The sequence below is a fragment of the Eptesicus fuscus genome, chromosome 5 (assembly GCF_027574615.1).
Source record: "Eptesicus fuscus isolate TK198812 chromosome 5, DD_ASM_mEF_20220401, whole genome shotgun sequence".
Classification (NCBI taxonomy): Eukaryota; Metazoa; Chordata; class Mammalia; order Chiroptera; family Vespertilionidae; genus Eptesicus; species Eptesicus fuscus.
The window spans coordinates 1,269,411-1,529,406 of record NC_072477.1 but is presented as its reverse complement, the minus strand read 5'-3'; the positions used below and the strand labels follow the sequence as shown (position 1 = coordinate 1,529,406).

General features: G+C 54.3%; 8 protein-coding genes and 2 non-coding genes across 30 annotated transcripts; 6 read left to right on the top strand and 4 right to left on the bottom strand.

Moving 5' to 3' along the window:
- The first annotated feature begins 34,922 nt into the window (after window positions 1-34,922).
- Window positions 34,923-43,740, top strand: EIF5 (eukaryotic translation initiation factor 5). 2 transcript variants are annotated; one of them, XM_008158819.3, is made up of 12 exons: window positions 34,925-34,992; window positions 35,127-35,327; window positions 36,310-36,589; window positions 36,697-36,778; window positions 37,071-37,243; window positions 37,595-37,706; window positions 38,292-38,437; window positions 39,438-39,596; window positions 40,146-40,307; window positions 40,630-40,794; window positions 41,075-41,209; window positions 41,570-43,740. In XM_008158819.3, the coding sequence occupies exons 3-12, from the start codon at window positions 36,518-36,520 to the stop codon at window positions 41,657-41,659; spliced, it is 1,296 nt and encodes a 431-aa protein (XP_008157041.2). In that variant the 5' UTR covers window positions 34,925-34,992; window positions 35,127-35,327; window positions 36,310-36,517; the 3' UTR covers window positions 41,660-43,740. The 2 variants fall into 2 exon arrangements, with proteins under 2 accessions (XP_054571690.1, XP_008157041.2); XM_054715715.1 differs by lacking the exon at window positions 39,438-39,596 and having other exon boundaries at window positions 34,923-34,992.
- On the top strand, window positions 37,843-37,966 carry LOC114228808 (small nucleolar RNA SNORA28). Its single transcript, XR_003614929.2, has one exon. It is a non-coding gene; the product is annotated as a small nucleolar RNA SNORA28 (small nucleolar RNA).
- An 11,629-nt stretch (window positions 43,741-55,369) lies between the features above and the next one.
- MARK3 (microtubule affinity regulating kinase 3) lies at window positions 55,370-147,310 on the top strand. Of its 7 annotated transcripts, none has more exons than XM_028135614.2 (18): window positions 55,370-55,987; window positions 70,857-71,048; window positions 90,377-90,430; window positions 107,109-107,157; window positions 109,435-109,500; window positions 115,351-115,421; window positions 120,082-120,138; window positions 122,357-122,593; window positions 122,750-122,869; window positions 123,111-123,210; window positions 123,520-123,632; window positions 124,274-124,427; window positions 127,416-127,633; window positions 130,069-130,172; window positions 138,287-138,544; window positions 142,433-142,459; window positions 144,155-144,199; window positions 146,775-147,310. In XM_028135614.2, exons 1-18 carry the CDS (start codon window positions 55,937-55,939, stop codon window positions 147,118-147,120), a joined length of 2,262 nt encoding a protein of 753 aa, XP_027991415.1. In that variant the 5' UTR covers window positions 55,370-55,936; the 3' UTR covers window positions 147,121-147,310. The 7 variants fall into 7 exon arrangements, with proteins under 7 accessions (XP_027991415.1, XP_027991422.1, XP_008157040.1 ...); XM_054715713.1 differs by lacking the exon at window positions 55,370-55,987 and adding an exon at window positions 65,509-65,587; XM_028135621.2 differs by lacking the exon at window positions 70,857-71,048.
- Window positions 147,311-156,573: 9,263 nt separating this feature from the next.
- On the bottom strand, window positions 156,574-159,711 carry CKB (creatine kinase B). The gene is made up of 8 exons (XM_008158817.3): window positions 159,644-159,711; window positions 159,148-159,359; window positions 158,852-159,006; window positions 158,643-158,775; window positions 158,195-158,366; window positions 157,382-157,505; window positions 157,027-157,216; window positions 156,574-156,956 (listed from the first exon to the last, which is right to left on the bottom strand). The coding sequence occupies exons 2-8, from the start codon at window positions 159,338-159,340 to the stop codon at window positions 156,778-156,780; spliced, it is 1,146 nt and encodes a 381-aa protein (XP_008157039.1). The 5' UTR covers window positions 159,341-159,359; window positions 159,644-159,711; the 3' UTR covers window positions 156,574-156,777.
- Window positions 159,712-164,624: 4,913 nt separating this feature from the next.
- Window positions 164,625-171,623, top strand: TRMT61A (tRNA methyltransferase 61A). 2 transcript variants are annotated; one of them, XM_054715711.1, is made up of 4 exons: window positions 164,625-164,771; window positions 165,291-165,650; window positions 168,434-168,700; window positions 170,543-171,623. In XM_054715711.1, the coding sequence occupies exons 2-4, from the start codon at window positions 165,320-165,322 to the stop codon at window positions 170,800-170,802; spliced, it is 858 nt and encodes a 285-aa protein (XP_054571686.1). In that variant the 5' UTR covers window positions 164,625-164,771; window positions 165,291-165,319; the 3' UTR covers window positions 170,803-171,623. The 2 variants fall into 2 exon arrangements, with proteins under 2 accessions (XP_054571686.1, XP_054571687.1); XM_054715712.1 differs by lacking the exon at window positions 164,625-164,771 and adding an exon at window positions 164,951-165,012.
- Window positions 171,624-185,549: 13,926 nt separating this feature from the next.
- On the bottom strand, window positions 185,550-189,585 carry BAG5 (BAG cochaperone 5). Of its 2 annotated transcripts, none has more exons than XM_054715709.1 (2): window positions 189,408-189,585; window positions 185,550-187,702 (listed from the first exon to the last, which is right to left on the bottom strand). In XM_054715709.1, exon 2 carries the CDS (start codon window positions 187,672-187,674, stop codon window positions 186,331-186,333), a length of 1,344 nt encoding a protein of 447 aa, XP_054571684.1. In that variant the 5' UTR covers window positions 187,675-187,702; window positions 189,408-189,585; the 3' UTR covers window positions 185,550-186,330. The 2 variants fall into 2 exon arrangements, with proteins under 2 accessions (XP_054571684.1, XP_008157038.1); XM_008158816.3 differs by lacking the exon at window positions 189,408-189,585 and adding an exon at window positions 188,937-189,138.
- Window positions 189,586-189,656: 71 nt separating this feature from the next.
- LOC103301832 (cytochrome c oxidase assembly factor 8) lies at window positions 189,657-205,592 on the top strand. Its single transcript, XM_054715710.1, has 5 exons — window positions 189,657-189,920; window positions 197,060-197,257; window positions 199,266-199,329; window positions 200,895-200,985; window positions 204,227-205,592. The coding sequence occupies exons 1-5, from the start codon at window positions 189,672-189,674 to the stop codon at window positions 204,327-204,329; spliced, it is 705 nt and encodes a 234-aa protein (XP_054571685.1). The 5' UTR covers window positions 189,657-189,671; the 3' UTR covers window positions 204,330-205,592.
- A 9,164-nt stretch (window positions 205,593-214,756) lies between these two features.
- On the top strand, window positions 214,757-257,057 carry KLC1 (kinesin light chain 1). 12 transcript variants are annotated; one of them, XR_008556023.1, is made up of 17 exons: window positions 214,757-214,979; window positions 228,635-228,896; window positions 230,529-230,759; window positions 233,094-233,172; window positions 233,618-233,843; window positions 234,376-234,463; window positions 234,928-235,029; window positions 236,902-237,075; window positions 237,168-237,267; window positions 238,448-238,497; window positions 238,568-238,635; window positions 239,713-239,821; window positions 241,698-241,835; window positions 247,876-248,006; window positions 251,686-251,752; window positions 252,500-252,658; window positions 256,597-256,651. XR_008556023.1 is itself a non-coding variant. In XM_054715700.1 (17 exons), the coding sequence occupies exons 2-16, from the start codon at window positions 228,636-228,638 to the stop codon at window positions 256,612-256,614; spliced, it is 1,866 nt and encodes a 621-aa protein (XP_054571675.1). In that variant the 5' UTR covers window positions 214,757-214,979; window position 228,635; the 3' UTR covers window positions 256,615-256,651; window positions 256,792-256,857. The 12 variants fall into 12 exon arrangements, 9 of the variants coding, with proteins under 9 accessions (XP_054571675.1, XP_054571677.1, XP_054571676.1 ...); XR_008556024.1 differs by having other exon boundaries at window positions 241,674-241,808; XR_008556022.1 differs by having other exon boundaries at window positions 241,674-241,835.
- LOC114228803 (U4 spliceosomal RNA) lies at window positions 220,163-220,297 on the bottom strand. The gene has a single exon (XR_003614925.2). It is a non-coding gene; the product is annotated as a U4 spliceosomal RNA (small nuclear RNA).
- XRCC3 (X-ray repair cross complementing 3) lies at window positions 254,546-259,524 on the bottom strand. The gene is made up of 8 exons (XM_008158844.3): window positions 259,489-259,524; window positions 259,157-259,358; window positions 258,232-258,369; window positions 257,709-257,921; window positions 257,285-257,439; window positions 255,808-256,020; window positions 255,695-255,732; window positions 254,546-255,599 (listed from the first exon to the last, which is right to left on the bottom strand). Exons 2-8 carry the CDS (start codon window positions 259,209-259,211, stop codon window positions 255,380-255,382), a joined length of 1,032 nt encoding a protein of 343 aa, XP_008157066.2. The 5' UTR covers window positions 259,212-259,358; window positions 259,489-259,524; the 3' UTR covers window positions 254,546-255,379.
- Between the last annotated feature and the right edge of the window lie 472 nt (window positions 259,525-259,996).

Here is a 259,996-nt window from a genome sequence, read left to right as displayed (position 1 = left end):
TCGCCGGGAGCGCGTTAGCTGCGCACAGCAAAGCCCAGCAGGACACACCCAGGGCTTTGCAGCCAGGAAGTGAGGGCTTACTAGGGAGATGGGGGTGCCACGCCCAGGGTCCCGGTGCTCATGCTCGGGCCGGGGGTGGCCTGCGAGGGCTAGAGGGGCGTCTAGGGTGTCCTGGTTTACCGGGAGGAGTACGTGGGGCCTTCTGGAGCTGAAGCACAACGGAGGCTGGATGTCGTAAACAGTAAAGGCTGCCTCTGTCAACGGCCCGAGGCTTGGCTACGAAGAGCCTCATGGCCCTGGGGCGTAACGGTTAAGCAAGAGAGAGGGCGGTGGGTGAGTCAGGGAGGCCTGTGTAAGTCAAAGGAAAAACATTAAAAATAGTGGGCAGGTCAAAAGAAGAGCTCTCGCACCCGGGCCAGGATCTGGGCAGGGAAGAGGGTGCCTGGGCCACCCGTTCCACAGAGAGGCGGGCGAGGGCACCCCTTTGGGGTCAGCAGCCTGGCTCAGGGTCAGAGGGAGCTGGAGGGGGAGGGGGGCCTTTCTGGGGAGTTCCACCTGTGGGGCCAACAGGATGGGACAGAGCAGCGGGGGGGAGGGGGGAAGGGTGGCAGCCCCAGAGGACCCTATGGGGCGCCCCGTGGTGCGGGCCCCGGTCCACGTGGCACCTGTGCCTGGTCCTGGGCTGTTGGAGCCCCCTGGGGGCTGCAGTCCCTGCCCTTGGTCTCCCCACCGCGCCTCCCAGTGGAGCACCGAGTGGGGGCCGGGAGGGGGGGGGGCGCAATGACCCTAACGGCACCTCTGGGCACAGGGTGGGGAGAGCCAGGACCAGGGGGACTTTTTGTGGTGAGAAACGGAGCCACATTTTTTTAAAAATGTATTTTCATTGATGTCAGAGAGGAGGGAGGGGGAGGGGGGGAAGAAACATCAATGATGAGAGAGAATCATTGACCGGCTGCTTCCTGCACGCCCCCCACTGGGAATCAAGCCTGCAACCCAGGCATGTGCCCTGACCAGGAATCGAACTGTTGACCTCCTGGCTCCCAGGGCAACGTTCTTCCACGGAGCCACGCCGGTCAGGCCGGAGCCACATATTAAACCCGGCAAGCTCAGCGGCAGCCTTACAAACGCAGAGACCCACAGCGGCCACACAGGATGGCCTGGAACTAAACTTTCTGACTACAAGCGGGTTGCGGCGGGTGGTCATGTCCTCGGCCGGCATCTCCGGACAAAGGTCAGTGTGTCCCTCCCCTGGACTGTGGCCTCTAAGATGACATGCCTTAGGAATGTCCCAGCATCTCTTCCTCCACACACCCTCCCCCAGAGCAGGGACCACATTCGCCTTGGGCCATCTCCTTCCCTGGATTCCACCTCCATGCGTGGGACGTTCACCGTCCTGTCCCTGCCGACGGAAAACATGTGTCCACCCTGTTTTACTTTTATCCCATCCCAGAGTCCCCTGTCTTTCTCCCACCTCCCCAATCGCCACCAGGTTCCCCCTCAGTAACTCCCTGCAGCTGTGGCCCAGGAACATCTGCCTCAGAGGAGGCGGGAGTCATGGGCCCAGGGAGGGGAGAGCCTGGCGGGGCTCCGGGCCCCTGCTCTCCAGCACAAAGCCCTGGCCCCGTCCCTCCTGTGAAGGCGGGGCGGGGGGGGGGAGCCCACACAGTGCATGTGGGACAAGGAGGGGCAGTGGGGAAGGCGGCCCAGCCCTCCCACAGGGCTGACATTCCTGGAGCTCCCGCCCCAAACAGGGAGTGAGTAGATGAACAGTTGGGGTCCAAGTGCAGGGGTGGTGGGTGGGGGAAGCAGTGGAGTTAAGGGGGCACCGTGGCTTGGAAGTGCTCACTGGGGAGGGGACCCCCCACTGGAAGGAACAGTGCAGGGGAGGAAACCACCTGGGCGAAGGCCAGGAGGACTGGGAAGGGCTCCTGTTTTAGGGAGGGCAGGAGAGAGAGAGAGAGGGAGGGAGGGAGTGCTCAGGCAGGGGTGGGTGAAGGCAGGGAGCGAGCAGAGCCCACAGAAGGGGGCAGGGCTCCCGGGGCCTTAATTGGGGTGGGGGTTGGGGTTCATTTCAGCTGTAAAGGAAGAAAGCATGGGAGGGTTTCGAAGAACCAATCGGGGGCTGATGAGACATGTGATCCTTGGAAAGACCCTCCTGGCCTGGCCAGCGAGGCTCAGTGGTTGAGCGTTGACCTATGAACCAGGAGATCAGGGTTCGATCCCGCTCAGGGCACATGCCCGGGTTGCAGGCTCGATCCCCAGTAGGGGGTGTGTAGGAGGCAGCTGATCAGTGATTCTCTCTCATCATTGATGTTTCTCTCTCCCTCTCCCTCTCCCTTCCTCTCGGAAATCAATAGAAATAGCTATACTAATAAAAGGGTAATATGCTAATGAGACTGGGAGACCATCCAGATGTCCTTCCGACAAAGCCATGGTGGTGGGGCCGAGGCAGAGGTGGTTAGGGGTGATCAGGCTGGCGGAGGGGGGGCATTTAGGGGTGATCAGGCCAGCAGGCAGAGTGGTTAGGGGCCATCAGGCAGGCAGGCAGGCAGGTGAGTGGTTAGGAGCCAGTGGTCTCAGATTGTGAGAGGGATCGGACCTAAACCAGCAGTCGGACATCCCCCGAGGGGTCCCAGATTGGAGAGGGTGCAGGCAGGCTAAGGGACACACACCCCCCTACACGAATTTTGTGCACCGGGCCACTAGTATATTTTAAAAAGATCCTCCTGGCTGCTGCATGGAGAAAGGGGCAGGGGCAGGCCAGGCGACCACGTGGGGGGAGGGGGGGAGGAGCTAGCTTCCAGGCAGGGGGAGGGAGGACGATTCCCTGAGCCACGGACAAGACCCCAACCAGCCCGGGGTCCGAGCGCGCACCTCCGAAGCTGAGCACCTTTCTCCGGCTTCGTCTCATTCAGGGTCCAGTCCAGAGCCCGAACCACACGGTCACTGGGTGGGGAACCTTCGAGAAGAAACATTTACAGCCGCAGTGGCCGCTGCAGGAGGGAGGGGACTCGAGCCCCAGGGCTGAGGCCGAGCTCCAGGAGGGAGCCAACTGCGAGCCCGGCAGCCCGAACCCGGCCTGGGGCTCAGGCCCTCGGTGCGCCTGCTCGGGTGCAGCAGCTCCAGGGCGAGGTCCCAGGTGCGGCCCCCAAACACCTGGGAGCCCTTCTTCCTGTCCCTCCAGCGCCCTCTACTGACCAGCGCTCTGCCTCGGCGAGGGAGAGCCGGCCCAGACCGCCCTTGACCCCTCTCCTCCCCCCGCCGCCCCCCTCGGCGGAGAGACCTTGGAGGAGAGGCCGGGGTCAGTGTCCTCAGCTTCCAGGGCCCCTGTGAACAGTTACCCTTTTCTAACGTTTCCACTGGACGCCGGTCTCTCCTTCCCGCCAGGAAAGCGCTCCCCCTCCCCTCTCCAAACACCAGGAGCCACTGCGCCCACCGCCCTGCGCCGTCACTCCGTCACTCCGCAGACCCGGTCCCGGTCCCCGTCCCCAAATACTGTCACCCAAGACGGGCTTGCAACGCAACCTCCAGCTGATTGGACTGATGAGAACGCCGAGGAGGAGAGAGGCCGGTGGTTAGCACAAGCAGAGGAGGTGCGACCACACCCCCTCCCCCCCTCACCACCCCCACCCCCCACCGTCCTGTGATGCCCGGAGCCGAGCCTGGCACCTGTGCTTCCTCCTCCCGTCACTCCGTCTGCCCCGCTCCCCCCCCCCCAGCCAGAGCCGCTGCTTTGGGGTCTTTTTTTTTTTAAATATATTTTATTGATTTTTTACAGAGAGGAAGGGAGAGGGATAGAGAGTTAGAAACATCGATGAGAGAGAAACACCGATCAGCTGCCTCCTGCACACCCCCCACTGGGGATGTGCCCGAAACCAAGGTACATGCCCTTGACCGGAATCGAACCCGGGACCCTTCAGTCCGCAGGCCGAGGCTCTATCCACTGAGCCAAACCGGTTTCGGCTGCTTTGGGGTCTTTACTGGAGGAATGACCGGAGCCATTCCCGGGGCCTGTCCTGGTGATGCTGCCTCTGTGGTCTCCGCCGTGGGCCCTGCATGTCGCAGGCGGAGCTGCAGGGAACCCCCGGCCTCCCCTGGAGTGCCCACACTCCATCGCTCCCACGAGAGCATCCCTTCTGAGGCCTCTGGCGCGGTGGCATAGAGCCCAAAGCGGTCGGGGGCAGTGCCACCTTTCAATTCAATGAAACACTGCGTGTCCCGGTCCAGCCTCTGCCCTCGGGCACTGAGACCCTGACACTAGCAGAGGTCAAGGTGGTAGGTCAGAGGGGGAGGACCCACCCACAGCCCCTCCTTGCTTCCTGGGCAGGGGGCCATGTCCTGGGACGCAGGGCCCGCCCTTCCTGGCTGCTGTCTTCCAGCCCTCAGCCACCTGGACCCTCCCCGGGGACAGGGCCCGCGGCGAGAGCAGGGACTCCGGCCCTGGCCCTCTGTGGCATTGCCCAGGCGCCAAAACGAATCTCGGCCAGAAGCCACGCTGTGGGGAGTCCATGGTGGTGGATACGGGTTCTGGGGGCCGGGAGCCCTGGTCCCAGCAGGAGCACATGGATCAGGAGCCATATCCAGGTTCCAGGGAGGCTGCGGCCCTGCCCCTGCGAGACGGGAGAGGCCCAGGTCACCCACCTGCTCCCAGGAGTGTGCCAACCCCAGCTAAGCGCCCCCCCGGATCGGACACTTGGCGAGGCCAGAGCAGCTGGTAAGAGGAAGCGTGTGCTGTGCGCCCACAGATAGCCCACATCCCTGTCCCCATCACTGCTATGTCGTGGGTCCATTGTGGAAGCCCTGGGGGACTGGGGAAAGACTCTGTTATGGGTCCGATTGTGTCCCCAAAAGTTCACATTGAAGTCCTGCAGCCCAGCGCCCAGGATGTGACCTCCTGTGGAGCTGGGGTCGCTGTAGGGTGAGCGAGCTGCCACCAGGCCACTGGGCGGGGGGGGGGGGGGGGGGGGGACCAGATGAGCCAGGACTGCCGGCCTCGCAGAGGGGCATGGAGACACGCTCACCTGGGAAGATGCAGGTGAAGATGGAGCGGAGACTGGGGTACGCTCCCAGGAGCCCAGGCGCACCAAGGATCTCCAGAGAACCCCGGGGCGAGGTGAGAAGCCGGGCCCTCAGAAGGCGCCAGCCCTCAGCCATGCGAGCCTGGGCTCCGAGCCTCTGGCGCTGAGATGTTCGATCCCGGCCCGCGCGGCCCGCGGCTCCGTTACGGAAGCCCTGGCAGACCCGCAGGGGCTGCGTCTTCCCCTGGGTCTCCCCTCCGTCAGGGAGAGCTGCTTCCCACAGACGCCCCGGGGGGCACTCACGCGGCGCACACAGCGCTGTGCCCGCTCTGAGAGGCCGTCTGCACACTTCCTCCCCAGGTTTTCTCGTCACCAAACTCCCGATTCTGTTTTCCCAAGTCCCTGACCCCCCGGCCCAAAGCCAGCAGCTGCGAAATCAGCACAGATCGAGGGCTGTGGGGCTCCGTGGTTGAGTGTCGACCTATGAACCAGGAGCTCACGGTTCGATTCCCGGTCAGGGCGAGCCCCAGTGGGGAGCGTTCAGGAGGCAGCCGATCCATGATTCTCTGTCATCACTGACGTTTCTGTCTCTCCCTCCCTCTCCTTTCCCCTCTGAAATCAGTAAAAATATATTTAAAAATATCAACACAGACCTGACCTCGGGACACAGTGGAGAGCGGCACGCACTGCTCCGCTCGGCCCCAGGGACGTCTCCCCACCCCTGTCCCTCGGGGTCGCCTCTGAGTGGCGCTGCCAGGCTGTCCAGTCTCAGGGCAGCGAGCGTATCAGGGGCTCCGTCTGCCCATGGGGAGCTTCTCTTGCTGACACCCCCTGAGCCGGCGGCACGCCTGCGGGGAGGGAGGGAGCACCAGGAGCTGGTGCTGATGGGGCCCGAGCCTCCCTTCCCTGCAAATGGCTGGGCCCGGGGCCCGTGGGGCCCGGGAGCCCCCACGTTCCCCCGTGAGGACGGAGTGCCGCTGCCCACACCACCCCCGTCCAGGCGGTCTCACCACACCGGGCCCACGGTCACCGTGTCCCGTGGCCGGACTGTCCATCTCCAAGTCCCCGACGAAAGCCGGAAGCAGTGCCCCTGAAGGAGCGGTCCCGCGGCGGGGCGCCGAGGCCCGTGCCCAGTTCTGGGGCCGCGCTGTGACCCCCGTTGACGCCGGCCCTGGGTAACGTGAGCCCCTGGGTCTGCCGGGTCGGAGGCCCACGCCAAGGCTGCAGGCTTGATCCCTGGTCAGGGCACATGCAAGATCCACAAATGAATGCGTAAGTGGAACGACAAATCGATGTTTCTCTCTGTGTCTCTCTCAATCCGATCAATCAGTCAATCGATAAAAAAAGAAGGAAATCCTGACAGATGCCACAACATGGATGAGACGAGGCCTTTATGCTGAGTGAAGTAAGCCCGTCAGAGACAGACAGCGGTGACACCATCCTCCTTAGACGAAGCGCTTAGCGTCGTCAAAGCCATAGACAGACAGCGCATGCTTGGCCGGCGTGGCTCAGTGGGTGAGCGTCGTCGACCTATGAACCGGGAAGTCACGGATCCATTCCCGGTCGGGGCACGTGTCCGAGTCGCGGGCTCCATCCCCAGTGTGGGGCGTGCAGGAGGCAGCCGATCAATGATTCTCTCTCATCGGATGTTTCTCTCTCTCTCTCCCTCTCCCTTCCTCTCTGAAATCAATAAAAATAGATTTAAAAAAGGAAAGGAAGTGCAATGGTGGCGGCAGGGGGTGGGGAGGGGAGGGCGGGCAGTCATTGAATGGTTCCGTTTACCGGGGGAAAGGCACTGCTGGGGTGGCGTGCGGTGATGTTTGCACAGCATCGTGAACGCACGTAGCATCCTCTGTACTTCCTGTCCTGCAGGTACCGCTGAGCTGTCACTGAAAACATCGGCTACGAGGCACATTGTATGTGGTGTGTGCTCTACCGGGCACAAACACAGGTGCCTCCCGGTGTCCCGTGGGCACAGAGGTGTGTCAGCGGGTGGCACACAGCCACACGGCCGGGGTTAAAGCACCTGCCCAGGTGCAGCCCGAGGTCGCCAGGCGGGCGAGGGCGAAGCTCGCACAGCCACTCCCGACAAGCTGCGTGCAGAGTGCGGCTTCCGCCGGCGGCCTCGCCCGTCCAGTGCCGACCGCCGCCGGGCAGGCACGCCCCTGGGGCGGGCAGCGGTGCCCACCTGCGGGGATCCTCTCCTCGGAGACACAGGAGAAAAGCAGAACAGGCCCAACATAAAAGCAAAGGGAACGAGGCTTAATACCGCCACCAACTGCCCGGGAGCGAGCAGTGCCAGGCTCCTCTCCGGGCGAGGGTGGGGCGATCAGAGAGGCAGGGCCAGGTCATGGCCCTCATGAATGCCCCCCCCCCCCGGGAAGCGGCACGCACGCCCCCTCTGCGGTGTGCACATGCTCCCCCCGCGTCTCCTCTCAGAGAATTCCTGCTTCGGAACAGAGAGCACCTCCCCTCCCCGTTCACGGCTGCACGGCGCTCCATTGTTCAGCCGATGCGGGCTCTCAGGGACTTTCCAGTATTTCACTGCAGCCAAAGCGAGTAGCCAGCCCGGCCGGCGGGGCTCAGTGGTTGAGGGTCGACCTATGAACCAGGAGGTCAGGGTTCGATTTCCCACCAGGGCACAGGCCCGGGTTGCAGGCTCAATCCCAGTGGGGGGCGTGCAGGAGGCAGCCGATCAGTGATTCTCTCTCATCATTGATGTTTCTCTCTCTCGCCCCCTCTCCCTTCCCCTCTGAAATCAGTTTTAAAAAGTCAGCAGCCAGGCGCCTGCGTCATTGTGCGTGGATGTGGGGGCATCGCTGAGGCACCTCGTCGGGGGGGAGGGAGGCGCACAGGTCTGTGATGCTGGCGGAGGGCCTGCCCCTGGCTGTGGGTGAGCCCTGGTGGTCGCCAGCCTGGCCATTAGCCCTTGGGACCTGATGCCGCTAAGAGGCAGGTGAGAGGGGGGTGGGTGAGAGGGGGGTGGGTGAGAGGGGGGTGGGTGAGAGGGGGGTGGGTGAGAGGGTTCTGGGGGTGGGTGAGAGGGGGTGGGTGAGAGGGTTCTGGGGGTGGGTGAGAGGGGGTGGGTGAGAGGGGGGTGGGTGAGAGGGTTCTGTGGGTGGGTAAGAGGGGGTGGGTGAGAGGGTTCTGGGGGTGGGTGAGAGGGGGGTGGGTGAGAGGGTGCTGGGGGTGGGTGAGAGGGGGTGGGTGAGAGGGTTCTGGGGGTGGGTGAGAGGGGGGTGGGTGAGAGGGTGCTGGGGGTGGGTGAGAGGGGGTGGGTGAGAGGGTTCTGGGGGTGGGTGAGAGGGGGGGTGGGTGAGAGGGTGCTGGGGGTGGGTGAGAGGGGGTGGGTGAGAGGGTTCTGGGGGTGGGTGAGAGGGGGGTGGGTGAGAGGGTGCTGGGGGTGGGTGAGAGGGGGGTGGGTGAGAGGGGGGTGGGTGAGAGGGTGCTGGGGGTGGGTGAGTGGGGAGGGCCAGACGGAATGGTTACGAAGGGCCACGTGCACACTTGAGGTGGTGATGGATATGGTCACTGCCTTCATCATATTTTCATGAGCATGTGCACATGTGATCATTCACCAAACGGTACGTGTCAACTGCACGCACCTTCCTGCACGTGCTCCATCTCAAAGCGGCTCCTTTAAACGCACTGACACGGTTCCTAAGACTCCCATCTTTGCTGCCCTGGCTTTGCAGAACTTCAGACAGAAACCTGGACCTCTGCTTGCTGGTCCCACGGAGAGCTGTCGCCCTGGTAGCGAGGGTCCCGGAATGACATTTCCGGATTCCCACACGGTCACGCACCCGGAGAGTTCTCGAACCGGCAGGAGACGGGCTGCCTCCGCTAGACGTCTGATGGGAGGGAAGAGACTAAGAACCTTGACTCGCCTTAAACCAGATCTCCGAGGTAACAATTCTACTCTCAGGAAATGCACGTGCCAGGAACAAAAGGGCAGACACCTGTCTCCTCTCGACAAGGATTCCCATTGTCGGGAAAGCTGGAAAGTCCCAAAACAGCCAGCCACGGAGGAAGCAAACACTCTCACTGGCAGGGCAAGTGGCGGGTCCAGAGGGCGGGTCCTGGTCAGTGTGGGGACGTCCTGACAGGGCGGGAAGGGAGAAGTGTGGGTCTGCCGGACAGTTTAGAGCAGGTTGCTGCAGGAATAGGCATGTGTTTGCCCCAAACGCTAGCATGGCCTGCGCCCCGAGGGCCAAGAGAACTGGAGGGGCTGAGAGGACTGGAGGGGCCGAGAGGGAGGGGTGCTCCCGGAATACTGAGAATGGGGGGAGTGACTCTTCGTTCAGGTTTTCAAAAAGAAAACAGTATTTTGTACAAACAGGATGAGGAAAGGCATTGAAGACTCACCCATGTCCGTAGTAGTTGAGTGTTGGAATTGTAATTTTAAGTGTCTTGTTTTGATACTAGAGGCCTGGTGCACGAAATCTGTACACTCAAGGGATTCCCTCAGCCCAGTCTGCAACCTCTTGCAGTCCAGGAGCCCTCGGGGGATTTCTGACTGCTGGCTTAGGCCCACTTCCCATGGGGGGGCGGGCCTAAGCCAGCAGTCAGACATCCTTCGAGTTGCCGCAGAGGCGGGAGAGGCTCCCACCACCACCGCTGCACTCGCCAGCCGTGAGCCCGGCTCAGGACTTCTGGCTAAGTGGGCTCCCCCTGAGAGAACACACTGACCACCAGGGGACAGCTCCTGGATTGAGCGTCTGCCCCTGGTGGTCAGTGTGCATCATAGCAACCGGTCGTTCCACCATTCGGTCAATTTGCATATTAGCCTTTTATTATATAGGACCTTATTTCGTTTGGACATTTTCTCCAATGAAGTGCTTTGGAACTAGAAAACTTTTTTTTTAAGTCTATATAACAGAGGAAAGGATGTTAGGATTTTACTTAAAAATGGGACTCCTGACAAGGGCATATTGATTGTGTGATGAGGCAGGAGGAGGGACCAGCCCCCGAAGGCAGGGCTGGGCCTCCTCCCACCAGGATTGGCCAGTCCTTCCGGAAGGTATTCCACAAGGTATTTCGCAAGAGTTCAGTCAAGGTCCAGGAAGAGGGGCTGGGGAGGGGGAGAGGAAGGGGGAAGGGAAAGGAGAGGGAAGGGGAGTGGGAGAGGGAGGGGGAGGGGAGGGAGAGGGAGGGGAAGGGAGGGAGAGGGAGGGGGAGGCCAGGGCGCCTCTTCCCTCCCCCAAAAGCCAGAGCCTAGCCTGGAGCTTTGCAGGCAGAGCCAGGAGAGGAGGGGGCGCTGTGGACCCCAGGACAGGCAGGAAACCCATCGCCCTCACTGCCTGGTCTTGCCCGGCTATGAGCAGGTGGCCTCGGTTTGGGCAGAGCCTCCCAGAGGAGGAGACCGTGCTGCGGCAGCCACGTATCCAAGTGGGCGTCTGCCCAGGACGCAGTCACAGGGGTCACGGGGTTGGGCTTGGCCAGCAGAGGGGCTCCTGTTTCTCAGGGGTGGCAGAGCCAGAAGCCTCAAGGGTAGGAACTGTCCCCAGGCCCTCCTGTCGCCTTGACCTCCACCTTCTGGGTCCTTGGTCCTCCCAGCCCAGCGAGGGGCTCTGCCTCAGCTCCCCACAGCGTCTGCCCATCCCGCCCTGCGTTCCCCAGGCACCCAGGCCCCACCACTTGGAGGTGGGATTTGGAAGAACAGGAGAAAGGGGAACTCTTATTCTTCCAAAGCAACCCAAGGATTGTTCCAGATCCTTCCGCAGGGTGAGCTGCCCGTGGACTTGAGATTAGCTTTAACCAGAAGCTGTCCTGACCTGTCCAATTTGGCTCAGTGGATAGAGCACCAGCCTGCGGACCGAAGGGTCCCAGGTTTGATTCCAGTCAAGGGCACATGCCGGGTTTTGGGCTCAATCCCTGGTAAGGGGCATGCAGGAGGCAGCCGATCAATGATTCTCTCTCAGCATTGATGCTTCTCTCTCTATATCCCTCTCCCTTCCTCTCTAAAATCAATAAAAATATTTTTAAAAATATATATATTCTATAATCTATATATATATAAAAGTCTACCGGGTGAGGCCGCACACACCTGGGTCCGGGTGAGGCCATGCGCCCCGGGGCCTGGGTGATGCTGGGTCCCAGGTCCGGGTGAGGCCACGCGCCCCTGAGTCCGGGTGAAGCCGCGCCCCTGCGTCCGGGCGAGTCCAAACCAGAGGGAGTCGGACCTGCATTACCACCATTTGTCCACCATCCAGAGCTGAAAAGTCAGTGCTGACATGTACACATAAGGAACTGGTGGACATTGAAATTGGGTCTCAAAAGAACTGTTGGTCCAGAAAAAAACTCACTACAGACTGATTCATTTGCCTGTCAGCATAACCATTATTGCTCGTCTCACATTCGGTTCTTATAAGTATATTTCTAGTAGCACATGATCTCACTCATCTAGGGGAAATGATGAACAACATAGACTGATGAACAAGAACAGACTCAGAAACAAGGAGGCATCGATCGGACTGTCGGGCCTCAGAGGGAGGGTAGGAGAGGGTGGGGGTAGGGGGGAGAGATCAACCAAGGGACTTGTGTGCATGCATACAAGCCTAACCAATGGTTAAGGACAACAGGGGGGTGGGGGCATTCATGGGGAGGGGTGGGGGATGGGAATGGGGGGATGAGGACAAATATGTGACACCTTAATCAATAAAGAAATTAAAAAATAATTAAAAAAAAATAAAAGTCTAAGTGACCAGCCGACTCATAGCTATGACGCACACTGACGACCAGGGGGCAGACGGTCAATGCAGGAGCGGAAACCAGAGGCATGGAAACATGGAACAGACTGATGAATCTCACAGGGAAAGGGGGAGGGGGGAGGGGGGAAGGGAGAGGGCAGGAAGAGATTAGCCAAAGATCCTATATGCATACTAGAGGCCCGGTGCATGGCGTGACCTGTGCCTTCTCACAATCCAGGACCCCTCAGGAGATGTCGTAGAGCCGGTTTCGGCCCAATCTCTGCAGGCCAGGCCAAGGGACCCCTCTGGTGCACAGTATATAAAAGAAGCTATCCTGCTGACATACATCCTGTGCCCGCTGTCCACATCACTCACCCCTGACCCCTGATCACCTGATTGTGGGGATCAGGGTATGGGGTTCAGGCTGCCCAGCCCTCCCTGTGTGCTCCGGTGCAGATGCAGCCCAGGGTCCCCCAAAGGCCACAAGCTCCCCACATCCTGGGACAGGCGTGCCAGCCTCGGGGCTGGACCGCTAAGGATGATGGGTGTGGCCACCTCCAGGGGGGTCTCCCTGGCCCCGGAGACTGCGCAGGACGGTGGGGGGACACAGCCGCACAGTGAGTGTCCTGGACACTATGGGGCAACAGAAACCATGGCCACAGAGAAAGCTCTTGGGAGGGGGACCCCTCCCCAAGGGGAGCCTTGGAGAGCAGTCCCTGGGACCCCGCCACCTAGGCTTTGCTGCAGGCTCTGGGGGGTTGCAGGTCCTGTCTGCACACCTCGCCCTGGAAGGCTCCACAACCAGCAGCTCCTCCTCCCCTGAGCCGGCTCTGCCCCCTAGTGGGGGACGGGGATGTTCTGTCCTGGGCACGTCCCTTCCCCTCCCCTGCCTCCTGGAGCTGGTGATCTAGGAGCCGGGTCCCTGCAGAGCCTTCGGACCCACTCAGCACCGGGGACCTCCAGAAGCCGCCAGGGCAACGCGGGCAGGAGACGCGGACTTCCTGCTGAAGCCCTCGCTGAGCAACTTAAAATCTGTAACCGTCTCGCACTTTCTTATGTGCGCATACAACTTTAAAAATGTAAGTTTAAATTGTCGCTAAGGGCATACGTAATTTCTGGGATACTGCCAGAATTTTAACACTGACCTTTATTTATTAATTTTCTAAATATGTTTTTATTGATTTTTTTATTTTAATTATTTTTTTTTAGAGAGAGAAACATCAGTGTGAGAGAGAAACATCCATCTGTTGCACGCCTGGACTGGGGCTCGAACTCACAACTTGGGCACGTGCCATGACCAGGGCAGTTGGGAGCAAAGCGGCAACACTTTGGTGTATGGGATGATGCTCCAACCAGCTGAGCCACTCTGGCCAGGGCTCACATTGACATTTTTAAATGTATGTATTTTTTATTAATTTCAGAGAGGAAAGAAGAGGGAGTGAGAGATAGAAACATCAATGATGAGAGAGAATCATTAATCAGCTGCCTCCTGCACGCCCCCACTGGGGGTCGAGTCCTCAACCCGGGCATGTGCCCTTGGCTGGAATTGAACCTGGGACCCTTCAGTCTGCAGGTCAACACTCTATCCACTGAGCCAAACTGGGTAGGGCAACATTGACATCCTATATAATAAATAGGTAATATGCAAATTGACCATCACACACTCACACAAGATGGCCACCCTCATGTGGTCACAAGATGGCCACGACAAGATGGCCAGCAGGGGAGGGCAGTTGGGGGGCCAGGCCGGCAGGGGAGGGCAGTTGGGGGTGACCAGGCTGGCAGGGGAGGGCAGTTAGGGGCAACCAGGCTGGCAGGAGAGGGCAGTTGGGGGTGATCGGGCTTGCAGGGGAGGGAGGGCAGTTGGGGGGGACCAGGCCTGCAGCAGAGAGCAGTTAGGGGCGACCAGGCCAGCAGGGGAGGGCAGTTAGGGGTAACCAGGCCAGTAGGGGAGGGCAATTGGGAGCAATCGGGCCAGTAGGGGAGCAGTTAGGCATCGATCAGGCTGGCAGGAAGAAGTGGTTAGGGGCTGATCAGACTGGCAGGCAGAAGTGGTTAGGGGCAATCAGGCAGGCAGGCAGGCAAGCAGTTGGGAGCCAGCAGTCCCAGATTGTGAGAGGGATGTCCAACTTCCGGTTTAGGCCCAATCCCACAGGGGGTCCCAGATAGGAGAGGGTGCAGGCTGAGCTGAAGGACAACCCCCCCCCCAGTGCATGAATTTTGTGTACCAGGCCTCTAGTTTTAAAATAAAACGGCCACATCACTCTTGCAAATATATCTAATGGAATCTCAATACCAGAGCAATGTAAACAAATGCCTTGAGGTATAACTGATGTTTGGGGAGTGCACTAGTCTTGAGGGTAACCTACATCTGCAGAACTGATGGACCAGATCCAGACGGGACAGTTCCCCGGCCCCTCGCTCCTTCGTGTCCCACCCAGGCAGGCCTTCTTGTGGCCAGAGATTGACTTTGTTTTTGAACTTCATATAAACAGAATCCTATATGACGTTCTCCTTTGTGTCTGACGTCGTTACCTGACCCTGTGTCTGTATTTGAGGGGAGCCTTCAGAGAGGTGATCAAGTTCAACTACGGACATGGAGGTGGGCCCGAAGCCAGTATGACTGCTGTCTTTCTTTCTTCTTTAAACATATTCTTATTGATGTCAGAGAGGAAGGGAGAGGGGGAGAGCGATGGAAACATCAGTGCTGAGAAAGAATCATTGATCTGCTGCCTCCTGCACACCCGCTACTGGGGATCGAGCCCACAGCCCGGGCCTGTGCCCTGACGGCGAATCAAACCTTGATCTCATGGTTCATAGTTAGATGGTCAACCACTGAGCCCCGCCGGACAGGCTGATGCTTGCTCTCCTTCCTTCCTTCCTTCCTTCCTTCCTTCCTTCCTTCCTTTCCTTCCCTCTTCCCTCCCTCCCTCTTCCTTCCTTTCTTCCTTCCTTCCTTCCTTCCTTCCTTCCTTCCTTCCTTCCTTCCTTCCCTTCCTCCCTCCCTCCCTCTTCCTTCCTTCCTTCCTTCCTTCCTTCCTTCCTTCCTTCCATCACCCAAGGATATTTTTCCATTGAGTTTTACAGAGAGTGGAAGGGAGGGGGAGAGACACAGAGAGAGAATTGATGTGAGAGAGACTCAGCGATTAGTTGCCTCCCACACGCACCAACCAGGTCCAGGGATCGAACCTGCAACCCAGGTTCATGCCCTTGACTGGAATCGAACCCAGGACCCTTCAGTCTTCAGGCACTAAGGACTCTATCCACTGAGCAACACCGGCCAGGGTGATGGCTGTATTTCTAAGAAGAGTTTGGGACAAAGACATGCAGAGGGAGATGTGAAGACACGGGGAGGAGGGCAGAGCCAGCCCTGACCTCACAGCCTGGCGGCTTGCTTTTCCCAGAACCCGGGCCTGGACGGAGGCTGAGAGGGCAGGAACTCGGGGGGCAGTGCTTTGTGGTGTCACCTGGGGGTGCCATGCCCTCACCTTGGCGTGTTATGTTTCTTAGCAGAGTCGCCATACCCGAGGGGAGGGAACCACGCAGGAGGAGGCAGCCGGGGTCTCAGGCTGCCCGTCGCCGGGGCTGCGCGAGACCGCAGAGCACGAAGAACAGCTGGCCACGCGAGCAGCACGCCACAGGGGAGGGAGGGGGGCATTTACACCCCACCCCACAGCCCTGCGCCACGCCGACCGCACCATGGCGGGAAGACCCTGCCCGTGCCCGCCTGCGTGTGGCCAAGTGAACGGCATGCCGCTCGGGAACCCGGCGCCCGTTCCCTGGTTATGCTGAGCGGGCACGGAGCCCACCGCCAGTGTCCGCCGCGAAGGGTGACATCCCAACCACCTGCAGCTGATGAGTTAGCTGCCCCGGGGGCTCAGGGCCCTCCCCCGGGGGCTCAGGGCCCTCCCCTGTGGGGCTCAGGGCCCTCCCCTGGGGTCTCAGGGCCCTCCCCTGGGGGCTCAGGGCCCTCCCCTGGGGGTCTCAGGGCCCTCCCCTGGGGGCTCAGGGCCCTCCCCTGGGGCTCTCAGGGCCCTCCCCCGGGGGCTCAGGGCCCTCCCCTGTGGGGCTCAGGGCCCTCCCCTGGGGTCTCAGGGCCCTCCCCTGGGGGGTGGGCTCTCAGGGCCCTGCTGGGTGCCCCTGACAAGCGTTGCCTCTGCTGCTGCGAGTTCCCTTCGGGTTATGTGGGACTCCGGTGGCTCCAGAGGAACTGCGGCAACACGTGTGTGACATCCGGACGGCAGACGGTAGCAGGTGAGAAGAGAAGGAAATCGGTGTGTGGGCTTTTATTTTGTGTGTATGTAAGCGTGTGCATGTGCGTGTGTCACTCAGAAGGCTGCTTCATACATGCCCCTGAGGTCACAGCGGCGGAGCGTGTGGGCCCGGTCACACGTCATGCTGCCCGCCAGCCAGGAGCAGCACTGGGCTCCGAGCTGAAGTGCGGGCCTGAGTGGGAGGGACCGGGTGGTCCCCGGAACCGAACGGGAGAATCGCTCCTCGTACATAGTTCCCTGGCCTGGGCCTGTGTCCAGAGGGAGCAAGGCCGCCTGCAGGCCTCGGCAGGCGGGTGGGTGTCGGGGCCGGGGCCGGGGAGGGGTCACCCAGCTTCCAGTTCTTGGGGCCACGCTCTCTGCTGGGCGTGGCCGCTGGCCGCTCCCTGCTGCTTCCTCTGCAGCCCAGCCATCCGTCCTGCAAGAGGAAGGGGCAGCTTGAGACACAGAGCTCAGGCCGAGGGGGCTTCCTCTCCTCCCTCTGTGCGAACGTCCCCTAGAGAGCGGCGGCCCAGCCCTGGCCGGTGTGGCTCATGGACAGAGCGTCGGCCTGTGGACTGAGGGGTCCCGGGTTCGATTCTGGTCAAGGGCACATGCCCAGGTTGTGGGCTCGATCCCCAGTGGGGGGCCTGTAGGAGGCAGCCAATCAATGATTCTCTCTCATCAATGTTTCTCTCTTTCCCACTCCCTTCCTCCCTGAAATCAATTAAATATATGTACATAAGAAATGATGGCCTAGCCCTAACTGGTTTGGCCCAGTGGATAGAGTGTCAGCCTGCGGACTGAAAGGTCCTGGGTTCGATTCCGGTCAAGGGCATGTACCTTGGTTGCAGGCACATCCCCAGTAGGAGGTGTGCAGGAGGCAGCTGATCGATGTTTCTCTCATCAATGTTTCTAACTCTCTATCCCTCTCTCTTCCTCTCTATAAAAAATCAATAAAATATATTTAAAAAAAAGAAATGATGGCCTAGAGGGGTGTGAGGGGCCACGGCCAGGAGAGTGACCCAGGAGACAGAGGGCTAGAGAGGGGAGTGGGTTAGCTGGGTCCCAACTCCCCACCCCATGTCCCCATGTCCTGGGACAGAGAGAGAGAGAGAGAGAGAGAGGGAGACAGGGGATGTCCCAGCCCAGCCTCTCCTGGGGCGAACGGTCAGGCACTCCTAGCTTCTAAAATGGATATGAATTTAATGTTAAAATAAAACCCTTTCTCCAGCCAAACGTCACATGCAATAGACGAGCCAACAGAACGCCCAGAGCGCTGTGCAGCCTCGCTTTACCGTGCCCCCCCCCCCAACAAACACGGCTGCTGCGCATCACGGATCACGGGCACGTGGGGCTTTCCCGTTTATTTCTCTTAGGCCCGTGGTCGGCAAACTCGTCAGTCAGCAGAGCCAAACATCAACAGCACAACGATTGAAATTTCTTTGGAGAGCCACATTTTTTAAACTTAAACTTCTTCTAACGCCACTTCTTCAACATAGACTCGCCCAGGCCGTGGTGTTTTGTGGAAGAGCCACACTCAAGGGGCCCAAGAGCCGCAGGTGGCTCGCGAGCCGCAGCTTGCCGACCACGGTTTAGGAAGATGCTCCCACGGCCAGGCTAGGTCTTTCACTCTGAAAAACGTGTCGGGCGAGGTGAAATGGGGATCTTCGGAGTAAACACAAGCAGCGCGCACCCCGGACGCAGTTTAGACCCTAAAGCACATGGCGGGCGGGAGCCGGGGAGCCGCGGGCATCGCAGCGGAGGCTGGACAGAACCCGCGTGTTCCGCTTCTCTGTCCACGTCCGTGTCCCTGTTAGTCACACGCAGCATGTCCTGCTCGGCCCAACGAGGGAGTCACTTCCCTCCAGCGACCAGCCATTTCCTGGAAAATAACAGGAAAGCAGAGGCCGGGTATGGAAACTTCCCGCATCGCAGGTTTGCGTATTCGAAAGGCAAACAGTGAAACTACCAGCTCCCCAAGTCCTTTATCTTCCTCCCCCTGGAGAAGCTGGAGGAGGCAGCTTTGAGCCCCTTGTGAGGGCAGCTGGGCCCCCCCCCCCCCAGGGTCACACTATCCCTCTGAGGCCGCCCCGGCCCGTCAAACTGTATTTAGAGAGAAGAGGGGGTCTTAGTGCTGCGAGCACGAGGGGGACCCACGCAAACCTCACTGAATCGAAAGCTAAACTGTAGTTCACGTTCCTCGACCAACTGATTTCAAATGTCTGATGATGAGGATTAAAACACAGCAGCCCTCTGTCACAAACACGGGGAAATGGGAGACTTTGGTTCCTTAAAGCGCCATCGGGGACACAGCTGCCAAGTGCGCGCCAGAGATTGCGGAAGCGCTGCGGGGTGAGGCCCAGGCGGCTGCGGGGTGAGGCCCAGGCGGCTGGGGGTGAACGGGCCGGTGGGGAGTCCGGGCTCCCCGTCGCGAACCGGGGCGCGCCCTGGCGATGATGCGCCTCCGCCTCGGGCGGGGCCAGGGCCTCCGCCTCGCGCACCACCTGCGTGAGCACCTGGTCACCTCTACCGGGACTGTCCCCTAATAAGTCCCCTGGGAGACTCTGGGCTTGGGACTCCAACCTGTTCCTTGGGGGAGGGGTCCCAGTTCAGCCCCCGGCACGGGTGCTGGAGCTTAAAGCAGGCGAAGCAAACAGTCTGGGACCCTTGGGGTCTCAGGGCCCAGGGACCTGAGCACAGCCCGGCCCAGCAGGACCCTCACCCCAAACCGCTGCGGAGACACCCCGCCAGGCTCCCACAGACCCTCGGAGCGCCTTCCCCGGAGGCGCATGGAGGTTCCAGCGCTCAGGTCAACACCCAACAGCTCGGCCCAGAGCAGATGTCACACGGACGGGACGCGCTCATGGCCAAAGCCTTCCCCCTTCACCCCCTCCTCCCCCCAGAAGCCACCCGCCGTGGGGGCTGCCAGCTTCATTCAGCAAATGCGGTTCTTATAAACACTGCCCCAGATTCCCAGCCGGACCAGGACGTCCCCAGGCAGGCGAGGGTGTGCTGGGCTGAATGTAAATGTTGCTTTTTAAAAGCAGAAAGCTTGGAAGCGAACTTGGGCCACTGTCTCCCGCGCAGAGCGCAGAGGACGGTGCAGGCACCGGCCGGAGGCCTCGGCCCAGGCAGGACCCTGCCAGGACCCCGCCTACGTGCCTTGTCCTGTCCGCTCCCCCGGCTGGATGCCGACTCACGGGACCACTGCAGAAAGCTCTGGGCTTACACTTTAACAACCTGCCTTCTCTCCTCCATCTTGTGACCTGATCCTCCATCCCCTGTCCGCGGGAACCTACTAGTGCGTGCTAGCCATAGACTCACTTTCCCCTTTCCCCTCAACACCCCTCACGTAGGGCTTGACCCCAAAGCAAAGGATGTAGGGAGGAGGAGCCGGGAGAAACCGGGGACCCACACAGCACTTAGGGTCACTCTCCTTTTCTTCTTTATTGATTTCAGAGAGGAAGGGAGAGGGAGGGAGAAACATCAATGAGAGAATCATTGATCGGCTGCCTCCTACTGGGGATCAAGGACCCCACCGGGGCCTGTGCCCTGACCGGGAATTGAACCACGGCCTCCTGGTTCATAGGTCGGTGCTCAACCACTGAGCCACACCAGCCGGGCTGGGTCACTCTTCCCTTTGACCTTTGCCTCTGGAGTCATGGAGGTCGAGTGAGGGGACAGTCCAGGCTAGTCATGCCCAGGACAGTGTGGCCATGAGGACACTGGCCCCCAACTCCAGGGAGGGTCCCCGCTGCTTAGCTCTGGGGTTCTGTTGCCCCTGCTGCTCCCGCCAGGGACCTACCGCATGGGGTGCTCCCCGCCAGGGACCTACCGCATGGGGTGCTCCCCGCCAGGGACCTACCGCATGGGGTGCTCCCCGCCAGGGACCTACCGCATGGGGTGCTCCCCGCCAGGGACCTACCGCACAGGGGTGCTCCCCGCCAGGGACCTACCGCATAGGGTGCTCCCCGCCAGGGACCTAAGGCGCCAGGGTGTAAAGGCAGAGGGACGCGCTCCTCTCATGACGGGCTCTGGCTTGAGGATTCGCCGAGGGGATGGCCGTGCCACACCGTCCTCAGGCTGCCGGGCCCCCAGGACGCTCTGAGTCAGACCCTCGTGGCGACCAGCAGTTCCCGCCTCGCACCTCCCTCCTCATATGCCTCCCAGAGCATTTCCCACAATAAAGCATTTGTTCTCACTGCTTCTCCAAGAGACCTGCCGCCCGCCCCACCTCCGGCCAGCCTTCCTCACACCCGCACTCACCCACGAAGCCAGGCCGTCATCTCTGCTCCTGGCGAGATGGGCCTCACCTGCTCCCAACGCAGGCCCCTGCCCCCTCCCCTCTTCCATTTCCATCACCTGGAACAGAAGAAATAACTCGCTGATGTATTACTAGGCCACGTCATCCATCGCCAGCCCCCCCCCCCCCCCCCCGCCCCACCACCAGGTGAGAGCAGAGGTTCGCTGCTTCTGCTCACCAGCGAAGTCCCAGGCGCCGGGGAGCACCTGCCTTCAACAGGGGACGAGATGGGACGAACACCTGCCTTCAGCAGGGGACGAGATGGGACGGGTGGAGGAAAAGCTAAGAGAGGCCCATCTTCATCCACTAGCGATTTCCAGAAAAGACAGTGGAGGGGAGAGGAAGAAAGATGAAATAGAACTTTCCAGAATGGAAGTGTTCTCACTGTGCAGGACGACACCAAACCTCAGGAGGGACCAAAATCAAAATAAAATAAGTTTTATCCAGAATTTACAAAGGCCCAAGGGGGGAGCGAAGTGGGGGGGGGGCAATGTGGGGGCGGGAAAGGGGGCATCTGAAATACTTTATACAATAAAAATAATTTCTTCAAAAAGAACTTGTGGAAATGAATGAACAGAAACTCCACTTGGATTAGAGTTGAGAGCGTTTGCAGGGGGAGCTCTCACGCCCACCTGCTAATCACCCCAAACAGGAAGAGACTACTTCCCGTCTCCATCACAGCTACTCCAGCAAGAAGGAGGATCTTCTCTCCGCCTAGCAACCACTCAGCCAATGAGAGACAGTGACAGCTGCACCAATGAGGAGCCACAACACTTCAGCTCCCAGTTTCCACCAATGGACTGTGCGGAATTACAATTCTGTGTTGTTCCCCAATAAATCCTCTTTGCTGGACGACAGTTTCCCGTGATGCCAGCATTTGCAATGACTATTAAAAAAATAAAATAAAAATCCGCTTTGCTGGAGAAATATCGAGTTTTCTATTTCTTTGAAGTCAACAAACTCTTGAAACTCAAAAACAAACACAACAATTTTTTAAATGGCCAACAGATTTGAATAGACACATCACCAAAAGGAGGTAGACCAGTGGCATACAAGCAAGTGGAAAGATGCACAAAACCATCCGTCACTAAGGAAACGCACGATAAATAGCCACCAGACACTAGTCTACACTTATTAGAACGGCTGCGACTACAAAGACAGACTGGCCCTGGGCGGCGTGGCTCAGTGGATAGGGCGCTGGCCTGCAGACCGAAGGGTCCCAGATTCAGGTCAAGGGCATGTACCTCGGTTGCAGGTCCCTCCCCAGCCCTGGCCCGGCGCATGCAGGAGGCAACCAGTCGATGTGTTTCTCTCAGTCTTTCCCTCTCTCTTCCACTTCCTCTAAAAATCAATGGAAAAAGTGTCCCCGGGTGAGGATTAAAAAAAAAAAAAAAAAAAAAGACAGACTAACCAAGTGTTGACAAGCATGTGGAGGAACTGGGATTCTCAGACATTGCGCATGAGAATGTAAAATGATACAGCCACGCTGGGAAATAGTTTGGGAGTTCCCTTGAAAATCCAACATACACCTACCACACAGTCCAGCCATTCCACTCCCAGGACATTACCCCAAGGAAAGGAAATATATGTTCATACAAAGATGTGTATACAAATATCCAGAGCAGCTTCATTGTTAATTGCCCCAAACTGTAAAGACCTAGATTCACTATCAATCGGTGAATGAGTAAACAGTTGTGCTTCGCCCTGGCTGGTTTGGCTGAGTGGATAGAGCGTCACCCTGTGGACTGAAGGATGCCGGGTTCGATGGGCTCAATCCCCAGTAGGGGGCGTGCAGGAGGCAGCCAATCAGTGATTCTCTCTCATCATTGGTGTTTTTCTCTCTCTCTCTCCTCTCTCTCTCTCTCTCTCTCCCTTCCTCTCTGAAATCAGTAAAAATATATTTAAAAAACAAAACAAAAACAAAACAAAAACTAAGTGTGCTATATCCCTGCAATGGTATATGAGTCAGCAACCAAAGGAAGGAATTATGGGTACATGTGACAACATGAATGAATCTCACAATAATCCTCAGAAAAGAGGCCAGAAAAAACCTCTGGGCAATACGAACTAATCTTCTGTGACAGGAAGCGACCTGGAGAGCGGCGAGAAGAAGGGCAGGTGGGAGGAGGGAAAGGGCACGGACACACGCAGTGATGCGTCTTTCCCACCCTGCCCTGGCGGCGGGTCCAGGGGTGCATGCCTATGTCATAGCCCCGGAGGGCTGCAGATGCCAGTCCGGGTATCATCCCCCAGGAAAACACCACATGACTTAGCAATGTGTTCTTTTTCTTCGTGCCTCCCCCGTTGTTGCCTACTTTGTTTTGTTAGTCAGAGGTTGTGATGGTACTTTAGAAATAAGAAAGGCTGAGCTGCTAAAGGAAATAAATGATTATGTTATAGACTATAAAAAAAAACGTATCAAATTGCATCGTTTAAATATGTGCTGTTTGTCGTGTGTTCATAACACCTCAATAAGCTGCTTTAAAAAAATGCTCCCTGGCCGGTGTGCTCAGTGGTTAGAGTGTCAGCCCAGGCACGGAAGGGTCGCAGGTTCGATTCCCCGTCAAGGGCATATATCTGGGTTGCAGGTTCCATCTCAGCCTCTTGCAGAAGGCAACCAATTGATGTGTATCTCTTACATTGATGTTTCTCTCTCTCTCTCTCTCTGCCCCCCCTCCCCCCCTTCCTTCCACTCTCTCTAAAAAGCAATGGAAAAAATATTCTCGGGTGAGGATTAACAACAACAAACAAACAAAACAAAAAAACTTAAACCAACGGTCTTCTGGCCCCACTAAGTTGATTTTACTCCCAGCCACTCTTGCCAACTTGATCTTGAGCATATTTTTGGCTCACTTTATTCTTTTTTTAAATATATTTTAAAGTTTATTTCAGAGAGGAAGGGAGAGGGAGAGAGAGATAAAAAACATTAATGATAAGAGAGAATCATTGATCGGCTGCCTCCTACAAGTCCTACACTGGGGATCGAGCCTGCACCCTGGGCATGTGCCCTGACTGGAAATTGAATTGTGATCTTCTTGTTCACAGGTTGACACTCAACCACTGAGCCATGCCAGCTGGGTTAAAATTTTTTTTTAATTAAAAAAAAAAAGAGACAACCCCAACCCAACTCATAGCATAAGTGTTAAAATATTTCCTTTGCCTGCCCTTCTGCCCTACATGCACTCTGCCCCTCTCCTAGCCCCGCCCTCAGGACTGTGAGTTCTTACGTACCGACTATCATCTCTCTATATAAAAGCCTAATATGCAGAAAAGTCATGACACGCGGAGAAACCAAGATGGCGGCATAAGGTAAACACCTAACTGTTGCCTACCACTACAATTTTGAAACTACAACTGGAAAACAGAGCGCACACCGTCCAAAACCACCAGAAAGCTGGCAGAGTGGAAAACCTACAACTAGAGAAAAACAGAGAGGGGGACGCTGAGCCTCAGGAGCTGTGGAGGTGCAGAGATCCGTGAGCACGGAAAGGGCGGGCGGCTGAATACGCGGCAGGCTTGCTCACAGCGCGGAGAGGGAGGGCAGCAGACGCTGCGTGGCTAGCTTTCTCGTTTGGGAGAAAAGCAGGGCCGCCCGACTGCACTGAAATCCAGCTGCGGTCGGGGAGAAACTGGGCTGTTTGGCAGCGGACGAGGCTTGAGAGCGGCCTTATCTCAGAGGCGCGCAGCCATTAATTCGGGCACGGAGGAACCGGCCCTCTTAGGGTGGCGTGGACGGAAACCAAGTTTGTCTGCGCCACCCTGAGACTCCACCCCATCCAAGCTGAGCACAGCCCTCCCAGTGACTGGATTTCTCATTCGGGAGAAAAACAAAGCCCCAGCTGGGGAGAAACTGGTCTGTTAGGCAGCGGGAGAGGCTCAAAAGCTGCCTTCTCTCAGAGGCACGCAGCCATTAATTCGGGCACGGAGAAACCGCCCCTCTTAGGGCGGAGCAGACGGGAAAACAAAGCTTGTCTGCGCCACCCTGAGACTCCGCCCCATCCAAGCTGAGCACAGAAGCTCTCCCAGCGGAGACACTGCTGATCCTCACAGCCAACTGGCTTGGAGATCAATTCCCGCCAGTGATACCAACAATCCCAACCACTCTGAACTCCAGTTTCTGGGGACACGTGGGGGACCCAGACGCCTACAGGACTCTCAGCCATCGGTCGGAGAGTGAGAGTGACTTTTCTGTTGGTGTGGACGACACCAGATTTCAACCACTCTCATAAGGGACACATTCAAGAGGCAGACTCAGTGAGCACCAAAGCCCTACTGTGTCTCCAGCACAGCAATCCTTCCGTTATAGACACAGCAGGCCCTCACAGCCAATTGGACCAGAGGTCAATTCCTCCCAGTGTACCAACAGCAATCAGGGCTTTTAACTTCACCAAGACTTTCCACTCAGCCCACAAAGGGGAGTACCAACAGCGACCACCTAGGGTGATTGGGGAAGCTGAGCTACCGGCCCCTATAGGTCACCGACCACACAAAGCCACTCCATCAACACAGGGAGGCAGCCAAAATGTGGAGACATCGGAGTATGTCACAAGTAGGAGAGATAGATGAAAGCAAACTAATGGACGACACAGTGTTCAGAACCATAGTTATAAGGTTACTCAAGAATCTTCTAAAAACCGCTGAGGAACTTGAAGAGACCTTCAAGGACCTAAATGAGAATACTAAAAAAATGGAAAAGGACCAGTCAGAAATTATGCATACACTGTCTGAAATAAAGAATATACAGAGTAGACCACCACACCCGAAGAGTCAAACCAAAGATCTGGAATATGAGGAAGAAAAAAACACCCAACCAGAGAGGCGGAAAGAAAGAAGAATCCAAAAGTGTGAGGATAGCATAAGGAGCCTCCGGGATGGCTTTAAGCGTACCAACATCCGAATTTTTGGGGTGCCAGAAGAGAGAGAGCAAGATACTGAAAACCTATTTGAAGAAATAATGACAGAAAACTTCCCCCACTGGTGAAAGAAATAGACTTACAAGTTCAGGAAGCGCACAGAACTCCAAACAAGAGGAATCCAAAGAGGACCACACCAAGACACATCATAATTAAAATGCCAAGGGCAAAAGACAAGGAGAGAATCTTACAAGCAGCAAGAGAAAAACAGTCAATTACCTACAAGGGAGCACCCATACGACTGTCAGCTGATTTCTCAACAGAAACTATGCAGGCCAGACGGGAATGGCAAGAAATATTCAAAGTGATGAATAGCAAGAACCTACAACCAAGACTACTCTACCCAGCAAAGCTATCATTCAGAATTGAAGGGCAGATAAAGAGCTTCACAGATAAGAAAAAGCTAAAGGAGTTCATCACCACCAAACCAGTATTATATGAAATGCTGAAAGGTATTCTTTAAAAAGAGGAAAAAGAAGAAAAAAGTAAAGATAAAAATTATGAACAACAAACATCTATCAACAAGTGATTCTAAAAATCAAGTGAATTAAAAATCTGAGGAACAGAATAAACTGGTGAACATAATAGAGTCAGAGGCATAGAATGGGAGTGGATTGATAATTCTCAGGGGGAAAGTGGTGTCTGTGTGGGGGGTATGGGAAGAGACTGGACAAAAATCATACACCTATGGATAAGGACAGCGGGGGGGAGGAAACCGGGTGATGGGGAGATATGGGGGGGAAAAAGGAGAAACAATTGTAATAATCTGAACAATAAAGATTTATTAAAAAAAATAAAGTCATGACACGCTTTGAAATAAATAAATAAATAAATAAAAATAATAAAAGCCTAATATGCAAAGTGTCCCCTTGGGAGTTCAACTGACTGGGAGTTTGCTCGCTCGCTATGACATGTGCTGACCACCAGGGGGCGGCAGGAAACAAAGGAAGGCCCCAGGCGGCAGCCGGCAGCTGCTAGGGACCCTACCCGTGCATGAATTTTGTGCACTGGGCCTCTAGTTTGGATATATTTAGATGTAGTCTCTTGGGTTATTGCAGGGCTGTATTCTTATTGCGGTAAAGTAGACGTAACATAACATTTACCATTGTGGCCATTTCTAAGTGCCCAGTTCAGTGTCCGAGGTGATGTACATGCTGTGAAACCGGCACCACCATCCGTCTACAGAACTTTTCCATCTTCCCAAACCGAAACCCTGTCCCCATTGAACACTAACTGCCCGTCCCATCCAGTCCCCGCCGCTGAGCCTGCCTTGCCCGCCTCGCCTGCTCCGCCTCCGTGAGGACTCGCACAGCAGGTGTCCTTCTGTGAGTGGCTTCTCTCCAAGCGGAACGGATGCACCTTGGAGACATCACATCGTGCTGGGTGAGAGGAGCCAGTCAGCTTGGCATTCGGACTGTGGTCTTAAGGCAGCAAAAGTGAGTGTTAAAAACAGCCCAGGCTTGTAAATATCTAGCAAGAGATTGCGCACGTGCAAGGCCTCGGCCCAAAGACCTCCTTCTGCGTGAAAAACCCCAAACACACGGGCAGCCTGTGAGCTGGGCTACGAGAGGAGCTGGGAACAGCTGAGCTCTCTCACCAAGGCCAACAGCGCACGCCACGCCGGAATGTCAGACGTGGGCGCCGAAGGCCCAGGGAAAAAACCTCTCACCTAATTCAGGAAAACGCTTTCCCCAGAGTCCGCACTGCGGAGTCCCATCTGGTACTAACGGCATGGGCGTAGACGGCACCACAAAATGGAGGTGATGTAGAGCATGTCCTTATGGTTTCTGATGGCTCTTCCATCGACTAGAGAATATGACAGATACAGGAAACTGACCCTAAATATGGACTACACCTTTTTAAAATTTTATTTTATTTTTTAATATATATTTTTATTTATTTAAGAGAGGGAGGGGGAGACATAAACATCAATGATGAGAATCATCGATCAGCTGCCTCCTGCACGCCCCCTACTGGGGATCGAGCCCGCAATCTGGGCATGTGCCCTTGACCGGAATTAAACCTGGGGACCTTCAGGCCCCATTCCGACGCTCTAACCGCTGAGCAAAACTGGCTAGGGCTGGACTAAATCTTAAGTTTAAGGGGAAGTTTAGAAACATCGCCCTATGGAGCAAGAAAGCCATCATGCCCAGCTGGCGTGGCTCAGTGGTTGAGCACTGACCCATGAACCAGGAGGTAATGGTTTGATTCCTGGTCAGGGCACATGCCCGGGGTTGCGGGCTTGATCCCCAATTGGGGGGGGGGGGGCATGCAGGCAGCAGCTGATCGATGATTCTCTCTCATCATTGATGTTTCTGTCTCCCTCCCCCTTCCTCTCTGAAATCAATAAAATATACTTTTTAAAAGTCACCTGCAAAGTAGAATTAACAACAGAATCTACCTGGGAGGGCTGTGGGGGGACGGAATGGATTAAGGCCTGGGAAGCACGGAGGCCACAGAACCATCTCGCGTACACACTCTGCACACATGACTTGTCCCTGGGGCTCCTGCTGATGTTTTAGGAGTCTTGTGCCCCTAAATGGATGAGCAAGGTGGTATTTTAAATGTTGGGTCATTCCAAGCTGTTGTTTTTTTAAAATATATATTTTTATTGATTTCAAAGAGAGGAAGGGCAAGAGAGAGAGAGATAGAAACATCAGTGATGAGAGAGAATCATCAATCGGCCGCCTCTGGCATGTCCCCCACTGGGGATCGAGTCCTTCACCCAGGCATGTGCCCTGACCGGAAATCGAACTGTGACCTCCTGGTTCATGGGTCAATGCTCAACCACTGAGCCACCGGCACCGGCCAAATTTGTTTTTTTAATGTCTGTTGTGAGTTAAACTGGTTCTCCAGAAAGAGGGGAATGCCACCTTATTTGGAAACAGTGTCTTCGGGGGTCTACGTTAAGATGAGGTCATACTGGACTGGGGAGTAGGGCAGGCCCTAAATCCAGTGTGTCTGGTGTCCTTATAAGAAGGGAGACAGCCCGGCTGGCATGGCTCAGTGGTTGACCTGTGAATCAGGAGGTCATGGTTCACTTCCTGGTCAGGGCACATGTCTGGGTTGTGGGCTCGATCCCCAGTAGGGGGCATGCAGGAGGCAGCCAATCAATGATTCTCTCTCATCATTGATGTTTTTATCTCTCTCTCTCCCTCTCCCTTCCTCTCTGCAATAAAAATATCCTATATAATAAAAGGCTAATATGAAAATCGACCAAATGATGGAACAACCGGTTGCTACGATGCGCAGTGACCACCACGGGGCAGACGCTCAACGCAGGAGCTGCCCCTTGGTGGTCAGTGCGCTCCCACAGGGGGAGCACCGCTCAGCCAGAAGCCAGGCTCATGGCTGGCGAGCACAGCGGCAGTGCCAGGAGCCTCTCCCACCTCTGCAGCGCTAAGGATGTCCAACAACCGGCTTAGGCCTGCTCCCCTGAGGGCTCCTGGACTTCAAGAGAGCACAGGTCAGGCTGAGGGGACCCCCCCCCAGTGCATGATTTCTGTGCACCAGGCCTCTAGTTTTGAAAATAAAAAGAAGGGAAGACACAGAGCACACGGAGAACTCCACGTGAAGACCAGACCCAGGGGAGGGTCAGGTGACTGAGGCATTGCTCAGCGTGATGCAGCAGCTGTGAGCCCAGGAACCAGGGACCCGAAGCTAGGAGAGAGGGCACGGCCCTACCAACACCTTGATTTTGAACTTCTGGCCTCCAGAACGAAGAGAATAAATCACTGTTGCTTTAAGCCAGGCTGTTTGTGATACTTTGTTACAGAAGCCACAGGAAACTAACACAATGTCTTAAATGTTTAAACTTCCTAGAGCTGGCCCATATATATGGGTGGAATGAATGAACACGTGAATAGGTGAGTGAAGACCAGCACAGAGTGGAGGCAGGCAGTGGGGGCAGTGGCCAGGCAGGTGTGGGTGTGCATGCACACCTGGAGCCTGGCCGGGCGTGGGGTGGGATCCAATGGCTCATGTCTGTGACCACTGTGGCCTGAGGCTCTGAATGACAGACTTGCTCCCAGCAGAGCCACCACACACACTTGCCCCCTCGCTGAGGTCAGGGTGTGAATGAGAGAACAGGTGACAGGGCTTCACCAGGTGCAACGTCTCCGGGACCCACCTCGGCAACGCGGTGGCGGGACCATCCATTTGTTCCTCTTCGCTCATTTGCATTCACAGACAGACCCGTCTGCCTGAACCAGGGCCCTGGACCATCGCAGAAGAAAGCCACTGACACTGTGGGGAGAGCAAGAGGGGTCCCTGGGCGCCACGGCATTAGGGCAAAGTGGGGTCCTGCATCCCCCCACATCTCTTAGAGATCTCAATTCTGGGCCCTGCCCAGACCTAGATCACACTGTGGGAGCCCAGCCACCCGTGTCTGCCTGGCCCTCCGGTTCCGGTGTCTCGCTCAGAGGAGAAGTGCTGGCTCACGGAAACCAGGCCGTGCCCAGAGGCGCCCCGAGTGCGGCCACAGACATGTGTACTCAAAGCGCCACCTTGGTCCTGGCTGGTGTGGCTCAGTGGATAGAGCCAAAGGTCCATCCACTGAAAGGTCCCGGGTTCAATTCCAGTCAAGGGCACAGGCCTGGGTTGCAGGCTCCATCCCCGGTAGGGGGCGTGCAGGAGGCAGCCGATCAATGATTCTCTCTCATCACTGATGTTTTCTCTCTCTCCCTCTCCCTTCCTCTCTGAAATAAACAAACAAAAAACCAAAAAAACGCCACCTTGCTGGCAACTCTGCCCAAAGTGGCCGCTGACTCAGCGGGGAAGGTACCCGGCCGAGCTTCCCGCTGCTGCGCGTCAAGTGGTCAGCACAGGCCACAGGCCACAGGCCACAGGCCACAGCCACCAGCGACCCGTGAGCTCACGGCCTGGCACGTGGGCACGGTCTGGGTGGTGGATAAAGCCTGCCAGGCTCACACTGAGGAGGACGACGGGTGCAGGGTGGGGACCGCCCTAAGATGCTCTCCTGCAAAGGCTCGCAATGGCTGTCAGGAAGGAGAACGGGCGGGGTCCGGTCTCGCCACCCCTCAGCCTGTCCCAGGCCTCCGTGCACACGCGTGTACCAGGGCAGCGCGCTGTGCGAGACTAATGCCGCTCGGGTCGTGCAGGGGAGGGTCTGCGTCGGCAGCCACGCTCCTGCTTCCCGGCGCGAGGCCCTGAGGCGGCCAGGGGCAGGCAGCGTGGGGTGTAGTGTGTGGCTTCCATGTGACAGAGACACAACCCATTCGCCGGCAGGGCCTGCTCTCCCAGGCCTCCACATTTCTCCATGTGGCACTTTTTTTTTTAATCCTCACTTGATATTTTTCCATGATTTTAGAGAGAGAGGAAGAGAGAGAGAAAGACAGAAAGAAACATCGATGGGAGAGGAAGATATTGATTGGTTACCTCTTGCATGAGCCCTGACCAGGGCCAAGGGCCAGGGAGGAGCCTGCAACCGACGTATGTGCCCTTGACTCCTTGACCAGCATGGAGCCCGGGACCCTTACAGTCCGCAGGCTGACACTCTATCCACTGAGCCACACCGGCTAGGGCCACTTTGCACTTTTCTCTCTCTCCAGGAGTGCCACGAGGTGCAGTTCGGCTGGAGCTGTGTGCCCTGGAGGAGGCGGGCTCATGTCGGTCTCCAGCGACACCTGGCCTGGGCGCTGCCTCAGACACCTCTGCTGCCTGCCTCTGTCCCCTTCAAAACTGAAGGCTCCCGTCCTCCCCCAGTTCAGCTTCCTCGGCTCTCAAGGACAAGTCCCCCGGCCCCATGTTGAGCCTGAGGAGAAGTAAACAGGCAAGGGCAATCATGTTCCATGAATTCGGGGGGGCGGGGGCGGGTAGGGTCACAGAAGTGACCCAGAGATGCCACGGAGGGGCCCGCCTTCCCGGGGTGTCTACCAGGCATGTTTACGTGTGGCCCGGGGCAGGGCCTGTGTTGTAGGAGGGCCTGGATTCTCGCTGCCTGGCGAGTCAGAGTGTTGACTGGAATGGGTGCCTGAGATTACGGCGCTGCGGGACACGAGCCCACGCCCTCCCACCCTGCACACACCAGATAGCCTTCCGTTCCCGCCCAGCGCAGGCTAGGGCTAGGACAGCGGTCGCCAACCGGGGGTCCACGGGCCAGGGTGGTCCGCGAGGTCCGAAAGGGTGGTGACCGCTGGGCTAGAAGGAAAACAGCACCCCCGCCCCCCCCCCCCCCCCAGCTCGTCCTCAAGCCGGGGAGACAGGAACTTCGTGGCCAATAGTGGGCAGCTTTGAGACACCACGGAGCCCTGGCCGGTTTGGCTCAGTGGTTAGAGTGTCGGCCTGCGGGCTGAAGGGTCCTGGCTTTGATTCCAGTCAAGGGCACATACCTTGGTTGCAGGCTCCCGGCCCTGGTCAGGGGCATGTGGGAGGCAACCAATCGATGGGTCTCTCTCATGTCGGTGTTTGTCTCTCCTTCTCCCTTCCACTCTCTCTAAAAATCAATGGAAAAAATATCTTTGGGTGAGGATAAAAAAAAAAAACAACCTCCCTGGAGGTTAGAGAGAGCTGAGTCAGGAACATCATGGGGGAGGCCAGCTGGCCAAGGCCTTCGCCCCCAGGGCCCACAGCTCAGAAGCACAAGGTTCTCCGTCCCGCAGACTTGATGTGGCTCCAGGGGCTAATGCCTGCGCAACAGTCACAGACACCGATATCTACACAGCCGTGGAGCCAGCAGACTAATTCACCTTTCCGGCAGCTACTCATGTCTGCACTGAAACGCGTATTTCAGGAACTCATTTGCAAAAAATTTCGTAAGCGCCAGCGCCCATCATGTGGCCAACTGCGAGACCTGACCCGAGGAAACAGTGCAGCCGGAAGAGGCGGAGACCAGCAAAGGGAGGCCGAGTTGTGCAATGATCTTGGCGTCAAACAAGCTGGAGTTCCAACGCTGTCCACCATTTATTAGGCAGGTGACTCGGAACATTACCTCACCTTCCGAGTCTCATTCCTCACCTGTGAAATGGGTATGGCAACACCCCTCGCGATCGTTATTGAATGAGGTTGTTTACCTTCCCCTGGACAGGCTGTGGCCCACACGGCTGAGGGAACAGACGCTGGGGTCATACACACCTGGTCTAACTTCTAGCTCTGCCCCTGAATAGGTACACGATGATCTTGGGCAAGTTGCTTGTTCCACACACACCCCCCCCCCCCCGCAACCCCCACTAAGTCTCAGTTTGCTCATTTGTAAAATGGGAATAAAAAATTCCTCCTAGGAGCTAAGAAGTAAATAAGATAGTTATAAGCAAAGAACTTAGCAAATCCCCAGGTTATAGAAGCATTCAACAAAGAGCATGGCCTGTGATTGGATGCAAAGGAGTGGTGCTGTTGATATAAGAACATCCAAAGCTGTTGTGAATTTTTATGTGTCTATTAGAGGCCTGGTGCATAAATTCGTGCATGGGTGAAGTCCAGCTGGCAATCAAGCAGGCCAGCCAGGGGGAGTTTGACCAGGGGGCAGGGGCTGGCTGGCCCGGCCCCTGCCCCCTGGTTGAACTCCCAGTTGAGGGGACAATTTGCATATTAGCCTTTTATTATATAGGATTTGAGCCAAAACTGATGACAATTGCCCTGGCCTGTATGGATCAGTTGGTTGGGCGTTGTCCGGTGCACCAAGAGGTTGCTGATTCGATTCTCAGTCAGGGCACAGACCTGGGTTTTGGGGCTCCATCCTAGTAGGAGGTGTCAGAAGGCAGCCAATCAATCGATGTTCCGCTCTCACACTGATGTTTCTCTCTCTCTCCCCCTCTCCCTGCCTCTCTCTAAAAACCAATAAAAATATTAAATTAAAAATAAACTAATGACAACTGCCAGGAAGCAAGACCTCAAACGCTTAGGAAACTAACAGTTTTGCAGTTTTCTCTCATGCATGTGAAATTGAGGGCATGTAGGGAAGGTGACATGCACGTGGAAGAGAGCAAGGCGGTAATTGGATTACAGGGGAGTTAACAAGATTACTTGCTCTCCAGTTGTTATGCTCATTTCAAAGGTGTGTTAACCTAGATGACAAAAGCAATGGACAGGGCTTGCTTCAGGCAAAGACAAACATTTTCCTAAAGAGTCGCAAGCCTGGGGCATGGCTACCCACCATGACCGGGGGCTAGGGATTTATGACCCCATCAGCCTGTGAGGTTACTTTCCACAAAAGCCTTTTTTGTCCACAGTACACGTACTAAAAATTAAAGTTCACATTAGTACAAACTTTTAAAATAAGGTTAACGATGGGCCGTCACACGTACAAAAAAATTTTTTTTAATCACTTTGTGTTTAGTTATTTTAAAACTTTGCTGAGGCGGCAGGCTTCTTACCTCAGACTAGTTTCAGGCCCATAGTTTCCAAAAAGAGTTTCTAAAATAACATCATTTGCCTGCAGCCATGCAAAAACTCCCATGTTTCAGCACAGCGAAGTCATGCTCCAAGGTGAACCAGAGCGGCGTGTCCCCAGGGCACCCGGGCACCCACAAGCGCCCGCTCCGAGTTACCCGCCCAGGCGCACACACTGCCTGGGGGGAGGCCCTGCTCCCGGGGCGATTCTGCGTCTCCCCACGGACACTGTCAGTTTGAAAAGGGTTTGTAACGCTGCAAGTCATGGAAGAGTGCGCCTGAACTTACTAAAGAGATCACCCCATCTTCCAGCTCCAACCTTCGTGCCAACAAGACCTGCCCGAAACAGAGGGCGAGGGCGGCGGCCCGGGGCGCCCCATCCTGCTCCCTCCCAGCGCGCTGTCACCCACCCCCGGGGCGTGGACGCGCGGGCTCGGGGCTCCGGGCGGCAGGTGCCCACAGCCCAGCATGTCCCCCAATGTCTGTTGGGTTTTTACAGTCGCAACGAAACTTTCACACAAAACCCGTTTCTGAAAGAAGGGGGCGGGGGAGGGGGCGTCTGCCATCGCCGCGACGGAAACACCAGGCGCTCTCTCAGCCGCTCGCTTTCGGGTGACGGCGTGGGATCACGGGCTGTGGGTTACGCTCTGCCCCTAGGTCACAACTTACACGTCGGAGGGGGGCTGTTCGGTCACCCCACGCGGACGCCCTCCCGGGAGCGCTTCCAGGAAGGAGGTCCGGGCCCGCTAACCAGTGGTGTGGGCCGGGGGGCTGGGGTGCCCCGGGGAGCATGGCGGACCGCAGCAGGGGAGCGGGGAGTGGCCCGGCCTCACGCCCCCGTCACGGCGACTCGGTGGGTCACGTCGCCGCGGCCCACGCAGACCCGAGCCCGGGAGGGGAGAGGGCGGGCCTCGGATGGAAGCCCCAGGCGCTCCAATCTACCCCCCGCGCCCAGGCCTAGGAAGTAAGGAGACCAGACAACTTCTTCCCCTCGAGCCGACCCCGGGGGACGGGAAGACGAGGCTGCGCATTCACCGCGGGGAGAGCTCGGGCGGGAACGGGGCCAGGACCGGCCGGCGGGGGAGGGGGAGGGGGGGGGGGGGGAGCCAACCGCCATCTTCCCCCTGCCAAACCGACAGAGCGCGGCCCGCGGGCGAGCCCCTCTGCCCGCCGCGGCGCGCCCGCTCTCGCGAGACCGTGAAGGCCTCCGGGAAACGCAGGGGAGGGGAAGGCAGGTGGAGGAAGCCGGGACCCGGGCTGGGGGCCGGCTAAGGCGGCGAGTGGAGCCTCAGGAAGCAGAAGGGGCGGGGAAAGACGCGATGGACGCGGCGTGCAGGCCAATGACGAGCGAGGTCGGGCGGGCCTCCCGCCAATGGGATGTGCCGCCTGGCGCGGGGGGCGGGCACTGGGGCCAAGGGTAGCTTGAGCGCGGCGGCGGCGTTGTTCAGTCAGAGCGAGAACATTCCAGAGGTGAGTCCGGTGGCGAGGTGGCGGCCCCGCGCCCCCTCCCCAGTCCTCCCCGCCCCCTCGACCCCCGCGGGCCGCTGGCTGGCGGGGAAGGCGCCCCGTCGGCCGTGGCTCACGGCGACGTTTCTCCGCGCCAGGTCGCCAGGCCCCGGGCGCTGAAGGGTGTGGACCCCGGACGTCGCTGGGACAGCCCCTCCCCGCTGCTCGGCGGCGCCTGCCCGGCCGCTGCTCGCTGCGCTCCTCCGCCGCCCCTCCTCGGACTCGGGTTCACGCGCGTCTCACTTCATCCCAGTCCCGGGCGAGCAGCGTTGGGTTTATGTCTTTATTTGACGAAAACGGTGAGTCCGCGGGCGGCGGGCGGCGCGGGCCGGCGGGGAGATGGCGGCCGCACAAGATGGCGGCGCGCCGCGTGACCCGGCGCGTGTGGCGCAGTTCGGGCGGCGGGCGGGCGGCCCCCCCCACCCCCCGGCCCCGCTTCTCCCCGGGCCCCGCCCCGCCCCCGGGAGCGCGCCGCGCGCCTGAGTCAGGCCTCCGTGCTGCATTTGTGAGTCATCGTGCGGGGCGCGGCGGGGGCGAAGGGCCGGCGCCCCCTGTCGGGCTCCGTTCTCCCGCCCCGCGGCGCGGCGGTCGCGGCCCGGGCCACCTGCCGCCCTGGAGAAGCCTCGCCATGTCGCGGCTCCGCGACGTCCGCCTCGGCAGGGGCGGCCCTTCCCCGGCGGGACCGCGAGAGCTCGCGGCCGCGGGGACGGGAGCGAAGGTCAGGTCAGGCGCGTTTGCACGAGCGGGGCCGGGGCGCGTCCTCCCGTCGGCCGTTCTCGCGCTGGGAGCTCGTGTCCGGGCTGTTGTGGGAGTGTCTCCGCGAAGTGAGCATTGTTGTCGAAGGGACCGTGGAAAGAACAGTCCCGCCGTCCTCACACGGTAGCTCGTGGGGAGGACGGTGTAGACTCCGTGCGGATACAGGCCGCTTGGGGGGGGGGGGGGGCGCTGTGTTTTTCATTAGCTGTGGAAATGAGGCCACTCGCTGCATGGAAGCCGGCTGTTGAAATGCTGAATGTGGTCCGGCCCGTGATCCCACGGCAGCTGGAGGCAGTTCGTTTTAGTCTGCATTTCCCTACCCGTCACGTCTTAATCACACAGCGACCCTTTATGTTGCTACAGGTGTCCTGTGTCAGAACACTCGTTTTCACGTGAACTCGGGTGCTCTTTAACATGGGAAATTGGGGCGGAATTAACTGAGACCTCCTAGGGGGACGTGTTCCCTACAGGAAGGAGTCATGTTAAATGTGGGGGCTTGTGTGTTCTCTTTCCTTTCTCTTCCAGAGCTGTTGCGCAGCCATTGGTACCTGTATTGGGGGAATATAGCATACAAGCAAGGAGCTTACAGCCTCAGTGGCGAAAACTTTTTCATGTCAGAGACCGAGAACTCTTGCAGTCGTTTATGTCATCCCTTCTTCTCCAGACAGAAGATACCAAAAAGTTGCAATCAAAGATCTCTTCATCTTATTGATAAAGCCACTAATAAGCCAAAATGTCTGTCAACGTCAACCGCAGCGTGTCAGACCAGTTCTATCGCTACAAGATGCCCCGTCTGATTGCCAAGGTGGTAACTTCTTCATTTTAGTAACAAGTCGTAAGCTCTTTTCGTAGATTCTTTAAGAATGTATCTCTTGGCTAGACAGTGCAAAATTAAATTCTTATTTCCTCTAGGTTGAGGGCAAAGGAAATGGAATCAAGACAGTTATAGTCAACATGGTTGACGTTGCAAAGGCGCTTAATCGGCCTCCAACGTGTAAGTAATGCCTCTTGGAGAAGTCTGAAAGGCATAGTATTGACAGCAATGACCAACTTGGGTCTGCAGCTCTTGTCTGGATTGTATACTAATTAGTGTAAGGGTTAAGTAGAACCTTGGATTTAAAGCCAACTGATTTATTGTCGTTAGTATAAAAAACTATGTAAGCAACACATTTCTTAACCCAATACAAAGTAATTTAAAAACATAGGGAGTGATAATTGTATAAAGCTAGCTGAGTAGATTAATTTAGTTAATTGTAATCAAACTTTTTTTTTTCCCCCCCAAACAGATCCCACCAAATATTTTGGTTGTGAGCTGGGAGCACAGACCCAGTTTGATGTTAAGAATGACCGTTACATTGTCAATGGATCTCATGAGGCGAATAAGCTGCAAGACATGTTGGATGGATTCATTAAAAAATTTGTTCTTTGTCCTGAGTGTGAGAATCCTGAAACAGAGCTGGTGAGTGACTTTGAGATGTTTGTCAATAAAAGCAGAAACTATATACCTGCTTTTGTGACCAGTCCTGTGATAGCACCAAATAATGTTTTGAAAGGCAGAGCAGACATAATTGGAAGTATAACACAAAACCTGTAAATTTTGGAGAAGTTCACATAGTGACTTTTGTTTTTTTATTTATTGACAGTATTACTCATAGTAACTTTTTTGAAGTAGATCACTGTGGAAAATAATTCCTTTGAATGTTAAGCTGGTGTTTTAGATGTTTTCTGTTGGTTAGATCTTTTCACACTTTTTTCTTGGAATTTTCATCATGTATTATGGATGACGTACTTGTTTTTACTTTTTTGGCAGCATGTCAATCCAAAGAAGCAAACAATAGGTAATTCTTGTAAAGCCTGTGGTTATCGAGGCATGCTTGACACACATCATAAACTCTGCACATTCATTCTCAAAAACCCACCTGGTAAGTCTTCCTGATGAACTTCTAAGATCTTACTGTAAAGCTACTGATTCTTTGAAAGTTTCCTTGTTGCTGTAAAACACATACAAGGAGAATGGAGGGCTTAGCTCATTAAGCTTAAGTGGCTTTAGAGCATTGCAAGCAACACTCTGTGGCAGATGAGCGACACTGTCTGACACAATTTGAGCTTGCTATAGCAACAAAGTCTAACCTATTCCGGTGCTCTCCTCTATGAGACAAGCCGTTATATAGACTTAGACAGTGTTCTGGTGGTTAGCTCACGTGCAGTTCAGCTATGCTTGTGTTCAACTTCATGAATGACAGAAGAGGGTCCTGAATGCTGCGTCTTCTGAGTCATCATTTTAATCTTACCCAACAGTACATTAATATTTTGGAACATTCCATTTGTAACCTGAATACAGTGAATGCCTTTGGTCTGTGAATCCTCTGCGAATTTTAAGTAGCAGTGTGTTTGCTTTTCTCAGAGGAGGGTTCAGGAACAAAAGGCAGGGTTTTAAATGTTCATGATGAGCAATAAGGTATAGAATAAGTCGTGATACTGAACTTTACTTTTTTGTTTCCTGGTAGAGAATAGTGACAGTGGTACAGGAAAGAAAGAAAAAGAAAAGAAAAATAGGAAGGGCAAAGACAAGGAAAATGGCTCTGTGTCCAGCAGTGAGACACCACCACCACCACCACCACAAAATGAAATCAGTCTCCCTCCACATGCAGTGGTAAGTGCAGGGTTGAGGGTGTGTTAGGTACTTGGATTGTGTAAAATAAATTTGGTTATAGTGAGCAGAAATACTGTAAACCACAACAGTGTTTTGGGTGCTGGGTGGGGTTGATTGAATTAAGGTAAACCCAATCTAATGGAAAGTGAGCTTTTGATGTTAACTAAAAACCTGAAATTTTTTTTAAAGTATTTTTTATTGTTTTCAGAGAGGAAGGGAGAGAGAGAGAAACATCCTATATAACAAAAGCCTAATATGCTAAGAGCCCGGTTGTCTAGTTGGCCTTTCAACCAAAGCGTAATATGCTAATGATACGCTAAGGCCACTGATGTGCACTGACCACCAGGGGGCAGACACTCCGACCTGTAGGTTAGCTTGCTGCTGGGGTCTGACGGATTGGGACCGAACGGATTGGGACTGAGAAGGGCCAGACACTCCCTGGAGCCCGCCCACGAACCCTCCCCAGCCCAGAGGCCTGGGTCATGCACTGGTGGGGACCCTCTGCCTGGCCTGCACCCTCTTGCAATTTGGGACCCCTGGGGGATGTTGGAGAGCCGGTTTCGGTCAGTGCGCACCCCCTGTGGGAAGCTGGGCTGGTGAGTGCAGTGTAGGTGGCGGGAGCCTCTCCCGCCTCCGAGGCAGAGCTAAGGATATCCAACTGATGGCTTAGGCCCGCTCCCCACAGGACTCCTGGACTGCCAAGAGGGTGCAGGGTGACTGAGGGACACCACCACACACACACACCTTCCCCGCAAGTGCACAAATTTTGTGCACTGGGCCTCTAGTCAATTTAAGAGAGAATCATTGATTGGCTGCCTCCTGCACGCCCCACACTAGGGATTGAGCCTGCAACCCAGGCATGTGCACTGACCGGGAATTGAACTGTGACCTGGTTCATAGGTTGATGCTCAACCATGGAACCATGACGGCTGGGCTCTTTTTTTTTTTTTTTTACATTTTAAGGCCTTTGGTCACGCATCTTTTTTGCTCTTGTAAACAGGAAGAAGAAGAGGATGATGACTGGGGGGAGGATACGACTGAGGAAGCTCAGAGGCGTAGAATGGATGAAATCAGTGACCATGCAAAAGTTCTAACACTCAGTGATGATTTGGAAAGAACTGTTGAAGAACGGGTCAATATCCTGTTTGATTTTGTTAAGGTAAAAATACTTGCTTTGAGGGCGGTTGAACATGTTTTTAAAAATATTTTTGTATTGATTTCAGAGAGGAAGAGAGAGAGAGAAACATCAACAATGAAAAAGAATCATTGATTGGCTGCCCCCTGCATATCCCACAGTGAGGATCGGGTTCCCAACCCGGGCATGTGCCCTGACCAGGAATCAAACTGTGAATACCAGGTTCATAGGTCAAAGCTCAACCACTGAGCCATGCTGGCTTTTTTAAATTTTTTCCCTTTGATCAATAAAACCAGCTTAGGCTATTGATAAATAATATTTTAAGCTGATACTTGTTAAGTAACTTTTCATGCTATCTTTTGAATCTTCAAATGCAAGGCTTACTTTTACTTTTCCTATTTGTTCATTCACATATTTTTTGGGTGTGATCCCAGGCACTGTTTCTGGCTGCTATTGATCATAGAAGTCTTAGAACTGTCAAATTAGAGGAAATGTCTATGAGAGTAGGGATAACCTATATCTCTAGAGCAAAACGTGTCTCCGTTACACTGAATTGCTTCCTTTTATTTGCAGAAAAAGAAAGAAGAGGGTATTATCGACTCATCGGACAAAGAAATTGTTGCTGAAGCAGAAAGACTGGATGTAAAAGCTATGGGACCTCTTGTTTTGACTGAAGTTCTTTTTAATGAGAAGATTAGAGAACAGATTAAAAAATACAGGCGCCATTTCCTACGAGTAAGCAAATTTGAGATTCATAAATGAGATTAAAGCTGTGTGACCTTGGGAACATCACTTTAACTCTTGCTCATTTGTTCTCTGTCATCCTGAAAGTGGAGATAATTGACGTGCCTTAAAAGCATTGGACTATCTGAAAACTGCACATGGTCTCTTACAGATAAAGTAATGCAGAGTTCTTCGTGTGTTGACCATTTTGAACCACTGTTAGGGGCTATATCTTGAAGGAACAATCCTAAGGCAGTGAATGTACTTGGATGTTAAAATTATAAACTTAGAACATCTGTAACAGCTTGTTAACACAAAGATACTCTATTTGCAGTTTTGTCACAACAATAAAAAAGCTCAACGTTACCTTCTTCATGGTTTGGAGTGTGTGGTAGCAATGCATCAAGCTCAGCTGCTCTCCAAGATTCCACACATCCTGAAGGAAATGTATGATGCAGACCTTTTGGAAGAAGAAGTCATCATCAGCTGGTCAGAAAAGGTGGGGGATATATAAACAGGCTCTTCAAGTATCTTCTCACACTTAGTTGCTTTACACATGAAAATGCAGTTCCTCTGCTTGACTAATGTAATTTGGAGGGGATTCCCCGCCATGGCAGCTTGGAACAAGAAGCTATTCAGACTCTTAATACTTTTTTGTGGAATGCATGTATTTTGTTGATGATTCAAGATTACAGATATGACCCAGTCCCCTGAGAGCTATATAAATAACTCATATTTTAAATTCTTCAAACTAAGAAAATTATACTAATGTTCTTTAGGCCTCAAAGAAATACGTTTCAAAAGAACTTGCCAAAGAGATTCGTGTCAAAGCAGAACCATTTATAAAGTGGTTGAAGGAAGCAGAGGAGGAATCCTCTGGAGGTGAAGCAGAAGATGAGGATGAGAATATTGAGGTAAGCACGGGGAGAGTTAACTTTAGTGCTAGTGGTGGGTGCTTGAGAATCGTAAAAAGGCAAATTTGGGTGATTGAGGCAATAAGATGCAGTCTCAATAATTTGGAGAATAATCCTGAGTATAAAGGGTGATGGGAATCTCATATCCCCAGACATGATTTCAAATAAATGTCAGAATTTCCAATGTAAGATTTAAATAATGCAGGTTGCATATAGAGGTGCTAGTGGTCTGTAAAAAGGAACAAGATCCTGGTAGGCTGTGGAGCGAGCTCGTTGGGGGTGGAGGGTTTAAATGAAGGAGGATGGCTGCCCATAGGCCATTTTCTTGGTTTAGCATGGACTTAATATTTGTTTTATCAGGTGGTGTACTCGAAGACGGCCAGTGTGCCCAAAGTGGAAGCTGTGAAGTCTGACAGCAAGGACGATGACATTGACATTGATGCCATTTAAAGGGGCGGGTGCAGCCCAGCTTATCTGTAATGCTGAGAATCTTCCTGCATCATCAGCCAGAAGTGCAACATGTATGTGCAAAAGCTGACATGGCTTAACATCATGCTACACTTTCTGCTAAAAACGTATTGCTGTGAGTGGTCTGTAATTAAGCCCCAATGAGACACCTCGGGAGTCCATACACATATCAGTGAACAGATGTAGTTTGCTTATTTATAGCATGTTTCTTTTTGAAAAATTAGTGGTGGACACATTTGGATCACATTTATACAGTTATAAAAATAAAGATTTGATTTTGGTCATTCTTAAATTTTTTGGCTCTGAATGACTTAAGCTGCTGAAACAATTGGCTCCTTTTAAAAACACTGTACCATCATTTAACCTCATAGGGATTCGTGGAGCCTGTTAGAAACTGTTCGGTGCTGAGACTGTAAACAGGTCTTTAGCAGAATGTGAGCATAAACTTATTTTAATTACCTTATTTAGCCATTAAGAAATACAAGTACTTTTTAAAGTCTTATCTCTAGTCCCTCAAATTGGCATCTGGTACTGTACATTCTTACCATGCCAAGGTGGACAGTGCAACACCTTTATCTTACTAAGAGTAAAAATGACCTGAGTGTCCTATAATTAATTTTTAAGAGCAGGTTTTGAAACTTGAATTTTTTTTTTCCAGGTCACATACCCTTGCCCCAAACTGTAGTCTTTGAAGTCATATGCATTGCTAGTTGGATGAGCCAGGGGAATTATTAACAAATGAGCATTTTATGTCTATGTAGCTGTTGCTTTGTGCTGAGAGAAAGGTCAAGCTCTGGGGGTCTGATTAGATAGTAAGTTCCATGATTTTATTTGGGGGGAAAAGGAAAAAGGTGCACTTAATCTCTAGCAAAAAAAAAACAGCATAATTTTTCAGCTTTCACGGTTTAAATTACAATTTCAAAATGTTTAGACATATACTGTATATTTTGTTCAGTGTGGATTTTCCCTAATACTATGGCTTGTTCTAGAATGCCTTTTACATTTGAACATACAGGTTTTGGTTGTTATCTTGCCAAAATTAGTGTTGCTGTGTCTTGAGCTTGATTCCCCCCCCCCCCCCCCATAAAAATGTCTTATTTAAAAAGAAAACTAAAATTGTACTTCTAAGTCAGCCTATATTTTGGCAGGAGACTTGGGTGTCTTTTATTTCACATTGAATATAGTTAGACACTCATGAAGTCTGGTGATGGCCACTGAATACAGGTGATTAGGGCCTGGCCCAGCCCATCCTGGTCTTTAGATTTGGAAATAACTTCTTGTGAATTCTTTGCCCAAAAAGATGATCTAAAAGGGTTTTGAGAAATTGTTGCAGTTATTTCTTAGCATACAAAGGGTTCTGTGGGAATCAAGAATCACGGGATTCGTTTTTGGAGCATGGGCGTTCTTCATTCACCTCTGATTTTCTTTGATCCATCTCAGATTATAATGAGACCTTAACAAATGTATGTAGAAACTTTTTCACATTGAAATTATACAAACATTTGATGTAATAAAGTCTTGTTAGCTTGATATTTTAAGAAATTACAATCTAGTAATTTTACTGGAGAGAGAATGAATTAGTCTCCAGCTGCCTTTTGATAGATTTTGATGATAGTGAAGCAGACGCTATATCTGGAGGGAATGTGCTTTGTCACACCAAAGAAAAGGGTTTTGCAAATTCACATCTCACCTAGGTTTCAAATGCTTTGCCATTCGCTAATTTGCTTTCATTATCTGACATCCTATAGGAGATACTGGTGGTATAGGCCAGGTTGCACTCAACATACCCAGTGTCAAGCTAATGAGGTTCTGTTATAGAGGCTTTTGTTTTGTTTTCCTTTTAACCTGAAGGGAACTATATTTAGGGCTTCTAAACACTAAATAAAATTCTGGCATAGACTGGTGTTGAGTCTGGTGCCAAAATTCCAATATATTGAAATCCACATAATTTTATTCACAGAGGCTATCCTAATAGAGTGATCCTTCACTTTGCTCTACTCAACTGTCTTAAAATTCCCTGTTTTAAACCGCTACATTACTTGATTAAAACAATGTTACAATTATATGTTGTGTCTGCTTCAATGTTAAAATTAATGTAGATTTTCATAAGATGCTGGATTATTGAAATGTGCCCTGTTTTGTAGCTGCTGCTTTGAATTTGTGTTGGACTTTTCCTTCTGCAGTTGCCGGTCCTATTCAAAAACAGATGTTGCTTATTACCTTGAGTCAGTGGCTTTCCTTAGGTCTTTTGTTCCTGATCTGCAACTTGAATTGATTTTAAACTGAAAGGGTCTGCCTTAATGTGATTTCATGAATTCTTTATGGGCACTTAACAAGGGAATTCAGATGTCAAGTATATAGAGATATTGCAGGATTGGTTGCAGACCACCCCAATAAAAGTGAGTTGTAATCATTTTGCTGGTGAAGGGTCTTTACCTTCCTTCGATTTGTAAAAAATCTGTGAAGCGTAGTAAAAATAGGGTATGCTCGTAGTTATTTGCTTTCTAAGAAAGTCTTTTCTGAAGTAGATGAACTTACAAGGTACCAATTTGGGTCCTAAAGGTTTTTTGGGTGGGGAGGGGTGTTCTCTAAATTAGTGTTCAGGGCTTTCTTCCTTGGGGTATGTGAGACTCTGCCCTCTGGGTGGGGGTGGGGGCACATCTGGAAATTGGAAGCTACTCCCTGAAGTTGGGTGCAGTGGGTAGTGAGGAGGAGGAGGCTGCAGGGCCTCATCCTCAAGCCTAAGGCCTGTGGACGGCATGAACCTTACAAACTGCAGGAACAGAATCATATTTGCATCACCCAGCTGCATGAGAGGCAGAGGAGGAGGAGGGTAAGGGCCATCCTGTAGCTGACAGCAGTTGCCATGAGTGCTAGACTGGTCAGACAAGGATGCACTTTAGCCCGGAAAGATTAGGGTCCTCAAGCAGCCTTGGCTATCCCAACAGTGCAGAGTCCTAGATTGGAGGGATTAGCAGGCCCACCCCCAAAAAAGTGAGTTGTAATCATTTTGTTGGTGAAGGGTCCTGACGACAGGTGAGAGAGACTCAGAATTCGAGGCTAACCAAATCTTCCTCTCTTGTACCAGCATCCAGGAGGGTGTCTCTGGAGGCTCGACGCTCCAACTAGCTGAGCCACACCATCCAGGCCTAGTCAAGTACTTTTGATAAAAAGTAACCCTAAGTCAGTAATGGTGAACCGCTGACACGTGTAGCCATTTCTCATGACACGCGGTGCTGAGGCGGCCGCATGCCGAGGATGAAACATTTGCTGCTCTTGAGGATGAAACATTTGCGAAATAATGTTTTTTCCTCAAAGTGACACACTACCCGAGTTATGCTCAGTTTTTTGGCGAAGTTTGACACACCAAGCTCAAAAGGTTGCCCATCACTGCCTTAAGTTGTGGAGCCCATTGGAGGGGGAAAGCTGGAACCTCACTGCACAAGCCTGGCCTTGTTGAGGACCCAGCTTACACCGGCTTCAGCCTTGCATACACATACCAACAAGGGCTTTAGAGATCTGGGCAAGAAGGAACATCCCTTCAGGGCTGCCCACCCGTCTGCTTCTCTGGGTCTCTGTCCATGATCTTCCTGGCACTCTGGAACAAAATTCAACCTCTTCATGACTTCAAGTCTGTTTCTGGTTCCATATGGCCAGTTCTCCAGACTTCCCAATTTACCTTCCTGGGAAGGTGTCTGTAGGCTCCTCTGGTAAATCAACATTTCTGTCAGGTTGATCACTTCCAGCCACCAAGAGGGCTCCTTTGGCAGCTCCAGTCGGCTGTGGCTAAGGGGGCAGGGCGTCACCGGGGATTTGACATATGACTGCCACGGTCTGCCTCACAATAAGGGTTTGTGATCAGGTCAACAGAAACTCCTGGCACTTGGAGACAGAACAAGTTGCTTTCAGTGGAACCTATTTACCCTGATTAGCAGGCTCTGAGGACATCTCAGCACCTTTACAACCAACCAACCAACCAACCAAAGCAAGTGGGTACCTCCCTTCTGTGAGCATCCAGCACTGGGACCCAGATAGTGACATGGGGCCTGACACGGATCTTACAGCCTGGTAGGGAAGGCACAGTTTGCCATTTGGAAGCCACCAGAGGTCCTATGAGCGGTGGTCGTGAACAGTTGTGGTTCGAGTTGAGTGAAAGACTGTCAGGAAAGGTTTCCTGGGGGATGCCTTGTGGAGTCGCTGAGTTAGATACCCTCCGGGCCCCAAATGGGAGAGCCCAACAGACTCAAAAGGAGCATATTGTGTGAAAGGAAATCCCCAGGCTACACAACACACAGGACATCTGGAGAGGGACAAGTTGCACAAAGAGAAGAAGGTGGTTGAACTTTGAGACCTTTGACATACCTAAATGGAGAAGGCCCAGGAGGCAGCTGGATATGAGGATAGAGCTGAAAGTCCTGATTTGGAGGCCGTATCTGTCAAGGCAACAGTAGAGTCTGCTCATAGGAAAGTTTCCATTTCTCCACCAAATACTGCCATCTTTAAGGGCAGGGACAAATCTAATGTCTGCATCCCAAGTCCCTAGAATGGCTTGCACACAGGGGATACCCAGGGAATCACCAAGTGACTGGATAGGTTATGTGTGGATAGAGCCGTGGGTGGGTGAATGAGTAGGTACGTTGGTGGATGGATGGATGTTTGGGTGAATAAATGGATGGGGCATTGGGAGGTGACGGATTTAAAACATGCTTTCCCCTCCAAGCCAATTCATACATAGTTCTAGAAAGAATATATGAGAACCTGGGTCATTTTTCCGTTCCTTTAAATAACTTTTTAAGTATTTATGGAAATGATATATATATTAATTTAGAGCCCATTCTATGTGGCTCAATGGTTGAGCGTCAACCTATGAACCAGGAGGTCACGGTTGAATTCCCGGTCACATGCCTAGATTGTGGACTCGACCCCCAGTAGGGGGCATGCAGGAGGCAGCTGATCAATGATTCTCTTTTCTATTTCTCCCTCCCCCTCTCTGAAGTCAATAAATATATATGTTTTAAATTAGAGTAGGAAAGAAACATCAATAAGCTGCCTCCTGCACATGCTCCAACCACGGATCAAACCCACAACCTGGGCACTTGTCCTGACAGGGAATTGAACCCACTGCTTTCTGGTGGGCTTGGACATCAACCAACTGATCAACACTAGCCAGGGTAGGGCGATGGCGGTGTTTTGTTTTGTATTTTGTTTTTTGTTTTTTTGTATTTTAAGAGCAATGAATAAAACAACCAGGAATCTCCCATGTGTGCATTAAAAGAGCTACACAGAAATTTAGAAAACAATTGTGACTTCTAGCTAAGATTGTTGGTTGAACCCAGTTAGACACCAATCCTGAATCTACAGTAAAATATTAGTAAAAGAGGATTCTGGGAAGAGTCTGAAGCACCAGGAATCTCTCCCCACCTAACTAACAATCGCACTGGTAGAATCTGTCTCTCACGACTATTTTGGAACTTGGGAGTCTAGTGAAGGCTTTCAACTTCCCTGGACAATAGAGTTACAGTTCATTTGGTTAATTTCAGACTCTGGCACAGCAGTAGCTAACCTATTCTCCCCCAACATGCACACAGCTTTCAGGAACTCGTGTGGGCCCCAAAGACCCTTTTGCTGATAAAATGCAGCTTTGGGTAAGTACAAAGAGTAGGGAAGCCATTGTTGCACTTCTCCCCAGTGTTGTGAGCCTGTTCTCAGGCTGAAGTAACTTCTGGGCGATTTAAAGATTGGTGCCCTACTTCCTGCCTCTCTCTTATTTTCACCTTTTGGGAACCAGACATTAAAGACTAGGACATTGACAAGAGCTGCATATGTACGGAAAATTGGAAGCTGGCCACATGCCTGGTGAAAGGCAAAGGCCCAGAGACCTGGGAAGACCTTAAAGTGTATCCTCAGGCTGAGCCTTGGCCCAGACAGCCTATAAAAATAATAGTAATAAATGAAAAACAAATCAGCTGCCCTGGGGGGAAAAGGAGAATCTCCTTTCAAAGTTAACAGATTCAGATGTCCCATGTACAACAATATAACTATACTAGTAGCCCATTTGCAGGAAGAATCCTGCAAGCGGCCGCATGCGCTGCCGCTGCCACCACCGTGCCTGCACCCGTGGGCCACTGCCGCCCGCCCCGCCCGGGCTTTCCCTCTGGTAGCTACCTTGCTTTCCCCTTTTCCTCCCTCTTCTAAGTTGTCTTCAGTCTTCACTCCTCCCTCCCTCAGTGTATGCAAATTAACTGCCATCTTTGTTGGGTAATTTGCATACCCTGATCGGCTGGTGGGCGTGGCTTGGATGTAGCGAAGGTGCTGTCAATTTGCATATTACTATTTTATTAGGTAGGATGACAACAGGGAAAATGGCGCACCAAAGGAAAAAAATCACTGTCCCTGAAAAAGATCTGATAGCAGATCTCACAAAGATTTTAAAACGACCATCCTATTGATACTCAACAAAAGGAAGATGTGGAGAAAGTCAAGACAATATCTGAGCCAAATGGAAATAATTAATAAAGTTAAAAGAAAATTTAAAAATTCTGGAGCTAAAACATGCAATAACAAATGAAAATTTCACCAGAGGGAATCAAGGGCAGAAGGAAAATATCTGGACTTTTAGCTAGGGCAATGGAAATTATTCATTCTGAAGAACAGAAAACGGATGGAAGAAAGGTAAATAGAAAATAGATAGAGCAGAGCCTGAGTAACCTGTAGGACACCACTAAGAAGACCAATGTGTTGTGGGGATCTCAAGAAATAGTGGCAGAAGACTTCCCAAAGTAAACGAAAGATGGGCTCAACAAATTCCATGTCAGATCAACTCAGAGAGTCACACAGAGACACAAACAGATTTTTGAAAGACAATCTTGAAAAAACAATCTTGAAAGCAGCAAGAGGGAAACAACTCATCACATACAGGGATTCCCCTCCCGCCCCCCAACCCCTTAGTAAGATTATCCAATTTCTAGGAAGACAGAAGGTAGTGGTTTAATATACTCAAAATGCCTAAAGAAAAAAAAAAAAGTTACCTGGCCAGTGTATACCAATGGTTGAGCTTTGACCTATGAACCTGGAGGTCACGGTTCGATTCCAGGATTGCAGGCTCAACCCCCAGTAGGGGGCATGCAGGAGGCAGCTGGTCAAAGAATCTCATCATCGATGCTTCTATCGCTCCCTTCCTCTTTGAAATCAATAATAAAAGTAAAAGTGAGGGCCCTAGCTGGTTTGGCTCAGTGGATAGAGTTGGCCTGAGGACTGAAGGATTCTGGGTTTAATTCTAGTCAAGGGCACATGCCGGATTGCAGGCTCAGTCCCCAGTGGGAGGGCATGCAGGAGGGAGAAGATCGATGATTTTCATCATTGATGTTAACTCCCTCTCTCCCTCTCTGAAAGCAATAAAAATACTAATTAAGAAAGGGAAGAATTAAGACATTTTCAGATAAACAAATTGATGAGGTTTGTTGCCTCTAGACCTGCCCTGGAAGGAATGCCCTGCTGGGTGAAAGGACACTAGAGAGTAACTAACTCAAAGCCATGAGAAGAAATAAAGATCCCAATAAAGGTAAATGGGAAATTATAAAAGCTAGTATTATGTTAACAATTGCAACTTTTTGTTTTCTACATGCTTTAGTAAAATTAAGTTGGCATAAATTCAAATTAAAAGTTTTATAACTTTAGGAAGTTAAATGTAATCCCCATGGTAACCACAAAGATAATAGAATATATTAAAGGAAACTGAGAAGATAAGCATTTAATACAAAGTATCAAATAACACAGAAGACTACAGTAATGCAGGTAATGAGAGACAATAAAGCTAGATGGCATATAGCCAAGATTTGGAAGCAGCCCAAGTGTCCAGTAAATGAGTGGATAAAAAACCCACTGGGTGATACACAATGGAATACTACTGTGCCATAAAAAGGGAGAAAATTTTACCCTTTGCCATAGCACAGAGGGACCTGGAGAACATTGTGCTAAGTGAAGTAGACCAGTCATAGACAAATGCCATCTGATTTCACTCATGAGGGATGTAATGGACAATCAAAAGAGAGTTTCATAGATGAGAGTAGGCGGGCAGCTCTGGTGGGGGAATTGAGCAAAAAGAAACTCATGGACATGGACAATAGTGTGATGATGAGTTGCGGGGGGGAGAGGGTTAAAGTGGAGAAGGATATAGAGGGCATTAATGGTGATGGAAAAAAAGGTAAATGGCATATAGATACCAATATAGCGACATAATTAAGTTCCTACTCACCAAGGAATACAAAACCTGACCAGACCTATAACTACTAGGGAGATTAAATCAGAAAAAAATTTACTATATTGCATAAAAATAACGGAAAATTCTGGTAAATTTGATTACAGTAAAATTAAGTTCCAATCTGTTCCTAGTTTGCTGGAAAATTTTAATCGTTTTTCTGCATGTATAGTGTTCATATGATTTTTTTCTCCATCCTAATATTTTGGTGAATTATGTTGATTTTTAAATTGAGTTTCAAGTGTACAATTCTATATACATCATTTGTATATTGCATTGTGTGTCAAATCTCCTGTCGCCATGTATTTGACCCCCTTTACCCTTTGTTACCCCCACCTCTCTTCTCCCTCTGGCAGCCTCCATACTGTTGTCTGTGTCTGAGTTTTTGTTTGCTTGTCTTGTCTTGTGTGTTCATTTGTTGTTTTCAGTTTTACATCCCATATATGAGTAAAATCATACAGTTCTTGACTTTTTCCATCTGATTTATTTCACTTAGCATGATATTCTCAAGATCTATCTATGTTGTCACAAATAACTATTTCATATTTTCTTAGGACTGAGCAGTATTCCATTGTATATATCATGTACCACATCCTCTTTATCTGTCAGCTATCGAAGGACACTGGTTGTTGCCATGTTTTCATTCCCATGTATAAACGCTTCAGATATTTCAATGCTGGATCTTTCAAACAAGTATTGAGCAGGGAATACTTTTTTTTTTTTTTTTTTGTAGAAAAGCAAGTAAGAATTGATTTCAGAAAGGAAGAGAGAGGGAGAGAGAGAGAAACATCAATGATGAGAGAGAATCATTGATCGGCTGCCTCCTGCATGATCTGCCCCCTGCCAGGGGTCAAGCCTGCAACCTGGGCATGTGTCCTGACTGGGAATTGAACTCACAACCTTTCGATGCATGGGACAATACCCAACCCATTGAGCCACACCAGCCAGGGCTTACTGTTCCTTTTCAAGCTTCCTGAGGTGCTTGCTAAGGTCATGAATTCTGGACCATTCTTCTTGTCTGAAAGAATTTGCATAAAACTGAAATATTGTGTTCTTTGACAATTTAGTAAAACTGCTTATAAAACTATTTCAACTTTAATAGTTATAGAACTATTCATTTTCCACTTCTTGGGTAGTTATGTTGTTATAGTTTTCTAGAAATTAATTTTGTATATATTTTCAAAATATTGACACAAATTTGTTGATAATATTTGTGATCTTTTATGAATCTGCAACATCTGTAACCATGTCTTCCTTTATATTTTCTAATGCCTTCCTCATGCTTTCTCTCCTTTATTCTCAGCCAGGCTAGAGTTTTACCTTTTCAACTAGTTTTTTTCAAATAACTGTTTCTTGGTTTTGTTGATCTCATTTTATCTTTGTTCTCTATTTCATTAATTTCTGCCTTTATTTTGTCCTTTTTAAAATTTTAGAGAAGAATGGAGGGAAGAGAGAGAGAGAGAGAGAAGAGAAGCAGTGATGGGGGAGGGAAACATTGATTGGTTGCCTCCTGACGCACCCCGACTAGAGATCGAACCTGCCACCATTTTGGTGTAAGGGTTTACACTCCAACCAACTGAGGCACCAGGCAGGCCTTCGTTTTCCTTTGTGCTTTCTTTGGTATATTGGTGTGTTTTTTTCTAACTACATAATGTTAATACATAGCTTATACATTTTTAGCCCTTTTTTGTATTTAACATACAACAGTATAATTTCCTCTCTAAATACTGCTTTCATTGTATCCCACAACTTCTGATGTGAAGACAGAAATTTTCATTACTATTCAGTTCTACATTTTCTTCTTGATTTCTTTGACCTATAAATTATCCGGGTATATGTGTGTACAGGTTTCTGTTTTTAGGGAAGTTTTGGGGTTTTGTTGTTGTTCGTATGTTTATTTGCCTGCCTTGGGTCCACATTCAAGAGTTTGCTTTACCAGAATCTCTTTTGGGCTTCCCTGGCCACAGAAATCAATTCCTGCTTATTAAGATTCAAGCACATCAATTATTCATCCGAGCTCAGACACATTACACACTGCGAGTCATCCGTGCTCCTGCCCTCTTTGTGAAAGGAGGCTTTGAGTCCGGCAGCCCCACCGGGAGGGCGTGTAGGGGACTCAGGCCTGACTCAGAAGGCCAGCCCTGGACAGCTCATGGCTGAGGTTGCACTGCCGGTACAGAATCCTGTTCTAACGACTTGGTGGGCTCCATGCCGCTCCGCCATGCCCAGCCCTGAGCAGTCCTTGTGAGGTCAGGAGGAGGAGGTTTTGTTCTTCTTTTTCTTTTTAATATATTGATTTCAGAGAGGAAGGGAGAGGGAGAGAGAAACATCAATGATGAGAGAGAATCATTAATCAGCTGCCTCCTGCACGCCTCACATTGGGGATTGATCCTGCAGTCGGCATGTGCCCCAACAGGGAATTGAACCCTGACCTCCTGGTTCATAGGTCGAAGCTCAACCACTGAGCCATGGGGCTGTTGTTGGTTATTTTAAAGGAAAAATGCCCCAGGCTGCTTTGACCATGAATTGTTCTGTCTCTGGGCAGGGAAAGAAGTCAGTCAGAGGTCTCTACCCTGTCCTCTGGGTCACCTCCAGCCTCTAGTCTCCCCTCACGTCAGGGCCAGGGGTGCCTCTGGTTCTCAAGTGTGGGGGTGGGGGGAGGGGAACAGGTTCTGAGGGAGGCTGGGTGGCCTGCGGGTGCTGGGGGGGTAGAGGGACCCGTCCTGGGCATCTGTGGCTGGGGTTGAGGAGGGGCCTCCAGGGTGTCCCCAGATCACAGGGCTACAGGGCCCCTAACCCTCCTACACACCCCCTACTGGAGATTGAGCCCGCAACTCAGGCATGTGCCTCGATCCGGAATTGAACTGTGACTTCCTGGTTCCTGGGTTGACAATCACTGAGCCATGCCTGACTGGACACTTTTTTCTTTTTCTCCTTCAGCTTCTCTTCCGCCTCCTTTTTTTTTTTTTGGCATGTAACAGGCACACCTTGCCTTTCAACCCCAGCTCTTTATAGTACCACTAGAGGCCCAGTGCATGAAATGCGTGCACTGGTAGGGCTCCTAGTGGCTGCCAGCTGCTGGTGGGGGCCTCCCTCCCTCCCCTGGCATGCCCCGCCCCCTGGTTGAACTCCCAAGCGACTTCCCGGTTGAGGGGACAATTTGTATACTATGCTTTTATTATATAGGATGATGTCTTCACATAAGTGTAATGAAAAGCTCAAAGTGTTACTTTAATTCTCGACTTTATGAAAACCAGAAGCCTCGTGAATGAGGACGTGTCCGCTGAATCTCCTACCTGTTGGCATTCACTGACTAATTACTCGTATTGAGTGTGACTCCAATGAGAAACCATGTAGGTGGAGACCTCATTCCCTGCACCCTGCCAGAGGCCGAGGCCCTATGGGTCCTGCCGGTGTTTCCCGGCTGACCTCGTGGACATTGCTGTCATCCGCGCAGAACGGAGTGCCACGCTGTGACCAAACCTGGCCTGGCTCCTGCCTAACCCTCCAGGCTCACCTCTCATCCTGCTGACATGGATGCACACCGCCATGTTGTTCCTCATCTCTGTGCCCCTGGCCAGGCCATCCTGCTGCTCGGACTGCCCTCTCACTCCTCACCGGGCTGGCTGCTCGTGCTTTTATTTTTTAAAAATATATTTTATTGTTTTTTTACAGAGAGGAAGGGAGAGGGATAGAGAGAGAAACATCAATCAGCTGCCTCCTGCACACTCCCCACTGTGGGGATGTGCCCGCAACCAAGGTAAATGCCCTTGACCGGAATCGAACCTGGAGCTCTTGAGTCCGAAGGCTGGGGCTCTATCCACTGAGCCAAACCGGTTAGGGCTGGCTGCTCATGCTTTTTAGACTCGGCAGAAACACCTCTTTTCAGGGAGGGCCAAATACCCCTGTTGGGGCTCCCAAAATCTTGTGCTAAGCCACTTTTCAGTTGAATTGTATGACATACATTTAACGAGAATTCAAACATTTCTGCTTGGCAGAAGAGGGAGAAAGACAATAACATTTTATTTTTTATAGGAAAAGATGGAAATTTATTGAGAAACAAGCAGACTCGCACGTGGGGAGGGGGAGAGAGTCCCGACAATAACATTGTAAACTGGCTGCCCTGGGCCTGGTGAGCACTTGCCAGAGAGAGGGAGATGGACGCCTCTCTTGCATCTCAGTCCTCACGTTTTTACGTTGGGAACATGTCCTCCCGGGAGATGAGTCTGGTGTTGAAAGACGGGTGTTTCACAGCAGGAAACGTCCTAGACGGTTCACGTGCGGAGGACAAAAGAGAAAAAGTAAAACAGGATATACCCATCACAAGGGCTTATGCCTTAGGAAGTTTTAAGATACCGGTTCAAATCCCAGCTCTGCAGTGCAGCTTGGGTACGTTGGTCAAGTCACTGTTACCTGTTTAGACTTCACATCGCAAGGTGTGCCTGCCCATCTTACAGGGTTACCCCGAGGCCTAAATGAGGCAACAATGTAATGGACCCACAAGGCAGACTCTCGGGGACAGTTCATGTTGCTCCAACCCCTACGGATCCATCTCCTTCCTCAGAACCCTGCACCAATGGACTCCACCCCGCTGGCCAGCCTCTGGGCAGGGCCCCGGGCACGTGCGGCGGAGAGGGGACAAGGAAGGGTTCCAGGGGAGGGAGCGTTTCCAGCGTCCCAGGCTCAAGCGTCCACTGAGCTCAGTCCCAGCTGGGACCGGGGATGCCTCCAGCGCGCCAACAGCCACACCCTGGCGTGTTAGAACCCCCGGGGGCATTTAGGAACTGGTCCCCGCGTGTTTCTAGGGCTTTGCTCCCCCTGCCCCCTAACCTCCTTAAGGCACCGGTATCGCACCCTTCCTTCCCAATGGCATTCAGCTGGGTCTCGGTCCACCTTCCTCCAGACAGCGAGCTCCCGCAGAGCAGGACGCGCCCGCTGCCATCCGGATGCCGAGCCCAGCCCGGCTGCTCGGAGCCAGAGGCAGGAAGGGCGACTGAGTCCTCCACTCCCGGGTCAGCGTCGATGATGCAGGGGCCCGGCACCTCCCCGCCGCCCCGGCCTTATCATCGCTGCCGGGACTCGGTTCGGGGCCGCACGGTCCGGGGCAGCTTTCCCACAGAGCAGGCCCTCGGTCAACACTGTAAATGCCAACCCGGTGATGGCACTCAGGCCGCCGCCCAGGGCCTTAGCCGGCTCTTTCGGGGGTGCCCGCGTGCTCTGGACGCTGGGAACCTGCCGCCCGCCCGGACCTGTCGGACCCGCCAGCCCTTCCCGGCCTAGAGCCGCCCCCGGGGCCCGGGGCAGGACCAAGTCTCTCCTAGCAACAGTAGCCGGCCGGCTTCCTCGGCCGCGCTGATTGGCCGGACTCCGGGAGGCAGCGGTGTCGTCACTTCCGGCCCCCGGAGGCAGCAGAGGAAGCCGTCGGGCGGCCATCTTGAGTCTGTGAGGCTCGGAGGTGCGGGCAGCGGCGGCAGCGCCGGCGACCAGCAGGCGGAGGCTGAGGCGGAAAGCGAGCCGGAGCGAGACGAGCAGCTGGGCGCAGGCACCGCCTCCACAGTCCCGTCCATGGTCGGCGCCCGCAGGCCGCGGCGGCCTGTCTCGCGCTCCATCTCCTGCACATCCTCCTCCGCCTTCTCGGGGGCCGCCGGCGGCGCTGTCTGGAGGCCCGGGCACTGAAACCCGCGGAGCGACGGGCGGAGGAGGCGGCGAGGGGCTCCGGACCCACGGGGTGCCCTGAGGCGCGGGGACGCCAGCGCCCGCAGTCCGCTGCCGCCGGCCCGGCCCCGCCACCGCCGCCCGCGGGGCTCCTCGGCGCGGCCGCCGGGGCCGGGGGAGCATGACCGCCGGGACCCTCCGGGGGACGGCCAGGACCCGGCCCGGGATCTAGACGGCGTGGGGGAGGGGAGCCGCCCTCCCGCGGCGCCGCTCCAGGACGCCGTCGCCGGCCGGGGCCGTGCTGTGTTGTTTCCTCCTCGCGTTGTGCGGCCCTGAAGTGAAGGAAGATGTCCACGAGGACCCCGTTGCCTACGGTGAATGAACGGGACACTGAGAACGTGAGTAACTCGGACGCTCTCGCTGCTCCCCGGCCCGCAGCGCCCTGAGAGAGTGGGCAGGCCGGGCCGGCGGGCGGCCCGTTTCCTGGGGAGGACCCGGGGAGGGCCGCCGTGAGGCGCCTGTGGCCGCAGCCCGGCCCGCCCGCCCGCGGGGTCCGGAGGCCGCAGGTCGCGCCGCGGGGGACCCGAGTGTGCGCCCCGTCTCTGCCGGGTGTAGCGCCGATTTTAACCGAACTCCTTTCAAATTGGGCAGGCAGCTCTCGAGGGGCTGTCCGCCGGTGGTGCTGATGAAAAGGAACCGACCGGGTCAAGCGGACTGTCCTTTGTGCGTCGTTCTTTCAGATTGTCCGGGACTGAGGTTAGCGGGTCACTCACACCAAGTGGCCGCCGAGGGTCCGGAGCTGGGCCGAGAGAAGGTCCCCGAGAGGGCGGCGCGGGCGCGGTGGCGGGAGCGCCTCGGCAGGCAGGTGTGTGGCAAGGCTGCCCGCTCACTGCCCGAAAGAGGGGGGCTCGCATCCCTGCTGCTATCAGCGGAGCCTCGGGTTTTGTTCACGACCCCTTTTGAAAAGGCCGCGAGCAGCATTTTTAGGGAATGACAACTTGGGGCCGAGTTTCCGAACTCTTCTCTTCGGGCTCAGAGCTGTCCCAGCCCAGCTGTGTGGTTCTGTACAGCATCGCCGCCAAAGTCACCCGGAGAGAAACTTCACCGGGCTCTCACTGTCAGGTTATGAGGTCATTCCTGGCAGGAAAATGCTGTCACGTAGGAAAAAGCTTTGGCTGTGCCCGTGTCCCTGATTTCAGTAACGTCCCCGGGACCCGGGGCCGGTGGGATCAGATGCCTTCACTGTCAGTGCCGCTGCTTTGCTGGGTAGCTGGCAGGTGACCCGCTCTGGGCACCAGAGCTTGGTGGGAAGCGTCCCGCAGCAGGACGGTCATGTGTGGTGGTCCAGGCCCTCTCACCAGGTCCGTCAGTGGTACAGCGGTACCTTCTTTACCCGGGACGGGTTAGGAGATTCCACAAAGAGCAACAGAAAGTGGTGAGACTGGGGGAGTCAGTGAGTTCGTTTTCTTGTAGACCTTTTGAACCAATTTCTGACTTGCTCAGCCTGTTCTTTGACTACTCTTTGTGGAACAAGCAAAAAAGTGAGTTAACTTTAATTATTGACTTTCATTCAGAGAAGCAAAATATGACATTGGGCCAGAGCAAGTGCCCCGTACTTTCTAAATAAACTGAAGCCAAATAGGTATCATCATCACAGACTTGTGATAATGAAGGATTTACACCCAGTGAGTCTTTTCCTCCTTCTCTGGTGAATTTGTTGAATTATGCTGTAATTTTTTGTGTGTCATTACAAATTGCTAACTTTATTCTTTTTTTTTTAATTATTTTTTAAAATATATTTTTATTGATTTCAGAGAGGAAGGGAGAGGGAGAGAGAAATAGAAACATCAGTGATGAGAGAGATTCTTTGATTGGCTGCCTCCTGCACACCCCTTACTGGGGATTGAGCTGGCAACTTGGGCATGTGCCCTTGACAGGAATTGAACCTGGGACCCTTCAGTCCGCAGGCCCATGCTCTATCCACAAACCAGCTAGGGCGCTAACTTTATTCTTTAAAAACAATGTAGAGTATGAAGAGTGCCTTTATTCTCATGGAATGTATTTAAAATTGAATTTCTGACAGTGTTACAATCAGAGGATTGTAGCACGTCATGTGTTAATTTATCATGCCCTGTTCCATTTTTAACTCGGGTATTGGCATGTTCTGGAAGTACTTGGGTATCTTTTACAGTGCGGTGCCCTTGTTGTCAGTGTTACACATCTGGCATATACCATATTATTTACCTACCATCACTGAACTGCTGCTAAATATTAGACTTCTTGCCAGTTGAGTAATGAGGGTACAGAATGAATGGGAGCCCTCAGTCTGTTGAGCAGCTCATTTGCTAAAGTCAGGTTTATTGAGATAGATCATACACTCTTATGTATAGTTCGATGAATTTTTTAGCAATAATTGCGCCTCGGATAAACCTCATTGGCTATGATACTGCCACTCTGCAAAGCTAGTTTAATGAATTTTGACGAATGTATAGCCATGTAACCACTATCACAGACAAGATATAGCTTTTCCATTGCCCCAAAATGTTCCTTATGGCCCTTTACAGTCAATCCCCTCTGCCTTTCCCTAGCCCCTGGCAACCATGGATCTGTTATTTGTCCTTAACAGTTTTACTTTTTCTAGAATCATATATAATAAAAGGCTAATATGCAAATCGACCAAACGGCAGAACAACCAGTCCTTATGATGTGCACTGACCACCAGGGGGCAGACGCTCAACGCAGGAGCTGCCCTCTGGTGGTCAGTATGCTCCCACAGGGGGAGTGCTGCTCAGCCAGAAGCCCGGCTCATGGCTGGCCAGGGCAACAGTGGTGGCAGGAGGTAAGGAACGAGGGGTCCCAGACTGTGAGAGCCCGGGACTGCAAGAGAGATGTCTGACTGCTGGACCTCCAGGAGGTCCCAGACTGTGAGAGGGCGCAGGCCGGGCTGAGGCGTCCCCCCTCCCTCCAGTGCACGATTTTCGTGTACCGGGCCTCTAGTGTTACATCAATGGAATCCAAGCCTATACAGTCTGTGTCTGGCATCTTTCACTTAGCATAACACTTTTGAGGTTGATTCATGTTTACTAGTATGTGTGTGCCAGTGGTTCATTATTTGGATATACCAGATTTTTAAAATCCTTTCACCAATTGATGGGCATTTTGATTATTATGTATAGAACAGCATTGTCTTTCTATTTTGTAAAAAGACTTCCCATTTTGTTTACCCTCCAAATTTTATTTAAATGTTTAAATTAAATGTATTGGGGTAACACTGGGTAATAACATTTATAAATTCCAGTAATACAACTTTGTAACATGACATCTGTATACTTCACTATGTGCTCACCTCCAGAAGTCTGCTTCTTCCATTACCATATAATATAGTTGACCTCCTTTACCCTCATTGTCTACCTACCCACCTTCCCCTCTGGTAACCACCATTCTGTTGTCTGTGTCTGTGAGTTTGTTTGTTTTGTTTGTTCATTTGTTGCTTTTTGTTTATTATCCCACATGAGTGAAATCATAAGATTCTTGTCCTTTTCCTTCTGACTTAGTTCACTTAGCATAATCCTTTTAAGATACATCCATGTTGTTGCAAATTTATTTAAATTTTAAATAATTACATAAATTGAGATAAGAATGTTGCCTATTGGTTAAGAATAATAAAAGGCAGATAATTTGTTATGAAAATATTATCTTCATTCTTGTCTACTATATTTTCTTTTTCTTTCTTTAGCTTTTGTTTTTTGTTAAACCTCACCTGAGGATATTTTTCCATTGATTTTTTATTTTTTTATTTTTTTTTAGGGAGAGTGGAAGAGAGGGAAAGACAGAGAGAAACATCGATGTGAGAGAAACACATCGATTGGTTGCCCCCTGTACAAGCCCTGACCAGGGCCCAGGCTAGGGAGGAGCCTGCAACCAAGGTATGTCCCCTTGACCGGAATCGAACCTGGGACCCTTTGATCTGCAGGCTGACGCTCTATCCACTGAGCCAAACAGGCTAGGGCTTCATTTTTTTTTCAAATGTGAATATCCACTTCATAGCTCAAAGGACTAGTCAGACAACCTGATACAATGAGGATGCTGAGGCTCAGATAGGTCACGGCTGCTTGTGACCTCTGACTATTTTAGTAGCAGAACCTCTACTAAGTCCTAGTTTTCCAGCTCAGTCCCCTCTGCTTTGTTGTGTATCAGGCTATTTCCCAAAAGCTTATGTACTGACTAGAGGCCCGGTGCACGAAATTCATGCACAGGTAGGGTTCCTAGGCCTGGCCGGCTATCAGGGCCAATCGGGGCCTTCCTTTGCCAGCTGCCTGCTGGGGCCTTCCTTCGTTTTGGCCGCCCCCTGGTAGTCAGCACACGTCATAGCAACTGATCAAATTCCAGTCTCCCAGTCAAACTCCTGAGGGGACACTTTGCATATTAGCCTTTTATATAGAGATAGATAGATAGATAGATAGATAGATAGATAGATTACTCAACTAGGAAGATATAGTTGTACCAATACAGAGTATAATTAAGACTTAAAAGTGTTTTGTTGCCCTGGCTGGTGTTGCTCAGTTGGTTGGGGCATTGTCGCATACACTGAAATTGTATTCTAGGTTTGATTCTAGGTCAGGTTGGGGGTTCGATTCCTCATCTGAGTTTGGGAGGCAACTCATTAATGTTTTTCTCTCCCTCTCCCTTTCTCTCTCTAAAATTAATAAAAACATATCCTCCAGTGAGAATGGGGAAAAAAGTTTTGTTATGAAAAATTTCAAACAAGTAAGTAGAGAAAGTTTAATAAGTATTTGTCAGTGATTGTCTTCTGGGGACAGTTTGGCCCTCCAGTGGACGTTTGGCAGTGTCTGGAGGCACTCGTAGTTGTCACCCTGCAGAGGGTGCTAGTAACCAGGAATGCTGCTAAACATTTTACAATACACAAGATGGTACCCCTTCTCTCTAAGAACTCCCTGGCCCAAAATGTCAGTAGTGCCAGGATTGAGAAACGCTGGTATGTAGTTAGCCCCCCATGTACTCAACAGCTCAATGGCCAGTCTTTAAAAAAAAAAAAAAATATGTATATATATATATATATATATATATATATATATTTATTGATTTCAGAGAGGGAGAGGGATAGAGAGATAAAAACATCAATGATGAGAGAGAATCATTGGTTGGCTGCCTCCTGCCAACTGGGGATTGAGCCTGCAACGGGGCAGGTTCCCTTGACCTAAATTGAACCTGGGACCCTTCAGTCTGCAGGCCGATGCTCTATCCACTGAGCCAAACCAGCCAGGGCATCAATGCAAGCCTTAATTTCATTTGTTCTCTCCCCAAGAAGCAAATTCAATACATTTTATAATTTCATCTCTAAAGCTTTTAGAAGAAATAAAGCTTATTTTTAAAAAGTAATCATAATCCAGTTATCATAATTTCTTAATATTGAATATCTAGTCAGTGTTCGAATTTCCTCAATTGTCTACTTTGTAAACACTGTTCAAATTAGAATCCATATTTGGTCCATCAATTACAGTTGGCTAAGATGTGAAATAAGATGTTCTTTAAAAATTTTTGTTGATTTTTTTTTTTTTTAAGAGAAGAAGGGAAAGGTATAGAGAGAAATTAGGCTGCCTCCTTTAGGCCCCTCCTGGGGATAGAACCCACAACCTGGGCATGTGCCCTGACTGGGAATCAAAGCGTCATATGACCTCTTGGTTCCTGGGTTGACATTCAACCATTGAGCCACACTGGCCAGGCTGAAATAAGATGCTTTTTAACGTCAGTAAAAAGTTTGCATTTTAATTTATGTTCTACAGTTGGTTTGTATAGGCCCATGGACAAATCCTGTTTGTATACTGGTAAAACTAGAAATGTATTTTTCACTTAAGTTTCAAAGTGTGTGACACTTAGTAAGCATGGGTTATTTGCCAAAGTACCCAAGGGCTTTGCCAATTATTTAACAGCTCCCAGTGTGTGCACCATGTACTTATTATTAATTAATACAAACAATCATCATAATTTCTTATCTCTGTGAAATAGGTAAACTGATGGTGTTATTGTCTAGCCAGCTATTGGTTATATGAGATTACTATTAACCTGTTCAAATTTGAGTACCTACTCTGTGTATTACACTGTGCCATAGAGGATATACCTAGGAATCATATTGCTCTTTCGGACTTCCAGTTCCTGTTGATCAAGGTACCCTCAGCTAAACTCTCAAACTGGAGCAAACACCAGAATCACCTGGAGGGCTTGTTAAGGTACTGATTGCTGGACCCCACCCCAGACCTTGATTCTACTTTTGGGCCCTTGAGTTTTCATTTCTTTTTTTTTTTTCTTTTGTTAATCCTCACCCAAGGATATTTTTTCTATTAATTTTTAGAGAGAATGGAAGGGAGGGGTAGAGATAGAGAGAGATAAACATTGATATGAAAGAGACATACCGATTAGGTACGTACCCTTGACAGGAATCAAACCTGAGACCCTTCAGTTTGCGGGCCAACACCCTAACCACTGATCAAAATCAGCTAGGGCTTGAATTTTCATTTCTAACAAGTTCTAGGTGAAGTAGATGCTACAGGTCCAGAAACTACACTTTAAGAATTGCTGCCTTAGTATTCAGTGAAGGCTTGCCAATTAAACATACTCTTTTAGATTAGTTTGTGACTATAGAAAGATTTCCAGTAGAGGCAATAAAATTTTCTGATTCCATGATTTTTTAAAATTGGTTCTTTGTAAGAAAGTGTGGTTGTGGAGAATAAAAATAGTTACTCTTTGTTGGTCACTTAGTTTACTTACATCAGGCAGTAGTACTAAATACTTCATATAGTATTTCATTTAAAATATCTATTATTTCATTTAATCTGCTTTTTAAAAACATATATATTTTTATTGATTTTAGGGAGGAAGGGAGAGTGAGATAGAAACATCAGTGATGAGAGAAAATCATTGATCGGCTGCCTCCTACATTGACCCTACACTGGGGATTGAGTCTGCAACCCAGCCATGTCCCTGACCAGGAATTAAATCGTGATCTCCTGGTTCATAGGTCTACACTCAGCTACTGAGCCACACTGGCTGGGCTCCATTGATTTTTAGACTGAGTGGAAGGGAGGGGAAGAGATAGAGAGAAACATCTATGTGAAAGAGACACATCAATTAATTGCCTCCCGAATGTACCCCGATCAGGGCCAGGGATTAAGCCTGCAACCAAGGTATGTGCCCTGGTCCGAAATCGAACCTGGGACCCTTCAGCCTGAGGGCCGATGCTCTATCCACTGAGCCAAACTGGCTAGGGCTGTTGATTGATTTTAGAGCGAGAGGAAGGCAGAGAAAAGGGGGAGGTGGGAAGGGAAATATTAATTGGTTGCCTCCGTACTCGTTCCCAACTGGGGATCGAATCTGCAGTCTAGGTATGTGCCCTGACCAGGAATCAGCCTGCAACCTTTTTAAAATATATATATATTTTATTGATTTTCTTACAGAGAGGAAGGGAGAGTGATAGAGAGTTAGAAACATTGATGAGAGAGAAACATCGATCAGCTGCCTCCTGCACACCTCCCACTGGGGATGTGCCCGCAACCAAGGTACATGCCCTTGACCGGAATCAAACCTGGGACCCTTCAGTCCACAGGCCGACGTTCTATCCACTGAGCCTAACGGGTTAGGCCAGCCTGCAACCTTTTTGGTGTATGGGACAATACTCCAGCCAACTGAGCCACCCAGCTGGGGCCAAGAATTAACATTTTTATTTGGTCAGTGTTTGGGAAAGATCTTACAGACTTCAAGTTGAGGGTCAGCTTCATTTCTTCTGTATGTAAATTTGGTGTAGGTGGAAATTTGTAGTGAGTAGAATATTAGCCATTTTGATTATTTGTGTAGCACATGATTATATTGTAATTACTTATGAGACTTATACACAGTTTAATATAAAATAGTATCTGTTATCTTTAATTTCAAAGAGAATTCTTGGTGTAGTCAAATTATCTGGAATTTGTTCCCAAGCTGGAGTAAGGGTCAGGGAATGCAGCCTCTTCTGATGACCACTGGGAGAATTAAAACAAATTCACTTGTCTCACATCCACTTTAAACTTTCAAGTTAAACCTGAAGGAGAAAACACATCTCTTCCCTGGGAATCTCCTAGTTTTAATGTTATCTTACACAAGAATTTAAAGTATGTGCTTGGAGTTGGTCTGCAAGGGGTTTGTGCATCTGCACCTGCCTGTATAGTAATTGCGAGGTCACTGGAAGAAGAGAGCTTTTTAGGGGGGAGTCCAACTTTTCCTTTAAGCTAGAGTTTTTTAGCCCTGCATTTTAGCCACCCGAGCTGCTCAGCCATGGTTAGTCTTATATAATCTTATGTAGACTAGATAAGGCATTATTTCTGTTGGTTAAGTGGAATCTTGAAGCATTCATAGTTGCAGCTTGAACAAAGAAGCTATTTTGTATTTCTTACTAGTAGTTAGGCATTTGCTTTGGAGTGGAAGCTAAGTGTTGTGGGGTTTGTATTACGGACATTTTTTTATTTTTATTTTTTATTTTATTGATTTTTATAGAGAGAAAGGGAGAGAGATAGACAGAAACATCCATCAGCTGCCTCCTGCACGCCCCCTACTGGGGATGTGCCCGCAACCAAGGTACGTGCCCTTGACCGGAATCGAACCTGGAACCTTTCAGTTCGCAGGCTGACGCTCTATCCACTGAGCCAAACTGGTTTTGGCTGTATTACAGACATTTTACATGAAAATCTGTATTGGTAGAATTTAATATGAAATTCGAATAAACTGAACCCAAAGGTTTTTATTTCAGAATTTTATGTAACCCTATTTTTTAATACATTATTTTTATTTATTAAAAGCATTTTTTTTTGTAATCCTCATCTGAGGATATTTTTCCACTGATTTTTTATTTTTATTTTTAGGGAGAGTAGAAGAGAGAGAGGCAAAGACAGAAACATCGATGTGAGAGAAACACATCAATTGGTTGCCTCCTGCACAAGCCCTGACCTGGGTCAGGGAGGAGCCTGCAACCGAGGTATGTGTCCTTGACTGGAATCGAACCCGGGACCCTTTGGTCTGCAGGCTGATGCGCTATCCACTTTGCCAAACCTGTTAGGGCCGTTTTTATTGACTTGAGAGAGAGAGAGGGAATACCCTTTGAGGGAGGGGGAAGGATAGAGAGATAGAAACATTGATGAGAGAAACATTGATTGGCTGCCTCCTGTATGCCCTACACTGGGAATTGACCCCACAACCTGGGCATGTGTCCCCACCAGGAATCAAACCAGTGACCTTTTGGTGCATGGGTCGACACTCAACCACTGAGCCACACCAGCTGGGCTATAACCCTATTCTTTATGCAGTCAGTACCTTTATTTTTTTATTTTTTTATTTTTTTTAAATACATTTTATTGATTTTTTATAGAGAGGAAGGGAGAGGGATAGAGTTAGAAACATCGATGAGAGAGAAACATCAATCAGCTGCCTCCTGCATACCCCCCACTGGGGATATGCCCGCAACCAAGGTACATGCCCTTGACTGGAATCGAACCTGGGACCCTTGAGTCCGCAGGCCGATGCTCTATCCCTGAGCCAAACCGGTCAGGGCCAGTCAGTACCTTTATGATTTCATTGACTACGATTGCAGATTCTAGAATGAGAATCCTGGAGAGGAGTAGACCTAGAGCCATTTCCTAACTCAGCCTTCTGTCTTTAGACTTCGTATTCTCCATCCAGAAGAATAATTTAAACTGGAGCAAGCAGCTTTTGTTATTGAACATTTGATGTGTTTTGATGACTTTCTGTTCACAAGCTAACTCCACCTCTTTTCCTTGTTCTCCTTTGCTTGCCTACTCCTTTGCCTAGCCGAGGCCTGCTTGGTATGCCTGCCCATGGTCACGTGTTAGCTGTATTAGTGCAGTGGACTAAAGTTGTTTATGTCTTCTCTTAAAAGAAGGTTGTGATCTAGATGTTAAAGATATTCGATGATAAAGAACCTTCCACATACTATGGTAATGTATTCTGGGTTTTTTTTCTTCTTCTCATTTCTATTAACATAGGTTCTTAGCATTTATTTCCTACTTACTGTATAGTGATTCTCCTTATTATTGCTGTGGAACAAACCACTCCAGAACTTGTAGTGTAAAACAACAACCATCTTATGCGCACAGATTCAGGGATGGATGGCTTATCTCTGTTCCACTGTGTTTGGGACTTCAGTTTGGGGAGATCTTGAAAGGTTAGGGGGGATGTGAACACCTGGGCTGTAAGAGCCACATCCTTGACTGCTTCTTCATTCCCATATCTGGCACCTTGGAAGGTATGGTTAGAAGCTCGGCTCAGCTGGAACTCTAAGCTAGAGTGCTGCATGGGCCTCTCCAGCATGGCGGTCTCAGTGTGCTTGGACTTCTTTTGAGGAGGCTCGGCATCTCAGCAACCAAGACAGAGCTGCCTGCCTTTTCAGAAATCACATAAAATCGGGGGGGGGGGGGGGTGGTAATGGTAAGATATGTACACATATAATACCTCAATAAAAAAAATATATTAAAAAAAAGAAATCACATAAAATCACTTCTGCCGTTTTCTCTTGGTTAAAGCAGTCTCAAACACCCAGATTCAAGCAGAAGGGACATGGACCTTACCTCTTTTTTATTTTTATTGATTTTATTTTTTAAATGTATTTTTATTGATTTCAGAGAGAGTAAGTGAGAGGTAGAGGTAGAGGTAGAGAGAGAGAGAGAGAGAGAGAGAGAGAGAGAGAGGAGAGAGAGAGAGAAACATCAGTGATGAGAGAGAATCATGGATCGGCTGCCTCCTGCACACCCCCTATTAGGGATCGAGCCTGCAACCCAGGCATGTACCTGACGGGTAATCAAACCATGACCTCCTGGTTCATAGGTCACGGCTCAACCAGTGAGCCACACCAGCCGGGCACCTTAGGACTTTTTGAGTGGTAAGTGAGCATTGGCTTCAACTTAAAGTCACAAGTGCATGAGCCCCTAGCAAGAGTCATGTCCTTTGAAGCTTTGAAGCCAGGCATTGAATTCTCTCTGGCTATGAAAGTCCTAGCTGGCATCTTCTTCCAATAAAAGGCAGTTTTGTCTACATTGAAAATCTGTTGTTGAGAGTAGCCACCTTTATTGATTATTTTAACTAGCTGTTCTGGATAATTTGCTGCAGTCTCTATATCACCACTTGCTGCTTTACCTTGCACTTTTATGTTATGAAAGTGGCTTCTTAAACCTCACGAACCAACCTCTGCCAGCTTCACATTTTTCTTCTGCAGCCTCCTCACTTGTCTCAGCCTTCATAGAGTTGAAGAGAATTAGAGCCTTGCTCTGGATTGGGCTTTGGTTTAAAGGAATGTTGTGACTTGTTTGATCTTATATCCATGCCACTAAAACTTTCTCCATATCAGCAGAAAGGTTGTTTTGCTTATGATTCATATGTTCACTGGAGTAGTAGTAGGGCTACTTGAACACAAGTATTGTGATAATGCAATAGTTGATCTGATTATTGGGACAACTCTACTAACTAATGGGGCCAGGTGCATATACTAGTATGTATGTGGAGACACTGGGTAAAGGGATGATTCACATCCCAGGCACAGCAGAGCGGATGGTGTAAGGTTTCATCACTCCTCAGAATGCTGCACAATTTGAAACTATGGGTTGTTTATGTTTTGGAATTTTTAAATTTACTGTGGACCCTGGGTAACTGAAACTGTGGAAAGTGAAACTGGATAAGAGGGACTGCTGTTTTGAGTGGTTACTTTTAATTAAATTTCGTCAGTGGTGGTGTAGAGAATGTCACAGGTTGATCTTGTACCTTGCCAAACTCTCATGAGTTTCAAAGGTATTTTTAATTCTGTTGGTTTGTAGGTAGATATATCATGTACAAATACTGATATTTTTATCTCTCTTCTTTGATCTTACATCTTAAAACTTCCTTTCCTTAAAGTGGTGACCATGACCTCCAGTATTATGTTAAGCAGCTTTTTTTTTTTTTTTTTAAAGCAGCTTTGTCTTATTTCTGATCTTAAATGATTCTAAAGTTTCTCCATTTAGTGTAATATTTGCTGAAGGTTTTTGGTCTCTGATTTTTATCAAATTAAGGAAGTTCTGTTCTAAGATCCTATTTTGCTAAGAGTTTTTTTAAATCACACGTTATTGAATCTTACTGTATATTTTCTGCAGTGAATGAAATAATTGCTTAGCTGCTTTCAAAAGTGAAAACCAATTTGTGAATATCTCTGAGTTACCAAATACTTGGGGAACAGGCCTTTATTGTCACAATTTGGCTTTGTAGATTTTTTTAACACATTGAAAAACCTGCCCATATGTTAAGGAGGTGGCTTGTTATTTTAAGGATTAGAAAGGATGTATGCATGTCTTGTGTTTTATATTGTATAGAAGGGACCAAGCTCTGTTGAGGCATAATTGAAACATAGTGTAAAGTTGTAAACCCTATTTTATGTTCTAAAAATCTTTATTGTTGCCCTAGCCGGGTTTGGCTCAGTGGATAGAATGTCAGCCTGCGGACTGAAGGGTCTCCGGTTCGATTCCGGTCAAGGGCACATGCTGGGGTTGCGGGCTCAGTCCCCAGTGGGGGTGTGCAGGAGGCAGCCAATCAATGATTCTCACCATTGATGTTTCTATTTCTTTCTCCCTCTCCCTTCCTTTCTGAAATCAATTAAAAAATTTTTTTTGAATCTTTGTTGTTGAAAGTACTACATATGTCCCCATTTCCCCCCATTGACTCCTTCTATCCTCCTGCCCCCACAACTCCCCACTCCCCGCCCCCTCCCACGCCTTCACCACACTATTGTTTGTGTCCATAGGTTATGCATATATGCATACAAGTTCTTTGGTTAATTTTTCCCCACCCATTGTAAACTCGATTTCTTAAGTAATCTTACATTTTAACTTGGTACTTTACCAAGATATAAGGGCAAACTTGGAACCATATTTATTATGTTAATGTTGTGTGTATCTAAGGTATATATTCTCATTTGTGCCTTGTGGTTATGATGATTTATATTCTATGGCTGTATATATGGACAAATTTTATAAATATATATATTTATTGGTTTCAGAGAGGAAGGGAGAGGGAGAGAGGGATAGAAACATCAATGATGAGAGAGAATCATTGATCAGCTGCCTCCTGCACACCACCTACTGGGGATGGAACCCACAACCCCGACATGTGCCCTGAACCCTTTATTCCACAGGCCGATGCTCTTATCCACTGAGCCAAACCAGCTAGGGCAGGACAAAATTTTTAAATGAACTAATACATCCTATATAATAAAAGGCTAATATGCAAATTGACCAAATGGTGGAATGACTGGTTGCTATGACAGGCACTGACCACCAGGGGGCAGACGCTCAATGCCGGAGCTGCCCCCTGGTGGTCTGTGTGCTCCCACAGGGGGAGTGCAGCTCAGCCAGAAGACCTGAGCCAGGCTCATGGCTGGCAAGCGCAGTGGTGGTGGCGGGAGCCTCTCCCACTTCCACAGCAATGCTAAGGATGTCCGACTGCTGGCTTAGGCCTGCTCCCCCGCCATTAGTCGGACATCCCCTGAGGGCTCCCGGACTGCAAGAGGGCGCAGGCCAGGCTGAGGGGACCCCCCCACCCCGAGTGCATGAATTTTGTGCACCAGGCCTCTAGTATAACATAAAATGAGTGCATTTCCCATTCATTTTCTTTTTCTTTTTTAAATATATTTCATTGATATTTTTAAAGAGAGGAAGGGAGAGGGATAGAGAGTTAGAAACATTGATGGGAGAGAAACATCAATCAGCTGCCTCCTGCACACCTCCTACTGGGGATGTGCCCGCGACCAAGGTACATGCCCTTTACCGGAATCGAACCTGGGACCATTCAGTCCGCAGGCTGATGCTTTATCCACTGAGCCAAACCGGTTAGGGCCCATTCATTTTCTTATTGCTTCTTACATTTGTATTGATATGAACCTGGATCCTGTAAGTAGTGCTTTGGCTGAAAGTAACAAAACCTAACCTAATAGGGGTTTGTTTTTCTCACAAAAGAAATCTAGGCAGCTTCTAATCTTCGGTTCAGCAGTTCAGTAACATTGGATCTGGTGGTTTTAGAAAACATTTTTGTCTTTTCTTTCCCAGAACCTCTCACTATTGAGAACTGGCTAGAACTAAGCCATATGTTACCTCTAGCTGCAGGGAAGTTTGGGAAAACAAGTATTTAGCTGGTCATGTTGCCTCCCCAAATATACCCAGCTTCTCTTAGAAAGGAAGGAGGAAGGAATGGATATTGAGTAGGTAACTACAGTGTTTGATTTTTTTCCTAATAATGGCAATTTAAAAGTTTTGCATTAAAGAGAAGTTTTAGTTTGAAATGAATACTTTACAAATTTGTTAATCCCGTTTTTGGCTTGATTCTGCATTTTAGTAGCAGGGTACATATTCTAGTTTTCTTGGTAGATGAAATGGTTATCGGCTCCATTCCATGGGAGGGAGAAGGATCAGGACTCCTTTACCTTTAAGAATTAAATTCATCGGCTCAGTACCTGTTATGTGATTGGTGCTGCCACAAAATGTTATAAAATGACTACCGAAGAATTATGTAACATTTTTGTGTCCTTGCTTTGATTATTGGCTCCTTAGGGAGAAAAAAAATTCATGTATGAAATAATTGACTAATGGTACAAGAATTCAAAATTATTTGTTAAAATGTTTAGTGGCATATTTTAGTTGTTGCTTTAATCTTTTCTTTGATCAACAAGACCTCATTTATAAATAGGCTATTTTCCCTACATTCTTATTTGGAAATTAGAATCCTTTTTGTTACAGGAACATTGTTACAAATTGCTTAGATTTTTAACTAGTTTATAAACTTTTGTTTTACCTAAGACATATGTATAATACAAATATAGACATGTGGCCCTAGCTGGTTTGGCTCAGTGGATAGAGCGTTGGCCTGCAGAATGAAGGGTCCCAGGTTCGATTCCAGTCAAGGGCACATGCCTGGGTTGCAGGCTCGATCCCCAGTAGGGGGCGTGCAGGAGGCAGCCGATCAATGATTCTCTCTCATTGATGTTTCTATCTCTCTCTCTCCTCTCTGAAATCAATAAAAATGTAAAAACAACAACATAGACACGTGGGAAAATTTCTTCAAAGTGGTATATGCATTAGGATTAAAATTAAAGTAGTAATGTTTTGTTTCTTCAGCTAGAGGCATTTACAACTTGGTAGGTAACTGTGTGTTCCCCTATTCTTACCTTTGTTTGTGTATATTGTATTGTAGCACACGTCACATGGAGATGGTCGGCAAGAAGTGACCTCCCGCACCGGGCGCTCTGGAGCTCGGTGTAGAAACTCTATAGCTTCCTGTGCAGACGAACAGCCTCACATCGGAAACTACAGACTGTTGAAAACAATCGGCAAAGGGAATTTTGCAAAAGTGAAATTGGCAAGACACATCCTTACAGGCAGAGAGGTAAATGAGATTATGCTTAATTTCTGTTACACTTGCTCTGATTAGTTCCACATGAGAGAAAGAGGAAGAGAGCAGATAGATTTGGGCTCCTTTCTAAGCTAATTAAACAATTTTTTTAAAGAACAAGAAACATTATCTGGGAATTCTTTTGCTTTCCCATTTCTTTAGATGGTAGTATATAGTATATTGATTGTTTAATCTTTCGCCTTTAAAAATGGGTAGTGTTTTGTTCTTTTTTAGTAATATCTGCCACATAGTAAAAATAGTTTTAAATGTCATGTAAAGTAAACACATGATACTTGCAAATCAATAGTGCTGTTTTGTTATAAATTTATCCTCAAGAAGTTGCTTCATCTTCCCTAATACTTTCCTCATAGCTTATGTTTGATGGGCTGTGGTGGAGGAAGGCATGTGCTTTCCTGCCTGGTGTGATATCAGCTTTCTGCTCAACCACTTTGCATATTTATCAAAAATACTTCTATCAGAACTACTAAATTAACTCCCTCCTCACTTTCTATCCTGCCTTCCTGATCACCCCTAACCCCTCTGCCTGCCTGATCACCCCTAACTACTCACCTGCCTGATCACCCCTAACCAATCTGCCTGCCTGGCTGATCACCCCTAACCGCCTCTGCCTTTGCCCCCGCCGCGGTGGCGGCTTCGTCTGGAAGGACGCCCGGAATGACGTCCGGAAGGTCGTTCAGCTGTCTGGTCTAGTTAGCATATTATGCTTTTATTATTATAGATAACTCTCTGCACCCTTGTTAAGAGTGTTTTTGTAGGATAAATTCCTAGGAGTGGAAATCCTGGGTCAAAGGGGATTAATGTTTAGCATTGTAGTAGGTGTTTGGTTTTGAGAAAATGCCATATTATTTTATTAACCTACCAAAATGAATAAGGGTGTTTATTTTTCTACACTCTTGCTAACACTGGTTATTATTTTTGTCTATAGGAAGGTGGTGAGATCAATGTGTTATGGGGAGCTCTTCTTGTCCCCACCAGTTGCTGGTGGGAGTGGGTTCTTGCGTTATCATAAGAAAAGGAATTTTCTGAGATTCACACCAGAGAATGAGATAATGCGGAAAGCTTTGTTTCTGTGGAATTGCACCCCTACGTTTCCAAGGTCCCATTTCCCTCGGTCCCACCACGGAAGAAGTGTAGCTGTGACTTCAGCAGAGCTAGGGTTAAAGCCGTTGCCCAGAGTTTCCATCCCGTATTGGGACAGTCCAATCCAACTTCACGCTAGCTTGGTTTGTGTTCCGTACTGTAGCTCATCAGTTCAGTGCGTGTAGGATCCATCCTCAGGGCCACATGGCTATGGAGGGGACATGGGCGAATGCAAGGAAGCAGGAACAAAGCCAAATGAGCCAGACAGCCAAGAGATCGCCAAGAGCCAAGAAGAGCGAGAATTTCTTTTATTTTGGGATTATGTATCCCCAGATTTTCACAGACCTCCATTGGCCCTGCCCACTCTAGCCAGTGGTCTCTGTTCCCAGGCTTGACTGACAGACACCTTCCCTGCGTCACCCTGACTCTACTGCACATGCATCCATCTTCCTTTTGTCCAGTCCCTTCCCCCAGTGATCTAGGGAAAGTGACCCATGGTTCCCTGGGGAGTGTGAAATTGCAGCTTCCTCCAAAATGGCCATGCTTACAATGTCTGCTCCCGCTTCTGCTCCTTTCCTGTTATTATTATGACTAGCTAATTACAAAGGTATCAAATGGAGTATAGCTCCTGGTGATTTCAGCATCCTAGAGCAAGTAAGTGGGAAAGGGAGATGGTGATTAGAGCGTGAAAAACTAAAAATTAAGATCACAAAGGGTTTTCAGATATTGGTAGTTCCAAAGACTAGAGTATAGCAACGTAAGTGGCTAATTTATGTGACTTTTTGTTTGTTTCTAGAAACTTTTTAGACTCTTCTCATTTATCCTTGCTATTCAGGAATTTCACAGGGAGGTGCCAAGGAGTTGGTCTTCATTCATTGTTCTTGGTGCTCGTAGGACCCTTCCAATGGAGAGATTCTTGTTTTCCACTTCTGGAGAGTTGTCTCATTTAAAAATCTTCATTTTGGAATTGTAATTAACAAGAGACTGGAACTCTTGATTTTTGTTGTTATTTGATCTGTTTTCCATTCTGTGTTTTTATTTTACTTTCTAGGAGATGTCTTTAATTTTATCATCCAGTCTTACATGATCATATCCATGCCTCCCTCTTATCCCAGCTTTCTTGTTCTCTGATTATTTGTCTTCATAGCATCCGGTTCTAACTCCCTGAGTGTTGTGACAGATTTATTCTCTCTCTCTCTCTCTCTCTCTCTCTCTCTCTCTCAGAGATAGATTTTGCTCCCTGCATTGTTGCTCTTTTTTCTGGGCTTATTTCTTGGTGTCTCTCTTACATACAGACACTTTCTTTGTAATCTGTGACTCTCTGGTTGTCTGTCTGTATTGGCATGTGTAGGTTTATGTTTGCCCACAAAGCTTTCCTGTCGGGAGTTGTTTAATGCTGTTATTGGAGGACCCCAGGTTCATTAACGAGCCTTTGGCTCTCTCCTCTGGGAACATTCAGTTTCTCTAGATAAGACTCTTCATGTACTTCAGCTGCATCTGTCACGTGCGTGTGGGTTCTGGGTCATTGAAAGCAAAAATGCTTTCCTGGATGAGCTTATCAATTATAAACTTCAAGGATAATACTGATTATAATAAAGCCCCTGTATTTCTTGGGAGGGAGGGAGGGAGGGAGGGAGGGAGGGATCCTATATTCTGCTTGGAAGGAGCTGGTGGTCCCACCCGTAAGTGGCAGTGTGACACTTCATTCCGCCTTTTTCATCTCCTCGCTCCTGTTCTCTGCTGGGACCTTGAGTCCAGAGCCTTGTTATCTTTTCCACAGAGTGCAATTCTAGCCTCTTAAGAACCGGTAGTTATTGATTGGTTTGGGGAGCAGCAGCCATTCTGGATATAGACTTTTGACCTTGGAATTAGCTCATCAGCTCCCACATCTCCTTTGGTTCCCCAGGACCTCCAAGTCTGTAACCCTTTCCGAGTTGTGCTGGCAGATCACATTGTTTCTGGCTATTCGTTTCTTCTGCGGTCTCTTTCAGAAAATTATTGAAGTATCTTTCCTACTGTTGCCTTCTCAACTTATTACTGTGCTTTTTTATGCTATCTGCCTTTACTGTCTGTCCTCCACATTTAACTGCAAGTGTCCTGTTTTCTACCCTAGAGGAGGCACCAGAGTGGGTGAGAGGAAGGATTAGAACTTGAACCTCACTTACCTTTGGCCTCTTAGTGCTCAATAAGTATTTGTTGTTGATTCTAAGAATGATAAAATTATAATTCTTCATCCTGGGATGTCTGAACTTCTTGAGATTTTACATAAATGGCTATACATTTTATTTTATATTTTTGTTAATCCTCACCCAAGGATATTTTTCCATTGACTTTTAGAGAGAGTGGAAGGGAGAGGGAGAGACAGAGAGAGAAACATTGATGTGAGAGAGACACATTGGTTGCCTCCTGCACATACCCTGACCAGGGTGCACCCTGACCAGGGTCGGGGATCGAGCCTGCAACCGAAGTATGTGCTCTTGATCGGAATCGAACCCGGGACCTTTCATTCTGCATGCTGACGCTCTATCCGGTGAGCCAAACCATTTAGGGCAGTGGTCGGCAAATCGTGGCTCTTTGGCCCCTTGAGTGTTCTAATGCCACTTCTTCAAAATAGACTCGCCCAGGCAGAAAACCGACTTCTGCGCGTGGGCCATGAAGTTTTAATCGCATTGAACGTGCGCGCCCACACGTGGTATTTTGTGGAAGAGCCACACTCAAGGGGCCAAAGAGCCGCATGTGGCTCGCGAGCCGCGGTTTGCCAACCACTGATCTAGGGTAATAGTTATACATTTTAGTCACAACAATTTTTTTAGTGTGTGAAGAATACATTAGCTTTAGAGAAAGTTTGGAGATTTGAGAGGGAAAAAATCCCAGTCATAATACCCTGAATATCATTGTTACCTTTGTGTATTCTCCATATTTATATGTATGTTTTCTCAACATACCTACTTTGGGTCACAATTTTGTATCCTGGCTTTCCCCCTCACAATTTTATTGCTGCATAACCACTAAAACTAAATGTCAGTGGTCTTGTGCAGCTCCATTGATTAACAACAGTTCTCAAACTTTTTCTGTTGTTGTTAATCCTCACCTGAGAATAATTTTTCCATTAATTTTTAGAGAGAGTGGAAGGGAGAGGGAGAGACAGAGAGAGAGAAACATTGATGTGAGAGAGACACATTGATTGGTTGCCTCCCACACCGCTCTGACTGAGGTACATGCCCTTGACTGGAATTGAACCCAAGACCTTTCAGTCCGTGGGCCAACACTCTTAACCATTGAGCCAAACTGGCTAGGGCTGCTCAGAATTCCTTTAAATTTTTTAAATTGAGGGCTCTCACCCTGGCCAGGTGGCTCAGTTGATTGCGGGTTCGATCCATGGTTGAGGCGTGTACAGGAGGCAACCAGTCAATGTTTCTCTCTCTCTGTCTCTTTTTCCCTCCCCCTCCCCCACTTCTCTCTCTAAAAATCAATAAAAATATATCTGCAGGTGAAGAATTAAAAAAATGGAGAACTTGTTTATATGGGTTATATTTATTGATACTGCAGTAGAAGTTAACACTAAGGAACTTAAAATATATATTAATTCATTTAAAATAACCTATTACATATTAATGTAAGTAATGTATTTTTGTGAAAAATGACTCTTTTTCAAAACAAATTATTGAGAAGAGTAACACTTTTAATTATTTGCAAGTCTCTTTAATGTCTGCTTAATAGAAGTTTGCTAGGTTTTCATATCTGCTTCTGCATTCAAACTACTTCAGTATGTTGTTTTGGTTAAAGTGTGTGAAGAAACCTGACCTCCCACAGACAGACACGTGGCTGGAAAAGAGAGGATTGTTCTAATACCCTTTCAAGTGCTCGCAGGTATTATTCTCTGTCTATTGAAACTCAACAAGTAGTAATTTCTTGGGGTGGGGAGGGCAGTGCTTAATCGAATGTTTATTCAAAACAACTATAGTGATTGACAAAAAAGAATTACTACCCAGAATAGTTTGCTTCATTTGGAAGTTAACAGTGGCAGAGTCAGAAGGGGGCAGAGGGTGGAAGAGCCTTAGTGTTCTGATGGCAGATGTGACTGAAAAGCATAAGGACAGTTGGTGGTAGTGCATTTAGTACAACCCGGAGGTCAGGACTTTACAGTTCACATGCAGAAAAAGAAAAACTCACATAAACACAATTCCTACAAATTGACAATCTCTCAATTACACAATTGTGACACTTTTAAAAATTGTGGTAAAAATATATAAAATTTACCATTTTAACAATTTTTATGAGTACAGGTCAGTGGCATTAAGTACATTCGCATTGTCATGCAACTACCATCATTATCTGTCTCCAGAACAGATAAAGTTGATCTCTTTATTCACAAATTCCATATTTGCAAACTCACCCACTACCTGACATGTCTTTGTAGTCCCCAGATCAGTACTGAGTGCTTTTGCAGCCATTTACAGATGTACACAGAGCAGTGAAATGTTTCAACTGCTGGGTGTGCATTCCCCAGTCGAGGTCAACTAGGTGACACTCTGCTTTGTTTCAGCTTCATACTCTACACAAATGCCCTTTCTGTGGTCTGTTTAGTCCATTTTTTTTCACATTTTTGTTCTTTTTGTTGATGATTTTGCCATTTAAAAAAAATAATACATATATATATATATTTTCAATAATAATATATATATTGATTTCAGAGAGGAAGGGAGAGGGAAAAAGAGATAGAAACATCAGTGATGAGAGAGAATCATTGGTGGGCTGTCTCCTGTACACCCCCTACTGGAGATCCAGCCTGCAAACCAGGCATGTACTCTTGACTGGAATCCAACCCAGGACCCATCAGTCCGCAGGCCAACACGCTATCCACTGAGGCAAACCAGCTAGGGCTGATTTTGCTGTTTAAAATGCCCCCCAAGTGTAGGGCTGAAGTACCAGCTAGAGTGCAAGTCTATTAAGGGGTCCTAAATAGAAAACACACGTAAAACAAAGTTATGTGTTGATCAGTTGATGAAAATATGCTAAGGGCTCACAGGAACCTAGTCCTCCCTGTATGTCCCCAAGGAACAATGGTTCAATATTTGCTAATTCAGTGTCCACAGTGATTTCATAGACTAGAGGCCCAGTGCATGAAATTCATGCACGGGTAGGGTCCCTAGGCCTGGGCTGTGATGAGGGCCGATCGGGGCCTGCCTTTGTTCCGAGCCAACCCTTGGTGGTCAGCACATGTCATAGCGATCGATCAGACTCCCGGTTGAGATTCTGAGAGGACACTTTGCATATTAGCCTTTTATATAAATAGAAGATTATATCCATGAATAGCGAGAATCAGCTGCGCCTCTCCCTCCTTCCCTCCCTCCCCCTCTCCTTCCCTCCCTCCCTCTCTCTCTCTCTCTCTCTCTCTCTCTCTCTTCTCTCTCTCTCTCTCTCTCAAAGAAGAGGCTTAATTATTGCTGGTGTTTTCCTCTAACAACGGATACATATAGAAAGGATAGCCCTAGCCTTTTTTGGCTCAGTGGATAGAGCATCAGTCTACGGACTGAAGGGTCCCTGGTTCAAGTACGGTCAAGGGCACATGCCTGGGTTGCGGGCTTAATCCCCAGTAGGGGGCATGCAGGAGGCAGCCAATCACAGATTCTCTCTCATTATTGATGTTTCTCTCTCCCTTCCTCTCTGACATCAATAAAAAAAATATATATTTTTAAAAAGGGTAGAAAAATTACAGGTGTTCCTCAAATGTTTGATGGTTTTTTGTTCTCGGTTAATGTTTTCAAGAGTGGAGCACTGCCCTGGCTGGTATGCTCAGTGGTTAAAGATTGGCTTGTGCACCACAGGGTCTCAGGTTCAGTTACCGGTCCAGGGCACAGTCAAGGGCGTGCACCTGGGTTGCAGGTTTGATCCCTATCGGTACGTGCGGAAGGCAACCAATCAATGTGTTTCTCTCACATTGATGTCTCTCCCTCCCTCTCCCTCCCTCTCTCTCTCTCTCTCTCTCTCAGTCTCTCTCTCTCTCATTCTCCCCTCCCCCTTCCACTCCCTCATTAACCCCCCTTCCTCCCCCGCCCTTCCACTCTTTCTAAAAATCAATGGAAAAAATATCCTCAGATGAGGATTAACAAAACAACAACTACAACAACAAAAAGAGTGGAGCTCTAAGAAGCACAATTGAGAGCTCTCTGCATTGGTTGAGCTGTGTGGAGGGTGCCCAGCTTAACTTTGTGGTAGCTAGGAAGAAAGTTGGCCTGTACACCGGTACCTTCCACCACACAGCACAGCGTTACTTTCTCGGTCAGTTACGCTTTTCCTGTATTGTACCCTCTGTGAGCACTCTAGGTTTGTGTGCGCTCTGCTACATGTGCCTCTGATTTTTAGCTCCCAGAAATGGCTTAAAGTTGCTAGTCTGCTAATGGCTCCTCTCCCATTCTCTTTGTCATTCTTTGTTGTTCTGTCTTTATTCTTTAATTGGGCTGTCAGGTAGAACAGAGAAATGTATGTGATCAGTATGTCATCTTTAACCAAATGTCCTCATTATGGTTATAAAAGAACTTTTCATTTAGTTATTTTTATTTGTTATAAATTATGTACTTTAGAGTCACAGCTTGTTGAAAAAAATAATGTCCCCTGTACCCTCCCCCATTTCCTAATTTTCCAAGGCAGCCACTTTTAGTCTTTCTTTTTAAACTGATTCTTTCATTTTAATTTTATATCTTTAATAGTATGCTTTTACTAATTATTTTTCAGTTTTAAAATTAAAAATCTATTATCGATTTTTTTGTTAAGGTTTTAAAAGTCATCATTGACTTTTTTGTTGTTGTTAATCCTCACCAAAGGATTTAAAAAAAATAGATTTTTATTGATTTCAGAGAGGAAAAAAGAGAGAGAAACATCAATGATGAGAATCATTGATCGGCTGCCTCCTGCACACCCCCCACTGGGGATCAATCCCGCAACCCGGGCATGTGCTCCTGACTGGAATCGAACCAGGGACCCTTCAGTCCGAAGGCCAATGCTCTATCCACTGAGCCAAACCAGCTAGGGCGGATTTTTGTTTTTTTAATATATATTTTTGTTGATTTCAGAGAGGAAGGAGAGGAAGAGAGAGATAAAACGATCATTGATGAGAGAGAATCATGGATTAGCTGCCTCCTGCACGCCCCACACTGGGGATCGAGCCCCCAACCTGGGCATATGCCCTGACTGGGAATCGAACTGTGACCTCCAGGTTCATAGTTTGACGCTCAACCACTGATCCAAGCCAGCCTGGCCACCCAAGGATATTTTTGTTCCATTGCTTTTCAGAGAGGGAAGGGAGGGAGGAGGAAAGGAGAGGGAAAGGAAGACGGGGAGGGAAAGGGAAGCATCGAAGTGAGAGAGAGACACAGATTGGTTGCCTCATGCACATGCCCCGACTGGGGGCGGGGAGTGAACCTGCAACCCAGGTACTTGCCCTTGACCAGGAATCAAACCTGTGACTGTTTGATGCACAGGCTGATGCTCTAATCACTGGGCAACACAGGGAGGGCAGTTATTACTGACTTTTTAAAAAATAAAGTCTCTATTGAAATATAAAACATCTTAGAAAGGTGCTTAAATCGTAAGCGCACAGCTTGATGAAATAGCACAAAGTAATCTTGTTTGTGTCATCCTGATCCAAAATATACTAAGGGCAAAAATATGCTATGACTTGAACCCCAGCAGCCTTCCTTCTACCTCCTCCTCATCTTTTCACTATTCTTCCTCCCCAAGGTAATAGCTGTCCTGACTTCTACCACCAGAGAGGATGATTTGCTTTTTTAACATTATACTAATGGGTCCTAACCGGTTTGGCTCAGTGGATAGAGTGTCGGCCTACGGACTGAAGGGTCCCAGGTTCGATTCCCATCAAGGGCATGTACCTTGGTTGAGGGCACATCCCCAGTAGTAGCTGTGCAGGAGGCAGCTGATCAATGTTTCTCTCTCATCGATGTTTCTAACTCTCTATCCCTCTCACTTCCTCTCTGTAAAAAAATCAATAAAAACAAACAAAAAAACATTATACTAATGGAATCATACAGTATATCATTTTGTGTCTGTCACTTTTACTCCACTTTATGCTTGTGACATGCTTCCATGTTGTGTATTGATAGGCTTTACATTGGATTTTATTTGGTAGTCGCCTGTTCTAGTTGTTTGGCTTGGTCTTTATGCTGTGGACTGAATTGTTCCCCAAAACTCCTATGTTAAAGCCTTAACCCCAGTGTGGCAGTTTTGGAGAATGGGCCTTTGTAGAAGTGATTAGGTTAACCTGATTACAGGTTGTTATGGTAGAGCCCTGATCCAATCGGGTTTGTGTCCTTATAAGAGGACCCACTGGAGAGCTTGCTCTCTCTCTCCGCCACGTGAGGACACATGGAGAAAGCGGCCATGTGCAAGCCAAGAGGAGCATCCCCAGCAGGAACTGGTCATGCTGGCACCCTGAGCTCAGCGTCCCCGCCTCCCAGACTGGGAAGTACATTTCCACGGGGAAGCTACCTGCTCCGTAGTGTTTTTATGGCCGCCCAGGCTGAGGTGTGTGTAGTCCTTCCAGGCTACTGTGTCTTGAAGGACTTGGGTTTTTTGTCGTGCTCTTTAGTGGTGGTGGCTGCTTTAACGCCTGTTTGGAGCTGTCTGGGAGGATCTTTGACCAGTAGTGAATTGACAGGGTTTTTCTCCAGGGGTGTGTGCTATGGGTTTGTTGGGCTCTTTTGGTTTAGGAATGTTGGGGGTAAGTCCTTGTTGTGCATGAGCTTATTTCTGTTGTGTAATTTTCCACTGTGTGTCTGGCATCAGGGTGAATCAGTGGAATTTCCAGAACTTCACACACGTGGCAGGGAGTCTCCTCTTCCTCATGTAGTGAGCTCCTTTTTGCTGTGCGCCACTCCCCACCCCACCCCCACCCCCCGAAAAACCATCTCCACAACCTTGGGAATGAGTGGATGCTCTTTTCTCCAGTCTCCATCTTTCTGAGCAGCGATGCACCACAGTTGCCTCCTGTTTTGGTGACCTCAAGGGCTGAGCTGTTCTATGGGCCCCAGCTCTGGGCCAAGGTTATTTTGGTAGTTGAGCCATCCCAACAGGGAGCTGAAAGGAAGAGGGGATTAGGAGCTTCCTCCTGAGGCTTCAGTCTCTCTCTCTCTCTCTCTCTCTCTCTCTCTCTCTCTCTCTCTCTCTCTCTCTCTCTCTCACACACACACACACACACACACACACACACACACACACACACACACACACACAGTGTTTCACATTGAGGACACTTGCTTTTGATAAAATGACCAGTTTGATTTAATCAAATGCAAAATATTTGAGCTCCTGTTTAGGTATTATTTGAATAGCACTACTTGAAAATGAAACTGTGTAAGAACAGAATCAGAGTAGAATCTTTGGTGGATATTGAACAGAACCAGAAGAAACCAGTGATCAAAAGTCCAGTCATGGGAAGAAGCCAGATCTCAGAAGATCTCTCCCTCCTTTACTCCCTCCTTTTCTCTGTCTCTGAAATCAATAAACATATCCTCGGGTGAGGATTAAAAAAAATACACATAGCAAAATTTACAATCTTAACCCTTTTTAAGTGGTATATTTCAGTGGAATTAAATAGGTTCATAATGTTGCATAATCATCACTGTCACCACCATCTAATCTCCAGAACTTGTAAACCTGAAACTCTGTCTTCATTCCCCCTCCCCCTGCTCCTGGTACCCGCCACCTACTTTCTGTCTCTACGATTTTCAATACTCTGGGTATCTCATATGAGTGGAGTCATACTGTATTTGTCCTTTTGTGACTTGACTACTTCACTTAGCATAATGTCCTCAAAGTTCCATTGATGTTCTAGCATCTGCCAGGATTTTCTTCCTCTTTAAGGCTGAGTAATATTCCATTGTGTGGATAAGTCCACTTTAGGCTTAGCCATTTGCTCCTCCAGGGAAACGTGGGCGACTTCCACATCTCAGCTGTTGGGAATAATGCTGCTGTAATCATGGGTGTGCATATGGATGTAACTCCCTGCTTTCCCGTCTTGGGGCTTTATAGCCGGGAGTGGAATTGCTGGATCATATGGTAATGGTTTTTAGTGTTTTGAGGAGCTCCATATAGTTTTCTACAATGGCTGTACTATTTTGCATTCTTACCAAAAGTATACAAGTGTTCCATTTGCTGCACATCCTTGCCAAGGCTTACTTTATTGATGGGTTTTTGATAGTTGCCAACCTGATGTGTGTGCAGTATTATCTGGTAGTTTTTTGTTTGTTTGTACAGCAAAGGTGGAAATTATTGAAGAACAAGTACAGACTCCACGTGGGGAGGGGGAAAGATTCCCCCAGCACAGACTCCACGTGGAGCGGGGGAAAGAGTTCCCTACCTGGCAGTTGTGATTTGCATTTCCCTAAGACAAGTGATGTTGAGCATCTTTTCCATGTGCCTATTGACCTCTGCATATCTTCACCCGTTTTTAATTGGGTCCTTTTTGGTTGTTGTTGAGTTTTAGAAGTTCTCTATATATTCTGGTTATTAATCCCTTACCAGATGTATGATTTGCAAATATTTTCTCCCATTCTGTGGGTTGCCTTTTTACTCTGCTGATACTGTCTTTTTTTGTGTCTGACCTTATTTATTTGTTGCTCTTAGAAAAATCTTGTTTTTGATTGGACTCAGACTTGGAGGTAAAATCTCTCAGAAGCCAGCCCATGTCTCTTGGCAGTCTGTTCCAGGTGTCTTTCACTGTCCTCCATTGTCTCAACTACGCGACTGGCATATTCTGTGGCCTCTTTCCTGTTTCTCTTCCTGTTCTGTTTCTTCAGAGCAGTATGCCAGTGTTTTGTGTTGCAGGACACATGAAGTGACAAAATGCTGAATCTTGGATGCTTTGGTCCAGGTTTTTTACCTTCTTAGTTTAGGGGCTTTCTCGCAGCATATTGGTGAGCATTATCTTCTGTAGAGAGGTTGAAAAGTTTGAGGCTTCTGCAGCTCTTTTGGGCTTCAGACGATGAGACAAAGTGACATCAGTGAGACCAGGAACATCTTTCTTCCCTCTTTTTACAGTGACCAGGTTGAGAGCACTGAGATTGCATCTGCAGTGCAACCCCAAACAGATTTGCGCCTCCTTTACCCAGTTCTCCATGGTCTGTGACAGAAATGCCCTTTCCGTAGCAGGTGGGCATGGGTCAAGACACCCTTCTTCATGGGCTAACCTTGTTGGTAGTTCTCACCACTGTTAAACCACATAAGCCTTCCATTCTTCACCCAGAATGTCAGCACCAACTTCTGTGCCACACGCTTTTCATAAAAGGTACGAAGTTTGTGTTTATCTTCTGCTTCAGTGACTTTCTGGTAGTCAGTGGCTAGGAAAGAGATACTCAGCTTCATCCAGAAGTAGTCGACTGCTTCCAAGCGCTGTGATAAAGAACTGGATATTGTCTTTTATTATTATTTTTTTTTAAAAATGTATTTTATTGATTTTTTACAGAGAGGAAGGGAGAGGGATAGAGAGCTAGAAACATCGATGAGAGAGAAACATCGATCAGCTGCCTCTTGCACACTCCCACTGGGGATGTGCCCACAACCAAGGTACATGCCCTTGACCGGAATCGAACCTGGGACCTTTCAGTCCGCAGGCTGACGCTCTATCCACTGAGCCAAACCGGTTTCAGCCGGATATTGTCTTTTGATGAACAAAATTTAAAATTTTTCATCAAGTTCAATTTGTCTTTGTTTCCTTTTGTTACTTGTACCTTTGGTGTCATATCCAAGTAATCATTGCCAAATCTAATGTGAAGCTTTTGCCCTGTTTTCTTCTAAGAGTTTGATAGGTTTAGGTCTCACATTTATAATTATTGATCCTCTTTGAGCTAATTTTTGTATATGATGTTAGCTAAGAATCCAATTTCACTCTTTTGCATATAGATGTCCGTTTTTCTCAGCACCATTTCTTGAATGTTATTTTGAAATGAATTGTTCAGTTATTTCTGCACTTATCAGTTTATTTGTAATATGGTAAATATCTAGATATAACCCACATTTGGGGTCACCAATAATCTTAAGAGTGGAAAGGGGACTAAATTTTTTATCACTGTTGGCAGACTTTGGCTGAAGCCCTCTTCTTCACTGGTGCTTCTTGCTAGTTCTCTTTTCTAAGGGTGCACAGTAGGAAGCACAGCCTCACCGAGAGGGGGCAAGAGCATTGTTGTCACGGACCTTAGGTGCAAAGCAGAGCTAACTATGTTCCCCAGTTCATGGCAAAGTTTCCCTCTTATGTTTCCTTCTATCATCATCTTCTGTTGTAACCCCCCTCCCCTCATCCTGGGTGTCCATAGTTTCTAGAAAGCCTATATAATAAAAGCCTAATATGCTAAGTGTCTGGTCGTCTGTTAAACCAATCAAAGCATAATATGCTAATGATATGCAAAGGCTGCTTAACTGCTCACTATGACACTCTGACTGGTAGGTTAGCTTGCTTCTGGGGTCCGGCCAATTGGGACTGAGCGAGACAGGTTGGACACGCCCTGGAGCCCTCCCGCGGTCCCTCCCCTGGTGGCCAACCTCTTTCATGCCTCCCCGACCCCGATCGTGTACCGGTGGGGTCCTTCAGCCTGGCCTGCACCCTCTCGAAATCCGAGACCCCTCGGGGGATGTTGGAGAGCCGGTTTTGGCCTGATCCCGCAGGCCAGGCCGAGGGACCCCTCTGGTGCACGAATTCGTGCACTGGGCCTCTAGTCACTTTATAAGAGAAATGACAAACCGACCAGGTGAGGATGCTGGTGTAGGTGTACTTAGTTATCTATATACTAGAGGCCTGGTGCACGAACTCGTGCACGGCTGGGGCCCCTTGCCCTGGCCTACGATCAGGGCCATCAGGACCGTCTCGCTCAGTCCCGATTGGGGCTGATCAGGACCAGCTGACCCGGGGGAGGGACTGCAGGAGGTTGTTCGGCTGCGGGAGGTTGGCTGTGGGAGCGCACTGACCACTAGGGGGCAGCTCCTGCATTGAGTGTCTACCCCCTGGGGGTCAGTGCGCATCATAGTGACCAGTTGACTAGTTGTAACGGTCACTTAGGCTTTTATATATCCTATATAATAAAAGGCTAATATGCAAATTGTCCCCCCGGGAGTTCAACTGACCGGGAGTTCGACTGCTCACTATGACATGCGCTGACCACCAGGGAGCGGCACAGAACAAAGGAAGGCCCTGGCTGGCAGCCAGCAGCCAGGTGAAGGAATGCCCCGGTTGGCAGCTGAAAGGCCCCGATTGGCCCTGATCACCAGCCAGGCCTAGGGACCCTACCCATGCATGAATTTCGTGCATTGGGCCTCTAGTATAGATATAAAAGCTTAAGTAACTGTTCAACCATTCACCGGTAGCTATGACACGCAGTGACCATCAGGGGGCACACGCTCTGACCAATAGAGGAGGGAGCCTGATTCCTCGTGGAATCGGCCGTGGGTTAGTTTGCTGCTGGGGCACTGTTGGCCCCAAATCTGCTTCACCCACACCCTGGACCCAGAGATAGGTTTTGGCCCAGTCCCCGCAGGCCAGGCCGAGGGACCCCACCAGTGCATGAATCTGTGCACTGGGCCTCTAGTTTAAGATAGGTGCATATTAACTAGAAGGTATAGTTGGTGTGTGTGTGTCTTGGTGGCTTGTTTTTAGACTGCCTGGGGTATACTCATCCTTTTTGACCCATTTGTTGCCTCTTTTTGTGTTTCATTTGGTTAGTCTACAGGTTGGTCTGGAACTAGTCCCTTTTCCTTCTTTAACTGCCTGAAGGGCTTTTTTATTAAAAACACACACACAGCCCTAACCGGTTTGGCTCAGTGGATAGAGCATCGGCCTGAGGACTGAAAGGTCCCAGGTTCTATTCCGTTCAAGGGCATGTACCTTGGTTGTGGGCACATCCCTAGTAGGAGGTGTGTAGGAGGCAGCTGATAGATGTTTCTCTCCCATCGATGTTTCTAGCTCTCTATCTCTCTCCCTTCCTCTCTGTAAAAAATCAATAAAATATATTTAAAAAACACACACACACACACACACACACACACACAAACTATAGTTGGCATCAGTATTAGCTTCAGGTGTACAACATAGTGGTTCCATTTTACCTTCCCATGTGATTAGCACACTAAGTCTAGTAACCATCTTCCACTGTGCAGTGATCGCCCTATTACTGACTGTATTCCCCATCCCTTCACTTCCTACCCACCTACCCCAGCAACCATCAGTTGTTCTTTGTTTCTATGAGTCGGGTTTTATTTGTTCACTTGTTTTGATTTTTTTTTTTTAGTTTCACATATGAGTGAAATCATGCAGTATTTGTCTTTCTCTGTTTGACTCATTTCCACTTAGCATAATACCCTCCAGATCCATCCATGCTGTTGCAAATTTCATTCTTTTTTAATGCTGAGTAATATTCCAGTGCCTGTGTGTGCACGTGTGTGCATGCGTGTAATCACATCTTTATCCATTCTTCTATTGATGGACATCTAAGTTACTTCCATATTCTGGCTATTGTAAATAGTGCTTCAGTGAATATAGGGGTGTATATATTTTCTATCTTTAAAAATATATATATATTTTTTTATTGATTTCAGAGAGAAAGGAAGAGAGAGAGAGAGAGAGAGAGAGAGAGAAACATCAGTGATGAGAGAGAATCATTGATCAGTTCCTTCCTGCAAGCCCCCCATTGGGGATCGAGCCCGCAACCCGGGCATGTGCCCTTGACCTGAATCGAACCTGGGACCTTTCAGTTCGTAGGCCGATGCTCTATCCACTGAGCAAACCAGCTAGTGCTGTTTTCTATCTTTTTAATAAAATATTTTGCCCTGGCAAGGTAGCTCAGTTGGTTAAAGTGTCCTCCTTAGTACACCAAGATTTCAGGTTCACTCTCCAGTCAGGGCATATAACAGGAATCAGCTGAAGAATGCATAAATAAATGGAACAACAAATTGATGTCTTTCTCACTGTCAAATCAATTAATAAAATAATAATTTAAATTTTTTTGTTAAGTTTTCATATTCAACAACAACTTGTTTGTTCATATATTTACTCAGTTCCTACTGTGTGTAAGGCATTCTGGGCTGTATAAACCTATAAAAGCTGTGGTTCCTGCCGTTGCATCGCAGAGTTCGATATAATTAAAATATTAGTAAATAGTGAATAGATGTGCTGCATTGCCAAACATTTTGAGAAGTGTTTTTATTGTATAATCTCTCTTTTTTAAAAAATAAATCTTTATTGTTCAGATTATTACAGTTGTTTCTCCTTTTTCCCCCCCATATCTCCCCATCACCCGGTTCCCTCCCTCCGCCCCCCCCCCCCCCCCCGTTGTCCTTATCCATAGGTGTATGATTTTTGTCCAGTCTCTTCCCATACCCCCACACAGACACCCCTTTCCCCCTGAGAATTATCAATCCACTCCCATTCTATGCCTCTGACTCTATTATGTTCACCAGTTTATTCTGTTCCTCAGATTTTTAATTCACTTGATTTTTAGAATCACTTGTTGATAGATATGTATTTGTTGTTCATAATTTTTATCTTTACTTTTTTCTTCTTTTTCCTCTTTTAAAGAATACCTTTCAGCATTTCATATAATACTGGTTTGGTGGTGATGAACTCCTTTAGCTTTTTCTTAAATGTGAAGCTCTTTATCTGCCCTTCAATTCTGAATGATAACTTGGCTGGGTAGAGTAGTCTTGGTTGTAGGTTCTTGCTATTCATCACTTTGAATATTTCTTGCCATTCCCGTCTGGCCTGCATAGTTTCTGTTGAGAAATCAACTGACAGTCGTATGGGTGCTCCCTTGTAGGTAACTAACTGTTTTTCTCTTGCTGCTTGTAAGATTCTCTCTTTGTCTTTTGCCCTTGGCATTTTAATTATGATGTGTCTTGGTGTGGTCCTCTTTGGATTCCTCTTTTTTGGGGTTCTGTGTGCTTCCTGAACTTGTAAGTCTATTTCTTTTACCAGGTGGGGGAAGTTTTCTGTCATTATTTCTTCAAATAGGTTTTCAGTATCTTGCTCTCTCTCTTCTGGCACCCCAAAAATTCGGATGTTGGTACGCTTAAAGCCATCCCGGAGGCTCCTTATGCTATCCTCACACTTTTGGATTCTTCTTTCTTTCCGCCTCTCTGGTTGGGTGTTTTTTTCTTCCTCATATTCCAGATCTTTGGTTTGACTCTTCGGGTGTGGTGGTCTACTCTGTATATTCTTTATTTCAGACAGTGTATGCATAATTTCTGACTGGTCCTTTTCTATTTTTTGGTATTCTCATTTAGGTCCTTGAAGGTCTCTTCAAGTTTCTCAGCGGTTTTTAGAAGATTCTTGAGTAACCTTATAAATATGGTTCTGAACACTGTGTCATCTATTAGTTTGCTTTCATCTATCTCTCCTACTTGTGACATACTTTGATGTCTCCACATTTTGGCTGCCTCCCTGTGTTGATGGAGTGGCTTTGTGTGGTCGGTGACCTATAGGGGCCGGTAGCTCAGCTTCCCCAATCACCCTAGGTGGTCGCTCTTGGTACTCCCCTTTGTGGGCTGAGTGGAAAGTCTTGGTGTAGTTAAAAGCCTTGATTGCTGTTGGTACACTGGGAGGAATTGACCTCCAGGCCAATTGGTTGTGAGGGCCTGCTGTGTCTATAACGGAAGAATTGCTGTGCTGGAGACACAGTAGGGCTTTGGTGCTCACTGAGTCTGCCTCTTGAATGTGTCCCTTATGAGAGTGGTTGAAATCTGGTGTCGTCCACACTGACAGAAAAGTCACTCTCACTCTCCGAACGATGGCCGAGAGTCCCGTAGGCGTCTGGGTCTCCCGTGTGTCCCCAGAAACTGGAGTTCAGAGTGGTTGGGATTGTTGGTATCACTGGCGGGAATTGATCTCCAAGCCAGTTGGCTGTGAGGATCAGCAGTGTCTCTGCTGGGAGAGCTTCTGTGCTCAGCTTGAATGGGGTGGAGTTTCAGGGTGGCGCAGACAAGCTTTGGTTTCCCGTCTGCTCCGCCCTAAGAGGGGCGGTTTCTCCGTGCCCGAATTAACGGCTGCGCGCCTCTGAGAGAAGGCAGCTTTCGAGCCTCTCCCGCTGCATAACAGACCAGTTTCTCCCCAGCTGGGGCTGGACCTCAGTGCAGTCGGGCGGCCCTGCTTTTCTCCCAAACGAGAAAGCTAGCCACGCAGCGTCTGCTGCCCTCCCTCTCCGCGCTGCAAGCAAGCCTGCCGCGTATTCAGCTGCCCGCCCTTTCCGCGCTCACGGATCTCCGCACCTCCACAGCTCCTGAGGCTCAGCGTCCCCCTCTCTGTTTTTCTCTAGTTGTAGGTTTTCCACTCTGCCAGCTTTCCGGTGGTTCTGGATGGTGTGTGCTCTGTTTTCCAGTTGTAGTTTCAAAATTGTAGTGGTAGGCAACAGTTAGGTGTTTACCTTATGCCGCCATCTTGGTTTCTCCCAGAATCTTGGATAAGTGGATTTGAAAGTCAGTGCTTCTTGCCCAAGGATACGGGTCACTTGCTATATTCTCTTCGTCTGTCTTTTCTTTAATCCTTCACCTCCCTCCCTCAGGCTCGCCAAACCCTTGGCTGTGCTGGCCCGGCACAATCATCTTCTTCACTAGGATCTCCTCTCTCCAGGTGACTCTTCCAAAATAGCAAGCCTTTGAGGGGCCGTATAATCTCTCTTGTTAATTTTTGTTTGTGAGATCTTTTTTCCTTGTCTATAGGTGTCTTCATTTAAACTGTTATAATAGTACCCTTATTTGCACAAAGTCCCTGTTTTCCATTTTAAAATATTTATAAAATACAAAATCTTATTGTAATGCTAAACGAGGTTTTGAGGTTTATTTGCTTTTTTAAAAAAAAAATTTTAAAAAAAAAAAAAAAATAATAATATATATATAAATATATATATATATATATTGATTTCAGAGAGGAAGGGAGAGGGAAAGAGAGATAGAAACATCAATGATGAGAGAGAATCATTGATCGGCTGCCTCCTGCATGCCCCCTGCTGGGGATCAAGCCTGCAACCCAGGCATATGCCCTTGACCGGAATCGAACCTGGGACCCTTCAGTCTGCAGGCCAACGCTCTATCCACTGATCCAAACCAGCTAGGGCTGTTTACTTGCTTTTTAACAATACCACCTGTCTGGGCATTTATAAAACTATTACCAGTTTGTAAGTACCAAATTCTTAAAACCCATAAATTTTATTAATTTACTTTTTTTCTAGGTTGCAATAAAAATAATTGACAAAACTCAGTTGAATCCAACAAGTCTACAAAAGGTAAGTTTGGTCCAGTATCCAGTACTTTTTAAATGATTTTCTGTGCTAATTGCCATCTAATTTGCCTCTTAAATACCTCTACTGATATTTTACTTATTGTGGTTAGTACAGTAAAGCTTTATATTCCTCAAAAGAATGCAACTTAAATTTAGCATTGTATAAATGTAGTAGTATTGGATTTTTTTCCTTAAGTTGAAGATAATGCTTTTTAATGTTCTTAGTAGCAAACTGAAGGCTGTAATTTTAAATTGAATGTTCTAAATAATGATTAGAATAGAGTTTTAAAAAATAAGACAGAACCACATATTTTCATATAATTCATTTTTAGTCAGCATTATACACTGTGTAACTAATACTAAGATCTTTAAAGTCAGCATTTTGGCTTTATTAAACTCACACTAGGTCAAATTAAGGAGTGTTGATTAATTCATATAAAAGGAATACTGAATGGTAGTTAAAAAAAGCATGTCTGTAATGCACTGTTGCCATTTGTGTCACCTAGTAACCCAGGAGTTCTCAACCTGCATGTTAGACTCTCATGTGGGCCTCTTCAAAGCCCTGATGACTGGCCCATAGGAAAAGTGTCATTGCTTAGGTAGGGCCTGGGCATAGGCATTTCACTGGTGCATTCTGCAAATGATTGATGATCTTTATAATAAGATCTAGTATTTTTAGTGTTTTTTGTTTTAATTGATTTCAGAGAGGAAGGAAGAGTTAGAAAGAGAGAGAAACATCCATGATGAGAGAGAATCATGGATTGGCCGCCTCCTGCAAACCTCCCACTAGGGATCAAACCCACAACCCAGGCATGTGCCCTTGACCGGAATTGAACCCAGGACCCTTCAGTTCACATGCCAACGCTCTGTCCACTGAGCCAAACCAGCCAGGGCTATTTTTAGTTTTGAAAAGGCTTTTTATATATTTTGTTTGATTTCTAGATTTGGCCTAGGAGGTGGGGGATACAGAGACATTGCACTAGACAGGAATTCCTGAATTTTAATCTTGGCTGTGACAGCCAAATATGTAACTTAACCATGAGCAGGTCACTTAATTTTCTGGACCTCAGCCTTCTCATCTTTAAAATGGAGATAATTTCATCTCTCAGGATGGATTATTAATGAAATAATGGGTATTATAAAAGCTTTGTAAACGGCAAAGCGTTGCACATGTAAGATACTGTGTACATTCCTAATGTATTCCTGATGATTATTTTCCATTTATGTCATAAGAATTTTTAAGCCTTGTTCATGTGTATGAGGTGGGGAGAGAGGTAGACTTTACCTTGCACTAAATATGGCATTTAAACACGTGGTTCTGAAAGGCTTGGTGGGCCTTAAGTGTTCTCGAGGTGGCTCTGGAACAGATTCAAAAATTCCAGTCCTTTGTTCTGAAGATGAAATTGTATTTATTTCCTTAAACTTTTATTTCTTTATATAGCTAAGGACCTTTGGTACTAACTAAAACTAGCATATAAATAAGTTTACTGAGTATTTGTGTTCAGTATTCAAATGATTTTGCAAATCTTCCACTGTCCTTGTAGGTAACTGGAATTCTAGCAGTTTTCTGTTGAGAATTTTTAAAACACATTTTTATTGGTTTTTAGAGAGAGAGAGAGAAAGAAACATCAACTGGTTGCCTTTGGCTTAGCCCCCGACTGGGGATCAAGCCCCCAACCTGGGCATGTGCCATGGGAATTGAACCAGTGACCTCTTGGTGTACCAGATGACACTAAACCCCCTGAGCCACACTGTTCAGAGCTTTTCTTGAGCTGGTTATAATTTTTCCTTCTTTCTTGCTTGCTTTTTTCATTATTTTTGGCTATAGTTTTTAATTGCTATTCTTTTTTTTATTAAGACAACTTTTTAACCCAGGAAAATCTTCTATACGCCCAGTCGTCTTATACGCAGGAAAATACGGTATTTTTATTAAAAATTACTTATCAGTTTAGTACATGATAAGTTGACTGGTTAGCCCGATAGTATGATTATGCAGATTTGCATCACCATTAATTTTGGCACATAATCTAATAGGTGAAACTTTGAGATTGTCTGTCATGTAGTTCAAGTATGAGTCATCCACAAAAGACTTATCTGTCCCAGTTAGATAAATTGGTAAGTGTAATGTTTTCTGTTTATAGGGCAGTGTTTTATTTATTTATAAACATTTTTAATTTATTTCAGAGAGGGAGAGAGAGATAGAAACATCAATGATGAGAGAGACTCATTGATCAGCTGCCTCCTGCACACCCCACACTGGGAACTGATCCCGCAGCCCAAGCATGTGCCCTGACCAGGAATGAAACCATGACCTCCACCATGACCTCCTGGTTCATAGGTCGACGTTCAACCACTAAGCCACGCTGGCTGGGTGGGCATTGTTTTAAATTGTGTGTATAAGTTTGTATTCTTATAAATTAGAAGCATTCTATATTTCTTTCAAATTCTTCACTGAGTTCATTTTCCATGGGAAAATAGGGTGGAGTGGACCTGGCATCTTTGATCCCCCCCCCCTTTTTTTTAAAAATTCTCACCCTAGGGTGTTTTTATTGATTTGAGAGAGACAACACATCGAATAGTTACCTCTCGTATATGCCCCAACTGGGGACCGAACCTGCAACCTAGGGATGTGCCCTGACGGAACCAAATCCAAGACTATTCTGTTCACGGGACAATGCTCCAACCAACAGAACCACATTGGCCAGGACACATCTTTGGCTTTTCTTAAAAATATATATATTGATTTCAGAGAGGAAGGGGGAGAGAAAGAGGGGGGGGGAGGGAGAGAGAGAGAGAGAGAGAGAGAGAGAGGAGAGAGAGAGAGAGAAATAGAAACATCAATGATGAGAGAGAATCATTGATCGGCTGCCTCCTGCACACCCCACACTGGGGATCGAGCCCACAAACCAGGCATGTACCCTGATCAGAAATCGAACTGTGACCTCCTGGTTTATAGCTCAATGCTCAACCACTGAGCCATCCTGGCCGGGCTCTTTGGCCTTTTAATAGTAGTTCTTTCAGCCTTTTTTCTTCCTTGGTACCAATCACAGATCAAGAACAGTTCTCTTTATATTGTGCTATTAAGCCCTGGTGCATGGAGCATAGCCTTAGAAGCTAACAGTCACTTTAAGGAACACTCTGCCATCAACAATATGTAATTTTTTTTATCCTGCCACTACCCAAAAATGTGGACTGGCTTATTAAGGCAGCTTTTGAATACAGGTGTTAAAATTGTGTCAGTTGCAAAGTATTCACAATATTCGGGCTGACACATTGATTTAATAAGTGTGAGATTCTGGTAAGAGATATATTTTTTTCCATTGGAAAATTTCTCTTCATCAGTGTCTTTTAGATCAGCCTTTAAAGATCTCTATAATTTTGTATACATATGATGGTTTTGAAAACAGCATGAATAATAAAAAGTTTCCTTCCTGGTTTTGCAAAGTCATTTTTAGCTTTGATTTGGTTATGTGCAGGTAATCTTGCTGGGTCTTGTCCTTATTAAATCTGAATCTTATCATTAAGAAGTAAGTAATAGCTCTTTTTTTTAAATGTAGTTTACCTTTTTAAAAATACTAGACTTTATTAAGACATGCCAGTACCCTAAGTGTAATCCATCTAAAGTTATGAACATTCCTTTCCGTCTTGGAGTAGACCGTTGTTAACATGAAGAGAGGGGCGCATAAGTATGGTTGGGAACACAGTGAAGCCATGTCAAATGGGTTCACAGCCAGGCTTCACCCTGGCCTTGCTGTGACAGGTCACTTAACCTCCCTGGGTCTTAGTTTTTTCATTTGTAAGATGGGAATAATAAAGTACCTCATTAGGGCTGTAGTGAGAATTAAATAAATTAACATTCAAAACCTCTTGGAAGAGCAGAGGATAGTACATGGCACAGGATAAGGACTGTTTGCATTATTATGTGTCCTGCTGAAAATTAAGTTTTTGTTTTCTTGGTTTTGGGGAGTTGGGAGATGTTTTTGTTTGTTTACAGTTTTCCCTTCTTGAGAAATAAGTAAAGCTTAAAAATTGAATGGTAGATTCTAGCTAGGTCTCTTTTGTGGGACTTGATTGCTGTAGACTACTTCTGATATCCTATATAATAATCCTATATAATAAAGAGGTAATATGCAAATTGACCCTCATGCCCTCACACAGAGACAGTGAGGGGGTGATCAGGCCGGCAGGGGGGAGCAGTTAGGGGTGACCAGGCAGGCAGGCAGGTGAGCGGTTAGGAGCCAGTGGTCCAGGATTGTGAGAAGCAGTTAGACATCCCCCAAGGGGTTCCAGATTGGAGAGGGTGCAGGCTGGGCTGAGAGGAACCCACACACACATTTTGTGCACTGGGCCTCTAGTCCACTAATATTTGAGCATTTATTATATACTGAGCACTGTATTACCCATATTAACTTATTGTATTAGTTCGCTCAAGCCGCTATAACAAAATACCATAGACTGGCTGGCTTAAACAATGGACATTTCTTTTGCACAGTTGTAGAGGCTGAGAAGTCCCAGATCAGGGTGCCAGCATGATTGGGTTCTAGTGAGAGTTCTCTTTCTGTGGCTGCCTTCCCACCATGTCTGGGGCTGGAGGTGCACAGCGCCAGGGCACGCGAGCATACTCTGGTATCTCTACTATAAGGGCACCGAGCCCATCATGAGGGCCTACCCTCATGTTCTCATCTAAACCTACTCAGTTCCCACATGGCCCATCTCCAAATACCATCACCTTGTGAATTTGTGGGGAACAAAATTCATTCTTTGTATTCATTTGATCTTTCCAATTTCATGAGGTTGTAAAGTTCTATTATTCGGGAGATAGATGCCAGGGAGATAAACTAACCTGCCCGAAGTCCCCTAACTGGTAGGGGATGGGTCCCCAGGCAGTCGTTCTTTGATAGGTATAGTTGACATTGAATCAAGCATGGATGGTTCTAAATGTAACATGTTTGCCACAGTTCAGACCATAGAGCACTGTGCTAAGCAGTGCCCTGGCATCACTACTGTATATTAATGCATAGGAATTCATGGTCATTAATACTAGAGCCTGTGCTTCTCATGCTCTTACACATAGAGGCCTTGAACTCTTTCACAGTAGCTGGTCTGATAGGTATCTTTTCTTCTTCATACTCTGTTACTTCAGTATTATTACCGTGCTGATTTCCTGTGAGGAGACAGCCTGAGAAGTGGGTGCAGTCCAGCTCTCCGGTCAGTAAGTGATGGAACAAAGATGCAAATATTGGTCTGACTGAAATATGGGCTCTTTCATCCCATTGTGCCACCTTACTGTAATTAAATTGCCCTCATTCAGGGTTTATAAAAACTTGGATGGGAACTAACCTGAGGTTTTCCTTTGTAGTAGCTATAAAGAAGGTAGTTAAGCCCGTCTGGTGTCACTCAGTGGTTGAGTGTTGACCTATGAACCAGGAGGTCACAGTTCGATTCCCGGTCAGGGCACATGCCCAGGTTGCGTGCTTGAGTCCCAGTAGGAGGCAGCCGATCAATGATTCTCTCTCATCATTGATGTTTCTATCTCTCCCTCTCCCTTCCTCTCTGAAATCAGTTTTAGAAATATACATATATGTATTTTTAAATAAAGTGGTTACTAGTTTCAAGTTTGGAGGAATATTTCAGGTACTTAAGAGAAGCAGGCCTGGGGGAGGAGGAGGGGAAAAGGGGGGTGAGAGGGAGGAAGATATAGGAGTGATAAATGGTTAGCCAGCTTTAAGCACATCTAGGAAAGCAGGCTGCTCCTTACTATGCTATCTTTTCCAGTGTCAGATGCTCTTTTTTTCTTTTCATTTGCTCTAACATCGATCTTTCTTTTAGAAACTTAATAGTGTTCTCTATTCTGCCGTATGGAGTTATAGAGGTTAAATCTACTACTGCAAACATAGCAATCTTATTTTGGGTCTTGGTTCAGTCTCCTGAGTAAATACTTCTCTTCTTGGGCCAGCCACAGGAATAATTGCCTTCCACATAGGCCTAGTTTAGTTCATGAGTATTGTTGATTTTTTTTCTTACCTGAATTTATTTGATTTGTGCTAATACTGGTTTCCTGCCATAATTCCAGTCTATTGGGGTATTTTTAAAATAATGAGTCTTTGTATTAGCTATCACTTCTAGTTCGATGCTGTATAAATTGGATAAGGATAATTCATCCAGTTAAACTAGCTGACAAGGCCCTTCAGTGGAGAATACACCCTTTAGTTAAAGATCCTGCTGGCCCAGTAGTAAAGCATTTTTTGAGTAAAGTTCAAACACCATTCTGCAATGCAGGTTTCAGTAAGAGAGAAAGGGAAATCCCCATGTTTTAAAAAATGTAATAAAAAATATTAAGGACAACAAAAGAATGAATATTAAATTCAAGTCTATGCTAAATATACAATAGGTTGCTAAATGATTGAAGCATTATTGACTCTGTATGAGCCCCAACCAGAGCCAGGGATTGAACCTTCGACTCTTTAGTCCTTGGGTCAACACTCTAACCATTGAGCAAACCATCAAGGACTAGATTCCTTTTATAAGGGTTTTGTTTTGTTTTTTCGAAGAAGTCCTGCTTACACCCACTCAGGTTTTTTTCTTTCTAAAGCCGGTGTTTGTTTTGGAGCCACTGTTAATGCTTAGAGCTCTGTAACACTGGTGGCCTTTTTTGGCATCTCAGGCGTCTTAGTCATGGGTCAGGTCAGGGAAGGAGCCGTATAATTGGGGGGCAGAGAACCAGCCCATGCTTTTCATGTGATCCACGATGGAACTACTTTTGCTGCTACCACCGCTGGCTTATTTGGGGCACTTTGCTTCAGCCTCCTTAAACCAGTCGTTTTCAGCCCTAGCTGTGCATTAGAATCATCTGTGGAATTTAAAGAACCAAAAACAATGGGGTGGTGAACACATAATACAATAGACAGATGATGTATTATACATTGAGTGGCCAGATTATTATGACCTCTAGAAGCATAATAATCTGGCCACTCTGTGTGTGTGTGTGTGTGTGTGTGTGTGTGTGTGTGTGTGTGTGTGTGTGTATCCTATATAATAAAAGGCTAATATGCAAATCGACCAAGCAGCGGAACTACTGGTCACTATGGCACGCACTGACCACCAGGGGGCAGACGCTCAATGCAGGAACTGCCCCTGGTGGTCAGTACGCTCCCACAGGGGGAACGCCACTCAGCCAGAAGCCCTGAGCCAGGCTCACTGCTGGCAAGTGCAGCAGTGGTGGCAGGAGCCTCTACCGTGGGAAGCGGGCCTAAGCCATCAGTTGGACATCCACCGAGGGCTCCTGGACTGCAAGAGGAGGGCACAGGCCGGGCTGAGGAGACACACACACACACACACACACACACACACACACACACGTGCACAAATATATAGGCCCGGTGCATGAATTCGTGCATGGGTGGGGTCCGGCCAGCCTGGCCACGGGGAGGGGACTTGGGCGGTTGGTTAGCCTGCCTGCTGGTCGAACTCCTGGTCGAGGGCACAATTTGCATATTAGGCTTTTATTATATAGGATTATATAGGATATACACTGAGTGGCCAGATTATTTTGTGTTCAGAGATCATAATCTGGCCACTCAATGTAGAATTGTATACTTGAAATTTATATAATTTTATTAACATCACCCCAGTAAATTCCATTAAAAATAAATAAATTTACCATATAATATTTTAAAAAATGTTTCCTTCAAAATCCACCCCCTTCCCACCCCAAATCCCCAGAGGTCCTGGCTTGATGGCTCCAGGATGAGTCTGAGGGATCCCCAATGCACAGCCCAGGTGAGAATGGCTCCTAGACTTTCTTTGGTTCCCCTCAAAGTTAGTCATTTCCCTTCCCTTCCTAAAGCTAACCTCCCCCAGTGCCCTACGTCTTAGACTGCTGCCTGCCGCTGACTGTTTCCTCCTCTCTCTGACTCTCCTGGGAGCGACTCTTACCCAGTATCTTCACTTCTTTCCTTCCCCTTCCCCTTCTCCTTCCCTTTCCTCTTCCCCTTCAGGTGAAACACAAGTCATTTTCATTGAACAAGTCTATTCAACTTTCCTGTCTCAATACTTTCCTCTTTTCATGTTGACTTGTAGCAGGCCAACAATTCGGGCCATTAAGAAAAGTGGCTGTTAGTCCTGAATATTATTGACAGTCTGGCATCTGTATTGGGATCAGTGTGATGGATCTGGTACACTGATAGAAACAGAGTGTGGTAAGTGAAATTGAAGACAAGTTCCTCTTGATTATACATATTTGACGTATTGAGACTAAAAATGGATGTATATTTCTTTATTGTCCGATTTCAAAAGCAGTGATAGAAATGGAAGAAAAGCCAGCTTTGGTGCAGCTTCTGCCTTCTGGGGAACTCTTTAATTTACTGCCAGACTTATTTTCTCTTTGGCAGGAAATAATGAGAAGCTTGATATTAAGAGTAGATTGAGAATTGAGAATATTAGAATTTATTTTTAATTGTACCAGTGATTCATTGGGCTATTTTTTTCTCAAATTATAAGAGAAAGTTTATTTAAAAAGTTACAAAGGTAGTAGAAATGAGCCAGTTGGGCTGCATAGGCGCAGGAAACAAGTTACAAAACAAAAGAAAGGCCTTTGGAGCTCAGGAAAGGGAACGGCAAAGGGGAAAGGAGAGGGAGACCGCAAAGGGAGCGCATTGTGCTAGTTTAGAAAAGTCACTGAAGAGCCAATATTGTAAATAGATTAAACTTAGAACGTAGCATGGAACCATTCGCAGAAATCAAAAAGCGCGCGCGCGCACACACACACACACACACACACACACACACACACACGGGGATATTATTCAACAACAAAAAAAAAGGGCGGAAATCCCTCCCTTCCACTTTCTCTAAAAAATAAATGGAAAAAAATATCCTCAGGTGAGGATTTAAAAAAAGAAAGGTTAGAAAACAGTATTTATTTAGCCAAAATGTGATAGACCTCACACAGAGGACGGGAAGGGGAAGCATGAACTCAGTAGCAGATAAAATCATGGAAGAGGATGAAAGGATTGCTCCTGCCAAGTCAGCAAGGAAAAGGGGGTCCCGGTGACTTTGGCTAAGTACTCAACATTGTCTGCCATGGCAGGCAGGTCTTCCTTTCTCATGCACTTGACCCCTGAACAACACAGGTTTAGACTGTGCTGGTCCACCTATACGCGATTCCCGCCCCCCGCCCCCCCAACACTTGTTGTTTTCCATCCACGTTTGGAAGTCCACTGATGCCAAGGGCCGACTATATGCGCTGATCTGTGCTATTTTATATATGTACATGAACATCTGTGGATATGGGTATCTGCCAGGGGTCTTGGAATCAATTTCCCACAGCTAAATTTTTGGGGAGTCAAAAGTTACATGTGCATTTCCGAGGCCCTGGCCAGGTAGCTCATTTGGTTAGAGCATTGTGCCAATACACCAAGGTTGCAGGTTCCATCCCCAATCAGGGCACGTACAAGAATCAATCAGTGGCCCTGGCTGGTGTAGCTAAGTGGTCAGCCCATGCACAGAAGAGTTTCAGGTTCGATTTCCAGTCAAGGGCATGTACCTGATTGCATATTTGAAACCCTGGTTGGGGCACATGCGAGAGTCAACCAATCGATGTGCCTCTTTCACATCAATGGTTCCCTCCCTCCCTCCCTCCCTCTCTTCCTCCCTTCCACACTCTCTTAAAAATCAATGGAAAAAATATCCTCAAATGATGATTAACAAAAGAAAAAAAAAAAAAAGAATCACCAATGAATGCATAAATAAGTGTAAAAAAAATCGATCTCTTTTCCTCTCCCCCTCCCTCCCTCCCTCCTCTTCCTCCCTCCTCTCCCTCTCTCCCGTCACACCCTCCCTTTTTCCCTCCCTCCTTCTCTCTTGTTCTTCTTCTCTCTCCCTTCCTCTCTCTCTAAAAGCAATAAATAAAAATAAACGTTCCATGTTGATTTCTAACGGTGGGGGTCAGTGCCCCTACCCCCCCCCCCGGATTTAACAATCAACTGTTTATATAAAAGTCTTGTAAATCGATAAGAAGCAGTAGACCCTGGCCAACTTTGCTTAGTTTTTAGAGCATCAGCCCAAGGACCCAAGGGTCCCAGGTTTGATTCTGGGTCAAGGGCACATATCTGGATTGCAGGTTCACTTTCTCCCCCCTCCCCCATGGGGCTCATGTGGGAGGCAACCAGTCGATGTCTCTCACATTGGTATTTCTCTCTCTCTCTCTCTCTCTCTCTCTCTGCCCTCCCCCTCTCTCCCTTTCACTCTCTAAAAATCGTTAAAACAAAACAACAACAACAAAAAAGAAACAGAACCATATAACCTAGTAGAAGTAATCAGAAGATCCACTTAGGTAGTTAATAGGACAGATTGTCGGTATTCAAGTAAAAATGTTCACCATCCTAAATGATACTATCCTAAAGATCAGCACAAGTTGATGGTACATAGTGCTGACAAGAGTGTAGAGAAACAGGAAATCTCATACTTTGACAATACTGTAAATTACGTTTTTGGATAATAATATAGCACTAGCAACGTTTTACAAGCGTGTGTGCCCTTTGGCCCCCCATTGGATTTCTAGGCACCTCCCCTGCCAATCCATGTGCAGGGATGTGTATACACGGGGTGACCACTGTAATGTTATAATAGCAAAACTTGAGCAGTGACCTCCACGGCATCAGTGGAATTGTGGTTCAGTACACGGCAGCACATCTACACCGGGTGGGGAACATCTGACCCCTGGGCCGTCCCATTTGGTCGGGCCCTGCCTGCCAAGGCAGCCAGAGGCGGGACTTGAAATTCAATAAATCTAGGAGCTTTTTTTCACAGCAACATGATTTTTAGGTTGATAATCTTGTATGGCCCGAGAATGATGTTATAAATGTCGAATGGCCCTTGGCAGAAAAAGGTTCCCCACCCCTGATCACACGTATCTCCACGTGTCTGTAGACTGCGCTCCCTGGGTCAGAGAGGCCGCTGCTTTGGGCTAGTGTTCAACAAATGGCCTTTAATGATGCTGCTAATTATTGTATTTCCCTATCATTTGTTAACTCTTGTATTTTGTTCTTCATTTTAAAGTTAAGGTGGTTCTAAAAGTGATTAAATTTTTTTAATCCGCCTTAAATTTTGCCTACTGAGTCAGCTCTCGTTTTTGCTCGACTTTAAGCCGATTCCCTGGAGATGGGCTTGCCTTTCACCCACTAGCAGCCTTGGTTCACATGATGCAAAGCAATAGTCAACCTTTCTTGCTAAGTGATCAAAACACAGTGATTTTTGTCTACTTTTTGTTTTTCAGGAATTTCTCTTTTAGCTAAATCAACAAAACCCCACTTTTTTGTTTCTCAATCCATTTCTGTAAAATCCAGATTTGGGGGAGATAGGTAACGTAGTTATGTAGTTCAAAGGGCACAAAAAGTATAGAAAGAAGTCTTCATCTGCCCCTTGACTTCCAGCACCCAGGGCACTGCCCTTGGGACAACCAGTGGCATCAGTCTCTCTTGGTCCTTCCAGAGATGTTTCTCTGTGTAGAGAAGTAAAGACACATTTTTCTCCATGAACCCTGGGCTTTGCCAGCCCCTCTCCCTTGGTTTTGCCTGCGAGGGTCTTGGATTTGTTCTTGCATTCAGCAGAGGTGCTGTGCTCAGCGTGGTGAGAGGGACAGTGTCCGCACAGGGCTGCGGGAAGGCAGGCGTGTCCTCCTTCGCCGTTCCTTCAGGAAGCACCCCGAGGTGCTCTAGGATCTAGGACCTAGGAGCAGATCAACCATTTCTGACCCCACAGGTCGGTCTGCGCTCCAGCGTCTGGCCTTCATTCTCTCCCTGCCTGTTCTGAGCTCGCAGTGTGGACTGTTCTCTCTGAAATGTTTGTCCCCAGGCCAGCCTGTCTTTTCCTCCTGCACAGTGAGGAGGTTCCTTTCCTTCCGAGGTGCTCTCTTTACACTGGGAGTCTTAGCCCGGAATTTAGAAATCTGTACCCAGATTTCTGTCCTGAGCTTCAGACCTAAACACCAAGGTCAAACTGTGCTCTCACTATCGTCACTTAACTGCCCCTCACGGGGTGTCTGGAACCAGCCCCAGCCTGCCTTGCCTTTCCCGCCATTGTGTCTTCCCTGTCTCAGTGGCATCCATGTCCACAAACATGGGTGTCAGCTACAATAGCCTCCCTCCTCTTACCCTCTGAATATTTCCTGACCGTGTCTCCTTCTCCACCCAAGGCTGCTAAATATGTACTCATTCATCTTGGATTTACAGTGCAGCTCTGTCCTGTTAATGAAGAGGGTGATCATTTACTCCTTCCATTATTTCTCACACACACCTTATAACTCCGCCTCTTGGCCCGTTCCTTTTGTCTCAGACCTCCTCACGGAGTTTAGATCACACTTTTATGTCGAGAACTCCCCCGTCCCCCGTGCTCTCGGTTATGTGCTCATGTCATTTTTATATTGCTTGGTGAAATTGTTTTTTTCCAAAGAGAATTCCTGTACATCCCAAGTTCTGGCTATTGGGACACTTGTTTATTATGTGATGCGGTAGGTTTGGTGTCCTTGGTATTCTGATCACCAGAGTCCCGAGTTTTTCCCTTCAGAGATGTTTGTTCGGCTCCTGTGTACCAGTTCCTAGAGGACAAGAGGATGTGATGATGTGTGGAGGGTGCCAATTGCTCAGTGAAGAGAGAATTCTTTCGCTTTATACGTTTCTGGGTTTTTGTTTTTAATACTCACCCAAGTCCATGTTCATTGATTTTTAGAGAGAGGGGAAAGTCAGGAGGGGGACAGAAAACATCGATGCGAGAGCAAAATATTGACTGGTTGCCTCTCAACATGACCAAGTGGGGCTGGGGATCGAACCTGACACCTAGTACGTGTTGGAATCAAACCCGAGACCTACTAGTGTATGGGCGATACTCCAACCAAGTGAACCAAGGCGTATCCATTTTATTTTTTACGACTAGCATCTGCATAAGATTGAAAGGAAATGTATAAAAATAAGTTGAATTAAGACAGTAGAAATAGATAAATTTCTCTTAAATGTTCTTTTATAACAAAGCTTTAAAAACTTATTTTTACAGCTCTGATGGGGACTTCTGACGTTCCCGTTTTCTCTAATAAATTCTTTCTGTGCACAGTTAACTACTTTCAGCCATGAGGCTCACAGTGATCTGAATGTGTGATATCTCCGGCATTACCACATATGCAAATTGTTGGCTTTGTAAGAAGTTCTCTGCCAGCCCCTATTGCTCTGGGGTTTCCTGTAGCAGCAGCTTGTACTCTGTCAGTCATGTTACTTGAAAATTTTGAAGGGGTTTGCGTGGAATCCTGGAGTGCGTGTGGACTTTGGAGTCAGACAGCTCCGAGTCCCGGTCTGGCCCCTCCTGGCTGGGGGAGGCCTTGGACAAGTTTCTTCCCTTTCTCGGTCACCTGACAGGTGGGGAGGTTCCGTTAGATGTGCTCATGGGTGTGAAGCTGCTGGTTCAGGGCACTTGGTAACTGTTAGCCTCGTGCTTGATCCCTCTCGTAGTTGCCTTGGTGTAAGTTTAACTCATTCCTACCTGATAGAGGTAAGCGTGATTCTGATAGGCACTGCCCCGTGAGGGAACCCTGGGCGGCTCCTCCTGCCTGCAGTTAGCTTGTCCTCCTCACCTCAACATCTCCCTGTTTTCACAGCTCGTCCCTCTGTGTGACGCCTGCTGTAACCCAGGGACCCTCATGTGTGTCGGTACTGTAGCAGTCGTCTACTGCTCTCTGATTACTCCAAAGCTCAGCAACTTCAGCACAGCGTTGTCATCTCGCAGTTTCTGAGGCCTGTGTGAGGGAGTGACAGCTGCACGTTCCAGCTCAGGTGCTCTTCGGTTAGAGCCCCAGCTGCAGGCCTCCGCTGTGGGCGTGACGTCTCCCTGCCACCTGGCCTGTCCACCTGGAAACTCAGTGTCCACCGAGCCACAGTGCCTTTTATTGGCCTGGCCAGTCTCTTAAGCCCCCACCATAGCTTCTGCCTTCCTCTGTTCCTTAGAAGCAAATCACTAAGTGCCCCTATACTCAAAGTTCTTCCTTCGGAGGGGAAGATTGTCAAGGAATTTGTGGACACACTTAAAAACTACCACACCTGCCGAAACCGGTGTGGCTCAGTGGTTGAGCATTGACCTAACCAGGAGGTCGAGGTTTGATTTCTGGTCAGGGCACATGCCCAGGTTGTGGGCTCAATCTCCACTGGGGGGGTGTGCAGTAGGCAGGCGATAAATGATTCTCTCTCATTATTGATGTTTCTGTCTCCCTCCCCCTCCTCCTCCCCCCTCCCTCTCCCCCTCCCTTTCCTTCCTCCTCCCCTCTGCCCCTCTCCCCCTCTGCCCCTCTCCCTCTCTCCCTCCTCTGTCCCTCTCCCTCTCTCCCTCTCCCTCTCCCTCTCTAAAATTAATAAATATATATATATATTTTAAAAAGAACAAGAAAACTACCAGACCTGGGTGCTTGCTGAAAAGTAAGATTCTCAAGGCCCAGTTCCGATCTGGTGACTGGTGGGGCCCAGAAAACTGCAGTTGGTACCAGCACCCCCATGACTGATCAGGGGCCTGGTGCCAGACGGGTCACTTGGTTCTCATTGGTCACACCTCCGATCTCCACTCAGATACACGGAGCACACAGCCCGCTTTCTGCTGGGGGCGCCCTTTGTCAGGCCTGTCGAGTCCACTTTCCTCCATGGTGCCATCCAACACACGAGCTTTCTCCCCCTGAACTCCTAGAATAGTCCATCTTTTTCTGCTCTTTGGTTCTGGTGACTTTGTTTCAATGCTGCACTACTAGGAGCAATTTTAAAAACAGTTGCCTTCTTCCAGCCTGCTGTCTGGCCAGCGGTGTGGTACTTGCCGGGAGTTAGTGCTTTCCTGCAGACATTTCTAAACAGATGAGTCCCTGTGTGCGCCAGGCTTGGTTTCAGCTGTGTGGCGGGGGGGCTAAGAGGAGACAGCTGTGCTCCCTGTGGATGGTGAGGTGGCAATAAGTAGGTACATCAAAATGTACCATCCGTCCCAACTTGAAAAACATTCTAGGGAAGAATGCTGTAAAGCAAGGGAGACGGACTCGGAAGAGGTTTTCAGAGGATCTCCCTGAGACCGGAAGGATGGAAAGGAGAAAGACTCCGAGGAAAGAAAGAGCTGGGTGGGTGCCGGAGCAGTGACTGAGCTGAGGTCGGAGGGGTGACGGAGGCCGCCGTGGCCATGGCTTCCCTCCAGATGCGGTGTCCTGAGCTGCGGGGTACGGCAGCCGACCCGGAGCTCTGCTGACTTGGCTGTTGTGGAAATGACTGGAGGTTCAGCTCTCCCAGATGGGAACGCGGGGTTTCTGTGTCAGTTTGCAGAGGGAAGCCAAGAACTCCGGCCTGGATGGGTGGTTGTCAGGTGGCTGTCTCCTCATCTGGCACATACGCTCTGAGAATGGCCGCAGCAGCCGCCAGCGGTGTTTGTGTTGGTGGTAAAAACGGCCCTGCCTTCGGAGATGAGTCAGTGTTCCAGACAGGAAGTCTGTCCATCTGGTTCCATGTTTTTAAGCTCTGGGCTCAGTTTGTAGGTCAGATACGTCCGTGTCTCTCGGTGCTCGCAGTGAGCGGCTAGGCCACTTGTAGGTTAGATATGGTGGGCGAGGACCGGCACAGCCAGAGCCTTGTGGCTTCTCACAGTTCCTGCAGCCCGGAGCCAGCCACGCCTCAGCTTCCAGAGCCCGCCCGCCCTGGCGCCTGCAGGTGGCAGGAGACTGTGTTCGGAGACCTGGTCTGGCCACACTCCCCACGGACTCTGGAAGGTCTTTTCCTCCTTTTCTGGTTTCCACGAGTCTGCAAGAGGGCTGGATAAGATGGCCTCAGTTTCTGTTGTTTTCTGAGATCGTGTTGGATTAGCCCGGCCATGAGCTGTGACCCTCCTCTGAAGTCCCAGCACCTGTTCACCCAGCAGCAGCTTCACGTTCCTCCCCCCTGTGTGCTGGCTGGGCCTGACCGGCAGTCTGTCTGCTGGGCCCCCCTGGCTTTTCCTTGTGGCAGCATTCGGGGGCGAGTTGGTGGGCTACCTCAGGTGGGACAGAGGTCTCTCTGCGTGCAGTGTTTCATCCTCAGAGAGGCTCAACTGTCTTCATGCTAGGGCGACATCATTCCAGGAAAGCAAGCCCCGCTGCGCAAACTTTCTGTCCTGCCCTTGCTTGCCTAAAGCCAGTCACACAGTACAGAAGGGAGCGCGTGGGGCAGTGCTGATCGGGGCAGTTATTAAGTCCCTCAGCTTCCATGCTAAATGACCTACCTCCTGTGAGGCCTTCCTGCCATGTTTTGTTCCAAATCTCTCATAGATTCCTTGGCATTATAAACCTGATACACTCAGGAACTGCGACTATACGTTTTGGTTTGCATATACCTGAGTCAGACGAAGTTTAGTCACAAACTGTTCTTGCCTGGATCCCATCATATGTGTTCAAGACAGCAAAGGAGCATTCAGCTGGTGGTGGCATTCTCCTCTGGCACCTCTGCTTTTCACAAGAGAAAGTTGAGGCGCGTGGTATTGGGTTAAAGCGACTTCAAAGTTACCCTGTACTTGCATGTTGGTCTTAGATGTGAAGCACTGGGCGTTACCATTGAATGGGTTCTCTGGGTACAAGTTAAACTTACATTGCAACAGCGGAAGACAATGTGTAATAACCTGTTTCGGGGCATTGTGTGTTTGTTTTTTAGCTCTTCAGAGAAGTAAGAATAATGAAGATTTTAAATCATCCAAACATAGGTACTTTCTGCTTTCTTAAGTATTTTTGTGTCTAAATACATTCTTGAAACTATTTCATAAAGTTAAACATGTATTCCAGGAGAGAGATGTCTTCCCTCCTCCCAGCCCAGGCACACTTTTAATAAAATACATCTCCAAACTGTTTATCATTTGTATTAACTTTCTGAAATTTGCTAAAGACGAGTTAAAAGCTTAGATACTAAACATTTGAATTTAAAGCTTCAATGCAGTAGAAACATCTATAATTAGATTATAATATTTAATTTTTTAATTAGTGGAAAATATAGTTGTATTTAATTCATAGCTAGAGAGAAGGGAATTCTGTTAAGTCAGAGTTAAGATTTTCAAAGATAGACCCTTTCTAAGAAAATACTTGTACATTGAACCATTTAAAAAGACATAGGATAGTTACCTACTGGGATTTTGATATGAATTGCTTTATACGGCACAGATTTGTTTTAAGTGTCCTCTGCCCAGCTCTGCTGGGTGTGATGAGGTGGGTTCAAAGATGAGGAAGGGTCATGGTCCTGTCTTCATCATAATTGTAGGACCAAGATGAAAGTGTGAAATTCCCTAATCCTGACCTGTTGTATAGATATCTCAATGGAGATTTTTGATCCCATATATCATAATAGTTAAAAAGAATATAACTGCTCCTTTACACAGTAGTAGCTCCTGCAGTCTAAAAATATTACTTCAAGAGTAAAATAACGCTTTTATCATGTAGGTAGTGAACACTACTAAACATTGATTAGAAGAATAGTGAAATATACACACAACAAGTGAAATAACTCTTAAGACAGCCAGTTGTATCAGTTTACTATCAGAATCACTTCTAGGAGGTGGGAGAAGACAATGCTACCAAGCCATCATCCCATTATCAGTGATATTAGTTAAAAAGTGAAAAACTCTACATCTTAAAGTCAGTAAGATATGTTTGGAGAAAAGAAAAATAAGGAATGTGACAAAAAGAAAGCCTTTCTTCACTTTTTGTTTCAACCCTTTGGTTAGCAAGCCCACTCTGAATTTTAAATTCTAACTTCTCATCCAAAACACTTTTTATTACTGCTGCCTAGAAATAGCTAACTTAAGCATATTTATTTTATTTTTTAATTAAGTTGTACCCTGATTGGAGTTCTCTCTACTTATTACTAACTGACCTATCTTTGATCCATTATCTTTGATAATAGATTTAAATGTCAAAAAATTTATTGGATTAAAATCGTTTTCCCAGGAGAGCTAATATTTGCATTGGAATTTGAGAAAGGTTTTGTTTATATGTTGATGGTTTTCCAGCATATGTGTCTTAAATTTATCTCAATGATTTTTCTTGATAACCCAAATATATCATCTTAGAAATATGATAGTTTTATTCATTAGTTCAACAAACATAAATACTATGTTAGGTATTTTATTTGGCCTATTACTTTCTGTTAAAACATCAGAAAATAGCCCCAAATATAAAAGACTAGCATTCCCCCCACCCTTTGGTAAATTTAATTTTCAAGTATGTATTACCAAAATAAAGTAGATAATGCAAAACATTGATTTGATAGCTTTAGAAATTTAGTTTTATTTTAAAATATATGTATTTGATTTTTTTTTATGGCTTTATGAATTAGCAGTAATCGGAAGGTTATTTCTCTGTCACAGGATCTGGTATGATAAAGTTACTCTGACCCATTGAAAAGAATTCTTTTAAAAGTTCTTTTCAGTTAATCACAGTATAATCCCTTCTACTTCTTTCCATCGCTGGCTTCAGAATAGTAACAAAGGAACCTTGTTTTTTGGAGAATTTGTTTCCCAAGCAATATAAGTCTCAGGTGGAATTATATATATCCTTGAAGCCAGAACGAAAAGTAAATAGATTTGCACTTTCGGAAGTAGAGTAGATCTGAGCAGTCCCTGCAGTTTGAATGTGAAATAAGGCTTTTCCTGAGGTGCAGGGGAAGAGCTGCTGGGAAGGCAGCTACCGGGACAGCCGCACTGCCAGGCAGCGAGAGGATGGGGCAGGCACACCCCACCAGGCTGTGAGTGCACGCCGAGGAACGCCCTTCCGGCACCCAGAAAGAATCATGATTTTTATGGAATTCCAAGGCCTTACAAAATATTTTCTGTTGTTGTTGTAATATATAATAAATGTCGTAAAAGCAGTTTTTAGAGCACTCTCTATTAAAATCTTAAACCGAAAATAGTTACTTTTTGTAGTTACAGTTTATATGTACGTGGTGTATGCACACAAACATTTGTTTCTTCTGTATCCTCTCCCTCCCCCAGTGAAGTTATTTGAAGTCATCGAAACTGACAAAACACTCTACCTAATCATGGAGTATGCAAGCGGAGGTAAGAAGCCGATCCCTGTTTTTCTTTCTTTCCTTTGGGAAGCGCACACCACACGCCCACATTGATCGTTGCTGGGTTTCTTCACTGTGCACAGTCCTAATACACGAGGGTGAAAGTCAGAAGAGCCCGCTGTTAGCAGTTCTGTGGGTTGCCATTGTTTCACTATTGACATTTTAAATGGACAATATCCAGATACTTGGATTTTTTTTATTGTGGTAAAATTACACAACATAAAAGTTACAGATTTTACCACTTAAAGTGTACAGTTCAGTGGCATTAAGTAATACACATTGTTGTGTAACCATCACCACCATCTATCCACACAACTTTTCCATGTTGCAAAACTATAGCTCTGTCCCATTAAACACTGCCTCCCTGCTCCCTCCACCCCCAGTCCCTGGCAGCCACGTTCTGCTTTCTGTCTTTATGACTTTGACTGCTCTAGGGACCTTATATATGAGTGGAATCATGCAGTTTTTGTCCTTTTTTTTATGATTTAAAAAATTTTTTTAATTACTTTATTGATTAAGGTATCACATATTTGTCATCAACCCCCCCCCATTCCCTTCCCAAACCCCCCCCACACGCATGTCCCCCTCCCCCTGTTGTCCGTGATCACTGGTTAGGCTCATATGCAAGCACACAAGTCCTTTGGTTGATCTATCTCCCTTATCCCCACCCTCCCCTACCTTCCCTCTGAGTTCTGACAGTCTGATCGATGCTGTTCTTGTTCTTCAGTCTATGTTGTTCATCATTTCCCCTAGATGAGTGAGCTCATGTGATACTAGGAATACACTTATAGGAACCGAAAATGAGACAAGCAATAATAGTTATGCTGAGAGGCAAATGAATCAGTCTATAGTGAGTTTCTTTCTGGGCCAACAGTTCTTTTGAGTCCCGGTTTCTATGTCCAACAGTTGTTTATGTGTTCATAACAGCAATGATATTTCAGTTCTGGATGGTGGACAAATGGTGGTAATGCAGGTCCAACCCTCTCTGGTTTGGTCAGTTTTTGTCCTTTTGACTGCCTATGTCACTCAGCATAGTATCCGTAAGGCTCATGTATGTTGAAACATGTGACAGGATTTCCTTCCTTTTTAAGACTGAATAATATTCGTGTGTGTGTGTGTACGCGCATGTGCGCGTGTCTATACCACATTTTATTTATTTCAAGTACTTAGATTTTTAAATATAACCCTGGATATTAGCCTGTTTGAAATAAACTTGTTTTTCCTTATCAGATTTTAATGTCATTGGTGTCCATCTTTCCCAAGGCCAGAAGTGATGGTTATGATGCAATAATTAGATTTTCCTTAAATATTAAGGACTAGTAATTATTTGCCTGCAAGTTTATATAAATGTAGACATTTTTCAGAAATAAATATATAGAGAGCCATATTTATAGCTCTTGTCTTTCACAAAGATTCTCATTTTACGGTAGGCTTGTAGTTGTTGGACCCTGTGTGGCTTGTGGAGGTCAGAAGCTGTCCTGTTTATCTTTGGGTGTTTCCTACTCCTAGCACACAGTGTCTGACACATAGCATTTTCTCAACAAATAAGAATTTAGTTTACTTTATAAAATTATAAACTACTGGGGACATACTCTATTTGACTGTGATATAGGTTAAATTGTTTTGGTTAGAGTTTTATTTTTTCATTAGCACCTTTATCCAGATGATAAAATCTGAAAACAAAAGTTAAATTGTAGCCTCCTTGTAGTGAGTTAACCATTGAATAAAAGATTGGAAGGCTGTTGTGAGCAAGTACTAGGCACACCCCTGACATCCCTTTTTCGTACTCCTAATTCGTTATTAGTTGTGTGACTTCTGTTTTAAATGTGTGGTTGAAGAATGTAGTTGGTTTTCCACAATTGATTAGTCGTAGGAAGAGCTGAGGGATTATTAAAGAACTGAACATCTATATGGAGTTCTAATACTTTCTAGGCTCCTTACAGAGTAAATCTTAAGAACCTTTCCATTGGTGTACCTCATCAGCGCACAAGTCCTTCTCTTGCCTGATCTCTCCTTGAGCTTCACAGTGACTCCATGATGTGGCCAGGCAGTGAGTGATGGCCTTTATCCTTGAGGCAAGGAGGCTGGGAAGTCTCACTGTGGTCACTTTGCCAGGCCTGGAGCCCAGCCTTCCGACACTATAGTTGGCCATGGCTTTCTGTTCCCACCTGTTCTAGGCACAGTGTTGTACAGATTGTTCTTATATACGAACAAAACAAAACATCTGGCCCAGCCAGTGTGCCTCAGTGGTTGGGTATCAGCCCATGAACCAACAGGTCACTGGTTTGATTCCTGGTGAGAGTATATGCCTGGGTGTGCGGAGGAAGTCGATCAATGTTTCTCTCTCATCAATATTTCTATCTCTCTATTCCTCTCCTTTCCTCTCTCTAAAATCAGTAACAGATATTAAAGAAAAAAACACAAAAACATCTAAGAAGCACCCAGTTTTCGTAGAAAGAGGATGTGCTTTGGGAAAGAGAGGTGGGGTCAGTCCATCCAGTTCCCCTCGTTGGCAGAGCGACCTGATAAGTGACCTGATAAGTCTCTGAGTGTCTCAGTGACCTGCGAACAGGGTCCTCCTCTGAGAAGCATTAAAGAGCGCTCATCAGAGGTGGCGCTGTATTGGCTTTGGCTGTTGGTTTTAATCATCTCAGTAAAGCACTGTCAGTTTTCAGGACGTCTGTTTGATTGTTTGTTTGCCGTTTTGAACAATAAAACATTTCACTAGATTTACTTCCGATTCCTCCCCAGTCTGGTGTTTTTCAGTTTAGCAGAATCAGTGAATTATAGAATTGGAAGGAATCTTAGAAATCATCCAGGACACCTACCTAATTTTTACAGATGAAACTAAAGCCTTGAAAGATGTTCTGTGCCAACAGTTCCATCACTAGTGGCAGGACCTGAACCTTCATCCAAGAGCTTTCTCAACTGTCCTGTCCAGTGTCCTTCCAGCAGCCACAGGGCCCCTGACCTGGGTGGAGAGAGCCACTGTTTGCTATTTTTTCTCTAAGAGATAGATAGCCTTTAGGGGTTTTCAGTTTAGTGGCTTAATCTGAGTGCTAATACATCTATAATAATAAAAATATAATATGCTAATTAGACTGGACAGCTGAATGACCTTCCAGACATCCTTCTGGACGAAGCCAAGGTGGTGGGGGCTGAGGCAGAGGCAGTTAGGGGTGATCCGGCAGGCAGGCGAGTGGTTAGGAGGCAGCGGTCCCAGATTGCGAGAGAGATGTCCAATTGCAAGAGGGTGCAGGCCAGGCTGAAGGACACCACACACACACACACACACACACACACACACACACACACACATGCACGCGCGTGCACGCGCATGTCCACCCGCATGATTTTCGTGCACTGGGCTTCTAGCTTTTAATAAGGAAAAAACAGATGTGGGATGAATTCCTGATTTATAACAGTAATTGTGAGTATGATTTTATGGTTCCTAAAACTCTTAAGAGGTTTATATTATAGTTGAATTTATAAAATTGTTTTAAAATTATTCTGACAGACTTGGATTTTATCTGTGAGAGCAGATGAGAATATGAAATGACTGACCCCTTGCAAGGATCACTCTGGCTCCTAGAGGGGGAAGCGGGTTGGTGTGAGGAAGGGACCGACCCACCACAATAACTAGTGTGTCTAATCTATTAATGTTTTTTAAGTCAAAACTGTTTTCCATATGATATGCATATATCTTTGGTTGTTTTCACATTTTAACTACTTGGTTTGTTTTTTTAATCCTCACCCGAGTATATTTTTCCATTGATTTTTAGAGAGTGGAAAAGAGAGGGAAAGAGAAATATCGGTGAGAGAGAGAGAGAGAGAGACGTCGATTGGTTGCCTCCAGCATATGCCCCAACTGAGGTCCCAGAATCAAATGGGGACCCTTCGGTCCACAGGCCAACACCCTATCCACTGATCCAAACCCGCTAGGGCTTAACTACTTGTTTTGACACTGTGTTCTATTTACAAATAGAAAGGTCATTTCCTTAGAAAATGCTGACATTTTTGGAGCTGACATTTAACTTCAGAAGTCATCGCAGTTAAATGAATAGTTTGGTGTTAATTGACATGTAATACCCTTTAAAAGATCATTATACAGTCAAGTGATAAATGGAAAATATTCTCCCTTGTTTAAAAATGTATCAGAGCCCTGACCAGTTTGACTCAGTGGATAGGGCATCGGCCTGTGGACTGAACGGTTCCAGGTTCGAGTCCGGTCAAGGGCATGTACCTTGGTTGCGGGCACATCCCCGGTGGGGAGTGTGCAGGAGGCAGCTGAATTGATGTTTCTCTCTCATCGATGTTTCTAATTCTCTATCCCTCTCCTTCTCCCTTCCTCTATGTAAAAAATCAATAAAATATATTTTTTAAAAACTGTATCAGAGTTAGGGCTAAAAGCTTAAAAAGGCAGAGATATTCATTACAATTCAGAATGACTTTTTCCTCAAAAATATTTATGTTCAGAACCAGCTGATTTTAAGTATCAAAATCTTTTTAAAAATATATTCTTATATTTTTATTGATTTCAGAGAGGGAGAGAGAGATAGAAACATCAGTGATGAGAGAGAGTCATGGATCGGCTACCTCCTGCACACTCCCCACTGGGGATCGAGCCCACAACCTGGGCATGTGCCCTGACCAGGAATAAAACCATGCCTCCTGGTATATATATCAGCAATCAACCACTGAGCCACGCCGGCTAGGCAAAATATTTTTGTCAAGTGTTGTCACTAAGCTGATGGTAGTATTCTTTGTATGAAGTAGACAGGATTCTTTCCTAAACACAGTTTATACCACATTTGTTAAATTAGTCCTCTTTCTGTGGATTTCAGAGGTGTTTCTTTATTCCAAATTGATAAGCAATTGGCAGTACTGATACATTTCGTTGAATGTCACCCCTCTTCCCCAAGAAATGTCCACCAGCGCATTCTCTTGGCTTGACCCCCACACTGTCCTGATTCCCTCCCTTCTCACATCGCTGCCGTGTCCCACTCTAGCCCAGCGCGCTCATCCTGTCTCTTCCCCACCCTAACCTGCTGCTCCCTCGAGCAGTCAGAGTGATCCTTGTAGGAGGTCAGCCATTTCATACTCTCCTCTGCTCTCACTTGGCGCTGTGCCCGAATCCTTACCAAAGCCCACCAGGCTCTTCAGGACCTCACCCTCCTACCCATTCCTGTGCCCACCCACTGCTGCCCTCACTCCGTGCTCACGGTGGTCAGCAAGACGTTTGCACACACGAGCGCACTTCCTGTCCCTTTGCCCATTTTCTCTCCCCAGCACTTCTTACCGCCTGACACACTGTCTAGTCACTTGTCTGTCTGCTGCCTGTCTCCGCTACTAGAATGGAAACGCCGCGCGGAAAGGGACCTGGCTTTGTTCACTGCTCTGTTTCGCCAGAGCCTGGAACAGTGCCTGGCAGTTAGTAGGCACTCAATAAATATTTGTTGAATGAATGAATATATTCAGGAAGTGCTAGTCTGTCATAGTCCTACAGTTGAAGAGTTCCTCTTTTAACAAAAATAGCATCCATTTTAACTTTTAATTTTCATTGCTAAGTTTTTATTAAACACATTAAAAATGATATTTAAAATGAAAGTTTATAATTTAATTTCAGGGCTTTTATCTAGCTTCAAGATTTTGTAGATGGATTTTACCTATAATTGAACTTAAGGCTAACTTAGTTTAAATTCCACATATTTCTGTTTATCTTCATACCTATATTTAAAAATAAAATTAAGGCATTGCTAAGAATGAAACATTATCGATTTATGGAAAATTAATGCTCAGAAGTAGGACTTCTTTTTACTTTTATTTCTCTCAATTATAGGTGAAGTGTTTGACTATTTGGTTGCACATGGAAGAATGAAGGAAAAAGAAGCAAGAGCTAAATTTAGACAGGTATGAATTAAGGTACCTTTAGTTTATTAATTGATAAAGTAATCTCAATTAAACCCTGAAACGAACAGGTGTCTGCACATATAAATGGTTGTAGGACCATTGGATGGAGCAGGGGTTGGCCATTCAGTTCAACAAAAATTTATTAAGTGCCTTTTGTGCCTAAGGCACTTTTTTAGAGATAGCCTTGGTTTCTGTTTCTGGCTTTGTAATTGGGATTTTAGCCTCAGGTTTTTTTGTTTGTTTTGTTTGTTTTTAAATATATTTTTATTGATTTCAGAGAGGAAGAGAGAGATAGAAACATCAATGATGAGAGAGAATCATCGATCAGCTGCCTCCTGCACGCCCCACACTGGGGATTGAGCCACCAACCAGGGCATGTGCCCTGACTGGGAATCGAACCATGATCTCCTCCTTGGTCGTAAGTCGATGCTTAACCACTGAGCCACGCCAGCGGGGTTAGCCTCACTCTTAACTTTAGTTTTTGACAGTTGAGCCTTAAAAACCAGAGTCTTTCATAATATCTATGATTATACTAATTAAAACTATTTCCAAGTTTTTAACAATAGTAATTACCATTTATTGATTGATCACTACCTGCCAGACATGGGGATAAGTGCTTTACCTACACTAATGTAAGCCCAGCAGCCTTGTGAGTTAAGGAGTATTATGCTCATTTCCTAGAAATAAGGAAACTGAAGCACAGGCAGATTAAATAATTCACCCAAAATTTGATGCCTGGTCCTGTGACGTCAAAACTCAGGAACTGTGTACTCATTATGTTGTGTTGTTATTAGACTAGGAATTAGCACGCTTGTTCTGTAGAGGGCTACATAGTAAGTATTTCAGGCTTTGTGGGCCGTACTGTCTCTGTGGTAGCAGTTTCACTCGGCAGTTGTAGCACAGACACAGCTTCAGACAATATGTAAATGATGGCTCACACGATTGTTTCCAGCAGAACTCTCTTCCAGAACAAGTGGCGGCGGCGCTGTCCACCCTGACGCAGGGCAGGGCAGGGAAGGGAAGGAGCGGGTACTTTATACTTTCACCTGGGCTGTGCTCCCATGGCTACAGGTTCTTATTGAAATGGCAGGGCAGCCTCATTTCTCTCAGAGCTTGGAAATTTTTATTTTATTCACATTTAAGATTGTCAAGGTAGAGTATAGATAGGAGCCTTTAAAGTTTTCACAGTATTTGGAAAGGCAGTTTTAGCTGATTTTTAAGATTTCTCATAACATTTGCCTCTCTTGATTTGTTTAGTGTTTATGGTTAAGGGCTTATTAATAAGTTTAATTTTAAAAGCTTAAAAATATTAATGGTACTTGGAATTGAAACCTATTAAATATCAAAGTTGGAACTAATTTTTGTCTATCATTTTACTTCTCTGAGCCTCAGTTTTTCTATTTATAAAAAGTAGAAATTGCCTGGCGAGTGCGGCTCAGTGGTTGAGCATCGACCCATGAACCAGGAGGTCACTGTTTGGTTTCCGGTTAGGGCACATGTCCGGGTTGCAGGCTCGATCCCCAGTGGAGGGGTGCAGGAGGCAGCCGATCAGTGATTCTCTCTCATCATTGATGCTTCTATCTCTCCCTCTCCCTTCCTCTCTCTGAAATCAATAAATACATATAAAAAAAATTTTTTTTTTTTTTGAAAAAAAGAAAGGAAGTTATACTTGTTGAATTCTGAAGTTCTTTTCAGTTCTGTTATTTTGTTCTGTTGTCTATGGAAGGAAACTCCAGTTTCTCTTTATTACAAAACAAGTCTGGCCCTTTTCATAGCTGTACTAATTTTTATAAATTGGCCACCTAAAAACCATTATTTTTTTTGTCTCATAAAATGTACATTCCTTCCCGTTCAGATGGATGTGTCTGAGGCAGCGTTAATGGGCTGTGGGTTACAGCTGAGGAGAAGGCCAGCGGCAGCAGCTTGGAGCCTGGGCCCCCCTCGGGGCCTTTTGGCACTTGACGCCCAACTCCTCTGCCCTCGCTGCCCTTCCCTGGGGGGCCTGGCTGTCAGAGGGACTGGGACATCCCCCCATGGTGATGGTTAGTTTTCTTCAGGAATTCTGAAGCCTTTATTTGAGGAACCTTAATTGATCTAGTGTCATGAGCAAGGGAGTGTCCCCAAAACGGACAGGTTGTGTCTTTCCACAGTGCCAGGTTTACAGGGGAGACTCCCCAGTAAGCCAGTGAATCACACGCAGGTTACGCAGAGGAGGGCCTCCGAGATGGGAGCGGAGCAGGCGTCTGCTCTGGCAGGCAGTCCGTCACGGGGCGCCTGCAGGTGCAGAGGCGGGTGTCCCCTCCGGGCCGGCGGCTGCGGGGGCAGCGTGTCTGGTGAAGCGGGCGTCCGGCAGGGCTCTGAGCTGGACTCGCACAGCCGAGCTCTGAGTTCTTACGGCCCCCGGGGCTAAGGATAAGATGGGTCCTTAGCCATGTGCCCAGGCTTGTGGTTGTGGGCGTTCCAGCCCCTCCCAGGGGTGTTCCCGTTGCATCCCACCTCCTCAGTGTTGACTTCGCACTTGATAAACTGTCACGGCTCCAGTGGCTCCGTGCTGGGTCACCAACAGCGTCCAGAAAGCCCGCGCTGCTCTGGCTCTGCGCACCCAGGAAAGGCAGCGTCTGCGCTCTGACGAGTGCTCCATTCCAGCACTTGGAGTGGGTGCAGTCCTGGCTCCTTGTGCCTTGAGGCCGCTCATTCCAGCCTGGAAGGGCCCGGCTCCCTGGCAGCGTTCCTCCTGCCTCTGTTTCTAATGGCCATGCTTTCCACCCACTGATAGTTGGCATCACTTTGACTAGAAAAGGTTTTCTGTTTATGACAAGTGAAGGGTATGCCACACACAAAGCAAAAAGCCAGCCCTTCTTTCCATGTTCACCAGCAAATGGCCTTTTCTTGTCCCACTCCCTTCCCCCTCTCACTCTAGCTCCTGCTTACGCTGCTTTCATTTTGGGCTGAGCTCTTGTTCTCTCCAAAGAAAGAGACTAGGTTCCTGGTTCCACCTTCTCCCCTCGCCCCTAAGGTGGTGGGTTAGTGCTGCTCTGTCATGTGTGATTGGAAATGAAGTAGGCTTGCACTCCCGTCCCAACCTGGAGAACATCCGGGTTCTCAGCCTTTGGAAGTAACTGCTTCTCGCTTAAAAGCAGAAGGCAAAAAAACAACAATTTATTTAGAGTTTTCAAGTTATTGTGGCATTATTTTAGCTTTGAGCTCTTTGGAGGTAAAAGAAGAAAATTCTTTAATCTCTTTGAGAAAGCGTAGGAAATTGTGAAATCTGATTCAAAAGCAGACCTAAGAGAGAAATGTCAGTATTGGGTGGCAATCAGGGAATTGGATCAGGCAGAAATCAGATAAAAGTTACTTGTGTCCTAGGAATGAGCCTGTTATGTTCTGGGAAAACAGAGCTCTTTCGCTTCCCCAGTTTTCCTGTTGCCACAGTAGAGACAGCGTTTCCCAAGTGGCAGCTGCTCCGAACCCCGCATGTCGGCGTGGGAGTCTCAGTGCCTGTGCTGATGAGGAGGAGGTCTGAGCTTCTGAATCTTCACTTCACTCTGCAGCCCCAGCCCAGCCCCAGCCCCGCTTCTCCCTCTGCTCATGCTGAGCCAAAATACCAATGGATAGAGCAGCCGTGTGTGCGTGTGGCTTACAGTTCACATTTGATAATGATTGAGAGAAACAAGTGGTATTTTCATTATAACCCCCGTTTTGTTTACATACAAAATACTTAACCAAAATAACAGGAGATGGTCTCTCTCTTTGGTGGTAGGAGAGGCATATACAGGACAGGGCAAAAGCAGCGTTATAGTTGTGAGTACGTGAAACAGTGTATTCTTGTATTTATTAATTATTGCATTATTTTACATATTTGTATAAACTCTTCTATACTTCATGAGATTTCTATAATGAGCATATAGACTTATAATTAGAAAAGGAGACTTGAAAGTAAGTGTGAAATTTTAGCAAAACGGTTGATTCACAGTTCAGTCCCAGGACTCATGAAAAGCTGACTGAAAGCACAGTCTCTGCTGAGAGTAGGCGGGTCCTACTGAGACAGCAGCCAAGGTGGTCATGGTACGTGGTGCACGTACGTCACTCTCTTCTACTTTAAGGCAGAGGAATCGGGTCCTTCGAGAAGGGAAGTAGCTTTTGCTGTCCTCGAACCCACATCAGACAAAAGGAGAGAGTGTGGCAGGGAGCAGACGGGCTGGGAAGGGAAGTAATTACCAGGAGAACCAACCTGGGCGGCACCTGGCTGTGGAGGGTCTGGGACTGCCAGTTTGGCTTGGAGCGGATTACAGGGTGAGCTAAGGTTGCACCTGAGCCATCTGGGCCTGGGGGCAGCCAGAGCCCCTCAGATCCTGGTGGTTTGTTGAGCCCAGGAACCACACAAAAGTACTGGCATGTCGAGGAGGAGGGCCCCCGAAGAGGCAGAATTTCCAGTTAATCGAGAGAGAGCAGGAAGGACATCCGCACCCATCTCTTCTTGCCTCACTCCTGAACTTCTTCAAATTAGAAAGTTCAAAGCGTGAGAAAATCATATTTAGAGATCCATGCAGACAGTCAAGGACTCACTGAGTATCCGGCATGTGAGCACCTGTGACGGACGTTCATCTGAATTACGAATCTGCACCCGTGAGGATATTAACGTGGCATCTCTCCTGTCCAGATCGTGTCTGCGGTCCAGTACTGCCACCAGAAGCGGATCGTTCACAGAGACCTCAAGGTGAGACCTCCGTTTGTGCGTGCGCTTCTCCGGGCAGCCGTGGCCACCGGGAGGCATGGATTAGGCTGCTGTTACGGATGACAAAATAAATCTTCTAGTAATTGAGCCCTCTGGTCCAGTTACAGTAAACAGCATTAAAAAGAAAGAAAAATGGGTTTGCTAGAAGTATTTTACATCGCAGTTAAAGGAGCTTGTAGTTGGTTTGTGGCGAAAAACCATCACACCAGCAAACAAACGGGGGCTCGGACGTGCACCCTCACTGGACAGACGGCGGCCTTGCGGCCTGGCCGTGCCTGCTGCTCCTTCCCGCCCTCCCTCTGCCCTCGCTCCTGCAGAGGGTCAGGTTTCCCGCTTCACAGGGAAGTAGAAACATTCAGCAGAAACTCCCTCCCTCCCAACAGGCCTCACTTAGCTGCACCCGCACCCCCCTTCCCCTCTCCACCGCCCTCTCGCTACAGGGCAGGGGGCGCCTCTGCTGGCCCCGCTCTGTGTCCGGGTCCTCTGTGTGCGGCTGCCTCCTGTCTCTTCCCTCTCGGCTGCCTTCTCTCCAGCAGCATTCACCAGAGCATGCTCAGGTCTGTGCCACCTTTCACCAAAACACTTCCACCCAACTCCCCTTCTAGATCTTCCTTTTTGTCTTCTCCCCGGCACAGCCATGTTTCTTGAAACACTATCTATATTCTGTCTTAACTTGTCCCCACTTCCTCTCACCTCACAGAATTGTCACCCACTCGCATGGTCCTCTCCGCACCCCTCACTGCATTCACACCCCTCTGGTAGCTGCAGTGGCTGCTTGTGTTGATGACCCCGTTCCATCCCTAGCCAGAGCCCCCTCCCACCCGCTCTCCAGCCACTAAAGGACACCGTCACCTACTGGTAAGCCCTCGGCACCGCGGGCTCAGCAAGCTCACGACCTACATGTCTTCCTTCCGAAACCGGAATGTTCGTTTCTCATCCAGGTGCCCTTGCCTTTGCTCTAGCCCAGTGGTCGGCAAACTGCGGCTCACGAGCCACGGTTTGCCACTCTGTTGACTAATGAGTTTGCTGACCACTGCTCTAGCCTCACTCGGTCCCAGGTCCTTTTGCGCCTGTTCCCTCCATGTCTCCTGACCTCAGTCCTTCCTGTGCCTCCCCCCGTCCTGGTTCACACTGCCAGTGTCTTGGACTTGATCACCACACCAGCTTCTTGCCTGGTCTTCCCTGCTTCCAGTGTCCTCCCTCCCTCCCTCCCTCCCTCCCTCCCTCCCTCCCTCCCTCCCTCCCTCCCCCGTGTTTCCCACACTCAGCCAGAATATTCTTCTGCAGACACAAGGAAGATGGTTGTTGCCCCGCTTGACCACTCTTCAGTCCTCCCATTGCCCTGAGGTTGAAAGCCCGAACTTCCTGACTCCTGGTCACTTCGCGGCCCTTTGTGACTCAGCCACCCGAGTCCCCCGCCACCCTCTCTGCCTCTCTCCACACTCCCTTTATTTCTTGGCCAAACATTCTCTCTCACCCTCTGGGTTTTCAGACTGCTCTGCCTGAAAATCACCTCATTCCTGGACACACCCACGAGTGGCAGCTAAGCCTTGGAGCTGCAGCTCTGACTGCTTCCTTTCGGGGAGCCCTTCCACCGCCAGGCCGCCCCGGTCCCACTCCGGTGTCCCAGCACTTCCTTTCTGCTTCTCCCCTTCTAAATTAGGGGCTTCCTGAGGGCAGAGACCCTTGTTTATTGTTAGGTACCCAGACACTGACAACGCCTGGTGTGTAATTGTAAATGGTAAATGCTTGTTGAAATAATAAAGTCACTGTGATCTGATTCTTGAGTGAGGTTTACAAATCCCCCTCACCCCCAATCATTGCCATTATATAAGCATTTAGTGGTTTTATGAAAGGTGGCTGTCCACGTAAAGCTAGTATTCCTTTTTTTATAAATTTCTCCTATCAGTTTTAATTAAAAAGGACTATTTATTAAAAGTTTGTGTGCTTTTATCATGGGGAATTTGTTTAAATTATTGCTAGAATTAATTTATACCTTGTTCTCTTATTGGTTCTTAATGTTAAATTAGAAATTCTGATTTACCTTCTTTTTTCGTGGAAAGAATGTTTTCTCATCTTATTCATTAAGATGTATTAACTTTATATCATTACAAAAGGCTTTTATGAAATGCCTAATTCTATCATAGTTCTAAATATCTGTTGGTTAAATTTCATTTTTGTCTTGATGTTTTCCCTCTAGGCTGAAAATCTATTGTTAGATGCTGATATGAACATTAAAATAGCTGACTTTGGTTTTAGCAATGAATTTACTGTTGGCAGTAAACTGGATACGTTTTGTGGGAGTCCTCCATATGCAGCCCCAGAGCTCTTCCAGGGCAAGAAATACGACGGGCCGGAAGTGGACGTGTGGAGCCTCGGCGTCATTCTGTACACTCTGGTCAGCGGGTCGCTCCCCTTCGACGGACAGAACCTGAAGGTAGAAGCAGCCGTTGCAGCCAGGTTTTGTGAAAGCGGGAAGGGTTGTGAAATGATGGCTGTTACTATTTCAATGTTTTGTTAGGATGGAGTCAGGGGGTCTTTTTTAACCTCAAACTTGACTCACTGGTTTTCTTTCCTCTCTTTCTTCCCCAAGGAACTGAGAGAGAGAGTGTTAAGAGGGAAGTACAGAATCCCTTTCTACATGTCTACAGACTGTGAAAACCTCCTCAAACGTTTCCTGGTGCTAAATCCCATAAAGCGAGGCACTCTGGAGGTAATCACATCCGGGGAAATAAGTAACTTTGGAGTCTCTTTAAAGTATTTTTAGAACTTGGCTTGGAAGCTGTGTTGAAAACTGTCCTAGAGCTTTTAAAGCAGGAATTGAGACATTGAAAACTTTTTTTAAAGTTACCCTTTGAGCTATAATCAATGAAATGTGGAAAGTAAATTTTTATACATATTGTGATTATCAGAATGTTTTCTTTTCTGCTACTAATAAGCAGTTCACCTTTCAGCAAATCATGAAGGACAGGTGGATCAACGCAGGGCACGAGGACGACGAACTGAAACCATTTGTTGAACCAGAACTAGACATCTCAGACCAGAAAAGAATCGGTAATTGCCCTGTGCTGCGTGCTTGTGTGTGCACAGTAACATTTCTGTTTTGACTCACATGCCTACAGTGAAAATAATGGGCAGTTAAGTACAGGTCAGTGAATCAGCTGATCTGCTTCTTCATGTTTAAGAAGTTTTCTGTTGTTTCCTATAATAGCGCTCAGTAACTCAGAAATAAGCCAACTGCCCTTTAAATGTGTGGTCTTTTGGATCAAATAAAGGAAATTATTTTACCTTAATAACACAATGATTTTTTTACCCAACAAGACATATAAATATATTATGCCCTTTTTTTTTTTTTTTTTTTAGATATTATGGTGGGAATGGGATATTCACAAGAAGAAATTCAAGAATCTCTTAGTAAAATGAAATATGATGAAATCACAGCTACATATTTGTTGTTGGGAAGAAAATCTTCAGAGGTAAGAGTAATCAGAGAAAAAACTAAAATATCCTTTAAATTATCAGTTTATGTAAAGTGTTTTCTTAGTTTTTATTTTTTTAATATCTATAACACTTGGTATAGCATTTTTAGTTTAATCTGCAAATAAATCTAACTCTTCTGACCTATATGAGCTACTGTTTTAACTTTAAGACATTAACCTTACTTTCAGAGGGCGGCCACAGAGTCTGTGAAGCCGCCCCAGGAGCCAGAGATGTCTTATTCCCTTTTTCCACTTCCCGTTGCAACCAATAAAGGCTGTTTGTAGTGTTAAAAATAATAATAATAATCACCTTAATGGTGATACTGTCACAAAGTTGGCTTTCATAAGCTAACCTATAGCTATTCGTAGTTTAGAAATGATGTAAAGTATCAGATGAAGTGAAGAGCATTTTAAGTTATTTCAAAAAGCCTAGGAAGCTGATAAATACCTCCTCTCCTTTTGTGAGTTTTTCCAGCAGCCAAAACCACACTGCTGCCTGAGATGAGGGCTCTCATCTTTGTACGTTGGATGCTTCTCTCAGTGAGCTGTTCATGAGAGGTTTGTGTGTTATGAGTTTACTTTCCTAATCAACCATCTGGGTTTGTGTGTGGTTTGCTGTTTTTCTCATTTTCTCTTAGCTCGACGCTAGTGACTCCAGTTCCAGCAGCAACCTCTCACTTGCCAAGGTCAGGCCGAGCAGTGACCTCAACAACAGCACCGGCCAGTCTCCTCACCACAAAGTGCAGCGGAGTGTTTCCTCAAGCCAGAAGCAGAGGCGGTACAGTGACCATGGTAAGCTGGGACCATTCCACTGTGTTCCCTGGGCGCCTGCCTTACACAGGGCCCCTCGCATTGTGCAGGACTCCTGGGGCTGCATTGGGCGTGATGTCTCCCCTCCGCCAGGTGCTGACATGGTATATTCTCCCTGGTACGTTCCATGGCTTTTTTTTTTTTTTTTTCCTCACCCAAGGGTATTTTTCCATAGATTTCTTTTAAATATATTTTTATTGACTTCAGAGAGGAAGGGAGAGGGAGAAAGCGATAGAAACGTGAATGATGAGAGAAAATCATTGATTGGCTGCCTCCTGCACGCCCCCTTACCAGAGATTGAGCTCGAAACCTGTCATGTGCCCTTGGCTGGAATCAAACCTGGGACCCTTCAGTCCTCAGGCTGGTGCTCTATCCACTGAGCTAAACCAGCTGGGGCTTCCCATTGATTTTTAGAGAGTGGAAGGGAGGGGGAGAGACAGAGAGAGAGAAAAACATCAATGTGAGAGAGAGACATCAATTGGTTGGCTCCCGCAAATGCCCTGGCGTGGGGCCGGGGATTGAGCCTGCAACGAAGGTATGTGCCCTTGATGGAATTGAACCCAGGCCCTTTCAGTCCGAGGGAGGATGCTCTATACACTGAGCCAAACCGGCCAGGGCCATTCCATGACTTTTGATGGATAAGGCCTAGCTGGGTGGAAACCTTACAACTTGCCCCTCTGGGAACCCTGCTGCAGTCTCTAGTTCTGTTCATTCTCTCCCCTCTCTGCTATCTAGCTAACTTTCCGCAGTGCTGAGCTGTTCTGTCTGTGCCATCCAGTAGAGTAGCTACTAGCCACATGTGGCTGTTTAGCACTTAAACTGGGGAAATTATTTTCAACTTTGTTAAATAATTAAATTTATACAGCCACATCTGGCCAGTGGCTCATATGGGACAGCGCAGCCCTGAAGAATATTTGATACCCCAGTTTTTTCTTAAGTGTTTTAAAGTTTGTTTGCTTTATGTGGTGTTTTTGTGTTTTTTTTTAATACATTTTTATTAATTTCAGAGAGGAAGGGAGAGGGAGAGATAGAAATATCAGCAATGAGAGAGAATCATTGATTGGCTGCCTCCTGCATGTCCTCCACTGGGGATTGAGCCCGCAACCCAGGCATGTGCCCTTGACCAGAATCGAACCCAGGACCCTTCAGTCCATAGGCTGACGCTCTACCCACTGAGCCAAACCAGCTAGGAATGTTTTAAATTTGTTGTTTTATATATATACACTGAGTGGCCAGATTATTAGGATCTCTGAATGCATAATAATCTGGCCACTCAGTGTGTGTGTGTGTGTGTGTGTGTGTATTAGAGGCCTGGGGCATGAATTCACGCATGAATTTGTGCATGGGTGGGGTCCAGCCAGCCTGGCCAGGGGGAGGGGACATGGGCGGTTGGCTGGTCTGCCTGCTGGTCGAACTCCTGGTCGAGGGGACAATTTGCATATTAGCCTTTTATTATATAGGATATACACTGTGTGGCCAGATTATTATGGGTTCAGAGATCATAATAATCTGGCCACTCAGTGTGTGTGTGTATATATTATATATAAAATTATTGATTTCAAAGAGGAAGGGAGATGGAAAGAGAGATAGAAACAACAACGATGAGAGAGAATCATGGATTGGCTGCCTCCTGCACATCCCCTACTAGGGATTGAGCCCACAACCCCAGGCATGTGCCCCTGACCGGAATGGAACCCGGGACCCTTCAGTCCACAGGCCAACGCTCCATCCACTCAGCCAAACCAGCTAAGGCTGTTTTAAAGTTTTGACCTGTGTCATTCTCAGCCACACTAGCTGTTATTGAGTCTAAACATGTTCACTCTTCTTTTAAAAAAATTTTTTTTTTATTTCAGAGAGGAATGGAGAGGGGGAGAGAGAGAGAAACATTCTACACTAATAAAAGAGAAACATGCAAATTAACCATCACTCCGCTACGCCCACCAGCCAATCAGAGCGAGTATGCAAATTAACCCAACAAAGATGGTAGTTAATTTGCATACGCAGGCACAGAGCTAAGACTGAAGACAGTGTACAAGGAAGAGGGATGGAAAGCAGAAAGCGGGGTGAGGGCGGCAGCGGTAGTGGGAGGGAAAGCGCGGGGTGGGGTGGCAGGAGGGAAGGCCGCCTCAGCGGGCTTCACTTCCTTCTCTACTTCGCTCAGGCCACAGGAAGCCCTATTCTTGCAAGAATAGGCCCAAGGAAGCTCTGTTCTTGCAGGAATATTCCTGCAACAGGCCTCTAGTCAATAATGAGAGAGAATTGTTGATTGGCTGCCTCCTGAACACTTCACACTGAGGATGGAGCCGGCAACCTGGGCATGTGCCCTCATCAGGAATCGAACCGTGACTTCCTGGTTCATAGGTTGAGACTCAACCACTGAGTCACAACGTCTAGGCTAAACGCCCTCACTCTTAAAACTTTTACCATAGAAGCGAATCCTTTATGAGACTTAGGATTCTCAAGGGTATGCTTACCATACTTGACAGTCTGCCTCATGGCAGTCCCAGGTGTTGGAATCCAGAGACTGCAGCGTGCATGCGTGTGTATGTTTATTTTCCTGCAACTAAATGTTTATGTTGCAGGTAATTCCTTTACATCCAGTATTCTAGGATTCAGGAACCAAATCTATGTTGGTCTGGTCCTAACTTTTAAAAATTCACCCTCATATGGAACATTCATTTATCTCTTGTCCAGTTCATTTCCCTTCTCTGGACATTGTCCACCTCCATGTTTCAGCTTGAGAGCTGGCACTTAGAACTGCACAGAGCGTTCGGGTGTGGACAGCTTTGGTTTTGTACCAAAAGTGATGATACCTTGCTCATCTTCCATTTCTTTTTGCTGGTGCCATGGTTTGGGCTGAAGCAGCACACTGTACTGATACTCAGTAAACTGCCTATGTGTCTGCTATTGGAGGGTTTTAGAGCGTGGAACCTGGTCTGACATTTAAGAGTGAACTCTTTTTTATTGCAGCTGGACCAGCCATCCCTTCCGTTGTGGCATATCCAAAAAGAAGTCAAACCAGCACTGCCGATGGTGACCTCAAAGCAGACGGCGCTCCCTCCAGGAGGGCAGGCGGCAGTGCAGGCGGAGGCAAGGGGATGGCTCCAGCCAGTCCCATGCTTGGGAATGCGAGCAATCCCAACAAGGCGGACATTCCTGAACGCAAGACCGGCTCCACTGTCCCCAGTGTAAGTGGTGTTGACCTCCAGAGCGCCCCGGGGATTGGCGGGTGAAATGCTCCCTCTAGGTGAGCCAGCAGACCCTTAATGTCACAGGCACTTTCTGGTTATCCCATAAACATTTGCTGAGCTTGAGGCTGTGTCAGAGGCTGAGAAGTGGAAAGATCTCATAGTCTCACAGGAGAGGAAACCAAATGATGGCCCAGCAGACAGGTGATCACACACAGTGCACTGGGGGCTCGGCCTGCCTGTGGGCCAGGGATGGGGGTGTGCACTGCATTTTCAGAGTTTATTCCAATAAAGAACTTTGACTGCATCCTTACCGTGTGCCAAGACCTGTACTAGGTGCTTTCTCACGTGTCAACTAAATTTTAAAGTGAAGAAAAGTCAGGTAATTGCCTAAAATTACACTGCTGATCTGAATCTACCTCTTAATCTCTGCCCTTAATAAAATCTCACCAGTGAGCAAGTAGTATTTATTAAGTGAAACGGAATCTACTCAGCTTCAGAAACTTTCCCATTAATTCTAATGTGTCTTGTCTGACCCAGTGTAGGAATTACTTTTAGCACTCGTGAAGTAATTTTAGGGAGAAGTCAGAGAGAATGAACAATCCTAAGGGTATTCTGTGACCATGCTCTTCTCTACAAATTGAACAGTGGCACAGCCCTCCTCCACCTGATGAACCTGCAGTGAGGGCCAGGTGGGCCTCTGCTGCTCCCTGGGGCGTCTGGGCTGTGCCTGCTGGGATAGGAGGGCTCATAAAGGGGCCCGGGGGTTCTGTCTGCTCGTCCTCTGATCTTGGGCTTATCCCAGCAAACCTAACTCCGTGACATCGGGCTGTCACTCTAGCCCTGCCGCTTAAATCCAGAGGAAGGTAGGAACCTTGTTCTTTGCCTTCATAACGCTCCATCCCTGTCACCCTACTCGTCTGCACACCGCCCATTTGAGAATAGGTACAAGCATTATCCGTCACCGGCATTTGATTATCCATTCGTCTTTGGAGTTTGCTATGCATGGTCTGCTCAGCTGTATTAAAGGTGCCTGTTTTTATCTTTTTTTTCTTTTAAGAGCTTCTTTTTTTTTTTTTTTTTTCCTTTTTAACCCTCACCTGAGGATGGGTTTTTAATTGACTTTTAGAGAGAGAGGAAGGAGGAGAGAGAGAAACACATTGATGTGAGAGAGAAACAAGGATCAGTTGATTCCCGTACGTGCTCCAACAGGGAATCAAACCCACAACCTGGGTATGTGCCCTGACGGGTAATTGAACTGCCAACCTCTTGGTGCACCAGACAACACTCCAGCCGACTGAGCCACCTGGCCAGTGTTTGTCTTGGTTCAAAATTGTTCTTATCTGATGAAATTTCTTAGTTATAACTTTCATTCTTTGCTTTTTTATTTTGAAAGTATTATCTTTAAAAAATGGATGTGAAATTACGGTGACATCATGAACCATTTTAAAATGTAGGGTTCAGTGTCATCTAGATATTCACAGTGTGGTGCAGCCACCACCTCTCTCCTTCCAAGACTTCCCAGCGCAGCAGGGCAGTGCTGCTTTGCAGTGCCCTTCCTCTCTCCTCTCGCCCCTGCCCCTGCCACTTGCTCTCCCTGTGGAGTGGCCTGTTGTGGACATTTCCTGTAATGGACACCGACTATATGCATCCTTTGGACCTGGCTTCTCTCACTCGGCATCACGTTTTCCAAGTTCAAGCTCACGGGCTAGCTGTTTCCACAGTGGCTGCACCATTTTGCATCCTGTCGTATATGAGCACTCCTGCTTCTCCACAGCCTTGCCAACACCTCTGCCATTTTTCATTCCGGCTGTCCTAATGGGTGTGAAGTCATTGTAGTTTCGATTTACATTTCCTTAGTGACCAGTGTTCGGCATCTTTTCATATCCTTGTTGGACATTATTTGTATGCCTTCTTTGGAGAAATACTATTCAAGTCCCTTGCCCATTTCTAAATTGGTTGAGTTTAAGAGTTCTGGAAATCGAACTCGCAACCTTTTGGTGTGCAGGACAACGCTCCAACCAACCGAGTACCCAGCCAATGCTAGTTTCATAGTTTTAACTCTTATATTTACATCTTCATTTTTATTTGTACACTTACCTTACATTTACAGTACTTGCTTTTTAAAACAGTGGATCTCTGTCTTGCTCTTTAAGTAATCCGTGAGTTATTACTAATGGGTTATGGCAGCCAGCTTTTCACAGTCACTCTACGTAGCCACTCTTCCTCCTTTCTGCCAGGAGAGAGGGGTTGCTGCCTTTCTCCCCTTTCCGATCTTTTTGCCAGTACTGTTGATATTTTAGTGTAGATTTAGTTAAAGACTGGATATTCATGTTTATTTAGGAGAGGTGTGGTTTTTTTCTCAGTATACTATGCTTAATTATTAAATAGTTTAAGACAAAAATGCCTCCCCCCCCCCCTTTTTTTTTTAATAGAGTAATACAGCATCTGGCGGAATGACACGGCGAAATACTTACGTTTGCAGTGAAAGAAGTACAGCTGACAGACATTCAGTAATTCAGAATGGCAAAGAAAACAGGTAGGAAATTGTACCTGTTTGCAAGAAGTTTGTTTTTCCCAAGAGAAATGGAAGCATATTGTTTACTTCAGAGTTTTTATAATCAGAATTCAAATAATAATGGTAAGTATTCTCTAACAGTAAGTTAATTTGAATGTGAATTTTTAGCAAGCTATTGGAATTCCAGATTCCTCTCACTGTCCGGAACTTACCCTCCTGGCCAGCTGTATGTGATAACTAAAAGGGTTGCATTAAACCAGGGGGCTTTTCCAGAGGAGGCAGACAATAACTGCGGGTTAATTGTAGAATAGTGAAGTCAAGATTATTTTGCGCACATGAATAACTTGATCACGGCTGAAAGGGGGGAAGATAAGGAGCCATGCTTTTGAAGGATGTGGATCACAAGGTCGGGACAGGGAGGGCGGTGGGCCTTCAGCTACAGGTCCAGTTTGCCACGGGGGCCAGGTGGACCAGTACTACCGGAGTCTCGCAGAGTGATGGAGTGGGCGGTCTTCTGAATGACTTTGATCTGGTGGAGAGGCGAGCATCCGTAGCATAGCATGATTTAAAATACTAACAGTAACATGTCAGTAAGGAGAGGAGTCATGCAGCTTTCTTGGGAAAGTGAGAGGAAGTGGGTCCAGAGACCTTGGGGTAGAGTGAGTTTGGGGGGGAGAGAAGAGAGAGGAGATGGGATGGTAGAACACAGTCCTCAGGCTGGGTGGATTTACTTTTTTCAGAAGAGTGGTGTATAAACTAAATTCAGTGTGGTGAGCAGGTAAGGTTTCGGAGTAGAGATCTAGAAAATAAGTCCACATCATCTGTCATTGACCCCTGAACACTGTTTGGTCATGTCACATGCCCATGCCCAGCATCAAAATTGGTTCGTTCTTTTTTTCTGCCGTCTACTTTCTGAAATTGTACTGTAAGCTTTCTGTTTCCTTTAGGGCTCAGTAGTCACATGAAATGTTTGATCGCTAACTTCTGTGACAGCCTAAGCAAAGATTCTTCTTTCTTCCTTCATCTTTAAGACCAGACTATAGTATTTATCATTCCTTCTTCCATAGACCACTTAAATTTAAATGATATGAAGGTAAAAGCTTATGTAAGGTTATGTGATTATTCATTGAATTTCTTTTTTTTTTTCTTCTTTTTTCTTTTTTTCATCCTCACCTGAGGATATTGTTTCTATAGCTTTTTTGAGAGAGTGAAAGGGAGGGAAGGCAGTGGCGGGGGTGGGGTGTTGGGAGGGAGGGAGAGGCAGAGAGAGAGAGAGAGAGAGAGAGAGGAGAAAGAGGAAGAAACATCGCTGTGAGAGAGAGACATTGATTGGTTGCCTCCCAACTGCGCCCTGACCGGGGCAGGGAATGGAACCTGCAACAACTGAGGTACATACCCCTGGCTGGGAATCGAACCTGCAACCCTTTGGTCTGAGGGCCAGTGCTTTAACCACCGAGGCAAACATTCCAGGGCAATTATTCATTGAATTTCTAGAAATATTTACTCTCCATTATTCTCTTTTCTGATTCCTAGGTGTGTGCTTGTTTTAACATTGCCTCTTATGATTAAAAACTATTAATAACTTGTATAGCAACTGGGTTAGATAGCTTGCAAATACTAATGATATATTTTTAATAGTAGTCTGTGCTGATAAGTTTTATTAGTTATATTCTCAAATCTATAAATTTCTCCTAGTTCAAAGTAATTTAATAGAGATATCAGTAGAAGACTTAATTAGACAGAAGTTTCTCATGTTACGGGTTTTAGTCTGTGGAGCTAGGAAAATGTGGTTTCGTGGCCCTTCTTCCTCTTTTCATGAGTTCTCAATTGTTGAGCTGTTTATCAGATTCGTTTTGAACTTTAGAATGTACAGTTCTCTGAGGTACAGTCAGACTTTTTTTTTTAATATATTTTTATTGACTTCAGAGAGGAAGAGAAAGAGAAACGTCAGTGGATGAGAGAGAATCATTGATCGGCTACCTCCTGCATGCCCCCTACTGGGGATTGAGCCTGCAACCTGGGCATGTGCCCTTCCCAGGAATCACCCTCTTCGTTCATAGGTTGATGCTCAACCACTGAGCTATACTGGCCCAGGCAGTCAGACTATTTAAGAGGCTGTTAAGGTCAAGATCTGTCTCTTCTTCCCCCTCCTGCCCCCCCCCCACCACACACACACACACACACACACTTTATGTTTGTGCACATGCTCTGCTATTTCCTCTTTTCTTCAGTGGTTCAGTTCACTTTGGAGCCACTGCCTGTCTGTCTTGCCTGCAGGTACCGTCCTCAATGGGGCTGACTCCATATCCTGACTGGGCCTCATTGCTCTGGTAGCATCCGTCATTGCAACACTTTGCTTCTAAAAGTGTTGTCTTTATCTTTCACCAAGCAGAGTTTCAGCATCAAACCACACGAGACAGGGCCCATAATTTTAGAATAATATCTGGATGTTCTTTTCCTTTTTATCTTACAAATGAATTGAAAGTGGATTTTCAATAATGTGGAAAATTGTTGGAGGTTTGTTTGCCAAACTGTAGTGGTCATACTTTTTACTGTTAAGGCAGTAAATGTGGCAGCTTTCTCATCCTTAAAACGGATGCATGAGTCAAAATGAGATGCGCGGAGCCTTCTCTGTGCACAGCTGACTTCTTAGGCAGATTGTTGCTTTTTCCTCTCCCAAATGCTTATCTTATTCCTTGACAAAAACCCACTGAGCTGCACAGCACCTGGCTATGCTAACTTCTGAAAGGACCCAAGTTCTGTTTTCAGCCTTGAATATGTTGGACTTTTTCTTACAGCTGTGAATATAGAGAATTCCAACATGAGAATGATCATGGCAGATGAAAACTGTGTGGGAGATTAAACCGAAGGCTGTCCACACGGCTTAGACAAGCTCTTCAGCTCGCTTCAGCGTTCCCCGTTGAGCAGGAGATGCTCCAGGGCTTAAAGCCTCACCAAGTGTCTCTCTCGCCAAGCAATACAGTTTATTTTAATAGAGTTTTTCATTTTAAAGTTAATTTTATTCATTGATTTTTAATAGTGCAGTCTTTCTGTTTTATCAGCTTTACTGTGTGAAAAGTAATGCCAGTCTTTGGTGTGTAGTGGAGAAAAGGTATATAGTACATCTTGGTTTTGGCACGAGCCACATAAGTTTTTCTAAGTAAGTAGGTGTGCTGAAGTCAGACTGCTTTCGCTATAACCCTGTTGTGGTTATTCCACCTTCAGATGTAGGTCTCTCAGAATGGCCAATTCCAGCACCGACTAGCCGTCAGTGTAAACCGGGCCCATTACAGCACCGACTAGCCGTCAGTGTAAACCGGGCCCATCCAGCACCGACTAGCAGTCAGTGTAAACCGGGCCCATTCCAGCACCGACTAGCAGTCAGTGTAACCCGGGCCCATTCCAGCACCGACTAGCCGTCAGTGTGAACCGGGCCCATCCAGCACCGACTAGCAGTCAGTGTAACCCGGGCCCATACCAGCACCGACTAGCCGTCAGTGTAACCCGGGCCCATCCAGCACCGACTAGCCATCAGTGTAAACCAGGCCCATCCAGCACCGACTAGCTGTCAGTGTGAACCGGGCCCATCCAGCACCGACTAGCAGTCAGTGTGAACCGGGCCCATCCAGCACCGACTAGCCGTCAGTGTGAACCGGGCCCATCCAGCACCGACTAGCAGTCAGTGTGAACCGGGCCCATACAGCACCGACTAGCCGTCAGTGTGAACCGGGCCCATCCAGCACCGACTAGCCGTCAGTGTAAACCGGGCCCATCCAGCACCGACTAGCCGTCAGTGTAAACCAGGCGTGAGGAGGTGATGTCACGTCTCCATTGTATTTCCATTCTGTGAGAGCCCTATAAATGGACTGTGGGCCTTTAGCCACTTAGCACAGACACTGACTCAGCAAACACTGGCTTTTATTACTGATCATAAGTGTTCATTGGTACGTGGAGGAATTTTCTTCTTTACACTGACTATAATCTCTCACTTAGTGATGTTGCTAACCACCCCACAGAGTGGGGACACCATCTTTTCATGGGCTTTTGGATAGCTTCAGGAGACTGTTGAAAATGTTTTCATTTGAGAACCCCCAAGAATTAGTGGGATGTCATTCGTTATAATATAACAGAATCTTTCCCGAGAAGTTGTAGGTATTTGATGTCACAGGTAAATTTTACAGTTGGGAAATTACTCTGGACTTGACCCGTTTATGCATTTGTCCTGCATCGGGCCCAGGGACTGAGCAGAGGGTGTTTGATCACAGTTACCATAGGTGTCTCTTGGATTATAGTTTTAATTCTGCTTTTGCCTAATCACTCATATGCTTTGAATCAGCAACCAAAACTATTCATATCATAATGTCTGGTCTGGAATATATGTCATATTAAAATAAATTAAAACCTCCTGTCCATCAGTAATCGTAAGTGGATGAGAGTTTAAAATAAAAATTACAAAAAGATAATCAGATATAAATACAAAGCAACTTTTATTAAGTTAAGGTTTATTTAAAAACTAGGGGTCCAGTGCACGAATTCATGCACCTGGAACTGTGGGCCGCGAGGCTGCTGCGGTCACAGGGGTGGATCTTGGCCCATCCTCTGCACCCCCGCCCGGCCCCTCCTACCGCGGCCCCCTGTACCGTCTCTGCCGGCAGCCCCGCTCCTGCCACTGATCCCACGTGTTGGCAGCGATGGCCCGCTCACACCCACTGACGGTGTGGAGCTATTGAGGCTGGTGCCAGCAGCAGATGCAAGCGGGGCCGGTGCCATCAGCAGGTGCAAGCAGCGGCTGGCGATGGGGCCAGCAGCCGCTGCTCGCACCCACTAACAGTACCAAGCTATCGGGCTGGCGCGGGTGGGACCGTGGCTTTTTGTTACCTGTTTTGTGGTACAACATATATGAAATTTCTAAAAACTAATTCACTAAGTGCCTCTAAGATTAATATGTCAAAAAATTTAATCTATCATGAAACAATGATTTACACTTCCTGTTTAGGAAGGTCTCTAACTTCAGCGTGTCTGTCCGGACTCCTGTCTCGCTTGCATGCCTTGTAGATCTTGCCTGCACTGGCCAACCAGTGACGGCGTGCCTTGTGGGGAGCGGATTGCGCAGCCCTACTCCGTACCTCACCAAAGCCCCTTCCGCCCCAGGGCCTGTGGGCCATTTCTGTTCCCCAGGGAAGGAGCCAGACAGCCCCTGCCTCCCCTTCTTGCCCTGCTTTCCTTAAGGCAGGGGTCGGCAAACTCATTAGTCAACAGAGCGGCAAACCGCGGCTCGCGAGCCGCAGTTTGCCGACCACTGCCTTAAGGCAAATGTTGATCCAGCTCCCAGTTTGGGCGAGACAGTGACAGCAGCTGGCAAGGGGATAGGAGTGCTGACCTTGCCCTGTCCTGGCAGATACAGAGCAGGAAGAGTTGTGTTTATCTGTAACTTGTTAAGGATAAAGTGATGTGTATACTATGTGTGTCTGTCCGAATTAGGGACAAGTACGCATTTCTTCACGTAGTTGAATCCGTCAGGACTCTGCGTGGCAGGTGACAGGGCCCAGTCCGTCAAGCTTTAATGCAACAGGTCGTCTCTGAGTGCCTATAGCTGGAAAGTTCAGGGACTGTCGGCCAGCTCCTCGTTCTGTGCTTCCTGTGCTGGGTCCCCAGTTGGGCCCGGTAGCATCAGAGTTACCGTCTTCCCACACCAGGAAGCCTGGGCGTATCCTCTGTCCCTGTTGGTCTGACTCTAAGCCTGTCGCTGGCCAGAGAGGCTGGGAAAGTCTGGGGCTCCGGAGCCTTCCCCCCCCAAAGCAGGATTCAGGTGTTTTTTTGCCATAGGAAAAGGTTGAGTGCTGAGTGGCAAAAACACAAAGCCGGATCTGTTTTATGTTTCTGTGGCATTTGTTTCCAGTATGTCTATGACTGGTAGAGCCAATCTCCCAAGTCAGAGGGCAGAATTCTCGAAAATTCAGGGACTAGCAGGTCTTATTGAGCTATTTATTATTGGGAGTCCTCATAGTGGGACTATTAGAATTCCATTTCATTGACCTTCCTTTCCTGTTAGGAGCACTTACCACCTACGCGAGCCACGGTTCTCTGCTGGCCCTGGGACACCTGGTGGGAATGCAGGCCTTGCTGTCCGGGTCTCACGCGGGGGAGGGCACTGCGACCCTGCGGAACAGCAGGTGTGCTCACCGCCTGCACAGAAGGGAATGGAAATAGACAGATGCCAGCTCTCCTGGCTCAAGGAGAACTCCTGCACACGTCCTCTGACCTGACAGTGCATGACCAAGGGGCTGCATCGTCCGAGGGCCAGAGAGTCGAGTTCTGGGAGGTGACGTAGAAGGTAAAGCCTGGAGAGAGGGCAGGGGCCAGGCTGTGGGCGCAGAGGATGCTGCCTGGGTGCCAGGTGAGGAGTTGGAACTTCATCCTGAACACCATGCTTTTGAAAGGTTATGAGTGACAAGGTCGGTTTGTATGTTAGGCAGCTCACTGGTGGGCACATGGGAGGGTGTGGGGTGAAGGCCAGGGGACCAGTGGAGACAGGGATGGGCCCTGCCTGTGAAGAGCTGGGAGAGGTGGTGGGCTGGCTGGAGCGCTGTTAGGAGTTGACACCCACGGGACAGCACAGCTGCTCTGGATGGTGGTGGGAGGGGTAGACGGGTGGCTCCTGGATTCCAGGCTCCGCAGGGATTCCTGCGGAAAGACACGGAAAGCGGACGGCCAGAGTCCTCCATCTGACTCTCCTCCAAGGAAAGCAGCTGCCCCTCGGGTGGGCCAAGGACACGCTGGCTGCTGGGACAAGCAGGGTCAGGTTCTGTCCCGCAGCTGCGTGCCAGGTGCGGCGCAGGCAGGAAGCCACTCTGCCTCGCTCTCTGTACACGGCTCATCTGCTCGTTAGTTCCACCTTGAAAAGGGGGCCCCGTGACCCCGTGGGGATTTTGACTTGTTTATGAAGAAGTGAATGCCCACCGAGGACGGAGGTTCTCACCTCCGGGAACAGGCGGGGAGCAGCGTGGCTGTGCTCTTCATTGGCGTGACCACTGCGGCCGCGTGGGCTCCGTAGAGGGGGCTGTGCCCCACAGCCCAGCGGACGTCCCTCTGGGTGAAGACCCAAACGTGGGAGGTGTCTGCTTTTCGTTAACGCGAATACACTTTTAGAGTTACTGTTGGCGGAAAGCTGCGAGTTAGGAGGTGCTCCCAACCCAGCACTAGTGAAGAGGCTGTGTGTTGGGGGTGGTTTGCGGAGGAAGGCGTGTGCTTTGAACCACAGGCTGCTCTCTGTCACTGGCCCATCACATGGTGGTTCTGCCTCTGCCGGAACCCAGACCCCTCCCGCCTCGGTTTGTACCACACCGTCCACCTGTTGGCTGAGACATCAGAAGTCGATGGCCATGTCAGCCTCTGGGCACCCCAAGATGATGTTACCCCGATAGACAGTGCAGGAGGCAGCTTCAGGGCTGTGTGAGGAAAATGCACATCCCTCGGGGCACTGATGTGTGCCCGCTGCTTCCTAGTTCGCGCTGTGGATTTTGTGGTCCAAGGTTTCGTTACAGTTGTCCACAGGGTCCTTCCTGAGTGCGCTTTTAGTTCCGCACTTCCTGTCTCGTGGTGTCCTCAGTCATCTGGGGTGCCTTCGTGCTTTCACATCCTACAGAGGGGTGCGAACCCCTTTTCTCCAGGTTGCTGTCAGCATGTGGAGTTTTGCAATATTTATGCCATTTGTGTGCTTTTAAAACTTCAGTTGCCTGTTCTTCAATTTCGCCTGCAAAGCCTTTATTTCTTTCACGTGGGCACGGCTCTCTGCATGGGAGCAGTTTGAGAGGGAAGCAAAGGAAAAACGCTTGAGTTTCAAGCCATTCCATGTCCTAGTTTCCCCGCATTATTTTGTCCTGGAAATACACCTGCTGTTTCCTTCAACGCCACAGGCTTTGTTCCAGTGCATATGTCTCCTCGGCCCCCTTTCCCAGTTAACTTCCTTCTGCTGCTAAGTCCTGTGAACACCCCTTGGGTCTTGTTTTATTAAAACTGACTTTCTCCACTTTAGGGAAAAGGTCTATTGTGACTGTCAATTGTTGTGTGCCGTGTTTGCAAAAAGACAGGATTTGGTGAACAACAATGTAAGGACTGTGTTTCCTGATTTCTAGCACTGTTCCTGACCAGAGAACCCCAGGGGCATCCACGCACAGCATCAGCAGCGCGGCCACCCCGGATCGAGTCCGCTTCCCCAGGGGGACTGCCAGTCGCAGCACCTTCCACGGCCAGCCCCGCGCGCGGCGGACTGCCACCTACAACGGCCCACCTGCCTCGCCCAGCCTGTCCCACGAAGCCGCGCCGCTGTCACAGGCTCGAAGCCGAGGCTCCGCGAACCTTTTCAGTAAATTAACCTCAAAACTCACAAGGAGGTAAGTGCCAGGTGGAGCTGGGTGTTTGCAGCAAAAGGAGACGTGTCTTCTGTGTGTGCAAAGCCAGCCTGGCTGCTGGTCATTTGTCTTCAGCTCATGTTTTTCTGGCTTCTTTCTTTAACGAGACTTGGAAAGATTTTAGAGGCGAATCCCAGGAAACGTTCCCAGCACTTGGGAGGTCGTGGCTCCTTACTGTTCTTGCATCACACTTTTTTTAAAAATACGTTTTTATTGATTTCAGAGAGAGTGAGGGAGAGGGAGAGAGAGAGAAACATCAGTGATGAGGGAGAATCATCGATCGCCTGTTCCTGCACACCCCACATGGGATCGAGCCCGCAACCTGGGGATCAAACTGACCTCCTGGTTCATAGGTCAGCGCTCAACCAACCGGCCCGGCTGCATGACACATGTGTCTGCGTAGATGGTCACTTCGGTGGAGCAGAACCCCAGACCCGGGTGGGCAGGGCTGGCACTCCGCGCGGTCACCAAGGACACATCCTCTCTCCTTTCACCTGGTTGTCACCGAGGAGCACGGAGTGTCTGAGAGTCCGAGCCTTGCAGTTGTGTTCTCTGTCGGTCTCAGTGAGTGAGAGTGAGAGCAAGGTCACTTCCTGAGATGGTGGAGCTGTGCGGGTAACACCTCTGGTTTGTGCTCAGAGAGAAACTAGTACCTGGTCGTGTGTAAAATTCTTCGTGTGTTCAGTAGGCTGTCATTCCGGGCCTGGGGCATGTCTGTGGATCCTTTGAGGTATTTTAACTTATTTCCATAATCTAGCTGTAGAGGTTGCAGATGCCTAGACTCATTGGCTGCTACTTTGTATCGCAACCAAAAGGCAAAGGCACCTTTAGCCAGGACCTCACCCAGGACGCCTGAGAGCCCTGCATGTCCCGGATGCCCGGGACACTGAGCCCGCCTCGCTGTGCACTCGTGTGTCCGGGTGTCCTGCAGGTTTACCTGCTTCAGACCCTCCTGCTGGTCTGACTGCTCAGCACAGCAGTGCATCTTCTCAGGTCCAGAATCGGCGCCTCCCCCGAGCCTCTCTCCCTCTGGCCCATTCCCTTGCTGCTCAGTTTCATGGGGCCTTTGTGTTTAACTGTAAGCTAAAGACCACTTTTTAAGTCTCCTTGGTTCCTCCAAAGTTTTATTTTAGAGCAGTCATCTAAAAGTTAGACGAGTCACTTTAAACTGTTTCCCCAGATGATCTGTTAGTTACTGAGCACCAGAGAGGGAGGGCCTCCGACAGCAGGAGCACTGACTCGGGTCAGAGCAGTCAGGTTCCCGCCTGCCTCTCACTCTCTTCCGGCCCCTTTGCTGAGACGCCGTGCTCCAGGCCGGGCAGAGAGCAGAAGGTCTAAAGGGTCTTGCCAGGATTGAAGTCCAATCCAGGGCCAGTTTTTTGACCCCCCAGAATAATGCACTCCTTCCTTCCAGTGTCACCCCAGGCCTCCCTGTGCCCGCTCCCTCCTCGGGGACGGGGCTGGGATGGAATCTGCCTCGGGAAGGCGGGCGGTAGGAGATGGAGCCGGTGTCATTCACTTGGCTGTTTCCCCCCGGCCCTGCTGCTACTGTCACCTGGGGCTGCGCCCTTTGAGCGCAGAATGGAGGTGCAGCAGTCGGGTCTGGCTAAGCACTAGTCATAGCGGTCAGGGTAGTGGCCCTACACTTTGGTCTGTTGTGGGCCCATCATTAAAATCCTTGAATTTATTTAATTGTCTCCTTTGTGCTTTTTTAAAAAAATCATCTTAAGCCCGGCTGGCATGGCTCTGTGGGGTGGCGGGCTCCATCCCAGTGGCGGGGGTGCAGGAGGCAGCAAATTGATGATTCTCTGTCATCATTAATGTTTTTATCTCCCTCTTCCTTCCTCTCTGAAATCAATAAAAAAATACTTTAAAAAATAAAAATCATCTTAATACATATGCTATCATTGATAAAAAGAGTCATTTTGGACTGCTTGCTGTGCACTAAGATAAGTAGATGTCTGTAGAATTTCAGGTGTAGCTATACCCACTTTACATATAAACACACACACACACACACACACACCAGTCTCCACCGTCTGCCCTGTGAAGTAGCTATCACTCAATTGTGTAGAAGAAACTGGAGGTGTGGGTGAGAGAGATGGGGCACATGGTTACGATCCCACAGCCGAGAAGTCCTGAGCCCGTCGCTGCCTCCCGAAAAGGCCTGAAGCCGCTGCGCTGAGCTCCGCGAGGGGCACTGTGAGAGGGCTGTTGTGGGCAGGAGGCCTTTCCCTCATTTTCTAGCTAAGTTGTTTCATGCATCTGAATCGAGCTTGGAGGTTGAGGTTTCTTGTTTAAAAATTCTAGGGAGTCATCTTGTTTTATAGTTCCACCCCCACATTTTCCAGAAAGGTCATCGTCTTCTGTTTGCAAGTTTGCAGGCTGAGGTCTGGAGTCTCCTTGGTGCTCCGTCAGATGTAGTCAGTTTATTCGTAAAGACAGTCGGTCCTTCTGCTGTAGTCTACTCAGCGTCCGGTCCTCCCCTAACAGCTGCAGCATTGCAGGTCAGGTGCCTGACAGGCTCGGGTTGGCACTTAGAGTCTGCACAGGAGACCTGCCCTGGTGCGGTGGGCAGAGAGCAGGCACCAGGAAACCTACGCTCTGCGCCCAGCTCTGCCCCAGTGCCTGTAGTTTGGGTGAGCTGTGGGCCCTGCCACCTCTGAGGCCCTGTGCGCAAAAGCAGTCCTAGGTCCTTGACCAATAATCCTGACTTTCCTTGAGTGGAAGACTCAGGAATGAAAATACACTTTCAAGACCTTTTAATCAGTTTTCAGCTCAAACAAACTGTTGAGTAATACTGCCTTTATGTAGTGCTTAATTATTTACAAAATCTTTTCAATGCATGATCTTCTCTACTTGCTGTGTACCACTTTTGATCTGATTATGAAATGCTTGGTGGTAGTACCTGCAGTAGTTAGATACTTTTAAATGGGTCAATATCTCAAGCACTGCCAAAATTACCCCAGGTTAGGAAAACAAAACAAAACAAAACACAGGGATTCATTCATGCAGTCCAGTGGCAAACAGACATGCCTCCTGTGCTGTCACAAGCCTGGGCTTCGGAAGTCGTTTGACAAGCCCAGGCCACTCTTGCCGGGAAGGCTGATAGCACGGCCAGACAGCCTGGCCGGCAGTTTCCGTTTCTTCGGTCAGATTCTGCTCTTACAGCCTAAGCATCTGCCTCAAATATTCTACAAGCAAAGGCGCTTCTTTTAAATGGAGCGCGTTGAGTTTATTACTAAAACATGAAAATGACTCCCACTGTCACACTGCCATGCACTTTCATTTCAACATCTGAAACTGAAAAGCCTGCTTCATTTTAAATCCTCATAAGTTACTTCTTCTTAAAAAGTAATTTATAACTGCTGTTAATGTTTAAACTACCTTCCTGAAGTAAGCAATGATTCTCTTAATGGTCAAACATTTTATAATGAAATTTTTCATGTTTCTGTGTAATAACGTGAAATTTTTGTTTATAAGATATTCTGAAGAAAATTGAAAAATGTTTTCTTACTAGTTTATTGCAAATGACTTAAGTCATTTATTTCAAACAAGATGTTGACTTTATTGTCTTAACATAGAGCCATGTGAAGAGCCTTAAGCAAATTCATTACAACTAATGTCAGTGTCACTGCTGAGTTTTTGCTTACAAGTACAGATTTTTAAATGTTTATAATTAAAAGATCACATCCTCAATTATCTGTAATAACTTCACTTTTTCAACACATATCACTGTTTCATTGTTCATTGGACAGAAAGGAGCCCTGTTTTATTTGTTGTTTCTTTCTCTTTATAATTGACTGAATTTATATTTCATTTGTACAAGTCATTTTTGTTAATTTTTTTTTTTGGCTTAATTTCTTTTAGAAACATGTCATTCAGGTTTATCAAAAGGTAGGATTTATATATATGTACTTTTTTTTTCAATCCTCACCCCAAAATGGTTCCTGCAATTAACATCAGGTTTGGCTTTTTAGCCCTGTTTGTTTTTTGTTTTATTTTTTTAACTAAACTTTCTGCTGAGAACTAAATACTTATTTCCTTGAAAGGAAACTGTGGGAAGAAATAGATTAACTCTTTCAGGCATTTTTAAAGGGACTGTGGCACCCACATAACAAGAGGCCTACGCATGCTCTGTGCATTTTCTTTCTTCGGTAGAATTATTTAGCATCCGAATAATTGTGTCTTCATACTAATAACACTCAGCATGCTTCTGTTTGAGGAATGAGATGTGCAGTAACATTAGTGTACATTTCATGGGCCGCCTCAAGCGGGCAGAGGTAAGTTGTAATTTCGTGTGTCATCATTTTTTATTGCATAGCGGATTGGATTAGCAAAAGGCTCTGAAGTGAGAGGGAAATGAGCTCATATTCTGAAACTAGAGACAAGTATAAGACTCACACTTTATAGCCTATTAGGTTTGGGGTGCTGCATAGCAGAAATGTTGTAATATTTTCAGAGTTGAAGAGTAAATAGTATTTTATTAAAAGCCGCTTTCCACCAACCACTGAAGAAAGCGTATCTTGGTTTTTTTTAAATATTTTTATTGATTTCAAAGAGGAAGAGAGAGAGAGAGAGAAACATCAATAATGAGAGAGAATCATTGATTAGCTGCCTCCTCCATGCCCCACACGGGATTGAGCTGCAACCCGGGCATCTGCCTTGACCGGGAATCCAACTGTGACCTCCTGGTTCATAGGTCAATGCTCAACCACTGAGCCACGCCCTCCATGCAAGCATGTCTTGTTTTTAATTAAAGCACTGTAATGAATGCTGTTCCTACCAGAAGACTTTTTTTTTTTAATCCTCACTGGAGGGTGTTTATTAATATTAGAGAGAGAGGAAGGGGGAGAGAGAAACATCAATTGTGAGAGAGACACGTCAGTTGGTTGCCTCCTGCGAATAACCCAACCAGTGCCGAGGATCGAGGTACGTGCCCTCGATCAGAATCAAACCCAGGACCCTCAGTCCGAGGGCTGACGCTCTGTCTACTGAGCCAAACCCGCTAGGGCGAGATGACTGTTTTTTGATGCTGACAGTCGAGACCAAAAATGTGGCTCACTCCTTGCAGTGCACACACCTGAGGCAGGAAGTCTGCCTGGAGGCCTCCCTGCGCCTGTGCCTCTCGGCTCCCTCCCGGGAAGGCTGCCTCCTGCTTCTTACTCAGTGAAACCGGTGCGCCCCGAGGGGCTTGGTTAACGTGAGTCTTTACCAAAAACTGGGACGACCACCTTCTTCCTGAGGGAAATGCCACTTGGTGGTGGCTTTGAGTTGATCTTCCTAGTTTCCAGATTTTTCTTGGAAAGACAGTTTTCTACTTGAATGTAGAATTCAACTGATAAACCCAGTTCCCTTTCATGGAGAGCGTCACACTTTGGGGAGTGGGTTAAAGGCCAGCGTGCCTCCAGTCCAAGGCTCTGCCGCCAGGGCTGGGCAGGACACCTGGAGAGGAGGAGGGTGCGGCGTCACCATGAGAGGGGCCTAAGCTCACGGTGACTTGGGTGTCTTGGTTTGCCCGGGCGTCATGTGCTGTGTGTAAGACCTCTTTTCTCTCTCCCACTTCTCTGCTTCTGCGTTCTGTGCGTTCAGGCTTCCGACCGAATATGAGAGGAACGGGAGATATGAGGGCTCCAGGTGAGGGAAATGACTTTTTAAATATATTTTATGTTAAAACTGTGGCAACGGTGATGCTCTTCCTGCTGTCCTGTGTGTTGCTTTGGTGGGTCTGGGTTCTGTGGTTGGGAAGAGGCAGTGCCACTGCTGCCCCCTGGCGGTGGCCTGGGCCAGAGCTGCGCTACACCCCAGGACCACAGGAGGGCGCCAGGGTGCCGCGGCTTGGGCCCTAACAACAGGAACTTAGGTCTGAGTTTGGGGGGGAGCGATGACTCCTAGCATAGATCTAGTCTCAAAAATGAAATTTGAGTAGAAATTTCACATTAGGCTTTTTAATATATTTTTATTGATTTCAGAGAGGAAGGAAGGGGGGGGAGAGAGAAACATCAATGATGAGAGAGAATCATAGACCGGCTGCCTCCTGCACGCCTTCTACCAGGAATCAAGCCCACAACCCAGGCATGTGCCCTTGACTGGAATCAAACCCAGGACCCTTCAGTCCATAGGCTGACACTCTATCCACTGAGCTAAACCAGCTAGGGCAAATTAAGTTTTTAGAAGAGTGATTATGTTTTCAAGTGTTTTGTTTTTATTTTATTTTATAATGTATTTTTATTGATTTCAGAGCAGAAGGGAGAGGTAGAAACATCAATGATGAGAGAATCACCAGTTGGCTGCCTCCTGCACACCTCATACTGGGGATCAGGCCTGCATTCTGAGCATGTGCCCTGACCAGGAATTGAACCGTGACCTCCTGGCTCATAGATCAACCTTTAACCACAGAGCCACGCCAGCCGGGCGAGTGTTTTGCTTTAAAATTTGGTATAGCTGTCATTGCTCAGATTTGGGGGTGAAGGAGTCACCAGCGAGGCTCAGGACTCGGTCTCTGTCGTTGGTCCCTCCCTGTGCCCTTTATGGTGGTGGCCACGTGCTGCTTCAGGCCCTGATTGACCACCCATTGACGCTCTTCCTGGTCTTTCCAAAGTACAGCCCTGTCATGTGGCTTTTCTGAATGAAAACCTGCAGTGGCCCCATTGCCTGGCCCCATGTCCACGCGAGGCCCTGTATAGCCTCGGCAGCCTGCCTCCGCTGGGGTGAGAGCCGGGCAGCAGTGTGCCTGGCCTGCCCGCTCTAGCCCGGGGCAGGCTCTAGCTGTCCTCAGCTTGTTCCCGCCATGATAGGAAGGAAGTCACAGGACCTGCCTCCTGGTGTGTGACAACAAAGTGGGTACACTGTGCCCAGCCCACCCGTTGGCACACTTGCTCACGTCCGCCCTGGGCCTCTGCTGCCACTCCCTCTGCTCGCACATAAGTGGTGGTGTGGGACCCGGGGCTCTCAGCGTTCTCCCCAGAACCCCTCCAGGGGTGGATCCCCCTCCCCGGGCCCTTCCCAGGAGGTGGGCCCGCCTGGCTCTGGGACCCTCTGGTCACTGCCGTGCCTTTCCGCTGGGACCGCTGCTCCTCGGGGCAGTCTTCCTCCCCTTCCCCACCTGCGTCCGAGAGCTGCTGCTCCTTTTACAGCCTGGTCAGTGCCGACACAGATTGGGGCAGCGGAGGCCTCCCGTCAGTTTGGGTGGGTGTGAATCCAACGGAATGTTCTGCCAGCAGGTCAGCAGCGGGGAACTGTGTGCACAGTAAACCCTGTGGCCGCCTCAGCCTGGTGAAGGACTGCCGTAGACTGAGTGTACTTAACACTTACACTGCGTGTGTTCAGTGCGCAAGTGTTAGGGTTCACCGTCCTAACGAGGCCTTCAGGTGGCACAAAGGAGACTGGATGGCAGTTGTGTCCGTAATGATTAACAGTAAGGTAGTAGGAGGCCTGGGCCCCACTGTGACATCTATGGATGCGGGGACTTCTACTGAACTGAGAGTCCATAGTTTGCATTCAAACAAGTCACTTTTGCTCGGCAACAAATAAGCCTTAACACTTTTTTTTTATTGCACTAGCAAGATAATGTCATGTAAGAATTATTTTTTAACTGAAACTAGATGTTTGAATTAAAGTAGAAGAAAAAATATGGAGGTGGGTGGAGGGGATTGAGAGAGTGCACCCTCCCCCCCCCCTCCGCTCCCACACAGCTCTGTGCTCAGCCTGTGGGGCTGGTGGCAGGGAAAGCAGGTTGAACTGCTGAGTCGCCCGTTATCCCGTCACAGTGCCAGGGGGCTGTGTGAGTGAGCAGGAGCGTCACGGGAGCCGAGCAGGGCCCCTGTGAGGGGCGGGGGGCTCCTTTCTGCCTGCGCTCGGCCTGGGACAGAGCGGGGCTCTTGGGCACGTGGGCAGCTCTCTCTCTCTTTCTGCTTTGCCTGATTTAACTATTTTCTTAATTCTAGTAAGTACATGACTTAATTTTCTTAGTAAGTACATGGCTGGTGAAGGTTTTACAGCCAGGTAGATTTTCTGCATGTGTGACCTGTGATTTTAGGGGGAAGCAAATAGATGAATATTTCTAGAAAAGAAACAGATAACCATGTGTGAGCCTGTGCAGGAAAGCGGGGCCGGCTCCCCGCTGTGCTGGAGAGCTGGTCGTGCACTAGCTAGAATAGAGAGGGCCGCTGTCCCCTGCAAATAAAAATAAACCTCCCGCTGTGCGTTTCAGTCGCAACGTATCTGCTGAGCAAAAGGATGAAAACAAAGAAGCAAAACCTCGCTCCCTGCGCTTCACCTGGAGCATGAAAACCACTAGTTCCATGGACCCCAGCGACATGATGCGGGAGATCCGCAAAGTGCTGGACGCCAACAACTGCGACTACGAGCAGAGGGAGCGCTTCCTGCTCTTCTGTGTCCACGGCGACGGGCACGCGGAGAGCCTCGTGCAGTGGGAGATGGAGGTGTGCAAGCTGCCAAGACTGTCTCTGAACGGGGTGCGGTTCAAGCGGATATCGGGGACGTCCATCGCTTTCAAAAACATTGCTTCCAAGATCGCCAACGAGCTAAAGCTGTAGCCTGGGACGCTGGTGCAGTGAAGCAGCGGCTGGGTTCCTGGGCGCTGGTGGCGATGTATAGAGTACCATTAGGCAATAACGTCTGCATCTCCTCAATCATGGTGTCCAACTGTAAGGACGAGAGCACGCCTGGGAGCGAGCGCTGGCCTCTTTTCTACGAATGCACTACATTAAAGCTGTGTGACACGTGTGCCCTCTGTCTTATTTCCATTGCCCTGGAGGTCAGCGTGTGACCTCCATCTCCACGTGCCTCCGGTGGGGGTGCGCGCGGGCCGCGCGTGCGGGCTGGTGCCTGCGGAAGCATCGCCTGCCTGGCCGCCCGCTCCAGCAGCTCTGGGCGGTCATTGGTGCTACAACTGTTACACTTGCCAAGGAGGGAAAGTACTGAGCTACTAAGAATTAACCTTAAGACTAGTTGGTAATTAGTACAGGTTTACAGTTCATGCCTGTGGTTTTGTGTTTGTTGTTTGTGTGTTTTTTAGTGCAAAAGGTTTAAATTTATAGTTGTGAACTTTGCTTTGTGTTTTTCTAAGTAGATTCACAGATAATTAAAAATTCACTTTTTCTCAGTAAAACCTCGCATTGTCTCCTCCTACTGTATTTCAGACTCGGTGTAAGGCAGTGACTAAGTCTGTTTTTGCCTTCACCGGCAAGTTGAACAAAAGCAGTTGGGAAGTGTGGGAGGCCTTTGTCCTCAGAGGGATCCTGAAGGCGGTGAAGGGAGAAGACGGCCCTCCGGTGACCGCCCCGGCCCCGCCTCAGGGGCCAGCACTCCTGTGAGGTCTGACGGTTCCGGGTGTCCTCTGCGAAGTATGTCACTTTCCTCTCGTTTTTCATGGTTCGTTCCATGAATTCGACCGGCAGCCTTTTCCCGGCCCTCCCTGGTCCTGTGAGGTGCTGACTCGCAGCCAGTCGGCCCTTTGCTGTCACATCGGTGGGTGTGCGGTACCGGTGCTGGGTTTGTTGGTCACAGACACGTCTGCCCTAGCAGGACACCGTTCAGTGTGTGAGGGACAATGGTGAGCAGACAGACCCGAGTCTCCACGGTGTGCCCTACAGCCTGGCGGTCCACAGGAAAGGACGGCGCCTGGTGCAGAGCTGTGTCAGCGCTGTGAAGGGGCGCTGGGCAAGGCCTCCGGGGTCCTGGTTCCAGTGGGCGCTGGCTCCGGGGGGCTTTGGGTGGGTGGGGTTCAGTGCTTGAGCAGGGCCGGCTTCAGGGGAGGCACCCGCAGAGCCTGCGGCCAGAGCGCGCTGTGCTGGAGCAGAGGGAAGGGAGACGCGGCGGCTCCCGCTGGGCCTGGAAGGTCATTGCGAATACATGTCTTACTCTGACATGGGAGCCGCCGGGCTCCCGGAGGGGTGCAGCCTCGGGGCTTCAGGGCGCGGCGCTGGCAGCAAGGAGCGGCCAGGGACAGTGGGGGGCGTTGGCGGGGATGAGGCGAGAGATGCTGCCGGGTGAGATGTGGCTCTTCTGGATGTTTTGAAACAAGAGTCAAATGCGTTTGCTCTGGGGTGGATGCGGGTGCGGGAGAAGCAGCCAAAGGCGGCCGCCCCGTTTCTGGCAGGAGCCGCAGAAAGAGGCGCTCCGCCCTGGGGGGGGGGCAGCGGGCAGCGGCACGGGCTTGGACTCTGCGGAGCCTGGAGAGCCTGGGCCGCCTCAGCAGGTGGGTGGCGCCCTGGAGGAGGAGAGAGGGTGCGCCCTGCGCCCTGGGTGGGGCCTTGTCTTTGCTGCTGAAGTGGGGTGGGGTACCCCACGGAGAGACTGGGAGAGGAGGCTCAGCCTGCAGGGAACAGGCACGGAGTTGGGGCCACCGGAGCTGGGAGGAGGGGGGCAGGGTGGAGCGTGTCACAGTCACCTCACTGGAACCTTCCAGGCCTTCGCTGGGAGTCAGTAGTCCCCGCCTCCCTCTTCTGGGGCCGTCACTCTGCCAGCTGCGGGCTCCCGTGCGGCCTGCAGGGTGGAGTGTGGAGCTCGAGGGGCCGGGGCCTGCGCCTGTTCTTCGGTCTCCAGCCCGCTGCCCGGGGGCTTCCTGGCTTCCACCCTGCGGGACGAGGGCCGTGCTGTGCGTGAAGCCTCAGCCAGACGCGCCCCACGTGCCCTGGTGAAGGGGCCGCTCTTGGTGCAGAAAGAAGCCGAGTCGTTGGCGGCTGCTCATTCGTCCTCGCCCCTGCACCTGGCGCACTGGTCAGTGAGAAGTGGGGTGAGCCCGTGGCCACCACAGGGGCAGGCGTCCGAGGTGGTCACATGCAAAGGCTGTTCCTCGTGGACGGTGACTTGATTTTAGTGGCAGCGTCCGTGTCCCTTTACTGAGGTTAACCATGAAGACCACCCCTCGCGGGGGGCCAGGCCCTCCCTTTAAAGTCTGTGTTCTCAGGAGACGGCATTTTCCTTCTGCAGACACGGGTTGTAAAGGAATGTTCTGGAGTGCTTGAACATCGTTTAAGCAGCAAAGACAAGGCCCGTGTTTCCCTCCTCCACTCCCTGGGACCCGGTGCTGCTGGTGTGATGCCCGACAAGCAGGGCGGCGTCCTGGTCCAGGAAGGAAGGTGACTATTCCGGACGTGCCGGCTTTCCTGGTCGGGATCCGGCGGGCCGGGACCAGACCGCGGCTCAGCGGCGCCCCGCTCGGGGGCCTTCGTGCTGCACCTGAGGCGCGTGCAGAGAACGAGGAGCCGGGCCTGGCGCCCAGCAGGTTCTCCGGAAGCCTGGGGAGCCGGGCAGGAAAGGGGGGCTGCCGCTGTGGACCCCGCTCCTGGCCGCTCAGCGGGTCGGCGCAGAGGCCAGTCTGTGTGGCAGTGTCCTGGGCCAGCACAGACCTCAGGGGTGAGGGGGGCCTGGGTCCGAGAGCTTGGAACTTTGCTTTTTGGGGACTTCATTTGGGTTGGGGGGCTGATTGGTAATTTGCCATGAGGTCTTTCAAGGGCGGGTGGTGGCTGCTCTTGAAAGGCGGGGTGGGACGTGCAGGGCTCGGCTCACAGGTGCCCTGGCAGTGCCTGGGGGCACCCTGGCAGCCTAGCAGCAGCTGTGTCCGGCGGCCTTTGGTGCGTCCCTTCGAGGGACAGCCCCCGCCCACGTGACCTCCGCGGAGTGCGGTCTCAGCAGCACTGCGGCCCTCAGCTCGCAGGGCCGGTGCTGTGTCCCCAGGCCCGGGAGATGCAGGAGGAGGAGCCGTCAGGGAGACCAGGCGCAAAGACGGGGCCAGGGAGGGGGCAGCTGGGCCGAGGCCCTTCGTGTTTGGGCCAGACTCGGAGGAGGAGCAGCTTGCTGGGGGCTCTGGGCAGCGGAGGGGACAGTGCCTGCTAGCCAGTGCCCACCGCAGCAGGACCTCCCGCCACGCAGGCGGCGCAGGCTGGCTCACTTCACCCAGACGGCAGGCCGTGGCTGGGCGTATGCCCTGGTTTCCAGACCCCAGCGTGGCGACCTCGGGTTTCCCTAAAAGTAACATGTCCCCTCGGCTGTTGGCGGGTGCGGGGCAGGGCGCCTGGCCCGTGTTGGTGAGAACAGCCGCTCCCCCGGGCACAGGAGCACAAGGCAGGCCCTGCTCCGCTCCCAGCTGAGCCGGCCAGAGGCTCCAGGGGGACTCCGCTCCCCCGCGGTGGGGAGGAAACGCCCCTGGTTCCTCGAGTGGAGCCTGACGCCTGTGCGGCCCCCGCCTTCCAGCGCTCCCAGGGGACCAGCGTCGCCCGAGCTCACCGGCTGCCACCCCGGCGCTGACGGCCACACCCGTTAGAACGGCGGCCCATGGGGCAAGGGTCTTCGTCTTCCCCCCGTATTCTGAGTCCCTGCACCCCTGGCACATGGTACAGATAAGTGTCCGAGCAGTAAAGCTCAGGCGGGGTGCCTGGGGCGCACGGCAGCTCTAGTGCAGTCGGAACTGGTCTGCAGTCGCTGGTCTCCGGGCCCCCTGCGCCTCTCCTGCCTCAGCCGGCACCCCGACAGGCACCCCGACAGGCACCCGGACAGGCACCCCCGACGGGCACCCGGACAGGCACCCCCGACGGGCACCCCGACAGGCAGGAGCCAGCGTGCTGCTCTTCCCCGCTGCCTGCGCATCGCATCACGCGGCTCAGCCGGGGGCAGGCCGTGCAAGTCCTCCGGGCAAGTGTGGACGGACGAACCGAGGACGGGAGGGGGCCCTGCCTCAGATGACAGACTAGCACCCTGGGGCGTGGCAGCAGCGTGAGAGCCGGTGGTGTCAGGAGGGCAGAGTCATGGTGTTAACCGTGGGCCTCGCCGCGGGGCCACATCCGGGCACCGTTCCCCGGAGGCCTGCTGGGCAGGAGTCCTGGTTTGAGGACACAGGGAAGCTGGTCCTTGGGGCCCTGGGGCGGGGACAGCCGTGCCCCCCACGGCCGCATGCGCACCCCGTCCCCTCGGCTGTGGTTCCTTGCTTTGTTGACTCTGGTTCTGCCGTCTGTGTGTTTGGCGCCGATGGGTTGCAAGCCCTGAGGTTCGCGCATCTTCCCAGCTCCTCAGTCCTCGCTGCGGTGAAGGACTTCTCACCCCTGGGTGGTGACGGGGCCCGGGGAGGGGCGGGGGGGCGCGTTCCCGAGAAAAGAGGCAGCTGACAGCCTGGCTCTGCCCCCCGCCTGTGCCTTTTGTATTTCCTGCTCTCGCTTCCTCCCACCCACTCACCCCACCCCTGCGTTATTTTAAGCCAACATTCTAGACTCATCCCTCCAGCAGGAGGCGAGTCTCAGTCGCACCCGGGGAGCTTGGGGGGTGAGGGGGGGGTTCTGGCTGCTCCTTCCTTTTCCTGGTGCGGCAGCTCTGACCACCCTGCAGGCGTCCCTGCTCGGGGGGCGTTCTAGTCAGGGCTCAGGTGTTTGAAGAGCAACGTCGTGTTCCCTCCCTGGATTTTGCTTCTCCAAGTTAAACCGCCCGAGTTCTTTGCAGGGGTTTCGGGGAGCATCCTGAGGCCTGTCCGCCCTTGTCCCTGTGGACGCTCATCGACATGCATGTTGGGGGCAGGCGAGGGTGGCTGGGGCTCCGGAGGGCCCTGTGCTGAGCTCTGGGGATCCTAAGACAAGCCAGGTAAGCCTGGGCCTTCCAGAAGTTCTTTCTCACAGGAGAGGGAGAGAGACACGGTCTTGAACCCAGGACCGCCAGTGCTGCCTGAGGAGTGCCGGCTCGGGGCTGAGCGAAGCCAGGCCGGCGGGCGAGGTGGCGCAGGGCAGTGGCGTGGACAGGCTCGGTCTCGCCCTTGCAGTAGGCGGGGTCTCAGTCAGTGCACCTCTCCTGTGAAGGGGACTTCCTTTGGGGTGACTGACAGGCCTCCAGAACAGACCCCCGCCCTGCCCTGGGTGGGAAGCCAGGTCCCGGGGACCCGAGGAAGCACCCAGGCACGGGGCACCTGGCATGCCGGCTCCTTCCAGAGCCAGGTCTGCACCGGCTCCCGCTGCCTCGGGAGGGAGTGCCGGCAGGCGTGGGAGGGGGTGATACATCGCAAAGCAGTCATGTTCTGCATGGAAATAAGCTGGGAAGTAGCATGTGCATCCGTTCACCCGCCCGGCAGCAGGTGCTGCGGGCCGCCGCCAGCCCCGAACGCCTGGCACTCCGGGCGCCGGGCGCTTGCTGGCCGGCAGGTTCCTCTGCGCATTCAGTCCCAGGCTCGCTCCTCGGCGCCAGCTCCGCTCACCTGCTGCTCCGGGGCTTCCCACGTGCAGCCCCAGCTCAGCTGGTCCGTCCCCCCGCCCCCCCCCCCCCCTCGCTCCGCCCACGTGCGCTGGGCTGGTCCCAGGGCTGCTGCTGTCTGGGCAGTGGCAGTCCTGGTGTCCGCGCAGGCGCGTTGTGCTGTCTTGTCAGTCATAAATGGAGCCGAGCCCCTGGGTCTGGACTGCCCTGGAGGCCAGGAGCGCAGAGGGAAGCCGTCAGCGCCTGGGCCCTCACCTGGCCTCCGGGGAGAAAGGAGGGGGAGGCGGCCTGCAAGCACAGTGGAGTGACGTGTGGACGGCTGTGCAGCTCCCGTCAGTTTCCTGAGGGAGATGCATCTGAAGTCGACTCGATGCGCCGAGCAGTTTGTGTCAAAAGCATTGACAAAACTGGTCTCATTGTAGTGAAAACGTAACAGAAGTTTCGTGTTTTTGCTAAGTTGTCTTTCAGGAAGAGCTGGGCATGTTTCCACAACGACCATGTCTGTCCAGTCCTGGGAGCAGGCCAGGTGGGGCGGGTGGGATGCACGGGGAAAGGCCCAAAGCCTGCCCCACGGCCACAGTGAAACCGGGCCGCCGGAGTGCAACAGCGAACGCCCAGCGACTGACGGGGAGGGCTGAGGTCCTCCCGGGGGGGCAGGGCTGAGTGCGGAAAGCTGAGAGATGCAGAGGGAGCCCCAGGTTAGACCGAAACAGCAAAGGAAACGGGTCTGGAGGTGTTGGTGCCGCCAGCAGTTTTGGGTCTTACGGCTGCCCCCCTACGTGCTCAGAGGCATGGGGGTTCCAGCTAAATTCCTGCAAAGACGCACCTCCAAGGCCTGCGGGACCTGGGCAGACCGAGCACCTAGTCGGGCCCCGGCGTGCCAGGGTGGGTTCGTGAAGGGCGGAGCGGGGCCCCGGCCCCAGTGCAGTCCCCATCGCCAAGTCGGGAGTGGTGCCGGCCATCACGCGTGTACCAGGCCGCACACCTGGAGGTGCTCCCCCGCCAACCGAGGGCCCGTCCTCGTCCCGGGTGGCTGGGCCCGCCTTGGGGACGTGCCACTCGGGTTGGGCGGCCAGCAGCCCCCACAGGCTCGGCGGAAAGAGCACTTGGAACCTTCCTGGGTCTGAAGTTCATTATTTCAGGGAGGCCTTCACTTTGACAAGCCCCAGCTCTCAGGGGGGCTGCAAGGAGCTCTGAACCCAAGTGGAGCAGGTCTAGAGAGGGCTGGGGACGGGGACGGGGGACAGGGGTCCCAGGCGTGCACGCCTCCTGCAGGCCCTGCCAGCCCGACGGGGGAACCAGCACTTGGGTCACAGGTAGAAGCCCCGCTTCTCGCAGCTGAAGTCTCCCTGCTCCTGGGGACCTCACAGCCAGGAAGATGGCTGCTTGCCATCCAGGCACTTGCCCCCCTGTCCCTGTGGGAAGGAAGTTCACGGAGAACGAGGTGCAGCCCGGGAGCTGCGGGAGGTGTGGGTGTCGCTCCTTGGTGTCAGCTCAGGGCTGCAAACAGAAAGGCAGAAACGGAACCTCCGGCCGCCTCTTCAGCGCCTGCTGAGCAGCAGGTCCCACTCCGGGCTAGCGGGTCTGGAAAGGCCAAGGGCAGTGGACAGAGCCCACGCCTCGGAACCCGGTGGCCTCCTGGCGACCCCGCCCAGTCGTCCTCCCTGAGCCCCCGTTCCCACCCCGCGTGTGGGTGGCGATGGATCAGGCGGAGCGCACCAAGGGCGGTGACAGCCAAGCCCTGCCTGTCGTCTCCCACGAGCTGTGACGCATCGGAGCCGTTAAAACACGCCTGAGGAAGTTGGCTCGGCTTATGTAAGACCTGTTCACTGCGGGGAACTTGGAAAGTCAAGTTTGAAGGAAGTCACCTGTCACCTCTGCCTACACTCACCGCTGCTCCGCGGGGTTCCCCACGTTCCGCGTGGGATGCGGGTACAGGCTGTTTCCTGCCCCCACCAGCTTCTGGGAGCACATGGGCACCTCCCTGAGCCCTGCACCCTGCGGTGCCCGCCTGGCACTCGCGGGCGGGCCTGTGTGGTTGGCAGCCCCGAGTTCTGCCTGCCACACGCTGCATCTCCCAATCCCTTCTGCAGGCGCTGGGTGTCTCCAAGGGTCGGGGGCACTTTCGGACCCCAGGCGGCGTTTGGCAGTGTCACGAGGGGGGTAGTTAATACTGCTGGCATCTAGGAGTTGGGGGCGGGGTGAGCCCCCGGAACAGCCCCCCCAGAGCTGTGCTGCTGGATGTCAGTGGGGCTGCAGCGGGAACCGGGCTGGGGCTCACCTCCCAGTGCAGCAGTGAGGTTTCCGTCCTCCGGCCAAGACGGAGGAAATGAGCGTGTTCCCTGCGCAGTGGGTGGGGCGTTCATAGGTTCCCTCATTTGACGTAATTTCAAGGAAAATTAAACGCGCCATTTAAAGGTCTCTGGAGCCTGGTCCCAGGGCCTGTGCGCGGACAGCTGAGCGGAGGCCTGGTCCCAGGGAGTGCAGGTGGCACAGCGAGGACCCGAGGAACCAGGAGCGCGGGGGAGGGGGCTAGGGATCAGGGGGCCGGGGCAGTCGTGTCCAGGCGGGCAGCTGAGCCCGAGACGGCCGGCCACCTGGGCCTTTCAGGGTGGCATGCTGAGGGGATGCCACCTGTCGGAAGGGATGTGTCTGCCTCGGGTGCTGCTGCACACCCCTTGCCGGGGCTCAGGCACACCTGGCCAGGAACCCCTCGGCCCACGCGCTGCCACTGCGCAGCAGAGCCTCGGCAAGCCTGGCGGGGAGGGCATCCTGCTGCTGCTCCTGCATGGCTGCCCCCCACCTCCCTCTGGGCTCGGCGGACCCAGGCCCCGGGGGCGGAGGACCCTGAGGCCAGGAAAAGGGTGCCCTGCCTCCTGCCCGCTCAGCCCTGGGCCGAAGGATGAGTGCAGAGGTCCCCCACCGGGGGGCCAGCCCGCAGTACTGACCACAGGCCCTGGCAAAGGCTCCTGCGTGGGCCCTCACACCAAGGACACCTCATGCTGCCCTTCCCCCACGCCTGCCTGTGCTGAGCCCCAGGGTCTGGGATGACCAGCTGCCCTGTCCCAGGTAGAGAGCCGTCTTCAGAGGACAGACTGCCAGCCGGGAGGAGGTAGCGCGGAGGCCGAGCCTGGCTTCACATAGTTGCAGGAGAACCTGGGAAGGGGAAGGCCTGCGGGTCCCAAGTTTGGGATGGGGCACCCCAGGTCGGAGGGGGCAGGGGTGTCAGGACAGAGACAGTCCTGGCCAGCAGGTGGCAGCACAGGCTGCCCTCAGGGCTGAGGAGTTGGACAAGGGACAGCCAGGCCCTGGCTGACTCGCTCATGGTGGGGCCGCAGTGAGAGCAGCCGGGAAACGCCCAGAAAGCCTGGCCAGGGACACTGCGGGGGGGACCCACCGTGAGGCGTGAGGCCCCAGGCTTCTGGAAGGACCGCAGGGGGGGCTGGGGCAGGAGGGCCAGCTCAGCCGGAGGGGGAAGATCTGGCAGGGCAGGGGTGGGGAGCTGCCAGGCTGGCTGGAGGAGGGGGTGATTTAGGGGGGTGGAGGGACAAAAGGTTTCAAGTTTCTGGACTCCTGCCCTCCTCACAGATCCACACCTCCCCCACGCTGCAGGTGGGGCTGAGCCAAGTGCCAGGCTCCCCCCCGACCAGCCCACATGCTCTTAGATGCTCAGCTTGGGGGCTCCTCCCTGGAGCTCCTCCCCTTCCCCAGCCCACCCCAGGCCTGCAGGGAGGGCCAAGAGGGGTCCATTGAATAGGACCAGGTGGCACAGCAGGGGGCCCTCCTGTTCCGTCTCAGAAAGGGAGCAGGGGGCAGGCTCAGGGCAGGCCAAAACCCTAGTTTATTTCAGCATCAGCAGCATCTTAGCCATCACAAAAATAAACTCTACCTGGGGCAACGGGAGTCTGTCTACAGCGAGGCTAAGGGCTCGGCCGCGGCGGCGAGCTCAGGGTGCGTGTGGGCTCTGCCCGGGCGATACGTTGGGAAGCGGCAGGGCGGTGGCGGTGGCAGGTGCTGGAGCCTCACTTCTGGGCGGGAATGAGGTCATCGATGGCCTGGCCCTGCTCCAGCCGCTGCTCCATCTCAATGAGCAGCTTCACGCCGTCCACCACCATCTGCACCAGCTCCACCTCCGAGAAGCCCAGGCGGTCGGCGTTGGAGATGTCAAAGACCCCGCCCACCGCGGCCGTGTCCACGCCACCTGGGGAGACCACCGGGTCAGCGGGGCCGGGGGCAGCGGGAGAGCCGCGGGCAGACCCTGCCCCACGCACCTGTGCCTCGCTTCTGAAGCCGCAGCCGCTTGAGCACCTCGGCGAACTTCTCGTGCCGGCCCAGGTGGGGCAGCCTGATGTGCACGCCGGCCCGCAGCCCCGTGCCCAGGTTGGAAGGGCAGGTGAGGATGTAGCCCAGGTGCGGGTTCCACATGAACTCGTAGTTCTTCGACTTGAAGAGCGTTTCAATCTGGAGGGGAGAAGGCCTGGGCGGTGAGGCCTGGGGACACCCCTCCCCACAGGGACCAGCTGGGACCCAGGAGCCTGAGGCGACTGCGTCCCTGCCTGGCCCTGCCCCCTCCTTGGCACCGAACCCCCCCCCCATGCCAGCTCCTGTTGGGGGGCCAGGCCTGACCTGGGTGAGGCCATTGCAGAAGCGGGTGAACACCTCCTTCATGTTGCCCCCCTTCTGCATGGAGATGACCCGCAGGTGGTCCTCCTCGTTGATCCACACCAGGAAGGTCTTATTGTCATTGTGCCTGGGGGGGGGGGCGGGCAGAGTCAGGCCTCCGGGACTGAGGCCTTGGCACATCCAGAAAACACTCCAGGGGTCCCAGGCCTGAGGAACTTCTAAGTCCCTGAGGTGACCCAGGGGCAGGCAGGGAGGCCAGGACACCTCAGAAATGGATCGAAAAGCCCTAAGCTGCCCCCCATCCTGCCAGTCACGTGCTGGGGGCGGGCACTGGGGGGGACACCAGGTCCCCATCTAAGAGGTGAGAGGCAAGGCAGCCAGGACACACACACCCCCACCGCCCCGAAAAGCACTGCATCTGGGGGCTGGAGCCCCGCCTACAGACAGCGGGCAAGCAGGAGGCCCTCCCTCGCCCACTGGGAATCCTCTGCGTCACCGGCACCTGGCAGAGTCCCCGAGCGCCTGGAAGCACGTGAGAGAGAGAAAACAAGGAGCTCCAGCTCCCAAGATGGGGGAGAAGCCAACCTGGTCTGTCTCCCCCCCCACCCCCCACCCCCCACCCCCCTAAGGTCCCCAGGGACCGAGGCCTCCCCGCACCTGCCTGGTCAAGGTCACCTGCCTGGAGGCCCTGCCTGGAGGCCCGGTGGCACCAAACCTGCCCCAGGAGTGCCCCCTCCTTCCCGCTCTGCATGGGCGGGGCCGGCGCAGGGGAGGCGGGGCCGCGGGATGGGGAGGGAGGGGGGAGGGGACACGCACCAGATGCCACGGGCGTCGGGCCAGTCCCGGGCCATGCCCGAGGCCAGCAGCAGCGGCGACACGGGCTTGTCGAAGAGGAAGTGGTCATCGATGAGCTGCTGCTGCTCCGCGTCCGTCATGCTCTTGAGCGAGTAGTACTTGCCCGCCAGGTCGCCGTCCAGGCTCGAGAGCGCTGCGCAGAGGCGGGCTCAGCGGACAGGCTGCGGGCCGGGCCCTCCCCGCCCCGTGGGAGCCCGGTCTGCCCGGTCCCCAGGCCGCCCCCTCCCCGCCCCCCCTCCCCGCCCGCGCCCAGCCCCATGGGAGCCCGGTCTGCGTGGTCCGGGCGCGGCCCGAGACAGACGGTGGCCCTCGCCGGGCCCCTCGGGACCGGACCGCGCCTGCAGATAAGAGCAGGCGGCGGGCGGCTCGGATGCGGGTAAACAGGCGGCGGGGCCGGGGCGACCCCTACCTTCCACCGCGAGCTTCTCAATGGCGCGGCGCTCCCCGCGGCTGCAGTGCGGGGGGAGGCAGAAGCCGCGGATGCTGCGGCCCGTGCGCACCCGGGAGCTCAGCACGTAGTTGGGGTCCAGATCGTCGCCGCCCTGCGGGCCGAGCGTAGGTGAGCGCCGCCGGGACCTGCCTCCCGCCCGCCCCGCCCCGCCGCCGGCCGCCCCGCACCTGCAGGTGGCTGGGGTTGAGGTCGGTCTTGTGCTCGTCACCCGGCTTGTAGCCGCCGTGCCGGTCCTCGATGATGGGGTCGAAGAGCTCCTTGAACACTTCGTAGGACTCCTCGTCGCCCGCCACGGAGCCCACGGTCATGATGAAGGGGTGGCCTGGGGGAGGGCGCCCAACGGGGCAGTGACGTCACTGCCCGGCCGAGCCGGCGGCCGAACAGCCGGCAGCTGCGCGCGGGGCGGGCGGGGGACCCGGCCCCGGGACGCCCCGATCCCCGGCCCGGGACGGGCGGCGCGTACCCGGGTTGTCCACTCCGGTCTGGATGACGTCGTCCAGCGTGAAGCCGCTCGGCGTGCTCTTGGCGCGCAGTTCGGCGTACAGCTCGGGGGTCAGCACCTTGGCCATGTGGTTGTTGTGGGCGCTGAGGTCGGGGTACTCGTCCTCCGCCGGGAAGCGCAGCTTCAGCGCGTTGTGGCTGTTGGAGAAGGGCATGGCGGCGGCGGGCGGCGAGCTGCGGAAGACGGTGCATCAGAGAGGAGCGGGGCACCAGCCTCCCAGGGACCTGCAAGCCACCCGGGGCCCTGGTCCCCAGCCCCAGCCCCCGGATGTGGCCAAGGTCAGCGGGGTCCGCTGTGCGCGCGAGGGGGCGTCCCCACCTCCCCAGGCGCTCGGGTTCCAGGCTGGGGGTCTTCGCCGCGCCCGGAGCACGGGATGCAGCGGCCCCCGCGCCCCCTCCGTGCGCAGCGCCCCCGCCCCGCCCCAGCGCGTCCGTCCCGGGCCCTCGGGCCCACTCACCCGGCAGCAGGGCGCTCGGTGCTTCCTCGGCTCCGGGAGCGTCGCAGGCGAACAGCGGCAGATCCGCGCTCCCGCGGCTCTTAAGGGGCGCCACGCGGGCCGCCCATTGGCTGCTATTTATAGCCCATTCATTCCATTGGCCCGCGCCGCGGGGTGGTGTCGCCGCTTTGTCCGCCGCCCGCAGCTCCAAGCCACCCCCAGGCCTCCCACCCGGAGAACTCCCTCCCCGGACCCCGCGCATCCCGCCCACCCGGCCCGCCGCCCGCCCGGGACCCCGAAGCCGGAACCTCAGACCTTTGGACCCCCTGGAGTTCTCCCCGACACTGCCGCCGGGCGGGAAACTGAGGCAGAGAGCCGCCAGGCTCTGAGGAAGCTCGGGCTTGTCCGCATCCTGGCTCCCGCCTCCCCGCCCCCCAGTCCCCGCGAGGACAGCGGCCAGGGCCGGGCTCCCGCTGCAGGTACTGCCCCCCACCCGCGCCGTCCCGCTGGTTCCCAACCGCGACCTTTCTCAAGGTGCCCCAGGCATCTCCGGGGCGATCTTGGTGCAGAGTGAAAGCGAGCCGGAGGCGCAGTCTGGCTCCGGCCCAGCCCGCCGGCACCCGCGGTGCCTTGACCTTGGGCGAGTCCTGAAGCTGTGGGGGCCCTGCCCCTGCGGGGAGGTGCGGCCCAGAGAGGCCGCTGGGCGGTGCAAAGCCTGTCTCCAGACCCCAGCCTGGCCCTCTGCGCAGGGGGCAGGTTCAGCCTCCCCACCAACCCCCAAAGGCAAAGATCGGAGGACTCGCTCACCATTAAGTATCTGTGAGATGTAAAAAAAAAACAACCAAAAAAACCCTAAAAACCAGAACCATGCAAATTAAATTTAAAGAACAATGACTCTACTACCTTCCACTACCCTAACCCACCCAGATCAGCAGAACGTAAAAGAGGGACAGCCGCCAGAGTGAGCTGTGGGCTGGACCGCGGGGAGACAGGCGTTCACAACTGTGAATTGCTACATCTTTTTCGGAAAGGACTTTGGCAGGATATCCATTAAAGTTAAAAACATTCCCGCTCCATGACCCCAGATCCCACTTCCGCCTATGGAAAGGGCGGCCTCGGCCAATAGAGGCCTGTAGTTCGAAAAACACACACAGATCAACGTGGATAGAACTGGATGCCCATCGAGAGGGGCTGGCAGGGTGGGGGGCCTGAGCCCGTGTGGAGGGTTATACCGCGACTTAAAGCGTGAATTGGAGCACCTGTGGTTAACACCCATCAGATGCTGCTTTAAGAATAAAGCAAGAGCCCTGGCCGGTGTGGCTCAGTGGATAGAGCGTCGGCCTGCGGACTGAAGGGTCCCAGGTTCGATTCCAGTCAGGGGCATGTACCTTGGTTGTGGGCACATCCCCAGTATGTGCAGGAGGCAGCTGATCGATGTTTCTCTCTCATACATCGATGTTTCTAACTCTCTATCCCTCTCCCTTCCTCTCTGTAAAAAATCGATGAAATATATTTAAAAAAAAATAATATAGTAAGAGCCCTGGCCAGTGTTGCTCAGTGGATAGAGTGTAGGCCTGCAAACTGAAAGGTCCCAGGTTCGATTCCCGTCAACGGCACATGCCTGGGTTGTGGGCTCGATCCCCAGTAGGGGGCGTGCAGGAGGCAGCTAATCAATGATTCTCTCTCATCATTGATCTTTCTATCTCTCTCTCTCCCTTCCTCTCTGAGATCAGTAAAAATATATTTTAAAAAAGAATAAAGCAATAAAGGAGGAACCCCTCATCTATGTGTGTATGAAACACCCCCTCCCGCCCCCCAGGCCTGCACAGTGAGCTCTGCGGGCAGCGAGGGGAGAGACTGGCCCTGAGTGAGCATCCCAGCGAACAAACACCAGACGGAGGAGATGGGGGGGGGGAGGGCAGAGCCAGGAGTCCCAGTGCCCGGGGCGCCCTGAAGCAGAGACCCAGGGACGAGCACCCAGCAGGCCCTTCACCTCTGCGGGCATCAAAGGGTGCGGAGCCTCACTGGCTGCCCCGTGGTGACCGCAGAAGGAACCCCGACTCTTCCCTCTCACCTGGGCCTGCTCTGACCTGCTCCCCACAAGTGCTTTTTGTGTTTGGGTGCTGGTGTTTTTTCAGGCTCATAAAACAAGCCATTGTACAGGGGCAAGCGGTGCAGGCTGGCTGGGCAGCAGGTGTCCCTTAAGCTGGGGTTCCTGCAGCCCCTTCCCCCGTTTCAGAAATATCTGCAGCTGCCTCCGCCTCCGGAGGCCTGATAGGCTCAAGTTCCTGTTTCTAGAAACCAGAGCTGCTGGCCCTGGAGGCCGGCTTGGAGAGTGTGTGTGTGTGTGTGTGGGGGGGGCGCTCAGGGCTTCCTCTTTGTCTCAGCCTCTGCAGGGGCTCTGAAGGCCCCCTCCCCCACCCTCAGGCCGCCCAGGGCTTGGCCACTTTGGGGGTGGGGAGAGGGAAGGACTCCCTGCACAGGCAAGGTCCGCATGCACGGAGAGGGAGCCCAGCCCGGGGCCACCCTGTGGGCTCCGGCACCCTCGGCTTCTGGGCTGGGGTTCTGTCCAGTTTTGCACATAAGCAGAGGGAAGGGCCCGGTGGGTGACAGCGGGCCGGCAGTCCCTCAGCACCTGGAGTGGCTGGCCCTGTGCCAACCTGCCGGGCCCTCCCTGAGCTGGACTCAGACTGACAGCGAGGGGGTCAGCAGCCGGGGCAGGGGAGGGCAGGGGAACTTTGAGGCCTTTGGACCCAAATGCCAAGGTGAGGGCGGCCCCACCCCAGGCGGGGCTGCTTGGGGCCTGGTGGCCGCAGAGCAGGGCAGCAGGGTGTGGGGTGGAGGGAGCCCCTGGCTGACCCAGCTCCCACTGTGGGCTCTCCACGTTCCCCAGGGCCCACAGGAGCCGGTTGGGTGGCGTCTAGGAGAGGAGCCAGGTGACATCACCTGGCCCGTGTCCAGTGCGGGCTCCTCAGAAATCACACCTGGTTACCGCCAGCCCTGGAGGGGGAGGGAGCCACAGGAGGCCCTGACCATCCACAGGCCGTGGTGATGGCAAGCAGGTGGGCGGGCCAGGTGCAGGGGCCGGGCTGGGCACCGGCCATCCTTGGAGCCCGAGTCAGCGCGGCCAGGGCAGCCACTGCTTCCTGCTCGCATCGTCCGTCCCTCAGCTCTGCGGGACCCAGAGGAAGCTGGCGGTGCTCAGTAGAGGCGGGGCTGCCCTGGAGTCAGCGCAGTGGGCGGCCGGCTGGGCTGGTCAGAGGAGGAACCTCACCTCACCTGCCCCGGCCAGGACGTGGACGGAGCAGCCTCCCTGGGCGCACCCTCAGCTTCTCCCTTTCCTCCAGGGCTTCCTTCCTGCCTCTCCCCACCTTTCTCCAGACCTGCCCTTAGTTCTCTGGCTTTAAATCCCAATTCCACTCGGGCTGCAGGGGCTGTGTGACCTGAGGCAAGTTATTCCACCTCGCTGAGTCTTACTCTCCCCGTCTGTGAAATGGTCCCTCCCTCACGCACAAACTCTGCCCAGGAAGGTGCCAGCCTCACCTGGGGAATCAGCTGGGTGGGGGGAGGGGCAGGGGAGGCCAGGGCTTGAGGACTCAGGCCGAGCGCTGGCCGGCTCAGATGGAGCAGGTGGGAAGGCGGACTGCAGGAGGGGCAGCCAGAATGGCCAGAGGCAGCGGGGAGAGGGACCACGAGAAACACCGTCCTAATTTAGGCTGAGCAGTTGCCCAGCCGGGGCCCCACACCACGGGGAGCGGCTGGGGAAAGAGGAACTCACGAGGAGAAGTGGAAAATCCAGCTCTCTCTCAGGGGAGCAATTAGGGAGTGATTCAGGCGGCGCAAAGACTCAGGCAGAGTCACTGGAACAGAGGGTGGGCCGCGGGTGCGCTGGGCGGGCTCATGTGAGAGCAGGAGGCAGGGAGGCAGGGAGGCCATGAAGCAGCCACACAGGCAGCTAGCGGCCAGAGTGCTAGCCCCACGGGGCCATGAGCCCACAGAGAGGGAGGCCACCCACAGCCCCTCACCTTCTTGTCCCTGAGGATCCCAGACCCAGGCCCGGCTAGGGCACCTGGGTTCCCACCATGGACTCCGGGGCCACCGACTGGCCAGTCCTGGCCCCAGAGGAGGGAGAGTTCAGAGCCCCCCACAGGATGGCTCTCCCATTTTGCCAGGCTAGACCAGCCCAGCTAGACCAGCCCGGCCCAGAAGTGTGGCCTCGGATAGCGCCTAGGTCAGTGATGGCGAACCTATGACACGCGTGTCAGCACTGACACGCGTAGCCATTTCTGATGACACGCGGCCGCATGCCGAGGATGAAACATTTGCGACTAGAGTCTTGGAGTTAGTTTTCTCCTCAAAGTGACACACTACCCGAGTTATGCTCAGTTTTTTGGCGAAGTTTGACACACAAGCTCAAGAGGTTGCCCATCACTGGCCTAGACTAAGCCCCATCCCTAACCCCAGGGCTAACGGGACAAGCCCTCCTTGCAGGGCGCTGAGCGCTGGCGGCAGTCCGCGGCTCCGGCCCGCCTCCCCCGCAGGAGGAACCGGTTCTGAGTCAGCCCGGCTGAGGCACAAGACTGCGCCTTCCCGGTTCTGCCCCTCCCCCGTCCCTGGCTCAGGCCGCTGGCACTGTCCCCACTGAGTCCAAAGTGAGCCGGTCCACCCAGCTCTCCCTGCACCGGGTCTCGGGGGGCCCAGGCCCCCCCTCCTGAGAGCAGTTCTGCACTCCTGCAGCCTGGACGTGGCCCAGGGGGCAGCGGGCCTGGGCGGAGGCCTCTGCTGCACTCCGCCTGCCCTCCTGCAGCCTGGCTGACCGGCCAGGGCCTCCCGCTGACCTGCACCCCGGGCCGGGCAGGGGCAGGGCGTTCGCTGCAGTGACCACAGGTCCGCGGCCCAGCGTCCTCCCAGGGGACAGGGCGGCGGCCGCGGGCAGACCCCGACCGCGGGCCTCGGGGCGGGACCGTAAACACAGGAATCACACCCAGGGGAAGCCGGCGGGCGGGAGCGGCCACGTGCCCCGGATCCCGCGGCGACGGCCGGGCGCCGTGACGTCATCGGCGGGCGCCACGCGCCGGGCTGCAGCCGGAAGTACCGCGGCCGCCGAGCCACGTGCGGACCCTCCCTCAGGCCAGCGAGCGGGGCGTCGGTGAGAGTCCGCGGGGCCGTGCGCGGGCGGGGGTCGGTCCGGGGTCCCGCGCGCCCCTCCGGCGGCTCCGTGGTCCCGCCCAGACCGGTGCCGGCCCGGCCGCGGCTGCGTTCTCCGCTGGCGGGGCCCTCGCCTCCCCGCGTCCCTCGGCCCCCGCCCGCCCTGGAGCCCGCCCGCCCCGGAGCCCGCCCCGGAGGGCCGGGGGAGGGGCCCGCAGCGTCTAGCCTCCCCCTCACCGCGGGTGCGCGCCCGGTTCCCGGCGGAGCGAGGCGGGAGGGTTCGGGCCTGACGCGGAGGGAGTCCTGGCGGGGTCTGGCCTCCGTCCCTCCGGCTGTTTGGGCTGATGGCTGCTGCCTCACGCCCCAGACCGAGGAGGCTTCCGTGTCGGCCAGGGAGGCGCGGCCCCGGGGGACAGTGCCGGGCTGAGCCAGCCCCTCCCCGTGGCCGGGGACCTGGGGTCCCCACGCACATCCTGCCTCCTGGCGCCTGTACACGCTGACGCCCCTGTCCCTCTTCCAGGTCCCTGGCCCCCGCCACAGAGCCACACCATGAGCTTCGTGGGGTACGAGGAGCTGATCAAAGAGGGGGACACCGCCATCCTGTCCCTGGGCCACGGGGCAATGGTGGCGGTGAGCGTGCAGCGCGGAGCACAGACCCAGACCCGGCACGGCGCCCTGCGGCACTCGGTGGACCTCATCGGCCGCCCTTTCGGTTCCAAGGTGACCTGCGGCCGAGGGGGCTGGGTGTACGTGCTGCACCCCACGCCTGAGCTCTGGACCCTGAACCTGCCCCACCGCACCCAGATCCTCTACTCCACCGACATCGCCCTGCTCACCATGATGCTGGAGCTTCGGCCCGGCTCTGTGGTCTGCGAGTCTGGTGAGTCCGCTTGCATCGCTCCACCTCAGCAGTGACACGGTGGTGGAGGGCAGACGGTGACCGCTATGCCCTTCCTGAAGGCAGGCATGGCTACTTGACCTCCGTTTTTAGAAAGTCTATTTGTAATGATTTCAGAGAGGGAGAGAGAGAAACATCGATGATGAGAATCATTGATCACCTGCCTCCTGCACGCCCCGCCTGGGGAAGGAGCCCACAACCCAGGCCTGTGCCCTGACCAGAAATTGAACCGTGACCTCCTGGTTCATAGGTCAACACTCAACCACTGAGCCACACCAGCTGGGCTTGACTTCTATTTGAATAGGGCCGTGGTCGGCAAACTGCGGCTCGAGAGCCACCTGCGGCTCTTTGGCCCCTTGAGTGTGGCTCTTCCACAAAATACCACGGCCTGGGCGAGTCTATGTTGAAGAAGTGGCGTTAGAAGAAGTTTAAGTTTCAAAAGTTTGGCTCTCCAAAGAAATTTCAGTCGTTGTCCTGTTGGTATTTGGCTCTGTTGACGAATGAGTTTGCCGACCGCTGGAATAGGACATTTCTGGGGCGCTGCCTGCAGGGAGTGAGGGCAGAAACGAGGTGGGTGGGAAGGCTGGTGCTGTGCTCTGAGTGAGAGCTGATGGGACTAGAGCAAGCATGGAGCGGGCGGCAGGAATGGCCCTGCCTGTCTGGCTGGGAGGGCCCACCGTGCCCTTGGTGCTGACCAGGGTACTGACTGCCACTCCCTAACCCTGTGCTGACAGGGCAGAGCGTGGCTGGCCCAGCGGTCCCCGGCTGCTGCGAGTGGGAGCCCTAGGCCCAGGCTGAGGCGCCCTTCCTGGAGGGCGGCCAGGGCTACTTGGAGACGCTGGTGGCCGGTGGGGAGCCTGCCCCGGCACAGTTCCCAGGGCCTCATGGACCTGAGCCCAGAAACCAGGGTGCAGGCACAGGGTCTGAGGCCAGCTGTTCGCAGGCCTTTCACACACAGACACGCCCGGGGCGCTGGACCGGCCTGGGGTGGAGACTGAAGCCTGTAGCCTGGCAACGGACCGCCCCGGCCCGGCCCGGGGGCCCTGGGTTCCCAGCAGGCTCCTTATGGGCTGGGCCACTGGGTCGGGGTCATGAGAGGCCCTGGTGCCCCTGCTGCCAGCTTTCTGAGGGCCTCAGGCCATCCTGCTCCTCTCTGGGCCTCAGTTTCTCCACATGGACAATCGGACGGTCCCTGTTGCGCAGCCAAACGCGTTGAGATAGGAAGAGGCAGGGCTAGGCCCTGGGTCGCAGAGTGGGTGGGCTGGGCAGAGGCAGCGCCCAGCACGAGGCACGTGGGGTGCCGTGGCAGGCGCAGCCGGACTCAGGGCGGGGTCAGCCGTGCTGCATTCTGGCCAGGCCTCGCTGCTCCCGGGGAAGAAGGGCCAGTCCGTGGGCCGCTCTGCTCCCCTGGTGTCTGGCTCCCTTCTAGGACCTGGAGGCACAGCCATGGACCAGGCAGACCAGGGTCCTGCCTCTCAGAGGGACCGGTGGTCAGGTCGCGGCACCACGGCAGTGTGCTGATGGCTTAAGCTTGTAAGACAGCTGCGTGTCTGAAGGCCACTCAGAGAGGGGTCCCTCCAGGCAGGGCGGTCAGAGAGGACCTCTGCAGCAGGGACATTGAGTTGGAGAGTGTCACCCCCGGGGGAGAGCAAGCGGGGGCCCCAGTGAGAGGCAGCACAGAGACCAGCCTGGCAGGAGCAGGAAACGAGGTGTGTGTGGGGGGGACAGCACACAGATCGTCAGTGGGAGTCGACTCCACCCTGCGTGGAAGGGGTGCGCGGCCAGTTTGTGCAGAAAGAGTCACCCCGGCCCCCCTGGGGGTGCTGGGCGATTGCAGGCAGCCAGGCTGGTGGCTGTCGATGAGCCAGGAGGGATGGGCCTCGGCGGGCAGGTGGGGACAGGACCAGCAGCGGGTCGGTCGGTCGGGAGAGACGTGGAAGGCGGGGCAGGCGGGGCAGGCAGGCGGGGCAGGCGTTGCAGGTGGATCAGATGTGGGGGGGACGGGGAGTCGAGGCTGCTGAGCAGTGGGTGTGGTCGGCTGGGTTGTGGAAGGCTTGGCAGGGAGTGGACTTGGCGTGGGATCGGGTCCAGCTTCGCACTGTTAGTGCTGAGCGCGGTTTGGGTGTAGCTGGGAGGTGGCTGGTGAGTGTGTGGTAGACACTAGGTGCCAGGTCGGAGTGGGGTGCAGGGCCGTGCTCTGGGGCGTTGTCATCAAGTAGGTGGCACCTGCACCCGAGGGGTGTCAGGGGGGTGGGGGACACAGGCCCAGCTGGCGCCGCAGGGTAGGAAGTCGGGCATTGGTGGCCTGTATGGTGGGCGACACTGGGAGGCGGTGCCCGGCGGGGAGGGGAGCCGGTGGTGAGTTGGTGTCAGGGGACTCTTGAGGGGCAGCAAGGGGCGGGCAGAGGAGCTTGAGGGGCGGAAGGACAGACCCACCTGGTGAGCCTGGAGCTCCGGGAACTGGGACCAACCACGCGTGGGAGGCGATGGGACAGACCCAGGCCGCTCTGTCTGCTCTGCCGCCGCCCCTCCCAGCACGCGGCCCCCAGGGCTGGGCAGCAGGTTTGCTCCTGCGCTGGGACCGGGCCGGGCAGACATCCGCTGACCCCTCCCCCAGCCGGAGTCAGGGCAGCAGGACTGACAGGCAGCTCACGAGGGATGCCCACTGGTACCCGGGCCAGCTGACGGGGGGGCCTCTGTGGGTCTCCCGGGGTTGTTTCCTGGGTGGACCCGGCCGTCCCCCCTGACACCGTCCTGTCCTCCAGGCACGGGCAGCGGCTCTGTGTCCCACGCCATCATCCGCACCGTGGCGCCCACCGGCCACCTGCACACGGTGGAGTTCCACCAGCAGCGGGCGGAGAAGGCGCGGGAGGAGTTCCAGGAGCACCGCCTGAGCCGCTGGGTGACCGTGCGCAACCAGGACGTGTGCCGCAGCGGCTTCGGCGTGAGCCACGTGGCAGACGCTGTCTTCCTGGACATCCCGTCGCCGTGGGAGGCCGTGGGCCACGCCTGGGATGCCCTCAAGGTTGAAGGTGCGTGGGGTGCTGGGAGCGGTGTGCCCTGGGGGCTTGGCTCTGGGCCCAGAGAGGTCAGAGGTCAGCAGCCACACAGCAGGGGCGGGATGGCCTCGGAGGTCACCTGGCCGGAGGGGGAGGGTGGAAGAGTCAGGCCGGTGAGAACGGGCTCCACTGGGTGCCCACCCGAGGAGGGGGTGTGGCAGCCCTGCTGAGGGGGGACCTGCACCACGGGTGTGCCGGAGGTCAGAGGTCAACCCCTGACCCAGCGGTTCCCTGCGGAGTCGGAGTTGCCCCTCCCCCCAGCCGGGAGCCAGGCATCTGGTCCCTTTTAGGGAAGAAGCCAGCGTGGAGGCGGAAGTGGGCTCCCAGCCAGGGAGGCGCGGGCTGGGCCTGGGTTTTCCCTTTTCTGGAGCGGGAGCGGCTGGGCAGCAGCCCCTTCCCTCCCGCTGCTGCGCTGTGGCTGCAGGGAGGGGCTGCTCCTCGGAAAGCAAGGCCCCACGGCAGGGTGGTGGCCCCCGGGGGAGGGTGGTGGCCCCCGGGGGAGGGTGGTGGCCCCTGGGGGAGGGTGGTGGCCCCGTGGCAGGGTGGTGGCCCCCCAGCAAGGTGGTGGCCCCCGCGGGAGGCTGGTGGCAGTGGCCCCTGCCCGCTGGCTCAGGCTCGCCCTGGACTCCAGGTTCCTGGTCTCTGCCCAGGTGGCCTGGGGCCGGGAGTGGGACAGCTCTGGCTCCCCCGGCTCTGCCCTCCCAGCTTTGCCTCAACACCAGCGCCTCTCCCTGCTCTCCACCCCGCTCCAGGGCACGGGGGGGTCCAGGCCGCAGTCCGGGGAGGCCAGAACCGGCGCCCAGCCGTGGCCTTGAGGCCGAGACGCTGCTGCAGCCGCTGGGCACCACGCCATCTGCTGCTCCCTCGCTGCTCCTTTCATCCCCTCGGCTCTTTTGTTCTGGGCCCGGAGGCTCTCTGGCCTTTTCCGGGCTCACCTGCCCGAGGGGAGCCTGGCCCAGCCACGCATGGCCCCCACTCTCCAGGCCCCGGGCTCGTTGCCTCTGGAAGCTCCTCCCCTCCCCCCGCCGTGTGGGGCCTCGGTGTCTCTGGCAGTGAACACGGGGGTCAGGTCTCCTCTTGGTGATCCTGCAGCCCTGAGGGAGACAAGTTTCCCGGTAGGGTATGGTGGGTGACCAGGCCGCACAGTCAGGCCAAGGCTTGCCCGGGCCACACCCCGCCCCCACCCTGGCTTCCAGAACCTTCCCTGCAGGACTGGGACCGGGCAGGTTGAGGGGCACTGCAGGCAGCCCCAGAGGGAGGCAGGAGGAGGCTTTCACCCCACCCCCACCCCCCATCCTCGCTGCTTGCCCTGCACAGAGGAGGTGCCTCCAGTTCCTGGGAGCTGGGACAGCCTCTGGCCTCCTGGGACCCAGTGCCTCACCCGCTAGGGCTATGTGGTTAGGGCTGTGTGGTTAGGGCTGTGTGGTTAGGGCTGTGTGGTTAGGGCGGTCCTAGTATGATTAGGAATGTCTGCGTAGGGCTGTAAGGTTAGAGCTGTGTGGGTAGGGATGTCTGGTTAGGGCCATCTGGTTAGAGCTGTTCTGGGCCAAATGAGCTGGCAGCTGGATGCCAAGGCTCTGCCTAACTCCTTGCCCAGCCTTTGCCCTGGCCCCTGACCCCAGCTCTTCATGGCCTGAGCACATGGCCAGCCTCAGACCCCATGGAAGGTCTGGGCACCCACCCTGCTGGCTCACACTGGGGTTTCTCGATCAGCGCTCACTCCCGAGGGCTGGGTAGCGGCTTGCCCTGCAGTCCCAGCCACAGAGGCCGCGGGGGGCTGGGGGTCCTGCCCTCTGACCCGTGTCCTCCCCGCAGGTGGGCGCTTCTGCTCCTTCTCGCCGTGCATCGAGCAGGTGCAGCGCACGTGCCAGGCGCTGGCGGCGCGAGGCTTCTCGGAGCTGAGCACCGTGGAGGTGCTGCCGCAGGTGTACAACGTGCGCACCGTCAGCCTGCCCCCGCCCGACCTGGGCGCCGGCCCCGGCCCCGACGCCGGCCCCTTCCGCAGCGGCGCACCCATGAAGGAGGCCGTGGGCCACACTGGCTACCTGACCTTTGCCACCAAGACCCCGGACTAGTGGGCTGCCCGCCGGGAGGCCCGGGAGCCGGGTGGCCTGGGCCAGCAGGGAGGCTCGCGCTGCGGCCGCCTTATATGGCCGGGCGCCTGCTGGGCCTGTTTAGACAGATGGTGGGGTGGGGCCTCCTGCTGGCCTCGGGGCCCTGAGGGGGGAGGGAGGCCCGCCCTGCCCAGTGTCCCTGTGGAGCTGCTGCTCGATGCCTCTCTAAGCCCCACTGCCAGGGCTCCTCTGGGTCTGAGCCCAGGGATGCAGGTGGTGGCCCCAGGCGGGAAGGGGGTGGGGGAGACAAGGCTGAAGGAGGGGGCAGGGGCTTGGTGCAGGGGACCCCCGACCCCCAAGGCCCGGCTGCTCATGAGGCCTGTGGGGACCTCAGCCCTACCCTGGCCCCTGCCCCCTCCCCAGCGCTGGTGGGCCAGGCTGGCCTTGTCCCCTGGGTGCTGCACAGCCGTCTCTCCAGGGCCGCCCCGCCGCCTCCTGTGCCTGCCGGGAGCTGCCTGCCTTCCGCCGCGAGGACACGGCCTCCGTCACCCAGGAGCCTGGGGTGGGCGGGCCTCTGCCCACCAGCCAGCCAGGCTTGGAGCCCTTGGATCCCTTGTTGCTCAACCCCAGGGTTTCTCGGGGGTCGGGGCCAGCAGGGGGTGCACCAGGACGGGGGGGCCGGACACCAGGGCCGGTCACATGTCACCTGCCTGGCTTGGCCTCCAGCTCTGGGTGTGGCTGGCATCCCTGCCCCACACACGGGCCTGGCGTCTGCCCCGGGCCCCAGGACTGTGCGTGCGCACGACCCGCCTGGTGGAGAATAAACGCTCCCCTGCCCTGCACACTGACTGAGTCCCGTGTCCTGGAGGCCGGAGCCCCTCCCCACACCAGCGCCCAGCCGGACCGCCACACGCAGCCTCCGGCCCTGATGCTTCCTGTGGCGTAGCAGGCACCACGGGCCTTGGACGACGGGGACAAAGGACGAGTGTGTGGCCACCCCCACTGGCTGCAAAAAGGGCCACTTGTCCCTGGGACGGGAGGGGGAGGGGGAGGAGAGAGCATGTCCGCCTGTGTCCCAGAGCTCTGACCCCTCCCCCCAGGCCCCTGCCTCTCACTCAGATGCTTTGGTGTCTCGTGCTCCCTGAAGGGCCCCAGACCTGCCATCCGGCCTGGGCCATCCCAGGTTCTGTGGGTCCCAGCGCCAGGAGGACCAGTTTCCTAGTGTCTGTCCGTAGGCTGGGGCTTCCCCGCTCCCACACGCTGTGCAGCCTCTGCTAGACCTTCGTCCCCTCGGGGTCCTTGGAACCAGCACCCTTCCCCAGGGGCTTAGCCCGTTTCCAGGACCTGCCCTGCCTCAGACCAGATGCCGGGCCTGGGGACAGGAGGGCCGGGGGCTGTGGAGCAAGGCCCGCGGGGGCCTGCTCTGGGCTCCAGCCCTCACAGAGCTCCGGGCCGACTCTGCACCTGCAGGCTCTCAGGGGTGCCTTCTCGGGGCCTCCCCTCCCGCCCCTGAGCGGGAGCATCCTGCTCAGCCGCCCCCCCGCATCCTGTGCTGTGCTACGTGGTCACCCTCAGGGCCAGGGAGTGACCAATTGTCAGGTCAGGGGCGGTCACCTTGAGTCAGCAGCACGGGGCTGGTCACATGGCGAGGGGTCATCCTGTAACTCCGCTCCCCGCCCAGGCACTCCGTGGCCCTGCTTTTCCTTGGAAATGTCTGCACTGCCCCACCCACCCCTGCTGAGTGGCCCAGCGTGACACCCAGCTCCCTCTGCTGCCCTCGGAGGCTCAGACCGCCTCCCAGGGCCCGGCCAGGGTCCCGCCCTCGGGCCAGGATCAGGGTCTGCCTGCACCAGCTCCCACCGCCTCCGCCAGGAAGCCCCGCCCCAGGCCTGGCCCTCAGCCCCTGGCCTTGCATCTGCTCTCCCGCCTGCTCTCCAGGCCACACCTGCGCGCCTGCCTCCGGCTTGTGAGCAGGCGGTCCGCGCAGAGCCCAGGCCTGAGGGATGATGCTCCTCTGCCCACTGCACAGGTGGAGAAATTGAGGCACAGAGGAGACTGGGCTCCAGGCCTCGCCCACCAGACCTCCATACCACACTCCTGCCCAGTGAGGTCCTGCCTTGTGAGGTCCCCTGGGCTGTGACCACAGACAGAGGGAGAGGTTTCTGCTGGGGTCCCAGAGGTTCCAAGGGGTTGGCAGCCAGGCAGGGTCTGGGGGCTGCTAGGAATTGGAGTGGGGGGAGCAGGAGGCCCTCCCAGGAAGGTGTGAGCTGGGACCCTCAGGCAGGTCACCCAGTGGGACCAGGCACAGTTGGGAGAAGTGCGTGCTGGGAACAGAGCAAGGGAAGGGGTTGGGACAATCAGGTAGGCCTCGCCAGGAGTCAGCCAGACCCCACTCTACCCTCGGGGATGCCTGCCCCGACACATCCGCCCTCTGCACGGCACAATGGCGATGTTGGCACAATTTGTGCTCAGGGAACATTATTATCCCTGGTGGGGGTGGGGCTGTGGCTGCCACCGCCAGGAAGCCCCCGTTCTCTGACAAATTCCAAGGTCAGAATTTTGGGGCTACTGGATCTGATAATATCTTTTGTCCTTGGAGGCACTCGAATAGCTCTTTTGCTTCAGGGGTGTTTGAATAGTCAGGAAACGGAGAGAAGACTGGACATGGAGACTTCTCTGGCAAATGCAGGTCATCTAGCCACTGTGCTTCTAGTCAGTTGCATAGTAAAACCCAAAACAGAACCTTTGGCTGGGCATGGGCCAATGGCTCTTCAATTGACCTCCACAACTTTCAAGGCAGGTGTATCAGTTAGCGGTCACCACAGATGTGCTGCATAACAAATACCCCCTCCCCCCAGAAAACCAACTCCAAGGCCTAGAGAAGCAGTCAGTTCCTCTCAGATCTGTGGCCTGGTTGCTCTTGGCCAACCTCAGCCAGGCCCGAGCCGGGGCTGAGCTGACAGGAGGCCCCTCCAGACGTGGGCCTGGCCTGGCTGTGCACGCCGGTCTGTCCGCAGCTCACCCATCAAGGGCAAGCCGGGTCCTGGGGCACTTTTCACGCCTTTGGTATGTGGCCTACCCTCAAGTCAGGTACGAGAGACCTGGGGTTTTAGGGAGGGGCTGCAGGCCACAGGCACAGGGGGGTGCCCACAGGGCCTTCTCTGCCCCGCGGGCTCCGTGCACAGCGGGTCCTCGGCAAGCAGGTTAGGGCCTGCAGGGCCTCGCAGCGCCGCCATCCTCCCCGTGCTGCGTCTGTGCCCGGCAGAGGGCATTTCAAAGTCAGGCTGCGTGCAGGCGTGGCATCAGCGGGAGGGAATTGTTCTGTTCCCACCAGGCCCAGAATAGCTCAGAATTGGGTCACGCTAACCGAGCACTGGTCGTAGCCTCCAGCCTTTGACAGTAATCGGCTTTCTCCCAGCATCTGTCCCTTTAGAGAGGGGCGGGCCGCTGTGGGCGCCCTGTTAGGAGATGGGGCCGGGAGGGGTGTGTGAATGGCTGGCCCTCCATCCCTCCTCCCGTCTCCCATGTCCTTTGCTCTCTCTGCCCCCACTTAACAGGAACCCCCATCCTCCTGCCCACCGGCCGCTGCCCTACTTCCCACGACCCATCAGCCCTCATGCACAGGCAGGCACGCTTGGCACCACAGTGCCCCTCACAGGTGAGGACCCTGGTCTGGCTCAGCTGCAAGCTGGAGCCCTCCTGGCCTCCCTGCTGACCTTGATCTTGACCTTGACCTGACCTCCTGAGTAGGTCACCGCCTCCAGCCACTTCTTTGATTCCCTCCTGGGTGCACCTTCCTTCAAAGGCAGCTGAAGGCGATAGGCAGTGGCCCCCCCACCTCCGAGAGTCCAGGCTCACCCCCCCCCTCAGGACCTGAATCCGTCCGCCTCTCACCTGGGAGTGTAGCCCCTCCCCCACAAAGCCTCCGGAAGTGCCAGCCCCAGCAGTTGGCACAGGCAGACCCTCTCCGTCCCTGCCCTGGGCCCCTCCCAGCTGACCCTGCACAGCCGACGGGGGCCCTTGGGTCCAGGAGCCGCAGTGACGGGCAGATGACACCCCTGTCCTGGGACACACTGTGGAGCCAGGTGCTCGCCGTCTGCGCTCAGACATGCGCTTTGGGGAAGAAATGCTGGGTGGCCGTTCTGACAGGATCCAAAGCTCAGCACCGCCTGTCTCCATGGCAACGTCTTGGGCATCCGCCCCGCACGGACTGCACGCTCCTCCCCCGGCCTCCCTGCGAGCCTGGCTGGGTGCTGGCGGCGCCTGCCCTGCTCAGGGCTCTGGTGCCTGGAGTGACGGGACTGCTCCCCGGCAGGCTTTCCTCCCTGGGACCCGAGCTGTGCCGGCCGTGGTCCCCTTCTCTCCAGGGAGCTAGGCCAGAGGCACAGTCGGGGTCCCCCAGACCTCCAAATCAGAAGGTGCGTTTAGATGGCTCCCCAGGTGATTCGAACATGAAGGTGTGAGAAGCACCTCTTTGCCACCAGGGAGCCAGAGCCAGGCCTGCTGCCCGTTGTCAGGAGTGCAGACCTGCGTCCTATCGCCTCCGCCGCCTCCGCCAGGGGGGCGGCCTGAGGCCGAGGGGTCACAGGCTCCTGCAGCCCGCACGGCTGTCAAGCCCATTCTTGCCACAGCACAGCACTGCCTCCTACAATCCCTGCCACACGCGTCCGGGCACCGGTGTTGGCTCTTTACAGACCCAGACGCTGCTGTTCCCGGGACACACCCACTCCCAAGCCTTCGCCGCAGGCGCCCGCGGGACGGGTGTGGGGCTGGGTTGCGGGGTAGAAACGCAGGCTCCAGGCCCCACGGGCTCTGGACAAGGGTGGGGCCTGGCGGTCACTGCCCGGGGAGTAGGAGTTTCAAACTCCGTCCCTTCCTTCGAGTTCCTTTTTTAAAAAATTGATTTCAGGGACGAAGGGAGAGGGGAGCGAGAGAAACACCAAAGATGGGAATCCTCCATCCGTCGGCTGCCTCCTGCGCCCTCCACTGGGGATCGGGCAGCTCGGTGCAGCCCCACGGAAGCTTCTAGCACCATCGACCTCGCTCTTCTCGAGACTGCGCTGTTGTCCACTGGAACTGAACTTCTCAGTTCGGTCGGGATGTTCGTGTGGAATCCCCGGTCCCTCTCGGGTCACTGTCTCCCAGGCACCTGGCAGAGCCCAGAGGGCCGCCCCGGCGGGAGCATGGCTGCACGGACCTTGTCGGGTCCTGATTTGAACAAACAAGATGTTTTATTTCTATTTTCAATATATTTTATTGGTTTCAGAGAGGAAGGGAGGGGAGAGATAGAAACGTCAGTGATGAGAATCATTCATCGGCTGCCTCCTGCACACCCCACACGGGGTGGAGCCCCCAACCTGGGCCTGTGCCCTGACCGGGAATTGAACCCTGACCTCCTGGTTCATAGGCCGAAGCTCAACCACTGAGCCACGGGGCTGCTGTTGGTTATTTTAAAGTAAAAATGCCCCAGGCTGCTCCGACCATGAATTGTTCTGTCTCTGGGCAGGGAAAGAAGTCAGTCAGAGGTCTCTACCCTGTCCCCTGGGTCACCTCCAGCCTCTAGTCTCCCCTCACCTCAGGGCCAGGGGTGTCTCTGGTTCTCAGGTGTGGGGTGGGGGGAGGGGAACAGGTTCTGAGAGAGTCTGGGTGGCCTGCGGGTGCTGGGCTCGGGGGCCAGTCCTGGGCATCTGTGGCTGGGGTTGAGGAGGGGCCTCCGGGTGACCCCAGATTGCAGGACCCCTCGCCTCCAGCCCCAGAGGCGGCCAGGCCCACAGTTCTGGGAGGCGGCCCCTCTCTGGCCTCTCCACCTCCAGACAGGCCCCCCTTCTTGTCTTTGCAACCCCTTCCTGCCGCCCTGCCCCCTGCCCTGCAGCCTGGCCTGCTGCCGCGCCCCCAGAAAACACGCGGACATCTGACTGCGGTTTAACTGGCCCAGGAGGCCCGCGTCCCTCTGTTCGCCAAGACAGGGAATGGGAGCCGGAAGGCAGGCTGCGTGATCCGGAGACCGTCACCGCGGCAGCGGCGCCTGGGTCCGGGCGGTGCGGCCGGGAGGTCTGCGGGGGCGGCGCTGCCCGGAATGCGGCGGGGGCGGGGGCGGGGCGGGGCCGGCGAGGAGCTTGTTGCTAAGCTACCGGCACAATGGACACTGGGCTCCCGGCAACCGGAGCAGCCCATCTCGCGGGGCGGAGGGTCCGGCCATCCCTTCCCCCAGCGCGCAGCTCCCGCCGCTGCCACCGCCTCTGACCCAGCTTCCCGCCGGGGCCGGGGGCCGGGGGCCGGGGGTCCGGGGGCCGGGGCCCAGTGCAGGGCTTTCCCAGCGGCCTGGGCAGAGCGGGAGGCTCTCGAACCCCAGCCCTCGCTGCCCCACCCCCACCCCCGCCCCAGACAGTCACAGGCCTCCGCCCTCCGTGTCCCTCCAGCCCTGCCCAGGCCCCTCCACTGGGGCGTCCGAAGCCCCCAGCACCCCACAACCTGGGAGACCTGTCCCGCCCAGCCTGTGCGGACCGCACCGGGTTGGGGCCCAGCCCAGCGGGTCCCTTTGGGGCCAGGCCTCTCCCGGGGCGGCGGCTCCCGGGGCGGCGGGAAGGCGCTGGGCAGAGAGAACACTTGAACCCAATGCGAAGGAAAGGGAACCCTGCTCTGCTGACCCGGAGGGTTCGGTTCTGACTAGACAGCACCTCCTCACCTCGCCAGCTGTGCGCCCTGGGGCCTGGGCGCTCACGTGGGAATGGGGTCTGTCCCGGGCTGGTGGGGGCGGAGCAGGTGTGTGGGGGTGACCTGGCGGGATTGCAATCGGCGCTCATGTAGGCGGCACCCTGTCTCCGCTGAATTAGCGCAAGTCGTGACAGGCGGCCCGGACCCCTGGGTTGTCCGGTCACAAAACCAGGAAAGCAGACACCTCCCCCCGGCCGTGGCTTTGAGCAGACTTGTCCTCTCCGAGCCTCAGCCCCAACCCCTGTGGAGCGGGGATCCCCAGGAGCTCCCCAGCTGGGCTTGTGGGGGTTTCCTTGGGAGGTGCTGAGGGGCCCCAGGCCTGCCAGCCCCTCCCCCCACCACATGCACGCACACGCACAGACAATGCACAGATGCACACGCACACACAGACAATGCACACACACACAATGCACAGATGCACACGCACAGACAATGCACACACACAATGCACAGATGCACACGCACACGCACAGACAATGCACAGACGCACATGCCAGAAGTCCTGGGCCCAGGCAAGCCCTGGCTTCAGCAGCTGAGGACAGGAACACCCCAGAACCCCTGCGGGTGACGAGCCCGCCCCAGGCCAGGGGACAGCTGCCTGCCCCTCCCTAGGTGGTCCCGGGCACCCCACCCCAGGCTCCCCTTCCCCTTCCTGTAGCTCCTGCCCCTGTCCTGGGGACCAGACAGACAGCTGGACACAGAAGCCTCACTGGGCTGAGAGCCCATGGATCTGGGGTGGGGTCTGCCCCTCAACTGTCACTCATTGGGAGCAAAGCAGGGAGGGGGCTGCTCCATCCCTCCCCTCCCCCAGTACACCCTCCCCAAGAAGAGGCCCAGCCTCCTCCCCCCCCCCCCCCCCCCCCCCCCCGCAAGGCCGAGCTGGGGCCCCGGGCCTCTCCTGGGCTGAGAGCTGAGGACAAAGAGGCAGCTGCCGGGAGAGGGGGGGCAGGCCTTTGTGCACCCAGCGGCGAGGGTGACCTCATCACGCGCCGGAGAAGGACCCTTTCTTCCCAAAGGCGGCCGGCCGCTGGGAATCCGCCTGGGACAAAGCCTCCGCCAGGCAGGGGACCAGCAAGTGGCCAGCCCCCTCACCCCTCACGGCATAAATTAGGGGGGGCTGATGGGGGCAGGGCGGGCAGCTGCAGCCGGTGCCGGGGGGGGGGGGGCACACACATTCACATCCGCGTGTGCACGCAAGGTCAGCCCCAACTCCCACTCCCGCGGTGCCCGCTGCTCCCCTCCGGCCTCTCACTCCTCATTCCTCCCGCAGATGGGGGCGCAGGGAGCATCTGGTGGACGAGGGGTCAGGCTCCAGGCTGGAGGGGTGGGGACATGGGTCACATGGCCCCCAGACTCCCAGGGCGGGGGGGCTGGGCCAGGCCTGCTCCCTGACACCCACAGTCTGTCCCTGTGGGGACAGGAGGCCAGCAGGAGCCCGGGCCGGGGTGCCAGCAGCCTGCTCCCGGGTGAGGTCAGGAAAACATTTGGTTTTGAAGCATGGTGTCGGGTGACTGTCCCCGGTGCTCCACAAAGCGCCCTCACAGCCCTGCTGGCCCGCCGCCCGCCCCAGGGAGCCGCCGGCACCCGCCATGGCCCCGCCGAGACCCTGCCGGTCGGGCTGGCCCAGGGTGGGCAGTGGCAGCAGGCCCTCCCTCGTGGACCTCACAGCCCCCCAGGGCCCCTCAGGCTGCCCCACAAATGCCCCACTTCTCCCCTGGTGGCTTGCTCAGCCTGTCCCCGTGCCCCCCGCTGTGAGAGCAGTGGCTGTAGGCCAGGCAGGCTTCCTGCAGGAGGCGGCGGCCAGCTCAGAGCTGGCTCCCAAAGTCAGGCCAGGTGAGCGGTGCTGCCAGCCCGCCCCACCCCCACGGGCTGACTGGCTAAGGGTGTCCGCGTGGAAAGGGCCCCCCTCCCTGGGCCTTGTCCAGGGGCTGGGTGGGCACTTGGGGCTCTGTCCTGGGTGGTCCCGCCACGCCCTCTCACCAGACTCTGCCCTGACCTGGGGGCCTTGGTTTGAGGCCTTTGGTCTGAGTCACAGAGACTTCCGAGGCTTGTGGTCACCCCAGCAGCACAGAGAACCCCAAGATTTCTGGGGCTGGAAACGTGCACAGCCCTTTCACAACCACCGGGTCCACAGCGCCCAGAGCACAAGGAGCGAACCCCGGGGCCGAGCACACCCCCATTGGTGGGAGAGGACCGGGCCCCGCGGCCGCCCAGCATCCCCGGTCAGGGGGTCAGGGCGGGGCCCGGCAGCCAGGGCTTCCAGGGCTGGGAGCTGAGCCTCAGGGAGGGCTCGGCCTCCAGAATCCAAGGCCCTGCGCCCGGCCACAGTCCCCGCCCCCGCTTGCAGGCGCGAAGGGCGGGCGGGCGGGAGTAAGTAGGCCAGTGCTTTGTGCGGCGTTGCTAAGGCCCCACCATCGCTGCTCTGCTGGCTTCCTTCTGGGCCTCGGTCCCGGGACACCTCGCAGCCGCCGGGCGGCCCTGCCAGCCCTAGCCCCCCCCACCCGGGCCCCTTGCCCACCCGAGGCCAGTAGGATGCCCTAGCCGAGCATGTGTGTCCTGCGTTGTCACACACACACACATATGCACACCGTACATACATGCACATCATTGCAAACACACGCACACAGCACTCATGCACACAGCGCACTTGTGTGTGCATTCACACCCACATGTACATGGAACACATGTATGCACACAGCATACAGCATGCATGCACAGCCATATGAGGTGCTGGGTGAAGCTGCAGGAGCCACGGCATAGCAAGTCACCAGGGCTTGGTGGTCACCCCGAGGCGGGGCGAGCAGGGAGGGAGGCTGCGTGCAGCCCGGAGCTGGGCCTCTGCGGCCTTGGCAAGGCCCTGCCTCGCGTCTGCTTGCTGACAGAGAAGGGGCGGGCCTGCGGGCCTGCGGGCCTAGGATTTCGGGGACACACTGGCCTGAGGGGAAGACATGAGGGGCTCCTTGGGAGGAGGTGCGGCCCACTGGCTCCTTCCCACACAGTGGCCGCACCCCCAGGGCTCTGTGGGCACCTCATCGGACTCTCGACCCCATGACAAAGCGGGTGTCACTGCCCACTTCACAGCCGGTGGCCCAGAGCGTCTCTGGGGCACAGAGACCTGGGGCCTGGGAGGCCCGGCCTGGCTCCTGCCCTCAATGACGTCAACGGGTGGATCTGGGCCTTAGGGAGGGAGCTGACCCAGGACCCTGCTTGGGGCGGGCAGGCAGCGGGCCGAGTGCCAGGAGTCCCCGGGAGGTGCCCTGGGGAAGGGCCAGGAGGGCGGGGCTGGGGCTGATTCCTGGGGAAGAAATCGTGACCCCCTCCCAGGGTGACAGCCGGCCTCTTGGTCCCCTGCCACAGCCTCTCTGTGTGACAACACAGCGCTAGCCAGGGCCCCCCCAAGCCCACTGGGTCTGTGCGGGTGCTGGTCCCCCGGAGCCGGTGGCCCGCGTGTGCTACCGCCTGCTGCAGGGGCTGTGACCCGAGGGTGTCCGTCCCGGGAAGAAGCACTGTTGTCTGCTAGGATCCAGGCCCCGGAGAAAGGCCCTGAGCTCCTAGCAACACAGACGCTTCAGCATTAAGGCCGTCGCCAGGGGCCAGGGGCCTCTGAGGGCTCCGGCAGGAGTGGGTCCCACTGCACAGCTTGCCTTTGGGCCCCCAGCCACCCAGCCCAGCACCCAGGTGGCCCGCAGCCCCTGCCGGTGTGAAGCTGTGTGAGGCTCGGGTCGGCAGGGGCACAGCACGGGCAGGTGGGGGCTGGAGCGGGGAGAGCTTGGGGCCAGGAGTGGGGAGGCGGGCGGCCTTGCTCCTGGCCCTGCCTGGACAAAGGCGGTTGCAAGCTAGAGACCGGAGCTAAGCCCCCACCCCACCCACTGTGCCCTGGCCACCCCACCAGGCCCCAGGAGCAAGCGAGGCTGCTGGGGTGCCACTACCACCCTCCCCCGCTGGCTGCTGGGGCAGCAGGGGGGCTGCTGGGGGGACGCTGAAGCCCAGAAAGGCCAGCTCCCTCCCCACCCCCCGCAGCAGCCCTTCCTGCCCGGCCCAGCCCGCCCACTGCTCTGGTTCTTCCTTCTCTCTGGCTCTCCTGTCCTGGACCCCAAATCACAGGGCCCAGGGGGGCCCAGGGGCAGAGAATGGAGGCACCGCCCGGCTGCGGGCCTCACAGCCCAGGGGCCGCCCAGGAGGCTGGCAGGAAGCGTGGCCTGAAGGTTCTGGAATCACGGGCAGCGGCAGCGGCGGGCAGACGGCACAGACGCCCTTGCTTGCCGCCCTGACGCCTGGGGCGCGGTCGGCTGTGGGGGGCGAGCCGGACAGGGCCCGACCCGGCTCCGAGGGGCGAGTCCGATGCGGTGAGGTCCCCACGCCTCCCTGGGGCCCCCACACTGGCGCGTGGGCCCGTCCCCCTGGGCGAGCACAGGTGCGCCGCCGCCGGCAGCCCCGGAGCAACAGCTGCGGCCCCGCCCGCTTCCCTCCGCACGCCCCCTGCCGGGGAGGCCTGGGGCCCCAGACCGGGCCTCGGGCGCCGCCTGGCGGCCGCAGGGAAACCAACAGGCGGGCGGGGCTGGGGAGGAGTGAGCGACCCGCTCAGGAGACTTCAAGGTCAAGGTGCTGGGGCGCAGACAGGGCTGTGGGGGGCGGGGCAGGGCGGTTCTGTTTAGGGTCCTCCCTCTTCACCCAGCCTGGCAGGCCCCCCAACGCAGTGGGGCTCAGACCAGCCTCTTGGGGTCTCACTGGAGGGACCCCCTGGGTACCCTCTGCAGGCTGCCAGGGCACAGGTGTAGCCCCTGGGCAGACAGTCGTGGTCAAAGCCACCGGGCCAGGTTTGGTGGAGCTACTGTGGGCTGGGCATCAGGTGGGGGCTCCCCCGGAAGTGCCCCGTCCCAAAGGGTCACCGGTACCTGGCTCTCTGGTCCAGGATGCAATTCTGCGTCCCCAGCGGCTTCCCCCCAGCACAGCCCCCTGGGGCCCTGGACCCCGCCCCCCCCATCCCATCACAGAGGCTTGTGGGACCTCGGGACCGCAGGGCTTTGCACTGGCTGCTGGTCAGCCTGCACCCTACCCGCACCCAGACCCTGACCCAGGGGCAACCCAAGAGCTGTGCTGGTCCCGGGACGCCTGCCCTCCCGTGGGGTGGCCGGGTCGGGTGAGGGCGGGAAGGTGAAACCTGGGCATGTGGACCCAGGAGCCGAGGGCCCCAGCCCACCTGCCTAAGCCTTCAGGGTGCCCAGACAAGACCTCAGGCCCCAGAGCCAGCAGCAAGGGCCTCGCTGCCCAGGCTCCGGGCCGTGCCCGGCCTCCGTGCCTCGGCGCCCAGCAGTGTGAGAGGATGCGCAACGGGAAAAGGCTGGAGAGCGGAAAGGTTCTTATACCAATGACCCAGCATCGCCGGGACCGCGGGAGATGAGGCGGTTGGTGTTGGTCCGCCCAGGAGCAGGGCCTGGCAGCCGGGCAGGTCTGATGCTGGGGGCAAGACCGCTCTCCCCGGAGGACGGGCTGGAGGCCCATCTGCAGCTGGAGTTCCGGGGCTCGGGCAGAGGATGCTGCGCGGCAGGTTTTCCCGGGGAAAGGTGTCCCGCCGCCGGGAGCTCAGCGTGTTAACTGGGCGCGCCCTGGCCTCCGTGCTCAGGACCCCGTGTTGGAAGAGGTGCCACACGGGCACGCACGGAGGGGGGGGGGCAGCATCACGCACCCCCGAGGCCAGACTGCGCCCCACCTGGTCCTGACCAGTCCCTGCGACGCCCTCAGCACCGCCGTGTCCTGTCCGCCGTCGGGTATTCACGCTCGAGCGCGCGCGCGTCCCTTACCCTCACGCGATGGCTTCTTCGGGGCAGCAGGCGTGATGGGCATGTTAACCCGTCCAACGTGCTTCTTCCCACACGTGCGCCCGCGTGTGCGTGGCCGGGAGGCCGCCTTCTCTCCGCTCCCCTGGAGGACAGCAGGCGCCAGACCAGGGGACCTGCAGGAAAGGCCAGGACTAGACACACTTCACTGCTGCCACGGGACGAGCTTCAACAGACAGACAGACAGACACCTGCCCAGGGAACGAGTCGGGAGGGCGCAGGAAGCCTGTGGCGGCGGCGCGTTTCGGAAGCCCTGGGAGGACTCGGGGCCAGATGCTCCTGTGGGCTGTGGGCTTCCGGGGGACGCGGAGTGAGGCCGGTCTCCGGGGCGTGGAGCCCCTCCCCGCCTCCCGGTCCTGGTTGTTTAAAGGGGAACGTTACCCCTTCTCTGTGACGGGACCCCGAGGCCACTGCCACCAGCCAGAGCTGGCAGCCCGCCCGCCTGCCAGGGCAGGTGAAACGAGAAGAGAACTCACGCCTCAGACGCACACCCTGTCTCCACTGCCAAGATAAGCTAAGAGGCTTTTTATTTCATCAATAATTAAGTTGTGCTACTCTGTGTATCTCAGAATACCCGAGCACTTCAGACACGGCCAACAGCGAGGGCAGAGCCCACTCACGGGAAGCACACCTGCGGCAGACGGCACATCAACGGCAGGTGTGGCTCCCGGGACTGAAGTGCCGACGGAAAGCTGAGCGTCTCTGCTTCGAGTCACTGAGCACAGGCTAGGCTGAGACCCTCAGGACCACGTGGCAACTGGCAGAGGAAAACTGGTTCCGTTCTCAAACCTGCCGACTTCTATCACACACGGCGAACCGAGGGCTTCAGGACAGGCGGTGAGCTGTGCGTGCTCACATGGCGATCCTTTCTTTCCTAACCACTCAGGCTGCCGTGGCCCTGGCAGACGGAGCAGCACGGAAAGCAGACACCCCACTGGTCTCGCGTGAACAGAGGTTACACGTTTAATGCAGACCAAAGCCAGACACTGGTAGGGCGTGGGCTTGACTTCCATTACAGACTCTCTTCATGTCACATCATGGAAACACATGCCACGGGAGGCACCGAACTGAACGATGACACACAGACTCCCTCGAGGGGCAGGGAGAGCCACGAGGCGGCTCAGTGCGGGCAGAATAGCAGGTGCAGGGACGCAGGAACCCGTGCCTCACCAAGCGCTCCAAGCGGGTCTGACAGTTTCCATGACCAGTGACCCCGTGCGCTATCCCCAGTGCCGGCCGAGCAGCAGCCTGGCCACAGCCCGGAGCTCAGGGGGCCGGCTCCAGGCCCACAGAAAGTGTGGGCACCATGGCGGGCAGCGCTGCTGGCAGAGAACCATGGGTGCGAGCGCAGCCCTGAGCTTCCCGACCCGACGCTGAAATCGCAGCGAGCTGCTGCGGATGTCGGGAGCGAGTCGGGGAGGCCCGCCGCCCCGTGCTCCCACCAGTGCTGAGGGCACCCTGAAACTACGCCCCAGAACAGCGCCCTGCAAGGACTGGCCAACACAACCTGCACTGGGACAGCCCCCAGTCGCCAGGAGCTGGGGGGCAGGCGGGAGGGCTCACTGTCCTGGCACCCCACTGCCCTCTGCCCCACTATTGGGGCGTCCCCTGCAGGAGGAACTAGCACGGGCTTTTAATTATCGGGCAACACGGCACAGCCAGACCCGCCAGGCTCCGCTCTACCTCGCGTTCAGGGCCATTCCCGCACCTGCCCCGGCTCAGCTGTTTATTTACACCGAGTTACATCCGTGGCCGAGGAGCGGGTTTCTGGAGTTCCAGACGCTGCAGGTGCCACCTGTGAAAGGGGACACGGGAGCAGCCAGTCAGCCCCTCGGACCAACACGCCATCGGCACTTCAGCGCTTCGGGAACTGTTATTTTCGCTTGACAGGCCAGCTGGGGTCCTCGGAGAGAACTGAGACCCGTGCACCTCTCAGCAGAGGGAACGGCACTTCGCGCACTGACAGACGGCGTGGCTGGCTCTCAGGCACCAGGAACGGCCCCGCGCTGGTCACGGGAGCGAGGCCCTCTCACCACCTGGCCCCCGAGTGCGATCGGGATGGTGCTAGTGCTGACGGCTACCTTCCTCAGCAAGCTGGTGTGCCTGCCCTGTGAGGCAGACGGGCATGTGCGCAGGCCTGCCCATGGGCAGCGCGCTGCGTCCAGACGTGTTCACGTAGGTCGTGGCAACGAGTCTCCAGGCATGACCCTGCACAGCTGGGCGTGGTTTCCCTTTTATTTTTTTAAAGGACCATTGAAACGTTTCCCTCCTTACAAATGACTAAGGAAAACTGTCCGTTCAGACTTTACAAACAAAACCACTCAAAAGTATTAGCTGGTGTCTTATCCCTTTTCAATGCAGCCTCAAAGGTTTCTTTGCTGTTAATGTCCCTAATTTTCTTATGTCACACACCAAGGTCAGCCCCCTCTGAATGCAGAGAGCTGGGAAATGCCTGTTTTCCAAACGCAAGTTTATGAAAGAACAGACCATCCCAAGAAAGTAAAAGCAACCACCCACCCAGTTAAGTTGGGGGGACCAATCAGGCTTATAAATGGAAAGTCCTGCTTTATTTAGCAGAATAAAACATACTCACTGCTTTTGTGCTTGCACCTTACTTCTAATTTAAAAAGTTTGCCCTTCCTCACAACTGTCCTAGCATTAGGCAAGGCTAAGCCTCGTCCTAGATTCTGAAGCATCTGCATTTTCATGCTTTTGCACAACCCAGTTATAAATCACAAAAGCTGCCCCTACGCCATTTTCTGATTAAGAAAATAACACCACAATATACAGATCAGGATCCAGTGGAAAGTCAGTGGGCTGTAATGATATTTGTTTTGCGACATCAAAAGCAGCAGGTACGGAATATAATTTGCTGAAATCATAAATACTGAGATTGCAATATGCACGTACAAATCACATTGAGGCTCAGCGAACCGAAAGCTCTCCGTAAATACATACACGTCTGGGTAAAGCGCTGAACGGACGCGGCAGCCCGGCCTCAGTACTCCCACTCGTCCGACTTCAGGTCCAGGAAGCTGAGGATGTTCTGGGCCAGCTTCACGGCCTGCTTCCGGGCCGCCTTGCACTGCTCCTCGCCCTGCGGGTCCACCGCGTCCAGGGCCAGCAGCTGCTTGGTGAGCAGCTCCTCCAGCCGGATGTAGTTCTTGTCCGTCCGGTTCCCGTCGAACAGCAGCACTTCTCCCAGGATCTCGGACAGGTGGCCCAGGACGGCCCAGACGGCCCGGTGGGACGGGTGCTCCTCGCACACGAAGGCCTTCCTCTTCTCCAGCGCTTCCTTCAGGTCGATGTGCGTGATGAGGGTCTGCACGGCGATCACCGCCCGCCGCCGGGCCTCCCGGATGCAGGGGTTCTTCTCGGGGCTCACCTCGTCCAGCTGCCCGATCAGGGCCTGCAGCTCCGTCTTGGAGCTCAGGTACAGCTCGGGGGGGTTGTGCGCCTGCAGCAGCTCGTTTTTAATCTCTCTCATCCGCTTGAGGACCTTCTCGATCTTCAGGATGGAATGGTTCTGTCCCAGGTCAAACGCATGGGTCGTGTCTGCTTCCTCTTCTAAATCCAAATATTTCAGTAACTTGTTGATGTCCTCCACCACCTCCCGGCGGTAGTTCCGGATCTCCGTTCGCCCGCACACGTCCAGCGCGTCCAGATCCGCGATCATCCCCGACAGCACGCAGGACAGGTGCTTGCACGTCTCGTTGTTGGCCACGCCCATCAGCAGGGCGATCAGGGTGCCCCTGGCCTTGTTCACCTCGCACATCACGCAGTTGATTTTGGCCACAGAGGGATGCGTGTCCTCGGAGAGCGGCAGGGACGGCTGCCGCTTCACGCAGTCCTCGATGATCTCTTGCACCGCGCAGATCTTGGTGAGGGTGTGGTACCGGGCTTTCCGCAGGGACACCTTCCCGCCCGTCTTGACGTGAGTCAGCCTCAGGATGATGTCCTGAATGCCTTCCTCGAACTCCTCCGCCACGCAGTTGCCGCCGCTGTAAAAGGGCACGATCTTCTCCCTCACCAGGGCCTGGGCTTCCCGGAAGATGTTCTGGATCTCCAGCCGGTGCGGGTGGTTGGCGTTCTGCTCCAGCTCCTTGAGGAGACGCTCGGTCTCCTGGGCTGCCCGCTTCCGCGCTTGCTGAATGTCCCCCTTCCCTTCGGTGTCCACAGAGTCGATCTCGAAAAGCTGTCTCATCAGCATCCTCTCCAGCTTCTTGTAGTTCTTGTCGTCGGACAGCCCGCTGAAGCCAACCACTTGGGGCTCGATGCTCTTCACTTCCTTCTGGATCTCCTGCAGCCTGCTAATGTTAGGGTGCTGGTTTCCCATATCCATTCTCTGGTTGTGGTCAGTTTCACAAGCACTAAAAGGACAAGAAGGCAACTTAGTACACTGCAGAGTCAGCAGGAGGTGACCACATGTTAGTTCATCCTAAAACCCTCACTCTGGACAGCTGCACTCGAAAGGGCTTGTCATGACTGCAGCCCAGACAACAGTCATGCTTAAGTGGAGAAAGCAGCCATGGGGTGGGCATGGCTCAGTGATGGAGCGTCGACCTATGAACCAGGAGGTCCCCCACTGCGGGGCGTGCAGGAGGCAGCGGGTCAATGATTCTCTCTCCTCATTGATGCTTCTATCTCTCTCCCCGTCTCCCGACCTCTCTGAAATCAATATACATATGAAAGGAAGAAAGAAGTCACCCAGCCGGCATGGTTCAGTGGTTGAGCGACCTATGAACCAGGAGGTCCTGGTCAGGGCACATGCAAGAATCGACCAATGAATGCACAAATAAGTGGAACAACAAATCAATGTTTCTCTCTCCCTTCCTCTCCCTCAAATCAATCAGTAAGTTTTATTTTTAAAGATGTTTGATCTTAGGGGGGAAAAGTGACTAATGAACTCCTGCTCCTGCAAACAACCAGCACCCCAGTGACCAGGAGCAGGCGGGGATGGCAGGCTCCTCCGGCTGTGCAGGGAGCAGGCGCATCCTGCAAGCGTGGCACGCAACTAGTTGTCCGAACTCTCGCGTGGAAAGGGCACAGGTTCCTCAGCCCTCACACTGGAAGCTGCTGTTGGCGCCAGCGGGGCCCTTTCAGGAATGCAACCCGGCCGCTGGGCCTCCGGGCAACAGGTCTACCTAAGCACCACCGGCCCAAGGCGATCCAGGCCTCTAAGAGAAACCAACACCCCCAGGCGACACCAGGCACCCCACATGTTCCACTTCCCTGCCCCCCCTTCCCCCACCCTCCCCGCACCTCTTCCCTGAAGGGTACGGAGCTCCACAGGAAAGGAACGGGACAGGGTCCTGCCAAGGGCACACCTCGGGCTCGGGAGGCCCAGTACCTCCCCGGCCCCATCAGGCTCATGCTGCCCCCGCCCCCCGCCCCCGCCCGCCAAGTGTGACAGCAATGAATTCCCCTTCACTAGCCTCCGTTTGGCCCAGAGAGGCTGACGGCGTGTTGTCAGGCTCGTGGGTCTCTACGAAACAGCTGGAGGAGGATGGAATATCCACGGAAACCGATCCCGGTGGGTCCGAGCCAGGAACCCGCCTCCGGGGGCTTCGCTCCTCCCAGCTCCCTTCCCTCCCGGCACGTTACCCAGAGAAGATCTAAGCGGGTTGGTCTTGGCTTCCCGTGGGCGAGTGGCGAGGTGGAAGGTCAGCCCTTTACGGGGTGCGGCACCGGAGCGGGGCCCCCAGCGGCATCCCTCGCACCCCTCCCGGCTAGGTCTGAGTGCGGCAGCCGGAGAAGGGGCCGGCGGTGGCGGCGGCAGCTACTGGCCGCAGCGGCCGCTCCGGGCGTGTCGCCCGGGCCCCCGACGCGCCCGCCGGCCTGACCTCACAATGGCCGCGGGGGGAGGGGGCGCCTCGGCCCGGCCGGGGAGTTAGTGGGCCGGGGAGAGCCGGAGGGGGGCCGGCCCGGTACTGGGAGCCCGGCTCGGAGGCCCGGCCCGCCCGGCCCGCCCGGCCGCGTTGGATCCAGGGCCGAGGTAGGGCCGCCGCGGTCCGCGCCTGGTGGTGGGCGCCGCGCCGCGGAGGAGGAGGCCCGCGCCGCCCGCGCCGCGCTCACCTGTGCCGCCCGCGCCATCGCGCGCCCCGCCGCCGACGCCCTGCGACTCCGCGGCTCCGGCCGGCGTCCGGCCCCGCAGCCCCGCCCCGGGCCGACCGCCGCGGTTCCTGGGAAAACGGCCTCCGGCGCCCGGCCGGGACCCACGCCGCCCCCGCCGCCAGCCGCCGCGCGCAGCAGCCCGGAAAGGCCGCGGCCCAGGAGCAGCCGCCGGGACCTCCGCGCCGTCGCGCCGCCGCCGCCACCGCCGCCGCCGCCGCCCGGCCCATGCGGGGAAAGCGCACGGTCGGCCCGCCCCGTGCGACCTGCGACCTGCGACCTGCGACCCGCCGTAAAGCAGCCCCGCGCGCTGTCGCGACTCTGCCGTGCGCCGCGAGAGCCGGTTTGTGGCCCATGGCGGCCTGGCGGGTCCTCGGGAAGCGCCGGCTCCCTCCGCTCGGCCGCGCCTTTGCGGCCCGCGGCTGTCGGCTCGCCCCGGAGCGCGGCGCCGAGTGCAGGGAGGCCGCGCCGAGCCGGGTGAGTGGGGCCGGGAGGGGGGACCGCTCAGGCCGCGCCCCCGCGTCCCCTGTGCTCCCCGCACACCTGTTCGCCCCTCAGGGACGCCGTGCGCCCCGCACGCTGCGGCCCCGCGGCGGCTGCCGAGCCCCCGGTTCCCGAGCCCCCGGTTCCCGCGGCGGCCCTGGGCCCGGGGGAGCCGACAGACGGGCCGCGGAGGCGGCGGAGTCGCACTCACTCCCCGAGGGTGCTCCTCCCTGTGGCGGGCGAGCCCCCCATGGGGGGGGGGGGGTTCCGGCTTTTCGGCTTCGTCGAGGTTATCAGTGCTGCGCCCCGGCCCGTGTGGCCCCTGGACTGAAAGGTCCTGGGTTCGAGTGTGGTCCAGGGCACGTACCTGGGCTGCAGGCTCCGCCCCGGCCCGGGGGGGGGGGGGGGCGCAGGAGGCACTTTGGGCCGCTTCACCGCGCCGGTCTGCACGTTCCCGGCCGCCGAGGCCAGCCGGCCGCGGGGAAGGCGGGCGGTTCGTTAGCGGCCCTTCGGGGAAGACGTTTCATCTAAGAGAGTCGAGGCCGGCCCTGGCCGGTGTGGCTCAGTGGATAGAGCGTCAGCCTGCGGACTGAAGGGTCCTGGGTTCGATTCCGGTCAAGGGCACATGCCTGGGTTTGATCCCCAGTAGGGGGCTTGCAGGAGGCAGCCGATCCATGATTCTCTCTTATCATGGATGTTTCTATCTCTCTCTCCCTCTCCCTTCCTCTCTGGAATCAATAAAGATATATTTTATTTAAAAAAAAAAAGAGAGAGAGAGAGAGAGAGCGCCGAGGCCTTTATTCCAGCTCACCTGGAAGTGCTGGCCACCGGCTGGGAATGGGTTGCAGATAAAATGTTTAAACAAAGCATGCAGACACTATCACCAAACTCACTAACGGGCCTGAGGGAGGCTGGATTCGCCTGGTTTACAGAAGGATTAAAAAAGGCCAGTTTTAGGAATTCCAAGACGTGCCTTCTGTACATCTTCGTTCCTCTGGGTCTGTTGTTACTAACAGTCTTTTGTAAACGTGGCTTTGAAGTTCTGTCTTGTTTAGTCTTTTAAAAAAATATCATTTTTTTTTTTCGGTCTGCAGGCCAGCTCTTTACCCACTGAGCCAAACTGGCAAACTGGCAAAGGCTCATTTACAGTTTAGACAAGGAGCTACCAGGGCAACGGGTCCCTGTGACAGTGGTGGCAGCTCTGACCGCTCGTCCCAGAACAGAGGACCCCACCCAGCACCTCACGCTGGGCAGGAGGGTCCGAGCAGGTGTCCGAGCAGGCCCTGGCAGGGCACCCAGCGCCGCTTACCGTGGCTGGTCCGGGAGCAGCCTCCTCCTGCGCCCTGTCAGGCTGCTGACCCCGCAGAGGTGGTGATTGTGACGCCGAGGAGGGGAGCGCTGAGCCGGGAGGCAGGCCTTGCCCGGGTCCAGCATTGTGACTGGTGGTGGTTTTAGGATGGGCCCCAGGATGCCAGATCCGCCCCGGCCGGAGGGAACCGCTCTCACCCAGGCAGCGGGTGTGTCCTGTGTGTTTGCTCCCCTTTGGGTGCCGCCTGACGGTAATGGAGTTCCTGCAGCACCCAGAGATGGCTGTCTCTCAGGCTTGGATTTTAAACCTCCGGGCTTCTTCCGAGTCCCAGGGGGTAAGCCTTTTGTTTTATTTACCTGGACAGATATACTTTAATCTCGTGTGTCTAGTTCAGCCTACATATTCTTTTTTTAAAAATATATTTTTATTGATTTCAGAGAGGAGGGAGAGGGAGAGAGAGATGGAAACATCAATGATGAGAGAGGATCACTGATCGGCTGCCTCCTGCACGCCCCCCAATGGGGATGGAGCCCACAACCCGGGCCTGTGCCCTGACCGGGAATCGAACCCTGACCTCCTGGTTCATAGGTCGATGCTCAATCACGGAGCCCCGCCGGCCGGGCCAGCCTATGTTCGTCCGTCCCTGTCCTGCCCCGAATGAAGGAGACTGCTTCTAGGACCTGGTGGGGTGTGCTGGGGGCCTTTTCTGTGGTGCTGATTGGCCTGCATCCGGCGACCAGGAGGCTGGGCCTCCCACCCCGGGAGGAAGCGGCTTTCGGTTCCCATCTCAGAGGGGAACCCCCAGGACCTCTGTCCTGCCAGGTTTTCTTCTCTCATCTTTGCCTGTCGGTTTCCCCAGCCGGCAACGCCGCCGAACTCAGAAATGGCTCTGTGCTGTGGACGGGCACTGGGGGGGCAGGGCTGGGGCACCCCCTCGGCTACAAGTCCTGCTTCCAGCAGGGGGGCCCAGGATGGGCGTGGGTTGGGGGACCTCAGGGACCGCCGTGGAGCAGGGGGGAGCCAGGCGGGCTGCAGGGCGGGACAGGAGAAGCGGGCGTGCAAGGCCCAGCAGTCGTCTGCAGGGAGAGAGGAACGCCGCGGCCCGGTCTACAGGCTGGGTAGCGCGGGCCTGGGGAGGGACGGCTAGTTCCTGCTTGTCCTCCCGTCTGCGCGCCGCCCTCTGCACCGAGCATGAGACACTGTGCTGTGAGAACCGTCAATTACAGTCATTATTCAGACTTCAAAGGGATTTTTCCTTTTACTGAAGGCCTTTTCTTCCCCCAGTGCCTCCTCCCTTTGAATAGCAGAGCCTGGGTGAACAGACGGTCTGCTGGTTGTTTTTCTTTGTCAATCTTCACCCGAGGATTTTTTTTCCATTGGTTTTTAGAGAGAGTGGGGAGGGGGGGGGGAGAGAGAGAAACAATGTAAGAGATGCACATCGATTGGTTGCCTCCTGCGCACACCCCGACTGGGGCTGGGGATCAAACCTGCAACCAGGTAGTGCCCTTGACCTTTTGGAGCACAGCCGGTGCCCTAACCACTGAGCACACCAGGCAGGGCCAGCCATCTGTTTATAGGGGAGCACAGAGCAGGTAACCTCCACCACACCCGAGATGGAATCTCTCCAGTTACGGCAGAAACTGCGGGCGGTTGAGAGCATGGTCAGGGTTCACCTGGAAAGCAGGGTTCAGCAGAGTGGGAGGGAGACACAGCAGTCACCTACCCCCGCTGTGCAGGTAGCGGGAAAGCCATGCCTGTGGGCGGGCTCCCTCCCGTCTCCTTCAGGGAGCCTGTGGGAAGAGCCAGGTGCCCTCTGGATGGCGGGGAACCGGGTGCACGCAGCGTCGGGTGGGATCCCTCGCCTCGCTGCTGGCAGGGCCCGCGTTGCCCGGCTGATGTGCAGCTGCCTCGTGGCTGCGCAGGGAAGGCTGTGCGGGAAGCAAGCCCGCGGCCGCCGGCTCTGCTGGGCCTCACTCACCGCTGCCGGCGGGAATCGCCTCCGGTTTGTAAGAATCTCCCAGCCTCACAGGTGCCGCTGTGGGGAGAGGTCCAGTGGCAAAGGCGCTCTGTTTCACACGCCGGCAAGTGTGGTGGGGGGACGTCCTTCTTGGAGTGACGGGTGACATCTTCAAGAGCCATGGGTGACGTCCCTGCCTCTGCTTGCTCAGAGGACTCTGGGGCCAGCCCCGAGGAGGAGGGGGAGGAGGGGGAGTACTGTCCGTCTTAGCAGATGGGTGTCTTCCTGCCCCCAGGGCCGGCGCGCTCCTGGCACGAACGCCCTCAGTCCCTTCCGGCCCTGCTGTGGGACTTCCCCTTTGGCTTGACCTCCCAGTGACAGAGAGGGGCCTAGAGGCACTGGACAGAAGTAAGAACGCTGCGTAGGCAGAGGCTTAGTCTGCAGGAGGGAGGGAGGGAGTGCAGGAGGGCAGTCACCGCACGAGGCCGCGGTGCCGGCTCCGAGTGGGGGTGAGCGGTCACCCGGGACCGCGCAGCAGTGGCCACGCAGCAGCGACAGCCATGGCTAGACCCCCCCCCCTCCCTCCCGCCACTTTCGGAAGCAGGTCAGCCCTGTCCCCACTTCCCTGCAGCTCTGAGCTGTCCACCTGCACATCAGCCCCCTCCCCCACAGGTCGTAGGACCGAACACTCCCCTCCCGGGGCCTGCTTCTCTGAGAGTTAACAGAAAACTGGGAAGCCGGTCAATCAGTTATGGAAAAACACTTGTAAAAATATATATATGTATGTAGATGTAAACGTACGTATATATTGTTTTCACCCGGGGATATTTTCCCATTGATTTTTAGAGAGAGAGGAAGAGAGAGGGAGAGACAGAGAAAAACATCGATGTGCATGAGCTGACCAGGGCCTGTGCCAGGGAGGAGCCTGCAACCGAGTGACGTGCCCTTAACCGGGATCCTTTGGTCCGCAGGCCAGTGCTCTATCCACTGAGCCAAATTGGCTAGGGCTACACACACACACACACACAACTCACACTCACTCTCTCTCTCTCTCTCTAGGGGCCCAGTGCACAAATTCGTGCACTTTGAAAGGAACTGTGAGCCCATCCTCCACGCCCCGCCCAGCCCCACCCACTGAGGCCCCTCAGGTCCCTGTCTGCTGGCAGCCCCACTCCTGCCGCCGCCGCTCGCACCCGCTGGTGGCACAGAGCGGTTGGGCCGGCGCCAGCACCAGCAGCAGGTGTGAGCCAGCAGCAGCTGCTGCCCCATCACCCCTCAGGGGCAGGGGGAGGTGGAGAAGTCCTCAGGGGCAATCAGGGCTGACAGCCAACAGCTGTTGCTTGCACCCACTGACAGCACCGAGTGATTGGGACCGGTGCCGGCAGTGGGTGCGAGCAGCAGCGCAGGCTGTGGGTGTGACCGCAGCGTGTGGGAGCAAAGAATTTTCAGTAACCACCAGAGGCTCGCCCCATGACAGCAGCTGGCGCCCTGCCTTGGTCTGGCGCCCCCACTCACCTGCTCCACCATCCCATTGCAGCCAACACTCGCCATGGTCCGTGCTCTGCCTCCTGCTGCTGATGCCCGCCTTGTTCCGTGTGCACCCCCTGGTGGTCAGCACACATCATAGCAACCATTCTGTTGTTCCTGTGTTCTGTCTATTTGCATATTAGGGTTTTATATATTTATTTATATTTTAATCTTTATCTGGGGATATGTTTTTATTGATTTTTAGAGGGAGGAAGGGAGAGAGAGAAACATCAGTGGTTGCCTCCCATACATCCCTGACCAGGGATCGAGCCCACAGCCTTTGGTGTATAGGATGACACTCCAACCAACGGAGCCACCCGGCCAGGGCAGTGATCCTGGCTCGCTCGAACTCCTGGGCATCCTGAGGCTAGTTCTTCAGGAGATGCCGTGTCTAGTTAAACTCTGGTCCGTGTCCTTCCATCAACTCGTTCGCCTAAATCAAGCTTTGGGAAGATGACGTGGACTTGAGTTGGCTGTCGAGGTGTAACTTATGTGCAGTAAAGTGAATGCACCCATGTTACATGTGCATCTGGTGAGGGTTTTTTAAAAAAATATTTTTATTGATTTCAGAGAGGAAGGGAGAGGGAAATAGAAACATCACTGATGAGAATCACCAATCGGCTGCCTCCTGCACGCCCCCTATTGGGGATGGAGCCCGCAACCCAGGCATGTGCCCCTGACCAGAATCGAACCCGGGACCCTTCAGTTCCCAGGCCAATGCTCTGAGCCAAACCGGCCAGCGCTAGATGGTGAGTTTTGACAAAAGTATCCGTCTTTGCAGTCCCCACCCCAGTGAGAGGAAGGAGGTCACTGCAGTCCCCTCCTCACCCCAGGCATCTGCTGATGTGACTGCTTTTCCAGAATGACCACACGTGGGGTCACGTGGCCTGAACTGTGTGCCTGGCTCCCGTTCTGTGTTCTGAGCTGCATTCCTGTGGCTCACCCACCCGTTGCCCAGTGGGTGATAGTTGGCTCGGGGGAATGCAATGGCACAGCCACTTGGGAAAGAGGCGGCACCCTCACCCTACAGAACCAAACACACTTCCTTCCCTCGCAGCCCAGCAGCCGCTCCCCGGGGCTCACCCGAGACGCACGAGCCTGCGGTCACACAGAAACCTGTGGGACTGTCTAACGCGGCTTTACTGCCCTGGCCGGTCTGGCTCGGTGGTTAGTGTTGGCCCGAGGACCGAAGGGTCTCGAGTTCGATTCCTGATCAAGGGCATGTACCAGTATGAGTGAGATCACGTGATAGTCTTTCTCTGACGGGCTTATTTCACTTAGCATGATGCTCCCTAGAACAGCGGTCGCCAACCTTTCGGACCTCACGGACCACCAGTGGTAGGCGACCGCTGCTCTAGAACCCTCCATGCAGTCACAAAGGGTAAATGATCCTTTTTGCAGCTGCATAGTATTCCACGGTGTAAATGTACCACAGCTTTTTATCTCCTCATTGGTTGTTTACATCTCGACAGCACTTGGAATTGTTAGATGTGTGTGTGTGTGTGTGTGTGTGTGTGTGTGTGTGTGTGTGTTTAAGCAGCATCAGTAGGTGAGAAGGGGCCCCTCGCTGAGGTTTTTGGTTTGCATTTCCCTGCTTGTGTTAAGTATTTAAAAAATATATTTTTATTGATTTCAGAGAGGAAGGGAGAGGGAGAGGAAGAGAGAGATAGAAACAACAATGATGAGAAAGAATCATGGATCGGCTGCCTCCTGCCCGCCCCACACTGGGGATCGAGCCCACAACCCGGGCATCAAACCCTGACCTCCTGGTTCATAGGCCGACGCTCCCCCACTGAGCCACGCCGGCTAAACATGTTTTTATGTGCTTATTTGCTGTCTCTATATCTTCAGAGAAACTGTAATTTAGCTATTTTGCCATTTTTTCACCCGGTTGTCTGTTTGTGGCTGAGTTTGGAGAAGTCTGTGAATCTGAAACCGGACCGCCTCCAGCTTTGCACGTGTCAGCCTGGGCGTCTCCCTCCCTCGGGTCCCCAGGCAGCAGAGCCTTTAGCCCTGGGCACGGCCGGTCACCTGTCTCTTGTCTCATGGATGGCGGTTTTGGTGTCGAAGACATATCGTTTTAGATTTTACATTCGGGTCTTTGCCATTTTGAGTTAATTTTGCATCTGGTGCAAAGTTCAGGCTGAGATCTGGGTTTGCATGAGGACGTCGCGCTATTCCGGCGCCCGTGGTGAACGTGTTGGGCGTAGTGTTGATCCAGTATATTGACCGTCGTCCTTTCAGAGGACACGAGGGCCGGTCGCTCCTCTGGGCTGTTCAGCTTACGCACTGCAGGTTCGCCGAGTCGCGTGTTAAAATAACCCCTGCGTTTTGTTCAAGGTCTCGAGATTCTGCCCTCCCAGGAACTCGTGCCACGACTGGATCGGACCCCCAGACAAATACTCCAACCTCCGGCCCGTTCACTTCCACGTCCCTGAAGACGAGTCCCCAGCGGAGCAGAAGCTCCGAGAACTCCGGCAAGAAACACAGGAATGGAACCAGCAGTTCTGGGCCAACCAGAACCGGACTTTCCGCAAGGTCAGTCAGCGCGGCCGGGCTGAGCGAGAACAGTGGGCCCCTTGGGGGCATGGCCATGTCTTCCGTGTTCGCTCTGCCTTTCAGTGACAGCGGGTCCTCAGGTCCTCAGAACGCCTTTGGGTCAGTGTCCTCTCCTCACGACGCCCCCCGATGCCCGAGGAACCTCGCTCTGGTTGATAGCACTTAGCCCTGCGGCGGAGTTGGTCCGGTTATGTGTACGCCATTTCCAAGAACCGTGGACGATGTGTATTTGTGGGGGTTTGTTTTTGTTAATCTTCATCCGGAGGAGATTTTTCCATTCATTTTTAGGGAGAGTAGAAGAGAGAGGGAAAGACAGAAATATCGATGTGAGAGAAACACATCGAGTGGTAGCCTCCTATAGGAAGCCAGGCCAGGGCCCGGGCCAGGGAGGAGCCGGCAACCAAGGTACATGCCCTTGATCAGAATCGAACCCGGAACCCTTTGGTTCACAGGCCGACGCTATCCACTGAGCCAAACGGCTCGGGCCGATGTGTATTTGGTAGTGTCCCAGCTCCTCCTTCCCCTCTCGCTCATGTACTGGTACGTGTATATGCGTGTATATGTGCATGTAAATATTTATTATTATTACTTTAAAGTATATTTTTATTGATTTTAGAGAGGAAGGGAGAGGGAGAGAGAGATAGAAACATCAACAATGAGAGAGAATCATTGATTGGCTGCCTCCTGCACGCCCCCTACTGGGGGTCGAGCCTGCAACCCGGGTATGTGCCTTTGACTGGAATTGAACCCGGGACCCTTCAGTCTGCAGGCCAACGCTCTATCCACTGAGCTAAACCAGCTAGAGCTATATGCATATACTTATTTTTTTTCTTTATTAATTAAGGTATTACATATGTGTTCTTATCCCCCCATTCCTCCCCCCACACACACACACACTCATGCCCTCACCCCCCTGGTGTCTGTGTCCATTGGTTAGGCTTATCCATATGCATACAAGTCCTTTGGTTGATCTCTCCCCCTTACCCCCACCCTCCCCTGCCTTCCCTCTGAGGTTTGATGGTCTGATCACTGCTTCTCTGTCTCTGGATCTGTTTTTGTTCATCAGTTTGAGTTGTTCATTATATTCCATAAGTGAGTGAGATCATGTGATATTTATCTTTCTCTGACTGGCTTATTTTGCTCAGCATAATGCTCTCCAGGCCCATCCATGCTGTTGCAAATGGTAAAAGTTCCTTCTCTTTTATAGCAGCGTAGTATTCCATTGTGTAGATGAACCATAGTTTTCTGATCCAGTCATCTGCTGATGGGCACTTAGGCTGTTTCCAGATCTTAGCTCTGGTGAATTGTGCTGCTATGAACATAGGGAGGCATATATCCTTTCTGATTGGTGTTTCCAGTTTCTTGGGATATATTCCCAGAAGTGGTATCACTGGGTCAAATGGGAGTTCCATTTTTAGTTTTTTGAGGAAACTCCATACTGTTCTCCACAGTGGCTACACCAGTTTGATTCCCAGTCAAGAGCATGCACCTGGGTTGCAGGTCCGATCCTGGCCCCGGTTGGGGCACCTGCGGGAGGCAACCAATTGATGTGTCTCCCTCACATCGATGTTTCTCTCTCTGTCTCCTCCCCCTCCCTTCCACTCTCTCTCTAAAAAAAACAAAAACAAAAAACCAATGGAAAAACTATCCTCCAGTGAGGATTAAAAACATAAATAAGTAAACCAGCACAAAACTTTTAAGGAAATTGAGGTGGTTGAAAGCTGGCTTTGCGAGGCTGATTCTCAGGAGATCCACACCCAGGCTTCCCCGGAGCCTGGGGCTGTGTCCCGCCGGGGGGCCTGGGGGTGGGGTCTGATAGGTGTCTGGGGCTGTGTCCCGCCGGGGGGCTCGGGGGTGGGGTCTGATAGGTGTCTGGGGCTGTGTCCCGCCGGGGGGCTCGGGGGTGGGGTCTGATAGGTGTCTGGGGCTGTGTCCCGCAGGGGAGACATGGGGAGGCAGAGGGGGTCTTATATTTGTCTTTTTTTAGGAAAAAGAAGAATTTATTCACTCAAGACTAAAAGCGAAGGGCCTGGGCCTGAGAACTGAATCCGGTGAGTTCGTTTGTTCTTTTTCCTGCTTCAGTAATGGCATGAGGAGCTCAGGAGAGAGAGTTCAGGGGGCGAGTGGGCGCCCTAGGGGCGGGGCAGGCGCCCCAGGGACTCAGTGGACAGCCAGGGCCTGCCTCCCCTCTCCCTCCCCTCTCCACGGGGTCGCCCTCTGCTGATCCCCGTCATTTCCAGCGCATGGCCTCCTCCCTCCATGGCCTCCTCTGCCCTCCGGCACCAGCTCCGTGTCTTGGGCATGGTCCCAAGCTCCTGTGAGCAGAAATGGGGAGGCCCCCCTCCTGGTGTCCCGCCTGGGTCTCCACGCCTGGCTACCTCAGTGTCCCCGCGCTTTAACCTCGCCGCAGTGCCGCCTGCTTGTTCTCTGCCTGTTGCAGTGACGGCCTCGTTGGTTGTGGCCGGGCCTGTAAGTGGGGGTGGGCAGCTTTTCTGTAACGGCTGCAGGGTAAGGAGCGAGTCCTGCGGCCCGGGGTCTGCCTCCCTCCGCAGCTGTGCTGTGTGCGGAGGGCCGTGTGTCCAGCAGGCACTGCTGACGGTCTGGCTGCAGTCTGCAACACCCGCCCGAAACCCCTCTCGGCACAGCCAGGCTGTCCCACCCACAACCAGCCCGACAGTGCGCCCAGCCAGCAGCTAGACCCCCGTGACTGCAGGAGGACAGCCCCGCCTCCCTGCCCGCCCCTCCCTGCCCGTCCCCCCTCCTTGCCCGTCCCCCGTGCCCGGTGCTCCGACCCTGACCGCAAAAGGGACCCAGGACACCGGTCCTCCCGTCTCAGGTCCGCTGGCCCCACCCCGCACCTCCTCTGCTTTCCGCCTGTTGATAGCTCCCAGTGCAGGAAGCAGCCAGCCTAGGCTGGCCCGGGGGTCAGGCCAGCGGGGCGGGGCCCTGGACAGCAGAGGTCCCGGCGTGGGGTTGTGTGGAATGAGCGTGGCTGCTGGCATGGAGACGGGCTGGGCGCAGTGCACGGCCGGCGCCTGACAAACCGTCTGCGTCCAGGAGGCAAGGTCAGCGTGAACAGCAGGTGGGACGCCGGTTCCAGTGAACGTGGGGTCAGGTAGTGGTCCGCCCATCATTTTTTTTTTTTAATTTATCGATTGATTTGAGAGAGAGAAACATCAGTCGTTCCACTTACTCACGCACTCATTGGTTGCTTCTTGTGTGAGCCCTGGCCAGGGACTGAACCCAGCCTTGGTGGACCAGGCGATGCTCTAACCAGCCGAGCTCCCTGGCCAGGGCTCTTTTTAAAATTTTTTTAAGAGAATTTTTATGAGTTAATTTGAGCCAAACTGACAACATTGCCGGGAAGTAAGATCTCGGATGCTCCTCTGCCTCTTACATTTACTCCCCCGTCTTTTATTCTTCCTGATGCTGTTGTAAATGGAATTGTTTTTCTAGCTTCATTTTCAGGTTGTTTATTGCTGGTCATAGAAATCAGTTGACATTTATATTTTGATCTTGTGTCCTGCAACCTTGCTGGACTGGTTTTTTAGGTCAGGAGTTGTTTGTGGGTTCCTTTCCCTGAAGTATTGGTGTGTAAATTGACATTTATTTCCAGGTCAAAAGGCAACACTGAATGCAGAAGAAATGGCTGACTTTTATAAGGAATTTCTAAGTAAAAATTTTCAGAAGCACATGTATTATAACAGGTAGGTGTTCCCTTTTTTCTTATTGCTCACCTGAGGACATTTTTCTATTGATTTTTAGAGAGAGTGCAAGGGAGGGGGAGAGACAGAAAGAGAGAAACATCGATGTGAGAGAAAGATATCGATCAGTTGCCTCCCACACATGCCCCGACTGGAACCAGGGATTGAGCCTGTAACCAAGGTACATGCCCTTGACCAGAATCGAACCCGTGACCCTTCAGTCCATGGGCTGATGCTCTAGCCACTGAGCCACACCAGCTAGGGCTATTAGGTCCTATTGATAAGTCATTCCTTCTATCAGATGCAGTGATGGTGTTGTGGTGATGTGCTTTTAGAGAAGGTTTAACGGTACATAATGGTGTATATTTCCAGGTGAAATGATAGGATGAGATTTGCTTTATTACTTATTTATTTTAACATATATACTAGAGGCCTGGGGGGTCCCTCAGCCTGGCCTGCGCCCTCTTGCAGTCCGGGGCCCCGTGGGGAAAGGGGCCTAAGCCTGCAGGCGGACATCCCCTGAGGGGTCCTTAGCGCTGCTGCGGAGGGGGGAGAGGTTCCTGCCACCGCCGCTGCACTCACCAGCCATGAGCCCGGCTTCTGGCTGAGCGGCACTCCCCCTGTGGGAGCGCACTGACCACCAGGGGCCAGCTCCTGCGTTGAGCGTCTGCTCCCTGGTAGTTAGTGGGTGTCATAGTCACCCGTCGTTCCGCTGTTGAGTCGATTTGAATATCAGCCTTTTATTATATAAGATTTTTTTATTTCAGAGAGGAAGGGAGAGGGAGGGAGAGAGAGAGAGAGATAGAAACATCAATGATGAGAGAGAATCGCTGATCGGCTGCCTCCTGCATGTCTCCTACTGGGGATCGAGCCTGCAACCCAGGCATGTGCCCTGACTGGGAATCGAACCAGTGACCTCCTGGTTCCTGGGTTGGGCAGAGATTTGCTTTAAAATGTAACAGTGACGGCGCCACGTGGAGCAGGAGAGGCAGGATCTAGAGCCTGGAGGTACCGGCCGAGGCTGGGAGCTGGGAGAGCGAAGGGACTGCTGGTGCCGCGGGTGCTCTGAGCCGTACGCTGCTCAGCCGACCAGGAGCAACGTTCTCTGGACCTGCGTCCCTCTGAGAGCGGGACGTGTGCTGGCGGCTCTCAGAGCGGAGAGGGCCCGCCTCAGCCAGGCTAGGCAGCACCGGAGCCCCTGCAGGAAGGCCCCCTCGCTCAGTGACTGTGTCCCTGCAGGAAGGTCCCCTCACTCAGTAACAGTGTCCCTGCAGGAAGGTCCCCTCACTCAGTAACAGTGTCCCTACAGGAAGGTCCTCTCACTCAGTAACTGTGTCCCTGCAGGAAGGTCCCTCACTCAGTAACCGTGTCCCTGCAGGAAGGTCCCCTCACTCAGTGACTGTGTCCCTGCAGGAAGGTCCCTCACTCAGTAACTGTGTCCCTGCAGGAAGGTCCCTCACTCAGTAACTGTGTCCCTGCAGGAAGGTCCCCTCACTCAGTAACTGTGTCCCTGCAGGAAGGTCCCTCACTCAGTAACTGTGTCCCTGCAGGAAGGTCCCTCACTCAGTAACTGTGTCCCTGCAGGAAGGTCCCCTCACTCAGTAACTGTGTCCCTGCAGGAAGGTCCCTCACTCAGTGACTGTGTCCCTGCAGGAAGGTCCCTCACTCAGTAACTGTGTCCCTGCAGGAAGGTCCCTCACTCAGTAACTGTGTCCCTGCAGGAAGGTCCCCTCACTCAGTAACTGTGTCCCTGCAGGAAGGCCCCCTCACTCAGTAACTGTGTCCCTGCAGGAAGGTCCCTCACTCAGTGACTGTGTCCCTGCAGGAAGGTCCCCTCACTCAGTAACTGTGTCCCTGCAGGAAGATCCCCTCACTCAGTAACTGTGTCCCTGCAGGAAGGTCCCTCACTCAGTGACTGTGTCCCTGCAGGAAGGTCCCCTCACTCAGTGACTGTGTCCCTGCAGGAAGGTCCCCTCACTCAGTAACTGTGTCCCTGCAGGAAGGTCCCTCACTCAGTGACTGTGTCCATGCAGGAAGGTCCCCTCACTCAGTGACTGTGTCCCTGCAGGAAGGTCCTCTCACTCAGTAACTGTGTCCCTGCAGGAAGGTCCCTCACTCAGTAACTGTGTCCCTGCAGGAAGATCCCCTCACTCAGTAACTGTGTCCCTGCAGGAAGGTCCCCTCACTCAGTAACCGTGTCCCTGCAGGAAGGTCCCCTCACTCAGTAACCGTGTCCCTGCAGGAAGGTCCCTCACTCAGTGACTGTGTCCCTGCAGGAAGGTCCTCTCACTCAGTAACTGTGTCCCTGCAGGAAGGTCCCTCACTCAGTAACCGTGTCCCTGCAGGAAGGCCCCCTCACTCAGTGACTGTGTCCCTGCAGGAAGGTCCCTCACTCAGTAACTGTGTCCCTGCAGGAAGGTCCCTCACTCAGTAACTGTGTCCCTGCAGGAAGGTCCCTCACTCAGTAACTGTGTCCCTGCAGGAAGGCCCCTCACTCAGTAACTGTGTCCCTGCAGGAAGGCCCCCTCACTCAGTAACTGTGTCCCTGCAGGAAGGCCCCCTCACTCAGTGACTGTGTCCCTGCAGGAAGGTCCTCTCACTCAGTAACTGTGTCCCTGCAGGAAGGCCCCCTCACTCAATAACCGTGTCCCTGCAGGAAGGTCCCCTCACTCAGTAACTGTGTCCCTGCAGGAAGGCCCCCTCGCTCAGTAACCGTGTCCCTACAGGAAGGTCCCCTCACTCAGTAACTGTGTCCCTGCAGGAAGGTCCCCTCACTCAGTAACTGTGTCCCTGCAGGGAGGTCCCCTCACTCAGTAACTGTGTCCCTGCAGGAAGGTCCCCTCACTCAGTAACTGTGTCCCTGCAGGAAGGTCCCTCACTCAGTAACTGTGTCCCTGCAGGAAGGTCCCCTCACTCAGTAACTGTGTCCCTGCAGGAAGGCCCTGGGCCGGCGAGGCCCCGGCTTCCGAGGCTCCTCTGCAGGCTTTCAGCAAAAACCAGGCGGCTTGCAGGGGCCTCCAGGGTGGGCGCCGAGGGGTTGGCGCCTCACCGGGCATCCCCGAGTTGCTTACTCTCAGCCTGGTGATGTCCCGGTGGAGGGAGGGAAGGCGTTCAGGGACAGTTTGGCTTTACTGAGGGTGGAGAGAGGAGGAGGTGGAGGGGTGTGGGGCGGCGTCAGGTCACCCGCCTCTCGGGCAGTCCTCAGTGCCCGGCCGGGGGTCACCGCTGTCCTGTTCCTCTGCAGGGATTGGTACAAGCGTAACTTTGCCATCACCTTCTTCATGGGCAGAGTGGCCCTGGAGAGGGTTTGGAACAAGCTGCGACCGAAGCCGAAGCCCAGCAGCTAGGAGCCCGCCGGCCACCCCACCCCGCACCCAGCTTGGCGGGAAGCGGCAAGTTCTAGGAGCGTGTTCCCCGGGATCTGACCGCCTGTCAGTGGCCGGGGTCTCACCCCTCTCCCTGGGCCCCGGCTTATGTCAGAACTGGGCAGCAGGAGGACCTGGCCCTGGGGCCCTGGGGCCACGTGGCTCTGTCCCGCCCGGACCCCCGCTGGCTCTGGTCACAGAAGTGACGTTAAATTAAATAAAACCCACGCGCCTGTGTGCCTGTGAGTTGCATTTCGAATTACACCGATTTGGAATAGAGAACTTGAAAGGAGCGACCGGCCTTCAGCTGAGTCCTCGGACGGATGGCTGGCAGCGGCTGCAGTGCCCGGCCCTCAGGGACCAGGGACCACGGGGCAGACTCGGAAGCAGGGGCACCTGGGAGAGCTCCCCATGTGCTCCCGGGAGGTGCCGGCACTTGGTTAAAGCCCACCCCCTTTTAAAGTCTTTTAAAACCAGCACTGTTTGAGCGTGCCTGGAGGGGGGTGGGGGGGTGGACACCTGCCTCAGCAGCCAGACCACCTCAGCAAGCGAGCCACTTGGCAAACAGATGGCTTCTGTTGTTTTTAATGTTTTTACTGATTTCAGAGAGAGGAAGGGAGAGAGAGAGAGAAACAAATATCGGCTGCCTCCTGCACGCCCCCTACTGGTGATGGATCCCGAAACCCTGGCATGTGCCCTGACGGGGACTCGAACTGGTGACCTCGGCGTATGGGACGGTGCCCAACCACTGAGCCACACCGGCCAGGGCTGGGCTCCCTTCTTGGAGTCTAAACATTTAAGGTGAAATGACTGTGGAAAACGTCACTTTAAGTCACAAATAAAAGAACACGTAACTAATGTTCTTTTGACCCTGAAATGTATACGCTCAGTCCCACAAGGCCAGGTGGCGTGCGGGATTCCCGCCCAGCCATGGCGGGTGAAGATTTCTGGGGGCTACCTTGGCAGGGGGATTTACCGCTTTTCCCAGGAACCCTGTGATACAGTTAATGCTTCTGTGACTGTACTAGAAACGTCCCCCAGACACCGAAATGACGCTTTCAGTGGGTGACTAGTCTGTATGTGGATTACAGCTCAACAAAGCTGTTTAGCAAACAAGAGTGTTTTTGTGTATGTGCATAAAAACTCATCTTTTTAACCTTAAAGAAGTAAATAAAATAGTTTTAATTTCTTATGTGCAGGAGAAAAGTTAATGCTTCTGTTTCTGAATTAAAAAGTTCAAGTTGAGTCTCTTTCCTCCTTTGTGTTGGATGCCGAGTGTGGGCACGGGTGTTTCAGCTGCTCTCATTCACCTGCAGGGGGCCCCGGGGGGCCCTCAGGAGGGCAGTGGGTACCCCGGTCACCTGTACCGCTCTGACGCTGCTCTTGTGGTTGGTTATTTATTTATTTATTTATTTATTTATTTATTTATTTTAAATTTCTTTTTAAAAAAATATATTTTATTATTAATTTTTTACAGAGAGGAAGAGAGAGGGATAGAGAGTTAGAAACATCGATGAGAGAGAAACATCGATCAGCTGCCTCCTGCACACCCCCAGTAGGTACATGCAACTGTCACTGCTGTCCTGCGGTGACACCCCCCCGCTAGGCGGGCAGGGGCATCCAAGGTACATGCCCTTGACTGGAATCGAACCTGGGACCCTTGAGTCCGCAGGCCGACGCTCTATCCACTGAGCCAAACCGGTTTCTGCTGTTTTTTATTTATTATTATTATTTTTAAAAATATATTTTATTGATTTTTTACAGAGAGGAAAGGAGAGGGAGAGAGAGCTAGAAATATCGATGAGAGAGAAACATCGATCAGCTGCCTCCTGCACACTCCCTACTGGGGATGTGCCCGCAACCAGGGTACATGCCCTCGACCGGAATCGAACCTGGGACACTTCAGTCCACAGGCCGATGCTCTATCCACTGAGCCAAACCGGTTTTGGCATGTGGTTGTTTTTTAAAATATATTTTTATTGATTTCGGGGCGGGGTGGGGGGGCAGGGAGAGAAATATCATTGGTGAGAGAGAATCATCGATCGGCTGCCTCCGGCACGCCCCTCACTGAGGATCGAGCCTGCAACCTGGGCCTGTGCCCTGACCGGGAATCAAACTGACCTGAAGCCCGGAGCTGCCAGGGGCTACAGGCCTGGCCACCCGTCACTCACCTTTCCTGGGCGGGGTCAGCCCCGGGTTGCAGGCAGGCCCCGCCCGCTGTGAAGGAGACCTTGCTGGGGGGCATCCCTCTTAGGAACCTGACCCCTGTGCAGGGCAGCCCCTCACTAGGAGCGAGGTCACCTCAACAGACACGCCAAGGCCCAGAGGCCCAAATGGACAGAAGACGTGTGTGTGTGTGTGTGTGTGTGTGTGTGTGTGTGTGTGAGAGAGAGAGAGAGAGAGAGAGAAAATACACGTGAAGTCTACCGTTTCTGTGTGTGCAGCTCCGTGGCACGGAGTGCATTCACACTGTGCAGCCGTCACCACCAGAACGTCTCAATCTTCCCAGACTGAACCGCTGACCCCTTACACACAGCCCCCTCCCTCCCCCCGCCCGGCCCACCATCTCTCTGCCTCTCTGAGTCTGACTGCTCCAGAGACCTCGGAGCAGTGGAACCACCGTGTCTGCCTTCCTGCCTGGCGCCTCTCCCCGAGCTCGTGCCCCCGGGCCCTCCATGCCGCAGCACGTGGGCCGGGTCATGTCAGTGCGGCCACCTACGCCCTCCGAGGCCTCCGACCAGGAGGTGAGCCTCGCGCTGCTGCCGGCGCTGCTGGGGCTGCAGTCCCTGAGCAATGCTCGTCGCGCCCGCCCTGTTCTAGGCAGGGATGAGACACAGACGCCGCCTCTTGGGCCACCCTGCTGTCTTGTGCCCCTGCCTGCCTAGTGGGGCAGCCTTGCTGGGCAGTGTGAGTGAGCACAGTTGTGGCTCCGGGACCCTTGACCAGGTAACAACAGGAGCCCAGCACGTGGCGAGTGGCTGCCCCCGTGACCTCACGGGTGTGGGACATCTCCATCCCGGCACAAGCTCCTATTAGACGGCGCTGGCCTGCAGGTGCCATAGGTGGTTTGCTCCCGTGGTCCAGGGCTAGAGCCCCAAATGTGTGAGCGTGGGCCAGGCGGGTCCCCCCGAATGTGTGAGGGTGGGCCGGGGGGGTCCCCCCGAATGCGTGAGGGTGGGCCGGGCGGGTCCCCCCGAATGTGTGAGCGTGGGCTGGGCGGGTCCCCCCGAATGCGTGAGCGTGGGCCGGGCGGGTCCCCCGAATGTGTGAGCGTGGGCCAGGCGGGTCCCCCCGAATGTGTGAGCGTGAGCCGGGCAGGTCCCCCCGAATGTGTGAGCGTGGGCCGGGCGGGTCCCCCGAATGTGTGAGCGTGGGCCGGGCGGGTCCCCCGAATGTGTGAGCGTGGGCTGGGTGGGTGGGGGTGGGGGCCTGGGACAGGCTGCCAGTCAGGAGGGGATTTGCGAGGCTGTGTCCCTGCAAGGCAATGTAAACTCTTAGACTTTTTAAAAATACATTTTTATTGATTTCAGAGAGGAAGGGAAAGGGAGAGAGAGAAAAATCAATGATGAGAGAGAACCAGTGATTGGCTCACTCCCGAGTGACTCTCTCTCCCTCTCCCTTCCTCTCTGAAATCAATAAAAATGTATTTAAAAAAAAGAATCGGGCTCAGCAGATGCCATTACTCAGGGTATCAGGAGCGCAGCCTGGATTCAGGGTGGATCCAGGGACCCTGGGAGGGAGCCCCGGGAAGGGACCGAGGCTGGAGTCACGCATCCCCAAGCCCAGGACTCACCTGGTGGAGCCCCGGAGGCAGGAGAGTCACGCATCCCCAAGCCCAGGACTCACCAGGTGGAGCCCCGGAGGCAGGCTCTCGGAGCCCCGGAGGGAACTGCCCCCTGCGCCTTGGTCTCTGACTTTGGCCTCGACTCTGGCCTCCAGGCTGCAGGAGAATAGCTTCTGTGATGATGAGCCCGTGGTTACAGCGGCCCCAGGAACCCCTCGGAGCGATGAGAAAGCAGGCGGAACGGAGGGCACTTGGGGACTGGGTCGGGTTGACGAGCGGACCTGGAAAAGAACAAGATTTATGTCTGATGGATCAGCAGCTTCTAGAATGCATCAATCGATGGAAATTTCCAGAGGCCCTGCTAAAAGCCTCTTCCCGAATCTACTCCCCAGGCCGAGAGCACGGGCAAAGCTTTAGTCTCCTTTCCTGCGGCGAAGTGGGCACTGGGGTGGGGTCCAATGGCCACATCAGAGCCGAGGCCTAGTGGTCCGTTTCCCCTCTCACAGCCTCAGTTTCTCCATCTGTAAAATGGGTGGGGCGTGGGAAATGGGTGTGAGGTGCTTTGTGTCAACGCCAGGGACCAGGGCGGCTCCTGCCACCGAGTTGAGTTTCTATGCAGACGGGTTTCCAGGTGCTGACAACGGGTAAAGGAGGCTCAGCTGGACCCACCCAGCCAAGTCCAGGTGAGGGGCTGACCTGGGCACCCTGAGGCTGAGCTTTTCCCGTTCTTGCCCTCTGCGATGGCACATGCATCTGTGTGTTTCCCTAGTCAGGCCTGCCTCCTCCTCCAGGCTGCCCTCCAGAGCTGAGCAGAGTCTGGCACAGTTGGCAGCAGCTCGTTCAGGGCACTGAACACCTGCAGGGCTGAGAGCCTTCCTGTGGGTGGGCGGCCAGCTCTGCCTGTTCCAGGGTCTCCTCAAGCCTGGCCTCCCCCCTGCACAGGTGGTGGCAGGACAGAAGCTTCCCCTGTGGCTGGAGCCTGTTGCCCCTGGGAGGAACCTCTGAGTCCACCTTTAGTTTTATTTATTTACTAGAGGCCCGATGCACCAAGATTCGTGCAAGAATGGACCTTCCTTCCCCTGGCTGCCGGCACCGCCTTTGCTCTGGCCCGGAGCCACCTTTCCGCCTTCCCATGCTGCCCAGAGGCTCGGAGCATCCGGGTGCCTGTGTATGCAAATTAACCTGCCATCTTTGTTAGATTAATTTTGCATACTCACTCTGATTGGCTGGTGAGCGTTGCGAAGGTATGGTCAATTTGCATCTTACTATTTTATTAGTGTAGATTTTTAAATATATATTTTTATATTTTAACTTCAGAGAGGAAGGGAGAAGGAGAGATTGAAACATCAATGATGAGAGAGAATCATTGATTGACTGCCTCCTGCACCGCCCCCTACTGGGGATGGAGCCTGCAACTCGGGCATGTGCCCCGACGGGGAATTGAACCCTGACCTCCTGGTTCATAGGTGGACGCTCAACCACGGAGCCATGCCGGCCGGGCTGAGTCCACCGTTAACCTGCCTCCCACCCGCAGGTCACCCTTCTCCTGGGCATTTCTGGGTCGTGTGGTCCAGGCTGGACCAACACAGAGGCCATCCTGGCAGGAGGAGGGATGTGGCCCTCTTCTCCCAGACAGGACTGTGGGGCCACCACCGCATACAGGGACCAAGAAATCCACTAGAGAAAAGGTGGCGTGGCCACCGTCCACAGACACAGGGCACAGGCGGCCAGGGGTCTGCCGGGGAGGAAGGAGGGAAGCCAGCTCGGAGGGCGGGCGGGCCGTGGGGCCCAGGGGGGGTTAACGAGCCTGGTTCGGTGAGCCAGACCAGCACTGGTGTGAGGTCACTCCCCCACCCCCACCCTAGGGGGCAGCCCCAGGGAGCAAGGCAGAGCTGGGGAGCAGGCGACACCAGGACTCGTCGGCACTGATGCCAGCCAGCACCTGGGTGTCGACTGTTTACTCCGTGGTTGGTCGGTCCATCTGCCCATCCATCCATCCATCCCTCTGTTCACCCGTCCGTCCGTCCATCCACCCGTCCATCCATCAGCTGCCGCTGATTGAGAAGCACTCTATTCAAGAACCTGAGCGAGGGGTGGGGTCTGTGGGGGAGGACGGGCAAGAGACCACAGGAATGAAGGTGGGGTCTGTGCCCAGAAGCCTCACAAGGATGAGGGGAGGCTGGTCTCTCTGGAGAGGGTGGGGAGGCCTCGCTCAGTGGAGGGAGCCTGGGGAGTGTGGTCCGGCACCCCGTTCACAGAGGGGGTGCAGCTGTGGCCAGGATCGGCCTGTGCTGACTCCGCAGACCTGCACCTGCATGGCTATTTTTGCATAAAAGCTGGAAAAAGCTATCCATCTGCTGGTCTGCGGTGGCCCAGGTCTGTGTCCTTGAACAAGTCCACGCCCTTCCGGATGGCAGCTGTCCCAGGTGAAAGGGGGGGGGTGGCCACGATGCTGTGGCCTGGGCCACCAGCTCCTTCAGGGGTGTCGGTCATGCAGGCGGGAGCATTTTCCAGAGCTCTTGGGCAGTAGAACGTCAGTTTCCCACGACACGTCCCGCACCCCAGGCCCCAGACCCACTGCCTGTCACCATCAGAGTGTGAATCAACCAGCGACAGCATCTCTTTTTAAAAATATATATTTTTATTGATCTCAGAGAGGGAGAGAGAGAGAGAAACATCAATGATGAGAGAGGATCACTGATCAGCCGCCTCCCACCTGCCCCCTACTGGGGACCGTGCCCACAACCTGGGCATGTGCCCGACCAGGAATCAAACCGTGACCTCCTGGTCCTTAGGTCAATGCTCTAACACTGAGCCACGCCGGCTGGGCCCGAGGCATCATTCGGTAAGTTTCCCTCACTTGGACCCGCCTCCCAGCCCCTGGCCGACCGTGTAGACCGAGTAGATAACCAGAGAAAACCGGCCGGTCTCCGTGCCACACATGTGGGAAGTCCCGCACGTTTCCTAAGATATCCCATGAGTCCCTGAGAGGACGTGACCATCTTTCCATAGGAAGGACTCGTGTCCTCCCTGCCCAAACTTGGGCCATCAGTCTTCATCTGGGGGCATCCCGGGGCCGCTGATGGCTCTGGATGGCGTCCCTCACAGCCCGGTGCCCCCAGGGGACACCGAAAGGCGGGCTCAGGGGTCCAGGATGGCTGGGCCTCCCCAACAGGAAGCTGTCCTTCCCATATGCCAGCTCAGGGTCCCCCAAAGCACAGACGTGAAAGCTTCTGGGACTGGGACTGCACAACCCCACGCCAGCTGTACGCAGGAATCAGGCTGGCCCGGCGGCCTGGTCAGTCATGCTGGGACCCCTCGCCGAGCAGGACCCAGCCTCTCTCTGCAACTGGAAAATGTGAGACAGGGCGTGGGTGGGCTTCCCCCTGGGGTCCCCACTCCCTCACCCACCTCTGGACCCCCAAGGGCTGCTGCTTCTCCCCGGCCCGGGGGAGCGGTCAGTGGGCTGAACTCCGGCAGCCGGAGCTCTTCAAAGGAAAAACACCCCGGCCCTGGCTACCAGGAACCAGGAGGCAAGCGCGCCCCGGCCGGCGGCTCAGTTGTCTGGACCATCGTCCAGTACACTGGAAGGTTGTGGGTTTGATTCCCAGTCACGGCACCTACCTAGGCTGCGGGTTGGGGTGCGTGTGGGAGGCAACCAATAGATGTTTCTCTCTGACATCGATGTTTCTCTCTCTTTCTCTCTAAAAAGGCAATAAAGCCCTAGCTGGTGTGGCCCGATGGATAGAGCGTCGGCCTGCAGACTGAAGGGTCCCAGGTTCGATTCTGGTCAACGGCACATGCCTGGGTTGTGGGCTCGATCCCCAGTGCGGGGGCGTGCAGGAGGCAGCTGATCCATGATTCTCATCATGATGTTTCTCTCTCTCCCTCTCCCTCTCTGAAATCAATAAATATATTTTAAAAATAAATAAAAAGCAATAAAAAATGAAACAAAAACCACCTTGGACACCTGATAGACACCGTTTTCAGAGCTGAAGCCAGAGACCCGCGGGGCGTGGCCTATGGCGCGGAGCAAAGCGGAGGGCGCCCAGGTTGGCCCTGACCCTGGTCCTGATTCCATGGCCGCCGGGCCGCCCTCTGCGCTGGAGCAGCTTCTGCGCCAGCCTCACGCGGGCCCTGCGGTGCCGGTGCCGGGGCGGGGCCAGGCCGGGAGGGGCGCGGTGCTGCGGCTGGCAGCCCGGCTTCTCTCCTCTCTCCTCCCTTCACTCCCTCCCTCTCAGCGCTTTCCTGGAAGCGGGGGGGGGGGGGGGGGGGGGGGGCTTCCCGCTGGCCTGCAGGCCCTCAGCACGCAGGGGAGTCCCAGCACCCGTGTCTCCCAGAGCTGCCCGGGGCCCAGCCGTGGACATGCACGGCGAACCGGTGACTCCACTCTCCAGGGAGACAGAGGACAGTGTGGTGTGTTCCGCGCTGGGCGCTGCGCTTCCTTCCCCGCAGGCCCTGCACTTGGGCCTCCGTGTGCGTGTGCGGGGCCTCCCTGCCGGCCCTGTGAATGGTCCCTGGGGGACGCAGAGCCCCCCTCAGCCCCGACCCAGGGCTGCTGGTCAGGGCATCGCGCCTTGCTCTCCCGTGGCCCAGCCTGGCGCCGCCCCCGGAACGCTCAGGAAGTGCTGGGGGTGAATCGGTGGGAGCCTGTGTGCGGGCCATCCGGATGCCAGGGCCCGGCCAGCTGCGGGAGGCCGGAGAGAGAGCGGGTTTCCACCGCCTGGAGCCGGGTCCTCAGCCTCAGCTCCATGGGCCGGGGCTGCTCCACGTCTCCTCCAGCCCCGCCCGCTGAGCTCTCCCAGCTCGGACCCGGAACCGGGTTAGAATAGATGAGAGCCTCTGCAGTGGGGAAGCCCGGGGATGGAGACAGCAGGCAGGGCTGGGGGGGGGGGGGCACCCCCACCGGGCCTTCCCCGGAATGGAGGGGCACTCACCCAGGAGCCAGGAAGCCCGCGGCCACTCCGGGTCTGTTGGAGGAACCACGGGCCGGCTCGGGGTGGGGTGCAGGGCAGGCCCTGACCAAAGGTTCGGAGCTGCCCTCTGCACAGCGGAGACCGGTCCCTGGCTAACCCACACGCCGCCGGCCACCGGCATGCTTGGAGGACGTCAGCCCGCGTTGCTTCCCGGGGCCCTGGTCCTCCAGGTTTATGGGGAGGAAATGGGTTCCGCCCGAGTGGCCCTGCTGAGGCCTCCCCACCGCCAAGGCACCGACCCTCAGCTCTGCTCCTGTCTGCGTGCGGGGCAGGGCGCTGTCCCTCCCGCCCCGCAGACTGGCAGGGCTCGCTCGCTGCAGCACCTGGTCATCTTAGCTCAGTCTCTGCGTGGCACGGCAGGAGCAGGGATCTTATTGTCCTGTTCACCAATGCCCGTTGGCTCTCACTGTGGGGACCGCTCCAGCTCACAAGCAGTTGTTGAGAGAATAAAAGGACCAGGCACTAGGGTCTAAAGGGAGTGGTGGCAGGGGGGATGGGGACGGGATGGGCTGAAGCAGCATGGAGGAGGGAAGACTCTTGACCACCCATGGGAAGGGGGCATCTTAGGTTTCTTGCTTGGGGCCAGTTACTGAGCCCAGTCACAGCAGAGGAAGGCGGCCAGGCAGCCGACACCTCTCCTCTCCAGCGCCCTGTGGTCGCAGCTGCCATGCCCAGCCCCTGGGTGGCTGTGAGGGGCGGTGACCTCCGCAGGGTAGTGTGGCTGAGTCACCGCTGGGGTGTGGAGGGGCTGGCTGACTCTGAGCCGCCGCCTCGCCCTCCGCCCAGGAGTGCTGTGTCACCACAGAGATCCTCTTTCCAGCAGCCCTTTGCATTTTTAAAGGAAAGCACAGTCCCTGGGCCCCCCCCCGTGGAAATCCAGGAGCACTCGCTTCCTGGTGGCTGCGAGCCGGCGGGGTTAAAACGGCCGCGGGTGATGGGCGATAACGTCTGCAGGGGCACCTGGTCCAAGCCAGCAGGGTGGGGGGCTGGCCCGGGACCCCTCCGGCGAATAAAGCCCCAGGCCCTGCACTTGGGACGTCGGCGGCAGCCGGGGCGGGCGGCTGGCCACGCTGGTGGCAGACAAAGCAAGCGGCGCCTTGCCCCCTGAACCAGCGCTGGACTCCCGGCTGCTGAGTCAGGCCTGCGGGGCCGGGTGCAGCGGGCTGAGGCCCAGGAGGCTCGGGGATCCGGCCGCCCTTCTCGGGGCGGGAGGTCGCGGCCCTGCACCCAGGGGCGTGCAGTGGCGAGGGCTCCTGTGGGTGCAGCTCCCGGGAGGCGGGGGGGAAGCGGGGGGGCGGCATCTCCGCTCCGCCCGGCAGCAGCGGTTAAGCATCCATCCCTCCGGCTCTCGCCAGCCGGCGGCGCCCTCGCGCTGAGCGGGGCCGGGCCGGCCTCGGAGGAGGGGCAGGCCGGGTGAGCCGAGCCCGCAGGGCCCTACCTCGGGGCGGTGGAAGCTTCCCCGAGGGTCACGGAAGGCTCGAGGGGACACGTGGCCCTGGAAGACGGATCCCGGCCCGCGGGGGACCTCGTTCCCGGCCCCGGAGCGCGATGACCACGCCCCCTGCTCCCGACGGGTGACGTCACGCGGCGCGCGGCATTGTGGGGCGGGGCCAGCCGGGGGAGGGGCGCGAGACGCCATTTTCGGCAGCGGCGGCGGCGGGCAGGAGCCGGAGGGGCGCGGGCGGCGGCTGCGAGCGGAGCCGCGGGGACAGCGCGCGGACGGCCGGGGATGCTGAGGGGGGCCCGCGCCGGCGCCCCTCGCTCGTGACCGCGGCGTCGCCCCCGAGCGGCCGAGGCGGCGGCCCCGCTGTCCCGCCCCGCGCACGCGCCGGGCCTGGAGCTGACAGCGCGAGCGCGCCCGCGAGCAGCACGGTGAGTGCGGCGGCCCGGCTCCCCGCGTCCCTCCCCTCCCCTCCCGTTCCGGCCGCCGCCGCACCCACGGCCCTCCAGGTGCGGGCTTCTCCGGACTCGCTTCCCCGCGTTCCCGCCCGGCCCCGCGTCCCGGCCCTGTCCCTGCATCCCCGCCCGCAGCCCCGCCCCGGCCCCGCATCCCCGGTCCTGCTCTGCATCCCGGCCTCACATTCCCACTCCGGCCCCGCAGCCCCGGTCCTGCTCCTCCCTCATCCCATTCTGTCACCGGCCCCGCGTGCCCGCGTCGGCCTTGCATCCTTGTCCCGGCCCCGCATCCCCGCCCGGCTCCGCCCCGCATCCCCGGCCCCACATTCTCTCCCGGCCCCGCATCCCCGGCCCCACATTCTCTCCCGGCCCCGCATCCCCGGCCCCACATTCTCTCCCGGCCCCGCATCCCCGGCCCCGCATCCCCGGCCCCACATTCTCTCCCGGCCCCGCATCCCCGGCCCCGCATCCCCGGCCCCACATTCTCTCCCGGCCCCGCATCCCCGCCCGGCTCCGCATCCCCGGCCCCACATTCTCTCCCGGCCCCGCATCCCCGGCCCCACATTCTCTCCCGGCCCCGCATCCCCGGCCCCACATTCTCTCCCGGCCCCACATTCTCTCCCGGCCCCGCATCCCCGGCCCCACATTCTCTCCCGGCCCCGCATCCCCAGCTGCGAGCGGGGGCGGCCGTTCCGGGAACAGCTGCGGCCCGGGAGCCGCGCCGGGGGAGGTGGCCGCCCCCGGGAAGGCGGCGCGCGGGGTGGGGGGCGCGGGGAGGGGCGCCGGCCGGCTGGGCTTTGTCCGAATCCTCCCTCTTCCTTCCGGCCGCCGCCCTCTCCCGCGGCCCCGCCCTGGGCCGGCGCGCCTGTCACGCTCGCGGGCGACGCGGGCCCGGCCCGTGGGAAGCGCGGGGACCTCCCGAGGCCGCCGGACCTGGCCTCCCCCGCGTCCCTTCTCATCCCCCAACAAACAGCCAGGCGCGAGCGGTCCACCCGCGGCGACCACCCAGGCTGGCGCCGCCCGGCCGGAGCACTGGTGGTCAGATTGGGTGAAAAACCTAAAAATAAAGCGTTAGAAAAAGATGCATGCGCGGCGACTGGGTGGTTTCTAACCTGGGCTTGGCGGAGCCATGCAGTTGTTAGAAATTCCGAATTGTGGGTCCCTGTTGCTGTTCTCTCAGCCGCACAGGAGACGCACAGTGACGGTCCTGAGGATGCTTGTCAGTGGTGTTTCACAAAGTGCGGGACGGCCCCAGGCCCCATCTGAGGCGCTGCGCGAGGGGCAGAGTCCTGCTTCCTCGCGGTGGTTAGGTGCCCAGGCTTTGGGTGCAGCTGGCCAAGCCATGGACGGGTCACTGCCCCGAACACATGGCCCCCAGCAGGTCCGGGAGGACCCGTTAGGGCTGGGGCGACCTCCTGACGGCTCCCGAGTTCTGGGTTTGCCTCTGCGGGGCTGGCACCAGCCTGCGCGGGGCGTTGGGTTCCTTGTGCTGTCTCCCGAGTGTCTGGTTAAGCAGCGGTACCAAATATTAAAGGTTCTCCCGGGAGGGGGCAGGGGAGGCCGGAGGAGCCCATTTCTCCCGGCCTCGGCCTCGGAGAATGCAGCATCATGGTGCAGCCAGCCTGGCGGCCCTGGGTGTCCCCGAGGGGCGTGGAGGGCCGGGGTGACCGCACTGTGGCCTGGCTCCAGCGGGCGGCCGTGTCTCGGAGAAGCACCGTGACATTCCGTAGTAAAGGTGGGAAGACATCTCGGGAGTGCCGCTCGGAGGGCACGGAGCATCTGGACTGAATGGCGGTAGGAAGCTGCCTCAGTGCGGCCAGAAGGCAGTGTGGCTCTCCACATGAACCGCCTTGAACAGTGTGTAAAAAGGAAACTAGAAACAGAGAAGTCACATGAAATGTAGGATTTGTATCGTCTGAAAACTAAGTGGAATCTGATAAGAAACCAGAACTTTAACAAAGTGATGAGTAATATCCTAAATAGAAGAACAGGAACATTTTAAGTGTCAGATTTGGGGGCATAAAATAGAAATGATTGGCATATCAAGATGGTGAGAACATGGTTCTGCATGTCTATTGAGAACCACCCGGACGGCAGGTGGGTGCTAATTAGCAGCTGGTGATGCAGAGATGAAGACGGTGGCCAGTGGCTGTCCTGGGAGCTGCAGCTGCAGGCGACAGGAATGGACTGCCCTGAGGAGGTGATTCCAGAGGAGGCTGGGAGAGGACAAACTGGCCACTTGAGGGTGGGGCTGGGGGTAGTGGTGCTGCATAGGGAGAGCTGGAGTGAGAGCTGGGGTGGGTGCTGGGTGAGAGCTGGGGTGAGAGCTGGGGTGGGAGCTGGGGTGAGAGCTGGGGTGGGTGCTGGGTGAGAGCTGGGGTGAGAGCTGGGGTGGGTGCTGGGTGAGAGCTGGGGTGGGAGCTGGGATGGGTGCTGGGGTGGGAGCTGGGTGAGTGAGATGGAAAGGTGAGGTTGGGACCAGCTTGAACAACAGGCGTGGGGGTGCTTTCATCCTGAGTGTGGGGAGGAGGGCCGGGGGATTCCAGGATGAGGTGACATTGAGAAGGAGCTTAGGTAGTGTGGCAGGTGCTTAGAACTGAGATGAGACCAGTCAGGGAGCCGTTAACCCCAGGTGAGGGCTGAGCAGAGAGGCAGTGCCGGAGGAGCAGAGGAGCAGGGGGCTGGAGTAGCCTTGATTTGGGGCTGGGTAGACGGGGTAAGGGTGGGGCTGCAGGCGGGCAGGAGGGGCGGGCAGCGTGGGCAGCCAGAGCGAACTGCTGAGACGTGGGTCCCCTCACTCTGCTGAATGTTCCCAAGGCCCTGTGAGCGCCCCGCCCGCCGGCCCTGCTGCCCCTGCCCTCAGTGAGGCGCACTCTCCGGGTGTGGTCCTCGCTGCCCCTCCTGAGCACTGCGCTTCCTGCTGCGCTGTCCCGTGTCCTTCATTATTTCCTTCCGGGCTTCTTGTCTGCCCCTCCCTCACCTCACGCTCCCCACCCGGTGGGTTTGTACCTATCGGAGGCACTGTCCGTGCCTGGCAGGGACCGGCTTAATAAACAGGTATTGAAGGAGAGCATCTAGTTAGAGGGACTTCCTGGTCTCTGCGGTGACTCGGTGACTCGGTGACTCGGGCTGGTGAGGCGGAGGGTCTTCGCACTTGGTTTGGTTAAGTCAGGTGTTCTGGGCGGCCGGTGTACCGGTGGGCAGTGGGAGGTGTGGGGCTGGAGATGAAGATTTGAGAGGTGCAGCATACTGGCTAAAGCCAGCTGCGTGTCCTTCACGGCCTCTTCTAGCGGCCTCACCCTCTCACCGTGGGCGTGGACGGAGTGGCCGGGAAGGGCAGCAGGGTGCGCCCTGGGAAACGGGAGGGCGGGGCTTGGTCACTGTCACATTGGTTCAGAGGTCAAGGAAGAGTTGGACAGAAAAGTCTGTTGGATTTGGCCTCTAGGAGGTTATTCATGACCTTCCAAATTTTTTCTGAGAATATTCCTTCCTGCGGAGGGAGGGCCAATTCCGAGAGCTGAGTGACAGTAGCACAGAGGACCCGGCCCTCTTTCCCAAGGCACCCTGCGCCAGTCTGCCCTGCAGCCCCCTGGCTGAGCGCTCTCAGATGAAAAATGAATCCTGATTTTGTTTTGTTTTAATTTTTGGAGGCAGATGGAAGCAGTTTGGACCTGTGCTTTTGAATGTCCCTGCCTCTGCAGTTTACTGTGCTACTGCTAATACCAGTAAAACTGATGAAGGTGAGGTTAGCACCATTCCAGGTAAGACTGGTGCTGTAACCACCTCCAGATATATATTTTTTAATTGGTTTTAAAGAGAGAAGAGAGAGAGGAAAACACTGACTTGTCCTACCCATCCATGCACTCATCGGTTGCTTCTTGTATGGGCCCTGACTGGGCATCAAACCAGAGACCTTGGTGCATCAGGGTGACCCTCCGGCAGGGCCCACCTCTCTTCTCCGTGGAGGAGACGTGGGGATAGAGAGGGCACGTTACTTAAGCCAGCAGGACCTGGCTGTGGGGCGGGCTTCGGACTCAAGTCTTTTACTTGCAACAGCCTTGTTATCACGAATCAGGATAATAATGCTAAGCTTGCCCTGGCCAGGTGTCTCCGTTGGTTGGCGAGTCATCCTGTATTCCAAAAAAGATTGTGGATGTTTATCTCTTTCTCCTTCTCCTCCTCCTCCTTCCCCCCCCTCCTCCCCCCTCCCCCTCCCCCCTTCCTTTCTCTCTCTCTCTCTCTCTCTCCCTCTCTCCCTCAATAACTAAATAACAATGCACACCCAGTGTCTGTGGGTGAGGGTCTGGCATGGCTTATCTGGACCCTCCAGAGCTCAGGGCTCTGGGCGCTCGGGGGGCTTGAGCGGCGTTTCTCCTCTAGAGCTCAGAGCAGCAGAATTCAGACCTTTTGGTTGAGGGGCTGGGTCCCGGTTTCCCTGCTGGCTGGCTGGCTCTCGGCTGGGGACTCCCTCAGGTCCTAGCCGGGGCCCCCCCTCTCCAAAGCGGTTGTGGGGAACCTCCTGCAGCCCGGCTTCCTCTCACTCTGAGTCTGACTTCCAGACCCAGATGGACAGGGCTCGTGTGATTAGGTCAGGGCCACCGGCTAACCCCCCTGTTTCACCGTCAGCTCATTTGGGACTTGAATTACATCTGCAGAATCCCTGCACTGCAGTCCCGAGATTAGTGGTTGGTTGAATGACTGGGAGAAGGTGTGGGTACACCAGGGGCTAAGAATCTTGGGGAGGCATCTTAATCTGCCTATCACATCTCAACTTTATTGTGTTCTCAAAACCAAACCATTCACAGCCATCTTTCAGTCAACATCCGGATAACAGTTTGAGTCCATACAGCATTAATATACAGCAGTTAGGAAATCTGCTTTAAAAATTGAAATATAATTTCTGTGCAGTGAAATACTAAGATTTTGAATATACTTTTCATTCCGTTTTGATTAATACACATCAAAATAGAGCCCAGCCCTAACTGGTTTGGCACAGTGGATAGAGTGTCGGCCTGTGAACCGAAGGGTCCCAGGTTCAATTCTAGTCAAGGGCACTTGCCTGGGTTGTGGGCTCGACCCCCAGTAGGGGGCATGCAGGAGGCAGCCAATCAATGATGATTCTCTCTCAGCATTGATGTTTCTATCTCTCTCCCTCTTCCTTCCTCTGTGAAATTAATAAAAATACATATTAAAAAAAGATTGTGAGACGGTAGTTTTTTTGTTTGTTTTTTTAATTAGCAATAATCGTGCCTCGGATAAACCTCATTGGCTGCGATACTGCCACTAGCAAAGCTGAGGCGGTAGTCTTTACTGAGTGACAATACACTTGAGTTTACTTTATAAACAGGTTTAAAAAAATAGAGCCCAGACGTGTGTAGGAGGCAACCAATCAGTATGTCTCTCTCACATCAATGTTTCTCTGTCTCTCCCCTTCCTTTCCACTCTAAAAATTAATGGAAAATATATCCTCAGGTGAGGATTAACAACAACAACAAATAGAGCCCAGGAAGTTCCCTTAAGCCCCTTGCCAGACACCATTATCCCCCGCAAGCAACTGTCCTGATTCCTGTGACCGCAGGTCAGTTCTGCCTGTTCCAGATTTCAGATGAATGATGTTAGGCAGTGTTTGTTTTTTGCATCCAGCTTCTGTCGCTCAGCGTAACATTGAACACCATCCCTGTTGTTGCAGGAGTCCCTGCAGTCTGCTCCTCCATTCCCGAGTGGGGCTGCCTGTGGACCCGCCGCAGTGGCCATTCCTCTCTACATGCCCTTCTGGGGGCGCGTTCTGTACGGGCTGGACGTGTCCTGGGGGGGGGGGGGGGCTGGGGGCTCAGGCTCGCTGCATGGCTGACGTTTCATGAACCCCCCCGGTTTTGCAAAGTGGCTGTGCCTTTGACTCCACTAGCAGTGAGCGCGAGTTCCTGTGGCTCCTGCCCTCCCCCCCGCCTCGTCTCCTGTTAACATCACTCGGCAGCCTGGCAGCGCTGGGCCTGAGCAGTGCCTCCTCCTCACGGCTCAGTGAGCGGGTCCCTGGACCAGCGGTGATGGGCGCTTCCGCCCTGCCTGCTGGCCTTTGGGCACCTGCTTTTGTGCAGTGTCTGTCCTAAGGGTTTTGCCCATTTGAAAAACTGGGTTCTTTGTCTTTTTATTGTTGAATGTTGGATTTTTAAAAATCCTCACCTGCAGATATTTTTTCCAGTTGATTTCTAGAGTGGAAGGGAGGGAGGGAGAAATATGTCAGCGTGAGGGAGACACTCATTGGTTGCCTCCCACGCATGCCCCTACCGGGCGGGGGGACCTGCAACCAAGGAACGTGCCCTTGACTGGGCATCGAACCACAGACCCTTCGGTCCCCTGGCCGACGCTCTAACCGCTGAGCTCTGGCCAGGGCGAGTGTGGGAATTTTTTTATATTTGGGTACAAGTCTTTGTCAGATACATACGTTGCAAATATCTTTCCCAATCTGTGGCTTAACTAATTTTTTTGACTGCCTTTTAAATTTTCTTTAAGGAAAGTAGAGGCTTTATTCATTTAGTCAAAGCTTGTCCCATCTTTTTTTTTATTTTTTATTTTTCTGCTTTCTCTCACCTAGTACTTTTAAAATTTGATCAAGTCCAGTGTATCAGTTTTTTTCTCTATGGTTCCTGTTTCCTGTTATGGTCTCTGTTCATGTTTTTTTTTAAAATTTTTTAAAAATATATTTTATTGTTTTACAGAGAGGAAGAGAGAGGGATAGAGATAGAAACATTGATGATAGAGGAACATCGATCAGCTGCCTCTTGCACAACCCCCTGGGGATGTGCCCGCAACCAAGGTACATGCCCATGACCAGAATCGAACCTGGGACCTTTCAGTCCGCAGGCCGAGCTCTATCCATTGAGCCAAACCGGTTTCGGCTCTGTTCATGTTTTTAAATAATTAGGAAATGTGTGCTGCCTTGGGAAAACGCACGATGTGAAGGTGTGAGTGAGAGGTGCCCCTCTCCCCCTTCCTCCCCTGCCCTCCCTCCCCGCCAGGAGAGCTGGGTTTCACAGCTGCTCTCTGTAGCGGCCTCCGGGTAGGAGGAAGGCACTCCACGCAGACGGGCCGTTGGTTGCCACTTACATACCAACTTCGCTTCGGCTAGGATGCTGCGCTGCTGGCATTTTTCATTGGGAAATAAACAGTTCTTCCCACGTCGGAGCACGTGCTCTCGACACGCAGCACGTGCTCTCGACACGCAGCACCTGTGTGTTCTCGCAGCACACTGGCCCACGAAGCTGTTTCCTCTCCGCCGTTCAACCTGGGACTGGTAGCGACATCGGCCTCGCTTGGCTCACGCACCCTTGTTTTAGGAGAAGTGGGTGCTCCTGGTTTCATGGAGCCCCTTCCCGCAGTGAATCATGCTTCCAGTTTGCACCTGCGAAGAGGGGCCTGTGTCTTCGGCAAATAAATGGCCTCAGTGCTCTGCCCAGGCCTCGCCAGGGCTCTGCCCAGAGGTGGGCGGCCTGGTCTGTTTTTTTAAATCCTCAGCGGAGGGCACCGTCCCAATAGAACTTTTCTTGTTTTGAGGCAAACCATCCAGAGACCCAATTTTCCACTTCTTTGTACGTTTTGAAGGGCAGCTCAGAAAGTGCGTGTGCCATCGATCGGAACAAGTGGTCATCTGAAGGAGCAAGGTCTGGTGAACACGGCGGGTGGGTTAATACTTCCCAGGCAAGATCTGTTAACGTGTCTTTAACTGGTTTTGAAGTGTGTGATGGTGCGTCATCATGAAGCAGAATTACTTTGCCGTGTCTTCTGGCCATTTCAGGTTCAAATTGATTATTTGTTGTCGGTAGCGATCAGTATTAACGGTTTCACCTGGTTTTAGAAGCTCATAATACACCACACCTTCCTGATCCCACCAAACGCAGAGCATGGTCTTCTTTCCGAAGGGATTTGGCCTTGCAGTCGATGTTGATGGTTGACCTGGATCAACCCATGATTCTGTGCGTTTGGGATTCTCAAAATAAATCTACTTTTCATCGCCAGTCACAATTCGATGCAAAAAAAAAAGACTTCCTTTCGTGCCGTTGAAGCAACGTTTTACTGATGACTTTCCGGTTTTCCATTTGTCTTTCGTTCAGTTGATGTGGCACCCATTTTCCTTCCTTTAAAATCTTTCCCATTGCTTGTAAATGATCGGAAATTGTTTGCTGAGCAACGTTTAATCTTTCTGCAAGTTGTTTTTGAGTTTGACACGCATCTTCATCCAATAATGCTTGTCATTGTTGGTCTTCAAACTTTTTCCGTTGACCTGGACGTTCTTTGTCTTTCACATCGAAATCATCACTTTCAAAGCGTTTAAACCAGCGCTCACAAGTATCTTGAGATGGAGCATGTTCGCCATAAGCTTCCCGGAGTATTCAGCAGCACTTTTCTTCAAAACAAAGTAACGAATTTAAACTTCCCGCAAATGCTCTTTTTTTTAAAAAAAAAAATATATTTTTATTGATTTTTTACAGAGAGGAAGGAAGAGGGATAGATAGCTAGAAACATGGATCAGCTGCCTCCTGCACACCCCCTGCCGGGGATGTGCCCGCAACCAAGGTACATGCCCTTGACCAGAATCGAACCTGGGACCCTTCAGTCTGCAGGCTTACGCTCTATCCACTGAGCCAAACCGGTTTTGGCTAAATGCTCTTTTTTTGGCACAAAATTTGACATTTTTAAGTGTAAAAATATCTATGATGTTAACACCTTCAGAAAATTTGACATATGAAGTTTTGAAGCTTGTTGTCAATACAACAAAATAGCATCATATCAAATCGCATATATATCAACATATGTGTAACTCCATCTATTGAAAAAATCCGCATTATTAACCGGTGCACCTAGTGTGGTTCACATATGAAAAGTGTACAGGGCTGTACCACTGTCCAGGTCCCGACATTTCATCAGCCTGGTAAGAACGCCGCACCCCTGCCCTCGCCCCCCGCCCGTGGCCCCACTGATCTACTTCCCGATTCTGCGGGCCGCAGGGAAGTGGAGTCCGCACCGTGGCCTTTGCCTGGCTTGGTCTAGGCGGCACAGTGTTGTCCGTGCTGTAGTGCGGATCAGTGTTCTGTTCCTTTTACATCCAGCTATCCCACTGTATGGCTGCCCCGTTTTGTTTATCCACTCACTCATCAGCGGATGGGCATTTGGGCCATTTCACGTTTTGGTGGTTATGAATAACGCCAAAACACTGGCGGGCAGGGTTCATGGTTGCCACCGTTTCATTTTTGGAGCATTTGTTTGCTAGTGCGTACGTAAGCATGTTTTCATTATTCTCGGATGTGTACCCAGGACGGAATTACCATACTTTCCGGCGTATAAGACGACTTTTTAACCCGGGAAAATCTTCTCCAAAGTCGGGGGTCTTATACGCCGGAAAATACGTATTTTCCGGTGTATAAGACCCCTGACTTTTGAGATTTTTCTGGGTTAAAAAGTCATCTTATACGCCGGAAAATACGGTAATGGCTCAGTCATCTAATTTTCCAAGGTTTGACCATTGTATCCTTTAATCCACAACACACTCTGTAATCTTGGGTTCCAAGATAAGCATGTCTTAGTCCAGGCGTCCTCAAACTATGGCCCGCGGGCCACATGCGGGTGTTTTTGCCGTTTTGTTTTTTTACTTCAAAATAAGATATGTGCAGTGTGCATAGGAATTTGTTCAGTTTTTTAAAACTATAGTCCGGCCCTCCAACGGTCTGAGGGACAGTGAACTGGCCCCCTGTTTAAAAAGTTTGAGGACCCCTGTCTTAGTCCATCCGGGCTGCTGTAACAGACCATCAGACATGGAGTTCGCACAGTTGTGGAGGCCGGGAAGTCCACGATGGTGGTGCTTGGCAGAGTCAGTGTCTGGTGAGGACCTGCTCTGGCTCAGACACCATCTTCTCGCTGCGTCCTCACGTGGCGGCAGGGGGAGGGGGAGTCTATGTGGCCTTTTACTAAAAGAGCACCAGTCCCATCCTAGCTGGTGTGGCTCAGTGGATAGAGCGTAGGCCTGCGGACGGAAGGTTTCTGGGTTCGATTCCAGTCAAAGGCACATGCCCAGGTTCTGGGCTCGGTCCCTAGAGGGGGGCCTGTAGGAGGCAGGCGACTGATGATTCTCTTTCATGATTGATGTTCCTATCTCTCCCTCTCCCTTCTCCGATATCAACTAAAAAAAAGTATATACACACACACACACACACACACACACACACATATATATATAAAGAGCGCTAATCCCATTCATGAGGGCTCCTCTCATGACCTCCCAAAGGCCCACCTACCTCCTCCTCCATCACCTTTGGCGTCAGGTGCCATTCAGACCATGGACTGAGTGCTGACTTCCCTGAATAAACTTGGGTTGTTTTCTGCAGGCGCATTAGGGGCTCTTTGCTTTCCCACGCCGCCCAGAGCTCCCCGGGCCGTGGTGATGTGCAGAGGGGGCCGGGCCGTGGCGGTGTGCAGAGGGGGCCGGGCCGTGGCCGTGTGCAGAGGTGGCGGCCGTGGCCATGTGCAGAGGTGGCGGCCGTGGCGGTGTGCAGAGGGGGCCGGGCCGTGGCGGTGTGCAGAGGGGGCGGCCGTGGCGGTGTGCAGAGGGGGCGGCCGTGGCGGTGTGCAGAGGTGGCGGCCGTGGCGGTGTGCAGAGGGGGCCGGGCCGGGGCGGTGTGCAGAGGTGGCGGCCGTGGCGGTGTGCAGAGGTGGCGGCCGTGGCGGTGTGCAGAGGTGGCGGCCGTGGCGGTGTGCAGAGGGGGCCGGGCCGGGGCGGTGTGCAGAGGTGGCGGCCGTGGCGGTGTGCAGAGGGGGCCGGGCCGTGGCGGTGTGCAGAGGGGGCCGGGCCGGGGCGGTGTGCAGAGGGGGCCGGGCCGGGGCGGTGTGCAGAGGGGGCCGGGCCGGGGCGGTGTGCAGAGGGGGCCGGGCCGGGGCGGTGTGCAGAGGTGGCGGCCGTGGCGGTGTGCAGAGGGGGCCGGGCCGTGGCGGTGTGCAGAGGGGGCCGGGCCGGGGCGGTGTGCAGAGGTGGCGGGCTGCTGGCTGCAGGGCTTCCCACTGTGCAGCTCGGCGCCTCTTGGAAAAGCGTCTCGGACGCCATGGCCCACCCTGCTTTCTCCACTTCCCTTGGCTGTGTCTGTAGGAAGTACACTTCCCAGGCAAGAGCGGGCAGCATAGCCGTTTCTTCCTCGGCTGTCCTCTCTGCATCCACATCCTCTCTTGAAAAGTTGGTATGTAAGGGCCCGGGCCAGGCCGCTCAGTGGGTTAGAGTCGTCCCGATGCGCCAGGGATGCAGGTTTGACCCCTGATCAGGGCACACACAAGAAACAACCAGTGAATGCATACACAAGTGGAGCACCAAATCGATGTCCTCCCCTCTCCCCCTTCCTCTCGCTCTCTTTAAAAATCAGTAAAATAAAAAAAGGGATATATAAGTCACACAGCATGATAAAGTGACCCAGGGGATGCTCTTTCCTTCTCTGGCCTTTGCTCTCTTTTTGTTAATTTTTGAGAGAGGAGGACGGTTGTGGTAAGTAAAATTTGTCAGATTGTTGAAAATTGTATCACCTGCTAATTAGTGTTTGATTGTGTGAGGGGACGCTTATGAGTGATCAGGTGGAGGATGGGACGTGGGATCATCCATGACGGTGACCTGGTCCCCGTGGGACAGAGTAGTCTCCAAGGCGGGCGGGCGGGAGAAGCTGGCAGTCGTGCTTGAAGCTTTCCCTGGTAAGGCGTCAGCGGGTCAGCGTTGCTGTGCTCGTCTGGGTGTTAGGTTGGTCTGTCTGAATGTGGCAGACGTGTCACCTCTTCCTGTGTGTGAGGGTGGAAGGGTTCCTTTGCCTGCCCTCCAGACAGCCCGGCCAGGTGTTTCTCTGTGTTCTTGTTGGTGAGCTATGAGAGGCACAGGCGTGTGTGCCCCGTGCGCACGCGCACTCGTTGTGTGGCCAGACTCACAGCAGGGCGGCGAGAGCGTAGATTCTGTTCCTCTTCTGCCCAAGTCCGTCTCCCCTCCCCCCCTCGGCCCCCCCACGGAGGTCTGTCGCTGTGCCTTTCGCTCTCGGAGTGGAGTGCGTGCTATCAGCCTGCCCTCTGCGCCTGCGTGTCCCTGAGGCAGCCCTGGTCAGGCCTCACCTAGGCAGCCCTGCTCTGCGAGTGGGGAAGGAGCTAAGGCGGCATCACTTGGGAACTGTGCTGAGAAGGTCGCTGCCGGCGGTGGGGAGGGCGCCTGGCTTCGCTTCCTCCTCCCTCTGGGCACCGCTGAGTCCTGTTCACTGGACACCAGGCCTCCGTCGGCCGGCGCGCGTGCGCTTAGCAGTGACCGCGTGACAGTCCGAGAGGGTCGCGCAGGACAGGACACTCGAGGCCCTGCTCTCCTGGGGCTGGCAGTGCCCTTGAGAGCCGTGAGCTCAGTAAGGCCTCCCAAACGGCCCTGCCTTTGAAAAAATTACTGATTTTAGAGAGAGACAGAGAGAGAGGAGGAGGAGGAAAGGAGAGAAGCGTGGACTCATTTCACCCGTCCGTGCAGTCATGGGTGCCCTTGTATGTGCCCTTGTGTGTGCCTGCAGCCTAGGCCTATCAGGATGACTCGAACCAGCGGAGCCGAGCTGCCGGCCAGGCAGCCGCCTTCAGTGGAGCTTGTGTCTCGGAGGTGAGGCTGGGCAGGCACCCGCGGTTCTGAGGAAGCCACCCCACAGGCCTCCCACCTCAGCTCATCCCTCTCCTCTCTCCGCGGTCTTCGCCCTGCGTGCTGGCAGTTCCCGGGCACAGCCCTGCACAGGGCCGGCGGGGGAGGGCTCGCTCGGGCGCAGCAGGCATTGCTGCGTTGCTGCCACTGGTTCAGTGCCCCTCCCCTCCCTTCCTTCTCTCACTGCCCGGTTTCACACCTGCCCTGCCCGGGGCTGCTCTACCCCAGGGGGCGTGTCGCGCCCCCCCCAGCCACCCTCCTCCGCTCCTGAATTTTTTAAAAAAAATTTATTTTAGAGAGAGAGGAAGGAAGAGAGAGAGAAACATCGATGTGAGAGAGAAACATTGATCGATTTTCTCCCCTATATGCACCCTGATTGGGGACTGAACCCGCAACCTGGGCGTGTGCCCTGACCAGGAATTGAACCAGCGAGCTTCCGGTGCATGGGCTGACACCCAGCCGAGTGAGCCACCTCTTGTCACCCACCTGCCTGGGCTCCGAGGCTCGGCCCTTCCCCCCCCGCAGTGCTCCGAGCTCCTCTGCTGGCGCCTTCTTCCAGCCTGAGCGCCTCAGGGCACCTGGTCAACAAGCAGAGGACCCACTCCCCTCCTGCATTCCGTCAGGAAAAATAAGACTTGCAGACGCTCCGAGAACATTGTGTTCACTGAGGCTGTGTGTTTGGGAAGTGCCATTGGGGTGTTTTGTTGCTTGTAATCTTTGGCATTAGTTTCTGTTGCTGCCATTCTTTCCATTAAAAAATTCAGTCATAAGCCAGGAAAGTAATTAAACTGATCTGCCAGGGAAAAGCAGAACCAGTATAGAAGATTAAATCAGATACACAGACTTGGTATTCGCCTACAAAGATATTAATTTACAGTCTTCGCACAGTATCTTCTTAGGTATGTAATGTACATTGGACCTCGGCGAGAGGCCTGATTTTTGTCTTCCGTTCCAGAATGTATGACAACATGTCCACGATGGTGTACGTGAAGGAGGACAGGCTGGAGAAGCTCACGCAGGACGAGATCATTTCCAAGACAAAGCAAGTGATCCAGGGGCTGGAGGCGCTCAAGAACGAGCACAACTCCATCCTGCAGAGCCTGCTCGAGACGCTGAAGTGTCTGAAGAAGGATGACGAGAGCAACCTGGTGGAGGAGAAGTCCAACATGATCCGCAAGTCCCTGGAGATGCTGGAGCTGGGCCTGAGCGAGGCGCAGGTAGAAGCACGGGCTGCGGCATGGCAGAGCGGGCGGGCGGGCTCATGGCCCTCACTAACCAGAATGAAGGTCCTTATAGAGTCACAGAGGGTTGGTTATGCGTGTTACATACATGACAGCTGATTAGGGCATGTCTACATTTTAAAAAGCAGGGCCAACGTGTCCTTTGGGACTGGATTTGGCTGCACACATCAGAAAACAGAAACAGTGGCTTACATCGCATAGACTGTAAAACCAGCCCAGAGTACTGTCCCAGCCAGGGTCCGCGGCTGCCGGTCACCAGGGACCCCAGGCCCTGCCTGTCTCCCGGACCAGGACAGCCCCCAGGCAGCCAGGGCCCCGCCCCGCTCTAGCGCCCGCCAGGAGGCAGGAAGGGCGCCGCCTTGCTTCCTAGAGCTCGCAGAGCGCCCTGTTCCCCTCGCTGCGGGACGCTCCGTGGCCACGCCACGTGGGGGAGGCTGGGAGTGCCATCTTGCCCCGTACAGTGCCAGGCTCTAGCAGGAAGGAGGGAGCCTGGCTGTCGGCCGGCAGCTGCTGGCCTCTGCGGCCCCAGACAGGGCTGTGTACATCTGACCAGCCTTGGTTCTGTCGTGCCGGCGTAGACGGGAGACAGGAGCGTGCCGTGCCCCTCGCCCCTAACTGGGCTTTGCCCACACACTTTAGGTAAAACTGGGCACTTCCTGGCTTTCTTCCTGTTGGTGGGACTGGAGCAGCTGCGCTGCCGCTCACCGGCTCCTGCTGCCGTGGAGGCGCTCCCTCCACACCATGCCGCCCTCGCCCTCGCGGGGCCCTTCCCCCTGACCCTGCTCGGCGCCAGGGAAAGAACGTGAACTTGTTCAGTTGCTGCGAAGCCATTGTGTTGCCAGTTCTGTTGTTGAAAAGTGATGTGAACATGAGCTTCCTCTTTAGTTTGGCAGATGTTGGTTAGGAAGGAAGAAAAAGCTCGCCTCTGGATTTCAGCTCTCACACTGAGGAGGGTAAGGAAGAGGGCAGGGCAGGTGGCAGGTCTGAAGAGCACAGCCCGAGGCCAGGACCCAGCTTTCTCTTGGGCTCCGTTGCCAGGGGCGCGCAGCCGCTCCGTCCCCGACGCTGCTCAGGGCCCGCAGGCACCGTCCTGGGCAGCCCCTCGCTAGGACTGACGGTGCTCAGGAGAGCGCCAGCGCCCCTGACCCGTGATGCCCGCGGCAAAGATGCCTTCCCTTCCCGTGGCACCTGGAAGATCTGCCTGCCCTCCCTTCCCCTCCGCCGCCCAGCCCCTCCCAGAGTGACCACACTCGGCACACTTCTGCGTCAGGCACACAGTGTCACGTGGGGGCACGGTCGCGAGAAATTGCGTTGGAGCCGACCTGATGGAAAGTAAAAAATGCATTTTTATCAGAAGAGTAGCTGTGCGTCCATTGCTAGTCCACTTGAGATGCTCTCAAACAAAGCACATGTCTATTTTCTGTACATGTTCTGGGCACGTGCTACTCCTGCGTGTCCCGTGTGTGGCCTGTGACCGAGGTGGACACGGGAGTCCTGGCACGGTGCACATCGTGCTTGGGGACGAGTTGCAGGTGGAAGCCGCAGCACGGGGCCGGGTGGAGGGAGGCGGGGCTGGGACCTCTGCCGCAGCCCGTGCCCTGTCTGCAGGTCATGATGGCCCTGTCCAACCACCTGAACGCCGTGGAGTCGGAGAAGCAGAAGCTGCGTGCGCAGGTCCGCCGCCTGTGCCAGGAGAACCAGTGGCTGCGGGATGAGCTGGCCAACACGCAGCAGAAGCTGCAGAAGAGCGAGCAGGCCGTGGCCCAGCTGGAGGAGGAGAAGAAACACCTGGAGTTCATGAATCAGCTAAAACAATACGACGACGACATCTCTCCGTCTGTGAGTGGCTCCGGAGGAGCGTGGTGCTGGTTGTCCCATGGGATGTGCGAGGGGCTGCAGCTCAGGGGCCAGGGTCTCCCCTCCAGGGATGCACTGAGCAAGATCGCGGGTTGCGGTCCTGGGACTGAGTCCCTAGGCAAGTCATAGTCATTCTCTTTTTAAAATTTTTTAATTTTGTTTTTGAACTTCTTTTTAGTTTTGTTTTTTTTTCTTGAGAGAGGAAGGGAGAGGGAGAGAGAGAGAAACATTGATGTGAGAGCAAAACATTGATCAGCCACCTCCCACACATCCCCCACCAGGGATCCAGCCCACAACATGGGCATGCGCCCTGACCAGGAATCGAACTAGCAACCCTTTGGTGCACAGGACGACACCTAGCCAACAGCCACACTGGCCAGGGCCTTTTTCTTTTCATTCTCACCCAAGGATATGTTTTCATTGATTCTGGGGCAGGGGGAGAAGGGAGAGAGGGAGAGAGAAACATTCATCTTTTGCCTCACATGTGTGCCCTGACGGGATTGAACCCACAACCTGGGTATGTGCCTTAACCAGGAATCAAGTCCACGACCCTGACCCTTCAGTGCAAGGGATGATGCTCCAACCACTGGACCACCCGGCCAGGGCCATAGAAGCTCTCTTTGCCGTATTCTTTGCATGTGTGTTTAGAGGAAGGGTCAGGAATGTAAGAATATTGTAACTACCAGGTCCACGGCAGAGGCAGCCTTGCCTGTGACGGGTCTGCCCGGCTGCGGTCTGGCGCCCATGTCCGCCATGCGCTGGACTCCAGGCCCACAGCCACCGTCCGGGCCCTGACCAGAGTCGGGCTGACGGGCGGATGGTGCTGTGGGCCTGACTTTCCCTGCGGAGCCTGCCCTGCCCCAGGACACGTGGCTCTCCCGCTGCCTTCTGCTCCCTCGAGGCCCTGCCCGCTCTCCTTGCGGTGTCCGGCATGTTGCGGTTCTCCAAGGAGCTCAGCTTCCCCCTTTTTCTGTCTGTGGATGTTGATCCCAGTCTGGACTATTTTTCATCCAGTATTACTTCTGATTCAGGTAACTTAAAGGAAACACACCCCTTTTAGATTTTAGATTCACAGAAGAGTTGAAAAGATGGAAAGAGAATCCCACCTGCCCTTTACCCAGTGTCCCCCCCGTCAGCGCCTCACGTGCCTGTAGTGCGTGTCGCAGCGAGCGCAGCCACCGTAACAGCTGCGGTGGGCTCGTGGTTAAAGAAGCAGACACTTGTCCTTGTGGGTTCTGAGGCCGCCATCTGAGCCTCGGCCGCAGTTCAGGGGTAAAGCTGAGACAGGCCGGCTGCAGGTTCTTCCCTGCACGCAGCCCTTGTTCCCCGTCCCAGTCCGTCCTTCCTGCCCAGGCCCGTCCTGAGTCTGCCCTGCATTTGAGCGCCCACTTTTATTTTATTTTATTATTTTTTATTTTTTTGAGCTCCCATTTTTCATTGCCCACCTGGTACTGGGCCTGTTCACTACATAATCTGTGACCAGTGTGTCCCACACGTGTGTCTTCAGTCTGAACCCTCGTCCTAAGCAAACAAACATTACCCAGTGTCAGCTCGGGCTGCCACACAAAATACCGCCGCCGGGGTGGCTCGGACCACAGACACTTCTCCCGTCCTGGAGGCTGGAGCCCGAGATCGGGCACACGCAGGACGTGTCTGGTGAGGACTCTCTTCCTGGCTTGCAGACAGCGACCTGCTCGCTGGGTCCTCACGGGGTGGGGTGGGGGTGAGAGAGAACACGCTCTGGTGTCTCCTCTTTTTAGGGCACGAGTCCCACCACAAAGGCCTCCCTCACACTGAGTCACACTCTGCAGCTGGAGGCGGCCCAGTGCTCCCGGCCTGCGGGGACATCGCCCCAGGTCTGCGGCATGCAGCCATGTGGCGCTTCACGTGTTCACCTGAGTGGTTTTCAAGTAGGATTTATTTCAAGTGAGAGTTTCCCTGCTCTGTTTGAACTTCCTCAGAACCCAGACAGATAGTGGATAATCCTGTGTTTGGTCTAAAAAATGGACCATCTTTTCTAAGGTTTTTTAAAAAATACATTTGTATTGATTTAAGAGAAGAACGGAGAGGGGGAGAGAGAGAGAGACATCAATGATGAGAATCATGGATCGGCTGCCTCCTGCACGCCCCCCACTAGGGGTCGAGCCTGCACCCCAGTCATGTGCCCTGACCAGGAATTGAACTGTGACCTCCTGGTTCCTAGGTCGATGCTCAGCCACAGCCCCGCGGGCCGGGCTCTGAGGGTTTTAATTAAAACGGCTGTGGCCGAGGTGTTAGAGCCCTTGTAAGCGGAGGCCGTTCTGGGTTGGTTTCCAGGAGGACAAAGACACCGATTCCACCAAAGAGCCTCTGGACGACCTCTTCCCGAACGACGACGACGACCCCGGCCAAGGAAGTACGTGGGCGGGTTGGATGCCGCACGCAGCCGAGGGAGGTGGTCTGTGCGTGGGACGTGACTGCGGTGACTCGTGGGCATCTTGGTGGCGCAGCCGCCTCGCAGGAGCACGTGCACGCTCGGATCGCGCATTTCCCCAGAGTTTCAGAGTTCTCTTGTTGGGATGCAGCCGAGTTAGGCCAGCCCCTCGGCATGGGCAGGCACAGCAGTTCAGCGGGGGTCCGGTTCTTCGGAGAGGGAAGGCCAGGGCTGTCTGCCTGGGCCGAGGGCATCCTGTTGCGGGGTGTGTGTGTGTGTGTGTGTGTGTTGGGGGTTGTGTCCAGGGAGTGCCGGACAGGTTTCCATGGGGGGGGAGGGCATGTGCCGACCGACCGGGGCCAAGGCCGGAGGGGAGTTGAATCGGTGCCTGGGGACTGTGCGCCGCTGACGCGGACCCTCTCTGCAGTCCAGCAGCAGCACAGCAGCGCCGCGGCGGCCGCGCAGCAGGGCGGCTATGAGATCCCAGCGCGCCTGCGCACCCTGCACAACCTGGTCATCCAGTACGCCTCGCAGGGGCGCTACGAGGTGGCCGTGCCCCTGTGCAAGCAGGCCCTGGAGGACCTGGAGAAGACCTCCGGCCACGACCACCCGGACGTGGCCACCATGCTCAACATCCTGGCCTTGGTGTACAGGCTAGTACCCCCTCTGCCCTTCACGTTCTCCAATTCAACAAACCTTTTTTTTAATGATTCCAGAGGGGGGGAGAGAGTGAGAGGGATAGAAACATCCATGATGAGAGAGACTTACTGATTGGCTGCCTCTTGCATGCCCCCTACTGGGGATCGAGCCCGAAAACTGGGCATGTGTCCCTGACCCGGAATCGAACCGGAGACCTCTTGGTTCCTAGGTCGACGCTCAACCACTGAGCCACACAGGCCGGGCTCAACAAACAGTTTTTGAGACCCACGTACATATAAGACCTGGGGTTGGTTTCTGTGTGGCCCTCGGGATGAACACGGAGCTCCTGTTCTCAAGGGGAGTTCAGCTTCTCTCTGCTACATGGCCCTGGGCAGGCTGTTGTCCAGAGCCGCCGCTGCTCTGCGCCTCCGCTGCTCCTCTTGCTAGTGGAGTGGTGATCGTCCCCGCTCGCAGCGCCAAGGGAAGGGCTGAGGGGGTGACGCCTGGCCCGCCTGGCAGACAACACTGCCACGTGCTTCATTTTAGAGACCAGAATAAGTACAAGGATGCCGCCAACCTGCTGAACGACGCCTTGGCCATCCGCGAGAAGACGCTGGGCAAAGACCACCCCGCGGTGAGTGGGCCTCACCTTCCACTCCTCCTGGGTTCTTGGTTTCCCTGCTGTCTCCGCCCGACTCACGTCCCATTGAACCCGCAGGGAAGGTGAGCTGCCTTTCCACTAGATGGCACAGGTAGGCCTCCGCCCGCGCCCGCCCCGCCCCGCGCCCGCGGGGACTGGCACAGCAAGGCCGGGCACGCACTCGTCCCTCCCAATGGAGCACGCGCTGTAGTTCTGGATCCTGAATCGAATCGCATGTACCTGTGTAAATTCTCCCGCAGAATTGGCGTCCTTTCCTCATCCGCTCCCATTGGCACACAGGCCTGTGAGATTTGTAAAAATCAAGACCCCCGATGCTGATTGGGTGCTCTGTGTGCTCTCTGTTCCGGGGACTCGCGCTCTTGCTTTTGATGGACCTCGCCGTCCCTGACCCCTGAGCACGCGGCTCGTGCTCACCCTCTCGCCACCCCCCGTTGCAGGTGGCAGCCACTCTGAACAACCTCGCGGTGCTTTACGGCAAGAGAGGGAAGTACAAGGAGGCGGAGCCGCTGTGCAAAAGAGCCCTGGAGATCCGAGAGAAGGTGCGGCCCGCGGGGCGCCTTAATTGCGTAGTTACCTCACTTTCATTCAGCGAGCTAACTGCGTTGGGTGCCGTGGCTAAGAGGGTCACGTAGGTTTCGGTGTGAGTTCGGGCTTTTAGGGGACTTCGGTTTCACCGTTTGACAGAGGACCACTGAGGGGGGCACTGACCGTTTACCAGCCAGGTGGGCCACCCTCAGGGACGCGGCTGCCCTGCAGTCGGGTGTGCAGGGCGGGGCGGGGCCGTGTCCCTCGCCGCTGCGGGGGCCAGGAGTGTCCTCGGGACTGGACGTTCATTCGACCGCGGGCATGTGCCTGCCCGGAAGAGAATAGCCACCAAATAGGCTTCTGCAGCTTTAAAAGGGAGCGTTCTTTCCAGGCCGGGGGACGGACTCCGCTGTCGATGAGGTCAGCGGACGTCTCCCCGCTGCGGCGTTGGTGCTAATGGTGCTGAAGGGCGGGTGTGTGCCTTCAGCCGGCTCGGCGGGCTGTGCTCAGGGTTAGACGCAGCGCCAGCCGAGCGGGGGGTGGCCGGGACGCTTAGCTGGTTTCCTGGGGAAGGGGAACGAGCTGCTCGTCCTCACGGCCCCGGTGAGACGTCATGCTGCCGCCTCCTGTCCGTCCACAGCAGGCCCTGCTCGGCGGGACGGGTTGGAACCGGAGGACAGGACGGAATGGGCATTGCAGGCTTGGTCGGTGCCTCGCAGATCCGCGCACACGTGCTTGCCCTTCCGGTCACGCACTCGGGAAATGCTCCGGAGGGCGGGGCCTCTGCTCGGGGGAGTGGGTGACTCAACAGATCAGGAGCACAGCCCCTTCCCCAGAGCACGGGCCGCGAGACAGGACCCGGGAACGCAGGGTTCTGTTCGCTGGCCTCTGGGTTAGAGCCGGGAGCGTTGAGAGCGGGGCTCCTCCAGGGTCTGGGGGCATTGGGGACGCTGCCCACAGGCGGGAGGTTTGAGCTGAGCCTGCAGTAGCTGCGTGCAGGGGCCCAGCAGGAGAGGAAGGAGTGTGGGAAGGGATGGGGAGGCCGCGTGCCTCCTGGGACGCCTAGGTGAAGGCACAGATTGAGAGAGCGAATCGAATCGAATCGCTTGCTGCAGTGTGAGTCCTCCAGCAGGGGCTGCAATGCGGAGGAGAACTGGCGTCCCTGGGGCCTGCGCTTTAGTGGGGGAGAGCTGTGAGGAAAGATGAGCTGGATAAGTAAGGGAGCTTCAGGTAGTGATGCCTGCAAAGAAAGAAAACGAGGTCATGTGCTTCTGAGCTAACTGGTGGGCTGGGCTGAGGTCTCCTTAAATTGGATGGGGGGAGTCCCACCCGAGGGGCCTGGAGAGCGACCTGGGGTGAGCAGCTGGTGGGGGAGGAGCGTCGGCATCTGGGAGGGGGGAGTGGCGGTGCCGATGGGGGTGGAAACCTGAGGGAAGGGGTTGGGGTGATTGCAGGGGTCCTGGGTCTGCACGTGAGGGCGGGCTGGCGGGCTGGCTGGGCGGCATTGGGCGGAAGCCTGGCCGTTCCTGGGAGGTTGGTTGCATAGGAAGGCGTCAGACCGGGCTGGCCAAGTTTGGGCTGTTCCAGGACTTGGCAGTCATAGTCGCATTGGCTTTAGGAAAGCCCGTTTCCTCCTCAAAATGCGCATGACGTTCCCACCACGTAGAATCTGTGTTGTCAGGATGAAGGAAGCTAAAACATGTAAAGGAACCAGCCTCTCCCCGCCCCCTCAGAAGAGCCCCCCACGTTCCGGCTGAGTTACTGTTATCACGGGCCCGGGAGCCGCTCAGCAGCGCAGCCTGGAAGGGAGGCCTCGTGTGGACACGGGGGCAGCGCCTGGCGTGGTGAGCCAGGGCGGAGGTGCTGACGCCGTGTTTTGTTCTCAGGTTTTGGGCAAGGACCACCCGGACGTGGCCAAGCAGTTGAATAACTTGGCCTTGCTGTGCCAGAACCAGGGCAAGTACGAGGAGGTGGAGTATTACTACCAGAGGGCCCTCGAGATCTACCAGACCAAGCTGGGGCCCGACGACCCCAACGTGGCCAAGACCAAGAATAACCTGGTAGGTGGGCGGGGACGCAGCGCAGCGGACTGTCCCGAGGAGCGCGTGCGCATTCGCGTGGGAGGATGCTGAGCTCCTCCTCTTCCTTCAAGGCCTCCTGCTACCTGAAGCAAGGGAAGTTCAAGCAAGCAGAGACCCTGTACAAGGAGATCCTCACGCGTGCGCACGAGCGGGAGTTTGGTTCTGTGGACGGTAAGGTGCCCTCGTTCTGAGCGGGTGCTGCCGCCGGCGCCTGGCAGTCCTGATGCCAGCCTGCACTTGGTAACACCCACGTGGGCACGGCAGTTCCAAGATGAGCTGACTGACTGTTAGGAGTGATTCTCCAGACGCTCAGAGGGGGCGGCACAGCTGTGCTCGCGGCACGTTTGTTCATCTCCCGGTGACACGTGGACACGCCTGCTCAGCCGGCCTCTCTCAGCTCCGGGGGTGATGGCCCCCTGCCTCAGCTTTGCACGCTGTCCTCCCCAGAGTCCATGCCTGGTTCAGGCACAGCCTAGATGCACCAACACTAGAAAAACCTCCCTGGAGTTATTCATGCTTTCTAGAATGTTCTCACGGTGCTGGTGGGGACCTGCCAAAGTGCACGTTCTTCACCGGCCAGGCCTGCCGGCTCCCTGACTCCGGGAGCCCAGGCCTGGCCCCGCCACACCCTAGCATCGTGGGCGCTCGGGCCGTTCTGGAGGGAATGCTGTCGGTCCTAGTGGCTCCGGGAACCACGGGGGACGCGAGGCACTTGCTTCCCTTCGCCAGGCGCGCGCTGGCGTCTGGAGGGGGTGATGCTGCTTGTTGTTAGGCTTGTTGGCTGCGTGGTTGCACAGATTTTAAAGCTCCCGAGTGCTGTGTGCCGATTCCAGCATTGAAATTCAGGTTCATGACGGCCCTCGCTGGTGTGGCTCAATGGATAGAGCAGACTGAAGGGTCCCGGGTTCAATCCCTGTCAGGGCACAGGCCCAGGTTGTGGGCTCGATCCATCCCCAGTGTGGGGCGTGCAGGAGGCCGCTGATCAATGATTCTCTCTCATCACTGATGTTTCTCCCTTCTCTCTCTCCCTTCCTCTCTGAAACCAATAAAAACATATAAATAAAAGTTTCATGATGGGAACCCTCACGGGTGTTGGGTTTGCTGACACCTCCCAGGTCTGGTACGTTTCCTCCCGCACCTTCTGTCCCCCACGCCGCACGAGCCGGCCACCTCCTGCGAGCTCGTGGCGGTCCTGTCCTCCAGGGTCCTCCGTGGGCACGGCCCCCGTCCACGCGGGGGAAGTCACCCCTGAGGAGGATCGTAGAACGACCGGGGCCTTGCAGTCCCTGGAGCGTGACCACTCCTCCCGGGCTGTCCCGCTCCAGCTCACAGTGTTGTTTTTCTCCCTCAGACGAAAACAAGCCCATCTGGATGCACGCGGAGGAGAGGGAGGAGTGCAAAGTGAGTTCCGTCCCAGGGCTGCCGCGGGCTCGGGGCTGCCGGGGTCGCTCACCGCCCTCTCGTCCTCTAGGGGAAGCAGAAGGACGGGCCGTCGTTTGGAGAGTATGGCGGCTGGTACAAGGCCTGCAAGGTGGACAGGTGTGTCTGATTCCCTGCTAACAAGCTGAGGACGGGGCTGCGGGGCCACGGGGCGGGCAGCGCTCTCCGGGGGTGGCTTCCTCAGGCTCCAGTGAAACACGCAGCTTGGGGATGAGGTGATTGGCACATACAAAAGCCCGCCGTCCGGGTAAAACACGGCTGCTGTGCGTTCACGCTGCTGTGTCCAAGGCTGACGCCGCACGGCAGAAGGAGAGGGCCGCGTGGGGACACGGGAAGGCGGCCGTGGAGCAAAGGCCAGCAGCCCTGCAGGAGCCATACTTCACAAACCCCTTAGGGACGTCTCGGAGACGCGAAGCCGTAGCCCCGTCTCCTCGCTGCCCTCGGCCTCCGTGTCTGCCGAGGGCAGTGTGAGCACCCAGCGGTGCCCGTGCCTCCCACGCCAGGCCTGCCGGTCTGCTTCCTCCCACTGGAACCCTCTGCTCTCCTGTCTGTCCGCGAACTCCTCCTCTAAGACGCAGTTTCCCAGGCATCAGCTCAGGAGGTCTCGGACCCCTAGCCTGGCCGGGCGCTGCAGGGGTGCTAGAGGGGGCCTCTCCGACTGGCGCAGCTGCTGTGTTCCGTGCCCCCGAGCCTGTCCTCAGGAAGAGCGCCTCCTGACGGGCGACGGGCTGTCTGCACCAAATGAACGGCCGTGGCTGGGCCTGGAAGGCTGCTGGCGCGGTGCCGAGCACACGACCCTGCGGCTCTGTCCTCTGTCACCCGTCAGCGGTCATCCCGGGTGTGTGTGTGTGTGTGTGTGTGTGTGTGTGTGTGTGTGTGAGGTGTGGCTCCCTCTGGCTCCCTCTGCGCCCTCTCACTGCCTGACACAGGCTCTCTGCCGGGAAGCGTGGTGGTCCCCAGACAGCCCGCGCAGACTCGGTGGCGGTGGCCGAGGTCCGAGCGGCCGGGCAGCTCTGGGAGGCGGGAGCTGGAGGTGGAAGCGCTGCGGGGCCCCTTACGGGAAACGGCCATCGAGCCTGCAAGCCGTTTCTCACCAAACGCGCCCTCAGCTCCCGCGCTGCCGGCGCGGCTGCTCTTCAGCGTGTTAACGGTCTGCCGCCGTCTGCTCTCTTCCAGCCCGACCGTCACCACGACGCTAAAGAACCTCGGGGCGCTCTACAGGCGTCAGGGCAAGTTCGAAGCTGCAGAGACCCTGGAGGAAGCCGCCATGCGGTCACGCAAGCAGGTCGGTCAGACCCCTTCTCTTTCTAACACACGGCTTCCTGAAACCTTGACTTAGAGATAGGAAGTCCTTAATGTTTCAGTTTGTACGAATAAGGTGATACTGTGTAAATACCGCACGTCTGACCCAGAAACCAAGTAGCAGAAGAGCCTCGGTCGATGCAGTCTCCAGAGTTAGAAATGGGCGCCCAGAGCGGGGACAGCGTGTGCACACGTGTCTGGGGGTCTAGTGTCCAGGCGTGTGAAGACAGAAGGCCACCGGGCACGGGGGCGCCTCCAGGGGGGGTGCAGGGGCCCCCACGCACGTGGAAGGTGCACAGCTGCAGTCGGTCGGGAACGTAGTGGAAAGCCACACGCACACCGCTTCACACCCACGGGATGGCTGCGGTAAGAATGGCGGGAAGACAGTAACTGGCACCGCGCGTGCTGCTGGGCCGTGACCGGGGCCGCCACACAGAAACCACCCCCGTGAGCCAGAACCCTCTCCTCGGCGCACACGCAGCTGACGGCAGGCCCGCGGCCCAGGTGCCGCCGGTTCTTGTCGGTCGGTCCGCTCTGGAGAGGCGCTGTGGGCGCGAAGCAGCCGGGCCTCCGGGGAGGATGCGCGCTGGCAGCCGCTGACCCGCCGTAGCCGTGTCCCATGTGCTCCGTCCACAGACACCCACTTGGGGGGGTGCTGATGCGTTAGCACCCGCTCAGGCCGAGGGAGGTCCCCTGCACAGGCGTCGCTCCATCTGTGAGGCACATCCAGCCTCGTGCGCTTAGGGACGCTGGGCGCGCCGCAGCGCGGGCTGGGCTGCTCAGGCAGCGAGCGCTCCAACAAGTGGACAAACGGTGGAGAACGTGGACTGAAGGACAGACGGAGCAGGACGCTGTTCACAGCGCAAAGCAGTGTCACTTGGCGCCCAGCGGGCCGTGCACACTGGAGCGTGGGTTTGGGCTACAGGGGAACTCTGGCGAGTGGGTGGGCGCACAGTGCGGCCTCTGGTGCCGCCGGGCTGTCCCCGCTGTCTAGGCCTAGAACCCCACGGCCGCGGGGTGTCCGCACGAGGGTTCCTGGCAGTAAAGGGGGAGGAGCGACGGGCGCTGTCCGTCACCCCCTGAGAGCAGTGACCCCCCCGCCCGGGACGCCCAGGCCAGGCTCTTCCGGCCTCAGGACGTTTCCTGGCTGAGGAACACGTGGTGGGCCGGGCCCCCCGAGAGGTGAGCGCTCCACGAGCCGCTGGGTGAAGCCATGCGGAACCGGAGGCACGGTGCCCGTGGCCGTCGGGCCCTGACGTACACAGGAAGCGCAGTTGCGTGTTAACCTGTCACAGCTGTTACAAACACGTGTGAAGTGGCCTGAAGGAGCAGGCGTGCCTGCTGCTCAGCGCTTTCTAGACGGAGCGTCTGCTCTGGACGGGCCCTTGTCGTTCGTGGCTGGTCCTCAGTGTCACGCTGAGAACACGTGACCCACGCGTCTCCAGCAGGCGCTTGCCTGGGCGGCGTGAGCGCCAGCGAGTTAGTGGGGACGCGTTAGACACGGCATTCCCATCTCCCACGAAACTTCCAAAGAGGAGCTTTGGGGGGCTCACAGCCAGGACCTGCCCGGTGCCTCCCCGCCCACCACCGGGCCTTTGTGAAGCCTGCCCGGTGAGCACGCCCCAGGGCCTTCCTGCTGGGCACCCCAGTGCGCCGCTCCTGGCTCAGCCTGTGACTTGATGGGAGGCGCACGGGCTCAGGGAAGGCACCCCTGCGGGCACGTCCCCCGGACACGGGGTCACTCCTGTGGCGGAGCCTGTGCTTTCTGGTGACGTTTGTTTGGAAAACCCTAATCAGCTACGTGCTAACAGGTGAACCCTCCCGCTGACTCGCAGGGTCTTGACAATGTTCACAAACAGAGAGTGGCCGAGGTGCTGGGCGACCCCGAGGGCTCGGAGAAGCGCCGGAGCCGGGAGAGCCTGACCGTGGACACGGTCAAGTACGAGAGTGGCCCTGACGGAGGGGAGGAAGTGAGTATGGGCGTAGAGTGGAGCGGGGTAAGTACCGCGCGCGGCCCAGTGCCCCCGCAGCCCTTCTGTCGACTGCTTCCCTCCGCTCCAGCTCAGCTCCGCTTCTGTAAGTCCTGTCCGCTGCTAACCTGGCCTGTGCCCCGGAGGGGTCCTCTTCTCCCCATGACAGCCGCTGGCCTCTCTTCCGGCACCTAGATGCTGATTGAGCGTCCTGGCTGTTCAAAGCACAGCCGTCCTCTGGTTTTACTTTAACCCCAGGAAGTGTGCAGGTGACTAACCCGCTGTTAACCTCCCTCTTCCCTCGCTAACTCCAGCCCCCCCGTTTCACGGCCCGGCCGCCCTCGGCCTGCTTGGGATTACTCAAAGGCCTTGGAGGGGCTGATGTTCCCGCAGAACCGTCTAGGGAAGGAGCAGGGCAGGGGCAGGAAGGTTCGGTGGCCGCGCTCTGTGTCCACCGTGGTCCTGAGCGCCACTTCCACGGCGGTTGGTCCATCGCCCTCACGACTCCCTGCCATGGGTTTTCGGGTCCAGAACCCGGGCCTGTGTGTGAGACACGTCAGCCCTGTGGCTGTGCCTGCGGCCTCCCTCGTGGTGGCCCGTGGGGGGGCTGGTGCAGGGAGCCGTCAGGGAGGAGTGCAGAGCTGGCAGCTGTGGGGTTCGCTGTCCGGGGCGGGGTGGCTGCAGGTGAGCTTTGCCGCCCAAGTGCGCTTTGATTTTTTGAAGCCGCAGCCGTGCACCCTCAGCTGTCACCGCGGGTGTTTTGCCGAGTAGCTCTGGCTCTCCCGTCTGTGTTTAACCCTGTGTCAGCCTTCCGGCTTTCCTGTAGCTGCAGCCCTTCGGTAGAGGTGAGCCTTTGAGATGTTTCGTACAGATTGTTATTGGCCGGAATTACAGGGACAACCTCTGGGCCTCGGTCCGCAGCTTCCTGGCTTTGTTTTCTGTGCCAGGACAACCAATCAGCATCTGCTGTGTGTGCGCCCGGTGCTCTCCGCTGTCCTGCGCATGCGTCTGAGGGCGGGCCCTTTGCTGGTCGGCCGCCGCACCTGTGCAGGGGCTGATGCTCTTGACGTTCGGCAGGAGCGTCTCCTGAGACAGTATTTCTAGGTCCGCCTGTCCGAAGTCGTGATGACACAGCTATTGCTGACGTCTTCAAGGCCGAGCCTTGGAGGGCTGCCCTCCCCCGTGCATGCCCCCTTGTGCCACGTTTCCCTCCTCCTCCGCATGCACTGTCCCTCGGGTGCTCACACACGGGGCTCGGACACCTTCGTGGTGGACTTGGAGGCCCTGGCGCTCTGCATCGCTGACGGCCCGTCCCGGGCACGTGCAGAGAGGCCGGCCGGACCGGAGGGGCCTGGGTCTCAGCGCACCGGGCAGTGGTGCCCGAACTCGCTGCAGCAGCAGGAGCCTTTCCCCGAGTGGAGTGTAGGGAGAGCAGCAGAGGGGCCGTGACCGCCCCGGTTCCGAGGTGGCTGTGGCGCTGGGCTCACCGCGGGTCACCGAGGCCACCCCTTAGACTCGGCCTGTCGCCTCACGGGACGGCCCCGTTCCCAGGCTGGCTTCCTCGGAGCTCTCAGGTTCCAAGGAGGAATGCTGAGCTCTCCCCAAGTGTGACAAGTTTCTTTCTTTATTTTTTAAAATATATTTTATTGATTTTTTTACAGAGAGGAAGGGAGAGGGATAGAGAGTTAAAAACATCAGTCAGCTGCCTCCTGCACCACCCCCTACTGGGGATGGAGCCTGACACCAAGGTACATGCCCTTGACTGGAATCGAACCTGGGACCCTTCAGGCCTCAGCCCGAGGCTCTATCCACTGAGCCACACCAGTTAGCAAGCATGCGGCCTGCCGGCCGCGAGTTTGACACACGTGGGTGAGGGCGACATGCTATTTTTAAAGCATCTTGTATTTGAGAAGAGGCAGTGAGGCGGCAGGCACGCGGAGGTTTGAGATCAGCTGTGTGGAGGTAGCATTGCACGCACCCAGAGGAGCCCTCCGAGGGTCACGTGGGATGCGATGGTGACCTGCAGCCACGCTCCGTCCTCCTCCAGGGAGAATGGCGGCTCGCGCTGTCTGCGGGCGGGGGCCCGGTTAAAGCCGCCGCGCTCATCGCGTGCCCCGGGACTGCCTGGGGGGGGGGGGGGTGCCATCACGGGGAGGTGCCGACAGGAACCGGGGGCCCAGGAGACGGTAGGGCTAGACTGTCACCGGCCGCCAGCCCGCTGTGGCTCCCCAGGCCTGGCCTGTGCTCTGCTTCACTCAGTCCTGAGGGCTGTTACCCATCCTGGTGGGGAAGTGCCGTTGAGGTCTTCCTTTGCACCGGGTCCCGTGAGGCTGTAGCTTTTAGGAAGATTGCGGTGCTCTCTACAGCCGCCCCACAGGGCGGAGCAGCGCCTCCATTGCAGTCCGTCCCATCAACAGGCAGGGTGCTCTCAGCTCCAGAAACAGCCTTAGAACAGGGCAGCGGGGCAGGTCAGGGTCTCGCCTGGGGTACTGGGCATCCGGGCCAACAGAGCTGGGCACACGCTGATAGAGACGAGAGCAGGCAGGACTGGCCCCAGCCAGGACCCCATGTGAGGGCTGGGCAGGGGCTTGGCCCCTAGGTGACCTGCTCTCCCCAGCAGCCTGGAGCCATCCTGGTCGGTCTGCTCCCGCCCTCTGCAAGTGCCGGGCTGAGTGGGGGTCCCCGTCAGGGCACCTCTGTGTCCTCCTTGATGGTCCTGCTAAGCACGCAGAGGAGACCCGGCTGTGGCTGCAGAGGAACCTTTCGGGGTGAAATCGGACTCCCTTTGCCCCCGTTCATGTGGCTTCGTGTTGGCTGATAGGCACACGTGTGTGTCCAGGCCACTGGAAGCCCCAGGCTTGGTGGCCGAGGCCCACGTCAGAACTATGTTCTAACCTTCCCCCCGCTCTGTCCCTGCTGTTGGCGGGGCCGTTCTCTGCTGTCCTTCAGGAGCAGCCCCCGTTCTTCCCACACTGTTCCCCACGCGGTTTTACTGGACGCTTCATACACGGCACTCCTACCCGGTTCTGGGGGATTGGGTACCCTGTCAACTAGGAGTAGGTTAGCCCTGGGGTAGCTCAGTGGGTTAGAACATTGTCTTGATATGCCCAGGTTGCAGGTTCGATTCCCAGTCAGGGCACATACAAAAAGCAACCAAGGAATGCATAAACAAGTGGAGCAACAGATGGATGTTTCTCTCTCTCTCTCTCTCTGTCTTCCTTCCTCTCTCTAAAATCAGCCAATCAATATATTTTAAAAAAGAGATCAATATTTATTTTAAAACTAGAGGCCTGGTGCATGAAATTCGTGCATTCGGAGGATGGGGGAGGGAGAGGGGTGGTTCCCTCAGCTCGGCCTGTGCCCTCTCAGTCTGGGAGCCCTCAGGGGATGTCCAACTGATGGCTTAGGCCCGCTCCTGCCACTGCCACTGCACTTGCCAGCCGTGAGCCCGGCTACTGGCTGAGTGGGCTCCCCCTGTGGGAGCGCACTGACCACCAGGGGGCAGCTCCTGCATTGAGCACCTGCCCCCTGGTGGTCAGTGTGCGTCGTAGCGACTGGTCGTCCTGGCCATTCAGTTGATTTGCATATTAGCCTTTTATTATATAGGATTTGTGTTAGGAAACAAGTAGAATATGTTTTTAAAAGCTGAAAAACACTAAGCCACCTGAAACCCTGACGGTCACCCCTGCTGTGCTGGCCAGTGCTGTGGAGCTCCCCCATTAGCGCTCCCACTGTGGGGGTGCTGGGTCTGTTCCAGCGGCAGGTGCAGGGACCCGCCCACCAGCCCTTTTTAAAAAATATGTCTTTATTGTTGAAAGTATTACAGATGCCCCTTTCTCCCCGCTCCCCTCCCCCACCCTTCCTGTACCATCGTCTGCCCATGAGCCATGTGTGTGCATATAAATATTCACGGGCTCATCTCTTCACATACGTCCGTCTGGTGCATGCTCCTGAAGCCCCTTTTGAGTAGGAACCGTCCTCCCCGCTGGTTCTCGGGGATAAGGGGTGAGCGCATGTGTGGGCAGACCACGGCCCCAGCCCCAGGCACGATGCTGCCCCAGCCCAGGGCCAGCCTGCGGCCAGGACGGAGGGGGGAGGGCCGGGGAGGGGCGGGCTGAGAGTCCAGGGAAGTCTCCCCTCTGCTGGGTGTCCAGCACGGAGCTTTGATGTGAACGGGGATGTGCTCTTCATGGAGTTATGTTACATTTAACACCTTTTTCCGAAGAGAAGCAAGAACTCATGTTTTCTTGTCCTCCGACACTCAGGGGAGTTGGTAACAAGTGTTATTTTTCCGTTTAAAGATGAGAAAGATGAAGCTCGGGCTGGTTAAATGACTTGCTCAGCGTCCCATGGTGAGTCAGAACGGCTGGGCTCGGGCCCTACGGCTGGGGCTTCGGTGCCAGACGGCCGGGTCTCCTCCGCAGGCCCAGGATGGCTGCTGCCATGGGAACGGTTCTAGAGTGTTCTTTACTGGGGCTGTCAGTGCATGTTCAGAAGGTGCTCAGAGAAGGAAGGCCCTCCCTGGTCGGAGAGAACTCGGCTCGGGGCAGTCAGAGCCGCACCGGGCGCCTCCGGGCAGCCATTCCTGGCCTCTCGTGGAGCCTCCTTCCTGGCCGTTCGGCGGCACCTTTTATCTTTATAGCAAGTGTCAGGGAGGTCCTGGCCGGGGCGCACCCAGGCCTGGGAGCGTGCACGGGCGGCGGGCCCCGGCCGGCGCAGGCAGTCCGAAGCCCCAGTGCCCCCCGTGACCTAGAAATACTGTGAGCCGCGGCCGGCCGTGCGGGCAGCGGCTCCTCTCGGTTTCACCTGGCTCTCTCTCGTTTCTGTCTGACAGGCCTAGCTGCCTTGTGACTCTCTCCTGCATGACGGCGGCACCTCCAGCTCCCCCGCTGCCGCGGCTGTTAGCGACCCTAGGATTCTTGTCCGAGCTCCACCCTGTGACGGGCATTCCTCTCGGTGCTGCTGTCCTTTGGGGGTCCCTCTCTCTGTATACACGTAGCTTTGCCGGATATGTACTTAGTAATACAAACTGTATCAATAAAAACCACGTACTGTGTAACACATGAGCTTAAAACTTAGAGCTGTTAGCTGTCACTTGATGGAAGGTAGTTAGAGGTGTCCGCAGGCGTTACTGCCGTGGCGCGACGGTGGCCGCGGCCGCTGACTCGCTCGGCCGTGAGTAGGGCATGTGCTCCCAGGTCCTCGGAGGGCGCCCCCGCTCCAGTAGCATCGCTGTGTAGTCTGTGTGGAAATTGGGCAGTTCTGCTTCTCTACTAATCTGTGTTGGTGACTGTGTACCTGTCTTTCTAACTTCTAATAAACTCACTCCAACTGCCCGTCTCCGTGTCTGTCTGCTCCGTGTGCCCTCTCTCCGGACGCAGCCTCGCGGGCGTCTCGGGTGCGGCTGCTGCCCTCCCGCTGCGGTTCCCCGGGAATAAAGCCTGTGCCCTCGCTCTCCTGCCCGGCGTGGCCCCCACCCCCCGGCGGCCTGGGCAGTGTCTGCGGGCCGGGCCGGGCCGGGCCGACGGCGGGCCTTGCTGCTCCCCGCGTGTGGCCTGGGCCCAGCTGTCCCTGTGGAACGAGCGCTCAGTTGAATTTCCAACCACGTTTGTCACCAGCGTTGAATAAACTGTTAGAATGCACTGAGGAGAGTACTGCTGAGGGTCACATTGTGCCAGCGCGCTGGAAGGAGGCTGTCTCGGCCTGGTGTCCAGCCTGCGTGTTAGCGGGGGGTTGGGTGTCGGTGGGTGGTCACCTGACCTTCCCGGGACTTGGTTACCTTTGGTTTCTGAGCAGCCACGTGGTTGCGTTCCTGTGGGAAGGTTATTTTTGTTGGAGCTTCTTCATGTTCAGAAGTTCTCACGTCATTAGATTCGCTTTCATCACAGTTAGAACGGGGAGTTTCTGTGTAAAGTCTACTTACACGCATGGCAAGTGGTGACTTCTGTGGGGTGGGAGGGCCGCCCTCCCAGCGACAGGTCATGGCCTCTGGTTCTTGTCACGTGGCTTTGCCCGGGCGGGTCGGGGACGGGGACCCCGGCCTCACCTGTGCTTCGGTCTCTTTCAGGACGGCACTGGATCACTGAGGCGCAGCGGCTCCTTTAGCAAGCTGCGCGCCTCCATTAGACGCAGCAGCGAGAAGCTGGTTAGGAAGCTGAAGGGAGGAAGTGCCCGAGACAGTGAGCCGAGGAACCCTGGGTAACTATCTCCCCGCCGCCGTGTCCCACCTGTTCAGCGCCGTTCTGCTCCCGCACCGACCGCGGGCGCCGGGCCCTTGCCTTGGACGGCAGGTGCCGGAGCCCGGCCCTCGCAGCGAGGCGGAGTCTGCGCGCCTTCCTGCCCAGAGGCCGTGTGCTGGCTCCCAGGAGCGTGGCCTTCCGTGTCCCGTGGTCGGAGCCTCCCCGGCCACCAGGAGCCGGCACTGACGCGGTGCTGTTGGCTTGTCTGCCTGGATAGGCTCGCTTTCTAACGAACTGGCAGGACTTGGGTCCTCAGATCGTCTCCGTCTGTAAAGTCAGAAGCAGCTCTGCCGGGTAAGTCCCAGTCACTGCAGGGAGAAAGGCGGTTTCCCGTAGAAGGACCGCCGCTTCGGGCTGTGAAACGTGAGGCTCGTGTGTAAAAGGGTTCGGTCATGGGTCCTGGAACCTCTGAACAGTGACTTCCGTGGCCGAAGGCGTTGGGTGCGAAGGAGCCTGTTCCCGTGGGGAGCTGGGCGGGGTCTCTGCTGGTCACTGGCCGGCGTTGGGGTGCGTTTCCCACAGAAGCACGGTTTTGTCAGCTCCTCCGTGAAGCTCACTTTCAAGATGGCACGTACATCTTATAGGTTGATTCTAAGTAAAACTATTTTATTTCTTCATCCTCACCTGAGGACATGCGAGAGAGGAATGGAGAGAGAGAACCATCCATGTGAGAGAGAGAAACATCGATCGGTGGCCTTTCGTACGTGCCCCGACCGGGGATTGAACTGGCTCCAGCCAACGGAGCCGCTCCGGGGCCAGTAAAACCGCTTTGCAGGTGATCCCCCAGCGGTTCTGTGGGTCGGAGCTCACGTCTCGGGACTGAGACCAGGCTCCTGGCTAACATTGGAGACAAGGGAGTTAGGGCCCACTCAGGTGTTCCCTTTTCCTTTTCTGTGCCAGTCCTCACCGGAGGTGTTTTCCCGTTGATTTTCCAGGATGGAAGGGGGAGGGGAGAGAGTGAAGAGACACCTGGATGGGTTGCCTCCACACCGCGCCCCGACCGGGATCGAACCGAGGCCTCGGTGGGCAGGCTGGCACCCTCACCACTGTGCACGCGGCCAGGGCTCCTTTGCATTAGGAGAGGGGCAGGCTCGCCCGCTCCTTGCTGGCCGGGGACTGGAAGGCATTGAGTCGGCCTCCCTGTGAGGGACATGTGTCTTTCAGCGCTGGAGGCAAGAGGGGCGAGTTGTTAGGAAGCGGCTCTGCCCGTGCGGTGGCCTGAGCCCCTGGGCGGCTGGAGAAAGCCGCTGGGAAGAGCCCGTGCCGGGCCCCGGGCCGGGGGGGGGGAAGCGGGCTCTGCGTCGCCTTTGGGATGACCTCCTGTCGTTTTAACGTGCTGCTGGTGTCCCGACTGAGGACAGCAACTCCTGTCGCTGCGTTTTAGAGGAGACACTTCTCAGAGCGGAGGAGGACCTAGACAGACAGTGCCATCCTGTGCGGGGTGAGCGCCCGAGCCGGGGAGCGAGGTGGCCGTGCGCAGGTCCTCCATTCGGGCCTCGTCTAGGGCCCTGGCTGCTCGCTCGAGGGCTGCGTGCCGACGCCTTTTCAGTGCGGAGCCCAGTCCCGGCCCGATTCCTGTGACCTGGGCCCTCCTTCCCGTGAGAGCCCGAGTTTCCTTTCTGTCCGCAGGTCTTCCTGCCCTTTCCCAGGATGTCACAGCGTGAGCACCGCGTGGTCCCCGCTCAGCCCGACACACGTGCATAGACTAACACGTTCATGTGCAGTCCAATCTGAGACGACACCTCAGTGAACGTTGTGAAAAACTAAATGACGTTAGAGGCGTCACCCCAGCCCTGGCCGGGTAGCTCAGATGGGGAGAGTGTCATCCGCATACGACAAGGTTGTGGGTTCGATCCCGGTCAGGGCACATACAAGACGTTATCAATGAATGCCTCTCTAAGTGGGACGACAAAACCGATGTTTCCCCCTTCCTCGCTCTCTGAAATAATACATTTTTTACAAAGAAACTTGATCCCGTAAAATCCTACGTAATCTTTCCAGGCGAGGGTGACAGTAGTACTGGCCCCGTGGTCTTCACACTTGAGCACGTGTCAGCGTCTCCCGGGCGTTCGTAACACGCAGTCCTGAGTTTCCGATACAGCGTGCCCCCGCACCCCCATCCCCCGAGCAAGGTTCCGGGCTCCCTGGTGGTCACGTGCGGCTGGCCCGGGCCGCAGGAGCAGGTGTGCGGCCGGGCGTGGCCCGAGGTCCGAGCACCGGGTCAGGCGGATCTGTGGTGCCTCCTGGGCCGGGCAGGAGTCACGTTGTTGTCTTGTGTCCTGAAGGAACGCAGCCTGAGGATCAAGGTGGTGTAGCTTTCTTAGGAAAGGCAGTTACGTGGCCAGTTAAGTCACAGAATGATTAAAGACCCACAGCTCACGCGGGATCCCGTTTGACTTGATCTGTTTTGAGTCGTTCGAAGGAGAAAGGCACCACTCGGACTCGAGCAGGGCTGTGCGGGCTCAGCGTGCCCGTGGTCCTGGCGGACATGCGGGACATTCGGGAGGGAGAGTCACTTGGGGGTAAGGGAGGGCTTTGCTTCTGGTGCCGTTTATTCCGCGAGAACTTAGCGCTGCCGAGGGAGGGCCAGGCTGTGCGTGTGGCGCCGGGGCCCCGCGGCCGTGCCTGGCCTCCGCGCGGGGCCCTCAGCCTTCACGCTTGTGGTGCAGGGAGTTCAGGCTCCGAACGACAGGTCCTGTTGCAGACACAGTCTGACCCCTCGGGGGCGCGGTTATTTTAGCTCTAAAGCGACAGTGACTTTCTGTGGACGGCACCTGAGGCGGCGAGCGGTTAGTGACTCCACGCTTGTCTGTGATCTGGTTCAGGTTGTAGGCGGTTTGGGTGTTTCATCAAGTAGTTTAAGGTGTCGAGGGGAGAAAATTATATGTGTGAATTGCTTCCTTTAAACGTAAAGTCATGAAATTTGTTATACATTTTGGTTTATAAGCAGAGAAATAGCATTAAAGCTTATTTTGCTAATGAAAAAATTGTCTTTAATATAAAAACACCATGTACAGAACATTATTCACTTGCTCTCAACAGTGAGCTTCGAGCGTGTCTCTTGAACATAGCCACTTAGGGTGATGCGTCTCAATGAGTCACTGTGGTTCCTTCCTGAGACCCATCTGAGGGGCCTGGGGACCCCACAGGGAGCTGGCCAGCTGCTTGGCTGCGGCGTGAGCAGGTTTTAACATGTTTAACTACAGTGACAGGAGTTGATGTGTAGTCTTGTCCTGTAACTACAGCGACACTGGAATTGACGTGTGGTATTGTCGTGTAACTACAGTGACACTGGAGTTGATGTGTGGTCTTGTCCTGTAACTACAGTAACACTGGAGTTGACGTGATATTGTGTAACCACAGCAACACTGACGTTGACGTGTGGTGGTGTTGTGTAACTACAGTGACAGAGTTGACGTGTGGTATTGTAAGACAACTGTTTTTGCTGAAAAGACACAGAGAAACTCCTTTTTCTTAGCACTAAATACAGGGAGACCTGGGACGTTTGTGCTAAGAACTGGGTGGGTGTCCCTGTCCCCCTGAAGGGCCCAGGCCTTGGAGGGTGGCTTGCTGTGTCTTGCTCCTGGCTGACCCGTGTGTGACGTTTGTCCTTGCATGTCCACTGTCCTGGTTTGCAGCATGAAGCGTGCCTGCTCTCTGAATGTCCTAAACGTGGGCGACAAGGCAGCCGAAGACCATTTCCAAGTAAGGAGCCCCCCCCTGCCCTGACGCCCAGACCAGGTGGCGGGCGGCTACAGGGCCTCACGAGACCCTCGCTCTGGTCAGACGGACGGACAGGCGCCACCTGACGTCTCCTGAGCATTGACTGGGCCGTTACGGGAATGTCACGTCGTCAGCATTCTCGGCACATTAATCAATGGCCTGAGACATGGTCTGATCGGCCTGATTAAAATGAAATATTCGGATAAAGTCATATCGACGCTTGGCCTGCCCTCACTCTAAGCGTACTGCTAATTTGCATGATTTTAACCGTGTACCTAATGGTCCCGGTGTGAGGAACTGACACGCTGCCCTAGCACTGACCCTGGGCACTCGGTCAGCTGTCCCTCTCCAGGAGTGTGTCACCTTCACATGGAAGCTCTTGGCACCCTGTTCTCTGTCCGAAAGGGCCTTTTCCATGTTTGTATGTCTGGTGACTGGGGTGCGGCCAGGCCTGGGCCCTGGACCCGCCTTGTCTGTCAGGTGCCGGGCAGCCGGGTTCCTCTCACCTGGGCACTGTCCGGGCGCTTCCCTAGGCCCCTGCTGGAAGCTCCGGGCGGGGCAGGGAGCAGGGGGCAGGGCCCGCAGCGGACACGCCTCTCTCCCGGGTCTGGTGGGGCACCTGCTCGTGAGCACCAGGCCTCGCGGGCGTGGAGTCTGAGCTGAGGCTGCTGTCCCGGCGCCGTGTGGAGTGCTGGCTGAGTGTGACTTTCCCATTTGTTTTTCACGCAGGAACGAAATAATTGTCTAGCAGATGCGAGAGCGCTGAGTGCCAGCCACACTGACCTGGCGCACTGCGGGCCGGGCCGGCGCTGAGCTAGATAAGCCGAGCCCGCCCGCCAGGCCCCTGCTCGCTGCCCGGCAGGGAGGCCCGCTCGCTTCCTCTGCGAGGTGGGGACCCCACCCACGGAGGCTTGTCCGAACTGTTACGTGGTCTGCAGTCCTGGTGCCCGAGCGCTGCCGGACCACGACCGGGAGACCAGCCCGGCGGGCCAGGGTGCGGACCGGCCAGCAGCGGCGGCACCGCAGACCCGCTGCTTCTCACGGACGCGCCCTTTCTGCACGACCCCAAGCCCCCAGCTAGTTTACACGCAGTCCTCAGTGGGCTGCCCGCAGAGCATCTGGAACCTTCCAGGCCGTCTTTGGAGAACAAGCATCTAATGACCTGTGATGTCTGGAGCCCTGGAGTGTAGTGGGGACCAGGCGGGAGGAGTCCCTGGGGCGCCGGGTCCCAGATCCCGGGCAAGGGCCGTGTACCCCGCTCCCACCCGCCCACCCTTCGGAGCGCTGGCCGCGCACCAGGCACCCATGTTTCCTGTTTAAAAAGCCTTTTGGTTCCGTAACACAGGGTGGGTTGTGACAGGGACATGTTCAGATCAACCCGGAGGCACTGGTCCTCAAGGGGCTGTGAGCCCAGCCAGTAGGGGAAGAAAGTGCCACGCAGATGCCAGGTAGGGTTCCAGGTGACATCTGGGCGCACGCAGGGCACGGCCACGCCGGGCCTGGAGCGCCGGGCGTCCGTCAGCTTGAGGACCATGTATTTCAGTGCCAAGCACAGGGGTGCCCAGCGGGCCCGGCTCCGTTACTCCCTTTGGCCTTTTCTGCATGAACAGTGCTGGGCTGACTCTCTGGTTCTGGTGTCGTCAGCCCGAGCATGGACTTGGGCTGGAGGCAGCGGCACCGGGGGTGTCACAGGGAGGCTGACGCTAAATGCCTTTCAGTCCCCGGTAATTCCAGAGGCTGTTTGTTGGTGACTGTGCCCTTTGCCCCTGGCGGGCTGGCCGCCTAGTTCCTGGCGCCTGCGCTGCCTGCAGCCAGCACGTCCTGGCAGCCACTTCCCTTGGCCACCCTGCTTTTTGGCTCCATTTCGGTTTGCAGGTTCTGATGGGTCAGGTCCCTTTCTAGACGCACACGCCATCGGCCGAGAAACCTGGAGAGAGGGCTCCGGCCCTGTGGCCAGGCTCTGTGCGAGGCACAGCAGCATCCCCAGGTGCTGTCCGTCCCCTCAAGGTCAGGAGGGTCCAGGGTGCTGTCCCCTCTCCTCTGCTCCACATGGTTGGCTTCTCCCCACAAGTGGTGTGGCACCTGGGACCCGGCGCCCCTGGCGAGACCCCTCAGCGCGGCTCCCAGAACGGACCAGGACTCCCGCTGCTGGGCCCGTCTGCCAGCGGACAAAGCGCACTGGTGCCTTCGCAGGTTGGGGGTGAGAGGACAGACTGAGGCCCTTGTGACGACTCCATGCTCAGGGCCTGTGCGCGCTGGCACCTCCTCCAGGCCCGCTGCCCGTGTCTTCCCTTCTCAGAGCAAGCAGTGTGCCTGGCGGCCCCGTTCCTGGGGGCCAGCCCTGAGGGCCACACAGGCCCCACCCCACAAGCACCTGAACCAGCGAGCCCGAGGCAGAGGGCTGGGGGCAGGCTGCCCGACCGGGAGGGGTGCAGGCAGCTCTGTCCTGGAGTTCAAAAGCCACTGGGGTGTCATGTGACGGGGACTCGGCGCTCAGAGAAGTGCGGACACGGAGGACCTGCACGTAGGGCAGGACCGGTCCGCCGTGTAGCGTGTTCTCGGAGCGGACGGTGCAGCTGCCCTGGGACGCGCTCACGTGCACACTTTGGTCCCAAAGGAGCCCGCCCCAGGGGGAACGTGGTCCCCAGCGTGGGACTGACCCGGGGGGGTGGGTGCTGAGGCCCCGGGGGCAGGTCACCCTGGGGTCAAGCACTGGGTCGCAGGAAAGGTCGGTTCTGGGACTGTAGTTGTTTCTGTTGTGACTTGACTAGAAAACCGTTTGCACTGGTTTGTATTTCATCACAAAAATAAAGCCTTGCTTCCCGCTGTGAGGCCTCCTGACGCGGGCCAGCCCTGCGGGCGCCTTCTCTTCCACGCCCGCCCCACCTCGCCGGGCACGGACGGCAGGGGACGTGATGGCATTTACAGGGCCATCCTGCCACAGGACGGTGTCCGAACAGCATGGTCCCGTCCCAGGGGTGGCCGCCCCCTCACGGCGGGGGCAGGGGGGGCAGGTCCCTGACTGTTTGGTGGCCCCGTTTCAGGTGCCACCTCTGGGGCTGGGGGCTGGGGAGCAGGAGCGAGGGTCACTCACTCGGAACCTGTCCGGCCAAGAGCGAGTCGCAGGGACAGGTCCTGGGGCACAGCTGTGCCCACTCACACGCCAGGCAGCACATGAGGCGCCTGGGCAGGGAGCGGACGGGTGGAGACAGACTCGGCTCTGCCCACATGGAGGCCATGTCCTTGGGCTGGGCAGCCACAGCCCCCTGGGCCCTGCGTCCCGCCAGCAGCTGGTCAGAGCTGCCTGGTTTGCACCCAGAGGGGCAGGACCTGTGCGGCCCTGCCAGGCGTCCAGCCGGGTCCCGCCAGCACCCAGGACGGGTTTTCCTAGCAGATGGGCCGACCTCTCACAAGACACCTGGCGGCTGACCCAGCAGGGGCTGGTGGCAGGAGCTGCTGCTCGTGCAGGGCCTCCCTCAGCCCCCCCCTCCCCCACAGCGGGCTGTGCTCCTGGGGCGAGGGAGGCGCTGGCCCCAGGGGCCCGAGCTGACCTCAGGAGAGCTGGCCTGGAGGCGGTGCCCCTGGGAGGCTGAGGCGGCGGCTTTCCGGTCAGCAGGACTGGGTCCCGGGCGTCCCTCGCACGCCCTCGGCGCTGACTGTGTAGGAACAGGAGGAGGGGGGCAGGTGGGGGGCGAAGACCACCCTCAGAGTGCGGCCGGGGTGGCCCCGCGGGGCTTCCTCGGGGCGCTGCCGGTCGGCCACCAGCCTCATGAGCAGCTGGTTGGACCAGGTGATGCCGAGGGCTGGAGCCAGGCGCTCCCCTGGGGCCCTGAGGCAGAGACGGGCCAGGGTCACTCACAGAACCAGGTGGCCCTGCCCCCCACAGCCCTGTGCCCCTGCCCACGGCCACTCGCCCCCACTCACCCGGGAGTGGCGTCCTCTTCCTCCACGGCCTCGGTCACCTGGGAGGTGGGTGAAGGTCAGAGGCAGAGCGCCCCCTCGTGGAAGGAGGGAGGGAGGGCGGGGGGGGGGCCCACCTGGTTGACACAGAGCACAGGGCTCCGGAAGGTGCAGCTCAGCCTGCGCAGCGCGGCCCCCAGCGCCTGCAGAGCCCGGGCCCTGCGCACCGAGGCCGGCCCGTCGAACGCGCAGCGGAATGGGGCCGCCACCGAGTCGATGACCACCAGGCGCGCCATCCCCCGCGACAGCAGCAGGGGCACCTTGCTCCGCACGCACTCCAGCAGCGCGTCCTACAACGGGGAGGGGGGGGGCTGTCACCGCCTGTCACCGCCTGGTGCCGAGGCCCTTCACCCCCTCCGTCCTGCGTCCCACATCCCTGCCCCATGCAGGGCCACCACTGCGACCCTCCCTCGGTGGCCGGGCGCCTGGTGCTGCCCCCGGGGCCCTGGCCCGTCCCGAGGCAGCCGGTCCTGCTGCGGCTGCTGGGACCGTGCCCTGTGCCTCGGGCCAGGGGGCCAGGGGGCCCTGAGCCCGGCGGAGGTGGAGGGGGCAGCAGGCCCGGGTTGGGTCTCACTCAGTCCTGCCTGGGACGAGGGACCCGGGCCACACCCAGGCTGCACACTGGGGCCGTGCATGGCCAGCCACCCTGCAGACTGTGCTCCCAGCAGCCGGCCTGGTGGGTGAGGGCCACGTTGGCTGGGCTCCGGGGCAGGGCAAGGTGGCCTCAGGCTGCCCCTTGGGTCACTGCCTGCTGGCGGGACTCAGGCCCAGCGCTGGGCGGCCAAGCCCCGCCCCCCTCAGACCCTTCAGAGCCGCCCGGTGGTCCTCGCCCTGACTGCGGCCTGGCCGTCTGTGCTTGTCTGCAGGGCGCCCCCGGAGAATGACAGCGGCGGCAGCGGGGTGGAGGATGCCAGTGCTAACGTGAGTCACGGGGCGGGCGGGGCCCGGGCACCCGGAGGGCCTCCAGGCAGACACCCGGCCAGAGGGTGGAGGCTGCTCCCCACAGCTGGTTCAGGGCCACCGGGCGTGGGCCTGGCCGTGACCCGCAGCTTCTCTCGCAGTGAGCGCACCGCCGAGGGCCAGGCACGCCGCTGGCGAGGCAGAGCCGCCCTGTGACAGCCGGCACCGTCGCCGCGGCTGGAGGGCCCTGGAGCCGGGAGCCTGCAGCGTGGACCCGCTGTCCCTGTGCTGTGCCCGGCGCAGTCACTAACCACCACCCTGCTCCGCGACGCAGCCACGGCCACGCTCGGCCCCCCCCCCCCCCCTCACTGTGTGTGACAATGTATTTTATTGTAAATTTTTTAAAATTAAAAGTTTCTATGCCTTACTCCTGACGTGAGGTTCTTTGTGTAACAATTCTTACAGCGGGAAGGCAGGCGCTGGAGAGCCACCCCACCTCCCTCCCTCCGCCAGCCCCTCCCGCTCCAAACCAGGACCCGTCACCACCGCCTTCCGCCCGGGAAGTGCGCAGCGTGGCCAGGCGGTTGGCGATGGGGGGCTGGTCCAGGCTGGTGCCTCCCCTCAGCCCGGGGCGGCGGGCCGGCAGATACGCACCACGTCGGCCACGTGCTCGATGAAGATGTGGTCGCCAAAGTTGATCTTCTCCACCTCGTCGCCCGGAGCGTCCGCCCGCAGATGCCGCTGCTGCGCGATGAGCTGCTGCAGGCGCCTGTCGGGGAACGCGTCCTCCGTGCACACGTACACGGCCCCTGGGGAGCCACGGCGCCCGTGAGCCTGCGGGCGGGTGTGTGACCCCGCCAGGGAAGGGTGGCACCTGCAGGCCAGCCCACAGCCCGGGGCCTCTGGGCCCACGTGGGGCAGGGCTGGCCACGCTCCCCGGAGGCATCGCACAGCCACGTGAGAGAAAGACAGACCAGGAGCCAGCCCCGGGTCCCAACCACGACGGGCAGTGGCCACCAGAGCCGGAAGGAGAGCGAGTGCACCCGTCCCGCCCCTCCACCACAGGGGCGGCACTCACCGGCCTCCAGGCCTCCCAGCCGCCGCGGGAGCTGCACGGCCAGGCAGAGCTGCAGCGCCAGCTGGGTCTTCCCCGCCGAGCTGCGGCCGGCCAGCTCGGTGATGCCGCCCAGGGGTAGGCCGCCGCGGAGCAGCCCGTCCAGCACCGGGCAGCCCAGGCTCAGGCGCTGGTGCTGCTCGGGGAAGCGCCCCTTCTGCTGGCGCAGGTCCAGCGCTGGGGGGAATGCCGCGTCAGGAGGGGGCAGGCGCAGAGGGCCAGGTGCTGCAGCCAGGAGGCCCCTCCCGGCAGCGGGGCTCTGCCCCAGGGCCTGCGTGTCCTGCTCCGGCATCGGCCTCGCCCCTCCCCTCTGGCCCAAGCATTGACCCGCGGAGCAAGGGCCCCGTGGCCCCCAGGGCATCTGGTCCCAGCGCTGCCCTTGCCTGCGGTCTCCCCTCACTGAGTCCCTGCCCGTGGCCCAGCCTGGAGCTGAGGGCAGAGACGGGAGGAGGCCCAGGGCCCGGCAGAGCACACCTGCGCCGCCCACCTGTGCAGACGCTGCCTCCCCGCAGGTGCGAGCAGACCGTCCTCAGCAGGTGCTGCACGTCGGGGCCCGAGAGGCCGGTCAGCCGCTGCAGGTCGGGTCCAGAAAAGTGCAAAACCTCCTTCACGGATTTCAGTTTGGCTGAAATTGTACAAAATAAGCCACAGGACAAGGTCAGACAATACCAAGGCAGCAGGGACTCGGGGAGCGCTATCTCCAACTCTGGGGGCTCCGCGGGTAGGGGCCAGACCCATCTGCTCCCCGGCGGTGGCATCCCTGGGCAGAGTGAGGACACAGGACAAGGGGGGAGCGGCCTGGGGCAACCCCCTCAGCTGCAGCAGCGAAGCCAGATGGGTGGGAGGTGGGGTTGGGGGTGCAGGGCCTCTCCCGTGTCCTTCCTGCCAGCCAGCTGGGGCTGGGGCTGGGCGCCCAGGAAGCAGGTGGGCAGCTGGGCACCCTATGGGCACCTGGAAAGGAGCCGCGGGCGCCTGGCAGAGCGGCGGGCAGGTGGGAGGTTCGGAGGAATGCAGGGCATGGGAAAAGGAGGCAACGACCAACTACTAACGTGGGGGAATGAGACGGTCACCCCACCCCGTCCCGCGATGGCCGCTCCGTCCCCGCTCACACCCCTGAGCGGGCGTGGCCAGTGGCGCAGGCACAGAACCCGGGGTACGGACAGGGCCACCGTGGCGAGTGGCTGCACGTCACTGCTGACAACCTGCATGTGCTGCTACGTGGATGAAAGTGAACTTTTAAAAAGTGCTTTCAGTCACGCACAACGGAAAAGCCCGCCGCACGCATCCCAGCATCCACGCAGCATCCACAGCCGCCCGCGGCGCAGGGCCTGGCGGCCCCGTGGTGCCTGCTTTACAGAAAGTAGACAGTGTCTGTGCGTGCGTACACTGCGCACGAACGTCAGGACGTCTACCTTTCTTCACTGCAGTGATGATTCTGGGATTCAGGTCCAACTGATCCAAATCCATGTCTTCAGGGCGGTGACCACAAAGACGAACAATTTCCCAGGGACACGGATTCTATGCGCTAGCGTCAGTCAGACGGCCCAGCGGCCCCTTCGCAACAGGGCAAGGGTAAGGCAACACCTGTCGGAGCCACCATCTGGTAACAGAAACCTTGGCATGGAAGAAACCCCCAATTCCTGTCACCACAGCACCCCGCTGTCCTGTCCCCGGCTCCCTTCAGCCCTGGCCCCGCCCTACCTCCCGGGGGAGGACAACGTGCAGACCCACTGGGCTCACTCACAGGAAGTGTCTTTTGTATCCTCCGCCTTCATTTCCCTTGGATGCGTTTCCCTGGGGAACCTGGAAAGAGCGGGAAAGCGTGAGGGATCCTGCGGGGTGCTCGGGGGCAGGGTGGGTGTTGGAGCCTGCGTGACCACCAGGCGGTCTCAGAACAGCGCCGCTGTGCCCCGCCGGGCCTCCAGGGCCTGAGCACGAGATGCACAGGGACAGGAGCCCAGCCCGCGGGCTGCCACTCAGCCAGGGTCACCCTCAAGCTACTGTCTCCTCGCGGCCTCCCGAAGCAGCAGGCGCGGGACACCAGGCCTGCCGCACTGGGGCCAGAGCCAGCGTCGCTGTCCACCAGGGGGCCCGAGCTCTGGCTGAGGGGACGGCCACAGTCTAGGATGCCACGCCGACTTGGACATGGGCTGTTCTCCATACTCGCACAGCTGGTCAGGGAGACACAGGTCCTCATGCCCAGGACGGGCAGTGCGAGTTCGGGCCCAGGCACAGCTGTGCGGATGGCTCTG

Coding starts and splice junctions, on each gene's coding strand:
- XRCC3 (XM_008158844.3), bottom strand. CDS start 259,211: ATGGATTTGGATCAGTTGGACCTGAATCCCAGAATCATCACTGCAGTG. Junction 258,370..259,156: donor CATCACTGCAGTGAAGAAAG/GTAGACGTCCTG, acceptor GTACAATTTCAG/CCAAACTGAAATCCGTGAAG. Junction 255,600..255,694: donor GAAGAGGACGCCACTCCCGG/GTGAGTGGGGGC, acceptor TCTCTGCCTCAG/GGCCCCAGGGGAGCGCCTGG.
- MARK3 (XM_028135614.2), top strand. CDS start 55,937: ATGTCCACGAGGACCCCGTTGCCTACGGTGAATGAACGGGACACTGAG. Junction 109,501..115,350: donor CATGGAGTATGCAAGCGGAG/GTAAGAAGCCGA, acceptor TCTCAATTATAG/GTGAAGTGTTTGACTATTTG. Junction 142,460..144,154: donor TCATTCAGGTTTATCAAAAG/GTAGGATTTATA, acceptor CTGTGCGTTCAG/GCTTCCGACCGAATATGAGA.
- BAG5 (XM_054715709.1), bottom strand. CDS start 187,674: ATGGATATGGGAAACCAGCACCCTAACATTAGCAGGCTGCAGGAGATC.
- LOC103301832 (XM_054715710.1), top strand. CDS start 189,672: ATGCGGGGAAAGCGCACGGTCGGCCCGCCCCGTGCGACCTGCGACCTG. Junction 189,921..197,059: donor GGGAGGCCGCGCCGAGCCGG/GTGAGTGGGGCC, acceptor GTTTTGTTCAAG/GTCTCGAGATTCTGCCCTCC. Junction 197,258..199,265: donor AGAACCGGACTTTCCGCAAG/GTCAGTCAGCGC, acceptor GTCTTTTTTTAG/GAAAAAGAAGAATTTATTCA.
- TRMT61A (XM_054715711.1), top strand. CDS start 165,320: ATGAGCTTCGTGGGGTACGAGGAGCTGATCAAAGAGGGGGACACCGCC. Junction 165,651..168,433: donor CTCTGTGGTCTGCGAGTCTG/GTGAGTCCGCTT, acceptor CCTGTCCTCCAG/GCACGGGCAGCGGCTCTGTG. Junction 168,701..170,542: donor GGATGCCCTCAAGGTTGAAG/GTGCGTGGGGTG, acceptor TCCTCCCCGCAG/GTGGGCGCTTCTGCTCCTTC.
- CKB (XM_008158817.3), bottom strand. CDS start 159,340: ATGCCCTTCTCCAACAGCCACAACGCGCTGAAGCTGCGCTTCCCGGCG. Junction 158,367..158,642: donor TGAGAAGCTCGCGGTGGAAG/GTAGGGGTCGCC, acceptor GCCTCTGCGCAG/CGCTCTCGAGCCTGGACGGC. Junction 157,217..157,381: donor TCTGCAATGGCCTCACCCAG/GTCAGGCCTGGC, acceptor TCTCCCCTCCAG/ATTGAAACGCTCTTCAAGTC.
- KLC1 (XM_054715700.1), top strand. CDS start 228,636: ATGTATGACAACATGTCCACGATGGTGTACGTGAAGGAGGACAGGCTG. Junction 237,268..238,447: donor GGAGTTTGGTTCTGTGGACG/GTAAGGTGCCCT, acceptor TTTCTCCCTCAG/ACGAAAACAAGCCCATCTGG. Junction 238,636..239,712: donor AAGGCCTGCAAGGTGGACAG/GTGTGTCTGATT, acceptor GCTCTCTTCCAG/CCCGACCGTCACCACGACGC.
- EIF5 (XM_008158819.3), top strand. CDS start 36,518: ATGTCTGTCAACGTCAACCGCAGCGTGTCAGACCAGTTCTATCGCTAC. Junction 38,438..39,437: donor GTCTCCCTCCACATGCAGTG/GTAAGTGCAGGG, acceptor TCTTGTAAACAG/GAAGAAGAAGAGGATGATGA. Junction 40,795..41,074: donor TCATCAGCTGGTCAGAAAAG/GTGGGGGATATA, acceptor AATGTTCTTTAG/GCCTCAAAGAAATACGTTTC.